Source organism: Tursiops truncatus, chromosome 1, assembly GCF_011762595.2.
Source record: "Tursiops truncatus isolate mTurTru1 chromosome 1, mTurTru1.mat.Y, whole genome shotgun sequence".
NCBI lineage: Eukaryota > Metazoa > Chordata > Mammalia > Artiodactyla > Delphinidae > Tursiops > Tursiops truncatus.
Genome location: NC_047034.1, coordinates 155,476,432 through 155,690,888, shown reverse-complemented (window position 1 = coordinate 155,690,888; position 214,457 = coordinate 155,476,432). Strand labels below are relative to the sequence as shown.

At 43.5% G+C, this 214,457-nt stretch overlaps 4 protein-coding genes and 1 long non-coding RNA gene across 19 annotated transcripts; 2 read left to right on the top strand and 3 right to left on the bottom strand.

Annotated features, from left to right (window-relative positions):
- Positions 1-4,153: 4,153 nt before the first annotated feature.
- Positions 4,154-126,198, bottom strand: KIAA0319L (KIAA0319 like). Of its 10 annotated transcripts, none has more exons than XM_033838113.2 (21): positions 126,099-126,198; positions 122,015-122,181; positions 86,786-87,300; positions 57,777-58,020; positions 54,808-54,909; positions 51,636-51,733; positions 48,643-48,730; positions 48,078-48,170; positions 45,881-46,013; positions 42,570-42,798; positions 40,600-40,723; positions 39,758-39,890; positions 37,858-38,006; positions 36,289-36,440; positions 35,783-35,921; positions 34,080-34,239; positions 28,495-28,637; positions 27,529-27,651; positions 26,707-26,797; positions 24,128-24,219; positions 4,154-13,766 (listed from the first exon to the last, which is right to left on the bottom strand). In XM_033838113.2, exons 2-21 carry the CDS (start codon positions 122,151-122,153, stop codon positions 13,480-13,482), a joined length of 3,234 nt encoding a protein of 1,077 aa, XP_033694004.1. In that variant the 5' UTR covers positions 122,154-122,181; positions 126,099-126,198; the 3' UTR covers positions 4,154-13,479. The 10 variants fall into 10 exon arrangements, 9 of the variants coding, with proteins under 9 accessions (XP_033694004.1, XP_073648234.1, XP_073648232.1 ...); XM_073792133.1 differs by lacking the exon at positions 126,099-126,198 and adding an exon at positions 125,905-126,004; XM_073792131.1 differs by lacking the exon at positions 126,099-126,198 and adding an exon at positions 125,862-125,954.
- Positions 126,199-126,319: 121 nt separating this feature from the next.
- On the top strand, positions 126,320-135,387 carry NCDN (neurochondrin). Of its 5 annotated transcripts, none has more exons than XM_033838149.2 (8): positions 126,337-126,433; positions 126,707-126,774; positions 127,649-127,789; positions 128,893-129,861; positions 131,060-131,301; positions 131,848-132,072; positions 132,476-132,618; positions 133,887-135,387. In XM_033838149.2, exons 2-8 carry the CDS (start codon positions 126,742-126,744, stop codon positions 134,321-134,323), a joined length of 2,190 nt encoding a protein of 729 aa, XP_033694040.1. In that variant the 5' UTR covers positions 126,337-126,433; positions 126,707-126,741; the 3' UTR covers positions 134,324-135,387. The 5 variants fall into 5 exon arrangements, with proteins under 5 accessions (XP_033694046.1, XP_033694040.1, XP_033694038.1 ...); XM_033838147.2 differs by having other exon boundaries at positions 127,619-127,789; XM_033838155.2 differs by lacking the exon at positions 126,707-126,774 and having other exon boundaries at positions 126,320-126,433.
- On the bottom strand, positions 135,026-143,842 carry LOC117307823 (uncharacterized). The gene is made up of 3 exons (XR_004521720.2): positions 143,442-143,842; positions 136,118-136,205; positions 135,026-135,781 (listed from the first exon to the last, which is right to left on the bottom strand). It is a non-coding gene; the product is annotated as an uncharacterized lncRNA (long non-coding RNA).
- Positions 141,757-159,668, top strand: TFAP2E (transcription factor AP-2 epsilon). 2 transcript variants are annotated; one of them, XM_004314664.4, is made up of 7 exons: positions 141,757-142,314; positions 142,639-143,118; positions 143,708-143,759; positions 154,308-154,530; positions 155,901-156,019; positions 156,566-156,707; positions 158,491-159,668. In XM_004314664.4, the coding sequence occupies exons 1-7, from the start codon at positions 142,288-142,290 to the stop codon at positions 158,771-158,773; spliced, it is 1,326 nt and encodes a 441-aa protein (XP_004314712.1). In that variant the 5' UTR covers positions 141,757-142,287; the 3' UTR covers positions 158,774-159,668. The 2 variants fall into 2 exon arrangements, with proteins under 2 accessions (XP_004314712.1, XP_019793697.1); XM_019938138.3 differs by lacking the exon at positions 154,308-154,530 and having other exon boundaries at positions 141,758-142,314; positions 155,870-156,019.
- A 5,558-nt stretch (positions 159,669-165,226) lies between these two features.
- Positions 165,227-201,951, bottom strand: PSMB2 (proteasome 20S subunit beta 2). Its single transcript, XM_004314662.4, has 6 exons — positions 201,745-201,951; positions 197,230-197,352; positions 194,245-194,315; positions 169,351-169,513; positions 167,777-167,826; positions 165,227-165,461 (listed from the first exon to the last, which is right to left on the bottom strand). Exons 1-6 carry the CDS (start codon positions 201,833-201,835, stop codon positions 165,354-165,356), a joined length of 606 nt encoding a protein of 201 aa, XP_004314710.3. The 5' UTR covers positions 201,836-201,951; the 3' UTR covers positions 165,227-165,353.
- Between the last annotated feature and the right edge of the window lie 12,506 nt (positions 201,952-214,457).

Genomic DNA, 214,457 nt, shown 5'->3' with positions numbered 1-214,457 from the left:
CAAGCTCAGAGAAGATGCTGTGTAAAACCACCAAAGGATTTATGCCTCGAATATACAAAAACTGCTGAATTGTAAAGAAAACAAAGAATGATAGTTCATAGGTGAGGAGCCCAAAAGGGTAACAAATGTATGAACATGGGATTTTATAAAAGAGCTGTCACTTTACATCCTTAAGACTGGCCAAAATTAGAAAAATTGATAATGCCAAGTGGTGGCGGTGATGTAGGGACATAAAAACCCTTACATATTGCAAGAATAAGTGTAGAACTGTGTATATCCATTCTGTAGAGCAATTTTAAACATCGAGTTAAAGAAGGTTGATAGTTTTTACTAAGAAATTTCCCCTTTCCTCTCATTAAATAAATGATTAATGTTATTAAGTGGTCTTTTCTGTGTGTGTGTCCATGTAATTTTTATCCTTATTCATTTGCCAGAATACCTTGATGGATTTTTCTAATATTGAACGATCCCTGCATTCCTTGATGAAATACTAATTAATCGTGACTTTTAAATATATATATATATATATATACACACTATTGGATTAGATATATAATTTTTATCAAGTTAAGGATATTACCTTCCTAGTTTGCCATCAGTTTTTCTTTATGTGTTAAACTTACAAATGCTTTTTTTTTTTGGATTTCTCTATATAGTCATCTTACTAATCTGTCTTTGTTAATGTTGTGAAGTGCATTGAATGGTTCTTGCATCCCTTGGATACACCTTTGTTAATATATATATATACTGTTAGATTTGGCTTGCTAATATCTTACTTAGTTTTTGTTTTGTTTTTACATCTATAATCAAAAGTGAAAAATTTTCTTCCCTTGAATTCTCATCTGATTTTGGAATCATTGTTAGAAAAAGAAGTAGGTAAATTCTATTCTTTTTCCATTTTGTGGAACAATTTATATAAAACTTATATTCTGAAAGTGTAGTCAAACTATAAAACTTTTAATTCAGTTTATTTTTCAAAATTCCTCTAAGGGCATGTCTTTGCCATTTTGGTTTATGTAATGCTCATTGGTCTATTCAAGTTTTTGTTGTCAATTTGGATTTTTTATATTTTCTATAATTTTCTCAGTTTCATCTGTATGTTCAGGTTTATTAGCATATGGTTCATAATTCCTTATTCCATTCTATATTTTTTGTTCTTCTGTTTTGTTTGCATTTTCTTTTTCCTGATCAGTCTTTTTTCTTTTTTTCTTCCTTCTTTTTAAATTTTTATTGGAGTGTAGTTGATTTACAATGTTCTGTTAGTTTCTGCTGTATAGCAAAGAGAATCAGTTAAACATATACATATATCCACTCTTTCAGATTCTTTCCCATATAGGTCATCACAGAGTATTGAGTAGAGTTCCCTGTACTATACGGTAGGTCCTTATTATCTATTTTATATATAGTAATGTGTATATGTCAATCCCAATCTCCCAATTTATCCATTCCCCCCTTCCCCCCCCCCCCCCCGCCGGTAACTATAAGATTGTTTTCTACATCTGTGGCTCTCTTTCTGTTTTGTAAATAAGTTCATTTGTACCATTTTTTAAGATTTCGTAGATAAGCGATATCATATGTTATTTGTCTTTGTCTGATTTATTTCACTCAGTATAACAATCTCCAGGTCCATCCATGTTGCTGCAGATGGCATTATTTCATTCTTTTTTATGGCTGAGTAACATTCCATCATATATATGTATCACATCTTCTTTATCCATTCATCTGTCGGTGGACATCTAGGTTGCTTTCATGTCCTGGCTATTGTAAATAGTGCTGTAATGAACATTGGGGTGCATGTATCTTTTAGAATTATAGTTTTCTCTAGGTATATGCCCAGGAGTGGGATTGCTGGATCATATGTTAGCTCTATTTTTAGTTTTTTAAGGAACCTCCATACTTTTCTCCATAGTGGCTGTACCAATTTACATTCCCACCAACAGTGTAAAAGGGTTCCCTTTTCTTCACACCCTCTCCAGCATTTATCGTTTGTAGATTATTTTATGATGCCCATTCTGACCAGTGTGAGGTGATACCTCACTGTAGTTTTGATTTGCATTTCTCTAATAATTAGTGATGTTGAGCATCTTTTCATTTGCTTTTTAACCATCTGTATGTCTTCTTTGGAGAAATGTCTATTTAGATCTTCTGCCCATTTTTTGATTGGGTTGTTTGTCTTTTTGTTATTGAGCTGCATGAGCTCTTTGTATACTTTGGAGATTAATCTCCTGTCAGTAGCTTTATGGCAAATGTTTTCTCCCATTCTGTGGGTTGTCTTTTTGTCTTGTTTATGGTTTCCTTTCCTGTGCAAAAGCTTTTACGTTTCATTAGGCCCCATTTGTTTATTTTTGTTTTTATTTTCATTAGGAGGTGGATCAAAAAAGATCTTGCTTTGATTTTTGTCAAAGAGTGTTCTGCCTATGTTTTCCTCTAAGAGTTTTTTTTTTTTTTTTTGGCAGTACGTGGGCCTCTCACTGTTGTGGCCTCTCCCGTTGCGGAGCACAGGCTCCGGACGCGCAGGCTCAGCGGCCATGGTTCATGGGCCCAACTGCTCCGCGGCATGTGGGATCCTCCCAGACTGGGGCACGAACCGACATCCCCTGCATCAGCAGGCGGACTCTCAACCACTGCGCCACCAGGGAAGCCCCCTCTAAAAGTTTTATAGTGTCCGGCCTTACATTTAGGTCTTTGACCTATTTTGTGTTTATTTCAGTGTATGGTGTTAGTGAGAATTCTAATTTCATTCTTTTACATGTAGTTGTCCAGTTTTCCCAGCACCACTTACTAAACAGGCTGTCTTTTCTCCATTATATATCCTTGCCTCCTATGTCATGGATTAGTTGACCATAGGTATATGGGTTTATCTCTGGACTTTCTATCCTGTTCCACTGATCTGTGTTTCTGATTTTGTGCCAGTATCATACTATTTTGATTACTGTAGCTTTGTAGTATAGTCTGAAGTCAGGGAGCCTGATTCCTCCAGCTCTGTTTCTCAGAATTGCTTTGGCTATTCGGGGTCTTCTATGTTTCCATACAAATTGTAAAAGTTTTTGTTCTAATTCTATGAAAAATGCTATTGGTAATTTGATAGTGATTGCATTGAATCTGTAGATTGCTTTGTGTATTATAGTCATTTTGATAATATTGATTCTTCCAATCCAAGAACATGGTATATCGCTCCATCTGTTTGTGTCATTTTGATTTCTTTCATTAGTGTTTTATAGTTTTCTGAGTATAGGTGTTTTGCCTCCTGAGGTAGGTTTATTCCTAAGTATTTTAATCTTTTTGTTGCGATGGTAAATAGGATTGTTTCCTTAATTTCTCTTTCTGATCTTTTGTCGTTAGTATATAGGAATGCAAGAGATTTCTGTGCATTAATTTTGTATCCTGCAACTTTACAGAGTCATTGATGAGCTCCAGTAGTTTTTGGGTGGCATCTTTAGGATTTTCTATGTACAGTATCATGTCATCTGCAAACATTGACAGTTTTACTTCTTCTTTTCCAATTTGGATTCCTTTTATTTCTTTATCTTCTCTGATTGCCATGGCTAGGACTTCCCAAACTATGTTGAATAAAAATGCTGAGAGGGGACATCCTTGTCTTGTTCCTGATCTTAGAGGAAATGCTTTCAGTTTTTCACCATTGATAATGGTTTGTCATATATGGCCTTTACTATGTTGAGGTAGGTTCCCTGTATGCCCACTTTCTGGAGAATTTTTTCATAAATCAGTGTTGAATTTTGTCAAAAGCTTTTTCTGCATCTATTGAGATGATCATATGGTTTTTATTTTTTAATTTGTTAACATGGTGTGTCAAATTGATTGATTTGCGTATATTGAAAAGTCCTTGCATTCCTGGGATAAATCCCACTTGATCAGGGTGTATGATCTTTTGATGTGTTGTTAGATTTGTCTTGCCTGTATTTTGTTTATTTTTGTGTTTATGTTCATCAGTTATATTGGCCTGTAACTTTCTTTTTTGTGGTATCTGTCTGATTTTGGTATCCGGGTGATGGTGGCCTCATAGAATGAGCATGGGAGTGTTTCTTCCTCTGCAATTTTTTGAAGAGTTTGAGAAGGATGGGTGTTAACTCTTCTCTAAATGATAGAATTCACCTGTGAAGCCATCTGCTCCTGGACTTTCATTTGTTGGAAGTTGTTTTTTTTTTTTTTTTTTTTTTTTTGCGGTACACGGGCCTCTTATTGTTATGGCCTCTCCCGTTGCGGAGCACAGGCTCCGGATGCGCAGGCTCAGCGGCCATGGCTCATGGGCCTAGCTGCTTCGCGGCATGTGGGACCTTCCCGGACCGGGGCATGAACCCGTGTCCCCTGCATTGGCAGGCAGACTCTCAACCACTGCACCACCAGGGAAGCCCTGTTGGAAGTTTTTAAAATTACAGTTTCAATTTCAGTACTCGTTATGGGTCTGTTCATATTTTCTATTTCTTCCTGGTTCAGTCTTGGAAGATTGTACCTTTCTAAGAATTTGTCCATTTCTTCTAGGTTGTCCATTATATTGGTATATAGTTGCTTATAGTAGTCTCTTATCATCCTTTATATTTCTGTGGTGTCAGTTATAACTTCTCCTTTTTCAGTTCTGATTTTATTGATTTGAGCCCTCTCCCTTTTTTCTTGATGAGTCTGGCTAAAAGTTTATCAATTTTGTTTATCTTTTTAAAGAACTAGCTTTCAGTTTCATTGATCTTTTCTATTGTTATTTTCATCTCTAGTTCATTTATTTCTGCTCTGATCTTTATGATTTCTTTCCTTCTACTAACTTTGAGGTTTTTTTTTTTTTTTTTTCTTCTTTCTCTAGTTGCTTTAGCTGTAAGGTTAGGTTGCTTATTTGAGACTTTTCTTGTTTCTTGAAGATTGTATTGCTATAAACTTCCCTCTTAGAACTGCTTTTGCTGCATCCCATAGGGTTTTTTTTTTTTGTTTTTTTGTTTTTTAATATTTATTTGGCTGCGCTGGATCTTAGTTGCAGCACCCAGGGTCTTCATCTCTGTTTGCAGGATGTTCGTTGCTGCATGCAGGATCTGTTTTTCTTTTCTTTTCTTTTTTTTAAGTTGTGGCATGTGGGATGTTTCAGTTGTGGCATGTGAGATCTTTAGTTGCAGAATTCAGGATCTAGTTCCCTGAGCAGGGATCAAACGCAGGCCCTCTGAGTTGGGAGCACAGAGTGTTAAGCCATTGGACCCCCCGGGGAAGTCCCCCCACAGGTTTTTTATCGTGTTTTCATTGTCATTTGTCTCTTGGTATTTTTTGATTTCTTCGATGATCCATTGGTTGTTTAATAACATATTGTTTAGTCTCCATGTGTTTGTGTTTTTTACAGTTTTTTTCCCCTGTAATTTATTTCTAATCTCATAGCATTGTGGTTGGAAAAGATGCTTGATATGATTTCAGTTTTCTTAAATTTACCAAGCCTTGATTTGTGGCCCAATATGTGATGTATCCTGGAGAATGTTCCAATGTGCATTTGAGAAGAAAGTGTATTCTGCTGCTTTCAGATGGAATGTTCTGTAAATATTAATTAAGTCCATCAAGTCTAACGTGTCATTTAAGGCCTGTGTTTCCTTATTGATTTTCTGTCCAGATGATCTGTCCATTGGTATAAGCAGGGTGTTAAAGTCCCCCACTATTATTGTGTCACTGTCAATCTCCCCTCTTATGGCTGTTAGCGTTTGGCTTATATATTGAGGTGCTCCTATGTTGGGTGCATAAATATTTACAATTGTTATATCTTCTTGGATTGATCCCTTGATCATTATGTAGTGTCCTACCTTGTCCCTTGTAACAGTCCTTTTTTTAAAAAATAAATTTATTTATTTATTTAATCTTTGGCTGCGTTGGGTGTTCATTGCTGCACATGGGCTTTCTCTGGTTGCGGCAAGTGGGGGCTACTCTTCGTTGTGGTGCGCAGGCTTCTCATTGTGGTGGCTTCTCTTGTGGAGCATGGGCTCTAGGTTCACGGGCTTCAGTAGTTGTGGCATGTGGGCTCAGTAGTTGTGGCTCATGGGCTCTAGAGTGCAGGCTCAGTAGTTGTGGCACATGGGCTTAGTTGCTCCACGGCATGTGGGATCTTCCTGGACCAGGGCTCAAACCCGTGTCCCCTGCATTGGCAGGCGGATTCTTAACCACTGCGCCACCAGGGAAGCCCTAACAGTGTTTAATCTATTTTGTCTGAGTATTGCTACTCCAGCTTTCTTTTGGTTTCCATTTGCATGGAATACCTTTTTCCATTACCTCATTTTCAGTCTGTATGTGGGTCTCTTGTAGACAGCATATATATGGGTCTTGTTTTTGTATCTGTTGTCTTTTGGTTGGAGCATTTCATCCATTTACATTTAAGGTAATTATCAATATGTATGTTCCCATTGACATTTCCTTAATTGTTTTCAATTTGTTTTTGTAGGTCTTTTTTCTTCCCTTCCTCTTTTGTTTCCTTTGTGATTTGAATGACTATCTTTGGTGTTGTGTTTGGGTTGCTTTTTCTTTTGTGTGTGTGTATCTCTTGTAGTTTTTTGGTTTGCTGTTCCCATGAGGTTTTGATATAGCCGTCTATATATAGAGAAGGTTGTTTTAAGTTGCTGGTCTCTTTCCTGCCTAGAGAAGTTCCTTTAGCATTTGTTGTAAAGCTGGTTTGGTTGTGCTGAATTCTCTTAGCTTTTGCCTGTCTGTAAAGCTTTTGATTTCTCCATCGAATAGGAATTGAGAGCCTTGCTGGGTAGAGTATTCTTGGTTGTAGGTTCTTCCATTTCATCACTTTAAATATTGTGCCACTCCCTTCTAGCCTGCAGAGTTTCTGCTGAAAAATCAGCTGATAACCTTAACGGGATTCCCTTGTGTGTTATTTGTTGCTTTTTGATCAGTCTTATCTATCTTAAAAATCTTTTTAAAGAACCATCATTTGGTTTTGTCAGTCTTCTCTTTTCCATCTCTGATTTTATGACTGTTTTTCCTCTCTTTTCTTGTTTTTTTCCTGTTGTTTATTCTTTTTTTCCATCATTATTGCCCTAAATTGCTGTTTTTTTTAAAAAGAATTCATATTGGGTCTTTTAAATTTTTTATACATTTATGTATAGCAGTATAGAGTCATAGATTCCTATTTCATTTATTAGGTTATAATTCAATACTCATTTATTTTGATACTCAAATTGTCCTAGATTTAATCAATGGAAGCCACTTCTGGCTGGCTTCTTCGTCCTTCTGACATGTCCCCATTATTTTTTCAGCATTTAGTTACTCAAAACCAAAAGTTCCAGCATTATTTTGTACTTTCCCTTCCCCAGTCTTAGACTCAGCCATGAAGCCCTAATGCCTGAGCAACTGGTACGCTTGTTGCTACTAAGATAAAATTGTTCCTATGCCCTGTCAGTGGATAGACTCAATCCATAAGCAAATATATACACATGTTTATATAACTATATACAACTCTACCATCTATCTGCCTATCTATCATCTATCATCTATCTATCATCTATGATCTGTCTATCATCTATCTATCATCTATCTATCTATCTATCTATCATCTGTCATCTATCTGAACCTGTGAGTTCATACCAGTTCTTCCAATTTGAGTTCAATACCTCGGGAGAAAGCCTTCTCCCTTTCCATGTTCATAAATCCTTTCTTAAACACTGAGAAATGTCTCCCATTATCCTCAATATATATAGTTATTTTCTCAATCAGTTAATGTATTTGCACAATGTAATCAGTCTCCTATTCCAGTCACCCACTGTCTCACTTGCCCTGTTGCTGGGCTGCTTCACTGTGGCCCCCTTCACCAGTGGGCTTCCGTGGGCTCCAGGCCCACCAGTTACTCCCTTTACATGCATTTACTTCCTCAAACACTAATGTCCATTCAGGGAGGGCAAGTGAAGATGGAAAAGAAGGGGTGAGTCTGCCTTCAGTTAAGTTTAAGATGTTTACATTCATTTTAACCACTGCTATTAAACCATATTTCTGCTGTTATTTCACAATTTCTACTTAGTGTACTTTTTCCCCCTTGCTTTCCACTGAGTAGCAATGGAAAATTTTCTTCTACCTGTTTAAAAGTAATACATTCTACTTTTTTATTGATGTTAATACTAAACATGCGTGTTTACCCCTATTGGTTTCTTTAACTGTCATCTAAATCTTCCTGGTAAGATTTTGGTCTTCCCAATCCTACCATGTGGATATTGTTTAGAATTTTGGCTCTAGGTTGTTAATATACTTCATTGTTTTCCTTTCCTTCCCCTTCCTCTCTTCTCCTCCCCCTTCCTCTTCTCTCCTCCCCACTTCCTCTTCTTTCCTTCTAGCTGTTTCAGACTACAGATCTTCCTCAACTTATGATGGTGTTATGTCCCAATAAACCCATCATAAGTTGAAAATATTGTAAGTTAAAAATGCGTTTAATGGGACTTCCCTGATGGTGCAGTGGTTAGGAATCCGCCTGCCAATGCAGGGGACATGGGTTCGAGCCCTGGTCTGGGAAGATCCCACATGCCACGGAGCAACTAAGCCTGTGCACCACAACTACTGAGCCTGCACTCTAGTGCCTGCAAGCCACAACTACTGAGGCTGTGTGCTACAACTACTGAAGCCTATGCACCTAGAGCCCGTGCTCCGGAACAAGAGAAGCCACCACAATGAGAAGCCCGTGCACCGCAACGAAGAGTAGCCCCCGCTCACCTCAACTAGAGAAAGCCCGCTTGCAGCAATGAAGACCCAATGCAGCCAATAAATAAATTTAAAAAAGTGCATTTAACACACCTAACCTGAACATCATAGCTTAGCCTAGCCTACCTTAAAGGTGCCCAGAACACTTAAATTAGCCTGCATTAACATTAATTGGGCAATACCATCTTACACAAAGCCTGTTTTATAATAAAGTGTTGACTATCTCATGTAATTTATTGAATATGGTACTGAAAGTGAAAAACAGATGGGTTATATGGATACAAAATAGTTGTGTCGGTGTTTTACCCTTGTGATCGTGTGGCTGACTGGGAGCTGTGGCAGCTGCCACTGCCCAGCATCACAAGAAGGTGTCCTTCCACATATTGCTAGCTTAGGAAACGATTAAAATTCAAAAGATGGTTTCTACTGAATCTGTATGACTTTCACACCATCATGAAGTTGAAAAATCTTAAACCATCGTAAGTTGGGGACCATCTGTACAAACTTTGCCAAAGTATTTATTTGCTCACCCTTACTTCCTATATGTCTTCCCATGTCTAAATTTATTTTTCATATTTAACCACTTCTAAGTATATTTTAGGTGGATGTATTGTGAAAAAATTCTGAAGCTTTGTATCCCTGAGAATACTTTTTATTCTACTTTCATGTTTAAATGGGTTTGTTTTGATATAAATTTTGAGTTCAAAATTCTTTTCCTTCGGCATTTTGAAAATGTGATTCCTTTGTCTTCTTTCATCTAAGGATACTGTTAGGAAACCTGATGTCAATCTGATTCTTGTTCCTTTGTAATTGATCTGCTATTTCTCTCTGGGAGCTTTCAGAATTTTTCATTTTCTTAGGTGGTCTTAAATCTCTTACTACAGTGTTTCTGGTTGTACGTTTTCCTTAATCATCCATGAGTTAGTTCATCTTTCTTTAATTCTGATCAACGTATTCTCATTATTTCTTCAAATATTTCCTCCTTTTTTCTCTTGTCTTTTTGGACTCCCATTTATTCAGATGTTGGCGCTTCTACTCTACTGCTGGACTGCTGTGTGTGTGTGTGTGTGTGTGTGTGTGTGTGTGTCTTCTGACCATTTCCTGCTTCCTTTTGGTAAAGGACCTTGAGATGATGCTCCAACTAATTGGTTTTGACCTGTATCTGTCCCTGTATCCCATTCGTTATATTTTTCATAACATTTTCACTTGGTTCTTGTTCCTGCTTCATATTGCTAATATTTTCCTGTATTTTTATTTTGCTTTATTTTCAGTTCTTGGTTAGAGAGTATATGTTTAGTTTGCTGTCTTCGGGGGCCAGGGGTTGTATTCTGGTTATTTTGGCCTGTGAGCTTATGTCCCTCCAGAGCATTAGCTCTTCTGTCTGGTAGTATTTATTGGTGAAAGGTCCAGGCCATGCTCTATGCTGTCCCTTTCAATTAAGAAGGGGAAGGTAATGACCTCTGGGTACCTCACAGTCACTGTCAACCACTCTACCAGTAACTGCTCAAAGATTTACTTTCAGAGCCTTAGGAAGAAGCAGCAATTCCTAATTGTCATCTACCAGCCCTGGGGCTTTGGAGGGGGGAAAGGTTTTAATCCCAAGAGCAGCTGCCTGGCCCACCCCCTCTTTTTACCCCAGCAGAGATTTTGGGCTGACTCGGTAGTGTCCCTCGGACGCCAGTGACTTGGCTGTGTGTCTCATGTTTAGCAAGAGTAAACTCACTGATGTCCTACCTGCCCTTACAGTTTCTGATGACCTTCAGTGTCCTAGGCGTTAACAGGATTGGGGGAGATTTCGTGTCGGTTTGGTTTTTGGTGGTGGTTCCTCAGATGTATGCTATTTCCTAAGGTGTATTGTTTTCCTAGGGTTAATTTTTGAGGAAGGGAGCCAGTAGTCTATGCTACTTCATTGTCTTAATAGGAACCAAAACCCCCAGTATATCTTTGCTGTCCTTTCATTTTCAATCTCTGTATGCTATATTTTAGGTGTCTCTTGTGAATATAGTTTTACAGGTACATCCCATCTGTTAACTTCTGTTTGGAGGTGGTAGTGGTAGTTGTTTTAATATCCAATCTGACAACTTCTGCCTATTAAGTGATCAAATTTTTTTTTTTTTTTTGCGGTACGCGGGCCTCTCACTGTTGCGGCCTCTCCCGTTGTGGAGCACAGGCTCCGGACGCGCAGGCTCAGCGGCCATGGCTCACAGGCCTAGCCGCTCCGCGGCATGTGGGATCTTCCCGGACCGGGGCACGAACCCGCGTCCCCTGCATCAGCAGGCGGACTCTCAACCACTGCGCTACCAGGGAAGCCCAGTGATCAAATTTTTAATGCTGCAGTTTTACCTCTATTCCTGCTTTCTGTTTGGTTGATTGAAGTATTTTAATTTTTTTTTCCTCTTCTGGTTTAGATATTCTAGTTCTGAATTTTTAGTGGCTTACTCAGTATTTATAACAAGAACACCTGACTTCAACTCTAAAGTTAATCAGCATTTTTACTGTCCTTCTATGAAAGGAGCTTAGATTACTTTCATTTCAATTACCACCCTACCTCTATCTTAAATGGCATTCACTGTTTAGTGTTTTAATTCCATCTTTTTATTCTCCCCCTCAAGTAGCACTACCTGGGAGCTTATTCGGCCAGGTTACCTTGGAGTGTCAGCTCAGCGGTGACCAGATCCTCTTCCCTCTTCAGCTGGCGTGTTTTGAGAAGCCAACTCTTCTGCATCCCTGGCTTGGTCAGTCTGTGCTAGGCTCTGTGTTCATCCTAGGCATGCTTTCAAGTGCATGCCAGCCACCGTAAGATGACATGGGCACTTTTGGAACGCTGAAGTTGACACTGCTATTCCAAACAAGAATATGGCATTTGGGGGCTTCCCTGGTGGCTCAGTGGTTAAGAATCCACCTGCCAATGCAGGGGACACGGGTTCGAGCCCTGGTCCGGGAAGATCCCACATGCCGCGGACCAACTAAGCCCGTGTGCCACAACTACTGAGCCCACATGTCACAACTACTGAAGCCCACGTGCCTAGAGCCCGTGCTCCACAACAAGAGAAGCCACCGCAATGAGAAGCCCATGCACCGCAACGAAGAGTAGTCCCTGCTCACCGCAACTAAAGAAAGCCCGCAGGCAGCAACAAAGACCCAACACAGCCAAAAATAAATAATTAATTAATTAAAAAAAAAAAAGAATATGGCACTTAATAGATCCAAAGAGAACCACGTTTAAAAGCGCTTCATGCTTTTGATAGAGATAGCTTGGGATTTTTGAGCGAAGGTAGGGATAGAGTGGTGTCTGTGCTTTCTCCAGAGCTGCCTGTTGTTGGCATTAATCACTGATGAGCACGTGCAGATTATAGGCAGCCTGACAGGAACCCTCTTTGTCTGACGCACGGGTGTTTGAGACTTGTGGTTTGTCTCCATGTAACCCACCAGAATCAGAAGAGTGTTATAAAACACGAGATGGCTCCACAGCCTCATGAACCTGTAAGCAAGTAGGAGGCAGGAGGTTGAGTGCTCTATAGAGTGTAGAGGCACATGAGTCACTGTAGCCCCAGATGCAGCCCCGGGTTTTAGAGGAGAGAGATTCTAGGCTGCTAGGAGGCAGCCTACTTGAATCTAGTCTACTTGAAGCCCGGAGGGCATTGCCTGGGGGCAAGCTTAAACTGCTCCAAGGGCGTGGCACTTTATCTGCTTCCATTTATTCAGCCAACTAATAAACGCCAAGAAAAAGCATGTGACTCAGATATTCCCATGATTCAATTCCCCATTTTGGGCTCTACTGTTCAAACTGGGAGCCCAGGTCTGACTCCAAGTGTATCTTGACATTGTGTTTCTTAAGGGCACTGGACTCCTTCAGAGATTCAGGGTGTGTGTGGTTACCTGCAGATTACAAAGATAATGACTTTCCTCCCTGTAGCCATATTTCCAGTTGAATACTAAAATGCTGTAGTCATTTACAGCACAAAGTTTGAATTAAACACTTTTTGCACTGGATTTGTCCTGGCTCTTCCTTTAAGCTTTTTAAATTTTATTATTATTATTTTTTAATCATAGAAATGGGTGTTTGAAAATCTTCAGTCTTCTGGGCTACAAGATATAGCAACAATTGAGATACCGCCTCTCAACAGATTGGAAGTTCCCACACACCCAGATCTAGTTTAAGTTTCAGATTGCTGCTGATTATTCCTCTCCAAGCCCTCAAATTCCCAAACCACACACCACAGGTAATCATACCCCCGAGGATCCCTAGGCATGTTGCCCTTATCCTAAGGGAGGATCTGAGTTATTACTGTCTGCTCTTCAGAAAACATACAAAGGGCACGTGACCTAGAACTGTATGGCCGCCCCTCCTGCAGCCCACGTGGCTGTCACAGAGCCCTGGGCTGAGGCATCTTTGTCAACCCTGCTAGCTTACTTGGGCCCAGGGAGGCCTGTCAAAGGAGAGCCTGGGCCCACAATCTTAACACCAGCCATTAGTTCACTTGTTTTTTGGCCGCGCCGCACGTCATGTGGGATCTTAGTTCCCTGACCAGGGATCGAACCCATGCCCCTTGCATTGGGAGTGCAGAGTCTTAACCACTGGACAGCCAGGGAAGCCCCCTACTTTTTTTAAAACAATGCATTGGTTAGTACAATAAAGTTCATTTCTCTCATCACAATCCAACGGTCATTCTGGTAGAGCAGCTCTCTTCTAAACGGTGGATTAGGAACTGGGCTCCCTCCACCATGCATGTCTCTCCCATGGCCTCAGAGTCCCCCGAGTGCTCCTCTGCATCTGGCCAGCAGATGGAGGAGGGGGGCGTCACACAGAAGTTTCTAATGGGTCAGGGCTGAAGATGGAACACCTCTCTTCTGCCCATATTGTGCAGAAGGCTGGAGATGAAGTGATTTGTGTCCCGATAAAGCACTCTGGTTTGGCAAGCAGCTGATCTCTGCCACACCCAACTTCAAGGGCTTCTCCCTGAGGTGGTTAAGAGGAACTGGGTGTCTGGGTACGTTCCCTCTTTGTCTCCAAATCCAGCTGGTTTGCAAGTCTTTTGGAGCTGAGCTGCTAAGGGCCGTTTTCTCCCTTGTCAAGGGTATGGTATGGGTGCACAAATATTCTGAGGAATTAATAAAAGATCAGTTAAATCACAATAACCTATGGGGTGTGGGTTCCAGGCATCAGTATGTTTTAAAAGTTGGGCAGGTGATTCTAACGTGCAGCCAGTGTGAGAACCACTGATGTCGATACACAAGAACGTGATTTGTTAGAAGTGGGGACCGGGACCTATAGCGTAGCTCAGAAGGTGAGACTAGGGCACGGCAATAACCTGCCAGCCAGCGTTTTGTATCTGCACTGAGAACTGGACAGGAGGCTGGCCTTCCCATGAAAGGTAACTTTAGTTTTCTTCCTTGTGACCAAAGAAGCCTGATCAGTACCCTCCAATGTCAAACCCCAGCAACTCAGAGAGGCCCCCAGGGTGGGGGGTTGACCTGTTCGGCAGCACTTGGACACAGAGGCACACACCCCACCTGGGCCTTCGTGGGGAGGCACAAGAGTGGACAGCCCCAGCCCTGGCACTGGAAATCCTGGATATTAAGTAGGCACCACCAGCACCAACCACAAACTGGAGGGTTACGTAGGTGAAAGGGGTCATAATGGTGGCCTGGGTTTTTTGGGTTTTTAAACATTTTTTAAAATTTATTTATTTTGGCTGCGTTGGGTCTTCGTTGCTGCGTGCGGGCTTTCTCTAGTTGTGGCGAGCGGGGGCTACTCTTCGTTGTGGTGCGCGGGCTTCTCATTGCGGTGGCTTCTCATTGTTGCGGACCACAGGCTCTAGGTGCGCAGGCTCAGTAGTTGTGGCTCACGGGCTTAGTTGCTCCGCGGCACGTGGGATCTTCCCGGACCAGGGCTCGAACCCGTGTCCCCTGCATTGGCAGGCGGATTCTCAACGACTGCGCCACCAGGGAAGCCCGGTGGCCTGGGTTTGACCAGAGACTAAATAGGGGCCTTTAAACCTCAACACAAATTCCACAAAGGAGTCAAGGGCCTGATCCATGCTCCTCAAACCCTCCTTCCCAGGGGCTCACGGCTCCTGACTGCACGCACCTTCTTTCCATACCTGTTTGTTCTCAGAGAACAACTCTCAGTGTGTGTGGCCACCTGTGCTGGCTCCCTTCACTGATCAGATAGGCCAAAGGGAAGCTGGAAGAACAAGATTCAGAGCCTCCCCCACCTTTGCTCCCACAGAAGGAAGGCCGTGCTGCAGCCTTCCAGCCCGAGGGGTTTTCTTTGAGCGTTGCTTCCTGGTGACTAAGTCTCCTCTCCACACATAGCACCTGTGGGCTTCAAGAAATGCGAGGATGCCCTCTACTGGCCTTCCCTCTGGCCATTCTAGAAAATGAAAGATGGAGGCCTTTGAGGGTGGAGGAGTGTTTAGCTAGGTTTGGTCAAGGCAGGGGCTCCCAGGCTCCTGAAATTCAGGATTATTTCAGAAGGGTTCCTTTGGGGTGACAGGGATATATGGAAGTAGCCTAGCTCTCCCTAAGCAAGCCCAAGGATTTCTGGCTCTTTCATGAGTCAGGCAAGAATAGGGACACGGCAGTCTTCTCGATGCAAGACCCCAAGCCAGGAAAGCAGCACTGGTTTCTGGGTTTTGTCCCTTTTTTGGTGGGAGGAGTAGGGGATGAAAAATTCTTTTATTCATCTGAGACTGAGATAAAAATATATCCTTCAATGAGCTGTGGCTGAGATAAGATATAGGAACGAGGCCCAAAGAACACAGAAGAAACCTACAAAGCCAGTAAGTTATCAAGTCCTGTAGCTCCTTCATAGATCCTTCAAAGTTCTTCCAATACACCAACCTCACTAAGTCCCGATCGCCTGCCCACCAGCTGCTCTGGGGCAGCCTGGCCTGCACACCCGAGAACACACGCGGCCCTGGCCCACAGCGCGCCCCGGGCAGATTCAAGCTCCCACTCCTCTGAGCTTCCTGCACCCTCGCTCGGGACGGGTCAGCTGCTGCCTCCTATTCATGACACACTGAATGTGCACTTCTAGACCAGCGGTTCTCAGAGTGTGGTCCCCAGACCAGCAGAAGAGCATCTCTGGGAACTTATCAGAAAGGCAAATTCTCGTGTTTCGTCACAGTCCTACTCAATCAGAAACACAGAGGTGGGGCCCAGCAACCCATTTTTAAAGGTGGTTTTGATCCAGACCACGCACAGGCTCTGCTGGGCCCGAGTTCTAATTCCGTCATTTACGGTGTGTGGACCGAGTTACTTCTCGTATGCCTCGTTTCTGTTCCTGTAAAAACAGAACCAATACCGCCCACCCTCAGCTGCTTTTTGTGCACAGGGCCTTGGGGAAAGAATGAGTTCCACAGTCCTTCTCTCCCCTCCCTTTCCTGGGAGTCCAAGACCGAACAGCAGCCCTCCTTGTATCCCACAAGCTCAGCAGGCTGTCCCTCCAACACTGCACAGTGTTCTGGGGGCCCGGGCCAAGCCCTACTGCTTTGGAGACCCCAAAGAGAAGGGCAGGGCCCATAAAGGCCAACCTGGGCACTGGGACACGCTGTATCCCCAGCTTGTCCACGGGGTAAGGGTAGGGGTGAGAGGGGGTGGTGGTGTTTGTGTGTGTATGCATCAATTTTGTGTTCACAGAAGGTCGAAGGAAGGACAGAAAACTCCCCTCCCTAAAAGCCACAAGGAGCAGCTGGCCAGCAGGGGCCAGGGCGGTGACTCCTCCATCAGCAGCCACTGAGGCAGGGTCCCAGCACCACATATGCTGATGCCAGGCCCATGACCTCCCTGCCGGAGGCCATCATGTCACAGGGACATACAGGTGCCTGGACCCGTGGTAGAGGCCAGCAATGGAGCACAAAGCGGCACACCCAGCAGGCACATGTACAATTAAATAGCATGTTTAATCATCTCACGACAGACTGTAGTGCAGTAGTATAAACTGTAAGTTTCTTTTTAAAAAGCCGCTCCCCCAAAGCTCCCATTCCTCAACACCCAGAAACCATGGCTGAGGAACCAGTGACAGGGCCGGAGGGATTCAGGAAGTCTCTGTTCCATGAAGCTGAAAGTCTTTCCAGGTCAAGGTTGCCTTATGAGTAGCCAAGAGCCCTAGGAGGAGCTGATGCACACACACTCACTCTAACACACACACACACACACACACACACACACACACACACGCAAGGGACACAGAGAGAAGACACTCGGACAGACGGACACAGAGGAGACCGCTGTGGGGCAGTCACACACGTGCACTCTCATGCCATAACATTCCAGTCTGTTTGTGGCTCTCTCCTCTGGGCACAGGGAGTGGTGGCCTGATCCCTGAAGCAGCCAGGGTGGTCAGGAGGAAGAGGGTGGCAGTCTGTTTCCGGCCTGGCTACTCTGACACAACAGTCCAGCAGCCAGAGGGGCCCCTCTGCGTTCCTGAAACAGCCAGCCCTCCCCTAGCCCAGCAGCAGCGGTGAGGAGGGGCACCACTTCCTCTGGGCCTAGCAAGAGGGCGCTCCGCCCCAAAGCCGAGAACAAAGAATGTGCCTGCAGGCAGGCTTTTGGAGCCAGGGGGCTGGCGGTGCTTGTTTCTGTACCCAGGGGTGGAGGACACAGCCAGGCCTCGCTGTGCAGATGCCCCGGAAGCAGCAACCCTGCCAGCAAAGAGCTGGAGAGGAGGCCAGGAGCTGCCAGTGTCCATCCTCGGAGCAGAGGAGGGGTTCCAGAAAAGGAGGCCCTGAGGTGAGGAGGACCTACCAGACAGGTTTAAAGAGGAAACCTCTTCATTCACAGCTTCATTCAGGGGTTCCCGGAGAAGGTCTCTGGATTCAAGTACCAGCAGCTCTAGTTGAGGGTATTAGGGTGGAGTGACCAGCAGACGCTGGGAGAACAGCTGCCCTCAGACATGGGAGGTATGAGAACCAGCCTGGCAATGCCCTGCACCCTAGCACTGCCAACCCCTAACCTGAGGAGACAGACCAGGCGGCTACAAGATCTCCTCCCGTGGGCTCCTGGCCTTAAGCGGGGTCTGCCCGTTGGGCACAGAGCCGTTCTGACCATGCAGGAGTTTGCCCTTCTCTCGGTCTGGCCATGTGAAGATGGCGTCGTCACTGTCCAGCTCCGACTCCGAGTGCATCAGGCTGCTGCTCAGCACCGGGCCTTTGTGTCTGACGCCTGCAAGGGAGTCAAGGGACCCAGCGTCAGAAGCACAAATCTTCTCTTCCTTGAGCCACACCCTGCACCCTCCTCCCAGCCTGAACAGAAGCAGAGGGACAGGGCCAGTCATGGTCCCTCTCCTGAAAAGGAGGCTTCCCAAGTCCTCCCAGCCCTGGCTAGACGGGACAGTCCATCAGGGAAGCCTCAGAGAGCGACCGATCAGGTTCCAATGCGGATTCTTTATTTTCACCAGTGCCACCCAACGACATTCTCTTTTCTCTCTCTCTTAAATGTAGAATGTTTTATCTCCCTTTATGCAGAGGGTGGAGTTCTGTGGGGGGCAGGAAATACAAGGAACAAGAACTTAGGCTCTAGAGAATGAGTTTTGTCACTGTACCCTGGCTCAGTATGGATGTAAAGTGCCTGCCAGAGGTGCTGACACTGAGTGAGGACACAATTTCATTCTACGCAGACGTTTACCCTGGCTTCGCTGAGAGGGTACAAGGGGTGGGAGAGCAGGCATGTGGCCTGGAGAGGCCTCTGCTGCAGAGCCTGACTGAAGCGGGGACTGTCCCAAGCCGTCAGCTGGTCAGAACACACAAACGAGGACCCATAAGAAGCACCTGAGGTCAGAAAAGATGCCTGAGATTTTTTTCTTTTTAATAAATTTATTTATTTTTTTATATTTATTTTTGGCTGTGCTGGGTCTTCGTTGCAGTGTACGGGCTTCCTCTAGTTGTGGTGAGAGGGGGCTACTCTTCGTTGCGGTGCGCGGGCCTCTTATTGCGGTGGCTTCTCTTGTTGTGGAGCACGGGCTCTAGGCGCGCAGGCTTCAGTAGCTGTGGCTCACAGGCTCAGTAGTTGTGGCACACTGGCTTAGTTGCTCCATGGAACTTGGATGTGGAATCTTCCCGGACCAGGGCTCGAACCCGTGTCCCCTGCATTGGCAGGCGGATTCTTACCCACTGTGCCACCAGGGAAGTCCCAAGATGCCTGAGATTCTATAAGTCACTGTAGTTTCCTTCACTATTCATCCTTATGGCTGCAGAGGCCAGACCATACCACGAGGTCTGGTAATAGTTTTAGGGCAGATCCCATCCAACAGCAAGATGGCTGCCCGCTGGCTGGTACAAATACTACTCCAGAGTAAGCAAAAGGTAGGCTGAGACAGCAGAACTAGAAGTGGGAATTGCCAACATCAAGAACCCAGCTTGGGGCTTCCCTCGTGGCGCAGTGGTTGGGAGTCCGCCTGCCGATGCAGGGGACAGGGGTTCGTGCCCCGGTCCGGGAAGATTCCACATGCCACGGAGCGGCTGGGCCCGTGAGCCATGGCCACTGAGCCTGCGCGTCCAGAGCCTGTGCTCCGCAACGAAGAGTAGCCCTCGCTCACTGCAACCAGAGAAAAGCCTGCATGCAGCAACGAAGACACAACACAGCCCGAAATAAATAAATAATAAATAAATTAGTTTAAAAAAAAAAAGGTGACCAGTCAGGTGAGCTGTGTTTGAACCCTCATCCTCCAACAATCACTCTCCCTCCCCCTGGTCCCATCCAGGTCCCCAATAAACACTGAAAGAAGGTCCTGGGATGACTCTCAGGCATTCTGCCCTTTCCTGGCCAGACATGACTTCAGGCTGTGAACGATGAGGGCATCTAGACTCTGACTGCACCTGTCACTCGGGAACCACAGCCCCACAGACCTTGCCCGTGTGCTGGTCATCTGCGCAGTGTGCTCTGGGGCCCAGCTTGTCCATCTCAGGGGCACGGTTCTGAGACATGACTGTGGACAGCCACAACTCCCACTGATTCTCAGGACTGCAGAGCAGCAGGGCCAGAGAAGAACACCAGCTTCCCAGGCTTTTCCAATGTGGTAGGGGACAGTGGCAACATAAGAAGCGTCAAGACCAGGGGAGCGTGAACGTTCTCAAAACCTCTGTTTTGCCCCTATAGATGAAATACCCTTTGAGGGCTTTCTCCTCCAGCATCCAAGCACTTGAAGTTTCCCTTGTTCCCTAAAGCCCTTCTGGGCCATAGGTGTGGAGGACAGGAGCTTAAGGGGGGACGTGTTGCTGGCTCCAAAGTACACAGCACTCACCCGGGCCCTCCTACCTCTAGCTCCCGCTCTGCTTGAAGAACTGAGTGGGATTCATCCACTAAGCAATACAAGCTAGGAAGCTGGTTATATCAGTGGGTGCTGAACACACACATCTCCTCTGACTCAGCAATCCCGTTCCTAGGTCTACACCTAACAGAGATCCATACACGTGTCCGCCAAAGGACATGGGCAAGAACGTTTACAGCAGCACTCCCCATCACAGCCCCAAACGGAAAGAGCTCAGCTGCCCATCCACAGGATACCTGGCAAACAAATATATTCCTACGAGGGAAATTACACGGCAATGGGAACGGACGAACGACTGCTCTACCTAACAACACGGATGGATGTCCTAAATGTAATGTTGAGGGACAGGCGCCAAGCCCAATGATTCCATTTATATAAACTACTCCAAGATATTAGAAGTAAATTGGGGGGAGGCAGGCAGTGACTGGGAAGAAGCACAAAGGGGGCGCTTCTGGGGGGGCCGATTACATGGGTACATTCACTTATGAAATGTGCTTATGATTTTCTGTACACATTAGACTGAATCACAGAAAACTGCTATTTTTATAGGTCAAAAGTCAATTATCAGTAATCTTATATGGTTCAATCTAATAGACTTCAATAGAAAGTCTTGAAAAAAAGTCAACAGAACAGCAAAACCAAACCAAAGCAAAACCCACAACTGCTGAATGTAAACCACATCTCCTGAGGGTGGGCACGTGTCCCACTCCGCCTGCTGGCCTTCGGTGCCAGCAGCTCCGAGCTTACTCGGGTGGGCGCACGCCACGTCCAGGTCCCCCTCCTCCCGGCGGCATCCACCTCGGCTCACTTCCGCACACGTCACGCTCCACTAAACTCACTCTTCTTCCGGCTGAACTTCAGTTCCACACCTTGTACAGTTTGGTCCTGAATCCCATTCTCCTCATCCTACTGGTGACTCCGCTCTGGGTTGCACCCACGAATCCACTGCAGAGCCCAGAACAAGAGCCGGGACTTCTGGCCTGGTCAGACCCACACCAGATGCAAGGCGACTCTCACCGCCTCCTCACGTGGACACTGTGCACAGAAGGGCCTGCCAACCCTCATCTAGTCTCATCTTGGTTACCTGGGAGCAGCTGGCCACCTGCAGCCCTCCCCGCTCCCTCCCTTTCCCCACAAGTCTGCCTTCCCATCCTGCCGTCACCCACCCGCCTGCCTCAGAAGAGGCATCTTAAGCCCTTTACCCACTCCTCCCTCCTCCCTGCCCAGGACCCTCCCCTCTGTCTTCTGCGTCTCTGCCTGCAAACGTGCTCCTGAACCCCGTCCACCCTGTCCTGAATCTCCACTTACTGTCGCTCAGCTTCTAAAAGGACTTTTAAGTATTTAGGGCCTCCATTTTCTCACCACCTACATACTTCCTAAATAAACTGCACTTTGACTTCTGCCATCTATCACTCACCATCTACTCCATTTTGTTAGGTGACCAGAAACTTCTCCAGTGTCGTGACTGCCGTCATCACCAATTCTTACCCTTTTCTTCCGCAGCAGCAAGCACGCTGACTGCTCCCTGGTGACACCCCTCCTCCCTCACCTCAGCTCCTTAGCCCTGGACTCTTCTTTTGTCCCTCGACACTCTCCCCAGAAGGGATGTGATCTACTTTTGCGGAGCCGACCGTCACCAGCATACAGAAGATTCCTATCCAGTCCTGTTCTGCTGAGTTCAATTTAATTCGTCTCCTCTTACCCGAACTGCACCGACTGTCCTAATTCTGTCGTCAGGGCTATCAGTCTCTTGTCTCTCATGTCAGAAGGCAGCCTGGACCTTTCCTGTCCCTCCATCCCACTGACACCAAGCTGTCTGAGCCATCATCATCCCTCCTCGGACCGTCACAGAATCTCCTTGCTGGCCTCCACCTGTAATCTCGTCAATGAATGAAATGTTGTCACTAGACTAATTTTACCATGCCAGCATTCTCAAGATGTCACTTCTCATCACCATCAGAACAAATGCTTAACTCCTTAGGCTGATGTTCAAAACTCCCCATAATTTCACCCTCCAGCCTCATTTCCTCAACCCCACTCATAACTGTTCTAAACCAAACGATCCTCTCCAGCGCTGCTCTGCAGTCGTTTGCATCTAGGGTAATAAAAGCACCCAATCCACAGACGCTCAGAGAAGATGCTCGGGCGCCACCCTTTACTTCTCCTTCTCTCTCACCCCCCTTGGAAAACGTAGCATGAACTCAGCAAGCCTTGCCCCCAGATGGATCTGGAACCCGTCTGCCTCTCTCCATCTCATCATCTCTCCACCATAAGGGCATTCTATCTAATCTCCTCTCACCCACTTTTGCCTCTCCAGTTCCTTCACATAGCAGCCACAGTTGTCTTTTTAAAATGTAAATCTAACTGCACCATGCACCTCCTGAAAAAACTACCCATGGCTCCCCATTGCTCTTAGAAGGAACCCACAGCAAGGTCCCTGCTCACCTGTCCAGCCTTGTGCCCCTCACCCAATGCTCACCATGTCTTCTTCAAATCCCCTCTGCTCATTCCAGCAGCTGGGCCGTCACCAGCTTTGCCTGCAGTCCTATTTCCCAGAGTCTTCACGTGCCTTACTCTCCTTCTCGTCATCCCTTGGGTCTCAGCTTAAGTGTTATTCTTTATAAAGACTTCCATTATCACATTTTGTATATTTGGGAACTTGTTTGTTTAATGTCGGCCCGACATAAACTACACGAGAGCAACGTCTTTCTGTTTAGTTCACTGTAATATAACCAGTATCTGGCACAGGGCCTGGTACACAGTGGTATTAATCCATATTTACAGATGAATAAGGTACAGTCCCTACCTAGTAAGCGGACAATCAATAACATAACGGATATAATACAGTGAGAGAAATGCCAAAACAGACATGTGGGAGAAAGATAAGCACGACTTTAATTGGCAGGTTAAGGGAAGGACGAGAAAGTGCTTTCTGGACAGAAATATGAACCAACAAAATTGGTTTAGAAAAGAGAGATACCAGCAAGGAGGAGGATCTCAGAAAAGCACAGTGACGTAAGCTCACCAGGGCCATGTCTACCAGACCAAAAGTAAGTCGCGAATGACTTCAAGGAGGGGAAAAGCCTTGCCAGAGCAACATAAACACAACCTTGGCTACCCTGTGGACGGTGCTGTACAACGTTCTCCCCTCGAGGCCTCATCCTCAGTATCCTGTGTGCGCTCTGGCTGCGCTTCTGTGGTTCGCTAGGCCCCAGCCTCCAGGCACTGCCCCACAGCGTTCCCTAACCAAGCTGCCTGGGTGCTGACAGAGCCCAGGCTGCCTATGAGCATTTATTCTCTTCTCATATGTCTTCTCCCTCACTACAGTGAAATTCTGACGGCAGAGCCTACGGTTTAGAACTCTCTATAGTCCCCTTACAGCCTCTCCTAATACGAAGCTTTAAGCATGAGAGATGTTTAATAAATACTTTGTATAAAAATAGTTCTACTAGCAGAGTGTTTAGGAATAGCTCTATATAGAGTCCAGCTCCCCTAAAGAGATGAGGCCTATCCTGTGGCGTCCATGATGAATGGGAACCTCACCAATGACCTAGTCCAGACAAGGACGGAGGGCCTGCTACCCACCCTGGCCCTCCGAGCCCCATCACTGAAAGCCGTCTTAATGCTTGTGCAGCTGGAAATTCTCTGACAGATGAGCGCAGTGCACCTGGAGCCAGCAGGGGAGCTGCCCTCCACCTGCTCTAAGACAATGAGGGAGCCTGTGGATCTACCTGACAAATACTGGAGAGAGGAAGATGGGAGAGGATGGCTGGCGGCAAGGAGGCCAGCTGGCAGACGCTGGCTTTGATCTCTTCGTGGCCTCACCTTGTCTGCCCAGAAAGGACAGACTGATGAGGAATAAGAGACCAAGGTCCCTGAGCCTGACTACAGGGACAGCTTGAAAAGCTGAACTCCAGGCAGGAACCCTGAGGGGAACGAGCAGGCAAAGGAAAGCAAGGGGCTGAGCCCCTCGGCACAGTCAAAGGACCACTAAGAAGTGAGCCCTGGGGTCCGAGCTTGTCCAGTAGGCAAAGCCGACCCTGAGCCCTCATCAGGGACGGGACAAGATGCTTTTCCAGCACAAAGAGCCGCCAACAAAAACACACTTAGGAGGGACTGTGATGGTGGTGGCTCTTCAGGGAGAGCGCACCAACCTAGACACCCCCGGTTCCCAGTTCCCGGGGCCACTACCTGCTCGGGACGTTGGCTTCAGTTCCAGGCTTTCCTGATCCGTGGCATCCAGGATCCTGTACTTGCTTTTCCTCTTAGGTTTTCCTTTTTGTCTGAAAAACACAATCCCCCGCTCAGGAAGAGGTTCTGTGTGAGGCACAGGTAGCCCACCACAGGGCGGCAGCCAGACTGCAGGCAGAGCCCTGCCTTGGGGGACGCTGCTTAAAGGAAGGGATGCTTTTCCTTCTTCCTCAGCTGGGAAAGGCAGCAACTGGGATTTGTTATTCAAATAGTCCTCACCGATTTGGGAAAAGGTAAAGGAAACATTATCATTTTAGCATGGACTCACCACTCCACAGTGGCAATGAAGGAAGGATAGATGGGTTAAAAATGTAAATAAAATGACGCTCCTATGCTGGAAGGGTATAGGGTGGAGGAAAGCATTAAACCAGCAAAACCTTGTTAATGGTGGTTGTCTTAGGCTGGTGGGAATTTTAAAAAATTCTTTTAATTTTCTAAGTTTTATTGTGAGATTATATTGCAGGTTGAATCTCAGTTCTGCCACTTATTAACTGTGTGTCCATGGAAAATGTCATTTTCCTGAGAAAAGGTTGTTATGCATATTAAAAAAGATATTACCTATAAAATGTATAAAATGTTATACACATTTTATACATTTTCGCTTGGTACACAGTAAACATAGAAATGATACTTATTATTAATAATTAAAAACACAATAAATGTTACCATTAAATATTATAAGACTAGATAGGAAGACTAAATGAAAAAACCTGAAAGACTTAATCATGACTAACCTAAGTCTACAATTACATAAAAACATATACACATGAGAATCCCAAACTGAAAGAAGGCAAACAAATTAAGAACCCATGTGCCACAGCTACATGTAAAAGAATGAAATCAGAACACTCCCTAACACCATACACAAAAATAAACTCAAAATGGATTAAACACCTAAATGTAAGACGAGACACTACAAAACTCTTAGAGAAAAACATAGGAAGAACACTCTTGGACATAAATCACAGCAAGATCTTTTTTGACCCACCTCCCAAAGTAATGAAAATGAAAACAAAAATAAACAGATGGGACCTAATGAAACTTAAAAGCTTTTGCACAGCAAAGGAAACCATAAACAAGACAAAAAGACAACCCTCAGAATGGGAGAAAATATTTGCAAATGGAGCAACGGACAAAGGATTAATCTCCAAAATACACAAACGGCTCATGCAGCTCAATATCAAAAAAAAAAAAAAAAAAAACCCAATCAAAAAAATGGGCAGAAGACCTAAATAGACATTTCTCCAAAGAAGACATACAGATGGCCAAGAAGCACATGAAAAGATGCTCAACATCACTAGTCATTAGAGAAATGCAAATCAAAACTACAATGAGGTATCACCTCACACCAGTCAGAATGGGCATCATCAGAAAATCTACAAACAACAAATTCTGGAGAGGGTGTGGAGAAAGGGATCCCTCTTGCACTGTTGGTGGGAATGTAAATTGATACAGCCACTATGGAAAACAGTATGGAGGTTCCTTAAAAAACTAAAAATAGAATTACCACACAACCCAGCAATCCCACTACTGGGCATATACCCTGAGAAAACCATAATTCAAAAAGACACAGGCATTCCAATGTTCATTGCAGCTCTATTTACAATAGCCAGGTCATGGAAGCAACCTAAATGTCCAACGACAGATGAATGGATAAAGAAGATGTGGTACATATATACAATGGAATATTACTCAGCCATAAAAAGGAACCAAACTGGGTCATTTGTAGAGATGTGGATGGACCTAGAGACTGTCATACAGAGTGAGGTAAGTCAGAAAGAGAAAAACAAATATCGTATATTAACGCACATATGTGGAATTTAGAAAAATGGTACAGATGAACCTGTTTGCAAGGCAGAAACAGAGACACAGACGTAGAGAACAAACATATGGACACCAAGGGGGGAAAGGAGTGGTGGGATGAATTGGGAGATTGGGATCGACATATATACACTAATATGTATAAAATAGATAACTAATGAGAACCTGCTGTACAGCACAGGGAACTTTACTTAATGCTCTGTGGTGACCTAAACAGGAAGGAAATCCAGAAAAGAGGGGGTATATGTATTCATAAAGTTGATTCACTTTGCTGTACAGCAGAAACTAACACAACAATGTAAAGCAACTATACCCCAATTTAAAAAAAAAAGAACCCATGTGCTAAGGTGGTGAGGCTGAGGTGTGGAGTATTAAAGGCCACACACCCTAGAGATAAGAGCCAGGTCCACACCCCAGGCCCTCCCACTCCCACTCCAGCCACAGCCACGTTTTCCAGGTGGCAAATCACTGCAGTGACAGCCACTCAGCCTACAGGAGTGTGCTTCTGCCCTCAGGAGTGTCAGAGGTAAGGAGAACTTTTCTGTGCATGCCGTGGGTGGGCCATGGCATGTAACAGCGACGGGAAGGGAAGAAACCCAGGACTCAGCGCCCTCAATACAGAAGGTGCCAGATACCTCTCTAATGAATAAATATGTAATTAGAAGCACGAACAAATTTCCAGGGAAAGTCCATCTTACCTCTTACAACAACAGATTACAGTCCAGGAGAGGATTCCCAAGGCAACAACAATGACAAAGGAAGCAATGATAACATATAACACGCTCCACTCTGCCAAGAGAAACAAAATATTAAGGGCAGTGAAAAAAGAGGCTAGAAGGGAGGTCTGGGCTGCCCACCTTGGGTAGGAGATGGCTTCGCTCTGTAAACAAGAAGGCCCCTCGGGCTGCCCAGGGAAGGTGAGACCTTGGAGTTAAAGGCAGCTGAAACTTTAAACCTTATGAATTGCCCCTGTTTTCTAGCTGGTGCTCTGAGATCCTGGGGAAGTGGGGCAGGCTGTAAGGAGCTTTAACAGAGGGAAAGGGGGGAATGGAAACCTACGGGCTTCCCTGGGGCCAGAGTACACAGGCACTCCAAAAAGACAGGAGGCCTTGCGGCTCGTCTGATTTAGGCTGCATTTTGTAGTTGGTCTGATTTAAGCTTGTTTCTTCTTAAACAACTGCTTCAGGGGAGTTCCCTGGCAGTCCAGTGGTTAGGACTCGGCGCTTTCACTGCCAGGGCCCAGGTTCAATCCATGGTCGGGGAACTAAGCGACTAAGATCCCGCAAGCTGTGCTGGGAGGCCAAACAAAAACAAAACCAAAAACAAAAAACTGCTTCAGAGCTTTCCTCTAACCTTGAGCAAGTGTGGAGGAAGGAAGTAAACGTCCTCTGCAAACAGAAAATACACAAAGTTCTTCTCCTCGTTGCTCATCTGCCTTGGAAACACCAACACCCACCCACTCAACTCAGAGCCACACTCAACGCCAAACCAGCTGGCACAGTTCCAAGCAGAAAACTCACCACAGTTGCTATCTCCATCCCTCAGCTGCACCTTGATGAAATTCTCCATCCAAAAAGGGTCACAGATACAGCGTTTGGTGAATGAATCACAGTGGCCATGGTCAGAACAGTTCAACTGGCATGCTGAAAGTAGCAGGAAAGGGAAAAAAGTCAAGGGGCGTCAGAGCCGGGGGTTGACCAAATTCCAGTGCCCATGAAGATACGAAGGGATCCCCTGCTCAATGGCCTGTGACGACATTTCCTGGAGACCTGCCCCAAGAACCTTTATAGCTGGACACAGTGCCCATTATTATCATCATGGATAAAACTGGAGCAGTTAGAAAGGCTCCAGACTGTTTTTACTTGCTGTTTCTCCATATCAGCAGTTCTTAATCTTTCATGTCCCACAGACCCCCTTCTCTGAATAACTGCCGAAATAAAACATAGTATGACAAAGGAAGGCAATTATACTATACATGTTTTTGAAGTATTTAAGAATACAGAACTTTAATATGTGCGTCTTTATTAAATTATTAAGTAACAAGATCTAGAAGTGTGTCTAACAACTGTCATAATTTTGAAGTGGTGATGAGTAAAAATGCTATTTCATTATGTAGTATGATACAAAATTATCTGAGATTTCTATTGCCTTAAAGTCACATGTTCTGTTAATACTAACTGTAGTTTCTTGCCTACCTTCATGATTGAGGAAAACAATAAATTTCAGTTAGAGGTTTGTGAAAATAAAGATGTAATTTTTTTCCCATTCAAACTCACAGCCCCTCTGAATGCTATCTCAGGGGCCCATGGAAGGTTAAGAAGCTCTGCAATGAGTGGAGACTCTTTCAAGAAAAAATGGTAGTTGAGGAAAGTGATTATCTCCTTGTTCCCAGAGAAGAGGAAATGAAGCCCAAGGACAGCAGGGACTGACAGGTGAGCTGTGGACACTGGGTGGACTCTCATTCCCAACTTCCCAGAATTACTCACTGACAGTATTGATTTCCAGGGCTCTGAATATCAGAAAGTCTGCCTTTTGCTTCCGCAGCTCACTCTTGAGCATCACTGCCACCTCATGGCCTTTGAAGATCTGGTGAGGAGGCTCATTTTGAACAAAAAATACCATCTTGGTGCTGCAGAGACATGGAACAGTATGAACGAGCTGAAGCTGTCAACACGATAGCAGCAGCTATCATTTGCTAAGTACCTTCTGTTTGTGCCAGACCCTGTGCTAAGTGTTATACACATTCACTCACAGGAAGCCCGTGAGAAAGGGGTTATCAGCATCATCTCCATTCTACAGAGGACAACACTGGGGCTCAGAGGGGTTAAGTAACTTGCCCAAGGTCACACAGTTAATTATGGCAGAGCCAGATCCCAACTGATATGTCTGACTCTAAAGCCTATGCTTTTAGAAAAGGCCTAAGCTGCCCCAACTAACAAGAAGACCTATTCCAAAAGCTAACTGGAGGCCAGAAAAATGGGGATTTGGTTATGGGTACATCCCTGCTGTCAGCCCCTCCCGCCGCGGAGCAACCGGCTCCGGACGCGCAGGCTCAGCAGCCATGGCTCACGGGCGCAGCCATTCCACGGCACGGGGGATCCTCCCGGACCGGGACACAAACCCGCGTCCCCCGCATCGGCAGGCGGACCCTCAACCACTGTGCCACCAGGGAAGCCCTGTCAGCCTTTTAACAGCTAAGAGTGTGGTGCTGTTGGGTTTGTGCCTGGGTTATCTATGAGACAAACCACAGTGCTTTGTAAAATATAAATTGTTGGACAGCATCAAAGCATTATCCGTAGGTCAAAACATAGCCAAAACGATCATTACTATGACAGCAACAATAAAGACCCCACACAATGGTGTGGCCAGTGCAAGATTACGTTATTCTAGGCCCAGAATCTGTTTGTTTTCTGACCGTCAACTCTGGCCAAGGTAGACCATGTCTGAACTCACTTCTGGGTGGCACAAAATCTGTTCTCTCTGCCTTGGCCTCCATTTTTGGCAGCCTGCTTCGTGACTCCGTGTTAGTCTCACAAACTGAACTTTCCCAATCAGTGGGTCACATTGGGTTTATAGGTGAGCCCCAGGTATTGATCCCCACAGCACACAGGGTGGCTGGGTGGGACCTGGGTATCCCAGAGGCCCTGGACCAGCTGCTTCCAGTATAACTGTCTATTTATCCCCAAGTGCCATATAAACAGCATCATTTTCTCTGGGTGACCTGACATGAAAGTTTGGGAAGCCCTGTCCTAAAAGCCTTTTCAACGCTTGCTGCATAGTGAGGCTAACGATGGGGTATTATAAACTCCAGAATCAAGAAACAAACCTCTTCCATAAAAGATTTGTGGTCATTTCTCATACATATACTACTATACATAAAATAGATAACTAATGAGAACCTACTATATAGCACAGGGAACTCTACTGTTCTGTGGTGACCTAAATGGGAAGGAAATCCAAAAAAGAGTGGATATATGTATTTGTATAACTGCTTCACTTTGCTGTACAGCAGAAACTAACACAACATTGTAAAGCAACTATACTTCAATAAAAATTAATTTAAAGAAATCTGTGGTCATTTCTCATATTTTCTCCTAGTTACCTAATTCATGCTTACAGTTTCAATTTCTGTCTATATACAAATAACCGTCAAATCTTTGTCTCCTCTCCCTATGTCCCTCCTGAGTGACCAAATCTGTATCTGCAAATGCTTGCTAGAGTATCTATACCAGATCATCCACAGGCATCTCAAATCCAACATGTTCCAAAATAAACCTATAATAATCACTAACTCATTACGTGTTAGAGACTACACAAACATTATCTTATGTAACCTTCAACACCCCTATAACATGGGTGCTAGCGTTTTTATAAGTGAAGAACGGGTTCGGAGAGGTGCAATAATCTGCCCACTGTCGCAAAGCTGCCACTAACAGAGCAGGGCTCAGAAGCCAGGACTGCCTGGTGTGAGGCCCATGCTCCTTCCCATTGTAATACACTATCTCCCTGCAATCATATCCTCCTCCTGAATTCCTCAGCTAAGCCAATCTAGGCCAAGCCAGAAACCCAGAGTCACTGTGATGCGTCTCTCTTCCTCGTGTCCCAGAGGCAGTGACGGCAAGTACGCAAGCAAACCCTTCCGCAATGCTCTTACCCGCACTCTCGCTAGTGTCTTCCAGGGCTTTGTCCCAGACAATTCCCACCAGCTTGATGGATCCCAGCAGCCACCTTCCCTTTTCCTATTCCCAGGCTGCTGAGCAGAGGTTAAAAAGAAAGTCCTAATCATCATGCTGTCTCTGACCCACTGAACCCTGACTGCATATTAGATTCACCTGGGGAGTTTTAAAATTTTAGGTGCCCAGACCTCACTCCAGACCAAATGAATCATAATCATAATCATAATCATGTGGGGGTGAGGCTTGGGTAATGATATGTTCATAAAAGCTCCAGGTGATACTATTATGCAGCTGGAGTTGGGAATCGCTACTCTCACCTCATGTCTCTAACCTTGGTTGAGACTCCAATATTGCTCAAAGCCAGCATCCTTTCCTGGAGCTGCTGTTCTCAACCTTTACCACTTTCCTCAGACTGCCCACCTCATTCTCACCTTCTCAAAGCAGATGGCCTTGCCTCCAGTTTCAGAGAAAAAACAGGACGTTGGTACCAATACTCTCAAATTTCATCCTTCTCTACTTCTAAATTCACCCATAATAGCACATCTTCCCTCCTTTCCTCCTGCCTCCAGGGAAAGTGGTCTCCTGCTCTGCCCACAGCCAGCGCCCCAGACCTACCTCCATTTATAACCCGCCTCCCCAATCTCCACCATCTACCTTTCCTCTGCACCTTCCCCTCAGTCTATAAAAATGTTCAAGTATTTCCTATCTTTAAAAGGTGTTCTTCTGAGCTTGTCTCCCATACTGTTTTCAACACCAGCCTCTTCAAAGAGGCATTATACTTACCACCTCTGCATCCTCAAACTATGAAAAAAATTTTCTCCCAGCATCTAAGTAAAATGATCTCACTATAGTTCTGATGATCTTACTAATTAGAAACCCAAAAGCCTGTTTTGCGTGCTCACCACACCTGTCTCTATAGCACCTGAATCCTTTGGCAGCGCCCCTTACTGCCAGCTTGTCCCTTAACTTCCAGCAGACAGCTCCCACCTGGTTTTCCTCGCATCTCTCTGACGGCTGTTTCTTAGTTTCCTTTGCTGGCCCTTCTTTCCTTGCCTCCCCCTTAAATATTGACGTTCTCCAGAGCTCTCTCCTCAACCCTCTTGACACTCTCCCAGTGCGACTCATCCATCCTCATGGCCTTAAAGCCTGCCTGTATGTAGTGACTCCCTATCTCAGGCCTTCCCTTCCACCTCAAGTTCCAGCCTATATGTGCTACTACCTGTCCCTATGTAACCCATAAGATACGCCAAATTCAACAGTCAGAACTGAACTCATTATCTTTTCTTTGAAACTGGATCCCTAATCTCAGTTAATGGCATTCACCATCTATCTAGGCATCCAAGCAAAAATCCTCATACTTGATGGCTCACTCACCTTCATTCCCCAAAGGTCACCGAGTCCTACTGATTTACCTCTGAATTTCTTTTAATTTCCTCTTCTCTTCTGCCATTTCCACCACCACTACCTCAATTCAGGTGTTATCACCTTTTTTACTAGACTAGTCCAAAAGCGTCCTGATTGGTCTCCCAGCCTTTGGTCTCTCCCTACTGTTTTTTTTTTGGCCGAGCCGTGCAGCCTGTGGGATCTTAGTTCCCCTCTGTGTGCCATGCGGGATCTTAGTTCCCAAGACCAGGGATTGAACCTGCACTCCCTGCAGTGGAAGCGCGGTGTCTTAACAAATGGACTGCAAGGGATGTCCTGATCTCTCCCTATTTTAGTCTAGCCTCCACACTACCTATCTCCCTAAGGAAAAAAAAAATCTAATATCCTTGCTTCAAAAACAAAACAAAACAAAAAATTCACACATATAAAACCAACTAACTTGAGTCCTCCTATCCGAAGTATTAACACTAAACTGCTTGGCTTGCTTATGACTGTTCTCAGTCTACAGAGCCAGCCTTATTGTCCCCCATATCCTAGGGCCCGGTAAATGCTCTGAACCCAAGGACTTCTTCCAGAGGAAACTCCATACTTTCATACCACAGGACCATTGCTCATGCTGTTCCCCTATTCTGAATTTCCTCCTAGTCCTTCTATGCTTCATCAGGGCAAGTTTTACTTCTGGAAAATCTTTGGACTACCTCAACCCTCCTGGAAGAATTAATCGCCCTTGCCTGTGTCTCCATGATTGTGTTACCTGAAAACTGGGTTCTCTACGTGGTGTTGAGCCAAAAGACACAGCCAAGTCAAGAACGAGGAGAAGGAAGACTTTTATCACTTGTGGCAAGTAAGGAGAACACTGGGATCTTTCTCAAAGCAGTGTCTCCGCGAGCAGCAAAACTGCGGAAGCTTTAAGCTCAGGGTACGTGCATATTCGTGAAGGGGCTTGAGCAGAGGAGAATTCAGCACAGAATTGGGACAAAAGTCAACAGAGTCCAAGCTTTAGCTGAGGGTCATGAGGGTCAGAAAAGGTCGATATCATCATTCCTTAGGTTCCAGTTGATCTGGTTGTCAAGTACTTCAGGCTACCTTTACCACTGAAACAGAACTGGGAGTCTTTACAACTGATTTACTATTTTTGCTATTGTTACTTCTCTTGCCTGAAAAGAGTCATTTGTTCCTGCATTCCTTTTTGTTTTGTTTTGGCCACACCATGCGGCTCGTGGGACCTCAGTTCCCCGACCAGGGATTGAACCCAGGCCAAGGCAGTGAAAGCCTGGAATCCTAACCACTAAGCCACCAGGGAACTCCCTGTTCCTGACTTCTTTTTTTCCCCTTAAGATCATTCATTACTGAGACCTGTTCAAGGGCAAGTACTGTGGCCAGGCTTAGATCACAAAATGGCTTAGGCCAAAAATGGCTTTGCTTAGGTCAAGAAAGCCATGCCTGGTTCTCTTTCTCTGAGGACCCCCTACACTATCTGCTCACAATAGCACTTATTCTGTCAAATCCACCCTGTACTGATGCTATATGTTAACTTGATTACCTCCCCTACTAGACTATGGTCTTCAAACATCATAGGCCTCTTCTGACCTTGCACCCTGCTGCAGTGTCTAGTACACAGCCCATTACCTGTACTAGAAGAGTACATTTCTTCTTCATTAAAAAAATGAACACTGGGCTTCCCTGGTGGCGCAGTGGTTGAGAGTCCACCTGCCGATGCAGGAGACACGGGTTCGTGCCCCGGTCCGGGAAGATCCCACATGCTGCGGAGCGGCTGGGCCCGTGAGCCATGGCCGCTGAGCCTGCGCGTCCGGAGCCTGTGCTCCGCAACAGGAGAGGCCACAACAGTGAGAGCCCGTGTACCGCCAAAAAAAAAAAAATGAACACCATGAGTGGTTCCTGGTCAGAGAGCCCACCCTTCTCTACCTACCCACACTATTTCTCAGCTCAGTCAAGAAGTCCAGGGGACCCCCTGGTCTTTCCTTTTCTCCCCCCATTCATTGCCCAGCTACCTCTGCTCCGTGTACGGCTGAATCTTTTGCACAATGATGTCGGAATCCAGCACCCCCAGGAGGACCCCAATCTGGCGGATGAACATCCCCTTCAGCCTCTCAGTTAGCTGACTGACGTTGACATCCAAGATGATCTCCACCAGGTTGTTTTTCCTGGGATCTGGAAAGCATGTGGATCAGTCATGGCTTTAGAAGTAGGAGAGTTAACATAGACCTGCCACTGTGCATGTGCTTTGGCCCAGGAGAGAATGTGGTGAGAGCATTCAGAAATGCAACTGCCCTCCTTAAAAATGGAAAGGCACAATAGTGAATTCCCCATTGCTTTGTCCTGGTCCCCAGCAATCTGGGGCTGGCTTGGAGAGCTTCAGAAGCACTCCTGGTCTCTACACCAACCTGGCAATTACCACACATGTGCTGGGGACCAGGCCGAAGTGATGGGGTTTAGTGAAGGAAGTGGGGAACAGAGAAACACTTGAAGGTTTGTTTTAGAAGTCTCTGCCCAGTTGGCTTTGCTGAACTCTCCAGGCCAAGCGGCAGGTAGCTAGCGATCTCTCCTGATCCAACCTGATTTTCAGTAACTTGCTGTACTTTGTTTACAACAATGGGAGGGATATTTTCCATCTCAACAATCTTATGGGAATGCATCTGCCCTACAGTGTTGAAAACCATAAACACAAAGGAAATACAGGCAGCCAAGAAACAAGGATTTCCTTAAAACAACATCACAGCCGGACGATGTTTTTACAACTCTAGAACTCTAAGACCACTGTGCTTTACACTTTTGATTATGTCCTAAAGACTATTCTACACTTGCCAAGTTAAGAGTGACTACTCAGAATACCTATTCACATACTTGGATGCACCACTTGCCTGTCCTGATGTCTAATTTATATAATTAGTAGACTATCTGTGATCTGATTTTAAACACAGAAGAGACTTTATAGTGTCTTGGCTGTTGTCCTTCAGAGGTAGGACAAGGACTGGAAGACCTGCCAAGATCCCTTCCTGTCTAAGACATCTGTACATTAGCTTGGCCTAGATAATAAAGAGTAGGTTTAAAGTTAATACCTTCTCATCAGTTGTTCAGGAATTTATAAAGCTCTACCCCACCCTGTACTCACTGCCTCCCTATTACCAAATTAGCCTTGATACAAAACAAAAACATGGTTCTATTTAAGAAAGAAATTTTATTTCTGCAAATCTTAAAAATGTAAAGGATGCCAGTTACTTTACCTTCCCTGGGGGTTGTCAGATAAAGCCTGAGGCTCAACTTACAAAAATAAATCATTTTCTGCAGATGGGTGCTGATAAGACACCACGACTCAAGTTATTCCTGTGCTCAGATTCCCAAAGCACCCTGGGCCCTCTTTTATCAGTCACACACAGAGGAGAAAGTGCTGGAGTAGGGGCCCAAAGGCCTGGCTCTGACACAACTGCTGTGTGAAGCTGAGCAAGCCCTGCCCTCTCTGAGTTTCTGTTTCTCCATCTGAGCTAAGTAGGGGGAGGTCCATATTTCTGCGTGGGTAGGAGAGGTCTTGTTGGAACAGAAAGTCTCTAAGGAGTTCTTAGCTTGGGGGTTCTAGATTTTTTTAAAGCTGGATATGCCATCTGGCTCTGTCCATGCTGGGGGAAGGGTCTCAAGATCGAGGCCCTGCTAGGCTGATCCAGGAATTCCACCCCGACTCCTCAGTAAGTGAACTCACCAGGTTTCACCTCCACAGTGGTCCGGTCTGTGTCACTCTCACCCTTCGCATCAGTCACTTTCAGGTGAAATGCGTAGGTTCCCTCAACCAGGTTGGAAAGAAAGAGGACAGGGCGGTGGTCAGAGTGATTTAACACCTCCTGTGGGGTTGAACGACATGGCTATACGGCAGAACAAAACCACACTCCTTCCGTGGAGTCAGCTGTTGTGTCTGTCATAACGAAGTCCCCTCTGGGCTAGACGGCTTTGACTCGGGGCAGTTCCTGCTCTGTGATGGCACTACAGCCCACAGCAACCAGGATCAGGGAAAAGAATCACATTCTGTTCCACACTAGCTTGAGGGGTGACCCTAAGCAAGTCATCTGACCTCCCTGGATTTCAGAGCACAATCCAGGTTTGACATAAGAGACCGCTTGGTTAAAACAGGTACTGGAGTGTTTAGCCCAGTCTCCTCTCCTCACCGCACCACCATGACCTGTGTAGCTCTCCAGCTGCTGGCACACTCACCCCTGCAGCTGGGCTCCCCTCGTCTCGAGTCCAGAGGTAGCTGACTATTCCCTTGTCATCTGAGGACTTGGAGCCGTCCAGCTCTGCCGTGTCTGTGGGCAAGGTAATTACCACATTCCCAGTTATTTTGGCTATAGGTGGTTTGTTCATTTCTAAACAAAGAGAAACCATGGAAAAAAATGTAACATTCAGAAAAAGAAGAAATGCTTCTCGTGATGCTTATAAGGAAATTAAACTTCAAAATTATCTTAAATGGAGAACTGTTTTAAGTGCTTATCCATGCCCATGCCAACAACTAACAGTGTAGAGCTAACGCCACCAGTGCCACAGGTCCTGAGGCTCCATTCCCACCCAGGGAAATGTTCCCCTGACACCAGTACAGTAGAGGGGACAAGTATAGTTTCCTCTTGCATTCTCATAGCAGCCTCCCGCAAAGGAATCCATTTCTCTGATTGGGGATATATGATGATTGGAAACGAAGGCCTAAAGTGGATTAAAGCCCTGAAGTTCAGGTTTCATCAGCTGATATCACAAATTATCTTCAAAATATGGCTGAAAATGTTATTCTCTGAACATCTTTCTTGACTTCTTCCTTAGCACTTTAATAGAGAAAAAGAAGAGAGACACTTTTCTTATTCTGGGCCCCACCTGCAGCTTTGTTTACTCAGTGTGTGCTCTCTACTCACTGAGTTCAGTATACTGTGTTTGGGGATCCCCTGCATATCTGATAGTTTTTCCTACCATCAGCTTATAGACCTCTCCTAAGACCATCACTGATCACTGTGCCTGCAAACCAGAGCAAGGCCAATCCACTTTTGCTCAAGTTGGCCTCAGCGTGCAGGCTCCTAGGATGAGCATGGGAAGCTCCAGTGCAGGGCAGTCATTCTAAGGTCTGACAGCAGGTGTCACTGTAGCTAGCAGGAGAGTCATAGAAACCCTAGCAGCAGAGGCAAAATAAAAATGCAGGGCTTCCCTGGTGGCGCAGTGGTTAAGAATCCGCCTACCAATGCAGGGGACGTGGGTTCGAGCCCTGGTCCGAGAAGATCTCACATGCCACAGAGCAACTAAACCCGTGCGCCACAACTACTGAGCCTGTGCTCTAGAGCCTGCGACCCAAAACTACTGAGCCCGAGTGCCACAACTACTGAAGCCCGCGTGCCAAGAGCCTGTGCTCCGCAGCAAGAGAAGCCACAGCAGTGAGAAGCCCACGCACTGCAACGAAGAGTAGCCCCCGCTGGCCACAACTAGAGAAAGCCCGCAGGCAGCAACGAAGACCCATGGCAGCCAAAAATAAATTAATTTATTTATTTTTAAAAAAATACAAAGGAAAAAAACCTTAATTCTCTCCCTATTCAACTGAGAAGGAAGGGAGGGAAAGCAAGAAGTTAAAATTCACCTTAAAAGTCGCTCACTCAAAGGCTGTTGTAGAAAAGCAACTAAGAGCTACCCTAACCTCTAACTTCCTTCCCTACTTTGTCTCTAATCAGTTTCTGCAACCAAACAAGAGATGATGCATTCTTCAGTTATCTGGCCCAGAGGCTGCTGCACCAACCCAAGGCAGTGAGGTACCTTCTTTGACAATGACATTCACAGAGCTCTGGCTTTGCAGGTTCCTCTCATCCTTGACGGTCAAGGTGAACACGTAGGTTCCCACTTGCAGCCCAGTCACAGTGGCGACACTGCTGTTAGCATTCTCAAGCTGTACCCCGTCAGGTCCCCTGGACAAAGAGAGAAACCAGAGGGTGGAATTGTACCTGTCTACTGCTCTCCTGTCCCCGCAGGAGCAGACAATTATTGCCTCAGCTAAGACATGAACTACTGTTTCTCACACCTTGAGAGGGCATGTTTAAAAATATTCCATTTGGACAGAGTGTCATTTGGCCCCAAAATACATGCTACCTGCTGATCAGAAAATTCCATTCACCAGCTTTCAAACACATCTAGCCTTATCCTTTGTAAGAGCTTCTAGAACATTCAAACTCTTTGCTGCTCCAATAAAAGGAAGAAAGTGCTCTGAGCAGGTCTCTGATCAAAAGAATGATTTAAGAGTGATGTTTCTGAAAAGCATTTCTGGCCCAGTGGTTGGTTCAGTTCTTGCCAGAAAAGAAGCAAAATGCATTTCTTAGTCACATGCCAAACTCCCTCTTGCTGAAAAGTCAGGGAAAGGAAATGGGCCAAGGCTATAGAGGAACTCTCAGGGAAAAACCATCCTCTTCTTAGCAGTTCTACAGGCAAAACTCCCTCCAGCTCCTGGACAGGGGCCAGAGGAACCAGGATGCCCTGTATCTTTCCTTCTCCCCTGTGGCCTCACACTGCAGGTGAACGAGCTCTGAGCCAGCATGTAGGCACAACACTGCACATATACCAGACAGCCCTTCTGTTCAAGGGTCAAAATGCCTCAGAGCTTTCCTTAACACTGCAGGACAACCAGAGAAACCTGTAGACTCCCAGGTTTTGCTCTGTTTTGCTTTGCTGTTTAAATGTATAACCCTGACCCTAGCAGCCCCCCTTGAAACAGATTCTCCTCCAAGAAGCTATGCTAAGGATTATTTCTGCTGTAAACACTAATAAAACTCAACTAAAAGGTTTATCTGCTGTATCTTCAATAAACAGTTATAATTAAAACATGCTGGGTTGAGGAAAATTAGGTTCTCCAAAAGATAGAAACGAAAGCTAAGGAAAATCATTTCTAGAATCCAATTCACTAATCGTAAGTCAAGTGCTTTTACAAGTCAAATTACAGCCCCTGCCCACCCATCTCTAACATCCTAGTCAAAAACAAAAGCAAAAACAAAAAACCCAGTCTGTCCTATGGTTGCTACCTTTGGAAATTGGGAATGCTTTTAACTCTTCCTTGGGATTGCTTCCTGTGGGATCCTGCATATAATCTGAGTTCCATTTATTATGGTTTAAAGGAGCTGAAAGAAACTGTGAGAACCAGGAATGGTTCGATTAGGTAATTCCAATTTAATTAGTATTATTTTGGTTATTGCCTTTGGCCTCTGGCTAACATAAATGGTATATGGTATCTACAAGGAAACAATAACAGAGTAATGCTTTCATTTTGGAGATGAATTTTCAATTCCCCTTAAGAGCTGCTCTGTCCCATCCCCCCTGACAGCCTTACCCAGTTAATTTTGAGCAACAGTATTTTTCTGCTCCATTACCCCTTCCATCCTGCCTCTCAAGTGTAATTAAACTATGCATTTCAGCAAATGGATTGTACCTGTAAAAGCACCAGAACCACAAAGTACTACCTGGGGACAGCTAATGGTAAGCATTCTTTTTTTCCTTCTTACAAAAATTATATTTATCTTAGAGTTGAAGTTTGGGATTGCAAACATTTCTTTCTCAGTAATCCCCCTTGGATAAGCTAATAAGAGAAAGTAAACTCTTAAAAGCAAATAAAACCTTGCTCTTCAAAGGTCTGGAGCCCTTGCATACATAAGGATTTTGTGTCAATACTCACTGTGTTTTTTCCCAGAGATATGAGGTAATTTTCTGATCATCTGAGCTTTTGCTGCCATCCAGGGTTGTGCTATCCATGGGAAGAGTCAGCTCTTTATCTGGACCTGCATCTGCCTGTGGAGGCTTGTTGTTTTCTAGAAGACAAGAGACTTGGGAGCTCAAAAGCAGGCAGTCCAGCTGGGAAAGGAGAGGAACCAATTGGGACATATGTTCTGGAAGCCTCAAGGACTCTGCCTCTCCACTCATAGAACTGTCAGATACTGTGTGAGGTAAGGGTATGGTCAGGGAGTTCGCATGAAGAATATGAGACTGAAACGTATAAAACAACTCTGAAAGAACATGGATTGAAGTATAATGCTATAGGAGTTCAAATGAGAGGGTCTGAAAGATAAGGTAGGGCTTTCTTGAGGAAGTGGGCTTTAAGGTGGCCCTTAAAGGACATGGTGGGAGGAGTTCCCTGGTGGTCTAGTGGTTAGGATTCGGCGCTTTCACTGCTGTGGCTCAGGTTCAATCCCTGGTCGGGGAAGTGAGATCCTGCAAGCCCCAGCCAAAAAAAAAATAGGACATGGTAAGATTTGGGCTGGCAGAGACTCTATCTGCTAGCTCCCCTTGAAGGCACAATAACTCGCCAAGAGCAAGGGCACAAGCGAGGTTGTGAAATACTCCTTCTCTCTAGCTATGAAGAAAGCACTAGGGGAATGGACAAGAGCAGCTGCCAGGGGCTTGGTGGATTGGTAACTCCCACTTCCACCCACATGGAGCTCAGAACCCAAGCCCTCTTCTCCCCGCAAGGGTCAAGGGACCAGCCAACAGAAGAGCCTGCACCACAAGGTTAGAACTTACCAGGCTGCACAATAACAGTCACTTGAGCGGTGGCCTGCTGTCCTATTGTGTCAGTCACTGTGAGTTGGTAAGTATAATCTCCTTCTTGCATGGCAGAGAGCTGCAGGGTCGGTGTTCTAACACCCTGGATATATAAATACAGACAAGTGGACTCCCGGAATCACATCATACAAGAAGTCCTACTCTGGTCTAAATGATTTACCCAGTTTTCTAAACCTAGGTTGGTAGTGGGCCATTACCTCCCAATTCAACATAATTACTGAATGCTCAATCAGACACTGTGGGACATCTTGTTAAAAGTTTCACCCTTCAAGGAAATAACCCTCTGACACAGCAACAGTTTCAAATAAAGTCAGAGCTCTCACAAGGTAGACGAGTACAGGAAAATGTGCAGAGATAATCAAGATCCATTTCTATGACCCAAGCAGAAAGAAAACCATTAACATATAGTAAAATAACACAATTTACAAAAGGATGTTCTTCCTACTGAAGCTACACAGCGTGACCCTAACAAAGCTGCCTCGATAAACATGGCAGCAACGACTCAAGATGCTTTGTAATGCTGTGTGTGCCCTTACAGGTCTGTACAGATTCTGCAGCAGTGGAGAAACCTAACCTAACACCTTGCAGACATTTTATTTGGCCTTAGGGTTCTTAAAAGTTGGAAAATTTCACATAGAAGTCTAGGTTTCTGTCTTGTCTTGAAAAGCTGGAGGACCTAGCAACACTGGGACGATACTCCAGCGTGGCAACAACCAGCCTGACTGGAGGGCTGCTGACCCCTTTGGTCAGGGCTTACGCCCTCTGGTTTGCCACAGTCCCCATCCAGTTTTCTTCATTTACTTACGTTACCTACCTGGTGACAGATCTAGTCTCTTCTTAAATATCTCCAGAGAGAAGATGCTCACCATCTAGTCAGGCAATCTCCTCCAATTTGTAATAGAGCTCACTAAGATCTGCACCCTTCAGCAGAAACTAACACATTTTAAAGCAACTACACTCCGATAAAAATTATGGAAATATCTTGCTGCAAGTAGAAAAAGGCCTATGGCCCATTAACCAACTGAAAACTCAGAGAAAACCTCTGTTTGCCTCTGCCAGCCGTAAATCCTAAACACAGAATTGAGAGTTGAGAGCCGTCTTGAGCTTTAACTACTGTTTCCAAATGTTGCTGCTGCATAAATTTGTCATTATGTCATCCAGCCAGCTCCGAGCATGTCACCCGCCGGTGGCCGGAGACCATGGGGGGCTCGATACAAGGTGTTTCTTACATAGCAAGGGTTTGTGGGTTTTGTTTGTTAGTTTTGTTTATTTGAGAAAAACGGAAAGGAAAATGCTGCAGCATCTAAAGCATCCAGATTGGACAACCTGCCTGAATTCTGATCAGTGCTTCATTGTTAGCGTGTTGCACGATTGTAATTTTTATGTCAAAAGAAGCCAAAACTTGCAATGCTATTTTTAGCAGACAAAAAAATAAAAGAACTAAATGTAAAAATATTTTTGACTTGAACATTTGGATGGCACTGGGTGCAAGAAGACCATTCATCCTTTGGACGGAATGTTTGGGAAAAAAGAGACTTTTGAAAAGGAGACGGTTGCTGTAAAGAGTCCATGGAGGGGTTATGTAGTACTGTAACTCACGACTGTTAAAAATAAATCAATAAATTGTCCTCTGCTGTATTAAAAAAAAAATGTGCACCCTTGTAGCTTCTAAAGAATTTTACTCCCTGAAATTATCCTAGAGCAGCTACCAGTCTTTTCCTCTAATACTAAACATTTAAGATAAAGTTTTTGCTAATGTGTTAACTAAAGGCCCCTTAATCTTTCTAGATTTTTAAAAAAATTCAAATGTTCTATTCACTAATCTGACTTTGGTTATTAAGATGGAGAAATATAAGCCTTGGATGGGTGACCCAGTCCAGCAGCTCTAATTCCCTGGGCGAGAAAAGACAGAAACTATTCCCTCCTACCTGCATCTCCATCACTTTCCCTTTGCTGTTTGGGCTGAGTGACCACTCATAGCTGGTGATGCCGTGATCATCAGTGCTCTGATTCCCAAAGAGGGTGATGGAGTTTTGGGGCAGGGTGATCACTTGGTTGGGGCCTGCATTGGCCACAGGGGGGTAATCCACAGCCTTGTTCACTGTCAGGCTTGCAGTGGTAGAGTTGGTAGCTCCATCAGAGTCTACTACAGTCAAGCTATCAGGAAAGAGAGAGGAATGCAATCAGGGATGGTCTTAAAGAAAGAGGAATAAACATGGAAGAACTGAAAATCAAGGCTAAAAAATACCAATGTGGCAGGATTACCAATCGGTAACCAATTCTAACGCATTCTTTTTGGAAAGTTAGACTAATACGAGAAGCTAACACCGACTGAGGGTTTACTGTGTGCCAGGCACTGTTCTAAGCACTTTGTATCTCATTCAATCCTCACAACAGCTCTATAAAGTACTATCCCCATTTTACTCCTTATACATATGAGGCGACCGAGGCAAAAAGAGGTAAAGTAACTTGCCCAAGCTTGAAAGCTTGAAAACAGTGGAGTCAGGATCTAAATCTAGATAGTGTATCTCCAGCACCATTTCACTCTGCTGCCTGCAAGTGTCTGTGGCTGGTACCTTTATAAGCATTGTCTGATCTGGCCCTCACAACAATCATATAGAATAGGTATCATCAACCTCACTATTATAGAAGCCTTAGAGAGGTAAGAAACCTGCCCAGAGCTAAATAGTGAGCCAACATGCAAGCCCAGTTCTCTGACTCCAAAGCCCAGAACCAAGTCTTAAGAAGCAATAATCCCTGGCCACTATTCCTATGGGGTTCAAAGACGCTACACTAAATAAAGCAAGCTCTGACTGCAGCAGGCTCTCCTCCCATCATCCTGTTTTGGCTGTGTACACAGCACAAGAATGGACTTCCTGGGCAGACAGCCTCTAGGATGGACCAGGGGGGCTAGCTCCAGTAAGATAGAAGCCTGAGATGGAAATGAATTCTCCTACGCAAGCGTCCCACAGTTTGTGCCAGTGTGAAAGAGAATTTGCAAGAGAAAAAAAAAATGTTCATTTGTAAGAGCAGGCTTCTACCTAAATGATGCCTTCCAGCTGAACAGCCTAAAGCTTCTCTTGCCACCTCAAAATGTGAGCATAAGCAAGCAAGGAGGTTTGGGCTGCTTCCATTTTGCTGACAGAAAGAGGAAAAGCATATAAAAGACATGTCGTTTGTTTAAATCTCACAACCAGCCGCAGAAAGAGCCAGACATCTGTGGGGTTTTTAACCCACAATCTCACTTTTTACCTATGATCTTAAGGGGACTTCTGATATTACAGCTTTTAGAAAAAGAACACAAAAACATCAGACACACAGACATGTGCGAATCAGCAAACATCTGAAAAAGAAAAATCCACAGAAGTTTTCCTCTCTTTCCAGTTTCTCTGTTTTCAGTTTTTTTTTTTTTTTTTTAAACATGTCTTATTTGTCTCCTATTTCAGAACAAAAGCAAGTTATAGACAGATGGGAAAATGGCAGCTGCCCATTACGCTGATTTTCACCTCAGACAGTCCCTGGCTTGCACACAAAAGTTCTGGAACCAAACAGCAGCTGACCACAGGGCTGGGGAAAGAGGCCACTGCTGTGTAAAAGCGGGGGAGAGGAAAAGGTAAGTGCAATCAAACAGACTGGACCTTAATGCTAATCAAACCCAATCCCATCATTTCATGGACTGAGGCTTAGAAAAAAAGAACTGCACCCAATATCCCATTCACCCAAAACACTCTGGGTTAACATTGTGGTTAAAAGCTCAGACTCTGGAATCAGACAACCTGTGTGACCTTGGGCAAGTTACTTAACCTCTCTGTGACAATATTTCCTAATCTGTAAAATAAGAGCCATTATAATACCAGGTACAAGGGTTAAATGAGCTACTGTGTGCAAAGAGCTCAGAACAGTACTTAACACAGAAAATGTTCAAGAAGCAGTAGCTATTATTGTTACTATTTCAAAAAGGATGAACATCGCCCAGGCTAAATTCCATAAATGTTAAAATTCCTATATTAGAAATCCAAGGCGAAAACCAACTCACATTTCCATTTTAACTCAGTGAGAAGGCTCCTACCTTGTTGTAATAGCAGCTACCCTTCATTCACTTGAAGTCTTGAGTCAGTGAGAGTCAGAACTTGTATATTTATTTGTATGGTAGGTGCTGTGCTAGGACATTCCTTGCTGCGTCTCTGGTAGTGTCTAAAACGTGGTTAATCTCAGATCCAGTGGGGAAAACAGATACCCATGAACAAGCCGTTGCACCATGGCAGGCACCACATAGAGGCACTGAGTGCAACAGGGAAAATGGAGGGACATACCCTCTCCTCTCTGGAGGGATCTCAGAGAGCCTCACAGAAAACTGAGGAGGTTCTTAAAGATAGGCGGAGTCCCAACAGATTGAGAAGGGCATTCAAGGAAGCATAAACAAAATACATATAGGCCAAGTCAAGGAGCAGAGTGGAATGAGTCCTGACTTGGGGATTAGAAAATCTGCATTTCAGCTCTAGCTGTGTGACCTCAGAGAAGTTAGTAAATACACCAAGCCTCATTTTTCTCAGATGTAAAATGAGGATGGTATAGTGTACATATGGTGTTTGCGTGACACTCACGTACGAGTGCTTCGTAGCCTACAGTGAATAATGCAAGTATAAGGAGGATTACTCTAGGGTCAGCCTCACACTCATTAATCACAGTCTAGTATATCAACACTAGTTCCCAAAAGAACTAGTGTTGAATCCCAAAAGAACTAGTGTTGAATTCAAATATCTTTGAATCAAATTCTCTGAAAAGCCCCAACAGAGAAAGATGCTACAAATCATATTCAAATAAACCACTAAGTCAAAAGTAAAGATTTTGATATATCCTAAGTTGAGGAAGCATTTCCCAAAGGGGAGAGATGAGAGTAGATTCCTTCTAGATTTTTCTTGAGAAAAGACAAAGGAAGATGGGCCCTTTCACTTAATGACAGAAATTCTAAAAAAAGGTTTGGATATATGCCAAATAAGGCTCTGAGAAGGATTAGCTGTGTGGATCCTGATCTATTATGCAAGAACCTTTGCCCTAAAAAGTTATCACTATTGTGACCACAGTTACAACATGGCTCAAAGAACCAGTGGAACCAAAGGCTATATTATCAGCCAACTCTACAGGGAATTTGATATCTGTCAGAGTGACTCCTATAAGAATGTAAAACCCATAAGGGGAAAAAAATGGCCTATGGTAAACTTGAAGGATCCAAATTTACCTGAAAGTGTAGTTCCCAGGGACGAGCTTACTTAGTTTTAATATGGCCGTATCTTCAGAAATCTTCTCTTCTCTCAGAGGTCCCTTAAGTTCTTCCCAATGGTACTGGACGATCTTATCATCATCCGTGCTTTCTTGACCATAAAGAAATATCAGTTACAGCATGAGAGCACTGGGTCTTAGCACTTATCCAGTTTATACAAACCAGGGCAACTACCCAGAGATTTGAGGCTAGGAAAACTTCATGAAATTACAGACTGTCTCCCCAGAGTGTTTCTTCCCTAGGATTATTGGGTCATTCTGCCTCTCTATGAATATTCCACTGCGTAGTTTTCCAAGGACTCCAACACAGGCAACCTCTGGTTAAAACGCTACTGTATTAAGTATATGTATAAAAAAAGGAGAATCAAAAGGTCTTAAACACATGAAAAGATATTCAACCTCACTTAAAAAAGAAATGCAAATTTAAATTACACTTGAGATAGCATTTTTTAACCTCTCAAATTGGTAAACACCAAAGTTTCACAACACATTATGTGGGTAAAAAGTGTGGGGAAAGAGGCCCCCTCATAAGTCATGGTGGAAGCATAAATTGATACAACCTCTATAAGGAGCAATTTGGGAAAATTTATCTTTGTCCCTGCAATTCCTCTTCTAAGAATTTAATCCTTCAGATCTACTTGCACTTGTGTTGTGTATCTGTAGCACATTTAATATTTGTGTTAAATGTCATGCTTACAAGATTATTCACAATAATGTTATTTGTAATAGCAAGTCAAAAATAATCTAAATGGTCATCAATAGAGATTGAAAACAAGTACATATTCATACAATGAAATCATATATTCATATCATGGAAGGTTATGTAATCATTAAAGGAAAAAAAGAATGAAGAAGTATTGCATGTATTAATTCAGAAAAATTCTCCAACATATAGAAACAAGCACCGTATGTAACAGTGCACATAATGTGTTGTCATAAGGACTGTATATGTATTTTCTTAAATATGCATCAAATATCTCTGGAAAGATACATAAGATAATACCATTGGTTGCCTGGAGGAAAACTGGATAGTTGGGAGACCGGGAGGGTAGTGATTCTTTTCACTGTGTACCTTTACATATTATTCAACTTTGATCTAATCAAAAATATAAAATAAAATGGTACTAAGTGAACCCTTTCTGCCATTCTCACAAGTGTTTCTTCCTATTCTGCCTCTTCCTCTTGGCCTGCTACTCTTCTGTCCTCCTCTTCTGGCCAGAATCACCTACATGAAAGGTTTAACCCGCTAGAGATCCCTCTGCTAAAGCAGCCTCTGCCACAAGCCCCTGTTGTGCCAAGACACTCAGGGGTGACAGGGCCTTAACGGGCCTCCAGAGAGACCAAGCCAATGCTGGAGAGCGACAGGCCCGAAACCTCTTGCACACACAGAGCCAAGGCCCAGAAATCGTCTCATGTCACCCATCAGGTGACACTCCTCTGAAGGGTGACATGTTAACAATGGGCCCAGGCAGGGGTGTGTGCTCCATTCTGTGAGTCTCTCCAGGAGAAGGCTAACGAGAATCTTGCTAGGCAGTGATAGCTGAGTGAGAGCTCTTTGTCAAGACCCTCAGTTACTTATCTTGTCATGATAGGAAGGAGCTTTGTTTCCATAGCTAAGGATGGCAACTCCAGGCAAGCGAATTTGAAAACCAGCAAGTTTCAACTAAAATAATGCTAAACACATGAACAATCCTACTTTCTTACCATCTCAGAGCAGAACTATTACTGCAGACAGGCCACACGGGGATTTTTTTTTTTTTTTTTTTTTTTTTTTTTTGCGGTACGCAGGCCTCTCACTGCTGTGGCCTCTCCCGTTGCGGAGCACAGGCTCCGGACGCGCAGGCTCAGTGGCCATAGTTCATGGGCTTAGCCGCTCCGCGGCATGTGGGATCTTCCCAGACCGGGGCACGAACCCGTGTCCCCTGCATCAGCAGGCGGACACTCAACCACTGCGCCACCAGGGAAGCCCCACATGGGGATTTTAAACAGGGCCTGTCTGGTTTTTACTTCCTAATGAATTGCTTCAGATGGTTGGTCTTCCCCTAACACGGCCAAGAGGACTGGCCTAAACAGTATGCAGACATAGTTGGCCCCAAACCTTCTACCAGTACACAGTGAAGGCTCTTCTGAAACATCATGCCTAGACAAGTACTCACGGCTGCCATCAATGACTGTAGAAGTGGTTGGCAGAGAGATCTCCTGGAACTGTGGTGACACAATGGCAACAGGAGGCCGATTCTTACGGGGCTCTGCAAGAACATGACCCACAAGAAATTGGAAGAGGGTCTTTATAAATTATAGGAGAAGCAGGCCATATCTGGGTGGAGCATAAGTCATTTTCCATTACATAAGTGAGAGCTGAGCATCACCAAATGGTAAAGTCACAGATCAGGCTGCCATTCTAACCTAAGACACCTGGGAGTGTTAAAGCCTCTTCTAAACCTGACGACTGCTAAGGCCATGCCCTGCGCATTCTTTCAATTTCTTTCAATGCTCATGTCCTATCTACTACATCAGAAGTACTACAGCAGCAACTTCTTGCTTTCAAGCAAGCTGAGTAGAGGTGGACAACAAACAAGCTTTGTGAACTAGGAATTGCCCAATACGTAAATATATTACAAAAAAAGAATGAGAATTTAAAACCCCTAACATCAAATCTCCATCTCCTTGGGAATCCTGCAGAAGGAGCAGTGGAGACATGGCCAGGGCTGGGTAACATACCTGGTTTCACTGTCACATTCACATAGCCTTCCCCGTGGGCATTTTGACCATCTACAATCACTTTGAATTCATACAGGCCTGGAGTGAGCTGTAGAAGTGAGAGAAGATCTTTTAGACAACCACAAACAGCAGCATAATATTTAAAATAACACATATATCTGAATTTTCCAATGTTGTTTCTTGAATTCTCCTCTTCTTGCACCATTTCCAAAATGGAGAAAGTAAACTAGCTGAAGATATGAAACAATGAATTATAAACTAAAAAACCATAGCCTTTCATGTGAATCTTATTACTAGCTGACTCGGAACAACAGAAGGGATTTCAACATCTCTGTACTCCCATTTTCTTTTCAGAAGAACATTAAGGGCCCAACCATCCTACTTCACAGTTATGAAATTAAAACAATCATCTCTGCAAAGAAAAACATTTTGTAAAAAACACCAAATAGCTCTCAAATATCTGAATATTTCCCCCTCCTGATTTCCACTAACTGTATGAACATTAAAAAAAATCACCCACAATCCCATTGTCCTAACACCCCAACTAATCACATTTTTCTTATTTCCCTCTCATCTTTTACCACATCCAAAAAAAGAGCTATAAACAGTACATCTGTCCAACAAACATGTATTGAGAATCAATTATATGTGGTCATTGTCCTAGGCCTGGGGTTTGGAGAGGAATTAGATAAGGTCCCTACCCTTGAGGAGCTCATATTTCAGTGGTATTCAGGGCCTAGCTAAAATCACGATATATCAAACTTTTTATTATTCTTTCTTCCATTCATTTAGCATGAACACTTTTCCCATTAGAACAGTCTCTTAAATAGTCATTTTAATGGCTGCAGAATAGTACATGAATAAATGTGCCATAATTCACATAAGCATTTCACATTGTTGGATATTTGGGTTGTTTCCAAAATTTTACTATTATAACTAATGCTGTGGTGAACACCTTTCAGGTAAAATGGTTTTTTTCTTTCTTTTGAATTATCTTCTTTGGGTAAACACTAATTGAATGCATGGAGCATTTTTGACCACTTCTTTCTTCTTGTAATGCTCTCCTTCCTTGGCTTTCACTTCTAGGCCTACTCCTCATTTTCTTCCATTTCCTCTTTCTTCCATACGTTTAATGACAGTGTTCCCCAGCATTCCAATTGCAATCCATTTATTACTTCACTCTACACCCTCTCTGGATGTTTTCATCTATTCATGGCTTCAGTTGTCAACTATTTGACGCCGGTGTACAAATTTATCTCTCCAGCCCGGACTTGCATCCTGATCTCTAGCCCCTTACCCCCAACTACTTATTGATCCCTCCACTCAAATGTTTCACAGGTACCTCAAACTCACTCTGTCCCAACATGAATTAATCATCTGAAAACCTCTTCCAAACCTGCTCCTCTATCTATGTTCCTCATTTCAGTGAAGATTACCACAAATATACCAACATCCAATGAAGTGTCTAAGCCAAAAGGCTAAAATTATCCTGGACTTCTCTTCCTCAACACCTCCACCCAATTAATTGATCACCAAGTTGACCTCCATAATATTTCTCAAATCCACCCACTTCTCTCCATTCACACTGTCATCACCTTAGTTTTTAACCATTCATCATAGCACAGTTGTTAAGAGCATGGGCTTAGAGATGGAAAGTTCCAGTTCAAATCTACCATTTAATAGCTTTGTGCACTTTGGCCAAACCACTTTGTTTTTCTAATTTTTATTTTCGTCATTTGTAAAACAAATACTAATATTTACATCTTGGGGTTGTTAGGAAGATTAAATGAAATAACTGCATAAAATAATTCGCACTGTTTCTGGCACATGGTAAGAGCTCAATAGGTGGTTTTTAAGTTTTATTTTATTTATTTAGTTTTTTTTTCACTCAGACTATTATCATCTCACACCTACATTTTTCAATAGATTCCTCCCTGGTCTCCCTAGTTTGAGTCGTATCTCCTCCAACCTGCAGTCAGGGTGATCCTTCTAAACTGAAAATCTGAACATGTCATTCTCCTGCTTAAAACCTTTCAAAGGCACCATATTCCCTCTAGATAAGAGCCCAAGGCCTCACTCTGGCACACAAGGCTCTGTGCCATCTGGCACCTGCATCTCTCCAACTTACTTGTGCCACTGTTCCTCTCATACCATGGGGTCCAGTCAGGATGAACCACGTAAAATTCCCTTTTTCCCACATTTCTCTCTATTATTTGGCCCAGTGGACATATTGCTTCCTCTGCTTGGGGTATTACCACTCCACCCTTTACCCAGTAAGCCAGTCACCTTTCATGACCCAACTAGGCCAACTCTAAAAAATCTACTCTAACTCCCCAGGGATTCAATACCCCATGCACTGACCTAGTGGACTCCTGTTATAATTACCTGCTTCTGGTCAGTAGCACCTACTAGACTCTATTTTCCTTAAATGTTAATATTATGATTAATTCACTAGTAAATCCCCAATACTTGCCACATAACTAGTGTACAATGAACAGTTGTTGAAAGAAAGAGAGGAAAGAAAGGAAGGAAGGATGGAAGGAAGGAAGGACGGCAGGGAGGGAGGAAGGAAGAAAGAAAGAAAGAAGGAAGGAAGGAAAAAGCAATTGCTTGGCCAAAGAATATGAACATTTTTATGGCTCTTAATAACTACACTGAATCCCAAAAAAAGACTGAGCCAATTTACACAGTCATGTGGCCACAAATAACCTAGCTTATCTCCCAAATTCTAAAATCCTTATGTTACCCTTAAAAGCTGTTTAGTGTGTATTTTCAGCTATCACCACTATGCTTATACAATATTCTCACCATAAATGAAAATTTGAGAATCATACACTAACAAATACTGGATGTCAGCCAGCCAGACTTTTGGAGGATTCGCTTCTGAAAGACTGTTCCTAAGTTAAGTGTGGACAGAAAATTCTATATTATACATGTTAGAAAATGGTCAGTACCTCTACCCCATCCCTGCAAATGACAGGAAGCAAATTCACCTTGGATAGTTTGAGGATCTGGGAATGTTTCCCTTCCATTTCTCCACTGTAGTCTTTAGGATGAGTAATCAGCTGCCAGTCGTAGGTGTAGGTTTCTCCTATAGAAGGGCAGTTACAAAAATCATGAAAACACACACCTACACACAAAGAGGGCAACCACATAGCCTGTGAATAACAAAATTTTTCTCAATCTTGACAAGACCTTAGTTTTCAAGATTTTACCCCAAAGCCAAAGGGAAACCAAACATTCTGTTGAAAGAAAAGGTGGATTCTGCTGACTCAACTATACTTAGGGCTTCTTCCAACTCTCTCCCAGCAATGCTCATTCCTGCCCCATACCCACGCTGCTTTGGGCCAATCCTCCCCTAAAATACCAGGTTGCTCATGGTATGGCATCCCAGTGAAAATACATGCCCTACAAACCACTATGGATGAACTCACTGGGAATAAAGGCCATTTTCTTGCAAAACTTCTTTTGCAACAAAGAACAGCAATGACTTCTAAATAACATGGTTCAAAAATACCTTTTTAAAGAGTGCTAACAATATTCGTCTCACTGAGGTCATCACACCCTGGTGAGTTAAAAGAGCTACTTCATTCCTGCTGAGCTAATAAATAACACACTGCAGAAGGTGGTAGGGGATGGCCCATTTAAAACAGGCCCCACTGAAATTAATTAAGATCAAATGAAGCATTAAATGGTCCTCATTTGTAGCTCAGACTGTATCACTGGGTAGCGTGAGGATAGAATCCTGTTATCTAAATGGAATCCCTCCCCAGTTAAAGTTGTCTTAAATATTTTTTGGAACAAGATGCATTTATGGCTAGGAATGGGTGGGATTCAGTAGGAAGGTTTCATTTAATTTACTACCCAAAAAGGGAAAAATAAAAGGGGAAAAAAAAGAAGTCTCAAATGCTTACAGAGAATGGTCACCTTTTTCTTACTTCATGAGTTCAAAAGTTAACACACAGAACTTAATTCCAAACAGTCTTAAGACTAGATTTTACTTTATAAGCCTGAGATACAAGATCTATTACTCTTCCTTCCTCCAGAGAATACTAGCTTTGTTTTGGCCAGTTGTCAGCCCCAGGCAGCTTTCATAAATGTATCTGTAGAAGTTAGGTTACGTGAGGAGCAGGAAAGAAGAAGTAGAAGTAGGACTGGTGCTAAGACATGACATTTCTTCAACTGTAGTTAGAAATTTTTTTTCCCCACACAGAAAACAGACTCACACTAGCTTGGGAATTGACAATTTTGTAACATCTAAGGCTAGCAACACAAATTTCAACAAATGACAATACTCTTGGAACAGAAAAGCTCAGGGGACGAATTATGCCTTACAGACAGGAATTTGCCTAACGGTAGGAACAACTGAGTACAGGTCTGTTAGACAGAATGCTGGTTTTAATGATTTAGGGCAGTGGTTTTCAAATCATGCCTCTGAACCCTAGAGGGATCCTGAGAGGTGCTGCAGGGGCTGCCATAGGAGATGAGAGGAATGAAGAACAGGCAGAGCTGGTCCTGCCTCATCATCCCCAACCTTTGAAAGTTTGAAACCATCCATCTCATGTATCTGATTAAGACTGAAGAAACTGGGGAGTGGAGAGTTGAAAGAATCTGTTTTTGAACTGATGTATTTTGGAATACTGATATACAAGGTGATATCAACTCACAGAAATGTATATGCAAATAGGGGTTAGAAAAGAAAATACAGTAGTGCCAGGATATCTTTCACAGAAGAGTGGAAGCAACTGCAGCTCAAAGCAGTTCTTTCTTTACCTGCATCTTCAAAGGCCACCAAATCCATTCACCTTAACTTATCACCAGAGGAGGAAAGGAATATGTTTCTCTATAGGAAGGTGGAATGAACTGATAAGGAAAACTCAATGTGAGGGCAGAAATAAAGAACAGAGAGGGGGGGCTTCCCTGGTGGCGCAGTGGTTAAGAATCTGCCTGCCAATGCAAGGGACACGGGTTCGAGCCCTGGTCTGGGAGGATCCCACATGCTGCGGAGCAGCTGGGACCGTGAGCCATAACTACTGAGCCTGCACGTCTAGAGCCTGTGCTCCGCAACAAGAGAGGCCGCAATAGTGAGAGGCCCGCGCACCGCGATGAAGAGTGGCCCCCGCTTGCCACAACTAGAGAAAGCCCTTGCACAGAAACGAAGACCCAACACAGCAAAAATAAATTAATTAATAAACTCCTACCCCCAACATCTCCTTTTAAAAAAAAAAAAAAAAAGAACAGAGAGGGCATTTAGGTTCTGGAAAAGTACTTTTTGCATAAATACACTATTTGGTACTAGGCCCGGAAAGTAGGGATATTGTATTGGAAACGTGTACCTAAAATGCAAGGACCCCCATCCTGAATACAGTAAGGCATTTTGCTTAACTAGCCTTACAATGAGCTACTTGACTAACCTTATAATGAGAGTTAACACAAAGCCAATGCAATCATTTTCCATCAACATATGCTTCACTTCATGTCACAGATAATCTTAAGAGAATACGTGTTTATAAGTCAAACTTCGGTATATTAACATGTACTTCAAAGGTTAAAAGGATGCGCATATTACAAAAGTCTTCTTAAGTAATAAATTAATCATTCCCTAATTTATATATTTCATAAATTTGAATATTGTATATTACATTGGGCTTATCTTTTTTTTTACATGACAAATCTATATTAGTAGTAGTCTTGAATAACTTCTCTACAAGTTCTATATCTGCTACTTACTAGTTGTTTGGCCAAAATAAACAGGTTAACCTGAGTCCCAGTTTTAAATGGGCATAATAAAATCTACATTTAATGAGCATCAGCTATGTGCTAGGCACTGAGGTATATAGGTACGTTATACCATTTCATTTTGCTCTTAAAGTAACCTTATGAAGTAGGAATTATTATCCTCATTTTACTGAGAAAGAAATGGAAACTTAGAGAAGTTAAATAATTTGCTTAAAATCATTCAGCTAATGACTGGCTGAGCTCAGATTTGAACCCAGCCTTGACATCAAAGCCCATGATCTCAAACATTATATTGCCTCTCACATCACATAAATATTTGTGCATGTTCAAGCTATATCTTATTCTCATAGGACTTTTACAGACAGTAAGTGTATGTAGATTCCATTATGAATTAAAACATTAACCAAATATAAGTGGATGTTTTACCTGCATCTGGCTCTTGGAGAACATATGCATTTAACTGAACTTCATTCTTAGGCAAGGTAATCTGGACACTGTTTCCAGCAGATACCACCAGTTCCTTTATAACTGGAAGTGAAGAAAATACACAAGAGATAAGAAATTAGATCCAGACTATCTCATTTCTCTCCTTCCTTTTATGGCCAAATTTCTTCTATAAACAATATTCAGCTACTGCCTTCATTTCCTCATTATTTACCCACTTTCTAATCCCCTGAAACGTGACTGTGCCCCCACTTTTCCACCGAAAAGGATCCTTAGAGGTCATCAACAAACTGCTTCTTAGCAAATCTAATAGCTGTTTCTCAACCCTCATCCTTCACCTCTGTGGTATCTAATACTGCTGACTGCCTCCATCTTAAAACTCATGGTTATCATGACACCATATTATTCCACTTTCTTCCTTTCTCTCTGAGTTTTTCTCCACTGTATTTTAACTATGATCTTTCCCTAAGCCCTCTTTATATAGTATTTTCCACAGAATTCAATAAACAGAGTTCAACTCTGTTTCAAGGATCATCTTTATGCTGATACATAACTTTCTAATAAAATATATACATAAAGTTCCTAGAGGAAAAGGCAAGTGTTGGCCGCAAGGCCAGCCTTAATTTTGTTTCCATTTCAATTGATACAGCCATAGACTTAGATAATTCCAAGAATCTTAACTGGTCTTCCCTCTGCTAGCTCTCCCCATTCTAATCCATTCCGTCTCCCTAAAACACCCATCACCATGAATTTTTCTAAAATACTCACCCACCATGATAGTCTCCTACTTAAGACCCCCACTCCCACACCATGTTTCAGTCCAAATTCCAAACCTGGCATCAGAGATCCATCATCATCTGATCACATCATCTCACCCTTCCACCTGATTCTGCCTCTAGTTTTACTCATTTTCCCTCTTGTGCTCCATAGAAGTCTACCCTTGGGGACTCTGCTAAAGCTTTTTTCTTCAATTGGGGTGTGTGCTTACTTTATTATAAATACAGTACTTTGTTTCTAGCTTAAAAGCCAGGCTTCTCTCCAAAAAATCTTCCCAGACCATTTCAATTCGAACTGATCTACTTCCTGAACTACTTTAGCATTTTTGAAACATCCATCAGCTAATAGCTAGATACTATATTTCTGCTTTTCACCAGCTATTCCCTACATGTCAAAGCTTCTCAACTATGGCACAACCAATTCTTTGGACCAATTCTTTGTGCGTGTTGGGGTTGGGATGGGGGGAGATTGTCCTGTGCACTGTAAGATGTTTAGTAGTATCCCTAGTCTCTACCCACTAGATGTCAGTAGCACCCCTCCTCCACGGTTGTAACAACGAAAAATGTTTACAGGCTGTTGAGAACCACTGATTATATAAATCTTATTTCTCTAACAATAATTGTTCACTTGGTATGAGACCTAGGAACTAGAGAGCTTAAAGCAAACAACTGACTGGTTCACCCATATTCCAAGACTGGAAGGTGAAAAGGGTTTCCTAGACAAATATGAAATTTGAGATTTATCTGTCTGCTTGGGAACACTGCACTTGGGGAGAAATGAAACCATCCATTATGGAAGCTTCAGCATTTAGACACTGCAGCAGGTGGAATAAGAATTGCTGCAGTAACTTTCAAAAAAAAGAAAAAAGAAAAGAAAGAAAGAAGGAAATCACTATACTTAGAGAAAGTATAATGGTCAGAAATACAGCACAGGGCTTCCCTGGTGGCGCAGTGGTTAAGAATCCGCCTGCCAATGCAGGGGACACGGGTTTGAGCCCTGGTCCGGGAATATCGCACATGCCACGGAGCAACTAAGCCCGTGCACCACAACTACTGAGCCTGAGCTCTAGAGCCCACGAGCCACAACAACTGAGCCTGCGTGCCACAGCTACTGAAGCCTGTGTGCCTAGAGCCTGTGCTCTTCAACGAGAAGCCACTGCAATGAGAAGCCCGCACACCACAATGAAGAGTAGCCCCCGCTCACCGCAACTAGAGAAAGCCCGCATGCAGCAACAAAGACCCAACACAGCCAAAAATAAATAAATAAATTTATTTAAAAAAATTATATATATACAGCGCAGCCCAAAACTTTCACAATTACACCAAAAATTACAACCATTCTGCCTGAATACAAAAATTACTTTAGTGCCTCAGGACTGAAACACTAAAATTTTATGTTATATTACCACTGAAGGAAACCTTAGGAAATTAAAAATTGGCAAAAATTCGTTTTCACTGGCTTTGTTTCACCCTGTCGACTTTTTCAGAGGATAAAGATCAACTTAGTTCCCTTGATTAAGCATTTCCTCCTAATACCTTAGAACAGAACTTATGAAGCAGACTTGTTGTTAAGGCAACACTCTGTATAAATCTCCTTCCTATGAGTTGCTTTAAAAATAAAGATGCAAAAAATAATAATAATAAAAAAAATAAAGATGCAGAATTCCCTGGCAGTCCAGTGGTTAGGACTCAGTGCTTTCATTGCTGTGGCCCCAGTTTGATCCCTGGCCAAGGAACTAAGATCCCATAAGCCACATGGCACGGCCTAAATAAATAAACATTTAAAAAATAAAAATAAAGATGCTATCGAAATCACAGACACAAATATCTGACCCACAATCACCCATTCAGAAGGCAAACAGTTATACAGACCCGACTCTTTCTTCCCAGTGGCCTCTGCTTGCTTGGCTCCTTGAACATTACTTAATTGAATCTAGGTACAGTGGAATTTGGCTCTGGAAAGAGCCTCAAAATACCCATAGGCTGGAGCTTATTGAAAAAAGGATTGAGAGACCAAGTCCTATGATTACAGGGACATTAACAGGATTATTATTTTTTTAACCTACAGTATTTAAAAGTCATGCCTCCCTCCTTTCTTTCCACGAACAGGGAACACTTTGATCAAAATCTCTATTTCCCCATCCTATCTCCAAGGACAGAAGAAAAGGGCCTCACCTGGGTATGGTGCTGAGGTGCTCTGGAAAGAGGCCTGAGGGGTAGGGGTGGCATAACTGTAGGAAGGAGCCACTGGCAGAGGGGTAGCAATCAGGATTTTCCCAGGGACTGTTACTTGCTGAATGCTAGGAGTAGCACCCGGGTCCTCTGATGCCTCAGGTTGAACTGATACATTTGACCAACCAGGAATCTTCGCAGTCAGATCTGTGGTTAAGGGATTAGAAATTGTATCTGTGTTGTGGACCTAGAGAAATGCAAAAATTCATTTGAATAGGCAAAAGTTATACAGCCAGTTTTTTAGGTCATGTCTCATGAAATAACTGCATGTTAAATTTTTTTTTTGAAAAATGCAAAACTGTCAAAAATATTAAAGAAACTAATCTTATCACCCAAAGTGGTGTTAAAATGTTGATATAAATCTTCCCAGTATTTTTTTCTATGGGAAGAGTTTTGCTCAAAACAAAGTAGTAATAATTACACTATGTATACTTTTACCTTCTTTTCTTACTTAATATTTATATTCAATCTTTTTACAAATATGTATTAATAAGCAACTATTATAAAACAGGCCTGTGGATCCAAAATATAATTAAAACATAATCACTGTGCTCAACAAGCACACAATCTAGTGGGGAAGAAAGGACTAGAAACATAATAAGCCAAAATGGTAAATATACCTATAAGAGCCATGACTGAACCAAAGAAACATAATCGGAGTACTTCTCTTTCTTGGAGAGAGGAAGCATGTGAAGGATAGTTTAAATAAGTAAATAAAGACCTTCTGGAGGTGGAGAGTCCTGAGATGCATTTTAAAGGGTAAACTAGGGAAGGGGCTGAGGGGAGAGATGAGTATAAGCACAAGAAATGAGATTAACATAGCTAGTGTTGGGAAATGAGTCATAAGCAAAGTGAGAGGCAGGGAGTAATAGAAGATGAGCTGGGAAGACAGTGAGGGGTCAGACTAAAGAAGACATTAGATGCTACTTTAAGAAGCCAGGTGATGATGACAATTAAAGGGTTATATACAGGGAAGTGACAAGGTAGGTCAGGTTTTTGTTTTAAATGAATCATTCAGGTTGTTGCACAGTGTATGGGTTTGAAGGAGTGAGACAACAGCAGGAATACCCTTTAGGAGGTTACTGCATTCATCCAAATGAGAAATGATGAGTGGTTAAACAGGGTGGTTGTATGGATGTTTTAAAATCAACTAATTGAAGTATAATACACAAAATAAACTGCACACATTTAAAGTGTATAGGTCAATGTGTTTTGACAAGTGTATACACCCATGTAACCACAATCAAGAGAGAATATTTCTATCAGCCACACAAATTGGTTCATGCCATAGACTAATTTCCAGTAATGAAATTATTAAATCAGTAATTTAAAAAACTCCCAGTGAACAAAAGTCCAGGACCAGACAGCTTCACAGGTGAATTCTACAAAACATTTAAAGAAGAAGTAACATGTATCCTTCTCAAAATATTCCCAAAAATTGAAGAGAAAGGAACACTTTTGAACTCATTCTAGAAGGCCAGTGTCACCCTGATACCAAAAACAGACAAAGCCACCACACAAAAAAAGAAAATTACAGACCAATATCACTGATGAACATAGATGCAAAAATTCTCAACAAAGTACTAGCGTACCAAATTCAACATTACGTGAAAAGGATCATACACCATGAGCAAGTGGGATTTATCCCGCAATGCAAAGATGATTCAATATCCACAAACCAATCAATGTGATATACCACGTTAACAAACTGAAGACTAAAAATCATATGATCATCTCAATAGATGCAGAAAAAGCTTCTGACAAAAATTCAACATCCATTTATGACAAAAACTCTCTAAAACTGGCTATAGACAGAACATACCTCAACATAATAAAGGCCATATATAACAAACCCACAGCCAACATCATACTCAACAAAAGACAAGGGTGCCCACTCACACTACTTTTATTCAACATAGCACTGGAAGTCCTAGCCACAGCAATCTGACAACAAAAGGAAATCAAAGGAATCCAAACTGGAAAAGAAGTAAAACTGTCACTGTTTGCAGATGATATGACACTATACATAGAAAATCCTAAAGATGCTACCAAAAAACTATTAGAACTAATAAATGAATTCAGTAAAGTTGCAGGATGCAAAATTAATATAGAGAAATCTGGTGCATTTCTATACACTCATAGTGATCTATCAGAAAGATAAATTAAGGAAACAATCTCATTTACAATTGCATCAAAAATAATGTAAAACCTAGGAATAAATATAACCAAAGAAGTAAAAGACTTATACTCTGAAAACTGTAAGACATTGATGAAAGAGAAAAGGGAGCCCTCGTACACTGTTGGTGGGAAGGTAAACTGGGGCTACCACTGTATAAAACAGTATGGAGGTTTCTCAAAGAACTAAAAATAGAATTTCCATACCCAGCAATTCCACTCCTGGGTATATATCCATAAAAACAAAAACAAATTTGAAATGTTCAATGCAGCATTATTTACAATGGCCAAGACATGGAAGCAACCTAAGCGTCCATCAACAGATGAACAGATAAAGAAGATGCGGTATATATATATATACAATGGAATACTACTCAGCCATAAAAAAGAATGAAATTTTGCCATCTGCAACAACATGGACAGACTTGGAGGGTATTATGCTAAGTGAAATAAGTCAGACAGAGAAAGGCAAATATTGTATGATATCACTTATAAGTTTATGTGGAATCTAAAAAATAAAACAAACTAGTGAATATAACAAAAAATAAAGTCTCATAGATATAGAGAACAAACTAGTGGTTACCAGTGGGGAGAGGGAATGGGGGAGGAGCAAGATAGGGGTAGGGGATAAAGAGGTTCAAAATTCTATGTATTCTATATATAAAATACATAAGCTACAAGGATATATTGTACAACACAGGGAATATAGTCAATATTTTATAATAACTATAAATGGAGTATAACCTTTAAAAATTGTGAATCACCTGAAATTTATACAATACTGTACATCAACTATACCTCAATAATAAATAAATACATAAATAAATATTATGAGGATAAAAAAAGACATTGATAGGAATTCCCTGGCGATTCAGTGTTTAAGATTCTGCACTTCCAGTGTAGGGGGCGTGGGTTCGATCCCTGATCAGGCAACTAAGATCCCACATGCAGCATGGTGTGGCCAAAAAAAAAAAAAAAAGACATTGATGAAAGAAACTGAAGATGACAAACAAATGTAAAGATATCCCATGCTCATGGACTGGAAGAATTAATATTGTTAAAATAACCATACTACCCAGAACAATCTACAGATTCAATGCAATCCTTATCAAAAACAGAACAAAACAAAAAACATTCATTTTTCATAGAACTAGAACAAATAATTCTAGTATTTGTACAGAAACACAAAGACCCTGGATAGCCAAAGCAATCTTGAGAAAGAAGAACAAAGCTGGAGGTATCATGCTCCCTGACTTAAAACTATACCACAAAGCTACAATAATCAAAACAATATGGTACTGGTGCAAAAACAGATACACAGATCAATGGAACAGAACAGAGAGCCCAGAAAAAAGCCCATGCTTATATAATCAATTAATCCACAACAAAGGAGGCAAGAATATACAATGGGGAAAAGACAGCCTTTTCAATAAATGGTGTTGGGAGAACTGGACAGCTAAACACAAAAGAATGAAACTGGACTACTTAATCATACCACATATAAAATTAAACTCAAAATGGATTAAAGACTTAAATGTAATACCTGAAACCATAAAACTCCCTGAAGAAAACACAGGCAGTCAGCTATCTGACCTCAGTCTTTTTTTTGTTTTTAATTGGGGTATAGTTGGTTTACAATGTTGTGTAAGTTTCTGCTGTACAACAAAGTGAATCAGATATATATATATATATATATATATATATCTCCTCCCTCTTGGACTTCCCTCCCACCCCCTCATCCCACTCATCTAGGTCACCACAGAGCACCGAGCTGAGCTCCCTGTGCTATACAGCAGGTTCCAATAGCTATATATTTTACACATGGTAGTGTATATATTGACATCGGTCTTAACATAATATTAATATTGATTTTTTTTTGGATATGTCTCCTCAGGCAAGGGAAACAAAAGGAACAATAAACAAATAGGATGACATCAAACTAAAAAGCTTTTGCACAGTAAAGGAAACTATCAACAAAATGAAAAGGCAGCCTACTGAATGGCAGAAAATATTTGCAAATGATATATCTGATAAGGGGTTTACTACCCAAAATATACAAAGAACTCATACAACTCAATATAGAAAAAAAATCCAATTAAAAAGTGTACAGGGGGCTTCCCTGGTGGCGCAGTGGTTGGGAGTCCGCCTGCCGATGCAGGGGACGCGGGTTCGTGCCCCGGTCCGGGAGGATACCACATGCCGTGGAGCTGCTGGGCCCGTGAGCCATGGTCGCTGAGCCTGCGCGTCCGGAGCCTGTGCTCTGCGGCGCGATAGGCCACGGCAGGGAGAGGCCCGCGTACCGCAAAAAAAAAAAAAAAAAATGTACAGGGCTTCTCTGGTGGTGCAGTGGTTGAGAGTCCACCTGCCGATGCAGGGGACACGGGTTCGTGCCCTGGTGCGGGAGGATCCCATGTGCCGCGGAGCGGCTGGGCCCGTGAGCCATGGCCGCTGAGCCTGTGCGTCTGGAGCCTGTGCTCCGCAACGGGAGAGGCTGCAACAGTGCGAGGCCCGCGTACAGCAAAAAAAAAAAAAAAAAATTTACAGAGGACATGAATAGACATTTTTTCCAAAAAAGACATACAGATGGCCAACAGACACATGAAAAGAGGCTCAACATCACTAATCATCAGAGAAATGCAAATCAAACTGCAATGAGATACCACCTCACAACTGTCAGAATGGCTATCATCAAAAAGATAACAAATAGCAGGTGTTGGTGAGGATGTGGAGAAAAGAGAATCTTTGTGCACTGTTGGTGGAATTGTAAATTGGTGCAGCCCCTATGAAAACCAGTATGGAGGTTCCTCAAAAAATTGAAAATAGAACTGCCATATAATCCAGGAATTTCATTTCTGTGTATTTACCCAAAGAAAATTAAAACACTAATTTGTGCCAACAAACACATGAAAGGATGCTCAACATCATTAATCATTAGAGAAATGCAGATCAAAACTACAATGAGGTATCACCTCACACCGGTCAGAATGGCCATCACCAAAAAGTCTACAAACAATAAATGCTGGAGAGGGTGTGGAGAAAAGGGAACCCTCTTGCACTCTTGGTGGGAATGTAAATGGATACAGCCACTACGGAGAACAGTACGGAGGTTCCTTAAAAAACTAAAAACAGAACAACCATACGACCCAGCAATCCCACTACTGGGCATATACCCTGAGAAAACCATAATTCAAAAAGAGTCATGTACCACAATGTTCATTGCAGCTCTATTTACAATAGCCAGGACATGGAAGCAACCTAAGTATCCAACGACAAGATGAATGGATAAAGAAGATGTGGCACATATATACAGTGGAATATTACTCAGCCATAAAAAGAAACGAAATTGAGTTATTTGTAGTGAGGTGGATGGACCTAGAGACTGTCATACAGAGTGAAGTAAGTCAGAAAGAGAAAAACAAATACCGAATGCTAACACATACATATAGAATCTGAAAAAAAAAAAGGTTCTGAAGAACCTAGGTGCAGGACAGGAATAAAGATGCAGACATAGAGAACGGACTTGAGGACACGGGGAGGGGAAAGGGTAAGCTGGGACGAAGTGAGAGAGTGGCATGGACATGTATACACTACCAAATGTAAAACAGATAGCTAGTAGGAAGCAGCCGCATAGCACAGGGAGATCAGCTCGATGCTTTGTGTCCACCTAGAGGATTGGGATAGGGAGGGTGGGAGGGAGATGCAAGAGGGAGGAGATATGGGGATATATGTATACATATAGCTGATTCACTTTGTTATACAGCAACAACTAATACAACATTGTAAAGCAATTATATTCCAATAAAGATGTTAAAAAAAACCCCACTAATTTGAAAAGACATATGCACACCAATGTTCACAGCAGCATTCCTTACAATAGCCAAGTTATGATAGCAACCTAAGTGTCCATTGATAGATGAATGAATGAATGAAGAAGTGGTATTATATATACAACGAAATATTACTCGGCCATAAAAAATGACATCTTGCCATTTGTGATAACATGGATACATCTAGAGGGTATTACACTAAGTGAAATACGTCAGACAGAGAAAGGTAAGTATCATGTGACCTCATTTATATGTGGAATCTAAAAAACAAACAGATAAACAAACAAAACAAAGACTCACAGATACAGAGAACAAACATATGGTTGCCAGAGGGAAGTGGGTTGAGGGGTGGGGGTGAAAAGGGTGAAAGGGATCAAGAGGTACAAACCTCCAGTTATAAAATAAATAAGCCATGGGGATGTAATATAAAGCATAAGGAATATGATCAATACTATTGTAATAACTTTGTATGGGGACAGTCTGTCACTAGACATATCGTTTCATAAAGCATGCAAATGTCAAATCACTATGTAATACACCCGAAACTAACATAATACTGTATGTCAACTATATCAAAAAAAACAGTTGGTTCATGCCCCTTTGCAGTAAATTCCTGCCTCCAGCCCCAGGCCCAGACAACCACTGATTTGTTTCCTGTCACCATTAGTTAGTTTGGGCATTTTCTGTACTTCATATAAAACGAATCATATACAAACTATTTTTGTTTCTGGCTGCTTTCACTCAACATAACATTTTTAATATTCATATCAGTATATCAATAGTTCACTCCTTGCTATTACCGAGTAGTATACCATTATAGAGATATACCAAAATTTCTTTATCCATTCATCTACTGATGGAGATTTTTTTCAGTTCTCAGCTCTTATAAATAAAGCTGCTATAAATGTTAGAATACAAAATGTTTCTGTAAACATATTTTAATTTATCTTGGGTAAATTCTTAGAAATATTTATTGCTAATTACATATATGTTTAACTTTATAAGAATCAGTTAACTACTGTCCAAAGAAGCTGCTGTACCATTTTGTATTTCCACAAGCAATGTATGAGAGCTCCAGTTGTGCCACAAGTTCACCAATACTTAGTATTCTTGGTCTTTTTTCTGTTTTCTTTTTTTTGTCATTCTCATGGTATCTCACTGAGATTTAACTTATACTTTCATGATGACTAATGAGGTCGAAATTTTTCTCATATGTTTATTGGCCAGATATATATTTTCTTTGAAGTTTATTCAAATCTTTGTCCATTTTTTACAACTTTATTAAGATATAATTGACATAGTAAACCGAACATATTTAAAGTATACAATTTGATAAAACTTGACATATGTGTACACTTATGAAACCATCACCACAACCAAAACAATAAACATATCCATCACTCCCAAAGATTCCTCACGCTCCGTTGTAGTCACTTCTCCCCACTCTCACCTCCAAACAACCGCTGCTCTGTTTCTTGTCACTATAGATTAGTTTCCATTTTCTAGAATTTTATATAAGTGGAATCACAAAGTACACACTTCTTTTGTTGGTCTGGCTTCTTTCACTCAGCAAAATTATTTTGCTATTAATCTGTTACGGTGTGTACCAACAGTTCTTTCCTTACAATTGCTGAGTAACATTCTACTGAATGCTACAAGTGAATATACAAATATATTTATACAAATAAAATACACAAATATACAATATATTTGAATATACAAATATATTTATTCGTTCAGCAATGATGGACATTTGAGGTGATTCCAGTTTTTGGCTATGACAAATTGAGCTGCTGTAGATATTCCTCTACAAGTCTCTGTATGAACATATCCTTTCATTTCTCTTGATTAAATATCTATAAGTAGAATGCTTGGTCATATGGAAGATGTACCTTTAACTTTTTAAAAAACTGCCAAACAATTTTCCAAAGTTGTGCCATTATATAGTCCCACCACCAGTGTGAGCATTCCAGTTGTTCTATAACCTTGCCAGAATTTGTTATAACTCTTTTAATTTTAGCCATTTTAATTTGCATTTTTCTAATGGTGAATGATGTTGAGCACCTTTTCATGTACTTACTGGACACCTGTATAACTTCTTTGGTAGACTATCTGTTGAAATCCTTTGTTTCATTATTAATTTTCTAACTGAGACAAGAGCTCTTTATATATTCTAGAAACAAGTCCTGTTAGGTATTTAATTTGGAAATACATTTTCCCAGTCTGTTGCTTGCCTTTTCATTTTTCTTAATGGTGTCTTTTACACAGCAAAAGCTTGTAATTTTGATGAGTTCCAATTTATCAGTTCTTACTTTTATGTTTCATAATGTTAGTGACTTATTTATTTATTTATGTATTTATTGACAAGATCACAAAAATGTGTTCCAGTTTTCTTCTACAAGTTTTATAGTTTTAGCTCTTAAATTTAGGCCTACAATTCATTTTGAGCTAGTTTTTCTGTATTGTATGAGGTAAGGGTCAAGGTTCACGTTTTTCCATATCACAATCCAATTGTTCCAGCACCATTTATTGAAAAGATTATCCTTTCCCACTGAATTGCCTGGATACATCAGCTGGCCATATTTGTGTGTCTTTCTCTGGAGTCTATTCTGTTTCACTGGTTTAGTCTACCTTTACACCAATGCCACTGTATTTTTCCTAGCAGGCAAGTAACTTATCTGGATTTAATCTGTAGAGTTTGCTTCCCCTGCAATGTGCAGCAACTGATATCTCTTTGTAATTCTTTTTTTTTGGCAGTACGCGGGCCTCTCACTGCTGTGGCCTCTCCCGTTGCGGGGCACAGGCTCCGGACGCGCAGGCTCAGCGGCCATGGCTCACGGGCCCGCGGCATGTGGAATCCTCCCGGACCGGGGCACGAACCTGCATCCCCTGCATTGGCAGGCGGACTCTCAACCACTGCGCCACCAGGGAAGTCCCTCTTTGTAATTCTTACAGCTACTTTTTTCAGCCTGGTCCCCTGTAGGTTTTCTTGTGAATCTGGTGATTGGCCAAGAATTTGGCCATAGATTATACTCACATTCAGGGCCTGTTCTGACTGAGATTACTCCCTAATTTTTCAGTCTTAGAGTCTGTCCTCTGATACCTCAAGTAAGTAAGACATCAGATTTCTGCCACCTGAGTTACACATGGCTGGGTAATGAATTCAGTTAAAAAAAAGCAGCCAACTCACAGAGCTCACCTGGTTTAGGTTCTGTCTTTCAAAGACAGGACTCTGCCTCTCTGATCTCTGTATGCTTTTTCACCAGGCCCTCTGGAATTTCTCCATGTGAGTGTAGTTTAGAGGTTCAGCCAGGGGATTTTAGTGGGGTTTATAGTCAGGTTATGGGTTTCACCTTCTTCTGTGTTGTATTTTTTTAACTTTCAAGAGCTCCTCCCCTTATGTTTCCAGGTAATTTTTCTACCCTGAACTCTGTTCTTTGCCACCATAAGAAAGTAAAACTGAGGTTTTCCACTGCCACTTTCCTCTGCTATGGGGGTTGATGAATGCCCTCAGGCAAAAATTTTAAAAAGCTGCAAACTCACAATTCTTATCATTTCCAGTTACTGTTTTTCAAGAGTAAACTCTCCTCTAGCTTCTTTCTGCTTTTGGATACTTTCCACTTTATTTAAATATATTTTTTACATATTTTATAATTATTATCTGGGGGAAGGTTCAAGAGACTGCTTTACTCTCCACCATTACTGGAAATTCCCCCTGTGGGATGGATTTTAAAATATTAAGAATCTAATATTTATGAAGCTGAAATGTATCTTGGGCTTCAGGAAAAAAATCTAAGGTGAATCCCACGTTTCTACAAGGATATTAAAATCATTATTATGATTGGATTCCATATGTTCAAAAAGCTTTAGGAAAGACTGCATATATTAAGTAGAGACATGGAAGATATATTTTTAAAAGACCCAAATAAAGCTTCTGGAGATGAATATTACAGTGTCTAAGGTGAAAAATACACTGTAAGAGATTTAATGGCAAAGTAGACAATGCAGAAGAAAACTCAAAGACATATCAACAGAAACTATTCAAAACAAAACATACAGAGAAAAAAAAAGACTGAAAAGAAATGAACAGAACATCAGCAAATTGTAGAACAAATTCAAGGGGCCAAAATGCTTCTCATTGAGTTCTCAAAGGAAGGAAGTACAGGGACTTCCCTGGTGGCGCAGTGGTTAAGAATCCGCCTGCCAGTGCAGGGGACACGGGTTCAATCCCTGGTCCAGGAAGATCCCACATGCTGTGGAGCAACTAAGCCCATGCACCACAACTACTGAGCCTGCGCTCTAGAGCCCATGAGCCACAACTACCGAGCCCGTGTGCCACAACTACTGAAGTCCATGCGCCTAGAGCCTGTGCTCCACAAGAAGAGAAGCCACCACGTTGAGAAGCCCGCGCATTGCAACAAAGAGTAGCCCCCACTCGCCGCAACTAGATGAAGCCCACACGCAGCAACAAAGACCCAACACAACCAAAAGTAAATTAATAAATTAAAAAAAATTTTTTTTAAAAAGGAAGTACAGAAAAATATTTGAAGAAATAATTTCCACATATGATAAAAACTATAAACCCACATTTGAACCCAGATTTAAGAAGTTCAACAAGTTCCAAGTACAAGAAACATAAAGAAAACTACAAGTAGTAATATAATCAAATTTCTTAAAACAGTGATAAAGAGAAAATCTTAACAGGAGCAAGAGAAAAAAGACACACTATACATAGAGGAACAAATGTAAAAATTATAGCAGATTTCTCAATAAACACAAGCAAGAAGAGATTGCTATAATATAATATCTTTAAAGTACTGAAAGCAAAAAAAAAAAAAAGGAACAGGAAACAACAAAAAATAACCCCACAAAAAACCAAAATCCCTGCCAACTTAGATTTGCTTAAATAGTGAAAATATTTTTCAAAGACTAAAGTGAAATACTGAATTTTCAGATATACAAAAGTTGAAAGAATTTATCGCCACAAACCTACACTATTTGAAATGATAAGGGAAGTCCTTCAAGACATAGAAAATTGATACCAGACGGAAACCTGAATCTATACAAAGTAATGAAGAGCAATGGTAATAGTAACTAACTAGGTGTATATTTTTCTTATTTTCAAATCTCTTTAAAAGATAATTAACTGTTTAAAGCAAAAAAAGTAACAATATACTGTGGAGGCTATAGCATATATAGAAGTAAAATGTATGACGACAATAGCACAAAGGCCAGGAAGAGAGAACGGAAGCGTACTGTTGTAGGGTCTTTACACTATACACGAGCTAGTAAAGTATCAGTTGAAGTTAGGCCTTGATAAGCTAAAGATGCATGCTACAAACTTCACAGCAACCAGTAACACGATGTAAAGAATTATAACTATGTATTAATTTCTCTGTTGTTGCTGTAAAAAGTTACCACACACGTTAGCAGCTTAGACCACACAACTTTATCATCTTAGAGTTCTATAAGCGAGAAACCCAACAAATACAGACCTCACCGGGCTATACCAAGTGGCTGGCAGGGATGTGCTCCTTTTCGGAGGCTTTAGGACAGAATCCACTTCCTAGCCTTTTCTGGTTTCCAGAGGCCAGGCACTCTCCTTGGCTCAAGGTCCCTTTCCTCCATCTTCAAAGCAAGTAATGCTACATTTCTCTGTGTCCTCCACACATCTTCCTCTTCTACTTTTAGAAGAAGGACCCTTGTGACTAAAATGGGCCTACTCAGAAAATATGATAATCTCCCTATTTCAGAGTCAGCTGTTTGAAAACCTTAATTCTATCTGCAACCCTAATACCTCTTTGCCATGTAATGTGACATATTCACAGGTTCCTGGGATTAGGAAAGTGACATCCTTGGGGTGAGGGGCGGGGGGTCATTTTTTTGTTTTGTTTTGTTAATTAATTAATTTGGCTGTGTTGGGTCTTCGTGTTGCTGCACACAGGCTTTCTCTAGTTGTGGCGAGCAGGGGCTACTCTTCGTTTTGGTGCATGGGCTTCTCATTGCGGTAGCTTCTCTTGTTGTGGAGCATGGGCTCTAGGTGCATGGGCTTCAGTAGTTGTGGCGCGTGGGCTCAGCAGCTGTGGCTCGCGGGCTCTAGAGCACAGGCTCAGTAGTTGTGGTGCACGAGCTTAGTTGCTCTGCGGCATGTGGGATCTTCCCGAACCAGGGCTTGAACCCGTGTACCCTGCATTGGCGGGCGGATTCTTAACCACTGAGGCACCAGGGAAGCCCGGGGGGTCATTTTTTAACTATCACAACTGATAAGTCAATAAAAAGAGGTAAAATGGAATGAAAAATAATTAATTCAAAGAAAAGCATAAAAATAGGGATAAATGAACAAAGAACACATGGGACAAACAGAAAACTAAGTAGGTAGATTTGAATCCCATCACATCAATAATCACATTAAATGGTCTAAACAATCCAAGTAATTGACAGAGATTGTCAGATTGGATAAAAAGCAACACCCAGCTCTACGAAACCTATAAGAAAGCCACCTTAAATATAAAGACACAAATAGGTTAAAGGTAAAAGGATGGGAAAAGATATACCTTGCTAATACTAACCAAAGAAAGCCTGACTGGCTATATTAATATCAGACAAAACAGATTTCAGAGCAAATAATACTACCAGAGATAAAGAGGATAAATTTTATCACGATAAAGGGGTTAGTTCATCAAGAAGACAAAACAATCCTAAACATTTATACATCAAATAATAGAACTTCAAAGTACATGAAGCAAAAGCTAATCTAACACTAAGGAGAAACATATATCTACAAATATAGTGTGGTATTTCATCACCTCTCTAAATAACTGATAGAAATTAATAGAAAATATGCATATAGAAGATCTGAACAACACTAACCAATTTGATCTAATTGACATTTATATAACACTTGCCCAACAATAATAGGATACATATTCTTTTCAAGTACACTTGGAACATTCACAAAGATAGACCATATTCTCAGCATTGAAACAGGTCTCAATAAATTTAAAAGGATTCAAGTCATACAATGTTCACTGGCTACAATGGCATTAAATTTCCAATCAATAATACATCTGGAAAATTCCCCAAAACATTTGGAAACTACATAATATACTTCTAAATAATCCAAAAGTCAAAGAAGTAGTCAAAAGGGAAATTTAAAAGTATTTTGATCTGAATAAACTGTAAACACAATATCAAAATCTGTAGGATGTGGCTAAAACTATACTTAGAGGGAAATTTATAGCACTAAAATACCCATGTTAGAAAAGAAGCAAGTCTCAAATCAACAACCTCAGATTACACCTTAAGAAACTAGAAAAGAGCAAATGAAATCCAAATTAAACAGCAGAAATGAAACAATAAAAATTAGACAGAAATCAAAAAAATAGAAAAGCAACAGAGAAAAAGAAATGAAACCAAAGATTGTCTTTGAGAAAACCTAGCCAGTCTGTTCAGAAGGAGGGAGAGAATCCATTTCTTAGCCTTTTCCAGTTTCTACAGGCCATGTACTCTTCTTGGCTAATGGTCCCCTTCCTCCATCTTCTAAGCAAGCAATGTTACATCTCTCTGTGTCCTTCCATAATAGTTACATCTTCCTAAGATACAATAAGTAATTGTATTGCTATACACTAGCAACAAACAGAAACTGAATTTTTTAAAGTATCAATTATAATAGTATCAAAAATGAAATACTTAGGGATAATTCTGACAAAAGATGCGTAAAATCTGTACCCTGAAACACACTGCTGAGAGAAGTTAAAGATGACTTAAACAAATGGAAAGATATACTGTGTTCATGGATCAGTAGACAGACTCACTATTATTATAAGGCTATGAATTCTCCCCAGATTGATCTACAGCCTTAACATAACCCCAATCAAAATCCCAGAAAGCTTTTTAAAAAGAAATTGACAAGATGATTCTAAAATGTATACGGAAATATAAAGGACTTAGAAGAGCCAAAACAATTTTGATAACAAAGAACAAAACTGTAAGATTTACATTATCTGATTTAAAGACTTATTACAAAGCTATAGCTAACAAGACAGTGTGGTATTGATGTCAATATAGACAAATAAATCAGTGGAACCAAAGAGTGTCCAGAAATAGATTCATAAACATATGGTTAACTGGTTTTCAATAAAAGTGACAAGCAATTCACTTGCTTGAAAATGGATGGTAAAAATACGGTGCTAGCACAATTTGATACTCATATGCCAAAAAACAAAACAAAACCCTCCCATCCACAGCTCTCTCTGTGCACAAAAAAAATTCTAGACCTTAATTTAAAACCTAAAACTATAAAAGCTTTAGAAAACTTAGGAGAACTCTTTCTTAGATACAATATCAAAAGCATGATCCATAAAAAGAAATTGATACACTGGACATCATCAAAATTAATATCTGCTCCTCAAAAGACACTGCTTACAAAATGTCCATTGACAGATGAATGCATAAAGAAGATGTATACAATGGAATACTACTCAGCCATAAAAAGAACAAAATCATGCCATTTGTAGCAACATGGATACAACTAGAGATTATCATACTTAAGTGAAGCAAGTCAGAAAGAGAAAGACAAACACCAAATGCTATCACTTACATGTGGAACCTAAAATATGGCAAAAATGAACCTATCTATAAAACAGAAACAGACTCACAGACATAGAGATCAGACTTGTGGTTGCCAAGAGGAAGGCACGGAGGGAGAGGGATGAACTGGGAGTTTGAGGTTGGCGATGCAAACTATTACATTTAGAATGGATAAACAAGGTTCTACTGTATAGCACAGGAAGCTATATCCAGTCTCCTGGGATAAACCATACTGGAAAAGAATATTAAAAAAAGAATGTATCTATCTATCTATCTATCTATATCTATACATAGATAGATAGATAGATATGTATAACTGAGTCACTTTGCTGTAAAGCAGAGATTGGCACAACATTGTAAATCAACTATATTTCAATTTAAAAATCAATTAAAAAAAAGACACAGCTTACAGAATGAAAAGCAAGTCACAGACTGAGAGAGAATATTTGTAAATCCCTTATCTGATAAATGACTTACATGCAAAATATATGTGTGTGTGTGTGTATATATATATATATATATATATATATATATATATGAAAACAGCCCAATTTTTTTTAATGGGGGAAAACATGAACACTTTACCAAAAACATATGGATGGCAAATAAGCACATGAAAAGATGTTCAACATCATTAGTATTTAGGGAAATGCAAATCAAAACCATAATGAGAATATGGGGATATATGTATACATATAGCTGATTCACTTTGTTATACAGCAGGGACTAACACAAAACCGTAAAGCAATTATACTCCAATAAAGATGTTAAAAAATAAATAAATAAAATAAAATAAAATGGCACTATAGAGATACCACAGGGAATAATGAAAGAAGCATTAAAGTACTAAAAAGCAAAGCTTAAAAAAAAAAAAAGAGATACTATTACACACCTATTACCATATCTAAAATGAGAAAGACTCACCATACCAAGTGATGGTGAGAATGCAGAGCAACTGGAACTTTCATACATTACTAATGGGAATGTAAAATGGTACAACTATTTGGGAAACAGTTTGGCAATTTCTTAAAATATTAAATATAGACCTATAAGACCCAGCTATTCCACTCCCAGGTATTTGACCAAGAGAAATTTAAACATATGTACAAAGACCACACAAATGTTCACAGCAGCTTAAAAAATCTGGAAACAACCCAAATGTCCATCAACAGGTGAACGGATAAACAAACTATGACATGTCCATACAATGGAACACTATTCAGTAATTAAAAGAACCAACTACTGACACATACTACAATAAGGATGAACATCAAGACATTATGCTAAGTGAAAGAAGCCAGACACAAAAGACTACATGTTGCATGGTTCCATTCACATGAAAAGTCCAGAAAAGACAAAATTTACAGAGACAGCAGATTAGGGGATACCTGGGGTTGGGGGAGGGAGTAGGAATGGCACAAGGGAAGTTTTGGGCAAATGAGCACCAGGGAAGTTTTGGGGGTTATGGAAATGTTAACTAACTGGTTGTGGTTATGATATACAACTCTATACATTTACTAAAGTCACTGAATTGTACACTTAAAAGGAATGGGTTTTATGGTATGTAAATTATACCTCAATAAAATTGTTAAAAAGAAGAGTACATAGGGCTTCCCTGGTGGCGCAGTGGTTAAGAATCCGCCTGCCAATGCAGGGGACATGGGTTCGAGCCCTGGTCTGGGAAGATCCCACATGCCGCAGAGCAACTAAGCCCGTGCGCCACAACTACTAAGCCTGCGCTCTGAAGCCTGTGAGCCACAACTACTGAGCCCGTGTGCCACAACTACTGAGCCCGCGTGCCACAACTACTGAGCCCACGTGCCACAACTACCGAAGCCTGCACACCTAGAGCCCATGCTCTGCAACAAGAGAAGCCACCACAATGAGAAGCCCGCGCACCACAACGAAGAGTAGCCCGCGCTCGCTGCAACTAGAGGAAGCCTGTGCGCAGCAACAAAGACCCAAAGCAGCCAAAAGTAAATAAATAAAATAAATTTCTAAAAAAAAAAGAGTACGTAATGTAAATATGATTCTGTTTATTTAAAAATCCTAGAAAAAAAAGGAAAAAAAAAAGGAAAAAATAAAAAAAAATAAAAACCCTAGAAAATCTATAATAACCTAAAGCAGATCAGTGGTTGCCTAGGCATAAGGGAGGGAATGGGAAAGACATTACAAAGGGACAGGAGAAAATTTGGGGGGTAATGATATGTTCATTATCTTTCTTGTGGTGATGGTTTTATGGGTATATACATATGTCAAAAATAATCAAATTGTACACTTTAACATATACAGTTTAGGGAATTCTCTAGTGGTTCAGTGGTTAGGACTCTGTGCTTCCACTGCAGGAGGCACAGGTTTGATCCCTGGTCAGGGAACTAAGATCCGACAAGCTGCACAGTGTGGCCGATAAATAAACAAATAAACCATTTGAAAAAAAAAAAAAGGGGCTTCCCTGGTGGTACAGTGGTTGAGAGTCCGCCTGTCGATGCAGGGGACACAGGTTCGTGCCCTGGTGCGGGAAGATCCCACATGCCACGGAGCGGCTGGGCCCGTGAGCCATGGTCGTTGAGCCTGCGCGTCCGGAGCCTGTGCTCCGCAACGGGAGAGGCCACAACAGTGAGAGACCCGCGTACCGATAAAAAAATAAAAAAAAAAAAGTATGGTATCCACAGAAGACCAAACATTCCATTCAGTGTAGCTGGAGTGGAAAGTAGAAAGGAGTAACAAAAGAGCCATTCATGCAGCCAAAAATGTATTGTTAATGGCTGCACTATGTCACCTTCCCCTTATTAGATAGACTGCTTCCACTTTTTTATTAAATAAATACCAGCTCACCATTGTAAGTGAAGCTCCTTCTTTATTAAGGAATTACTGCTTTAGAATAAATTCTCAGAAGTAGACACATAGGAATATTTTTAAGTAAGGCAGGCAGATTTTTATTTTTAAAGAAACAGTTTATTATTATTATTTAGTTATTTTTAAAGAAATAGGAAAAGGAGATATAGAGCAAATTATTTTACTTTAGAAACTATGAAGTAATACTGAAAATTTTCAGAAATGGTATAGGGTCAGGGAGACTTGGGTGGAACTTCCTTGGGACAATTTTTTCTGGCACTTGACAGAAATCATAAAAACTAATCCAATTGTGAACAAACCATAAGTCATAAATCATGCCCCAGATGGATACACCTGTTTTTTCTTCAAGGAAGCTTTATTCAGAATGATGAAAGGTTTCTATTCACATTCTTTTTCTCCATCTCTTCATTTCTCTCTCCCTCTTTCTCCCTCTTCCTCCTCTCTCCTTCTTCACCGCCTCCACTCTGGGGCTACCCTCTCCAAATATGGCAAGCCAGCCCCAGTGATTAATACCATAATTCAAAATGACAAAAAATATCCTCCATCATGAGCTATTCTGTTTTGAGTAGGAGCCTGCAGGGCACACACAGGATGTTCATGCTTATCCAGGCAGTATCACCACAGACCAGGTAGGAGCCCTCCTTGGTAAGACACATGCTACACTAGTGCCTACTTAATATTAAAAAATGACTCACAAAATTTCAGCTTTCAACATATTTTTATTTGAGACACAAAGGTATTAAAATAAAACAAGGGACTTTCCTGGTGGTGCAGTGGTTAAGAATCCACCTGCCAATGCAGGGAACACGGGTTTGATCCCTGGCCCAGGAAGATCCCACATGCCCATGCACCACAACTACTGAGCCTGCGCTCTAGAGCCCGCGAGCCACAACTACTGAAGCCCTCACACCCTAGAGCCTGCGCACCACAACTACTGAGCCCACGCGCTGCAACTACTGAAGCCCGCGCGCCTCTAGGGCCCGTGTGCCGCAACTACTGAGCCCGCGTGCTGCAACTACTGAAGCCCAAACACCTAGAGTCCGTGCTCTGCAACAGGAGAAGCCACCACAATGAGAAACCCGCGCACTGCAATGAAGAGTAGCCCCCACTCGCTGCAACTAGAGAAAGCCTGCATGTGGCAATGAAGACTCAATGCAGCCAAAAACAAAACAAAACTATTATGGTCACTAACAAAAATCCTACTAGAGGAAAGACAGTATCTTTCTGCGGTAGCAAAGCCAGTGGAGCTGAATGATACATCCCAACCCAATTCTCAGTAACATCCCAACCCATATTCTCAGAATATGGCAGGGTTTATCTTTGTAATAGTTAGTTACAAAGTTATGTCTTCTCAGAATCTCCTTGAGAAACTAAGACCGCCCATGAAAGGAGAAAGGGGGAGGGATGACAGGAGTGTTAAATAAGATATGGCTGGTTTTGAGACTGTTTTTCCTGTGGCTCAAGTCCTGCCAATTAGCAAGGAACTGTTAATGGATCCACAACAAAACCCTCTTCACTTCATAACTTAACTTACAAAGTAGTCAACAAACACATTTTCAAATTCATTTCACACAGTAAAAAAACCAGATAATCACATCAACAAAAGACAAAAACCACATGATCATCTCAATAGATGCAGAAAAAGCATTTGATAAAATTCAACATCCATTCATGATAAAAACTCCTACCAAAGTGAATATAAAGGGAACATATCTCAACATAGTAAAAGCCACTTAAGACAAACCCACAGCCAACATAATACTAAACAGTAAAAAGCTGAAAGCCTTCCCACTAAATTCTGGAACAAGACAAGTATGCCCACTCTCATCACTCTATTCAAATAGTATTGGAAGTCCTAGCCACAGCAATCAGACAAGAAAAAGAAATAACACATATCCAAATTGGTAGGGAAGAGGTAAAATTGTTATTATATGCAGGTGACATGATACTCTATATAGAAAACCTAAAGACTCCACACAAAAACTATTAGAGGGGCTTCCCTGGTGGCGCAGTGGTGGAGAGTCAGCCTGCTGAGGCAGGGGACATGGGTTCATGCCCCGGTCCGGGAAGATCCCTCATGCCGCGGAGTGGCTGGGCCCGTGAGCCATGGCCACTGAGCCTGTGCGTCCGGAGCCTGTGCTCCGCAACGGGAGAGGCCACAACAGTGAGAGGCCCGCGTACCACCAAAAAAAAAAAAAAAAAAAAAAAAATATTAGAACTGATAAATGAATTCAGCAAGGTAGCAGGACACCAGATTAATATACAGAAACCTGTTGCATTTCTTTACACTAACAATGATATTATCAGAAAGAGAAAGTTTTAAAAATCCCATTTAAAATCACATCATGTGAAGACCAGATACTATAAAACTCTTAGAGGAAAACATAGGCAGAACACTCTCTGACATAAATTGCAGCAAGATCTTTTTTGATCCACCTCCTAGAGTAATGGAAATAAAAATAAAAATAAACAAATGGGACCTAATGAAACTTAAAAGCTTTTGTATAGCAAAGGAAACCATAAACAAAGCGAAAAGACAACCCACAGAATGGGAGAAAATATTTGCAAATGAAGTGAACAACAAGGGATTAATCTCCAAAATATACAAACAGCTCATGCAGCTCAATATCAAAAAAACCAAACAACCCAATCAAAAAATGGGCAGAAGACCTAAATAGACACTTCTCCAAAGAAGACAAACAGATGGCCAACAGGCATATGAAAAGATGCTCCACATAGCTAATTATTAGAGAAATGCAAATCAAAACTACAATGAGGTATCACCTCACACCAGTCAGAATGGCCATCATCAAAAACTCTAAAATAATAAACGCTGGAGAGGGTGTGGAGAAAAGGGAACCCTCCTCCACTGTTGGTGGGGGGATGTAAATTGGTGCAGCCACTACAGACAGCAGTATGGAGGTTCCTTAAAAAACTAAAAATAGAACTACCATATGATCCAGCAATCCCACTCCTGGGCAGATATCTGGAGAAAACCATAATTCAAAAAGATATATGTACGCCAGTGTTCACTGCAGCACTATTTACAACAGCCAGGACAAGGAAGCAACCTAAATGTCCATCGATAGATGAATGGATAAAGAAGATGTGGTACATATATACAATGGAATATTACTCGGCCATTTGCAGCAACGTGGATGGACCCAGAGATTGTCATACTGAGTGAAATAAGTCAGACACAGACAAATATCGTATGATGTCGTTTATATGTGGAATCTAAAAAAAAGGGTACGAATGAACTTACTTAGAATACAGAAGTAAAGTCATGGATATAGAAAACAGACTTATGGTTACCAGGGGATGGGGAGGGGGATAAACTGGGAGACTGGGATTGACATATATACAACTTCTTATAATAAACTATAATGGAAAAGAATTTTTTTTTTTTTTTTTTTTTGCGATACGTGGGCCTCTCACTGTTGCGGCCTCTCCCGTTGCGGAGCACAGGCTCCGGACGCGCAGACTCAGCAGCCATGGCTCACGGGCCTAGCCACTCCGCAGCATGTGGGATCTTCCCAGACCGTGGCACGAACCCACGTCCCCTGCATCGGCAGGCGGACTCTCAACCACTGCGCCACCAGGGAAACCCCGGAAAAGAATTTTAAAAAGAATGTAGATACATTTATTTATACATATATATGTATAGATATATACATTTATACATAACCACCTCACTTTGCTGTACACCTGAAACTAACATGATAAATCAACTGTACTTCAATAAAAAAAAAAAAAACCCAGATAATCAGATAAAAGAGCCAGAAGATTTAGAAGATTAGAGGAGAAAGAGTGCAGGTATAGTGAGAAAAAAATAAGGAAAAAGTATTATGGTTCAGGCACTAATACTTCCGAAAAAGGAAACGTACAATAGCAGGGATTTTTGCATACCCACACACAACAAGGAAACCGGCTGCCCAGTTTTTCTCTTGATGCAACAAGCCACTCATGTAACATCAGAATGGCGGGGGTTGGGGGGCGTTGAGGGGGCACTTAGTGAATATATGCACACAGTACAGGAAGGGTCTAGGTCAGTGAGGGATGAGAAACCCACAAAACTTGTCCAGGCCAGAGGGCTGGAAGGGGGTCTGGGGCTGAAAAATTTTTGGTGTCTGCTGCTCAGATAACTGAGAATGAGAATCTGGAGAAAACTAGGTCCTGAGAGATTCCAAATTTGTCAGGAAGTAATAGCCAGAAGAATAAATGAACCTGGTAAAAATTTCACAAGTCTAAAGGATTAAAGGGAAGATTTTAAAACAAAAACCAAAAGAAAGCAACCAAGCAAAAAACCTTAAAAAACAAACCAAAACAAAACAAAAATATGGATGAAGGGAAACAGAACTGCTTGGGTTTCTGTCCTTGGTTATGCAAGGCTCTTCTCTGTTGCTGCCCACACCCCACGCCTCTACCTTGGGATAAGAGCTAAGTAAGTTCCAACCTTCTGTAAAGTCAGCATAAGAGTTTTCCTTGGGGATAAAAGGCAGCAGAGAGGTGTCCAAGAGCTTGGCTCACTTATCCTTCTCAGTCATCTGTTCTACAGAAAGCCACCGGCTTGCAGGGGTTGAAATGCTGTAATATTGACTAGAAACGGGGAAATGGTGCCGGTAGAGAAAGGAGCACCTCAGTCTTTCTAAAGTCAAACCTTACATGTGGGGATACCTAATTGGACCTTCTTTCCCTGGGCTCAAAGAGAACACTCCTCCTTTCACAAAGCAGGACTGGCAGCAATTAATAACCAGTGGCTCAACTCCTCGTACTGTAAATGTGCCAGTACCCAATTAACAAGCCTTCATGCCCCTCCCGCCAACAATTCAGAGGTTCATGATCCAGAAAGGATGAAGTACTTCAACCAAGCAGTACCAGCCTCTCCTTCTCTAAGTTGAGAAAGGGGAATAAATTGATGACATTCCTTTCCACTTCTGGAATTGCTGAAGGTCCACAATACCTACTCTTGAATGCAATATATATATGTTTTCAAAAGAATGAAAAATACTACTGACAACCCCATGCGTTTGCAACTCTGCAAGCATTTCAGGCAAGACAAGAGTAATATATGATACAATTTCTTCCTCCTTTGGATGCAGACTTGCTTGACCTACCTTAGTGAAAACAGTACAAACTAAAATTTTAGTACAAACTATTGCTGCTAGTCAGTCATCCCTAATTAGAAGATCTGCAGTACATACATTTCTCTTACTCTCCCTAATGTATTGAGCAGAAGTTTGAACTCCAAGTCCTCTCCTAAAAGAAATGCCTGGCAATTAACTATTCTGAATGTACAAGAAGTTCCTACCACCCTTCCAGAGCTATCCATGGCCTTCAGCATGAGAATCAAGCTCCTAAGCATGGCATATAAGGTCAAATGTAACTTGTCTGGATCTGAAGACTTCACTTTGCCCCATTTTTCAGCAATGCTTGCAGTTCCCAACATGTGATGCGAAATGCCTATGTGCGACACTGCACAAAGCACACTCCCACTCCTAGGGCTTCAAAGTTCAAGTTCAATATTCCTCCCCCCATGTCCACCCACTCTCCATGTTAGACCATAAAGCCTGAGACCCTGTTCACTAGCAGCAATTTATTGCCACTGCCTATGACTGGTGAACAACAAGAAAAAGAACTCCCCAGCCAACACAACTTCAGGATCCTCCCTCCAGCATATACCTGAATTTCGTAAGGCCTAAGTTTGAGTTTTTATCATTTTCCAGAAGACCGTCAGGCCTAAATCTACAAAAGTTCTAATTTTACTGGTCCAATTTTATTGATCATCATTATCCTGTGGTGTGCTAGAGCCAGGTCATATGCCGACTGTGTTCATCTCTGCCAACTCTGTGTTCAGTGACTTCATGTTGGTAGCTTGAAATTGGTCACGGTGGTAGTATTTACACCATGAAAACTGGCAAAGTCTACAACTCAGGGCTTGACTTTGTTTTCTGGGGGAAAACCCAGTTGTGAACCATTTACCACACCACACTGTTATCCCTACAATGATCTATATACTTCCTCTCCTTTAAAACCCAACCTCCTTTTCTTCCAAATATTCAGTTCAAATGATCAGAAAGTCACCTGTACACTCAATCATTTCATGTTTTGTTCCCTATACCTCCTGCAGGAGAGGGTATATAAATTTTCAGGATCTGGTGGAAAATGAAAATGTGGGCTTCCATATTCAAAAATTAAGAATTTCAAGATAACGAGAGCAGAGCATTAAATCAAGAACAAGGTCTTTCTAAGTGTGGGGACTGCACAGGTCACATGCCCATAAAGTGATCCCTGATCTCCTACTCTTTTTTTTTGTTTTTGTTTTTGTTTTGGCCGTACCACATGGCACATGGGATCTTAGTTCCCCGAGCAGGGATCGAACCCAAGCCCCATGCATTGGAAGCTCGGAGTCTTAACCACTGGACTACCGGGGAAGTCCCTGACCTCCAATTTTTTTTTTTTTTAAACATTCACATAATTTTTTAAAATTAATTAATTTATTTTTTATATTTATTTTTGGCTGTGTTGGGTCTTCGTTTCTGTGCGAGGGCTTTCTCCAGTTGCGGCGAGCAGGGGCCACTCTTCATCGCGGTGCACGGGCCTCTCACTGTCGTGGCCTCTCCCGTTGCGGAGCACAGGCTCCAGATGCGCAGGCTCAGTAGTTGTGGTTCATGGGCCTAGCTGCTCTGTGGCATGTGGGATCTTCCCAGACCGGGGCACGAACCCGCGTCCCCTACACTGGCAGGCGGATTCTTAACCACTGCGCCACCAGCGAAGCCCTGACCTCCTATTCTTAAGTGTAAGCCTGCCCTCCCCTGAGGATACTGTTTCCCATTTATCTCTGCAATAGGATGGCTACTTATTCTCCCACACTTTAGGATTAAAGGTAGGTTGCTATTTATTTGCTCCCCTTCTCAATGCCTTTGCAAATCATTACTCTTCTATCTTCTTTGTAAAAACCTCTTCTCCTTTGCTATCTTGCTGCACAATACTTCAACTCTCATCATAGCTGTCATCTCTCAACTTACTCATTACTCCTCCTACTTTACTGATGGCTTTGACATCTGGATCTCAAAATTCCTCTTCACTGCAAGTCTTGCCTCAAGAGTAAGCAGATTAAGAGGACAGACTCCGGATAGAATCAGACTGCTGGGTTCAAGTCTTGGTACTACCACATATAGCTATGTTGCCATGTTCCTTAACCTTTGTTTTCCTGAGTTTCCTCATTTATAAAATAAAGATGGTAATAGTAATTCACAGGATTTGTTGCATAGATTAAAAGGGTTGATTCGTGTACAGGGTTCGAAATAGTACCTGACATAGTACTAAGTACATAGTACTTACTAATAGTAGTAAGTACTCAGTAAACATTAGCTACTACTGCTGTCATCATTATCATCATCCTTATTAAAGTCTATCTCAATGTCTACATGGATAACTCATTCAACATGTTCTATGAGTTCCCTGTCACCAATAAATTTCTTCTCTGCTCTACCCCAGCAACTCTCTTCCATAGCTTCACCCGAGATCCCCTAATCACCATATCTTCTCCACCTCCAGAATATTAAATTCAAATATCTCACTCTCTGATGACTACCTTCTGTCCTTCCAGCACATTTACCTGTCCCCCTATATCTGCTTCCCATCATCGAACCTCTGAATGCCAGACTCCTCTACTGAATCTCCTTCAGCTCCTCCTATTTTTGTCTCTTTTCCTTTCTTCTTACATCTCTCTTTCATCCACTCTCTTGACAACAACCTCAGTCTCAACGCCCCAATTTCCTTCTATACAAAATTGGCAAAGTTCTAATCTTGGATGAATCAAACTATCAGGCTTTTCTTGACAGGGTTGCTGAGAGCTACTGAGGAGAATCATACAACTATAATTATAAATTCATGGTCTCCACCTTCAACGACACCCAGCAATCTTTCTATTTCCTTACCTAGTTTACAATCTCCTACCCCTCACAATGGCCATTTCAGGCCTTTACCACTCTCTCCAGACCTCTCATTTTCCTGCTTACTACCCACCTAACCCCACTCCACCTACCTCTGCTTCTACTTTCAATAAATGATCTATCCCACTTCAGAAAAAACAAGAATGAGATTAGAACTACCACAATTTCCTCCTATCAAACCTAAAAGTCCACCTTAGCCGCATCTATATCCACCCATCTCTTCCTTCCTATCACAATGAAGGAGATGTCTCTCCTCCTGCTTAAGGCTAATCTTGTGCTCTGGATTCTTTTTTGTTTTTTAATAAATTTATTTATTTATTTATTTTTGGCTGCATTGGGTCTTCATTGCTGTGCACAGGCTTTCTGTGTGTGTGCGTCAGGCACTGCCTTTTTAAAAACTTTTTATTTTGCAAAGTTGCAAACATAGTATAGAGTTCCTAAATACTCTTCACCTTGTTTCTCCTAAGGCTAACATCTTACATATATATTGAAGCCAGAAAATTAACATTCATATAGTACTGTTAACTAATCACCTTATTTGAATATTGCCTGTTTTCAGTGGAAAAAGTCTTTTTTCTTGTCCATGACTCATCCAGCATCCAACGCTGCATTTAGTTGTATCTCCTTTGTTCCCTCCAGTCTATGACAGTTCTGTCTTTCTTTTTCATGATCTTGACATATTTGAAGACTACTAGTTTTGTAGAAGGTCCTTCCATTTGGGTTTTTTTTTTTAACATCGTTATTGGAGTATAATTACTTTACAATGGTGTGTTAGTTTCTGTTTTATAACAAAGTAAATCAGCTATACATACACATATATCCCCATATCTCCTCCCTCTTGTGTCTCCCTCCCACCCTCCCCATCCCACCCCTCTAGTTGGTCACAAAGCACCGCGCTGATCTCCCCATGCTATGTGGCTGCTTCCCACTATCCATTTTACATTTGGTAGTGTATATAAGTCCCTGCCACTCTCTCACTTCGTCTCACCTTACCCTTCCCCCTCCCCGTGTCCTCAAGTTCATTCTCTACGTCTGAGTCTTTATTCCTGTTGCACGGACTTTTTCTCTAGTTGCGGTGAGAGGGGGCTACTCTTCATTGTGGTGCGGGGGCTTCTCCTTGTGGTGGCTTCTCTTGTTGCGGAGCACAGGCTCTAGGCACGCCAGCTTCAGTAGTTGTGGCTCGCGGGCTCTAGAGCACAGGCTCAGTAATTGTGGCACTCGGGATTAGCTACTCCACGGCACGTGGGATCTCTCGGATCAGGGATCGAACCCGTGTCCACTGCATTGGCAGGCGGATTCTCAACCACTGCGCCACCAGGGAAGCCCTGTGCTCTGGATTCTAACCCACCTGCCTTATAAGGAATGGTTCTCAAAGTGTGGTTCCCAGACTAGCAGCATCAGCACTCTAGGAACTTGTTACAAACGCAAATTCTCAGGCCCCACTCTAAACCTACTGAATCAGAAACTTTGGAGCTTGGGCCCAGCAATCTGTTTTGAACGAGGCCTCCAAGTGATTCTGACACTTGTTAAAGTTTGAGAACCTCAGCTCTGAGGGAGTATTTATCATTTATCCCCTTTCGCGTATCTTCAACTGCCTTCTTTAGTGAGACGGTTCCCTTGCCTGAAGAGCCTCCTACTTGATTGCTCCATGTACATTCTTGCATTTCTCCAGTCTACTCACCACACAAAACATATCTGATCATTTCACTCCCTGCTTAAGATAAACTAATACTTTAAGAAGGCCTCAAGGTTCTGCACATCTCTGAAGCCTGTTCTTTCTCCACTAGCTCTCCTGCTCTGTCTGCCAAGCAAGACCAGTCTCTCCCAACTTCCTGATCTTCCAATTTTCTAGGGCACCTAACCAACTTTGAAATTGTTATTCCTTCTGCCTGAATTACTCTTTGCCTGTTTCTTTTCCGAATTCCTACTTCTACTTTAAGTCTCAGCTTAAGCTTTCCTTACTTAGGGTGGCCTAACTTTACCCCTCAGTCTCAATTAGGTCTCTGTTAGATGCTCTTAGAGCACTCCACTTACCCTCTCATAATGTGCATCAAGCTTATAATTATTTATCATAAACGTCATGTCTATTTTCCTTGTCAGAGGGTAAGCTCCATTAGCGCAGGAATCATGATCTTATTTCCTATAATATTCCTAGTGCCTTGCTTTTAGTACAGGACCTGTACTGTCCTGTACAGATAGATAGTTGCAGATAGTAAATGTGTAACCAAGCCTTTGCATACACTGGATCTCCCTCCAGAATGTTTTTTATTACCTTTAAACCCCTAGTGAAATCCTCCACATGCTTCAAGAAATAAGTTAAGCATCTCAGTGAAGTCTTCCCTGTACATACACATCACCTGCCTGTTCAGGAGGATCACTTCTTTTGTGCTCCTACTGTTCGTCAATCAACTAATGCAATAATTATACACTATCATAAATACCCATCTTCATGCCTGAGTCTCCACTAGACTGTAAACTCCCTGAGGGCACAGATCATGTCTTGTTTACCTTTATCTCTCTAGCGCTTCGAAAAGTACCTGACATTTATAATAAATGTCCATAAATGTTTATGGGCATGTTGAACCTAACACTGTATCTCTAATATTGCACTGAAAGGTTTTTCCTTAATATTAAATCTGGGTTCCAATTCTAACTTTGTTATCATTAGCTGTATGATCAAATTGTTTAACCTCTTTGGGCCTCAGTTTCCTCACTAGTAAAACGGGGCTAACAATACATACTTGGAAATATTGCTATGAGAATTAAACAAAATGACATAATATAACGATTAGCACACACAGTGCCTAGCATGCAGTAGCCTCCCTAGTATGGCTTCAACTTGATAGAGACAACTAGGACAAAACAAATACAAAAATAAGTCACAGCAATCAAGGGAGAACGAGCACAGAGTGAGTCATTCCTTTTAATCATTCGCCCAGGAAGATCAACAATGAAGAAACATAATAAGCAGAATAAACTCTACCGGTGGTATCTCCCTTGGCATACAAAGCTTGGTAAGAATTCACCCGAGACCTCTTGGCTAATGGCCACATCCAGCTCCCCAGCCCGGCAGGTCAGGTCTTCATCTGCAATACCAGGCATGGTTACTTCAGAGTGGAATAGAAACTACCTCCTAAGGAATGTGTTTACAGGAGGGAGATGGGGGAGGAGGAGGAGAACTTGACTGCAACTACATCAATCAAGTGTTCTGCAATCTGGCAGAAAACACTGCAGAACTGTTGGTGGAGACTAACACCCACACAACTGCACTCACCTGTAGCCAAGAGCCAGCTGAGACGAGATAATGAGCAGCTTTCTGCTTTTACCAAAACAGTGGTCAGACTTGCACGGAAAGAACGTCTCTGAGGTCAAATTACCTTGAACATCTGGGCAGCAGCACCTACTAAGATGACGCCAAGCAGCTTTTATACATACACTCCTCAGCCTAGGAGCACCGCCCACAAGCACCAGCTTCATAGCTCATGTATGTGCCAAATGTGAAAGCAGATTAAACAGCTTCTTTGCTCCTTATTCATAATATGCTTACCTCTGCAGAGCTAGTGGTATTCAGATCACCTCGCTCATTCATTTTAGAAGGCTGTGTCACTGTAGCTACTTCTTCACTGGGACTCTCTCTCTTCCGAAGCTTCCTGATGAAGCTCTGCTGGTCACTGGAAGATAAAGTAGGTCTGAGTGGAGTTCTGGGTGGGCTCTGCCTCCTCCAAGATACCCTGCTCCAAGCTAGCCCCAGAATATGTGGTACATCATCTTCAGGTAGAAAGTCCAGGTCATCTGCAGTTTGGAATTTTTTTAAAAACACCAGCACAGAATTGGAAGAGTCTGTCCTAAAAGCCTGGCAGCTCTGGGGCCTGCTGCAGTCTGCCTGAATGCACATCCCTTCTAACCACCAAAAGGCATGACAGGCGGAGTCCTGGCAGCAGGCAGCCCAACATGTCTGCAGAGAGGGGGTTCCTTCAAGAAGCCAGAGGTGATTTTCTCCCCCAGATCTCAGGCCAACTCCAAACTGTGTCTTCGCCTGCTGGCACCTGCTCTCCTTGGCATCTAAAAACAAAGAATGAAAACATTTAAAAATGAAATAAAAACAGAGACTACAGCTCTGTAAAGAGTCCTGAATTCTAACATTTGAGGCTGTTTTGAAGATTGGTTTTTAAGAGGGTGGGAAAGCTGTCTAGTAAGTGGAATAAAAGACACAAAAGAGAGAGTTTTTTGGCTCAGGATATTTTAGCTTGTAGAAGTACTGCTCCACATTCATCACTGGCTCCCCTCCTCAATGAGTCCCTTGCATGTAGACCTTTTAAACAGAACTCCAGTTCTTGAAACAGAAAAAACAAAACAAAAGAGCTCTTCTGATGGAAGTGTACTGAAGGATGGGGGCAGAGTCCCACCACTTGACCTCACATTCACCTCCAAGGCATTTCTCAGGGACAGTATGAAGATTATGGGACCAGAAGAGCAGCCAGCTGAAGAAGATGGAGTACTCTGCCCACTGAACTGGCAGCAACACAAACTGAGTACTCTTGATCTACTGCAGGATTCAGGTTCATCCATTCTCTAATCAATGGTTTACCAAAGTCAGGTGGTTTTGCATATCACAGCATCAACCAGAGCAGTAGTCAGTCAAGCTTACCAAAAATTTTAATCATGAGAGGTACTCTGCTAGAATGAACTTCTAAGTTCTAAGCCGTGTCATAATAAGAAATATTGGAGGCTAACACAACATTGTAAAGCAACCATAGTCCAATAAAAATTAATTAAAAAAAAGAAAAAGAATAAAGGAATAGAAGTACAACAGTGACGTACTGTGGTTAACCTAGATAACATGGTCCAAAATTCCGGCTAACGTCGCTTACAGATAAACTTTTGAGCCATTGAATGTTTTCAGGCATGGTATTGATTTTCCTGAAATATCACCTCATTTCTGTTTTCTTAGATGAAATAAAGTCAAAGCGTGTTATGAATTAAAGTTTTTATACAGAGTTCATTTTAAGGTCTTAGTTATATAGGTGTCTGTAACCAACTATGGTCAGGGTTATACAAAGCCAGAACCAGGATGAGGCAAGAGAGATGCCTCAGGCACACTCTTAGAGTGCTCACTCTTAGAGTCATGAAGTACTCACTCTTAGAGTCATGTAAGTGCAGGGCTGGTCTACCCTCATCTTTTTTTTTTTTTTTTTAATATTTATTTATTTGGTTACGTTGGGTCTTAGTTGCAGCATGCGAACTCTTAGCTGCTGCATGTGGGATCTAGTTCCCTGACCAGGGATCGAACCCCGGCCCCCTGCATTGGGAGTGCAGAGTCTTAGCCAGTGGACCACCAGGGAAGTCCCAGCTTACCCCCATCTCGAGAGTGAGTGTTTCCTGAAATTTCATACCCTAGGTACCTCTTTCTTCACCCTAGCCCTAGCCCTGGGGTTATAACATAAAAATTTATTGTAGAATTACATATAGAAAATATGTAGTAGAATCAAACCACTGAATAGATGGATAGTCATGTCTGCATGTACACATAACTGAAAAAGGGCTATGACTGACTAAAGCAACAACTGGATAATCTGCCAAAGCCATCGTGACTCCCAGGAAACAACTACTAAATGTGGACACCAGTCAACTGAGAGATAAGAGAAAAACAGGCAGCCTTCTGGATTATGGAGTCAAGCACTATGGAAGCCAATCTGCCACTGTTCTTTCTTTCTTTCTTTTTTAAAATTTATTTATTTTTGGCTGCGTTGGGTCTTCATTGCTGCATGCAGGCTTTCTCTAGTCGCGGCGAGCGGGGGCTACTCCTTGTTGCAGTGTGCGTGCTTCTCATTGCGGTGGCTCCTCTTGTTGTAGAGCAAGGGCTCTAGGTGCGTGGGCTTCAGTAGTTGTGGCATGTGGGCTCAGTAGCTGTGCTCGCAGGCTCTAGAGCACAGGCTCAGTAGTTGTGGTGCACAGGCTCAGCTGCTCTGTGGCATGTGGGATCTTCCCAGACCAGGGATCGAACCCGTGTCCCCTGCATTGGCAGGCGGATTCTTAACCACTGTGCCACCAGGGAAGTCCCTGCCATTGCTCTTTAAACAAAAAGAGAGAAACATGGGCACCAACCTAACATCAGACAAGACAATTTAGAGGCCAGAAAAAAACAGAACTTACTTAAGAAAAGATGAATAAATAGAAACTATGAAAAAAATGAAGTTACCAAGAGCTATGGAAATGCTCCTCATTTCCTCATCCACTTTCCTAAGCAATAACCAATGGTATGAATCTTGGTAACAGCTGAGTGTACAGAGTTTGTTGAAATCAGTAAATTGTTACATCAGTAACTACTTTCAGTTACCTTTATATCAACTTTCCATCACTCTTCTCAGAAAGTCTCTCATATTTAATATAGTGAAAAGGTCCACAAAGATGAAAATAGCTTGCAGTTTTCTATAAGCCACTATTTTATTTAAATTTTTTTAATGTACTGTAACCTCCACTTCTGCCCTTGAAGGAGAAATTGCCATAGGACTTGCTTTTCTACCATGAGAAACTAGAAAACTAGACAAAATATATGAAACAATTGTTTTTGGACACTGAACAACATGTGGTCTGGGGCTGTGATCCCAGAGAGAAAGGAAATAAACAAGGGTGAGCCCTAGGACCACCTTGGCTTTCCGTTTACAGGATAGGCATGCTGCAGACTGTGTAACAGGAAGAACCCAAGCAGAGTAGCGTGGTCTTGCTGAGTTGAGGAAACAGAGTTCAGGGTGACTATGATAGCTAGAGACTACCGGAAAGGAGGAAGCTACACAGAGAAAGACCTCCAGACAGCTGGACAGTGGTTCCCTGGTATAATACTAATTTACACCAAGCGTAGGTTAAAACTGCATGAAAGTTTAGAAAGTATTTTGAACTAAATGAAACTGAAAACAGAACATGTTAAAATTAGTGGGATGCAGTTAAAGCAACGTTTAGAGGGACATTTATAGCTTTAAATGCTTATTTTGGAAAAGAAGAAAAGTCTAAAATCAATGATCTAGAAAGACACATAGGGAGAATGCCATGTGATGACAGAAGCGGAGATTGAAATGATACAGCTGCATGGCAAGGAAAGTCAAGGACTGACAGTGATCACCAGAAGCTAGGAAGAGTCAAAGAAGGATTCTACTCAGAGTCTCAGAAGGAACCAACCCTGCCAACACCTTGATTTTGGACTTCTAGCATCCAGAACTATTGGTCTAAGCAGTGTTCTCTGCCCTTGCATGGAAGAATACTTCAGAAGACAGATGGCTCCAAGACTACCAAGAGCCTGGATCTAGGGATCCTTGACATTTGGGGATGAGGCTATGGCCTCTACCCAGATTGAATGAAGATACCTGGATGCCATTCAATGGACATGTACAGAGATATGATGTTGGAAATCTATAGGAATCTGTTGTTATGGGGCTTTTCTCTCTTTCAAACCAAAAGTAATAGCCCAACTGGAGCAAGGGGCAGAGCCCTGGATGGAAGTGTGAGAAGTTCCACCAGGTACCTGTGCAGTCCAGGTGTACTGATTCGAAACAAAGATGTCAGCCCTAAAGCAAAATACTTCTGAACTGTCTGCTCTGAAAGGGCAAACAAAAAGTGTCATAGTTGATATAGGCCTGAAGTGGGAGGACAGAAGCTCCATAGAGAAGTAGTACTATAATGTAGGAAAGTCTTCAAATTCCTCCTTTATTAGACACCAGAGATATCATACTGGTAAGAAATCCCATAAACATAAACAATGTTTGATAGCCATTATGAGCAGCTCATTTCTTTTAATCATCATAAAATTCACATAAGAAAACAACTTTATAGATGTACTGAATGTGGGAAATTCTTCAAGAAGCACTCAACAATTATTAATCATTAGAGAATTCATTCTAGAGAAAAACCCTATAAATGCAATGCATGTGGAAAAGCTTTCAGAAAGAACTCTATCCTTTTAGGTCATCAGAGAATTCAGACCAGTCAGAAATCCTTACAAATGTAAAGACTGTGAGAAAGTCTTTGCTCAGAAGGTAGCCCTTACTCATCATGAGAGAATATATAGTGGACAAAGGCCTTTTGTATGTAATGAATGTGGGAAAGCTTTCAGGGATAACGCAACTGTGTTGGAACATAAGAAAATCCATACTGATGAGAAACCCTACTGGTATGATGAATGCAGAAAAGGCTTTAGGAAGAGCTCAACTCTTATTACTCATCAAAGATGCATACAGGAGAGAAACCCTATAGCTGTAGTAAATGTGGAAAATCTTTCAGGTATACATCCTTTGCTGGACATCAGAAGACTCATAGTGGAAATAAACCCTACTGATGTAATGACTGTGGGAAAGCCCATATGAAGAGCTAGCTCAGTTTTTATTGGACATCAGAGAAGCCATACCAGAGAGAAGTCTTGTAAACAAAATTAATATAGGAAGACTTTTCCCCAAAGTTCAGCCCTTAAACAACATAAGATAATTCATAGCAAAGAAAGAGCCATGAAATGTAGTTATTGTGGTAAATCACATAGAAGTAGTTTATTCCTTCTGAGCATCAAAGAGAAGACATTCAATAAATTATACATCTAACAAAAATATTCTGTATACCTCTATCCTGGAGAACTTCCCACTTGTGAGGACTTCATTATAGTAATAGTTTGTACTGTAAAATATTTGAAGAACCTAAATGTCTATCAATATAGAAATAGTTACTACAGAATACTATACAGCAAGTGAAAAGAATTAGGTAGAGTTCTGTATACAGCCAAAGAAATATCCCCATGATACCTTGTTAAGTTAAAAAAGCAAGTTGCAGAAAATTTATATATTATGGTCTTATTTATATTCTTTAAAATGAAGCTTTTTTGTTTGTAGATATATGCATTCAAAAAGATCTGGAAGAATAAAGGCCAAACTTTAACAGGAAAAAAAACAATAATCTTATGCTTTCATCATAAAAGACAGAAAAAAAAAAGAGTAAAATATATCCAAGATAAGCAGAGAAAGGTAAAGATAAGCGTAACCACTGAAACAGAAAACAAACAAAAAACAACAGAGAAAAATCAATGAAACCAAAATCTAGTTGTTTTTGAAAGGTCAATAAAACTGATAAAGCTCCAGTCAGACTGATGACAGAAAAAAAGAGAAAAGTTACAAATTGACAATATCAGGAATGAAAGAAGGGTTATCATTACTGATTTATTAAACCAGGGGAGCCAACTATGGCCCAAGGGCCAACTCCAGCTGCTGCCTATTATAGTAAATAAAGTTTCACTGGAACATAGTCACATTCATTTATTTATGTATTACCTATGGCTGCTTCTGTTCTAATGGCAGAGTTAAGTACCTGCAATAGAGTTATCTTAAGACCAGTAAAGCCTAAAATATTTACTATCTGGCCCTTTAAGAAAGTTTGCCAACCCCTGGTGTAAGAGAATATACTTTTGTTTGACTTACTATTTACTACTGAGTAGAGCCTAAATTTAGATGTTAACTTATAGAAGAGATAAGTTCCAAATGACTTTGATTTTTATAGAGATGCAAATTATTTCTGTCTGGTGTGAAAGATAACCTCAAAGCTTTAACTAATAAGGAGCCCTTACTTCCCATCTAGCTATTATCCTTAAATCCTTACTCATTCATCCATTCAAAAAAAATTTTTTTTTAGCTTTTTTTTGGCCGCACTGAGCAGCATGTGGGATCTTAGTTCCCTGACCAGGGATTGAACCCGAGCCCCCTGCAGTGGAAGTGCGGACCCTTAACCACTGGACCGCCAGGGAAATCCCCAACAAATATTATTGAGCATCTGTTCCATGCTAGGTATCTCTTTGATGGAGCTTATAATTTAGATGGGGGAGACAGTGATTAAACAGACATAATAAACATAGAACTACAAACTAATGGAGTGCTATGAAGGAAAGAAATTCAGTCTTTACAGAATAAAGGTAGCTAACTTTGGAACTTATTTATCAGATACATTATCATATATGTGACATGATATCAAACATAGTTACTGTACATTGTTTGATGAAAAATATTGGAAATAACTTACACATCCCTCAACAGAGAACTGGTTAAACAAACTAAGGAAGATTTATGCAGTTGCTGGGATGAATAAGGCCACTCTCTATAGTCCTGATATGAAATGATGTCCAGGAAACATTAAAACATTATGTGGAAAAAGAAAGGTGCATAGCAGTGTGTACAGTATGCTACAATTTGTGTGTGGGGAAAAAAGAATACAATTTGTGTGTGTGTGTGTGTGTGTGTGTGTGTGTGTGTGTGTGTATGCATAGACTATTTTTGGAAGAATATTCAAGAAACTGGCATGGTTGCCTTTAGGAGGGGAAACTAGGTAGATGAGAGACTTGTTTGTTCACTAAATACCCTTTTATACCTTTTGAATTTGTACAATGTATATGTATTATATCTGGAAAAATAAATTTTAAAAATATTAAAATTTTCAATGGTTTCACTCCCTTGAATGAATCAAAATCCTTAACATAACCTAAAAAGATCTTGTATGATCTGGACCCTGCCTACCTTTCTAGCCCCACCTTATATCATGCTGTCCCTCCTTCATCATGTTCCACCACCAGACTTCATTCATTCTTCAAATGGACCACGCTCCCTCTCCTAACTGGGCTTTGTACATGCTGCCCCCGCTATTTGGAATTTTCTTGCCTCCTTTCCTTAACCAGTTAACTCCTCATAGGAGGTTGCAGTTCAACCATCATTTCCTCAGAGAAGAAATGTTAAGACAGGTCTTAACTCCATGCTAAGACAGGTCTCTCTAGTACACCCTTTGGGTCCTGTTGCCTCTCTCCTTCAAAGTAATCATAGCACTTATAAAGTTACATGTATTTGTGTGATCATCTGTTCAATGTCCTTCCCCCACAGCTTCACTGTAAGCTCCAGGATGACAGGACCACATCTGGCTTCCCCCCCCCACCACTGTATCTCCAATTCTAGCATAGGACTCGGCACATTACATTGTAGGTGATCAAAAACGCTTTTTGAATGAATGCACAAATAAATGCATGTATGCATGAAGGAAGTATTGAAAGAATGAACAAAGGAACTGTCAGATGGCCAGGTACTGAGAGGGTCATACTGAAGACATCCAGGCTGATGGCAGGATTTATTTTTTATTATTATTATTTTTTTGGCTGATTGGGTCTTTGTTGCTACGTGCAGGCTTTCTCTAGTTGCAGCAAGCAGGGGCTGCTCTTCATTGTGGTGGCTTCTCTTGTTGTGGAGCATGGGCTCTAGGCGTGCAGGCTTCAGTAGTTGTGGCTTGCAGGCTCAGTATTTGTGGCACACGGGCTTAGTTGCTCTGCGGCATGTGAGATCTTCCTGGACCAGGGCTCGAACCCATGTCCCCTGGATTAGCAGGCAGATTCTTAACCACTGCGCCACCAGGGAAGCCCTGATGGCAGAACTTTGAAAAGAGACGAGGCCCATATGCCACAATAAATGAGAGAGGGTGAATGACAGTTGGTAGGTGAGTAATGATTAGGGGTAAGAAGTGTTATAAACCTCAAAAAGAAGAAGTTTTTACATGGAAGTGGAGGAGTAATGTTCAAGAAATGACAGTGAGGAGTCAGATCCACCTCCAAACTCAGAGGTAAATGGGATATGGGAGAATGAGCAACCACTGCCTGCAGGCTAGAGAGAAATATGTATTTCCCCAAGAGAAAGCCAGGTCTCAGAACATTCTCTCTATCCAATGTCCTGACTGACGAATTAGAGTATAGAGAGGGTTTAGTAACTCAGTGGATTCTTGTCACAGTTAAAAAGTTAGGAAGGGAGGGGTGGTAAGTGCCAGTGAGTTGAAAAGCACAAATTTATATGGGAACGTCAAATCAGACTCACACAAATCGTAATGGTTAAGGCACTCCACAGCAAGAAAGAAAGAAGATGGAAAAATATGATGAGGAACTGATGACAGGAATGGCTGCCTATCCATCCTTGGTGTGAAAGCTTTCAGGCAAGTTACGGAGGATGTCTTACCAATGGAATGCGGGGGAGAGGGGAACATATTTAGACTCCAGGGAAATGGTCAAGGGGATTTATGGAGATTACAAGGTCGAAGAGAAGGTAGCAAAAAATTCTAATTCCCTAGTTGTTACTAGCAGCTCTGGTTAAATTAAGATCTTGAAAGAGGAGGAGATAAAAGCAGGTGGGGAGGACTTCTTTCGCCTCCATGGCTCCGCAAAGAATGTCGCATAAGCTATACAACTATCTGGTAGTATAAAAGAGAAATGTTTCATAACCCAAACATTCTCCCTGCTTTGTGAGGTGACCTGGAAGCCTCAGTTACAGATCTCATCCACTACTCTGGGCTGGAGAGAACATATTCAATGAGGGAAGGAACAACCTGCGGGTTCATACAGGATGTTCCAGACTCTCCCTACTTCACTTATACCTCTTGATTTCCATATTCTTAAAAGTATTACTGGGCTTCCCTGGTGGCGCAGTGGTTAAGAATCTGCCTGCGAATGCAGGGGACACAGGTTCGAGCCCTGGTCTGGGAAGATCCCACATGCCGCGGAGCAGCTGGGCCCTTGCACCACAACTACTGAAGCCCGCGCGCCTAGAGCCCGTGCTCCGCAACAGGAGAGGACACCGTAATGAGAAGCCTGCACACTGCAACGGAGAGTAGCCCCCGCTCGCCACAACTAGAGAAAGCCCGCACGTAGTAACGATGACCCAACACAGCCAAAAATAAAAATTAAAAAAAAGTATTAGTGGGCTTCCCTGGTGGCGCAGTGGTTGGGAGTCCACCTGCCGATGCAGGGGACATGGGTTCGTTCCTGCCCCGGTCCGGGAAGATCCCACATGCCACGGAGTGGCTAGGCCCATGAGCCATGGCCGCTGAGCCTGTGTGTCCGGAGCCTGTGCTCCGCAACGGGAGAGGCCACAACAGTGAGAGGCCCATGTACAGAAAAAAAAAAAAAAAAAAAAATTATTAGTAAAGCTTAGTAATGGGTAAGATCTCTGATTCTTATGAGTCTTATCTGACAATCTGATCCTTTGTATTAGCTCAAAGGAATAGAGCCTGGGAGAGAACAGATGATCAGAAGCACTTATATCTTCAACAGTGACCAGGAATAACTGATGAGGAACTGATGACAGGTAATGTCTGGGGGAGGTTAGCTGGCTTCAGTGTTGCTAAAAAAATTAATCCCAATAGTTCCCAATAAGGGGAGGAGGTACTCTGATCTGTTAGTTCATATGTTCAGTTAATGGGAATTTGAGGGTTTTTTTAAATTAAATGTTATTTAATGTTGCTCCATTATGTGTTCAATAACAAAAATGCGGGAGAGGGAGCAGTTCTTTTTCATCTATTCAGTGGATCATAATTCTTCCTCTTAGATTAAAAGACAAGGGTTCTAGTTTCAGCTCTAGATCTATCATTTACTAGTAATTTAACCTCTGAAAAGTAATTTAACTTCTCTGAGATTCAGTTTTCATTATTGTTACTCTTGAGAAAAAGGATGCATTAGAGGAGGAAGCAGGGAAGCAGTGGAAGAGTCAATATTGGATTCTACAAGTAACTTGGATAAAAGGTAAGATGAAAATAAGCTCCAGTTTTAGATCAGTTCCTCTCCTGCCCACACGGCCATAGCCTGGCTCTGCTCCCAGGGCCTAAACAAAAGTAATACTAAATCCTTATACCAAAAAGGGCTTACGGTTGGTAGAATCTTAGACTTTTCCTTTGGGAAAGTCTAGAACTCACTGTTAGTAGGAGCACACAGAAAGCTTACCCAGGGTGAAAACGAAGGCAGAGCCAATCCCTTTCTTTCTAAAGTCTTGACAAAGCAGAGAATACAGGTCTCTCATATGAATTACCTGAAGGATTCCCAAAACAGGAGGCTCTGGAACTAACAATGCTTACTTAACATTACCACCTCTCAAAAGATAGAATTCTAATAATCTGGCACAAAATCTAGACCAGGTTTCATAATTCCAAGCAGCAGAGTAGAAAAGCCTATAGAATATAAGAATTACTGCCAGAAGGAAATTCATCAAATACTTTTAGAAAGCTGTGAACAACTCTGGAAATATTTAGACAGTGCTGTTGCCTCCAGCATTCTTAAATCTCAGGTAACAAGCTTGACTTCTCCAGCTAACTTGGAAACTGTGCTGGCTGGCAACCAAGAAGGAAGTAGAGACAGAATGCCTGCTATCTTAGGAACTATACAGTTAAGGTCATTTGGGAATTCATACTTTAACCAAATTCATCAAATGGTATCCCAGTGGGAGGTCTGAGATGGTGGGAATGGGAGTAGAGAGAATGCCCCACTGGTATTATCTGAAAAAAAAAAGCAGCTGATAAATCTCCTGGGAACTGGGGGTGGGGGGTGCAGGGGGAACCAAGTTTCTGTGGAAAACTATACACGGTTAGGATATTTTATAGGCAAAATTTGCACGTACTTTTTTCTTGGGGGGGTGAATTGCATTTTTATTTTCAATTAAGGTATCAAAGCACTTCCACTGATTATGAATATAGGCAATAAATCACAGTAGTATCAGATGTGTGACTTTGTCACCAAGGGAAACCATAGATGTTCTCGTGTTCCAATTGTCACATCTCAAAATAACATTAAAATTACAGTAGTTATCAGACCTAAAGCTACATCTTTTTTGTTATTACTAGAGCACACATACTGCTGTATCACAAATTAGGCCTTTGAATATTATGCTAACTGTATATGACAAATTGGTTAATTTTCTGTTTTCATTAACTCTTTTTCTTTTATTGGAGTATAATTGCTTTACAATGGTGTGTTAGTTTCTGCTGTACAATGAAGTGAATCAGCTATATGTATACATATATCTCCTCCCTCTTGGACCTCCCTTCCACCCATCTCCCATCCCACCTATCCAGGTCATCAGAGCACCGAGCTGAGCTCCCTGTGCTATACAGCAGGTTCCCACTAGCCACCTATTTTACACATGGTAGTGTATATATGTCAGTCTTAATCTCCCAATTCGTCTACCCCCTCACCTCCCTGGTGTCCACATGTCTGTTCTCTATGTCTGCATCTCTATTCCTGCCCTAGAAATAGGTTCATCTGTACTATTTTTCTTTTTAAAAATTTCTCTGTCTACCTATCTATTTATTTATGGCTGCGTTAGGTCTTTGTTGCTGCATGTGGGCTTTCTCTAGTTGCAGTGAGCAGGGGCTACTCTTCGTTGTGGTGCACGGTCTTCTCACTACGGTGGCTTCTTCCACTGCGGAGCACAGACTCTAGGAGTGCAGGCTTCCATAGTTGTGGCACGCAGGCTCAGTAGTTGTGGCTCGTGGGCTCTAGAGCGCAGGCTCAGTAGTTGTGGAACATGGGCTTTGTTGCTCTGCAGCATGTGGGATCTTCCCGGATCAGGGATCGAACCCATGTCCCTTGCATTGGCAGGCAGATTCTTAACCACTGCACCAGCAGGGAAGTCCTGTACTATCTTCCTAGATTTCACATATATGCATTAATATACAATATTTGTTTTTCTCTTTCTAACTTACTTCACTCTGTATGACAGACTCTAGGTCCATCCACATCTCTACGAATAACCCAATTTCACTCCTTTTTATGGTTAATATTCCATTGCATATATGTACCACATCTTCTTTATCCATTCATCTGTCATTGGACATTTAGGTTGTTTCCATGTCTTGGCTATTGTAAATAGTGCTGCAGTGAACACAGGGGGTACATGTGTCATTCTGAATTATGGTTTTTCTCAGGGTATATGCCTAGTAGTGGGGTTGCTGGGTCATGTGGTAGATCTATTTTTAGTTTTTTAAGGAACCTCCATACTGTTCTCCATAGTGGCTGTATCAATTTACATTCCTACCAACTGTGCAAGAGGGTTCCCTTTTCTCCACACCCTCTCCAGCATCTACTGTTTGTAGATTTTTTGATGGTGGCCATTCTGACTGGTGTGAGGTGATACCTCATTGTAGTCTTGATTTGCATTTCTCTAATAATTAGTGATGCTGAGCAGCTTTTCATGTGCCTCTTGGCCATCTGTATGTCTTATTTGGAGAAATGTCTATTTAGGTCTTCCGCCCATTTTTTGATTGAGTTGTTTATTTTTTTGATATTGAGTTCCATGAGCTGTTTGTATATTTTGGAGATTAATCCTTTGTCCGTTGCTTCATTTGCAAATATTTTCTCCCATTCTGAGGGTTGTCTTTTTGTCTTGTTTATGGTTTCCTTTGCTGTGCAAAAGCTTTTTTTTTTTGGTAGGTTCCCTCTATGCCCACTTTCTGGAGAGTTTTTACCATAATTGGGTATTGAATTTTGTCAAAAGCTTTTTCTGCATCTATTGAGATGATCACATGGTTTTTATTCTTCAATTTGTTAATATGGTGTATCACACTGATTGATTTGCGTATATTGAAGAATCCTTGCATCCCTGGGATAAATCCCACTGATTATGGTATATGATCCTTTTAATGTGTTGTTGGATTCTGTTTGCTAGTATTTTGTTGAGGATTTTTGAATCTATATTCATCAGTGATATTGGTCTGTAATTTTCTTTTTTTGTAGTATCTTTGTCTGGTTTTGGTATCAGGGTGATGGCGGCCTCACAGAATGAGTTTGGGAGTGTTCCTTCCTCTGCAATTTTTTGGAAGAGTTTGAGAAGGATGGGTGTTAGCTCTTCTCTAAATGTTCGACAGAATTCACCTGTGAAGCCATCTGGTCCTGGACTTCTGTTTGTTGGAAGATTTTTAATCACAGTTTCAATTTCATTACTTGTGATTAGTCTGTTCATATTTTCTATTTCTTCCTGGTTCAGTCTTGGAAGGTTATACCTTTCTAAGAATTTGTCCATTTCTTCCAGGTTGTCCATTTTATTGGCATAGAGTTGCTTGTAGTAGTAGTCTTTTAGGATGCTTTGTATTTTTGCGGTGTCTGTTGTAACTTCTCCTTCTTCATTTCTAATTTTATTGATTTGAGTCCTCTCCCTCTTTTTCTTGATGAGTCTGGCTAATGGTTTATCAATTTTGTTTATCTTCTCAAAGAACCAGCTTTTAGTTTTATTGATCTTTGCTATTATTTTCTTTGTTTCTATTTCATTTATTTCTGCTCTGATCTTTATGATTTCTTTCCTTCTGCTAACTTTGGGTTTTGTTTGTTCTTCTTTCTCTAGTTCTTTTAGGTGTAAGGTTAGATTGTTTATTTGAGATTTTTCTTGTTTCTTGAGGTAGGCTTGTATAGCTATAAACTTCCCTCTTAGAACTGCTTTTGCTGCAACCCATAGGTTTTGGATTGTTGTGTTTTCATTGTCATTTGTCTCTAGGTATTTTTTGATTTCCTCTTTGATTTCTTCAGTGATCTCTTGGTTATTTAGTAATGTACTGTTTAGCCTCCATGTGTTTGTATTTTTTATGTTTTTTTCCCTGTAATTCATTTCTGATCTCACAGCGTTGTGGTCAGAAAAGATGCTTGATATGATTTCAATTTTGTTAAATTTACTGAGGCTTGATTTGTGACCCAAGATGTGATCTATCCTGGAGAATGTTCCATGTGCACTTGAGAAGAAAGTGTAATCTGTTGTTTTGGGATGGAATGTCCTATAAATATCAATTAAATCTATCTGGTCTATTTTGTCATTTAAAGCTTCTGTTTCCTTATTTACTTTCATTTTGGATGATGTCCATTGGTGTAAGTGAGGTGTTAAAGTCCCCCACTATTATTGTGTTACTGTCGATTTCCTCTTTTATAGCTGTTAGTGGTTGCCTTATGTATTGAGGTGCTCCTATGTTGGGTGCATGTATATTTATAATTGTTATATCTTCTTCTTGGACTGATCCCTTGATCATTATGTAGTGTCCTTCCTTGTCTCTTGTAACATTCTTTATTTTAAAGTCTATTTTATCTGATATGAGTATTGCTGCTCCAGGTTTCTTTTGATTTCCATTTGCATGGAATACCTTTTTCCATCCCCTCACTTTCAGTCTGTGTGTGTCCCTAGGTCTGAAGTGGGTCTCTTGTAGACAGCATATAGGTGGGTCTTGTTTTTGTATCAATTCAGCAAGCCTGTGTCTTTTGGTTGGAGCATTTAATCCATTCACGTTTAAGGTAATTAGCGATATGTATGTTCCTATGACCATTTTCTTAATTGTTTTGGGTTTGTTTTTGTAGGTCCTTTTCTTCTCTTGTGTTTCCCACTTAGAGAAGTTCCTTTAGCATTTGTTGTAGAGCTGGTTTGGTGGTGCTGAATTCTCTTAGCTTTTGCTTGTCTGTAAAGCTTTTGATTTCTCCATCGAATCTGAATGAGATCCCTTCTGGGTAATCTTGGTTGTAGGTTCTTCCCTTTCATCACTTTAAGTATATCATGCCACTCCCTTCTGGCTTGTAGAGTTTCTGCTGAGAAATCAGCGTTAACCTTATGGGAGTTCCCTTGTATGTTGTCATTTTTCCCTTGCTGCTTTCAATAATTTTTCTTTGTCTTTAATTTTTGCCAATTTGATTACCATGTGTCTCGGCGTGTTTCTCCTTGGGTTTATCCTATATGGGACTCGCTGAGCTTCCTGGACTTGGGTGACTATTTCCTTTCCCATGTTAGGGAAGTTTTCAACTGTAACCTCTTCAAATATTTTCTCTGGTCCTTTCTCCCTCTCTTCTCCTTCTGGGACCCCTATAATGTGAATGCTGTTGCGTTTAATGTTGTCCCTGAGGTCTCTTAAGCTGTCTTCATTTCTTTTCATTCTTTTGTCTTTATTCTGTTCTGCAGCAGTGAATTCCCCCATTCTGTCTTCCAGGTCACTTATCCGTTCTTCTGCCTGAGTTATTCTGCTATTGATTCCTTCTAGTGTAGTTTTCATTTCAGTTATTGTGTTGTTCATCTGTTTGTTTGTTCTTTAATTCTTCTAAGTCTTTGTTAAACATTTCTTGCATCTTCTCGATCTTTGCCTCCATTTTTTTCCCGAGGTCCTGGATCATCTTCACTATCATTATTCTGAATTCTTTTTCTGGAAGGTTGCGTATCTCCACTTCATTTAGTTGTTTTTCTGGGGTTTTATCTTGTTCCTTCATTTGGTACATAGCCCTCTGCCTTTTCATCTTGTCTATCTTTCTGTGAATGTGGTTTTTGTTCCACAGGCTGCAGGACTGTAGTTCTTGCTTCTGCTGTCTGCCCTTCTGTGGATGTGGCTTATTGTGTGCAAAAGGTTTTAAGTTTCATTAGGTCTCATTTGTTTATTTTTCTTTTTATTTTCATTACTCTAGGAGATGGGTCAAAAAAGATCTTGCTGTGATTTCTGTCAAAGCATGTTTTTCCTATGTTTTCCTCTAAGAGTTTTATAGCATCCTGTCTTACATTTAGGCCTTTAATCCATTTTGAGTTTATTTCTGTGTATGGTGTTTGGGAGTGTTCTAATTTCATTCTTTTACATGTAGCTGTCCAGTTTTCCCAGCACCACTTATTGAAGAGGTTGTCTTTTCTCCACTGTATATCTTTGCCTCCTTTGTCATAGATTAGGTGACCACAGGTGCATTGGTTTATCTCTGGGCTTTCTATCCTGTACCATTGATCTATATTTCTGTTTTTGTGCCAGTACCACACTGTCTTGATTACTGTAGCTTTGTAGTATAGTCTGAATTCGGGGAGCCTGATTCCTCCAGCTCCCTTTTACTTTCTCAAGATTGATTTGGCTATTCAGGGTCTTTTGTGTTTCCATACAAATTGTAAAAATTTTTGTTCTAATTCTGTGAAGAATGCCACTGGTAATTTGATAATGACTGCACTGAACCTGTAGATTGCTTTGGGTATTATAGTCATTTTGATAATATTGATTCTTCCAATCCAAGAACATGGTATATATCTCCACCTGTTTGTGTCATCTTTGATTTCTTTCATCAGTGTTTTATAGTTTTCTGAGTATAGGTCTTTTGCCTCCTTAGGTAGGTTTATTCCTAGGTATTTTAATCTTTTTGTTGTGATGGTAAATGGGATTGTTTCCTTAATTTCTCTTTCTGATCTTCTGCTGTTAGTGTATAGGAATGCAAGAGATTTCTGCGCATTAATTTCGTATCCTGCAACTTTACCAAATTCATTGATGACTAGTTTTCTGGTGGCATCTTTAGGATTTTCTATGTACTGTATCATGTCATCCACAAACAGTGACAGTTTTACTTCTTCTTTTCCAATTGGGATTCCTTTTATTTCTTTTTCTTTTCTGATTGCCATGGCTAGGACTTCCAAAAGTATGTTGAATAAGAGTGGTGAAAGGGGACATCCTTGTCTTGTTCCTGATCTTAGAGGAAATACTTTCAGTTTTTCACCGTTGAGAATGATATTTGCTGTGGGTTTGTCGTATATGGCCTTTATTATGTTCAGATAGGTTCCCTCTATTCCCACTTTCTGGAGAATTTTTTCATAAATCGGTGTTGAATTTTGTCGAAAGCTTTTTTCTGCATCTATTGAGATGATCATATGGTTTTTATTTTTTAATTTGTTAACATGGTGTATCAAACTGATTGATTTGTGTATAATGAAGAATCCTTGCATTCCTGGGATAAATCCCACTTGATCATGGTGTATGATCCTTTTAATGTGTTGTTAGATTCTGTTTGCTAGCATTTTGTTGAGGATTTTTGCATCTATGTGCATCAGTGATATTGGTCTGTAATTTTCTTTTTTTGTGGTATCTTTGTCTGGTTTTGGTATCAGGGTGATGGCGGCCTCATAGAATGAGTTTGGGAGTGTTCCCCCCTCCACAATATTTTGGAAGAGTTTGAGGATAGGTATTAGCTCTTCTCTAAATTTTTGATAAAATTCGCCTGTGAAGCCATCTTGCACTTACTTTTAACATTCACTGAAACTAAAACTCTTTTCTTGAAATTTCACAATTTTACAATATGGTCAAGAATCCATTCAAAGCATTCCTTTGGTAATTATACCTGCAATGAATTATTACCAAGCAGCAAGGCAAAAGCTTTAAATTTGGTGCTTCAGGCAGTGACTGAACTATGGCTCCACACCACCTGTCTTCCTGAAGCTATCATCAGAAGTATGCATTCTCTCAGAAGCAGTAGGTCTCAGCCAATATGGATGCCATATGAAAATGAGACCAGCAGGCATATTATCCATCCCAAAAACAACTCACAGGAACTGTTCAAAAACAAACCACCTCAGGGGGCGGCCTCCACCTTCCTTTTGACTATCAGCATGTCTGTCACCTGCACACCCACTAATAAACAAATACAAAAATGGTTCCATGTTACTCTCCACACCAGTTCTCTCCTGCAGGGGGTAAGCATATTCAGAAAGCAAGGCAGAGGGAGTAACTAAATCCTTTGAAGGGCACAATCAGGTATGAAGTTTGGAAAAAGCCAGGGTAATGACCATTCCCCTCTCTCTTCCTTTTCAAAAGGGCCAATACTTTTTTCCTCGACTGCATACAAGCTAGATTGAAAGGTGGCAGTAGCCTCACAAAGCAGTCCTTAGAAAAGAAAATAATTACTATCGCCTTTGCTGTGTGCCTAGCTTTGTTAAGAGCACAGTTCGTTAAATGTTATGGTTTAGGTGATTTGTTGGAACTAAACTACTGCTAAAGAAGAATCAGTAATCTTTAAGTCCATATTCTGACTCCTTTCCCTTGACTGGAAAGTTTCCATTTTTCCCAAAGACCATTCTGATCAAAGGCAAAGGCTCCGTGGAACTAGCTGCCCACCAGGTACCTTTCAGCCGCTATTCACATTAACTCTTGATTGTCTGCTAGGTGGAAAAACCAGCTTCCAAGGACTTGATCACAAAACCTGAGCCTTTTAGCACTTCTCTAGTTAAGAATACTTAGAAGAGTAAGCTCTCATCTATAAGACTGTCAATAAAGAAGCCTCAAAGGTACTGGATTGCAGCAAACTGCTGAGGTGAAAAACAGTACCTTAACGTCTCCTTAGAGGAGGGCAATATTTACAGGCAAAAGAGGGGGGAAATGTTCTTTTAATCTACCTATAACTGTACTTTACAGATTAAAGGAACTATGAAAACCACCCTCATTTAATCTTGGTTTAATAAGAAAATACATCCAGCCTCCAAAGTGAGGTTGGAGGTTCATACAGAACCCTCAGAAAATTACATTAAAAATTTTATATCCAGAAGATAATCCCATACCAAGATTAACACCCTTATTCCATCTCACCCCATATTCTGACCCCCACCCCACAAGTCTGGTTAAGACTTTGGCCTCTGAAATAAGACTGCCTGGGTTTTAATATCAATCCAATCAACTTACCAGCTGTGTCATCTTGGGTCAAATATCTTGGTTTCTTCATGTGTAAAAATAGGAATGATAACAGGTTCATAATAGATATAAAAGGAGATAAGCTATGCAAAGTACTTAACACAATGCCTGGCATGTAGTTAAAGCTCAGTAATTCTCAGCTGCCATTACTTTTTGTTGTCGTTACTGCACTTCATTTCAGCTCAGGCACCACTTCTTCCAGAAAGTCTTCCTTGAAACCTTCACCCAAGATTCCTCTCATCTGCATATCCTACATATACCTCTACTATGGCATTTCTCTCACTGGATCATATTTGTTTGTCTACCTCACACACTCTGCCCTCTTTAAGTGCTAGGGTTGTATCCTGTACCTCTGTATTTGTAGGCCCAGCAAAATGCTTGGCACATAGTAGGCATTCAAAGAATTATGTGTTAATTTTTAAAGTTTACCCAACATTTAAATTAATTTACATTTGTTTTTTTTTTAACTAACAAAATCTGGCAAAAGATGTCAGTTCTAATATGGAATTACTTAAGTTTTAGTCAGATTCTTAATGTTATTTCATTTCCTTGGCTAAAAGAAGGGAGGGACAGGAGAGAAAAGCAAAGTTCCCAGTTCACTAAGAAATGGGAAAGAGCTTTTTGAATCAAATTGGGGAGAGCAATGAATGGGAGGTATGATGGGAGATGTGCAAAATGAGAAACTAACAAAAAGCCAAATGGATTAAAAAGAGATAAAGGAATCTAACATAACCAGCTAGGAAACAGCCTTTCCTGCCTAAACACTGAACTGAAAAATCTTTTCAAATCACAAAGCAATCTTTCCTCATGAAAGGACCAACCAAATTTTAGTTCCCTGAGCTATCTATTTCAGACCACTCCACTTCATCCAAAGGCAAGACAGGCTTTCACCATGGAACTTTCAGAACAAAGCAACAGTGGAGAATAGCTTCCCAGTTCACCCAGGCAAATATTCATCCATCACTGATGACATCTAGATCCATTCAATTTCCCTTCTCCTGAGTAATGAGGAAAAGTAAAAGAAAAAAACACATCTAAGTTCTGGTCACCTGGATGAAAAATGTAAACCAGTCTATCACAATTCTAATGCCTTTAATTTCTACCTGATACTTATTAGTAAATCAGAAGTTTGCCTTAATTGGATATGGTTGCTATAAAGTTTCAAAAGACCTATCTGTTAAGGTTTAGTCCAAAGCCATTTTCACAACCAAGTCATAAGTGAGAGTACTAATCGAAACACTGGTATAGCTGAAAATAGCTCTCCTACCATAAAGTCACCTGCTCAGAACTGAGCCAGTCATCAAGGGCTTTATAATATTTAAAAGCAGATTGAAGGCAAATGAGTAAACCATGTACTTAAAAAACAAAACAAAACAAAAAAAAACTGTGACTGGGGGTTACAATGCTGCATATAATATTCTCAGAATCTGCTGCTTTGCTTTTTCTCCCACCACTTTATGACTAAAAGACTGGAGAATCCTGTCAGCAAGGAGAGCACGCCTCCAAGCCACAGCATGAAGGAGCCCACACCTCTCTATGAAACACTGTCTTTGTACTTCAAAAAGCACAGGTATCAAATGATAACAGATAAACTTTGGCCTGTAAATAAAAGTGGTCCTAACAAGAAAGACTTTTTTTTTCTAAAGAGAAAAGCCCCAGGATATGATGTCATTAATCTAGCAATTCCCTATATAGCCCACTTGTAGATGTTATTGTTAAGAACCTGCAGTTGGGGGGCTTCCCTGGTGGTGCAGTGGTTGAGAGTCCGCCTGCCGAGGCAGGGGACACGGGTTCGTGCCCCGGTCCGGGAAGATTCCACATGCCGTGGAGCGGCTGGACCCGTGAGCCATGGCCGCTGAGCCTGTGCGTCCGGAGCCTGTGCTCCGCAACGGGAGAGGCCACAGCAGTGAGCGGCTCGCGTACCGCAAAAAAAAAAAAAAAGAACCTGCAGTTGATTCCTGTCTCTGACTGCAGGGCTGATAAATTATTTGCATTCACAATCACACCAACCTTGTTTGTAAATCCACACAATAAACCTTGAAACAGAGCACTGTTTTGTTTCAGGAGAAGGTTTTTTGGGTTTTTGGTGGGGTATTCTTTTTTTTGGTTTTCTTTTCTTTCCTTTCCTTTTCTTTTTTTTTGCTGGCTGGTTTTGTTGTTTCTAAAGAGAAGGTCATTTAGAGGGCTGAAGCAGAGATATGTAAATTAAATAAAACAGCAGTAAGCTTGAGAAGAAATAAGGAAATAATATAGCAAACCATGAAGTGTTACTTCAGCAGATATGGCCAATAGAGGAAAATTTTATGTCAATTTATCCATTAAAAATCTCTCTTTTTGGAGTATTATGTAAGTCTCATAAAAAAAAAAAAACCTGCAGTGGGCTGAACTGGGACATGCGAGGACTCAATACAACCAAGCTTCAGATACTTAAATATCTCATACCACTTTTTGCTTATAACAAATAAAATGCAGAGCTACAGATGCTTTCTCATCTGTGTGTAAATGAAAGCGAAACTGTACGAGTAGTTAGTATTCTTAGAATTTTTAAGAGCCAGTTTATTTAAATTAAATCAAAGCCAATCTGTATCTGTACAGAAATAAAAATAAAGTTTTCTTAGGGCTCTTATTCTCTAGACTTTACAGAGCTGTATATACTCTTCCCTCCACCCCTCCCTCTGTGATAAAGAAATGAAAGAGCTCTGCAGGTTAAAAAACACTTCAAATGAATCCGAGAGAAGGAAGTTCAAAGGGATTAGAATATCCTTGTCTCACCAGTCTGCTATAGAGTAGGGTTCAGCTCTTCCCTGCCCCACTCTTTGTGCTCCCATAACACATCGTGGAGTTTATCATGCTTTTTTATGCTTCTACATCTATCTCTGCCTCCATAGCGTGAACACTCTGATAGCAGGAACCGGGTTTTATTTAGCCAGGGACAGTCCTTGTTGACAGGAATTGTATGTACATAACACCTAGATACTAATTATCATTAAGTGATTTGAATTAAGCATCCTAGAGAAGGTATTAAAAATGCGGTAAGCATATTTTAAGGCACTGAATATGACCACACATATAAAGCACCAGAGATCACAAATATTAGAAAATTGTAATCTAGTTAGTCATCAACATAGCCTAGCACTGACATTCAGATAATCTGGCATTGTTTGGTTTATTTACTGCAGATGTGTGGCTTTCAATAACTTCATTTTTATGACATGTACACACATGCGCGCGCACACACACACACACACACACAATCATTCTTTCTCCTATACTTCCATCTTCAAGTTGATTGTAATTCACACATTCCACACAATGTGTGACAGAAATAAAAATCTTGGCAAAACGGTCAACAAACATTCCTTACTATCCAATTATCTAGTACAGACTCTGTCTAGCCACAGAGAAACTGGCCTTTCCTTATCCTCACCTGTAAAATGGCAATATTTCTCTGCTGCTTAAAAGTGACATTAATTCTAGGCAGGGCAACAAGGATGCCCAAATGCGCCTGGTCTCTCTGTCTCTCTCTCTCACACACACATAAACACACCCCGCAAAGGCACACAGAGAAACCCCTAAAGACACACCACACACAGAGGGCCTTCATTCTTTGCCTCTCCCTCCCTCCTGACAGAGGCAGCCGCCGCCACGTGAGACACAAAGGAGTGGGGGCGGAAGAGCTCAATCAAAACAGCTTGGGGAAGGAAAGAAGGTATGCTCATCAGCGAAAGTCTCCGTGGAAAAGCCAGAAAACCTTCCCTTCCGGCCTGACTATCCTGGGCAAATAACCTTGCTCAAGATCTACTTACTTGAGCTCAGAGGTCAAGCCCTCCCTTAAACCTTTCTGAGAAGGGGTAATATGAAAATTCACCCCATTATTTCAAAAGTGCATTATGAGAAATGTCAGGGTGCAGCTTATACACATACTCTGGGGAGCATAGCTGAGAGCAATTTTGAAAACCAAGCAGTTAGACAGGAAGAGCCAGGAGCTTCTGTCAGGCTGGGTCAGGGCCTTTGCAAGAACAGAATATCTCCCTTCTACTAGGTCCAGAGATGGCTGGTGCCATGGCGGCCTCCAGTAACTGAGCAGAGCAAGCAAGCTCTCACAAACAGAACTTCCCCAGCGATACGCCTGAAACTACAGCCTCAGATTCACAGTGGTCATCTCTGGCAATGGGATTCGCAGGATGTAGTTATCTCTATCTGGAATAATCGTTTCCTAAACTTTCTACATTAAGCATGTGTGACTTTTAAAATCAAAAAGGAAAGGGTTAAAGAGGAAGGGAGGGAGGGAGGGAGGGAGGGAGGAAGGAAGCAAGCTAGAGCAGCCAGAGAGACGGAAGAAGTAGAATGCACAGGCAGAAGAGAAGCTTGGCACTGCTTCAGCACAGGGGGCTGTTTTCCTTCAGGCCAAAAGCCACAGACTGACCCAGCAGGATGCAACTTTCTCAGGTGGAACCTAGCTCTTCAGCTTCTCTCTACAAGGTTGCTTCATTTATTCTGATTAAGACTCATTCATTCTACCAGGCCTATTTCCATAAGCTTCCAGCTGACTCAGGTTGCCCACAGTTAAGGACAATAAGCACTGAGTTGTATAAAAAAAACAAAAAACAAAAAAACCAGAGGAACCCTTTCTTAATAGGCAGAATGGCAGTCCCTTTAAAATTTTAAACCTAAATCTGAAATTAGAGTACAGAAGTAAAATCAAATCAATACAAACTTCCCATCTCCCACGTCTGGTAATACGAGTGATTCCCTTTATTACCTAAAAGTGAGAGAATCCATAAGCTTTTACTTTAAATTGCTGCTCGATTAGAATCAAAGCGTAACGTTTAAGCCAGTTGGAAGAAAGAAAGCATTCCTAAAAATCCTGTCATTTGCTGGGAGAGTTTTAAAAGGAGAAATGGGATGAGCCACACTAGGCGTCCATCTTCAGGGGCAGAGTCTGCAGTTGGTGGAGCTGGATAGGCCTTGGCCAGCATTCCTCTCTGCTTTCGTTTCTCCTAGAACAGCGCCTGTGACAGTTAACTCATCATTCAGGGACATTCATAATTCCATCTCATCTCAGGGTATTTTACAGTTTCCTTTTGTGACTGACCAGAGAAGTTAAAAATTTATATAATTTGGTGCTTGCCTTGCACTGGAACTGTTCACCTGAGGGCCTAAAGTAACAAACCTGATGTAAAAAAGAGTTTCAAGAGCTGACTGACTGGGTATATCTAATACCCATGAAATCACCAGAGGACACACATATACTTCCAAATTGGGGCAAGGGCTGCAGCTGTCGCACTTTTTCCAAATCTCCAGATAACCACCCTCGCTGCTTATTCAGGGATGTGGGTTATTAATGGTGGCAAGAGTGGGCTGGATTGAAAGGAAAGCTGGATATACTGCATTAATAGACAGGGGACTCACCTACATAATTCTTAGCAGATGGTTACTCTATTGAGACCAGCTTGAGACATCAAATTCCCTAGTCTCTTAGGATTCTGCAAGTAAAACTGGGTCTCTCCTGTCATTGAATTACCTTGAGACTCTCAGTCTCTTTGAAGGGAACCTTGATACCAGTAACATCATCCCTCTTGAAGAGAACTTCTGTTCCCTAGTAATGGCTAAGGAATCACTAGACTGCAAGCCCCAAGAGGGCAGAGACCATGTCTGTCTTACCACTGCATTTCTAATGCCTAAGATAGTAGGCACCCAATAAATACATTTTGATGGAAGGAACTAACTCTGCAAGCTACTTCTGACATAAAATCCAAAAAATGCTATTGAAGTAGCCCCAGGCAAAACACTGCCCTGACTAAAAGACAAAGCCAATCTGGCCTAGCACAAGAGTTTGCCAAACATGGGCATATCATCAGTGTTGGGGGAAGTGAACCAGGGCTGAGGGCCAGATGGTGTCATGGCAGCAGAACAAAGTCCTCTTCCAGAGGAAAAGTATCCCTGGCTGAAGGAGGAAACAAGTAGCCAACAAGCAGTCGTGCTCCTTAGTGGCATGTTACAATTACAGGAGATGCACAACACAGCCCACCCTGTCATGGGCTTCAACCAACCTCAGGCCTGAATGGAGGCCTACTTCTCCTGACAATGCAGAAAGGCCAGCTGCCTACAGTATACTTTAAAAAAATGTGGGGATTGACATCCCACTGGACAGAGGTTTAAGAAGCCAGCAGAGACCTCAAACCTACTGCCTACGGGGTCATCTTGGGATAAGACAAGAGTCTAACCAGACAGGATTTTATGTCATCACATCATAATGACTACTACTAACATTTGCTGAATTGTTATTTATGCACCTGGGAGTAGGCTAAACACTTTGTGTGAACATTTCATTTAATCTTAGTAACAATCCTATTAGAGGTACTGTCATTCTTGTTTTGTAGATGAGGAACCTGATGAAAGGTGGGTTTCAGTAATACCACCCAGTATATAATAGAACCAGGACTCAGATACAGGCTTGTCTGACTCCTGAGTCCATGCTCCATGCTCTTGGCCACTCTGCCTCCTGTTTCTTGCTCAGGTGATGAACTAGGTAGGTGGTCAAGACCAATTCTTACAACTTCTCTCTAAAACATATCCAGTAGTGTCTGGAATCAAAAGTGGTTAAAGGATCTTAACCACACAGGCTGACTTTTCTTACGGAAGCTCTTGGATGGAGGATCAGAAAGAAAGTTCAAAGGGCAGGCCCTCAAACCGAGAGCTGTGCATTTTAACCCAAACTGTTCAATACTACTCACCTGAGAATAGATGTCCAAAGAGTAACCACACACATAGTCTTGATCATGTTCCTGCTGATTCCACACAATGTCTGGACCAAGGCCTTGCTTTGGTCCTGCAATTATTTTGTTTTTATAAATTCCTCCACTACTGTATTATTTCCTCTCTGAGGAATTCCTAAGGAGAGTCAATTTAAGACAGCTTTTAAATTGAACTGGATTTACTGCCCAATTGTGCCATTTTCTTAACCCTCTTCACTTTATCACACAAGTTAGGAAATAAGTCTGTGTTTGCATAATGTTTCTAAAGGGCAAAAAGAACCCACCAAAATTACAGTTTTCCTAGCTAGAGAAAAGGACTTAAGATGATTATCTTTTACTGAAGAGTATTTAAGCAAGAGACAATTACTTCATTTCATTGGGAGAGAAGCTAACTTTAGATAATTCTGATTGGTCTTACCGAAGTCAATTAAATTGTGATATAAAAAGATCCCATAGACTTGCTCAACGCTAGCTGAATTTTAGAATCAAAAAGCTTGCATGGTTTATGTTAACGACCAGAAAACTCTACCTCCCCCAGCTGCGATGTACTCAAGTCATTATCACAATCTGAGGAGACAGATTTAGGATTAATAATTTATTACCTTCCTGTAGTGCAATGTAGTTAAGAATATAGGACAGTTTGGCAGGAGAAAGTTCCTGCGGAAGGCTCATCGCTATGAGGTGTATTCCATTAGTCATCCACCTTAAATGAGGTGCCCATTAGATACAAGAAGAGCAGGGATATAATGCCACCCAAAAACTCTCTGGAAAATGCTTTTCTCCTAAAGATAAGGCCGATGCATGTTCAAAATATATTATTCTCTTCAACGACAAAAGATACCACTTGGTCTGGCTGGTACAACAGGGGCTACAGCCCTCGAAGTACAACTAAAAGGTGGGGGCAAAGGAAGAAAGTGAGTTCAGGTGCCTTCTGTCTGCCAGGGGCAAATGCGAGCAGTTATAAGAACAAAATGAGAATGGCAACTAGTGGAGGAAGACCTCTTGCTAAGCCAGAAGCTGTCTCTGTCCCATCTGCAGTCTCTGTGGGGGCTGAGGGTGATAATTAATCTCTCCCATCCAGAGTTTAGGACTAATTAAAAAAATAAAACCTGGCAGTTAGAGGTAGATGGAGACCAAAATATCATCTTTATAAGTGTAAAGTGACTGAAGAACATAACTTAGATGTACAATCACAAATGGGCTTCCCAATACTTTCCTACACTGAATTACCAATTGGACAAATGCAGGCTGTCTTGGCATGGGCAGACCAGTTAGAGCATGGCAGGGTGAGAATACATGAAAATCCTGAAGACTAGCCATTCCACACAACAGAATTCTTTTCCAATATCACCAAACAGAAAAATCGCTCTTCCATTCACAGAGAGAGCCAGAGAAGAAAGGTGGGGAAAAAAGAACAAAAATTACCTTCCTGGGAAATGAAGTGGCCACTTAATTGGCCAATACTGAAAAACAGAGTATGAAAGATTGATTCTCCTTAACATGTATATTCCAAGGTGGTCCTATTTCTAGCATTATCTTTAGGTTAACCCAACAAACCTTTATTGCTACCTACTACACGCTATATGTTAGGTATGTAACTATGAGTAAAACAGTTTCATGAAGTAGACACATAAGCAAGTAATCATAGCAGACTTCTGCTCCCAGCCATGATGGAGTAACTGGTACCAGACTCACAATCTACCATAAATGACTATGAAACTGGACAGAATACTTAAGACAATTGTTTTGCATAAGAATATAATAGTCTGTGCAAGATTACAATCTCTGGGAGACGGGAAACTTGAAGTGAGCCCCATAATTGCCCAGTTCTCTTTTAAGGGACAGCTTCTCAACCACAGCACAGAAAGCTGGAACCCAAACAGAACAGAGGGTTCTCACCAAGCCCAAGGAGCAGAGATCTGAATCTGGCTAGAATTTGAGTGGCAGGACACTGGAGAAGGAGCTGTGAAAAGAGGGGATCCCAAAAGGCTGAGGGCTGGGACATAAAGGCACAGGTTTGTCATATACTAGATGTTACATCGATGAGAAGGAAACAGGATCACTAGAGGTCAAGCAGTGCTGGGGTAGGAGGTAGGAGCATTTTAGAATTCCTGCTCTGCCAAAGTGAAGAAATCACATTAACAACACAGACCAGCAGACACTAGAAAGGCCTTCAGGAGTAAAGACCACATTCTAGGGCAAAACCTACTCTGAACCTCTCCTCACAAAGCCTAAAACGAACACAGTATGATACGGCATAATAATAGAGAAATATATAGACGCTTTGAGAACACTAAAGAACAAGTTCAAATCAAGGCTTCAGGGAAAGCACCAGAAAGGAGCTTATGTTGACCTGAATCAGAAAACATCAGGCAGGGACTCCCCTGTTTGCACAGTGGTTAAGAATCCACCTGCCAAAGAAGGGAACATGGGTTCGAGCCCTGGTCCAGGAAGATCCCACATGCCGCAGAGCAACTAAACCCGTGCGCCACAACTACTGAACCTGCGCTCTAGAGCCCGCGAGCCACAACTACTGAGCCCACGTGCCACAACTACTGAAGCCCACACGCCTAGAGCCCGTGCTCTGCAACAAGAAGCCACCACAGTGAGAAGCCCACGCACCACAATGAAGGGTAGCCCCAGCTTGCCGCAACTAGAGAAAGCCCGTGCCCAGCAAAGAAGACCCAACGCAGCCAAAAAAAAAAAAAAAATATATATATATATATATATATATATATAAAATAAAAAATTTTAAAAAGACCCAACGCAGCCAAAAATAAAAATAAATAAATAAATTTATTTTTTAAGAAAAAATACATCAGAGAGAATGGTAATGTCATAGGCAGAGGAATGGAGTACTCTGTGGAAACATGAAACGGCACTCTATGAAAAGTGATTTGAATGTGGAAGAGAAAAAGGAGTATAGGATGCTTCAGGGATTTCTACCTAAGAATATAAGTAGAGGTGATCTTCGCACCACTACAGGGAATAAAGGAGGAAGAAGGGTAAAAGATTGTGAGTTCAGTCTTGATATATTAAGTTGGAGGTAGCTGGGAGACATCCAGTTGGAGATGTGTGACATACAGGTGGCTATGTGGTCTGGGGCCCAGGAGAGAAGTGAATGAACACGTATAGACTTGGGAGTAGTGAGCACACAGGTTACAATTATGGGAAAGAACGAGATTGCCCAGGGAGAGCGCACAGTGTGAGACAAGAAAGGGTAGAAACAGAACCCTGAAGAACAAAACATTTAAGGGACCAGCTGAGAAGGAAGTGTGGGAAGAATTAGAAAGTGCGATGCATCAGCTGTAAGGGAGAGCAAAGAAAAGCATGCTGTAACTTAAGGCAACTGAGGAAACGGTATCAAGAAAGTAGTCAAAGGTGTCAAATGCAGCAGAGATGTTAAGTAAGGTAAAAAGTAGAGGTGTCAAGCTAGGAAGTCATTGGTTACCTTGGTAAAAGCCAAGGTTTAGGCAGAAGCCAGACGTCACTGGATTCAGAAGAGGACAGAGGTGGGAGAACAGAGACAGCAAATGTGGTCTGCTCATTCAGAAAGCTTCCCTGACTGGGAAGGCTAAGCCAGGAACCTGGCTAGAGGTCCCTCACAAAGAGCAGTGCCTGGCTCAATAAATATTTGTTGAATGAATAAGCAATAATAATAAAAATACAACAAATAAATAATCTGTACCCATCTGGTTATTTGACCAGTCCTTGTTTCTAATTGTATCAGTTTGTCTGTCTGCAAAGTGGATATGTATTAGGCCCAAGCCAAGTTCCATTTCCTTCACGAAGCCTTCCCTGATTCTTCTAACCTTCAACAACCTCCTCTATGACAATCAAAAAACAGACAGTAAGAAGTGTTGGTGAGGACATGGAGAAATTGGAACCCTAATACATTGCTGGTGGAAATGTAAAACAGTGCAGCAGCTGTAGCAAACAGAAAGTTAAACAAAGAGTTACAATATGATCCAGCAATTCCACTCCTAGGTATAGATACAATGAAGTATTATTCAGCTATGAAAAGGAATGAAGTACTGATACATGTTACAACATGAATGAATCTTGAAACCATTACCCTAAGTGAAAGCAGCTAGACATAAAAGGCCACATATTGTATGAATCCATTTATATTAAATGTCCAGAATAGGCAAATCCATAGAGTCCAAAAGTAGCTTAGTGGGGCTTCCCTGGTGGCACAGCGGTTGAGAATCTGCCTGCTAATGCAGGGGACACGGGTTTGAGCCCTGGTCTGGGAAGATCCCACATGCCGCGGAGCAACTAGGCCCGTGAGCCACAACTACTGAGCCTGCACAGACGTCTGGAGCCTGTGCTCCGCAACAACAGAGGCTGCAATAGTGAGAGGCCCGCGCACCGCGATGAAGAGTGGCCCCCACTTGCCACAACTAGAGAAAGCCCTCGCACAGAAACGAAGACCCAACACAGCAAAAATAAATAAATAAATTAATAAACAACATTGAGGAACTAATTCATATTAAAAAAAAAAAAGAAAGTAGCTTAGTGGTTTCCAGAAGCTAGCAGAGGGAGAAAGAGGGAATGACTGCTGATGGGTATGAGGTTTCTTTTAGGAGGTGAGTAAACTGTTCTGGAATTAAATAGTGGTATTACATCTCAATTAAAAAAATAAATAACCTCATCTAATCTCTTACTACAGAACTCCTAAATTCTACCCATCTACTTACCCCTAAATCTACTGATTTGCATTGAGTAAAATTACTCTCTCCAGTGAGAGACAGGTTCCTTGAAGACACAGAGCCTCATCAGTTTTCTCCTGGACTACTACTTCATTAGCTTTCTAACAGATATCCTTACATCTAGCCCTGACCTCCCTCCCCTTCCCATCTTTCTCCCATCCCCACCATTACCATTCTTTCATATTCCAGCAAAAATGTTCTAGAAATTTACCAGTATTACTCTTCTGCTTAAAGTTTTCAATAGCTCCCAATTTCCTAAGGCAATTCTCTCCAAAGTAGAGTTTTTGCTTACCAGAAGTGCACAAAACAAATCATTGGGATATGAAAAGAAAATATTAAAACTATTTATATTTGTTTGGGGCATCTCTCATAAACATAAGACATTAGTACAATGGTGCTTATTATAATGTATAAACAAACAAAAACTGGGGCACATCTTCAACATTTTTTATGGATATAAGTACATAATCAAGAAAATTTGTAGACCATCTGCCTTAAAAGATTAAAATCTAAGCTTCTTTCCATGGCATACAAGATCCTTCATCACCTGGCCACCATCTACCTCTTCAGGAATTGCCATTCCAGCTTTGCTCTTTGTATTTCAGCAGCACTAAACTGCGTATAGAGTTTCCTTTATTTACCAAGCTGTTTCATAATTTTGTGCTTTTGCTCTTGCAATCCCATTGCCTGGGAATACCCTTCGAATCCTTCAAATTCAACCTTCAAAATTCTGTTCAGGCATCAGCTTCTCTGGAGAGAATTCTTCAGTTCTCTCCCTTCATCTCTAAGCTAAATGCTTCTCTGGTTGCAGTAGCACTCAGCGCATGGTATCCCTCTGTCTTTTCACTTACCACATCGTAGTATTTATACATCTATCTCCTTCATTAAACTGGGAGTTCTTCCAGGGCAGGAATTGTGTTGTACTCATCTTTATTTTATTTTATTTTTAATTTTTATTTTTTTTTTGCGGTACACGGGCCTCTCACCGCTGTGGCCTCTCCCGCCGCGGAGCACAGGCTCCGGACGCGCAGGCCCAGCGGCCATGGCTCACGGGCCTAGCATGTGGGATCTTCCTGGACCGGGGCACGAACCCGCGGCCCCTGCATCGGCAGGTGGACTCCCAACCACTGCGCCACCAGGGAAGCCCTGTACTCATCTTTATTACCCTCATGCTTAGCCCAGGACCAAACCCCTAATAAGTTCTCAAAAATTGGTTCTGAATTGGATTCTTTTTCTCTGTACTCAAAATACTTATTAACTAACTCTGTAATCTATTTCCCAGAAGCAAGGGAATAACAATAAAAGTTTTCATAGCCAATTGTTAGCTTCTGGAGTACATCAGCCTCAATGACCCTCCTTGGTTTAGGCTTCCAATGCTGGTTCCGGCCCTCTCCTGTGCATGCGCCATATATAACTCTTCAGATGCACACATTCTTTCTTTAGATGTTAAAATATTTGTGAATATTTTAATCAGATCTTGTTGTTCTCAAAGGCATTATGTCTCTTTAAAGTGCCTTCACATACCTTTGCCTCGATTGTGTTCATTTTAAGCTTTAACTCTCAAATGATAGATTGTGTTGATTTTAATTGTTGATTAAATTATTGTTTTATTAAATTATTATTTATTTAAATATTTATTTAAATTATTAAATTATTGTTGATTAAATTGTTGACAGATTGTTGTTGTTTCTCAAAGGATAATTCCCTTATTGCTAAATTATTATTCAGTCAACAAATATTTTTATGGTGCATCTACTATAGGTCAAGCCCTTGGTACTTGCTAGGAATAGCTGGCGTGAGCAAGAGGCAAAATCTCTGCTCTCAAGAAGCTGACAATCTATAATAGGAATTTCCAAATTCTTGGGGTCACTTCATGTTTTTCTCCAGATACTGATAATCCCCAGGTCCAAAATGCTATTTTAAGCCATGTAACAATAACGTTAGACAAAAAAATAGTAATTCAATGGCTCACAAGGAAAACACAGAGCATCTTTTATCAAATTGTAATCACTGCTTCCTAGCAGTGGGCTCCAGCACTGAACCCAAAGCTGAAATAAAAAATAAGCCCACTATACATAAGTCAGTGGGTACCTGGGGCTCTCCCAAAGATGGAGAAACTGCTAAGTGATAAACAGGAATGGGGATAATTGGAGAGCTGCTTTGTTTTGTTTAGTTTTTCAGGAATAATTTCTATAATCCATGAGCTAAAGACAACAGCAAACAATCAAGAATGTATTTTATCAGGGAAAACGTAAGAGCTCAGATAAAAACTAAACAAATTCATGAGTAGATAAATACTGACTCAGGCTACCAACAATAGGTTTTTGCTGCTGTTGTTTTGTTGTTGCTTCTTCAGATAGGTTTTACCCCCCCACTTATAAAAAGAGTTAACATGTACCCTGGAAAACACAGAAAAGTATAAAGAGATAATAATTCCACTACTCAAAAAATGTATAAACATTTAGTTATATATCTTTTTTCAGACCTTCTATTACATAAAAATATTTTTTTCTTTTCACAAAATTGACACCAATTTTGAATATGAATATGCAACTGTATATCATGCTTTTTCATGCTTAACATTAGGAGCATTTCCCATGTACTTGTTCTTCTAAAATGTGAATTTTTTTTTAACATCTTTATTGGGGTATAATTGCTTTATAAAATGTGAATTTTTAAGTCAGGTAATATTCCACCATGTGGACATGCCATAATCTCACCACTCCTATTGTGGGGCAGGTTGTAGCAATGTTTTGCAACACAGAATAAATAAGCGTTGATGACTGCTCTCATTCACAACCATCTAAATATGTCCTTGAGGTAAATTCCTAAAGGGGGAATTACTAAGTCAAAGAATATGAACTTTTTAAGGATCTTGATTTATGCCAGAAAGTTCTCTGTTCAAACTCTCCAGCACAACAGGAGGGCAACCACATCACCCCTTGGCAGCACTAGATATTTTTACTTTGATTTTCATCAATATGATAGGTTATAAAGGATTTCTCATCTTAATCTGCAGCTCTTCGGTTAGTAATGAGAATGAACATTTTTTTTAATGTTTTATAAATCATTTAAATTTCTTATGATACTCTGCTTATGTCTCATTCATTTTTGCTATTAGGACACTGTGTTTTTTAAAAAATTGATGTAAAAGAGCTCTGATAAATTAAAATACATTAAAAAATCTGTCTGTCATGTATTGCTTGCATGTTCCCTCAGTTTGAACACATATGGCTCTTGGTTCTTCCATGATAAAAGCTCCAAACTTTTCCAAAATGGAACTGGTACAATCTAATTCCCATCAGAACCACTCCTACCAATACTACCTTTGCACCTTTATACTCAATCTGTTCCTTAGGGTGCTGTTTTGAAGCACCAGGCTCAAGGGATACTAAAGAATAGCCCAGTGAGACCACAGTGCCATGTTTAACCAACTAGCTTGGCAAACACAGAAACACTCAGCAATGCTTCTTCCTCCCCTATACTCAGAATCCCTCAAATAACAAGCTCATCCTCGTTCAGGGCAAAAAAACTGTCTTTGGTCCTCCAAAAGATCACCTGTGGTTGGAAGGCAGCATAGCAGAAGAAAAAAAGCGTGAGCTCTAGAGTAGAAAAAGCTGCATTTAGATTCCTGGCTCTGTCATGTTCTTGCTGTATGACCTTGGTCAAGTCATTTTGCCTCCCTGGGCCTCAATTTCCTAACTACAAAATAAAACTATCTGTTTTCAGGTTATCATAAGGATTAAATGGAACATGTAATGTTTACAACCAGGGGTCTGGTATGTGGTAGGTGAACTCCAAAAAGTGTGGTTTTCCTACTCTGATGGTGCTAAATCAGTTACTTATTTAATTCAAATGATCTTACATAAAATGTTGGCTTGAAATAGTTAGCTGTCCCAGCAAAGCATCATCTGGGTAAAAAACATTTAGGTCAGCTTTCTGTCAACTGCAATTTCCACTGCTATAATTATGCAATCATCAACCACCACCGCAAAACAACAAAAACCCCAAAGCTGATGTTACTGAAATTGTTAAATACAGTAATTACTTGATTCTCAAGATCATGGCCACCAACTCCTTTTGGAAAGCAACAGAAACTTTTCTAATTATGGGGGCAAAAGACGGATTAGTTGTCCCAGACAGTGGTCTCTACAACAGAAGTCTTTTGGTCATTGCCCAGAACAGCAACATACTGAGAAATCATTCTCAAATTGCTGTTTCCTCACATTTCATACTCTGAAAGGTACAATGTCAACAAAAGAACGAAAAGGAAAAAAAAGACAGAAAAAAAGGATATTCTTTAGATTTAGCCTTTTTGGCACTTTTTCCTGGCAAGAGGTAACAGACTGGTGAAATAATCTCTAGGAGGAAAGCATACTTTATAAAATCTATCAGCATAACCCCATTCTACGGAAGAAGCAAGGAACACATTCTCCCTCTAAGTATAGAGTGTAGATTCCTTCAGGAAAGGAAAGAAAGCCAAGTATCACTTATGTTCAGAGAATTGTACTACACGCTTTAATTATATTATGTTTTAAGTCAAGTTATGAGGTAGAACTTATGTTTCCTTACAGACAATAGGAAACTTGCTCAATGTTTTATAGTTATTAAGTGGAAAGAAACATCCAGCTCCAGGACCCAGGTCCTTCTAACTTTGAAACCTTTTTCTTTTCATTACATCTTCATCAAATCTCAAAATGATCATGCCAATCCTCCTTTATGAGAAATAACCCAGGGACTTCCCTGGCGGTCCAGTGGTTAAGACTCCATGCTTCCACTGCACGGGGCACGGGTTCAATCCCTGGTGGGGAAACTAAGGATCCCACATGCTGAGTGGCAGCGGCCAAAAAAAAAAGAGAGAGAAAGAACCCAATTTAAATTTTGGCTTAAAACAAAACAGACAAATAAACCCAACAAACTAAGTTTCCACCTAAAGGATGACCACTTCTGTCAATTAGCAGGTTGCTTTTCTGGCTCCTACTAGTCTTTAAAATGAACTGAAAGACTCACACCGAGTACGCTTTTTTAAAAATCTTAAATATATAAAGAAAATGGTACCTGCTGACAGCCACAGAGCACTGAAGCAGAAGCAAATATAAAACAGGTACAAGCTTTTCAACCACTTCACAGATGTCTGCCAACAAAATCCTGATAAAATCCAAGAAGCACGGCTTGGCTTGATTCCCAGCTTCTCCATGGCCTTCCAGACAGGCAGAACCAGTCCACTAGAAAGACAGAAAAAGAAGAAATTATATGCCAAGTAATTAATAATTGATTCCTCGAAATGCAGAGTGCTAGAGAGTGTGACAGATTAGGGAGAAGGGAATTTTCAAGTTTCTCTTTCACTGCTCATACCTGCCTATAAATTTCAAAGCTGAGCTTTGGCATAGCCTATAATTATCAGGATAAAAACATAGCCAGGGATATGAAATGAATCCACTGTAAAACTGAAACACTTTATATTCCATATTTTCTAATCTAACATCATCTATGTGGAACAATGGAAAGCGTACCAGACTGAAAAAAAAGATCTGAACTTCAGTTCCAGTTCCGCTACTAACAGCTTTGTGACTTTATACAAATATGCTTTCTTTTTTTTTTTTGCGGTACGCGGGCCTCTCACTGTTGTGGCCTCTCCCATTGCGGAGCACAGGCTCCAGACGCGCAGGCTCAGCAGCCATGGCTCATGGGCCCAGCTGCTCCGCGGCATGTGGGATCCTCCCAGACCAGGCGGCATGTGGGATCCTCCCAGACCAGGGCACGAACCCGTGTCTCCTGCATCGGCAGGTGGACCCCCAACCACTGCGCCACCAGGAAAGCCCAATACAAATACGTTTTCTTACCCATGAAAAGAAGAGTTTGGAGCATCAGAGGTAAACTAATCTGAAGGCTTTTCTAGCCATGTTTTTTAAAAATTTTAATGTGATTGTCTTTAGGCAGGGCATGCACTCTCCAGTTTGCTACTGTCCCCACCACGCTTATCTTTAAATTCTATCCAGTTTACACTTTGATGTCACCTCCCTGATCCTTAGAATCATTAGCAATTCCTGACTTAAATTCATATAGCCATTCAACAAGGATTTACACAGCCCCTATTTTGTACTAGGCATTGTGCTGGCTACTCCATAATCTAGAGACCGAATGATTTCGGTCCCTTCCAGAAGAAAAAATGACTTTCCATCAGTTTCTTCTCTCTTACACAACTTCCCTATATTGTATAGATTATTATATAAACCTTGGCAGTATTACAAGGATCGACTGAGTTCTGAAGAAGCAATTTAAAAATCTTCTGTCCCGGGCTTCCCTGGTGGCGCAGTGGTTGAGATCCGCCTGCCAATGCAGGGGACACAGGTTCGAGCCCTTGTCTGGGAGGATCCCACATGCCGCGGAGCAACTGGGCCCGTGAGCCACAACTACTGAGCCTGTGCGTCTGGAGCCTGTGCTCCGCAACAAGAGAGGCCACGATAGTGAGAGGCCCACGCACCGTGATGAAGAGTGGCCCCCGCTCGCTGCACCTAGAGAAAGCCCTCGCACAGAAACACAGCAAACATAGATAAATAAGTAAATAAATTTATTAAAAAAAAAAAACTTAAGCCGCAGTTTCCTCACAAATGTTTAAAAAAAAAAAATCTTCTGTCCCGGACTTCCCTGGCCACACAGTGGTTAAGAATCCGCCTGCCAATGCAGGGGACTCGGGTTCGAGCCCTGGTCCAGGAAGATCCCACATGCCGTGGAGCAACTAAGCCTGTGCGCCACAACTACTGAGCCTGCATGCCACAACTACTGAAGCCCGTGCCTAGAGCACGTGCTCCGCAGCAAGAGAAGCCACCGCAATGAGAAGCCCACACACTGCAATGAAGACTAGCCCCCCTGCTCGCCGCAACTAGAAAAAGCCCGCGCGCAGCAATGAAGACCTAAGGCAGCCAAAATAAATAAATAAAATAAAAATCTTCTGTCCTAAATATGCACCTGTCATCCACATCTGGAAAATGGCACAGACTGACAACCCCAGCCCCAGCCAGCACTGTATGGGTTGGATATCAATACTGATTAACACCAGGAAATAGACAAACACACACAGAACTGCAAAACTAAGGTAAAGCCCACCCAAGGAAAAGCTTTCACTGAGCCTTAAGCATCTGAAGGACTTCATCTTTCTCATTCACTTCCATCCATTCCTATTTCTAGCGGTTTGTCATTGTATGTTAGGGAGCAGGGGGCAGAAAGGAAGTGTGCAGGTCAGACACATGCTCAAAAGATTATGAAATGGAGCCTAAGTTAGAAAGTATATCCTGCAACTTTTCCAGCCTCCCAAGATGGAATGAATGAGTGTGCATGTGTGCGTGTGTGTGCACGTGTGTGCATAAGAATCTTACCCAACACATTTCTGCCTACCACAAAAGGATTTTAAATTCAAGGTGACTCAACACCTGTCATCAATAGTGTGGCAGGTGGGCGATAGAAGCATAAAAGAAATGAATAGGTTTTGAAATGGGAGTAATAAACACCACTGGATTAGCAAGCTGATTAGAAGGGCAATGTCTCACAAACCATGCATGAGAGAGGCACTTATTTTCATGTGAACTCCCAACCAGTCATTCCTCTGAAACCTACAATTGCCTAAGGGCACAAATCACTGCTAGGGTCCAGTCAAAGACTTGCTGACCAGAGGCAGGAACAACACCACATCACCAAGATCCAAATGGCTTGTTATAGAATCAAAGGGAAACAGCCCAGGGAGAGAACACACACCTCCACAATACTTGACAAATGAAAATCTAGAAAAGCTTGCAAGAGTTCTGGCATTTAGGGCGTTACAAGTACACCCGAGATAAAAGCACTCTCTGTTACAGCAGCTGTTCAGACAGCGCAGGGGGTAATGTTTACTTAATGCTTCAGGTTGATGGGGGAATGTATCATAGTTCAGTCTGTCAGCTGCATATGTGGAACTCCATTTATGTACCCAGAGATAAGATATGTTTGAACAACGACAGAGCAAGTCTGAAACAGCCTATTCAGCTGGCATGAGTAATTAAGAATAAAGCTCTTAAAAAAAAAAGTCTCAGATATTTGGGAAAGTTACAGAACAGACTGCCATGAATAGCTTTGCTTATATTTGTAGACACTGTTTTCCAAATAGCTGGAAAAATGAACAGATTGTTCTGGGAGGTCGTGTTTCCAATTTGTTCCTAGCTTCCAGTCTGTTCATCAGATAAGAAAGCACAAGGAGAGTCAGCTAATACTCTTCACCAACTGCATCTATCTTCGATTGCGCACAACCACGGTGAGAGGAAAGAAAGCAAAGCTTTCCTGGAATCTCGCCTGAGGTCTTTTCTCTTGACTTCCTTTATTTCACCTTTGTGCTCACTGCAGCCACCACAGGACCCCTCGGTAGGGCATAATTTGCAAGTCCTGAATAAGGCAGGTTTCGCATCGTAATTTACACGTAGTGCTCAGCCCCGCCCCCCTTCAGCATCAATTTGCTGTCCTGGTGGGGAGAACAAACACCAGAGACTGAAGCTAGGGGGTAGGGAGGAAGAAGGCCAGCAGCGTCTCGCGGCCGGTCTGTCTGTATGGGGATGGAGGGAGCCGCAAGACCAGGCCCGGGCCCGAAAGAAGCGGGGGTCAGCCTGAGACTCGAGCTCCGCACCTACAAAGCCAGAAGCAGCTGGCTGCCCTAGCCGGGCCAGGAGCGCCACCTCCGGGTCCCAACACCCGGCCAGCGCACCCCCAGAAACAGCCCGTCCCGCTTGCCCCTCCCCTGAGCTCGTGGTACTCGGCCCGGCAGCCAGCCGCCCCCGGCCACCTACCGGGGCTCAAGGCCACAAAGCGGGGCCCCGGCTCTCGGCGGCCTCCGCCTCCTCCAGGTCCATGGGGTCGGGGCCCCAACCTTCGCTCCCCTCACCCGGGGGAGGAGGAAAAGGAAGAAGGCAATGCGGGCTCCCCACCCGGACAGCTCACTCTGGCCTCAGCCTCCCTGGACAGCGACGGCGGCCGGAAACGCCGCCCCCTCCCACCTCCCGGACTCAACCCGGAAACACACTCTTGATGCTAAACAAGCCCTCCTGTCCCCCCGGAAGCTCAATTCCAGCCGCGAGCCCGAGGGGGAGGAGGGGTAGTGCTGGGGGGTAGAACTACGCACGAGCGAAGGAACCTGCGTCCCCAGGCTGTCGCCTCCCGCTCTCCAGAAGCGGTCTGCACCTTCGCCCGCCCTGCGCGAGCCCCAGGCCCCAGACTCTGGCAATACCCACAAGCAAGATGGCGGCAACGGCAGCACCCCCTACGGCTTAGCGCCCAGCTGTGCCATTGGCTAGAGCCTGGAGTGAGGCCGCCGCGGATTGGCCGAGAGCGCTGCGGGGGTGGGGGTGGAGCTGCAGCAGCCTGGAGCCGGGAGTGGGCAACGCGGCGTGAGCAGCGGCCCCAGGCTCCCGGAGCACCGCGCTCGGAGAAGACTTCGCTGCTCGGGGCCGCAGCCTGGTGAGCTCAGCCCCCTTCAAGCCCTCCCTTACATCCCAGCCGGGGCCACTCCGAGCCGGCGCCTATCGATGCCGACACACCCCGGGGACCCTATCGCGACTCCATCGCGCCATATCGCGACATCATCGTGCCTTGTCGAGACTCCATTTTGCCACAGCCCTTCTCAATATATAGCTATATCTTTTTTAAAAATTTGCTCTGTCATCTTTGGGGGCTGTCCCATGTCGTGATTTTGCCGTGATCTCTCCGTGACATAACCGCGCCATCGTGAAGTGTGATCTCATCGCCGCCCTGTCGTGACTTCATCAATGTCGTGTTGTGACCTGGCTGCGGCGGGACAGGTGGTGACCGTCAGGAACCCTCCTTCCCTTCTCATCTCCCCATCTCAGCTGCCCCTCTTCGATTATCCGGCTTTTGGAGTCTCCGTTGTCCTGGGAGCTACCCGGGACCCCTTCTTGCTTCTCCAGCCCCTGCCGGCGTCCACAGGCTGGTAGCCGGGCGGGGAGGGTGAGGAGAGGGAGCGCAAGGGGTTAATTCTGCTGCTGCTTCTGCTGCTCCGCTGCTGCAGCTTCTGCCCGAGGGAGGGAAAGGAGAGGAGGCAAGGAGCCTGCGGGGGCGACTGAGAGCCCTGGCTGGAGGGATGGGGTCTCCAGAGGGCCCTCTGAGCTTTCCCGGGTTAGCACCTTGCTTCCTCCCTTCTGCTGAAGCTTGTCTCCTGTCTCTCCTGAAGAAGGGAGGGGAAAGGAAACCTAGGATGCCCTTTTCCCTCATGCCAGCCTGAGTCCGGATAATCGAACTTCACCCGTGTATGTCTCCATTCCTCCCTGTCTGTCCTCACCACTCCCTCCCTGTACGCCTGGTGGAGGGAAACAAAACCTGGCCTCTGGTGCCAGGGAGCAGCTGAGCAGTGGGGCCAGCCCCCTCCCACCCCCAGGAGACTGGTGAGGAGAGCTGTCCAGCTGAGCAGCAGGATGCATGGTCCTTCTTTCCCACTTTCGGAGGTGACCTTGGACCAGGGTCCCTTCTTCATCCCTAAGGACTTGAGGGTCCAGCCCCTTAAAGGGGCTCCCCCAAGGGAGGTCAGTCCTGAGGAGTCCATCCCTTCTGATCCTCCCCTCCCTCTGTGCTAATCCCTCCCTCCCTCCCTCCTCCACTCCCTCCTCCACTCCCACCCCTCCTCTGCAGAGGGATGCTCAGTCCCTCTTGTGTTCACAGTTGGGCAAGGCGGGCATCATGGCCTCGGATTGCGAGCCAGCTCTGAACCAGGCAGAGGGCCGAAACCCCACCCTGGAGCGCTACCTGGGAGCCCTCCGTGAGGCCAAGAATGACAGCGAGCAGTTTGCAGCCCTGCTGCTAGTAAGGAACTGACTGACAGTTGGGAGGTGGGAAGGGCTGGGTGGTTGGGCTCCCTAGGAATGAGGTCAACAAGTCCCCAAGGATATATAGGTGGTGTTGGTAACCCTGGAGGCACCAAAGAAGGCCCAAGGCACCTACCTGTGAACTCATTTTTGCTCCGCTGCGTATGGGAGCAAAGGGGAGAATGGGGGTGAATAAAGCTTGTGGCCCTAGGAGCCTTGGAGGAAGCTGAGTGGGTCTGCTCTCTGGGGCGTCCCAGAGCAGATGGGAGCTGACTCATAGGGTTGCAGCAGCAGGTAGTAACTAGTGCAGAATACCTGAGGGCTGGGGATGTTTGTTCTGGAGGTGGAGAGAGTAGCAGACTGGAAGTGACTGGGAAGGGGTCCTAGGGGATGGCCAGGATGCGTATGTAGGTTGCGGGTGAAGGATCTGGTTCGGGGCTTAGCCCTGGAGGAACCCAAGCTGGGGACAGCAGAACAGGAGCTGCAGTGCTGGGAAGGGGTGGGGGGGGTGAAGGGAGGAGGGAGTACAGCCTGCTTGTTTGCCATGGCAACAGGGAGAAGGCTCCGGAGTCAAGGGCTCACACTGCAGCAGAGGAGGTGTTTAGGTGAAATGTAAGGGGAAATGTTTTGACAGGCAGAGCAGCGAGACACAGGAGCCATTTCCCCTGAGAAGGTGGCAGGAGTGGATCAGAGACTTCTTTGGAGAGAGCAATTAGGGAGAGACCCCAAATCCTTGGAGAATTTTAAACACTGAGTTCTAAGCCTCTTCCAACTCAGGATGTGTTGGACATCAGGAAGAATTTAGCTTAGACATCAGGAAGAACTTCCCAACTAACCAGGTAATGAAACAGTAGAGTGAGTAGTTGAGGAGGACCTGACCTCCCTTCCACAGGGATCACAGATGAGGGATCCCAGAGGTCACACCTGTCTGCCTCTGGGGAGAAGGAAGGAGCTGGATGAAGTGGTCTCTGGGAGACCTCCTGACCCCAGAGTGAATCTTGTTATATAACCTAGTCCTGCTAATGGTCAACCCCCAGAGTGCAGGGGACAGTCTTTGCCACCCCTTCCTTTCATCCTGCTGATAGCATATACCTCCCTTAGGTGACCAAGGCAGTCAAAGCAGGTGACATCGATGCCAAAACTAGGCGGCGGATCTTTGATGCTGTCGGCTTCACCTTCCCCAATCGTCTCCTGACTACCAAGGAGGCACCGGATGGCTGCCCCGACCATGTTCTCCGGGCCTTGGGTGTGGCCCTGCTGGCCTGCTTCTGCAGTGACCCTGAACTAGCTGCCCATCCCCAGGTCCTGAACAAGATCCCCATCCTTAGCACCTTCCTCACAGCCAGGGGGGACCCTGACGATGCTGCCCGCCGTTCCATGATTGATGACACCTACCAGTGCCTGACAGCTGTGGCAGGCACACCTCGTGGGCCCCGACACCTCATTGCCGGTGGCACCGTGTCTGCCCTGTGTCAGGCATACCTGGGGCATGGTTATGGCTTTGACCAGGCCCTGGCACTCCTGGTGGGGCTGTTGGCCGCTGCTGAGACACAGTGCTGGAAAGAGGGGGAGCCTGACCTGCTGGCTGTTTTGCGGGGCCTCAGCGAAGATTTCCAGAAAGCCGAGGATGCCAGCAAGTTTGAGCTTTGCCAGCTGCTGCCCCTCTTTCTGCCCCCAACAACTGTGCCCTCTGAATGCCTCCGGGATCTGCAGGCCGGGCTGGCACGGATCCTGGGCAGCAAGCTGAGCTCCTGGCAGCGCAACCCAGCACTGAAGCTGGCAGCCCGCCTGGCGCACGCCTGCGGCTCCGACTGGATCCCAGCGGGCAACTCCGGGAGCAAATTCCTGGCCCTGCTGGTGAATCTGGCATGCGTGGAGGTGCGGCTGGCACTGGAGGAGACAGGCACAGAGGTGAAAGAGGATGTGGTGACCGCTTGCTATGCCCTCATGGAGTTGGGGATCCAGGAGTGCACCCGCTGTGAGCAGTCACTGCTTAAGGAGCCACAGAAGGTGCAACTTGTGAGCGTCATGAAGGAGGCCATCGGGTCTGTCATCCACTACCTGCAGCAGGTGAGGGTGCAGTGCCCCACCCGAGGGGGCCCAGTGTGGGAGGGGGAGCCAGAAGGCAAGGGAAAGGGGGAAGTGAAACCCCAAACCTGGGTGTATGGGGAGACAGAGAAGACGTACCTACCTACCTACGGAGGGCTGATCCTGCAGCACTCCAGGGAGTAGTGTGTGGCCAAGCCTCCCTCTCCCTCCCTGAGCCTCCACACAAGCACTATACCACACGCCATATGTGCACTCCCATCACAGTACACACACGCACACACACAACACAGAAACCTCCTACTCACAACCCTCCCCCCGGTCCACACACACGAAAGTGAAGCAGTCTGTTCTGTTCAGTCTGCAGCATGGCCTTACACACATACACATACAAACTTGTAGCTGTACAGGGAAAAGGAGCAGGGCTGCCTGCTTCCTGTCCTCTGTGGAGGGTCTGCTAACTCCATTTGATCACCTGCCCCAACATCCCTCCTGCCTGAGAGTCCAGCTCTCCTGTCCTGCAGGGGTTCCTTCAGCACTCCGGTCTCTCTTTTTTTTTTTTTTTTTGCGGTACGCGGGCCTCTCACTGTTGTGGTCTCTACCGTTGCGGAGCCTGTGCTCTGGACGCGCAGGCTCAGCGGCCATGGCTCACGGGCCCAGCCGCTCTGCGGCATGTGGGATCTTCCCGGACTGGGGCACGAACAGTGTCCCCTGCATCGGCAGGCGGACTCTCAACCACTGCGCCACCAGGGAAGCCCAACACTCCGGTCTCTTTAGTAGCCTGCTCCAGCTGCATACCCCACACACCGTGCCAAGCTCCCATTGTCTCATTCTTTCTGATTTAGCTCAAAGTGGGGCTTCTCTCCTGGCCTCCCACCCCAGGTCAGAGCCACTGTAGAGGGAGTGTTTTCTTAGCTTTGGACCTGTGGGTCTCCTTCTAGCCTTGAGATGCTTTAGAGGCTGAGTTCCAGCGAGTGCAGGGGCATGTTGTCTAAAGTCCAGTTCCCTCAGCAGGCATGCCCTGAGGGCCTGCTCTGTGCCAGCCCCCGGTTGAGTGTGTCCCAACCATGCGCTGGCTTCTGGGTACACAGGGCCTGCCTTTGCAGGGCTCACAGGCCAGCATTCCCTTCCACTTGTGTTATTCCTAGCCTGGCCGGCATGCTGGCCAGGCAGGGGAGGTCCTCTGGTCCTGCTCCTTCTCAGGGGAGCCCTTTGGCAACAGGTGGGGCCAGAGAAGCAGAAGGAGCCCTTTGTGTTTGCTTCCGTGCGGATCCTGGGTGCCTGGCTGGCCGAAGAGACCTCATCCCTGCGCAAGGAGGTCTGCCAGCTGCTGCCCTTCCTCGTCCGCTATGCCAAGACCCTCTACGAGGAGGCCGAGGAGGCCAATGACCTCTCCCAGCAGGTGGCCACCTTGGCCATCTCCCCCACCACCCCGGGGCCCACCTGGCCAGGGGATGCTCTCCGGTGAGTTTGTAGTTATGGTCTGTTCAGCCAGAATGTGCTAAAGGAAGGAGTAGCACGGATACCTCCCCTCTCCCCAAACTGGGCTGTGCCGGGCTTCCTGACGGGGGCCTGAGGTGTGGTAGTATTTCTGTTTGTTGGGGGCGGGGTGAGGGGTTGTTCCCTCAGGACACCTGGGCTTCCTAGTCTCACCTGCCAACCCCAGGTTACTCTGTAAAGAGAGTACTGCCATTGAGCATCTGCTGCCTGCCAGGCATTTTACTGTACCCTTTACCATTTTGATCTCATTTGGTCCACGCAGCAAATCTAGGACAGAAGTCTCATCCACATCTTCAGGATGAGGAAACTGAGACTAAAGGAGGTTAAAGTAACTTACCCACACTCACAGCCCAAGTTTGAGCCCAGGCCTGTGCTCTTTCTGCAGTGCCTACAAAGATGTGTTTTCCTTCTCCTCTACTTCCCTTTCTCTTAGATGGGGTGCCCCCCCAAAAAGGGAATCCTGGTGCCTTCATTTCTCCCCACACACATCTGTCCCTTCTACACCCCCAGGCTCCTCCTGCCCGGCTGGTGCCACCTGACAGTCGAAGATGGGCCCCGGGAGATCCTGATCAAGGAGGGGGCCCCCTCACTTCTGTGCAAGTACTTCCTGCAGCAGTGGGAACTCACATCCCCTGGCCATGACACCTCAGTGCTGCCCGACAGCGTGGAGATCAGCCTGCAGACCTGCTGTCACATCTTCCTCAACCTTGTGGTCACTGCACCGGGGCTGATCAAGTGAGGCCGGGGAGGAATTGGAGGAAGCAGGGGTCCTGCTCAAACTTGCCCCAAATCTCGGTCTCCTGCTTTGCTTCCCTGTGCCCATGGGTTCCTATTAGTGTTAGAATGAAAGGGTCTCAGAATGGAAGAGAGAGCCACCCCACACAGGGATTTGGTATATGTGGATTTGGTATATGTGGAAGCCCTCTGGGCATGTATGTCTACCTGCTCCAGCCATAACCCAGTCTCTGCTCCCCAGATGCCACGGATGGGGCCCAAAGTTAACTGTTCACCCTGCTGCCTAATTTCTTGCCAAACCCTGGCCTGGTAAAGCTGGGAGCCCAGCATCCCAGCTTTCCTCAGGACTTGGTCTGGCTCCACTAATCTCCCGCCTCCCATCTTTCGCTCCCTTTCTCCCCAGGCGAGATGCCTGCTTCACTTCTCTAATGAACACCCTGATGGCGTCGCTGCCCGCGCTAGTACAGCAGCAGGGGAGGCTGCTTCTGGCTGCCAATGTGGCCACCCTGGGCCTCCTCATGGCCCGGCTCCTTAGCACCTCTCCAGGTAAGCCCTGGGGACCCAGTCCTAACAGATGGAAGCAGAAGACCTGGGTGGACCTGCTGTGTTCTGGGCATAAGTCATCCTTTTCTGAAATCCTGAACAGAATTTTCCAGTCAAGGAAATCTCTGAAGTGCGCCTCCCTCCCCCGCCCCACCCCACCCTTCTTCCCCAAATGATAACGTTTTCTTCCTTCTGAAGCCTTTTAAGGCAAGGTCTGGTGGGTGTAAGTACAGGCCCGCTCCGAGGCACAGGCTTAAGCACCTGGAATCCCCAGCAGCCCAAGGAATCTGAATTCTGTGTTTTCAAGGTGGAGCCGCCCCCTCCCAGGCCTTGAGTCAGAAACATGACTTTTCTCCATTGAGGTTTTTCTGTGCTTGGCACCGCACCTCGTGACAGGCTTCGGTGCTCCTGTGCGCTTACCTTCCCCACCTCCCACCTCACTCTGGCTGCATGCGGTAGGGAGGGGCATCCGCTTCAGCCCCCTGCCAGCCCTCTGTGTCTCCCACTTTGGCCGTGGGTGTCTGCTTGGGTCCCTCTGTCCCTGCCTGTTCCCTGTACCCCATCTGTCTGGTTGGAGGAGCGGCACAGATGCCTGGGAACAGGGTGTAATGAGCCTGTACCCTCAGCTGCCTCTGCTCCCTGTGTGTGGGGGCCCCAGTAGGGTACCTGGCAGCTGGAAGGGGAGCACGTCCCAGTAGACCAGGAGCTCCCCCTTCCCTCTAGCCCCCGAGCTCCCTCAGATCCAGGCTGCATGTCCACAGCCGCTGAGTAGAGCCACAGTGCTGGTTCACCCACAAATGCCACCAGGTTAGCCTAACAGCCTCGGGAAAGCATCTGCAGTGCAGGGGGCGAACCCCTGCAGCCGGGCGAGCCAAGCCTGGACCCCAGCCCATGGTCCCCTCTGGCACCCTCTTCTGGCCTGAGAATCAAATTGCTGCACCCTCCTCAGCCTATAAAGTGCTAGGCCCAGCGGAAGCTCCCATCACTACTCAGTCTACAGGAGGGTCCGACCACGAGGTAGTGTCCCAAGATTATTACATTTCATTCTCACCACAGAGTTCTAAGATTAGCACTATTGGCCCCATTTTACTAGTGAAGAAACAAGACCCAGAAAAGTGAATTAACCAAGGTCACACACTGAAGTCAGAGGGAGGGTTTGAACGCAGGCAGGCTGATTCCAGGCTATGCTTCGGCTCCTGAGTATGCCCACCAGGAAGGGAAGGGGCTGGTGAGGCAGCTCGTTCACGCCCCCCTCCCTCCTTGCCTTCCAGCTCTTCAGGGAACACCAGCGTCCCGAGGTTTCTTCGCAGCTGCCATCCTCTTCCTGTCGCAATCCCACGTAGCACGGGCCACGCCTGGCTCAGACCAGGCAGTGCTGGCCCTGTCCCCCGACTACGAGGGCATCTGGGCGGATCTCCAGGAGCTCTGGTTCCTGGGCATGCAGGCCTTCACAGGCTGCGTGCCCCTGCTGCCCTGGCTGGCCCCCGCCGCCCTGCGCTCCCGCTGGCCACAGGAGCTGCTCCAGCTGCTGGGCAGCGTCAGCCCCAACTCTGTCAAGCCTGAAATGGTAGCCGCCTATCAGGGTGTCCTGGTTGAGTTGGCACGGGCCAACCGGCTGTGCCGGGAGGCCATGAGGCTGCAGGCAGGCGAGGAGACGGCCAGCCACTACCACATGGCCGCCCTGGAGCAATGCCTGGCAGAGCCCTGAGGGGGCATCCACTGCGGACAGACCCGGGGGCGGGCGGCAAGGGAAGGAGGGAGGAGGCATCTCCCCTGAAGCCCCCAAGTTGGACCCTCTCCCCCAACTTCCCCCCGCTAAACATCCCAGCTTTCTGGCTTTTCCGAGGGTGAGGGCATGGTGCCCATCCTTCAAGTGTAAGGAACTGCGTCACGCCCCCTGGGCCCGCTCAGGGGCAGGGATTGGCTTGGAAATCAGCATGGCTGTTCCCGCCAGGCCGGGGGAGGTTGGAGCAGCCCGCAGGGAGGGCGGCACTAGGTGTCATTGTGCCCGATGTCTGGCTCCCTCGCAGGAGGGAGGCCCCCAGATGGGACAGGGCTGGCAGGAGCTGGCTGCTTCAGCCCATGTGCCCTGCCGGCCAGGGCGTGGGCTCCCCTAGACTGTGGTGCCCCTCTGGACTTCCAGGTCCACGTCCTTTAAATTGGCCGTTTGGTTCTTGCCCTTGGCCCCCTTGGGCAGAGAGCAGTCTCAGGCCGTTGACATCACAATTCTTCCTATCACTTCAGTGACCCAGGGTCTGAACTGCCCCAGCCTTCCAGGGCAACCTGGGGCAGACAGCCCTGGTGGGGGGGTCGGGAAGCCTTCCACCTGAGCTTCCTTGAGGGGACCCAGGAGCCCTTGGATCCTGGTCTCTAAGCTTTTGTGTTGTGTTGCAGCAGAGTGACCATGAGGGTTGGGGAGTTATTTATTTTGCCTGCCCTTTTCCCTGCTTGGACACCTGAGCATCTGATCCCTGTCCCCTTGGTGCCATATGGCCTGGCTGGAGACAGGAACCGAAGGGATGCTTACCCAGAATCCGCATGTTTCCCTAGTGACTGCACCCCATCACCATCCTAGTGCCTGGCTTTAACTCCCATCCCTGCTTGTGATTCCTCTCTGCAGAGAGACGCGACTGGCGGCTCCAGCAGGGACTACCTTTCTTATGAACCTGATCCCTTGCTTCCCTCTCCCCTTCCCTCCCCCAGTGCGTTCTGTGATCGCCCAGTTCAAAGCTGTGCACATGTGGACACTCAATAAATGTTCATTGGTGACAAGATGGCTTCTGTGTGGTCTGTCCTGCACCTTCTTCCTTCCAGGCCCCAGCAGCTCACATCACACATGCCCTGCGAAACACACTTCACAAGTGTCCTCTCATTCAGCCCTCCCAAGTATCCAATGAAGCGAGCGTCATCCTGATTCTCCAGGTGAAGACACTCAAGCAGGGGTAGGTGGTTTGTTCGAGGTGTTACAGCCAGTACGTGCCAGAGTCGAGGCTCCATGCGGGCCATCCAACTTCTCAGCCCACACGCTTCACTGCCAGGTCAGGTGACACACTCACATGTTGATGTGGCGAGGCCTCTGGGGGGGCGCTCGTGCTCCTGTGTACAAGTGAAGTTCCGCCCCTCCACGTCAGCAGACTCTGGCCAAGTGGCACTGCCACATCCTCCACTGTTTAAAGGGAAGTCAGAAATCTTAGTGTTTCTGTGAAATCTGATTTTGAGTGTGGATATTTTTAATTAAATCAGTACTACCCCAACAGAACAGCTGCAGGCCAAACGTGACTGTCAGACCACCAGCTGTTTACTTCTGTTCTATGCCAAGTGAGAAGGGGAAGGGTCTGAGAGCTTCGGTGGAGACTGGACCCAAGTACCCACGGCCTCACCAGGCCTGAACCAAAGCTGTAAGTCTGGAGCCAGACCAGCCTCTGGCCCAGGTTCTGCAGACTCTTTTCTACCTAGGCCCTCAAGCCTGCGAGCATTGGTTGAGCACATCCTAAGTGCCTACCTGTGGTTGGCTGTGCATAGACAGGAACATTCATTTATCTATTGGATGTACTGAAAGTCATGTCCTCGGCATGAAGTCCCTGAAATCCCTGAAAAATATGAAAAGACAAACCCTGCCTGTCGAGCAGCTTAAAATCTAGAGAGGAAACAGACAAGGCGAAGGACAGCTCCTAAAGATGTAAGCAGTTGCTTCCAGGGGGGTCTGAATAAAGTGTGGCTGGAGCATAAGAGCCCCTCAGCCTGGCTGAGTAAGTCCAGGAAAACTCGGAGGAAGTATTTGCGGCGAGACCTGAAGGGAGAAGGAGCTTGCCAGGTAGACAAGCCTAGAGACCGCAGCTTGGGAACTGCAAGTAGGTCATTACTGCTACAGTGGAGAGTGTGAAGTGGGGAGTGGTGGAAGATGAGGTTGGACCAGTGAGCAAGGACCAGATCTTACAGTTCCTGGTGTGCCAGGCTAAGCAGTTTGGATGTGGGGTCATGTTGAGACTGTGGATTTTTGAGCAGGTGGAATGTGATCCATTTGCATTTCAGAAAGATGACTTCGGCTGCAACAGGGATGACTGAGTCGGGGAGCTCGGAGAGGAGGTAGTAAGTCTGAATTGAGCCAGTGGCGGTGAGGGTGGAGAAAATATAGGTCAGAGTTAGCTAATTGGGCTTGGTGATTAATTGGAAGTGAAGAGGGATAAAGAGCGAAGGATGACTCCCAGGTTCCTGATCTGGGCCAGTGACTGGATAGTGGGGCCACTCACTGTCACGGGGAACACTGAGAGAAAAACAGATTTGTGTAAAACACAAGCTCATTTTGGTAAATGGTGAATGCGTATAGCTTATGTCCAGGAGGAAGTGGCTCTCTGCAGTCTGGAACTCAGAGAGAGACCTGGGCAAGTGACAGATTTAGGAGTTGTCAGTATAGGGGGTCCTTAAAGTCAGGGAAGCGACTGAGATCATCTGGGGAAGTGAAAAGAGAATAGAAGGGCCCCAAAGCCAAAGGCAACTACCCTTGGTCCTTGCTCTCAAAGTACTCTCCCTTGTGCGGTCGGGAAGAAAAACCCTGCATAAACCCTCAAAGTGCAAGGCAGACTGAGCTCTGTACTTTGGTGAGGGATGGTCAGAGAGTTCCCGGCTCTGGAATGGGGAGGGGACTAGGCTAGCAGGGTAAGACCAAGTTTGCTCCTGGTAATTCAGCAGCAAGGGAGAAAGGGGGACCTGAGCTGCAGTTGTGAGATCTAACCACGAGGTGGCGCCTCAGCATCTCCTTGTGCCTGATTTCCCCCATCCTGCAAACAGCCCGGCCCAGAGCAGAAGGTTGTCAAAGGCTGGGAGGAGTGGCTGTGTCAACAATAAAGGAGGCCGGCCTGAGCCTTTTCTTAACATAAAGTCCAAACGCAAACTCAGGGCTTTCCTGGTGGCACAGTGGTTAAGATCCCGCCTGCCAATGCAGGGGACACGGGTTTGAGCCCTGGTTCGGGAAGATCCCACATGCTGCGGGGCAACTAAGCCCGTGTGCCACAACTACTGAGCCTGCGCTCTAGAGCCCGCGAGCCACAACTACTGAGACCCGCGTGCCTAGAGCCCATGCTCTGCAACAAGAGAAGCCACTGCAATGAGAAGCCACTGCAATGAGAAGCCCGCTCGCCGCAACTAGAGAAAGCCCGCGCGTAGCAACAAAGACCCAATGCAGCCAAAAATATAATTAATTAATTAATTTTTTTAAAAACCCCCAAAAACAATGCAAACTCACTTTTTGAAAAGAGAGGGGAAGATTTGAGCCTGGGAGAAGAGCAATAGGGCAAGTATGCCAAATGGGAGCCCATGTATGTTTGAATATGCGTACCTATGTGTCAATATATGTCCTGTGTTCCCATGTGTCCCATAAGTGTCTCTGTGCCCTCTGTGTCCAGGGGTGTCTGCACATGTACCTCTGTGCACATTCCAGGGCTCCACATGTGTGCATGTGTTCCAGAGAGTGGGCAACCAACAATGCCCACCTCCATGCCTCAGAAACTGAGGAGCCCCTTGGTGAACAAGAAGGGCAATAGAGTCTGCAAGCACAGGACCCGGAAGCTTTGAGGAGCCCCCAAAGCAGCAGCAGACCATGCAGAACATCCATCTCCCTGGTAGCCATAAGTGAAATCATTCATTTATCAGGTGACCTCCCCAGATTATACCTGAGTTCTATGTCTAGCTACCCAGGGTCACGTTCACATGGAGGCTTCCTAAAGGATGCCTCAGTAGGCTGAGGGATTCATAAACTCATCCATTCATTCATTTGTCATTTATTTAATGAGCGTTTGCTGAGCACCTGCCATGTACCAAGCCCAGCACTAGACTAGACATATTTTCTCTTTCTCCTTTCATCTTCTTCTTGTGAACTGGTTCCTGAGGCAGGAAAGGAAGATTAGGTTCAGCTGCAAGGAGCCTAAAATGCTGGTTACAGTGTTTAAAATTTTTCTCCCCAAAGATGAGCCATGAGGAGCCACAGGAGAGTTTTTAGTCAGGAGGTAACATGGTCCAGTCATTTTTGTGGAAGAAGAGATATGAATGAAGGCAGGAGGCCATCTGGGGGTGGGGGGTTGTTGCAATGGTCTAGGCAGTGGTATTCAGACTTGACTTTGCTTCTGAGCCACCTTACAGGCAATGGCTGGGCCCCACTCCCAGAGTTACTGATTCAGTGGGTCTGGGTGGGGTCCAAGAACTGGCAAGTTCTTCTAACAAGTTCCCAGATGTCGTAGGTGATGCTGGTCCAGGGACCACACTTTGAGAACTACTGGTCTATGAGGAAGAGTATGGTAGCTTAAGATGCTGACAGAGGATGGAGAGAGATGTTTAAGGATTAGAAATGACAACACTCTATGAGGATTAGCTTATGGAGGTGAGGGAAAGGACAGAGGCTGGGATGGCTCTTCTTAATTTGAAGGATGGTGGTGCCACTTAAAGAACTATAGAACACAGGAGGAGAGGCAGGCTGGGGTTGGTGGTGGGGGTGGAGGAAATGTTGAGTTCAGTTTGGGCCTTGGAAAGTCTCAGATGGCTGCAACAAGGTGTCTGGAGGAAAGATCCAGCTGGCAAGTGCATCAATGGGTCTGGATTTTTGGTGAGAGATACAGACTGGAGATAACAAGGTTGGGAGATAACAGCAGACAGGTAGTCATTAAAGTCTTGAGAGGGGATGAACTCACTAGTGAAGAGTGTAGATAGGAAGAAAAGGCAAGAGCTGCAACTCTGGGAATGAATAACTGACCTTAAGGATGTGAGTGAAAAGAGGGGAGATAGAAAAGGAGACTGAGGGACTTGCCTGATGGTCCAGTGGTTGAGAATCCACCTTCCAATGCAGGGGACGTGGGTTCGATCCCTGGTTGGGGAACTAAGATCCCACATGCTGCGGGGCAACTAAGCCCACGCTCCACAACTATTGAGCCTGCGTGCTGTGGAGCCCACGCCACAACTAGAGAGAAGCCCGCATGCCTCAACGAAGATCCCACATGCCACAACTAAGACCCAAAGCAGCCAAATAAATAAATAAATATTTTTTTAAAAAAAAAGACTGAGAAATGGTCAGATTAGAAAGGAGGAGAAAAAAGCAAGAAGAGGTTGTCTTAAGCTGCAGGGAAGTAGGGTGAGGAAACCCAAGGAAGCCACTGGGCAGGCAGTTCTTCTGGCCTTCCCAAGCCTACTGGAGAGAGCAGGAGAGCCCCAGAGCTAGGCACAGGCATCATCAGCCTCGCTGCTCCTGGACGTCTCCCAAAGGGGTCCACCGAGCTGCATGCATTCAGTCACACATACACCTGTCCTGGAGCCTGATATCTAATGTCCTGTGGCTGAAGTTGAGGGTCGGGGGAAGAGGGGTCTCACCATTGACTCACATATCCACACACATAGACACGCACACACACACACACACACACACACACACACACACTCCTGACCTCTGATCTGTCCTAGGCATGAGGTTGCAGAGCTGCCCAATTTTGCTTCGTCTACCACCCTAGCTGGTGGTTCCACCTTCTGGAAAGTTCTTAGTGATGAAACGTTGCCTGCTTCTAGCCTCCTCATTCCCCCAAAGCCTCCCAGGCTGAGATGACCCAGACCTGAGTTCTGCACCTGCCGTGTGCCTTCTGGGATGCCCTCCTCAAGTCTCCTCCACATACCTCCCATGCGTTAATGGTGTCACCTCTATCTCCCTTTCTCCTCTAATTTAGCTCAATATTTTTACCTTTACTTTCTCATCTTCCACTTCATTAGAAAGGGGCCTAAGAAAACATCTAGTCCTCTCTTCCTTCCCGTACCTTTTTTAAAAAAATAATTTTAAAAAAAATTTTGGCCATGCCGCACGGCGTGTGGGATCTTAGTTCCCTGGCCGGCGATTGAACCCACGCCCCTTGCATTGGAAGCACACAGTCTTAACCACTGGACCGCCAGGGAAGTCCCCCTCCCATACTTTTTTATTGTTGTTTGTTGTTGAAGTTGCAGAAACTGAGGTCAGAGAGGAAAAAGGTCTTGCCCAGAATCACACAGTCCATCGGAGTCAGGACTAAATTCTAGGCACCTGAGTCTAAGGCAATAAAGCATACTAATTCTGAACCCAGAAAGAGGCTAGAAGCAGACTACACCAGCTCTGCCACTTAACTAGCACCTTGATCTTGGGAAAGTCATGTCACCTCTCTGTGCCTCACTTTTCTCAACTGAGAATGGGGGTGATAAGGGTTTCTATCTCATAGAGCTGTTGTGAGAGTTAAATAACTCAACACTCATCGAATACTTAGCATAGAGTCTGGCACACTCTGTAATGTTTGCTGTGATTATTTCTACTCTGCCCTGGTCTGAGCATCTTCCCTTTTTTAATTTTTATTTTTATTACTTTCTTTTAGCACCTTCCATCTGCTTTCTTAATTCCCATTCATTCCCCTTAGCATTCCTCTCATTTCCCTTTCTTTAATCCTTGTCCCTGTTCCTTAGGAAGGGAGGGTTGGGTTTTGAAGGAAAGAAAGATAGAGTGACTGCAGGAAGTGGAACATGCTTGAGAGCCAGCCAGTGCCTGCCATGGTAACACACAAACACACAGCCTGTGCATGTTAGTGTGATGAGAGCACACGGTCCACATGATGTCAGTTACACACAGCTTCACTCAACATCCTCTGGGAGCCCACACTCAGTCAGCCCAGGCCCTCATGGCTTCAGAAATATCTTGAGCCCTTCTCAGGTGGAACTCATGATGCCCAACCCCAGTGTCAGGCAACTGTCTCTGTCGGGCCAGTTTGTGTCTCCAACTTCCTCAGACCCTGGCTTGGCACTGGGAGTTACCAGCTGGGAGAAGCCTGAGTGAAGTATGCACCCTCAGAGGGGCTTTGATCCAGAAACGTGCAGAGAGGCTGTGATGGCCCCCAACTCACACACACACACACACACACACACACACACACACACACACAGGTACTGACATATGTGTGCCCATGAGCCAGCAGGCTTGAGTCTGCAGCTCACAAACTTCTTCCACCTTCAAGACTGCCCACTTCATCCATAATCCGGTGAGGCGGTTAGAGAAAGGACTGATACCCATTTTACAGACAGGGGAGCTGAGGCCGAGGAGGAGTAGTGCTTTGCTCAAAGGCAAAGGTGCAATAGAACCGATAGCAAACTAGGGCCCTTATGTCCCAGCCTCGAATCCTTCTCTGTTTCAAGGTGACTGGGAGCTTCGAGCCTAGAAAGCGATCAGACAAGCGCGGGTTGGAATCACAACCCTCTATCCTTCCCAGGGGGTTGCGCCAAAGCTACGCCTCCTCTTGGGCTGTCGCTGGGGAGCTGGGAGAAAGCGGCCCTAGCATATCTCTTTAATGCGCGCCCCCGGAGGCCCGGCGCGCCCCCGCCACTATAACTGGAGTGCATGGAGCAAGCTGCGTTCAGAGGAAGAAGGGCGGGCGCTGGGCGCCCGTTGACCGACTTTTCCAAGTGCGATCAGCGCCCGTCCGGCCTACATCCCGCCCCCATGGACCCGCCCGGGGGCGCCCACTGCTGAGGACCCGATGCCTATTGGGCTCCGGGCTAGGTTGCACCCCGCCACCGCAAAGTGACCCCCCGCGGGCCGTGCAGGCTCCCAGCACCTCTTCCCGCAGAGCTCGCCGTCGGGCGAGGGCTCCACCGCCGCCACGCCTCACGCCCCGCGCTGCCCGCCCCATGCTGGTGCACACTTACTCCGCCATGGTGAGTAGTCTCGGGCCCGGGGACACCGGGGCGTACCGGGCCGGGGATCCGGCAGCCTGAATGCTGGACCTTCCGAACCTCCTCCTCCAACGAAATTTCGGAGGGAGGGGGCCACAGCGACTCCGCCCGCTGAGAACTGTGCGCGCCGGAGACCGCTGTCCCCAGCCCAAGGCTCCCGCGCCCACGGGTCATTCAGAGATAGACCTCGGGCCTCGGGAAGCGGGCAGGACGGCAGCTGGCCCCTCGGGAGCTGAGGAGGGTCCTTTCGGGCTGGGTCCTTTCAGCTGCCGATGGGTCGCCTAACGCGCCCCTTTTCTTCCCCAGGAGCGCCCCGACGGGCTGGGCGCAGCGGCTAGCGGGGCCCGCCTGTCGTCGCTGCCCCAAGCGGCCTACGGGCCGGCGCCGCAGCTCTGCCACACGCCGACCGCCGCCGCCGCTGACTTCCAGCCGCCCTACTTCCCGCCGCCCTACCCGCAGCCGCCACTGCCCTACGGCCAGGCGTCCGACGCCGCCGCCGCCTTTCCCCACCTGGCCGGAGACCCGTACGGTGGCCTGGCGCCCCTGGCACAGCCTCAGCCTCCGCAGGCTGCCTGGGCCGCGCCCCGCGCCGCCGCCCGCGCCCACGACGAGCCGCCCGGCCTGCTGGCACCTCCCGCCCGCGCCCTGGGCCTCGACCCGCGCCGCGACTACACCGCCGCTGTGCCGCGGCTCCTGCACGGCCTGGCAGACGGCGCGCACAGCCTGGCCGACGCGCCCCTCGGCCTTCCCGGGCTGGCGGTGCCGCCGGGCCTGGAGGACCTGCAGGTGAGGCCCGAAGGGTCCGGGATGGGCCAGCATCCGCTGCGGTGACTTAGGACCTGGCTGGAGGCAAAGAGTGACCAATGCAGGAACCCGACTTTTCTCCCAGCCTGCCACTTCTTGCTCGTGACTCCCAGGATGAGTCCCACGTCCTGAGTTAGACGCTGCCTGGCCTTTCGGGCGGCCTGACGCTGAGTCCGTGAGCAGGTGCCTGGATGGCGGCGACCCTTCGCCGAGTAAATGGGCAGAGGCCGAACCACTTTTGTCCCTCTCCGCTGGGCAACGTAGGGAACCTATGCCCAGTCGCGGTCTACTGGAGCAGCCTGTACCTGGAGCGAAGCGAAGTGGAGGAGTTGCCTGTCTAAGGTTCCAAAATGCCCTTTTTGCACGGCATGGCGAGGCACCCAGGGCTCCAACTCAGCTGCAAATGGTGGAGCGCCGGTGAATCCTGGTCCCGCCCGTCGCCGGCTGCAGGCGACGGGTGGTGCGCTTTGGGTGAAGCAGACAGGACAGGGACCGGGGACAGCAGGGGCTTGGGAAGCGAAAGGAGACTAGATCTACAAGCGCCCTTACCACCACCCTGTCCTATTTGCAGGCCATGGACGATCCGGGAATGAGCCTCCTGGACCAGTCCGTGATCAAGAAAGGTAAGGAATGGCGTGCATCTGCCAGGGCAGAACCGGGCGAAATGGTGCAGGCCCCGGCACACAGACCCAGTTTCTTCCCCTGTGGCGCGTCCCTCCTGTGCGTCGCCAAGCTCACTCTTTACCAAGGCAAGGGCACTCTTTTGGATCTGGAGTTAATTTGCAAAACGAGTTAAACCACTTCTCTGTTCCCTAAGAGGTGTTAATGGGAGTGCTATTCCCATGGATGTCGTTAAATGATTTCCACTTTACCAAGCCTTACCATTTCCTAGCCTGTCTGGTGCTTTCTGCCCCTCCCTTCCTAGCAGGGCCTTGGGGACCTTGAGGTTTCCCTAGGGAATTTTTTCTCCATTTGGGAGCCTCTTTCAGCAGTTTAGGAATAGGGGAGCTGGTGTGTGACTATTGTGTCGGGCTGTGTGCAGGAGGGTCAGGGCTTGGGCGTTGGTGTCTATGTGAGTTTGGGATCCTGTACATGTCTCTCTGTTGCTTTCCCAGTATTTCTTGGTGTCTCTTGCTGTGAGTGTGTGACGTGTGTCTGTTATGTTGGTGTAATTTCCACGTGTTTGGGGGTCAGGGTCCCTGTTGTATCCCAGAATTTGTTCTTTGGCACTGAAGATCTTTAAGCATGTAGGGTTGCTCCCTGTGTATTTTCAGGATGTTTGTGTCTCTCTGCCCTTGGAAAAGCCAGGGGTTTGAGATCTGCCCTCCAGTGGATTTTCAGGCCTGTGAGTTCTGACTGTGACAGGGAAAGGTGAGAAAGACAGAGATTCAGAGAGGCCCAGGGATAAATTTGGGGCAGGTGCAGAGAGGAATATGGAGGCACAGACAAGCCCGCTGTACCTGGGGCAAGCGCTTGAGCCGGGATTGGCTCAAGTTGTTTTTCAAACGAGTGAATTCAAGCCTGGGCTCTGTTTGCCCTCCTTGAGTCCCGGGGAGGTGGGGTGGGGGGAGCTGCATTTCAAAAGTTGAGGCTGAGTTACCGGGGGCTGGGAGTTAGCTGGACCACCTGGTGTACCTGTGGGGAAGATGAGGAGACAGGCCTCCCAGAACGTGGGAGAAGGGAGCTCCGGGTATTGGGGCTGTTACCTGGAGCTGGGGTCCGGGCAGGTGTACACTCAGAGCCAGCTCTTTGCTGGCGGCCGCTGCCTTGCTTTAGTGGATTATTTGGAACCCGACAGAAGGGAGAGCTCGGTCTGCAGCGGCAAGAGCCTGCCACTGTGCTGTCCATCCAGAAATTCAACCATGGTCTTGGTCCCCAGTTCTGACTCCTGCCCGGGCTCCACAGGCTACGGGGGCTCGGGCTCACTGACTCCCTCAGGGAGGCCAGGACCTTGCATTTTGGGAAGGAGCTTGGGGATGTCTGCCCTGGGGAAGGGTAGAAGGACCAGGTGGGGCTCTGAGTACTTTAAACCCCAATCCCCTGGCCAGAGCCAGGACAAAAGACTGGCTACCAAGAAGGAACCAAAATTGCCTCGAGTTAGTTTCTCTCAAAGGACATCAGCTTTCATAAATCCCGGGTCCTAGGGGTGCGCCGGGATCCCCAAAGAACACAGTGAGTGCAGCCGGGACTGTCCCGAGTGCTGCACACGGGCTCCGGCGGGTGGGGGATGGATGTGGGCACTGGTGCTGTTCGGGATGTCGCCGACACGGGCGTGCACACCGGCCAGACACCAGTGTCAGCCCGTCGGTGGCCCAGTGGAGCCCGGCGACCTGAGCTGGGGACTGCGTCCTGGGGGCCCCAACCCGGACATCGAGTCACAGCCCGGAGCAATGCAGCAAAGGGGGAGGGATGAGAGCCGGGGCTCCCAACGGAAGGAATAGGCTGGTTCCTGAGTCGCGAGCTTGTCCTTCGGCTGGCCTGGCGAGCCTTTGAGGAGGAGAGAGGGTCATTGCGGCAGAGCCGATCTGCGAGGTCCGGACCTCGGGGCGGGGTGCGTGGGCGGGCGACCCAACTGTGGCTAAGCAGGTGGCCCGGTTGGAGCCCTGCGCCCTGGAGCCTCCATGCCCCACGCGGCGGGTAATTTTCGTTCGGGCCCTCCGCAGTCACTGCGGAACTCCAGCCACACCGCCAGCCACTTGGGCGCAATTGATTAGCGTCCTTCTTCGCCCTCAGGCCTTCTGAAGGCATCGGGAGCCCCGGTCGAGTCCTGAAGTCCTCCGGCACCTGCCAGGGGCGGTGGAGGACCATCCCACTCAGACCCGGACCCTGGAATTATAGAAGGTCGTTCTTGGCTAGCTGAAGCAAAGGATTCATTCCTCCAGCTCCTCCCGGCCCTGGCGGGAGGGGCAGCTGTGTCACGGGCGGTTGGAGTCCTAGGCTGTGAAAGGGAGGCGGCCCCAGCCCTACACCAGAAGCAGTCTTGCTACCGCAGGGAGGCCTCGGGTCTCGACTTCGACAGTGCGTCCAGGGAGGTTGTAAAATCTTCACTACTCCAGGCAGGGGAGGGGAGGCGAAGTCCCCGCCCCACCACACACTTCCAGGTCGGCAGCCCGTTGTAGCCAGGGCTGCCGGGGCAAGGATGGCAGATGGGGCTGAGGCTGACCCGAAGGGAAGTGGGGAGCCCTCAATTTTCTGCCCACATTTGTCACTTTCAGTTTCGTGACTTGTCCTAGGGGCACAGAAAGCAGGCGGGACTGGCCTGAGAGACAGACATGGACAGGAATATTTCCCAGCCAAGAAAGGCAGTGAACAGGGTCTGTATGCCTTGTAGTGGGAGCTCAGAAGAGGAGCAGTGATGCCTGAACTTGGGAGGCTTCCTGAGGGAGAGGCAGCAGGGGGCTCAGTAGGTGTTCAGATTTGTTGAATGAAGGGTTTGGAAGTCTGAGTGCATTTGGAGAGGCGGTGTACAAAGGGCCGAGCTACTTCCGCTCCACTAGGAACAGCATGTGCCTCTGCCCTCTCTTTGGAAAGCCAGACAGGTTTAAAAAGGTTAAAAATCTCCGTGGGTTTCAGGCTATACAGTCACAGCTGGAGGGGAGTGGTTTGGGGATGAGAATTGAGATAATCCTCCTTTCCTCCGAGGAGAGTGGGTAGTTGCCTAATTGGGGGTGGGGAATCCCTCTCTGCTGGGTTCTGTTGTCCAGTCTCAGGGCAGGGGATGATGTAAGTTCTCTGCTCTCCCTGGATCTGGGGAAAGAAAAGGGAGATGGGGAGCTTCTGGGCTTCCAAGTGAATCTACAAGCAGGGCCAGGACTGGGGTGAGGTAAGTGAGGAACTCACTTGAGGCAAGATTTAGGAGGGCGCCTAAAAGCTCAGTAATCAAGGTAAATGATACATCTTAGTGCAATATGTTTAAAATTTTTTAATGCAAAAAATATCCACAATAAACGAAATATCAAAATTTACGTAAAGATGGAATCTGACCCTGCACTTCTACATCCCTGCCTCACTTGCCTCCCAGGCTACCATTGGCCCCAGAATGAGACAAAAAAACTGGTGCCCATGCAGATAGACTGGGGACTGTACCTGAGGGCAGCATAGAGCAGGGCAGTGAACGGTAGCAGTTATATTTAAAAGAAACCCTCTAGGGGAGAGGGAAGAGGGGAGGGGGAAGGTAGGAGTAGGGGATTAAGAGGTACAAACTTACTATGTATAAAGTAAATAAGGTACAAGGATATGTTGTACAACACAGGGAACATAGCCGTTATTTTATAATAACTATAAGTGGAATATATCTTTAAAAATTGTCAATCATTATGTTGTACACTTGCAACTTATATAATATTGTACATCAACTATACCTCAATTAAAAAAATAAAAGAAATCCTCTAGCAGTTAGTGAGAAGGAAACTTAACCAGCAGGTCCCACTGGGGAGATGAGGGGACTCAAGTGGGCTGGGAGGAGGGTCACGACCCCTCCTGTCTGCCTTCCTCCTGCTGCCCCTTCCCCCCAGGCTTTGGACCTTAAGTGGTACCTTAAGTGTGGTCTAAGGAACCACATGCATCAAATCCCCAGGGGTGCTTGTTAAAAAATGCAGATTTCCTGGGCACCATTTCGCATCTACTGAATGAGAATCCCTGGAATTGTGGCCCTGGAACTTCATTTCTTTAACTGATTGATTGAAGTAAAATGTACATACCTGAAATTCACCCATTGGAAAAGTACAGTTCGATGATTTTTAGTAAATGTATGGAGTTGTGTAACCATTACCACAGTCTGTTTTAAGACATTTCCAACACCCCCCAAAGTTCCTCCATTCCCAGTTGTAATTAATTCCCACTCCAGGCCTTAGGCAACCCCTGATCTGCTTTCTGTCTATACGTTTGCACATACTGGACATGTTATATAAATGGAACATATAAGTATGCTGACTTTTGCATCTAGCTTCTTATACTTATAATGTGTTTGAGGTTCATCTGTGTTGTAGGCTGTATCAGTAGGTCATTCCTTTTTTATTGGTTAGTAGTACTCCATCGTGTGGATGTAGCACATTTTGTTTATTCATTCAGCAGTTGATGGACACTGGGGTTGTTTCCACTTTTTGGCTAGGATAAATAATGCTGCTATGATCATTTACACGCATGTCTTTGTGTGGACATACGTTTTCACCGCTCTTGAACTCCTAGGAGTGGAATGTCTGGATTTTATGGTAAGTTTGTCTTTAATTTTTTAAAGAATCTCCCAAGCTGTTTTCTAAAGTGGCTGTACTGTTTTACATTCCCACCAAGAAAGTGTGAGAGTTCCAGTTTCTCCACATCGTCATCTGCACTTGCACATGTGTCTCTTTTTGATTATAGCCTTCCTGATGGTACCTCAGTATCCTTTTAATTTGCATTTTCCTAATGACCAATGATGCTGAGCACTTTTCCATGTGCTTACTAGCCATTCATATATCATTTTAAGTGAAAAGTCTACTCATATATTTTGAACACTTTCTAATTGGGTTGTATATCTACTCACATAGTCTGAACATTTTCTAATTGGGTTGTATATCTTACTATTGGATTATAAGAATTCTTTATGTATTCTGGATACACATCCCTGATAAGATATAGGATTTGCAAATATTTTCTTCAAGTCTATGGCTTGTCTTTTCATTTTCTTAATAGTGTCTTTTCAGGTGCAAAAGTTTTTGATTTTGATGAAATCCAGTTTATCATTATTTTCTTTTATGGATCATGCTTTTGGTGTTATATTAGGAACTCTTTGCCTAACCCAAGGTCATGAAGATTTTTCTCCTGTATTTTCTTTTAGAAAGACTTGCAATTTTAACCAACTTTCCAACAGAGTCTATTGCACACGCCCCAGAATCAGTGGTCAGACCATATCTACCACCTGTGGACAGAGTGTGTAGACTTGCGTGTGTGTGAGAGTCTTGTCTGATAGATTGGCTAACTAGGAGCTCTGTCTGTAGGACATTCCTATGTCTGTAGGAGTGTGTACATGTGAATGGCTTCTGCGTTCATGACCAGGGGGACACCATGGGTAGACCACTTCAGCTTTAGGACACTGTGGTGTGGGAGACAAACACTGGTCCCTGCTTTGCAATCCGTACTAGTTAATTCCCACCTTCGTGACTGCTCCTGTCCCAGGCTACCTGCTTCCCTAACCCTGGCCTCCAGACCTCTGTCATTTTTGAAGGAAGAAGCTGAGGAAAAGGGTACAGACAAGTGGGGAAAGCAACAAAGTCTGTAATTCGTATACACAAACACGTGTCCACCTGTCATGCGCTACATTAGCCGCACCTATGTTTGCATAAATCTGGCATATACTCTATGTTTAAATATATCAGCAGGAGCAAAAGCACTTGCAGATATCCTTATGCACGTTGCCACATTCTTGCAACAGTCGGGCAGAGCCCATGTGTATATAGCTGGGGCTCGGTATTTGTTGTTGAGTAAGTGTGCATATGCACAGTCTCACCCTCAGTGCCCTATGGCAGGGCATGTAGTTTTTATGTATAGATGTTTGTGTGACACGTGTGCTCACATATGTCCCTGTTTGTACATGCGCAAACAGCTTCACCCAGCTTTGGTCTCTCTCCTCTCTCACAGTGCCTGGCCTCAGGGGTCCCCAGATTTTAATAAAAGCTGGATAGAGGTGGCTGCTGGGGGAGAGAAGAATCTTCTGTTCCTCTGACCATTCCCTCTGGCTAGGAGTCATGGGAGAGAGGACAGTCACTTTGCCCTTCTTGTTAATTTGTTAATTCCTAGTTTTAGTTTTTTAAGTCGAGCATGAGGTATAATTTATGTATAGTACAGTTCACCCTTTTTAGATGTGCATTTCTATGAATTTTGACAAATGTAAACATATAGTCAAGATATGAAATATGTTAGAGAATGGTTCCATCACCCCAGAAAGTCCCCTCAAGGCAGAGGGACACAGGTGATGAGGGAGCCCGTGCAGAGGCCTGGGAGACACTGGGGTGGGGGGTGGCATGGCTGCTATTGCGTGTCCAATGTCAGTGTGTCTGTTGGGTCAGGACATTCTTGCTCCTCACTCTGAGGCAGAGGCTGGGATTAGGATGAGGGGAGTGAGGCAGGGTCGTGTAAGAGCAGGATCAGAGCCTGCTTCTATTTAAATTATTGATATTTTGTCACCGTGCATTTTTACATTAATTTTTACTTTTAAAAATATTGCATTAAAATACTGTTTGCCTTGATTGCTGAGTTTTTTGCTGCCTCCTTAAATCTTGCACCCACGACAAGCGCCTCCCCTGCCTCACCCTTGTTTTGGCCCGGCTCTGGGGACAGGGAACTTGCCTGGGGTAGGGCGTGTGCTGCTACTCTCTCCACCTCCCCCCACCTCTTCACTTCTCCCACTCAGCCCCATCCATGGCCTGTTGGCCCTTCCCTGGTGCCTGAATAGGGACGACCCAGGGCGGAAGGGCAGTTTTACCATCAATTGCTAAAAAAGGAATGAGGTTCCCTTTCCGACCCTCCCCTACCCCCACCCCGTGCATATATTGGCTGTGAGTCTTCACACTTTCTCCCATTCCACGTTTCAAGGGCCCTTGCTTCCCTCATTTATTCTACATTCACTGACACCCCCTTGTGCCAAGACTCTGCTCTCAGGCACTCCCAGTTGGTGGGGAAGACAGAGGAGGAAACAGACATGAGGTTCAGTGTGGTAAGGACAGCGACAGAGGGTGAAAAGGAGCAGGGGGTGAGGGCTTAGGAAGCTTTGCATTGGGGGTGGTGCCCGGACTGAGGCTTGAGAAGGAGGAGGCCCCGCTTAGTAAAATGGAGAAGGGCGCCTGAGACAGACAGCAAGCAGTTCTGCGGGGCTTAAAGAGCCCACACGCCGGTGAGCTAGTCGTCTCGCATCCCAGGTGGTGCTTCACACGTTCCATGTGACCTGTCCTGGGTTTTTAAATTTTTGAATCAGTTGCCAATGTTTAAAAATCCAGGGACTTCCCTGGCGGTCCAGTGGTTAGGATGCTTCCATTGCAGGGCGCATGGGTTCAATCCCTGGTCGGGGAACTAAGATCCCACAAGCTGCACAGCGCGGTCAAAAAATAATAAAAATAAAGTAAAAATCCAGAGATTTCACCTAGAAATCTCAAATCCTTGTCTCACCAGCAAAAACAAAAACAAAAACAAAACAAACCAAGAGTTCCGGCAATGTTGGTGTATCCTGCATGGTAACACTCAGCCAAGTAGCAGGTCTCCCACATCTCACTTACTTATGTTAACTCCTGTGCTCCCCACTTTGAAGTCTAGAACTGTGCTGTCCACTGTGGGAGCCAGGGGCCACGTGTGGCTATTGAGCACTTGAAATGTGGCTAGTCTGAATTAGGATGGGCTATAACTGTAAAATACGTGTTGAATTTTGAAGACCAAGTACAAGAAAAGAATGTAAAATAGCTCATTAAGGTATTCCCTGGTGGCGCAGTGGTTGAGAATCCGCCTGCCAATGCATGGGGCATGGGTTCAAGCCCTGGTCCAGGAAGATCCCACATGCTGCAGAGAAACTAAGCCCGTGCACCACAACTACTGAGCCTGTGCTCTAGAGCCCACGAGCCACAACTTCTGAAGCCTGCGCACCTAGAGCCCGTGCTCCACAACAAGAGAAGCCACCGCAATGAGAAGCTCGCACACAGCAACGAAGAGTAGCCCCCGCTCGCCACAACCAGAGAAAAGCCCACGAGCAGCAATGAAGACCCAACGCAGCCAAAAATAAAATAAATTACAAAAAAATAGCTCATTAATAATTTTTAAAATATCGATTGTATGTTTCAGTGATAATATTTTTATTTTTTATTTAAAAGAATTTTAATTTTTATTATTATTTTTTTTGGCTGTGTTGGATCTTTGTTGCTGCATGCGGGCTTTCCCTAGTTGCAGTGAGCAGGGGCTACTCTTCGTTGCAGTGCACGGGCTTCTCACTGCGGTGGCTTCTCTTGTTGTGGAGCATGGGCTCTGGGTGCACGGGCTTCAGTAGTTGTGCCTCGCAGGCTCTAGAGCACAGGCTTAGTAGTTATGGCTTAGCTGCTCCACGGCATGTGGGATCTTCCTGGACCAGGGCTCGAACCCGTGTCCCCTGCATGGGCAGGTGTATTCTTAACCACTGTGCCACCAGGGAAGTCCCGATAATATTTTTATATACGGGGTAAGTAAAATATATTAAAATTGGTATTAACATGTTTCTTACTTTTTAAAAATAGAGCTACCAGAAAATATAAATTTATATATGTGGCTTACAGTATATTTGTATTGGTCAGTGTGGGTCGAGAGCCTAAAGGGCAGATGGAGGACCAGGCAAAAGGGGTAGGCAGGGCCGGACCACAAAGGAGGGTGAAGGAGGACATTATGACAGTTAAGAATGTGAACTTTAAAGTCCATTGTCAGAGGTCAAGACCCATGTCTGCTCCTTATGGCTGTACTATCTTAACTTCTTTGAACTTTTAGTTTCTTCATCTTGAAATGGGGACAGAAAACAGCATCTCCACAGAGCTGTTAATGTGAAGCACTTGGTGTATAGTTGGCACTCACTGAAGGATAGGCAGCATCATTCTGCTCAGCTATGGAGCTGGAATTTAATTCTCAGGCACTGACGGGTTCTAGGCTGGGGAGTGATGGGTGTTTCAGAAAGATCCCTCTGGAGCAGGGGCTGGGCAGAAATTCAGGTGGGAAATGAGTGAGCGTCCCTGTACACCTGGAGAAGCGGCTGCATCCAGGGCACGTGGAGAAAAGAAAGCCCTAGTACGTGGTGATGGATGGGACGTGGTGGGAGAGGGCAGCGTGGAGGGCCTCACTGAGGTTTCTAGCTGGGCGATGGGATGGAGGGTTTGAATGTGCATCCAGAGAGGGAAAAGCTGGAGGGGCTCTGCCAGGCCAGGGACTGGGCCAGCCTTGCTTACCTCTGCCTTCCCAAGGCCTAGCACGGTTCCTGGCACACAGGTGCTCAGCAAATATTTGCCAAATGACTGGAGGGCCAAGTGCTGCCTTTGATACCATAGTCCAGGGCTTGCTACTGGTACTAAGTCTACCAGCTGTGTGATCTCAGGCACATTACTTCACCCCTCTGGGCTTCAGTCTCCTCATCTGTAAAAGGGGAATAATAACATAGCCCCCTGGTGGGTTGTTCTGAGGATTCAGTGAGGTTATCTGTATGGTGAGTGCTCAGTGACTGTTGGCCTCAGGCTCCCCACTTGATCCCCCTCCCCAAACACACAAGGCCTACCTTTTCTACCAAGGCTCTCACTTCCTTGGAAGAAGAGAAGCCCAAGGGGAAGCAAGTGCCTCAGTCATTCTCCCTTCCCCCTGAGGCTTAGCAGGAGAATGGAGGTTAGACTGCAGGAAGAACTTTCTTTTAGAGCCAAGAGTGTCCAAATGGGTGTTAAAAAATAAACTTCTCCGATTTCCTTCCCTGTCCTTCATAGATATTAGTAGATAATTAGAAAGCATTTGGGGGAGGGGGTGATAGAGTGTGTCTCTTCATTCTTGGTCTCCTTGAGCATCCCAGAGAGACTTGGCAGGAAAGGGGCCAGGGCTGGAGGCCTAATGGGGCCATAACCTCCCTGTCCCTGGGATGTGGGAGCCCAAGGCCCCCAGGCCTTTCACTGATCTGGGGTTGTGGGTGGGACGGGGGGATCACAAATGAGCAGGGGTAATCAGGGATTGCTTGTGATTGTGCAGATCTGGCTGGGCTCTGCCGCAGTGACCCAGGAATCCTGCCTCCAGCTCATATTCCATTTCCTTATTTCCAACTCCCTCTCTGATTACACATGGCAAAACTCCAAGACTGCTGAAGCTGTTTGAGTTTTAACAGGGAACCAGCCTGACTCAGTGAAAGAACAGGGGTTCAAGAGCCAGAGAACTTAGGGTTTAATGTCTACCACCCATGAGCTGAGTGAGCTAGAGTGAGTCACGTTAACCTCATTGTACTTCAGTCTCTTCCCTTGTAGAGCAGGCATAGTAGAACCTCCTTCCAAAAGGTGCTGGGACATACAGATGCAGCTGTGTGTACACAGCATGCTAGAACGGGGCCCAGCACATAGGCTGGTGCTTCAGCAATGCGCTCATGCCACAGTTGGCTAGTGCCCGTGTCCGGTGGTCCCTGGCTCAGTGTTGTCTCTCTCTCCTTTGCTCTTACTTCTGCTTCACAGTCCCCATCCCCTCCAAAGCCAGCAGCCTTTCGGCCCTCTCATTGGCCAAAGACAGCTTGGTTGGCGGCATCACGAATCCCAGTGAGGTCTTCTGCTCTGTGCCAGGCCGGCTCTCTCTGCTCAGCTCGACATCCAAGTACAAGGTGACAGTGGGGGAGGTCCAGCGGCGACTCTCACCTCCCGAGTGCCTCAATGCCTCTCTCCTGGGTGGTGTCCTTCGCAGGTAGGAAGGCCAGCCCACAACTTCCTGCACAGTGTCAAAGCTAAAATGTGTGGTCGTTTCAGACTTTCTCAGGGGATCGGAGAGGGGCCGGCCCCACCCCAGGCCACAGGGTCATCTCCACCTCAGTCTCCCTGGGGGATTGTGCATGCTCTCTGGGCAGGCCTAGGTCCTCAGCAGCTCCCATGGGTCTGTGGGCTTGGGGGTCGCGGGTAGAGAGGAGCCTGGGTACAGAGAGTGGATGGAGGACTCACCCACATTGGGCACGACGGACAAGGCTGGGTCTGGGGGAGGGAGAGGGCCATCTCCACCCCATCCCTCAGGAAAAGGGTCCCGAGGACCTAAGGCCCATTCCCTGTGTCAGTATAGGCCTCTCTGGTGCGTGTGTTTTGGGGTGGGGAGCATGGGGTGCATGGTTTGTCTTCATAGTTGTGTCTGTCTCTCTGTGCGTGTCCTTGTGCCTGGGTATTTCTGCTTCAGGGCTATGAGCTTTGATATGTTTGAGGATAGTGTTTGTGTGTGTGCACGTGTGCATGTGTGTGTATATCGGGTGTAGGAGTGGCCAGGAGTATATGTTTCCGTGAGTGTGAGTTTCCTGTGTTACCTTTAGTGAGATGTGTTGGTTACAGTGTTCTACTCTGTGTGAGTGTGTATGTTGTGTGTGTGACTGCATGCGCACGTGGAGCTAGACATATGTGTGTTTCCCTGTCTGTACCTTTGTGTGGGGCTTCATCTGTGCAGGTGTGGGAGTATCTCCTTATTCCTGGTCTCTTTGAGCATCCCAGAGCGGCTTGTATGAGTCTGTGAATGTCTGTACAAATGTCCCTGGGATCCTGACTTGGTGTGAACATGTGTCTCTGACTGTGTCCCTGGGTATTTGAGTCTGTGTGTCTGTCTCTATTGGTGTATGTGTCTCTATTCTTGGCCCTCAGTGTGCGTTCATCTGTGTATGTGTCTATGTGCCCCTGGGCAGCTGTGTATGTAACAGTGTCTCCCCATGTGTCTGTGTTTCCCTGTGTGTTTCAGGGTCTGTGTGTCCCTGGGTAGCTGTGTTGGTGTGCTCAGGTGGGAAAAAGGACCCTAAGATGCTGGTCCATCCTGCCCCACCTTGGGCTGTCCCTGTTATTGAGAGGATTAGGGAGAAGTGAGGGGTTCCTGGAGCTGCGTGCTAGGCCCCCCATTCCCATCTTGGCTGCAAAACCAGTGAGATTAGGAGATTGGGATCAGGTAAATAGAGACTCCAGAGTGTCCCCAGGACCAGACCCAAGCCTCAGCAGGGTTGGTGGAGGCAGCAAGGCCCTGTTGGGTCACTTAGCATACATGCTTCATCTTGTCTTCATAGTGTGTGTCTGTCTTTCTGTGTGCATGGCAAGGGCCAAGTCCAAGAATGGGGGCCGGTGCCTGCGGGAACGGCTGGAGAAGATTGGGCTCAATTTGCCAGCTGGTCGTCGCAAGGCCGCCAATGTGACGCTGCTGACTTCACTAGTAGAGGGTGAGGCCTGAGGGGACCTGTGTCATCCAGCGTGAGTGTGTGTGGCTGTCTCGAATGCAGGAGGGTGTGTTAGTCATGTGTGTGTTCTCTGTGCACCATGTATAAGTAAGGGGTGTGTGTGATACATGTGTACAGTCTTTAAGTGTATATGCAAGCACACATGTGCACGTGCTGGTGCAGTAGAGAGCGTGTGTGTGTGTGTGTGTATGGGGGGAAGAGTGGCCAGTGTTTGGATGTGGTAAAGAGATGAGGGGGTCAGAGTCCCTTCCTTGGAGGTTGGTGACTCTCAGCTCGATCATCTTGAGTTCAGGCTCTGGGACAACTGGTGGGCTCAGCTCCCACCCCTTAGCTCAGAGCCCATCTGAGGTAGCCCCAAGGGAGGGGCAGCGGGGTTGCGTCTAGAGCTGAGAGGGGAATCGAGAAAAGATATATATAGAGAAGCAGGATGGCCCCGGTCAGGGGTTGGAGTGTCAAGGCCATGCTCCAGGCTCAAAGGTACACCTGGCTGTAGTGACGGCTCATCTCTCTGCCTCCCCTCCCTCCTAGGAGAGGCTGTACACCTGGCCCGAGACTTTGGCTACGTCTGTGAGACCGAGTTCCCAGCCAAGGCGGCTGCCGAGTACCTGTGCCGCCAGCATGCTGACCCGGGGGAGCTGCACAGCCGCAAGAGCATGCTGCTGGCCGCCAAGTGAGCGAGAGCGCCACGCACCGGCTGTCATGGGTGCCGTGTACAGGCACATGTTGGTGCAGTGCACAGACACAGACACCAAGCATGGGCACAATGGATACCACTCGTGTACATGTGATGTACACATGGTACATGCAGCACTGCACACAGGCACACCTAGGTTCCATGCTGTGCACGTGACAGGGCACACATGGATACATGTGAACACAGCTGGGTTCTACACATCAGCAAACACAGTGTCACAGACAGGCTGACGTAAGTCCATGTGTGGGCACCACCAGCCCCAGTCCCGTCATGGGTCTGAGGTTCTCTGGCCTTGCTCCCCCTGCCTGAGCCTTGCCAATCAGCCCCTCTGCTCCAGTGACCTCCATCAGGGCACCAACACCCACCCAGACCCCTGGGTTGACCCCCCTTTGTTCTTACTTCACACCTGACCCCTCTGCAAGTCTCACTGATGCCTCCCTCACCACCACTCGCATGCCACCTCAACTCTGGTCTCCCAATCTCACTCCTGGATGTTCACTCCAGCGCCCCTCTGTTCCCCCAGCCTCCCTGCACATGCACTGATCCCTACCCAAGAGCCTTCAATGGCTCCCACTGCTACTGCAGTTGATTTTCAAACTAGGTTCTGTAGGGATGCCGCAGGGCCTGTTTAATGAACTGGTGTTCCATTAAGATTTAGTTTTTAGAAAGGGTCCCATTGCAAGAAGAGACAGACACGGGGGCGGGTTTGAAAACCACCATTCTGTCAAGTCCAGACTCCTTTGAGGGCCCCCATAATCTGGTCTGCACAAACTCCACCCGCTCCAACTAACCCACTTGCTCTCTCCTGCCCTCCTGTCCTTGGGCTTGCTCTTCTGCTTAGAACACCATCCAGTCCCCCCACCTAACAGTCCTTCAAATCACAACTCCATCCTCCCGCCTTCAAGGTTTCCTCAAGTCCCCTAGGCAGAATTGGAATCACAGACTCATGGGACTGCCATGACTCATGGGGCCTTTGAGGCTGCTCATATTGGAGCTGGAGAAACATATCTAGGGCAGGGATCACCTCACTCATTAATCAGCTAACTCATCAAGCACTTTCTGGGTCCCAGTCATGTCTAAGATGCTGACCAGGTTCCTTGGTGACGCAAAGGTGAGACACAAAGTGATTCTCCTGCCTGAGCCATATATCCAGCCACATACTGGAGATGGATTCAAATCCCAGCCTAGTCACTTGGGCAGGTCATCTAACCTGTCTGAAACCACCCAGTTTCCTCTTCCATGTGATGGGAATGATAATAACATTATAGATTTGTTGTGAGGATTAAGTGAGATGATACATACAGTGTGCTCGGCACAGCATCCAGGCCTCGATTCATGTTCACTGCTAGCTATTATTTCGGTTATTTAAGGCAGATTCTGGATTGTTCCCCAATAATTTCATAGACAAACCTCTTGAAGCATTGGCTGTTTTGGGTGGAGGTGGCAGTAGGAGAGGGAGTCAAGGAAAGTTTCCCGGATAAGGTAGGAGTTGAGCTGGACTTGGAACGTGGGCAGGACATCCACAGAAAAGGAAATCGTAGGGTATTGGCATGTGCTATTTATTAGGTGTGTGATATTGGGCAAATCAGTTAACTTCTCTGAACCTTAGTTTACTTTTCTGTAACACGGGTATGATCATTTGTAGACTGCTGGGTCAGCAATCATATATATAATGTATATAAAGTACCCAGTATGTGGTGGGTCCTTCCCTGGACTCAGACCTTTGTCCTCTAACCTCTGACCCTCCTTTCCCCACCAGGCAGATCTGCAAGGAGTTTGCAGACTTGATGGCGCAGGACCGTTCACCGCTGGGGAACACCCGCCCAGCACTCATCCTGGAGCCCGGAGTGCAGAGCTGCCTGACACACTTTAGCCTCATCACCCACGGCTTTGGCGGGCCTGCCATCTGTGCTGCCCTCACTGCCTTCCAGAACTACTTGCTGGAGTCACTCAAGGGGCTGGACAAGATGTTTCTAAGCAGTGCAGGCAGTGGGCATGGTGACACCAAGGCTTCGGAGAAGGATGCCAAACTTCGGAAGTAACTGCTTCCCCCACCCCATCCCTAAGGGGCTCCCAAGGTCTGAAATGAGGTCTTTGCTCCTGGGGGTGGGCCTGACAGGATTAAAAGGTGGGGTTGGAGTCAGGCCAGAAAGAGAACATTCCTCCAGAAACCCATGAGTTAGGGGTCTGGGCTGGAGTAAGGGGAGGTGGCCTCTGTGGTGGTTTGTAGATAAGGGCCCAGGCGTCTGCCTCGCGTGTGCAATTTTCTGACCCTTGACTGCTGAGAAAGGCTTGGACAGGAAATTGCATGGAAAAGCCTGGTTCTTGGGGCCAGCGCTGCCCATTAGGGTGCCCATTAGGGTGATGGGTGCTCCTAGAGGCCAAGGCCTTGCTGTTTTTACTAACAGCAGGAGAGGAATTAACAAACCAGGTGCTACTGAGGAGTTGGTGCCCTTCATCCCAGAATCTCCTACCCCCAGAAAAGGGGTGCTGGCAGGAGGCCCCAGTGGGCTCTTTGGACCCCTGCCACTCTTGGAAAGAAGTGGGCAGGAGGGGCCCTCAAGGAACAGAGAAGATAAACACAAATTGGATAACTTGAATCCAGGCTGCACTTCAGTCCTGTTGCTGTGTCCTATTTATTTATGTTGTAATTTAAAGTTTTAAAATGTTCAGTGCGACTTATTTATCCCAATGAGTTGAGGACTCGTTTCAATGTCTTCTGCTTATGCACCAAGATGTCCAGCTGGACCAGGATGGAGAGGGTGTTTTTGCTCGCAAAGGGCTGTTGGTGGGCCGGGAGGGAACAAAGATGTCAGGGACCCCAAGGTTGTTGCTGGGATTTTGTATTTGCTGTTGTTTCTCTTGACCCTGCAGTCAATGTACCTCCCCAACTCTCAGATTGCTTTCTCATTCTCTTAATAAAACCTTTTCATTGGATATGAAGCTCTCCCTGTCCTTCTTCAGCCCAAGGTCACGGGGGAGAGGCAGGGCCTGGGAATTGGGGGTGGGGGTGGAGTGGGAGGGGGACTGTAAGGGGGAAACCTCGGAAGGGGCTGTGGGCATCTCTGGGTGAGGGGGTACAGATGGTGGGTCTATCTGGCTTGTCAGTGTGGCTGCTGTTTGTGTGTGTGTGTGTGTGTGTGTGTGTGTAGTGAATCCTGGGGGGGCTGTATGTGTATTATTGTGACTTACTGGGCCGTGTGTGTGAATGTGTCAGTCCAGCTATTAGGTCTATGTGATGTGTTAACATGACCGTTGGTGGTGGGTCTGTATGTGTGTCAATATGAATGCTGATGATGATTACGTGTGTCTATCTGGCTCATTCAAATCCAGCTCTTCTGTCTCCTTGAGGAGTTCATTCTTGAGGCCACTCTTCTTTCCTGCACCTTTATTCTCTCCCTCTCTACTGAATCATCTATACTAAATCGTTCCCCAAAGGACACGTATTCTATGATCTCTTACCTTACAAAACATAAATCCTTTCTCCATTTACTTCTTTTGCAGTTGGAGAGTTTTTAAAAGATTGCTACACCCCTACCTCCATTTCCTCACCCACCCCCAATTCACTCCTCAACCACTTTAATCTGTCTTCTATCCCTACCAGCCTATGGAAATCCACTCAGCAAGGTCTTCAATGGCCACATGTCAAACCCAAAGGCCCTTTTTCTGGACTTAGCAGCATTTGACATGGCTGACCACTTGCTCTTCTCTGAAATTCTCTCTTCTATTTATGTCCAAAATGGAGTACTTGGGCGTCCCTGGTGGCGCAGTGGTTGAGAGTCCGCCTGCCGATGCAGGGGACACGGGTTCGTGCCCTGGTCCGGGAAGATCCCACATGCCGCGGAGCGGCTGGGCCCGTGAGCCATGGCCGCTGAGCCTGCGCGTCTGGAGCCTGTGTTCTGCAACAGGAGAGGCCACAACAGTGAGAGGCCCGCGTACAGCAAAAAAAAAAAAAAAAAAAGAAAAGGAGTACTTGACTCAAGTACTCAAATCTTGACCTCGCCACGTTCCTGACCCAGTTGCTCAAGCCAGAAATTAGGGAGTCATATTTGATTCTTTTCCTACACCCAATCCATTAGAAAGTCCACATCCTTTTCTTTCTATCTCCTGTGCTACCACCCTAGTCCTCGAGACTATTACAATGGTCTTCCGACTGGTCCCTCCTGTTTTCACTGGTACACCTTCATACTAAAGCCCTGCAACAATCCAAACTTTGCCTACTTCCTCAACCATATCTTAAACTATTCTCTTCATCACTCACTTTGCTCTAGCCACACTGGTTTCCTTTCTGTTCCTCAAATTACCACTTTTATGCCTCAGGGCCACTGCACTTACCGTTCTCTTTGCCTGGAATTCTCTTCCCCCAGTTCTTTGTAGGTGTGCTGCCAGAGACAGATGGGCAGGTGTTTTGCAGAAATGAAAGGTCTGGGCGTCATCTCCCAGGGGAAAGGTCCAAAGATGTGATTTCTTCTCCCAAGAAGTTTCCCTGCCTCAGCCCACACATATGAAAGGAGGATTGGAGTAAAGGCTGAAAGTATGTTCTGCTTTAACGAAAGCCCTGGGCCTGCAAGAGACATTCTACTACTAAAATTATTTTACACTATGGGAAGTTGAAGGGATTAAATGAGGTAAGACATATGGCACTTAGACTATTTCAGCACCCTCTTCCATCTCTTAAGGGTTCCTTGTCAGCCTCCATAACCTCTTCACTAGTCAGAGCTAAGCTTCCCTACCCTGAGGCAAAACAGGTGCTCTCTTCTCCAACCTATCCCCTCTCACCTCAAGCCTGGGAAGGAATAAATTGTTTTCAGTGTATTAATCACCTGAAAGCAGATGGGAACCAATCGGGAGACCATTCTGAGCAGTGTTTGGCCAGAAGTGTTAAAGCATCAGTGCATTCCCAGTGTTTTTCAAACTTGAAATTGATTTAGGACATAGCTGGCATTAAAAAAAACCAAAATCTGGTAGAAGAAAACAGATTAGAAAATATCAGAGTGCACTACATCACGACTCAGTCATACATATATACATACCTGTAAGAAAAGTTCCAGGAAGCAATGCTTACCCTTCTTACAGTAGGTATATATATATATATATAGGCGTGAAGTAAAAAATGTATGCTGAGGCCATATCAATTCAGTTGGGTCATGGCTTTATGAGGTACAGAAGAGGGAAAGGAAATTGGGGACCTGGGTTGGTAAAGGATTATGAAATGTTTAGCATGTCAAACCAAAAAGGTAGGCTTTATTCTATAAGCAATGGAAAACCATCAGAAAAGTTTTAAGTGAGGAGAGGAATGGATGATCCAATTTTTCGAGTACAGAGAAAAAACTGGAGAGGGAGGAGATTAAAGGTAGAGAGCTTCCCTGGTGGCGCAGTGGTTGAGAGTCCGCCTGCCAATGCAGGGGACACGGGTTTGTGCCCCAGTCCAGGAAGATCCCACATGCCGCAGAGCGGCTAGGCCCACGAGCCATGGCCGCTGAGACTGTGCATCCGGAGCCTGTGCTCTGCAGCGGGAGAGGCCACAACAGTGAGAGGTCCGCGTACCGCCAGGAAAAAAAAAAAAAGTAGAGAGAAGTTAGGAAGCTGTTAAAATAGTCCAAGAGGGACTTCCCTTGTGGCGCAGTGGTTAAGAACCCGCCTGCCAATGCAGGGGACACAGGTTCGAGCCCTTATCTGGGAAGATCCCACATGCCACGGAGCAACTAAGCCCGTGCGCCACAACTACTGAGTCTGCACTCTAGAGCCCGCAAGCCACAACTACTGAGCCTGTGTGCCTAGAGCCCGTGCTCCACAACAAGAAAAGCCACCACAATGACAGGCCCGCACACCGCAATGAAGAGTAGCCCCTGCTTGACACAACTAGAGAAAGCCTGCACGCAGCAACAATTACCCAATGCAGCCATAAATAAATAAATAAATGGGGAAAAAAGAAATCCAAGGGAGTTCCCTGGTGGCTTAGTGGTTAGGATTCCAGGCTTTCACTGCCATGGCCTGGGTTCAATCCCTGATCGGGGAATTGAGATAATGGAGATGGAGATTTTCATTAAAAGATTTAGGACGGTAAAGCAAGCATACTCCAACAAAAATTAATAATAATAAAAAAAGATTTAGGAAGTAAAACTGCCAGAACTTGGTGACTATGTGAAGGTTGGCGATAAAGAAGGCATCAAAAATGATGCCCAGCTAAATGCAATATGGTATCCCGGATCATATCCTAGAACAGAAAAAGGACGTTAGTGGAAAAATCAGTGAAATCTGAATAAAGGCTGGGGTTTAGTTAATATCAATACTAATGTGCCAACCAATGTTGTCTTCTTAGTTTTTACAAATGTTAACATGTTAACATCAGGGGAAACTAGGTGAGGGGTATAAGGAAACTCTGTGTTATCTTTGCAACTTTTCTGCAAAACCAAATTTATTCCAAAATAAGCTTATCAAAGATAAATGATGCCTAGGTTTCTGGCTTGGGCACTTGGGACCTGGGGGCTGATGGTAAGGCTTAGATTTAGACATGCTGAGTTTGATGTCCCTATGACTAGAGGGTGAGATACCTAGAATTAAGTGTATCTTGAGCTCAGAAAAGAGATCTGGATTGGAGAAAACAGACTGGAAGTCAGGGTGGGCTGGTGGGCTTGCCTATGAGACTGCCCTGGGGACACTTATATTCAAAGGCAGAGAACAATTTCATTCCTCGTTAGGCTTGGATGCAGAATAACAAGTTGATCAATAATTATGTACTTATTGAGCACTTACCCCATACCAGGCCCTGTTCCAAATGCTTTATATTTGCACATGGAATCCTCATACAATTTTAACCATTCTACAGATGGGAAAACCATGAAGCAGGACTGCTCATGCCTTAGTAGTGGCACTCAACTGGGGCAAGCCTAAGAATCACCTGTGGAGTTTTAAAATAGATGCCTTGGAAAGAGATTCAGGAATCTAGCCCAAAGCCCACACCTATGCATACTGATGGTGGTGTTTGATGATGAACCAGCTGTGGTCATGTGAATCATCTCTTTTGCCCATTTAGTCAATGATTAGCTTGCCATTGGTAAATGATTAGCATTTACCATTGGTGTATTAAAAAGTGTACGACATTCAATTTGATATTAATCCAATACTGTTAATACAAATGTGCTGATCTATACGGAGTATCTTAGAGAGATGGTGTATTTCGCCTCAGATAAACCCAAAACCTATTGTATGTGGTATTACGAGTAGCACAGAATGGAATAAAGTAGGGCTTACCTTAGTTTAAGACCAAATGGTGCTCACAGTATGGTTCCCAGACCAGCAGCATCAGCATCAATTGGAAATATCAGAAATGTAAGATCTCAGGCCACACCCTAAACTACAGGAGTAGGACCCAGCAAGCTGTGTTTGTAAGGAAGCTGGGATGCATGCTAAAGTTTGAGGACCACTGCTCCAAAAAAGCTTCAATCTGGTGGTTCTCTATCATCACCTAAGATTAGAAGCTTTAAAAAAATATTCCTAGTTTAGGCCCCAAACCTGTTTGTTAGAATCCGGGAGTGAATGCAGCCTAATCATGTAGACTAAAAAAGAAAACTCCCCAGGTGACTCATACATACATCTGGTTAAGAACCACTGTTTTAGTGGCACCAATCGAAAAACATCTACATTACTCATTTCCAAAAAGCTAGGTTAGGAAGTAAAACAGATACCTGGTTAACCACCTAGAGTACACCAATTTCATGGAATATTATCCAACTGTCAACAACAATAAGGTAGTTATTTAGGTACTGATAGAAAAACAATCTCCAACACAGTGTTAAATGAAAAAAAGCAATATGCAGAACATTTAAAAATATTTTTTAAAAGGGACGTGGGCATGCACATATTTCATACAAGAACAGCGTATCTCTTAAAGGTTAGATAAGAAATTAGTAGCTGAAGTTTCCTCTGGGAAGGGAAGAAGGTGATTAAATTATAGGGATGGGAGAAACATTTTTACTGTGTGTTTTTGTACTGTTTACATTTTTTTTTTAATGGCCCAATAACAATTTTTTTTGGGGGGGGAGGGTTCTTCTAGACGTTTTACAGTTTTACTTTTTATTTATGTTTCTTTCTTTTTTTTTTTTAATTGGGGTATAGTTGTTTTACAATGTTGTGTTAGTTTCTACTGTACAGCAAAGTGAAGTAGAGTTCTCTGTGCTATCCACACCTGGTTTTTATTAGTTACTTATTTTATACATATTAGTGTATATATGTCAATCTATAGGTACATGTATTACTTATTCAAATTAATTAAGTTAAAAATGTTTAAGCTTAGGGGCAATAAAGAACCACTGCTTTAGAGGGAATGAAACATTAGCAAGCAAGCTGTCAGCTGCTAAAGGGCAATCAGAGCATTAATGAAGGGAAAGGGGCAGGAGGAAAGACAGTCCTGGCAAAAAGTCCAATGCAGGTAATCCTCCCTCCACTTCCTTCCTGAGGTGATGTTAGGTAAACTGAGACTCAACCCAGAGCACTCAATTTATCCATAGTCAGCTTTATTCTGAAATAACCATCTATGGAGAGCACACGTCAAAAGAGTAGAAAAAAATAAAGGAGCCCATCAAAAAAAGTTCCCTGGCAAGTGGGAGGGAGGGCATGACGTTAGGAGCCCTGTTTAGGGAAGGAAATGTTGTCCAGGTCGTGGATGCCATTCTTGTCAATGATTCGAACGCTGAAGGCTGGCAGATTCAGAATGAAGCGTTTCTGGAGCTGCAGAGAAACATGAAGGAAATCAGTCAACAAGTTTTTATTGAGAACTAACTGTGGTCCAGGCTCTGTTCTAGGCACTGGGCATATAAGCAGATAATAATCTCTGCTTTTGTGCCGCTGGTATCCTATTGGAGGCAGTTGGTACTAGGACACTGAGGAAAGCCCAAACTGCAGGTGGAGGCTGACTGGAAGGTAGTGAGCAAGAGCTGAGGGCTTGACTCTGGTCAGTCAGCTGATGAAGAATGAGACAATCTAATGCTCTATTCCTCACAATTTGCCACTAATTAGCCTGGTAAACACAGACTTCTCTTTTAAAGTGTCTCAAGGTAACAAGCCAACCAAGGAGCGACTGCCCTAGGAATAAACTTTGGACCAAAGCCATGTACTCCTAGGTCCCAACAGTTTGCTCCAGTCACCCGCCCACATTATAAGGACCAGATGTGTATGTGTTTGTGTGTATAGCTGGGGGGGTTGTGGGAAGGATGGCCTCAGAACTACTCTTGGAACAACTCCTGCTTCTGTCTCCTCCAATACAAGCTAACCTGTCATTAAAGAAACACCTCTGGGCTTTCATGAGACTCTCTGCTTGAGAGGCTATTCCAAAGGAGCTGTGGTCTATGTGCATAAAACCAGACGGCCGCCGTTAACCTGGCTGGAGATTATTGAGAAACACAGCTGGAGGAAATCTTTGCTTCTGTGGGCGACTCTTCCTGGACACCTCACTTAATCTCTAGATAGAAGGCACAAAGCTCCATGTGCTCCCTTAGGGGCATATCCTGGACATGTACACCTCTCCAGGCCTAAGCCCTCTCTCTCTTGATGTTTCCCATCTCCTTTACAGATGAGGACTGGACAGCAACAACCATTTCCATTTCTACAGTCCTCTCTGGCTGATGACTCCTGTGTCCAGAAACCAGCTCCAAGATCAAGAAAAGGTGACAATAAGGAAATGTGGGTTTATAAAATAATCATATTTAGGATCCTTGAGGAATAAAGTCTCAAAGCATTCGATATTCCAGTGGCTTCTTCCTGGCAGCCCCTTGCAACACTTGGGGCTGCTGGACTAATACGGCCTCGTGGCTGAATGGTTAATAAGAAAAGCACATGAGTTTATTCTCAGCTTCTGCTTTGGAAAGGGGATTTACAAACAAGAGGAAAAAGGGGCACTATGGACTGAAAATGACAGGCTTGTGTAAGAGGCAAACTGACATTACTGTCCAATGCTACCACCTGCTCTCAACCTCCTACTCTCTTCTCACTAGACCACGAATTCAAGTTCATCCTTAGGCTACAAGAACAGTAAAAGAATTAAAAAGCCTACAGGAGCTGCTTTCTTTTCCTCCTCATCTTCCATTCATACCCCAGAGCCTTAGACTCCTAGGAGTAGTATTGGAATGGGCAGGGCCTGTGTTCCTGGACTCATAAACTAAGGGCTGCTCTCCCCTACTGCCCAAAGCCTCTTAGTTACCTTCTATGGCCTCCTGAATTCCCAGCAGAGGCTTTCCCTCCCAAACTTATGTACTATTAAGGGAACAGACCTTTTTTTTTTTTTTGGGCTGCATTTGGTCTTCGTTGCTGTATGCAGGCTCTCTCTAGTTGCAGCGAGTGGGGGCTACTCTTCGTTGAAGAGCAGGGGCTCTAGGCACAAGGACTTCAGTAGTTGTGGCTCACGGGCTCTACAGTGCAGGCTCAGTAGTTGTGGCACACGGACTTAGTTGCTCCACAGCATGTGGGATCTTCCCAGACCAGGGATCAAACCAGTGTCCCCTGAGTTGGCAGGCGGATTCTTAACCACTGCACCACCAGGGAAGTCCCCAAGGGAGCAGACTTTATGACAACTCCAGGTAGCACAAAAATAGAGCAGGTATAAAATCTAGCACAATAGTTCTTAAAGTATGGCTCCAGTTACCACCTGCAGCAAAATCATTTGGGACTGCTGGTTAAAATATTCTCAAGATCTACACCAGGACCACTGAATCAGAACTGGGTGGAGAGTGTGAATCTGCCTTTTTTAAGAAACAAGCTCCCCAGATGATTCTTATACATGCTAAATTTTGAGAAGCACTAGTCTGGATGAACCAAAAAGAAAATTAATTAAATTATAAAATTGACATTGATGAGAAGGTGACCCATGAGTGAAAAAATAAGCTTGTTATGTACCAAACTCTACCCCTGGTAGCAACTTCACATCTGGTTAGTGGATATTTATTATACCTTCTGGCAAGGAACAGAAAAAATGCAACTGAGGAACGGGAACAATATTGGCAAACAGAGAGACAAAACATTCCTTTCAGGATCCCATGGGAGCTACTCACCTCCTCCAGACATTTCCTAAGAAGCTCCACTGCCTTCTCACGTGAGATAGCTGAAAGAGAACACAGAGGCCAGGCACTCAAGTTGCTGACATTAAGTCCAACTTTCTGCTGCAACTTTTGACTAAGTTTCAAACTTTTCCAGGTCAGCATGCCACACAAATGCCACACAACAGAAAAGGCAAAAAAAACAAAAAAAAAAGCCTAGCCTTCTGGCTTTCAACAAACTTATTCCATATGCAGTTGAGGGTGCCCCACACCCAATGTTCAGGCAGCCACAAGCCATTGCAAATTGATTTGCTACAGAGAAGGGAGAGCATGACGGAATTCTGCCTCCCATGGCCAGGGCTTGCCTCTAGAGAAGTCCAGCGGCCTGCCTCTTCGTTATAGCCCATCCCCCAACTCCCAACGCCCCCAGCCCCCCTTTAGACCAGGGCTTAAATCAGCTCCATCTGCCCTAGCCAGCTGCAAATCAGGGAAAGGGAGGCCAGGGCCAGTGTTTTAGCCTCACTTTGCCAGCTGGGCCTCAGTTTAACAATGGAATGAGAATTCATAGGATGGGGCTGAGTCTCTCATAAAATAGGAGCCAAAGGAACCGTCCACAGGCATGGCAAACTGGGATGACATATTACGCAGTTAGGCTTCAGGGGTGGTTGGTGGTTATTTTGGTGGGCAAATCAGCTGTATTAGTGACAGACGCCAAATCAAGAAGCAGTCACTAGGAGGCCAGGCTAATTCTTTTTAGGATGTGGCCTGGAGCTCTGGCATGGCTGAGGTTGAATGAGAGGGCAGCACCAAAAAAGGAATGAACAAGCCAGATTCGTACTATACTGACAGGGATGAATGGAATGTAAGGAGAAAACTGGTTATCTGTGCTACATCTATAGCTTGTAAAAGCTGAGAATCCCAACTGCCTACTGCTCACAGTGGCTGAAGTTGAGGTTAGGATTGGGGTCAGAAAATAGAACTTAACACAAAAGCATCCCAGTGTCTGGAGGTTTGCCAAGCTGATGGTTCATGGACAAGTAGAGAGCCAGCTTTTTCTTGTAGGAGGGGGTAGCCATTAGGTGATAAGAACCAAAGGAACAGCTCAGGCTATGGCCTTAGAAAGCTTTGATATTTAAGAAAAGAAACCCTCAGTTGTCAAGCTGGAGACCTGTTCATCACCACAAGCTCAAAACAAACATACAAACCACTTGGTTTACTTGCTCACTCTTTACACCTGAGAAGCTAATGAGCACCTAACTAGGGCAAAATGAGTGAAAAAACGGAACTTTTGTAACTGAAGAATTATAGTTTTACTCCAACTCCCCTTTAAAACAAAACAAAACAAAACCCAGCTCTGGGCATATGCAATACCTCATTTTATCTGGCAGAAGAGGGAGTTCGATCAGCTTTTCCATAACCCTAATGACCTACAGGAGAAAGCTTCCAGAGGGCACCTGCATGTACTTCTTAGGATCCATCCTCTTTTCAAGCCCTGGCCACCCAACTCCAGGGGGTTGTGCACAAAACCAGGAAACAGCTGAGGACAGGGCTCTGCTACTGCTCCCTACACTTAGAGAGCTGAAACTTACTTGGTGTGTAATACCGGTCCAGGATACTGAGAGTCAGGAAGGCACCATAGCCGTGGGCTGCAAAAGGGGCTTTTGCCAAGGCTGCCAGGTAGTCCATGTAGTAGAGCGCTGGACCCTCATGCTCATCATAGCCAGCCAGGAGGAGGTTGACATGATATGGGGTCTGCAAAGGAAAGACACTGCAAAGTGATGGTCAAAGCGATAACACCAACACCTCTCCTCATGGAAATAGGAACGTTCCAACTCTTGATAAATAAGAAAACAGCAGCAGCTGAGTAAATCATGATGAAAGTAAAGATTTAGACAAATCTAAAGGACCCAGAGTGTGGTCAGAGGTAAAGGGAGGTCAGCTTGTTTTCTCTGAACAGAAGAGTATTTGGAGCACTTTAAGGTATGTGAAAAAGCTGCTTCTTAAAGCCCATGGACCAAAACCTGTTACAAAAGCATTTCAAAGACAAAGCACGGGTGTTCTTGTATTGTTCCTAATAGCTGAAACCAACACACACAACTCTGAGAGTGTCAGGCCACAGGCTAAAGAAAGCTGCAGCTCCAACCACATCATCCAAAAGACGAAGGCTCAGTCTGGACAACTGGACCAAAATCTCAAATGGTAAACTGGAAGGAAAGGGAACCCTCCAACACTGTTGGTGGGAATGTAAACTGGTGCAGCCACTATGGAAAACAATATGGAAGTTCCTTTAAAAACTAAAAACAGAGCTACCATATGATCCAGCTATTCCACACCCGGGTATATGTCCAGAAAAGACAAAACTCTAATTCAATACATGCACCCCAATGTTCATAGCAGCACTATTTACAATAGCCAAGTCATGGAAACAACCCAAGTACCCATCAAGAGACGACTGGCTTAAGAAGATGTGGTACATATATAAAATGGACTATTACTCAGCCATAAAAAAGACTGAATTATTGCCATTTGCAGCAACATGGATGGACCCAGATAATACTTAGTGAAGTAAGTCAGAGAAAGATAAATATTATATGATATCACCTATATGTGGAATTTAAAAAATAATACAAGTGAATCTATATACAAAACAGAAACTAACTCACAGACATAGAAATAGAAAATAAACTTACGGTTACCAAAGGGGAAAGGAAGCGGGGGTATACATTAGGAGTATGGAATGAACAAACTACTACACATAAAATAGATAAGCAACAAGGATTTACTGTATAGCATAGGGAACTATATTCAAAATCTTGTAATAACCTATATTGGAAAATAATCTGAAAAAAATAGTATATATAAAACTGAATCTGTTTTTTTTTTTTTTTTTTTTTTTTTTTTGCGGTACGCGGGCCTCTCACTGTTGTGGCCTCTCCCGTTGCGGAGCACAGGTTCCGGACGCGCAGGCTCAGCGGCCATGGCTCATGGGTCCAGCCGCTCCGTGGCATGTGGGATCCTCCCAGACCAGGGCACAAACCTGTGTCCCCTGCCTCGGCAGGCAGACTCTCAACCACTGCGCCACCAGGGAAGCCCAAAACTGAATCATTCTGCTGTATACCTGGAACTAACATAATATTGTGTATCAACTATAAAAAAAGAAAAAAAGAAAAAAAGAAACAAGTCTTGCAGTAGGGAAGGGTAGAAAGTCTCAAATATTTAAGTCAAATCACTAAACTTTTCTTTTGGCTGTGTCACACATCTTGCAGGATCTTAGTTCCCTGACCAGGGATCGAACCCACGCCCCAGGTGGTGAAAGCTCAAAGTCCTAACCACTGGACCGCCAGGGAATTTCCAAATCATTAAACTTTTAATGCAGACAGTAATAATGGAAGTTCATAAATACAAAGAAATGTGGTAACTCTAGAAGAACTGTAGATTTAGGTGAAATGCTAATATTTTTCTAATATAATAAGGCTCTGCTAAGGTAACTAAGAAGTAATTTTTATCAGTGAGATAAATAAACAGTACTTATAATAACCTATTTATAGGTATCCTTTCTTTGTATTACCTGCAAGTCTAAAAATGCAAGTTTCTACAGAGAACCTTAACTATGTCTGCCTTGCTCTTGATCTCCAAATGGATGATTCTTTTTCTATACCAGGTGGGCCATTTACCATGGCCTGTCTATGCTGCCAGGCATCAGCGGTGAGACTCCCATGTAAAATGTCTTCCTTTTTCTGTGCAAAGTGTGTTTTCCCTCTTGCATTTGGCACAGTGGCTAGTGAGCAGGCCTTGCCCATGGTTATATGCCCCTCCCTAAACTTATACATTCGATTAAATGCACATTAAATGAAATCAAATACATTTATGCATCCTATTATGGGGCATAAAGTAATAACAGCTAATGGTCTTAAAAGTGATGCTTTGTATTCTTTGAACACTGATTAACATGGGCACTTGGCAGCCTGAAGAAACATTCTAACTCATGTTAGAAGAACACATGAAAATATCATGTACTTACTTGAAATTCCAAGCCAGCTGTGCTAAGTAATATTTCCCTTAGACTACAGAGTAGCCCTAACCTGCAAACAAGTTTCTGCCTTGGGGATAAGATGGTGAATAGTCTCAGGGGTTAAGAATTGACCAGCAATAGTCAAGTCTTTAGAGAAAATAATCTGCCTATCACATTTCCCAGTAAGTAGCGTGCTATACTTTGCCAGGCTCTGGAATTCTCTGCCACATTCTGTGACTACATTCTTAGTAAGTCTGACCTTAGGCAAGACACTTAACCCCTATAAGCATATGTTTCCTTATGTGTAAAACTGAGTTAATTAATCCTTCCCCTTTCTGTCTTCTATGAAATATGGTGAGAAAAAAATAATAGAGGTGAGGCATCCCAAAACTCTGGAAGAAAAAAATGCTACCTGAATTCTTAGTATATTAGCTATACCCCAGTCTCCTTTTGACAGCTTACCACTTTAAACAACAACAACAAAAATGTCTAAATTACCTAAAAATAAAAAATATATAATATATATATTTTTAAACTGTGAGAATAGTAATGCAAAGTCAGGCAGACAAAGAATACTGTAGTGTTCTTATAGTTAAAATTCGAATAGCAAAACAGAGAGAAATATACAGCAAGGAGATTCTAACTGGTTTCCTTCCTCAAGAGGTTTAATAATATAGTTTCTTACGTATCACAAAGTAAGTTCATCTTTTTGCTATGAGGATAACTCTACTCTTCTCCATTCACTGGAGAATATTCCTTTTACGGCTAACCAAAACAATTTTATCAAGTTGCAATGGTATATTAAGGATCCACCCAGATAACCAGAGACCTAACCAGCAGAACCCTCATACGCTGTCTCCAGTGAGGCTCTTGCCCACACTTAAACTGTATTTAAAACAATTAATGTGATCTTTAAAAGCCACCACCAAAAAATTTTTACATGAAGATGTCAACGGAATTTCAGAAGCAAACTGTATTGCTTAACTGGTCTATATAATATCATTTATTTATGCTTAAGCCTCTGACACACACACACATCAAAGCTGGTATTCAGAAGCTGTAACACGTGGTATAGAAGATAACTCATAAATTATTCTGTGACTTCGAATCACCAACTTTTGCATGTGTGAGATGCTTAAGCATAGATAAATGGTGTTGTTTAGACTAATTAAATTAATACATCTGTGCAACAACTTGCAGTTTCTGAAATTCTTTTGACAATGCTCCATCAAAGATCTCTGGCTCACACTTTTTTCTTTTAATTTCAAATAAAGTCTTGTATACTGCCACTCTCTTACTCCTCTAAGAATCATGACATTCAAAGTGACAAAGCCATAGTGATGGGTCTCTTGACTGTTACATTTCCTCATATTCTTGATGCAACAGTGTTTTCCTGGAATAAGACAAATTCCAAGCCGTTCGATTTTGTGAAACTCTTACAGCATATACATGTGTGACTGTGGTGTGTTTAGGAAAACATATAGTATGTGTAAGACACAATCCACCTATTCAAATATTTATACCAATTATAAACTCCATGAAGGCAGGATTGTGTCTGGCTTGTTCAATGATGTATAAGCATACAGTACATGTTCAGTAAATATTTGCTGAGTGAATAATAATCATACCAGAAGGCATTATATATGTTTTTGTTTTTGTTTTTTTTTTGTGGTACACAGGCCTCTCACTGTTGTGGCCTCTCCTGTTGCGGAGCACAGGCTCCGGACGCGCAGGCTCAGCAGCCATGGCTCACAGGCCCAGCCGCTCCGTGGCATGTGGGATCTTCCCAGACTGGGGCACGAACCCGCGTCCCCTGCATCGGCAGGCAAACTCTCAACCACTGCGCCACCAGGGAAGCCCTATATATGTTTTAATACATATATGGCTAATGCCTAGTATCACAAGAAGAAAGATTAAGAAAATCACTAAACAAATGTCAGAAAGTGATAGGTCCTACTTCTGAGAACTGGTTGAAGTTTAAGTTGACTGCCAGCATCCTATGATTGCACCTAATATTGCTGCTTTTTTCTAGGCTCCTAGGTCCTTCTCTTTCTACTTTTCGTTGCTAAGTAAGTAAAAAAATTATGCTACAGGCATTTAGAATTAAATGAAGAGAACGGTAGCTTAAATATCTCAGGAAGAAACAGCTGGGCTACATTACAGTTAGACCCGAGTTTGAAATCCAGCTCTATTACCAGACATGTAGCTTTAGAAAAGTTAGTAACCTAACCTCTCTGAAAATGTTTTCATTGAAAACATGGGATAATACCTACTACAAAAAGGCTGCACTGAAGACTCAAGGAGATAATGCATATAAACAAGCATAGTACCCAAAACATAATAAAGCCTCAGTAAATGCTAAAGTAATTACTAGGAAACACAATCACCTATGAAGTTCACAGTGTCCATGAAATAAACAGGGTAAGCACTCAAGAGAAGCCCATCCACTCCTAGTACTGAGATATAAGATAAATTCCTCATACAGTCAAATAGACCCCAAATAGCCAAAACAATCTTGAAAAAGGAGAACAGAGCTGGAGGAATCATGTGCCCTGACTTCAGACTATACTACAAAGCTACAGTAATCAAAACAGTATGGTACTGGCACAAGAACAGACACACAGATTAACAGAACAGAACAGAAAGCCCAGAAATAAACCCATGCACTAAAAGTCAATTAATCTATGACAAAGGAGGCACAATGGAGAAAAGACAGCCTCTTCAAAAAGTGGTGCTGGGGAAATTGGACAGCTACATGTAAAAGAATGAAATTAGAATATTCTCTAATGCCATATACAAAAATAAACTCAAAATGGATTACAGACCTAAATGTAAGACTGGATACTACAAAACTCCTAGAAGAAAATACAGGCAGGACACTCTGACATAAATTGCAGCAATATCTTTTTGGATCCGTCTCCTAGAATAATGGAAACAAAAATTAAAATAAACAAATGGGACCTAAACTTAAAAGCTTTTGCACAGCAAAGGAAACCATATACAAAATGAAAAGATAGCCTATGGAATGGGAGAAAATATTTGCAGAAGATGCTACCAATAAGGGATTAATTTCCAAAACATACAAACAGCTCATACAACTCAACAAAAAATGGGCAGAAGACCTAAAGAGACATTTCTTCAAAGACATACTGATGGGGACTTCCCTGGTGGCACGGTGGTTAAGAATCCACCAGCCAATGCAAGGGACATGAGTTCGAGCCCTGGTCCGGGAAGATCCCACATGCCATGGAGCAACTAAGCCTGTGTGCCACAACTATTGAGCCCGCATGCCACAACTACTGAAGCCTGTGTGCCTACAGCCCGTGTTCCGCAACAAGGGAAGCCACCGCAATGAGAAGTCCGCGCACCACAATGAAAAGTAGCCCCCACTCACTGCAACTAAAGAAAGCCGGCATGCAGCAACAAAGACCCAACGCAGCCAAAAATAAATAAATTAATTAATTTTTAAAAAATTGGCCATTTTTAATTTTTTTTTGCGGTACGCAGGCCTCTCACTGTTGTGGCCTCTCCCGTTGCGGAGCACAGGCTCCGGACGCACAGGCTCACGGGCCCAGCCACTCCGTGGCATGTGGGATCTTCCCAAACCGGGGCACGAACCCGTGTTCCCTGCATCGGCAGGCGGACTTTCAACCACTGTGCCACCAGGGAAGCCCAAAAATTGGCCATTATTATTATTATATATATATATAAAAAAAGACATACTGATGGCCAAAAAGCACATGAAAAGATGCTCAACACTGCTAATTATTAGAGAAATGCAAATCAAAACTACAATGAGGTACCACCTCACACCCATCAGAATGGCCATTATTTTAAAATCTACAAATAATAAATGCTGGAGAGGGTGTGAAGAAAAGGAAACCCTCCTACACTGTTGGTGGGAACGTAAATTGGTGCAGTTACGGAGAACAGTATGGAGGTTCCTTAAAAAACTAAAAATAGAGTTGCCATATGATCCGGCAATCCCACTCTTGGGCATATATTCAAAGAAAACTCTAACTTGAAAATATACATGACCCCAATGTTTACAGCAGGACTATTTACAATAGCCAAGATATGGAAGCAACCTAAATGTCTATCAACAGATGAATGGATAAAGAAGATGTGGTGTGTGTGTGTGTGTGTGTGTGTGTGTGTGTGTGTGTGTATACACACACACGCACATATACATACACACACACAATTATTAATCAGTCATAAAAAAGAATGAAATAATACCATCTGCAGCAACATGGATGGACCCAGAGATTATCACACTAAGTGAAGTCAGTCAGACAGAAAAAGACAAGTATCATATGCTATCACATATATGTGGAATCTAAAAAGATGATACAAATGAACTTATTTACAAAACAGAAACAGACTCAGACATAGAAAACAAGCTTACGGTTACCACAAGGGAAGGGGGGCATATATTTGGAATTTGGGATTAATAGATACAGACATATAAGGATCTACTGTATAGCACAGGAAACTACATTCAGTATCTTTTAATAACCTATAATGGAAAAGAATCTGAAAAAGAATACATATATATATATATATATATATATATCTGAATCACTTTGCTGTATACCTGAAACATTATAAATCAACTATACGTCAATAATACTTTTTTTTTAATTTTTAAAGGAAAATAAATAAAATTTTAAAGGAAAATAAACAAACACCTCATATACATCTTCCTAAAGGGATATGGTGGGAATTTTATAAAAAGTGCCCAGCACACTGCCTAACACATAGTAGAAATATATGACAGTTTCCTTCTCTCTCCTTCCTGGACTCTTGGAAGGAGCCCTAAGGTGAAGGTATTCATTGTCACAAACATTCATAAGCACTGACACTTCGAGCATATCTACTTCACAGTACACCACCCTAACCTATCTTGAAATTGACACAGGCACAGAGACATTTTCCTGGAAGCCTGAAAAAACAAAAACAACAAATCCTACATCCAGATTTGGAGAGCAAATTGCCACTTATTAACTACCTTCATACTATTTCCACCCTTACAGATATGTCCATCCTGAGTGCTAAGCCTCACTTCCTAGCTACTTTTTCATCAGTTCCCTTCTTTCCCATGATCAGTACAACATGAGAATTTGCCAATTAACCTGAAGGAATGCGAACACTAATCAATCATGATAACATTGCCAGGAATCCTGTATCTTTTACGAAGTAATCCTTATCCTGTGCGTGATATAATCTGTCTTTGGTTGTCTCCACTATTCTAACCATTTAGATAGTAAGTCTAAGTAATAGAGCAAAGTTATGAGGTCCCCAAGGGGAGGAACAGTATCTATACATAACTCTGAACTAACCTAAACATCCGAGTGACCAATAAATGAATTTAAACATTTAGCGGAGACACTCTCTGTCCAATGGCCATGAGGATCACCATCAATGGTTTGCAGTACAAATGCCAACGTTCTTAGTTTTAAAGTTGTATCTAACTGACAAACAAAGAAAAAAATTTAAATAACCATCCTGGGAACTCAAAATGAACTTTAGTTTCTACAATAAAATACCACCAAAATTTTGCCTCTTTTTACAAGTAGAGAAAGAAGAAAAGAAAAAAACCTAGATAAATTGGTATATCTTCCTCCCTTAAAAAAGTACATGAGGTAAGCTTATTTTTAAAATGAAGAGCTTTAAGTCATTTTGAGTTTTCCTCATCTATACAACAGGGATAATAAGAGTATCCATCATTACGGGGTTATGGCAAGGTTTAAATAAATAAATGTAAACTGCTCAATGAAATGCCTGTTCCATAGTAATAACACCATCATCACCACCACCACCACCATCATTTTTAGGATCTGACAGCATTATTAACAGATCTGATTAGATAATAATAAGATCAAGAAGATGCACCAGGGAATTCCCTGGCGGTCCAGTGGTTAGGACTCCAAGCTTTCACTGTCAAGGGACTGGGTTCGGGTTCAATCCCTGGTCGGGGAACTAAGATCCCACAAGCAGCAAGGCGAGGCTCAAAAAAAACGAAGAAGAAGGAGATGTACTAACTACCACAGAGTGCCAATAAATTATCCACCTTTTTTTGGTTGCTAAAAGGAATACAATTTAAGCCAGGGGAATTAGCCAATAAGCACATCTCTTATGTCCCTCTCCCTGGGATTGAAATGGACTTCCTAAGTACCCCTGAGCCCTGCAGAACTGAGTTCAGTTTCACTTTGTACATCTGAGCTCAGTTTCCTTGTACATTTGGGAGTGGGGGGTGTACATGGCACACACATGCAAACTCTCCTTCAGTTTGATGGAGCATTTCCTTCCCTCTAACTCTTGTGCATACAACTCCTTGTATATTCTCTCTCTCATGGAAAAGAAACACTGTAGTGATTAAGAAGAGTGTGAAAAAAAAAATAAAAAGAAGAGTGTGAAATTCCATAAATTTTACAGCTCAAGAGAACAGTTGTGATAAATACACTGAAACAACAAAATCAGTGAAGAGAGTCTGGGTGGTGACAAGCAGCGGTGTGACATCTGGCGGAAGCCAAAGTCACAGCAAGGGGGAGAGAGGTGGGCCTGAGGAAGCATCCTGCCGAGCGTGGACACAGAAAAGGAGAGGAATTGACAGTGTTCCTTTGGAGCCAGGCCAGCCTTTGCCACCTCTAATTGAACAGGACGACGTCGCTATGAGTCAGGTGCCTCAGAGAACGATGCGGTTTCTTTTGCAATGTGCTGCACACCTTGGAACATTAAGCGTGTGAAGCATGATCCCATTCCTTGTGGGTCGGGAATTTGGTAGGAGAGGCAGAACCACCAACGGGACAAAGGATTTAGCTAATGATGACAGTGTTTCAATAAACAGACTTCTAAACAGAGACTGGGCTTTGAAGGAAACAGTGCCTGCTCTTTCATTTAGTCCAGCCGATTGCCAAAGCTGCCTAAAATTCCATCTTTGGCACCGAGAATATTTCACAAAAATGCAGTTTACAGAGTTAGAAGGGATCTAAGGGCTCATCTAGTTTATCCAATGTCCCTCTCACAAATGTGGGGACTCGGGTTCAAAGAGGGGACAGTGACTTACCCTAAACCACAGGGCTAATTAGAGTCAGGACCAGAATTCAGGCTTTCTGATCCCAAGACTTGTGTGCTTTTCTAGGAAACGATGCTGCCTCCACAAAATGGAAATTAGTGTGAAAATATGATTCAATATGTAAATGTCAGTTTCACACTCAAATAGTTCAGAATGTACTATTTTGCATACCAGCATCTATTGTCCTCTATTTCACGTATTACATCTTATATGACCAATAATATTTTAAGTTTTAAAAGGGCAGGCTTAACGTCAGACCATTATGACTCCTCTAAAGGGTCTACAACTATGCAAGATATGTAGTAGGTACTAAATAAATAGATGCCAACACCTTAACTGCTTTGCCAATGCCCAGTTTTTCAACTTTGTTAATAAATAAAATGGATCCACTGTTATTTTCTTACACTGGTGCTCTGAACTCTGAATCAGGAGCTTGTTTCCAATAACCAACAGAATTTATTAGCTATCTCCTTTGGCTGGGTTTGGTGGTATAACTTTAAAATTTCAATGTCAATTTTGCCATTTTAATTAAAGAAAGACTTTGTACCTATACTGGAATTTCAATGTTCACTATTTAACACTTTTAAAAAATCTAAAAGATTTCAGCAGCTTCCAACTGTCCTTGTGACCAAGTACTTTTCCCAGCTCTAAGAGATTATGGTTCTATGGATGGGGATAGGGCTGGGCAGGGGAAGAACTACTTATCCCTAATGCCTAAGCAATACAGAATCATTTGCACCTTGATTTTAATCCTCTCTGACAAAGTCCTTTTTAAGGAAACCCATCAATCTCTTTTTCTAATAACAGTGGTGACTATGCCTTAAGCAAAAACATAGAGTTTACAAAAGGCCTCAACCAAATCCTGCAAGAGTTCTCCGAGACTGCACAGGATAATTATGAAATGAGTAAATGCCCCAACCAACTTCACTTTTGCATGTGGAATGTGAATACATTATAAATTCAATAAATGTTATTGAGCGTTTACTATGTGAGAAGCATTGTGCCAGGTGACAAAGATGGAAACCTGGATCTGGAAGGAGCTGAGAAGGTAGACTGGAGTAGGAAAGATTTCAGATGGAGGAAACAGCATATGTGAAGGTAAAGAAACATGGAGGAACATGGAATATTTGGGTATTGGTGAATATGGGACATGTATACTTAGTGAATTAGGTGATTTCAGTAAGAAGCAGAGAGGAAGTGGGGTAACAGGAATTGAAACGATACTGTCACTGGCTTCCTAGACTAAAGAACGTGAACTTCAGGGGAGTTCCCTGCTGGCCTAGTGATTAGGATTCTGGGCTTTCACTACTGTGGCCCAGGTCCAATCCCTGGTTGGGGAACTGAGATCCTGCTAGCCATGCGGCTCAGCCAAAAAAAAAAAAAAAAAAGAATATGAACATCAGTATGTAAACCATGGAGAAACCAGTGAAAACTGCTCCCATTCCCATGACAATACAAGCCTTTTTCATGTGTTAGAAAATTGCAGAAGCAGTAGGGATGGAGGGGGAGATATGGAATATAAGATATATCAATATTTAGAAAGTAGAATAGATAGGAGTTAATGAATAGTAGAACAGAAGATGAGGGAAAAAGAGGAGTTAAGAGAATGTGCAATAAACGGAAAGGTGGAGGAGCAATGTAAAAAACTCAACTGAGACCGAAAGAGGCTTAAGTTGAGCTGTTCAGAAGTAGCTGGAAAGAAAAAATAATGTATAGCTGAAATCATGAGACTGAATGAAGAGTCAGCCAGTTGGTAGGTTTTATTTATACAAACACACCTTCCTAAGTTCCTTTATTGTGGAAGACAATAAAGGAAACAATTACAACAGGACACTATGGCAGAGGTATTCGTAGGTTGCCTTGAGAGCACAAAGCAGCCCTCATGAGTGACGAACATATGTGGAGAAATACAGTTTCCCTGGAAAATGATAAATTGAGTTTTAACCAGCAATTAAGAGTTAGCCTTTTGGGCTTCCCTGGTGGTGCAGTGCTTGAGAGTCCGCCTGCCGATGCAGGGGACACGGGTTCATGCCCCGGTCCGGGGCATGAACGGCTCAGCCCCCTGAGCGGCTGGGCCCGAGAGCCATGGCCGCTGAGCCTGCGCGTCCGGAGCCTGTGCTCCGCAACGGGAGAGGCCACAACAGCGAGAGGCCCGCGTACCGCAAAAAAAAAAAAAACAGTTAGCCTTTGGAGATGTGGAAGTACATTCAGGGGAGAATGACCAGCAAAGTGCTGGAGTAGGCAAAGGCAGAGATACAAGAGAGAACACACAGCAGGTTAGGGGAGGTACAAGTAATTCAGTATGAAACAGAGAATGCCAGTGAGAAAGGGGTGACAGGTAGGTCTGGAGACAAAGCAGAGGAATAAGTGAAAGAAGAGAGATGAAGCAGAGAGGCTAATTTCGAAGACTGTGTACACCTAAGTTGAAGAGAGCAGTTCTGGGAGCTGAGAAAAAACTGGCCTATTGCTCCTTCATGATCACAAGCTGGGACCAGTCCTGTTACCTACTGTTACCACTCAGAGGAAAAAAAGGAGGTACAATGTTGGAAGTTGAAAATAGTTTCCTCTTAATCTTGTGATGGAAAAAATAGTATGAGTTTAAACTGATCAGAATCAGAATACTAGACTGAGCTTCACCACAGAAAAGTTAAATTAAACTGACTGACTTTCCTCGTTCTTTCCTGCTTCAGATACACTCATCTTCTGTTGCACTAAAACACAAACCAGCCCATGTTTATAAATTCTCACACTAAATTAAAAAATAAGGAAGCAAGTGTGCCTCAAATGAAGCAAACCTTTTATTTCCAGAAGCCCAAGACAAAATAAAAGAAACTTACTCTGAAAATGAGACTGTCTAACCAAGGTTTCCCATTTCTTTTGCCTGCCTTAGTTCATTCTCTGAAAGTGTATTTGGCATACTCGTTTGATGCTGGCAGATGCAAAAGCATAATATAAAAATTGTGTTCATTCTCCTTTAACAATGATTAGCTCATGTTCAAATATTTTTGCTTAACATACTGGCAAAAATTCTTATAATGGATGATTTCTTGAACTTAAGCTCAGGAACGTCACTGCATTTACAACCAACATTTTATTTTATTTTTATTTTTGGCCGCCCCGCGCAATTCCCTGACCAGGGACTGAACCTGTGCCCCTGGCAGTGAAAGCGCAGAGTCCTAACCACTGGACCACCAGGGAATTCCCACAACCAACATTTTCAACTTTAAAAGCAAAACACCTTGTAAATTATTATTTGAAAAACCTATGTTTTTAAAATGCCGTTAAGTCAAAAGTTAGGCATGTGTTTTTGTGAAAAAAAATAATAAAGGCTCAAGGTCAAAAGTGGCTTTATCGCTTTACGGTTGTGCTACAAAAGACAGTCCACTTGGTCTTGAAGTCTCAAGTGCCCCATCTGAACGTGGAGGACAGTATTGCTTGCCTGATAGCTGTGAGGAATGAAAAGTACTCATCTGTGTTAAAGTTCCTAGAAGAAGGCCTAGGAAGTAGTAGGTGCCCAATAAATGTCAAATGAATCTGAATTTTAGAAGCAAAAAATTAAACATTGTGTATATTTCAATTTTTAGCAAAATTATATTTTAAAGTTACTCCACAATAATTATGAAATTTCTGTAAATTTTACTTTCTAAAACCATCACTAACCCCAAGTTTGAATGGTTCTTCTATGAAAGTTGTAATCTTCTCGTAATTAAAAGTTTAGAAATTTAATGAGTTGAAATGCAACAAGGCACAGATGCCTTATTATACCAACTAGTTAACACAGTATTTGTTTTCTACATTAACTTTACTTGCTAATCAAAAATACTGCTTTCTCCCAAACATCAAAATAAAATCGCTGATTGTGCAATGGTAAAACCAACAATACCATGTCCGCAACAAGGCCACCTGAATTTTTTTTCATGAGCTGGCAGTGTCCAGGGAAAATATAAGACTCCATATACCTTTAAGTCAGTTCTCAAAAAATTCAAGTGCAGAAGCCATGCTCTGTACACCCCAAGGCATATGTATATTAAGTTGTACATGCTAAGCATGCCCATGAATATCTTTGTTTTGGGGGGGGGTTGTGTTTTTTGGGGGGGGGAGTTTGGCTATGACACTCGGCTTACGGGATCTCAGTTCCCCAACCAGGGACTGAACCTGGGCCACAGCAGTGAAAGCCCGGAATCCTAACCACTAGGCCACCAGGGAACTCACACCCATGAATATCTTTGCATGTTGAACATCTGAGCTGATTCATCTCCCTGAGTTAAGAAGTAAGTCTGCTGCTAAAGACTATTTAGGACTATATATAATTGTATATGTTTTCAGATGTCCATAGCAACTAGGAAATCCTGGGGAAAAGACTATTTAGAAGCCCTTCTAGGGACTTCCCTGGCGGTCCAGTGGTTAAGACTCTGTGCTCCCAATGCAGGGGGCACAGGTTCAATCCCTGGTCGGGGAACTAAGATCCCGCATGCCGCACAGTGCAGCCTAAAAAAAAAAAGCCCTTCTATTAGAACACAGTGCTCCCCATTAGCAGCCTAGGTCCAACACAAGTTACTCCTACCTCTTCAATGGACATGAAAGCTCCACATTGGTCTCCCTGCTTTCTTCTACTTTCCCTAAATGCTCTACCAAAGAGTAGCCAATGATCTAACCAAATCTCATCTGATCATGTTAACCCCCTCTTAGCCAACAAGCTTCCAGAGAGGCCCATTGCTTTTAGCACGATGCTTTTTCATCGAAGTCCTCGTAACATGGACTACCTCTCTAGTTTCAATCTCTTACCATTCCCCTAAAACCCTGAGCCATATTTAACAAACTACTTTAGATTATGGATTTTGTATATGTGTTTATAGTAAAAACTATATAAGGCTATTTATTTCTATTTGTTTTCCCATCAATAGAGCCCTACTTTGTATTATGTACTCCACTAGTTAAAACAGATAAAAAATTAGGAATAGGAGGTTCAGAGAACTATTTGTGCCTGCCCCAAACATCATTAGAAAAATCACTGTGCCTAACCTAACCTGCTCTCTCACACTCCTTCAGGTCTGTGCCTCCAGTTTTCCTTTCTGTTTCATCTTTGCTTTAATGACAGCTGGTCCTTCAAAGCTCAAGTTAGGCTCTATTCGCAGAGCAACTACCTGTAAGGCTACTGCAGTACTTGTCACTCTGCAGTACAGTTGACTATTTACTTCTCTATTGCCCCATCTGAAGGCACACACTGCGCTTTGCACCTCTGTTTCCTCAGCCCCAAGGACAATGCAGGCTGTAGATTTGTTGAATGGATGGCTATCAGCACCTATGGAACTTCTCAGCTGTACAAAACTGTACAAATTAGGAGGCATCAGAAAGGGAAATGTGGAATTCTGGCAGGGCATTTCAGTTTATAAGGATTCAGAGATTATTTCCTCTCCCTTCCCTTTTTCTTTCCAATCTAGTTCATGCTATCTGCTCTATTGTCTACACTCAAAAGTAATGGTAAATCTGAACTCTTTTTCATTTTTAGCTCTTAAAAAATGTGTTACGCTTTCCTACCCCTTTACTCTTCCGTTTTATTCTCTTAAACTTTTTTGGTGGAACAACACGCTCACATAAAAGTATATAAAATATACATGTACAGCTTAATGAATAAAGTGAACATACATTTAACTACAACCAAGGTCAAGAAATAGAACAGTCAACTATTTCTCCCTCCAAAGGCTTTCCATTCCCCTTCATTTTAGATAACTGTGGGAGAGAATAAAGAACACCTCACAGTTTTTTGGATCAGCCCCTGAATTCATATCTCTGCATGATCCTGGGCTACGGCAGGTAAAGAGAAGCACTAAGATGCCAGGGTACATGTGTATTTCTATCTGTGATTATGTGTGAGGGCATGCCCCCACAGGCCAAGGCACTGGTTTAAAGCAATCTTAAAAGGTAGGGTAAATCTATATTTCTAATGGTAAACACTCTGCTGCTTAGTAAAACAGTACTCTGCTGCTTACAGCTTAAACCAAACCTTAACAGGAAACCACATAATTTTCAAGACACAAGTTGCAAAACAACACAAATTTAAGACCAATTACCTATATTTGCTTCATCCCCATTGTGGATAGGAAAGATGCTTTAAGTGAAAAGTTGGCATTATGGGGTCACACAGTCCCAGCCACCCAATAGGCTCATTCCATTCAACCAGAAGAGGGGTTCTCTATGCTCACAGCAGGCATACAACAGGGTAGCACATATATGCTCTCTGAGTGAGAAAGCAACACCTTCTCACATACAACCCCCTGGAGAGAGATGGGGAAGGGGAGGGGGGAGGGCTTTACACCTGCAAACTCCTAACTCTATCAGCGCCAGGACTGGGAAAAACAGCACATATTTTAAAAAAAGAAAAAAGGTTTCCTGATAAAGCCAGTAACTTTTTTTTTTTTTTTTTGGCTCACGGGCCCAGCTGCTCCGCAGCATGCGGGATCCTCTCGGACTGGGGCACGAACCCGCGTCCCCTGCATCGGCAGGCGGACTCCCAACCACTGTGCCACCAGGGAAGCCCCAAAGCCAGTAACTTTTAAAGAAGGATGTTCTTAAGCCATTTTTTTCTAGGAGACTAGTAAGTGTAATGACTCAACATCCAAGTCTTTGTCTCCTTAATGGACTGAGTCAAGCCCTAATGACTGTATAAGCAAACTGCTTAAAAGGGCAGGTGTCAGAATTCTTATTCTTCTTGGCAGAAAAACACTATAAGCACAAAGTGTTGTCATACTAATTAAGGCATCTCAACTTCAAGGCACATCTGTCCCTGGGCCTTTGGATAATCAAAATGACCACTAAAAATAGAACAGTGGTATCTCCAATGGGGCAGATATGAGCCACTCCCAATCCTAAGAGATTCCAGCGAGATGTGACCTGGGATGCACATGTCTCACAATACCATTGAATGTCCATCTATATGTAGCCATATGTTTTAAGTTTTTACTCTATGTTCTATTAAGGTTAGTAGACAAAAGTAATTAACAGACATTTAACTCTTGGCCCATAGTGAAAATCCAGCTAGCTGACTAGCTAACTGAGGTCTGGCAGGGAAGAAAACTGCTCTCCAGGTCTAAAAAAAACACTGCTTGCGTTGAAACTCCCTGAGTTTCATGATGAACATCTTGGTATTTTTTTTCAATTTCCTCATCACCAAAAGTAAGCCAGCTCTGTCTGTCAAGATGCCCAGGCTGCATGGCAGCAGTGTCAAAGGCTGCCATTTGCTTCAAGGCACTGCCATATGCAGGAGCACAACATTTTGTCTCTGGAAAATAAACACATCTGCCTTTGCCAGTGTCCTCCCACTGTGCCACCCATCTGGAGCAGGTGAGCTGGAAGGCAAGCCTGGGCATGGGTGAGACGGGGGTGAGCAGGGGAGATGAGGCCTCAAGGGAGATGGCACATGGAGGAAGAAGGCAGTGCTGTGTCATGTCACATCCTGCTAACCACGTTTGCCAAAGCTTGTGAAATTACCCTTGTTAGTGATATTTTAATCACATGTAACAAATGGTTGGTTGTTTTTAGGGGACAAGACCTGCAAAGTCAAAGTTCCACCTGGGCCATCTGTTCACAAGGGCACATGACCTCACTGATACCAATAAACAGATATCTTTGGGCCAGCCACCAAAGGCACGAGGACAATATTGTCCCTTGAATAGAAGGCTCAAAGCAACAGGGTTCTTCTAGGACAGGACCACACAATACCTGCCTACTATTAACCAGACCAAACACACTCAAATTCAGGCCAGAGTGCTGAGACGAGTCACGTCTGGAAATGACTGATACCTGAAATTCTCTCCTTTATATTCTTTCCCTTTCACTGAAAAAAATAAATTCAAGTCAGGTTATGGTCCTGACATCAGATCTTTTTTTTTTTTAAATTGAAGTATAGTTTTGATTTACAAGATTGTATTCATTTCAGGTATACAGCAAAGTGATTCAGCTATATATATTTTTTTTTCAGAGTTTTTCATCATAGGTTATTACAAGATCTTGAATATAGTTCCCTGTGTTATATAGTAAATCCTTGTTCCTTACCTGTTCTATGTAGAGTAGTTTATGTCTGTTAATCCCATACTTCTAATTTAACCCCCACTTGTCCCCTTCTCCTTTGGTAACCATAGTTTGTTTTCTAAGTCTGTGAGTCTGTTTCTATTTTGTATATAGGTTCATTTGTATTATTTTTTTAGATTCCACATATAAATGATATCATAAAATATTTGTCTTTCTCCACCTGACTTACTTCACTTAATATGATATTCTCTAGGTCCATCATTGTTGCTGTGAATGGCATTATTTCATTGTTTTTTTACGGTTGAGTAATATTCCACTGTGTATATATACCACATCTTCTTAAACCAGTTGTCTATTGATGGGCACTTGGACTGTTTCCATGTTTTGGCTGTTGTAAATAGTGCTGCTATGAACATCGGGGTACATGTATCTTTTCGAATTAGAGCTTTTGTCTTTTCTGGAAATATGCCCAGGAGTGGGATTGCTGGATCATATGGCAACTCTATTTTTAATTTTTTAAGGAACCTCCATAGTGTTTTCCATAGTGTCTGCACCAATTTACATTCCCACCAACAGTGTACAAGGGTTCCCTTTTCTCCACACGCTCTCCAGCATTTATTATTTGTAGACTTTTTGATGATAGCCATTCTGACTGGTGTGAGGTAATACCTCATTATAGTTTTGATTTGCATTTCTCTAATAATTAACAATGTTGAGGGCTGCCCTGGTGGCACAGTAGTTGAGAATCTGCCTGCCAATGCAGGGGACACAGGTTCAAGCCCTGGTCTGGGAAGATCCCACATGCCGAGGAGCAAGTAAGCCCGTGCACCACAACTACTGAGCCTGTGCTCTAGAGCCCGCGAACCACAACTACTGAGCCCGTGTGCTGCAACTACTGAAGCACGTGTGCCCAGAGCCTGTGCTCCACAACAAGAGAAGCCACCACAATGAGAAGCCCATGCACCACAAAAAAGAATAGCCCCCGCTCGCCTCAATTAGAGAAGCCCGTCCGCAGCAACAAAGACCCAACACAGCCAAAATTAAATAAATACAATAAAGAAATTTATAACAAACAAACAAACGAAAAAACAATGTTGAGCATCTTTTCATGTGCCTGTTGGTCATCTGTATGTCTTCTCTGGAGAAATGTCTATTTAAGCCTTCTGGCCACTTTTTAATTGGGTTGTTTGTTTTTGTGATATTGAGTTTTATGAGCTGTTAGTATATTTTCGCTATTAACCCCTTGTCAGTAGCATCATTTGTAAATATTTTCTCCCATTCCGTACTTTGTCTTTTTGTTTTGTTGATGGTTTCCTTCACTGTGCAAACGCTTTTAAGTTTGATTAGGTCCCATTTCTTTATTTTTGCTTTTATTTCTTTTGCCTTGGGAGACTGACCTAAGAAAATATTGCCACAATTTATGTCCAAGAATGTTTTGCTTATGTTCTCTTACAGGAGTTTTATGGTGGCATGTCCTGTATTTAGGTCTTTAAACCATTTTGAGTTTATTTTTGTACGTGGTGAGAGGGAGTGTTCTAATTTCACTGATGTACATGTAACTGTCCAGCTTTCCCAATACCACTTGCTAAAGATTGTCTTTTCTCCATTGTATATTCTTGCCTCCTTTGTCATTGATTAATTGACCATAGGTATGTGGGTTTATTTCTGGCTCTCTATTCTGTTCCATTGATCTATATGTCTGTTTTTGTGCCAATACCACGTTGTTTTGATTACTGTAGCTTTGTAGTATTTGACATCAGATCTTTAAATCATGCTATTTGGGAGCTGGAAGAAACCATAAAAATTACCCATATGCTTTTTCTCCCAAGGTTTTTCATCTAGCTCATGGGAGAGCTAGTGCTATACCTCCTGCAGCAGGGATCTTTCAATTATACTAGTTTTCAAACTTCAGTAGGAAAGGGACAGAGAAGTCACTTTTTCAAATAAAATCTTACATGGAATTCCTATATATAAAATAGATAAAAGTTGGGAATGCTCTGGTGGTCCAGTGGTTAGGACTCGGTGTTTTCACTGCCAGAGGCTGGGTTCAATACATGGCCAGGGAACTAAGATCCCACAAGTCATGCGGCATGGCCAAACAAGAAAAAAACAAAGCAAAAAAATTAAAATAGATAAAAATTGAGCTGATTTATATGAAACAGAGCTAAAGTTTCATTACACTGGTCTGCCTTGGTGAGTTTCCTGAGGCAGCTTCATGTCATAAAGTTTGAAAACCACCATACCAGGCTGGATGATATTTTTCCAACATTATTTCTATTGTTTGCTTGCTAAACATTTACAGGTATAGCCCCATAAGAAGATAAATTACCAAAGGCTCATCAAGCACTTCAGAAAAGGTTCTCTGAAAACACTTTGGCCAGTGAATAGCAGTATAGTAAAGCCCTGAAGATTACACACCATGGAGGCCAGGATTCTACCCTAAGTCTTGTCACAAACTCTGCGTTCCCCAAGTATATCAAATCCGGCTGGTTCATCTCTCAGTTCCCACATACGTAAAACGGAGATCTCCATGGATAATAACAGATAATTTTAGGGCATTCATATGGACTACACCAAATGTGCCACATAATTCATTTCAAGCAAGAAATAGCTCCATAATTCATCACTCTCCCTTCTGTAGTCCATTAATCAAACCATAAGAAGTTAAACAAGCATCATGCAAACTATGCCTGTAAGTCATTACAAATTTTTCAAAATAATCCTGTTAAAAATCTAGCAGTTCCTTAATGATGGAGTCATTTATTAAATACTTATTATTTTTCAGGGAGTTACCATTCACTCATTCAAAATATATTTTATTAAATTTATTAAACCAATGGCATATATAATTTGCCACAACTGATCACTCCTTCCTTCTTAACAGATGAAGAAAGTGAGGCTCAGGAAACATAAGTAACTTATTCAAGATTACACAAGCTAGTACATACCAGAGAAGAGACCAGAACTTTGGTATATCTGACTCCAAAATCCATGCTCAAAGAAGCCTCATAAGCATTTAAGATTGCGGGAAAGGGCTTCCCTGGTGGCGCAGTGGTTGAGAGTCCACCTGCCGGTGCAGGGGACACGGGTTCGTGCCCCGGTCCGGGAAGATCCCACATGCTGTGGAGCAGCTAGGCCCGTGAGCCATGGCCGCTGAGCCTGCGCGTCCGGAGCCTGTGCTCCGCGACGGGAAAGGCCACAACAGTGAGAGGCCCACATACCGCAAAAAAAAAAAAAAAAGATTGGGGGGAAAAAAATATTTGAGATTGGGGAGTCAAACCTATAGCAAAATCCTAATAAGCCCTTTCTCGTTCGTTGGGGTCTAACCAGGAGCAGACCAACTTAATTGTACACATGCGTCTAAATAAAAACTAAAACGAAGGCTCTTGATTTTTTCCTCCAATCTGTGTGTCTTTTTCATCTTCTCCTGCTGATTTCATATCTTTAATTCTTACACGAAGAAGTAACACCTATTCATTAAGAATACTTTAATAAAATTCCCTTCCAGTGTATAAATGCACAATAACATTTTCAATGGTATATGTGGACCTAACTGGATGACACTTATTCAGCAAACATTTATTGAACACCTACCATGGGCACATATTTATACCTTAACTGTATAATCCTATGTGGAAATCTTTACTTTTTAGTAGAACTGAACATTTCATGCCTCCCCAAATGAACAAGCACACTTGTACGTTAGTCCAGTAACTAATAAAGGAGACAGTATGAAAGAGTATGGTATTTGAAGTTAAGAGTCTTACTTCAGCCTTTTATAGATGATATATGTGCCTCTGGTATACTTGGACACATAAGAGAAATATTCCTCTCGTATACTTGGACACATAAGAGAAATATTTAACCCTTCTATTAACCAGTCTTAGCATCTCTGTAAGCAAAATGGGACTAACTCATCTTATGGTATCATAAGAAGCATTAAATAAGGTCCCATATATGGTTATCTAGGATAGCACTGTCCAAGAAAACTTTCTATGATGATGAAAATGCTCTATACCTGTAATGTCCATTATGGTAGCCATTAGCCACATGTGGCTATTGAGCACTTGAAATGTGGCTAATGTGACTGAGGAACCAAAGTTTTTTAAAGAAACAAAAATTTATTTCTCTTTCAAAGTCCAGGAGACTCTCACCTAGGAACTGAATTTTAAATTAAATTGAAATAAAATTTTTTATGGAAACATAGTTGATTTACAATATTATATTAGTTTCAAGTATCTAACACAGGGATTCAATATTTTTATATATTATACTCCATTTAAAGTTATTACAAAATAATGGCTATACTTCCCTGTGCTGTACAATATATCCTTGTCGCTCATTTATTTTATACATAGTAGTCTGTCTCTTAATCCCATACTTCTATCTTGCCTCTCCTCTCTTCCCTCTCCCCACTGGTAAGCACTAGTTTGTTCTCTGTATCTGTGAATCTGTTTCTGTTTTGTTATATACATTTGTTTTATTTTTTAGATTCCACATATAAATGATAAGAGTACTTGTCTTTCTCTGACTTATTTCACTAAGTTTAGTACCCTCTGGGTCCATCCACATTGTTGCAAATGGCAGAATTTCATTCTTTTTTATGGCTGAGTAATATTCCATTATATATATATATATATATACACACACACACACACACACACACACACACATATGCCATCTTTTTTATCCATTCATCTATTGATAATTTTAATTATTTTAAATTTAATTAGCCACATATGACTAGTGGCTACCATACTGGACTGCGTCAATCTAGAAAAAAGCCTAGCACATAATAGATGGTCAATGTTGGTTTATTTCTATTTTCCTTATCAATATCAGTATCCCACTCTTTACCAGCAAATCAGTTCAACTAAAATAGCACAACAATCTCCGATAGGAAAATAACTTATAGCTATTAAATTGCTTCTTTGACCAAACAGTAAGAGCAGCATAAAAACAAAAGTGAATTTATTAATTAGGTCTATGTGCCATACACTGTGCTAACAACTTCGCATGATTACCTCATTTAATCTTTATAAACTCTATGAAGTAGGTGCCATTATCTTATAAGTAGGGAAATTAAGCTTAGAATTTGTCCAAAGACACATAGCTAGCAAGTCAGTGGGCAGATTTAAACCCAGGCAATGTAATTCCAGACACTGTGTTTAACCAACAAGCTAAACCACCTACATCTTAAAGAACCAATTTACAAACAATTGGCAAACAGCACAGTACACAGCAAACCGGAAATCAAACAATTTGAGCTACAGACACAAAGTTACACATGCTAACTGGCTGACTTAAAGTAAGTCTCATGTGCCAACTGGTGTGACTATACAAATGTACCAAATCTAGTGACTTTTTAGTTATTAGGAAGACTGAAAAACTACCATCACCTCTCTCCCCATAATAAAATGACTGAAATATGAATTAGTATTTTAGAACTAACAATCTATTTTGACTGGAGGGTGGGGGAGCAGGGATTGGACCTAGAAGCACAAGGCAGAGGTAATCAATATTTACAAGAGCCCCATGTCACTGTCTACAAGGGATATTTATTTGTTAAGACATCAAACATTTCTGCTAGGAGATTAACCGGATTCACTACATTTGCATGAAGCACATTGCCACTCTTATCTCAATTCTAAAAGAAGCTTAACTCACTTATGTCTGTAGCATTTAAGACAAGTGTTTATTGTGCCCAAAGCTGGAATTCTTATTCCAATTCTGCCTGACAAGTCAGAGGAATATTTTACACAACAAGCCACAGCACACTCTTTACTGAATACCACAGGAAATTCTAAGTGGCAGGAAAGGTCATATGTGTTTCATTTTCCTCTCTGGTGGAGAAATGAACAAAAAAGGCCACTGACCTTTCACCCAGATCAAAACAATGCATGTAAATTTGTCTCCTCTCCCCTACCCATCATGTTTCTAGCTTCTCTTCAAACTTCATAATCCTTCATATTGCACAAACCCCTTGGTCAAAGACAGAAAAAGAGATCCTATTTATTGAAGATAACTAATGAGAACCTACTGTATAGTTCAGGGAACTTGACTCAATGCTCTGTGGTGACCTAAATGGGAAGGAAATCCAAAAAAGAGGGGATATATGTATATGTATAGCTGATTCACTTTGCTGTACATTAGAAACTACAACAACATTGTAAAGCAACTATACTCCAATAAAAATTAATTAATTTAAAAAAGAGATTCTATTTATTGAGTTCTCAGTTCAGCATTATTAGGCACTAGAAAATAAACTGCTTTAAAGATCTGTAAAAAATAACTAAAATAAACCAAAAGCCTGTACTTGTTTTGATTTCTGTCATAACTCAGCTTAATCAAGTCCAGATGGAAAAAAAAAAACAACAAACTATGTTCTATAAACATTACTGAAAAACCAAGGAGCTGTCAAGGCAGAGCAGGCAAGTAATTATGGCACCATTAGTGTAGCTTTTGCCTGACCTGCTGTGTGACCTGCAGCTAATCCCTTTGCCACTTTATGCTTTTCATTCCGTATCACTGATAGAGAATTAACTGCTATATATCTCAGCGGACTAGTGAGTAGATTAAATTATTAAGCAAAATGCTTTGGGCAAAAGTCACATGAATGTTAAATATTATGATTTACAAGCATTCATTTTCCTAGCACTCCTGCAGGGTTAGGAAGTTATCTCGATTTCATAGATGAGTAAACAGGCACAGGGGGTAAGGTCACATGGTAAAGCTCCGTTTACAAAGTCCCTGTGGGAAGGGAATACACACCTTTAGCAATCATACGAACATTCTTAGCACATCCTATACAATCTTTAATACAGTCAAGGCTTTTTTTCCCCTTTCTTTCTTTCTTTTTTCATTCAATCCTTAACTTAATGTTGCATCTTTTAACATGCTGTCAATGGAACAGTGACAGCTCTAAGGTAACAACAAGGCCAGAATAAGTGAGAAAGAATAATTCTGTGTGCATAGGCAAGAAGAGTCATTGAAAGACACAGTTAATCTCAAAATGAAATTTGCATTATTATTTTTAAGGTTTTATCTCTACTACCGAGTAATTCAACCATGGAAATAAGAAACATGGTTTGCTATGAAAACACTGAAAAAAAATTAAAAGGCCATCACAGGGCCTTCCTGTTGGTGTACCCCATCCAAATTCTCTGCAATGTATATTCACCCTCTGGGCTTTAATTAGCAACTATGCAGAAAGAAAAAACAAATCCAACAAGACTGAAAAATAACAAGTAGCAATGGTAAGGGCTCACGAAGGCCAAACAGGGCAAAAATACTACTCGTGTGTAACAGGAACAGAAAAGAAGCACAGATTTCTCTGCTCCTAAGGCTGCTTGCTATATTGCTTACCCGACTCCGAAGATAGTCAGCCAGGTTTCGGCGAGTGAAATTAGCTGCTGCTGTGGGAGACAATTCATAACCTGGTATGAAAGATAAATAATCATATTTAAAGTGAAGCAGAAGGAATATCAGTACCCAAATCCTTCCACTACTCCTGTTCTTACAGCCTACCACCCTCTGGACATTCAGAGTATACACCGAATAAAGAGTGCAATCATACTTCTTGTCAACGGCTGTGAAATAGCTAGTTAGTACTGGCAGTAATTACTGTTCATAAAACAGAACCAAGGTAATTATTCTACAGTGAGATCAAATTCATAGCCTTGCTCAAGCTATTCCTTCATCAACAGACTGTGGTTTCCTCTGTAGAAGGAAAGAGGTACAAATACACAGGTGTTGGAAAAAAAGAAAGAGGTCTTGAGATGACAATTTTTAAAATTTATATAAAAAGGGATATCGGGAAAAGAGAGGCTGGAAATTAGGATAGCCTCAGAGACATACTTTATAAGGTTTTCTTTTCTTTAAAAAAAAAGACATTTTATTAAGAAGTGTAATATTTTCAAAAGTACAAGCCACAGGGAAAAAATGTTTCTATCACTATCTACAATATTTTAAAAATAGAGGATCTCGGGCTTCCCTGGTGGCACAGTGGTTGAGGGTCCGCCTGCCGATGCAGGGGACACGGGTTCATGCCCCAGTCCGGGAAGATCCCACATGCCGCAGAGCGGCTAGGCCCGTGAGCCATGGCCAGTGAGCCTGCGCATCCGGAGCCTGTGCTCCGCCATGGGAGAGGCCACAACAGTGAGAGGCCCGCGTACCGCAAAAAAAAAAAAAAAAATAGAGGATCTCCAGCATAAAACCTCTAAATAAAGTTGTAATGCCAGCAAAAGTACAGCCCAGAGGAATGGCGTCAGGTGTGCATTAACAATGCACTCACTTTGGGAATTAATTCCCCAGTAAAATGGGGCTAGTGCCAAAAGACACAAGAATGACCCACAATTCAGTAGACCCACACAGAATATGCCAGTTTGGAAAGAGAGCATGTGGTTATTTCCTACAACATTCCAAACACCAGTGTCACAGCAGGTAAGATGTAGATTAAAATTCTAACAAATATTTATACAACAGCTACTATGTTTCAGGGTCTATGCTAGGTGCTTTCACATACATTACTGAATTTCATCCTTATAAAAAGTCTACTAGTACATGTTAAACTATGATGGAAGCAATTCTGAATAAGCAGGAATGCTTTTCAATTCTCTACCTAACCCTCTATAAACAGTACTAAGGATTTGACAATTATCTTAAAGACAGAAAAGTCTGATGCCTGATCATCTGCATATAGATTTTTCTTTATTTCCCTTATTTTGGCTTAGTTCTTAAATTTTAATATGCATAAGAGTTACTGTGTAAGGATACATGCACAAAACTATACTTGACAGGTAACTTAAGGGTTTTTTTTTTTGGCTGCACCACACAGCATATGGGATCTTAGTTCCCCGACCAGGGATCGAACCCACGCTCCCTGCATTGGAAGCGTGGAGTCTTAACCACTGGACCACCAGGGAAGTCCCCCGCTTAAGGGGTTTAGTCATATACAATTTTTAGTATATGACTTACCTTAATTTTAGTCACATACAATTTTTGTTTTATGCCCTGACTTTAGACCCTGACAGCTACGTAACAGAACCTCTCTTGTTTATTCCTCCTCCCTCTCCTGGGACAGGACAGTGAAGTATTGCTCTACTGACTGTACTTCAGAAACACTGGCATCCTTCGCAGGCCATGCAAGCAATAAGTAGAGTCGTTAAAAAATAATTATTAAACTATTCTAAACTTGCTTAAACCTAAACACCATGTACTTTAGGTTCCTGAATGGCAGGAACTGAACCATATTCATCTTTGAATTCTCTGTGGTACTAGGCAGAGTGCTTAACATAGATGAGGCCCTCAAAAATATTTACAGAATTTAATGCATGATGCTAAGTCTGCTGCCTAAAAAACTATACAAATAGATCATATCTAGTCATTTTACACATACAATTATATTCAAATTAAGCTCCTTCACAGTGCCACATTATAGCAGTGCTGTGTATAACAGTATTATTGCACTGTGAAGTAAGTAACTGGAAGGAAGGTTCTTTCTGCTGGAGCATCACTATACACTTCCCTGGATCAGAGGGCTAGTGGCTAGTATTATTTCACAGGGAGGCTTTCCCAGTGGATAAGAGTTCATTAGCCGCAGAGAGAGCTCACAAAATATCTCACAAAAATCCTAATTACCTCCCCAGACAAGAACCTACCAGAGAGGCAAGGCAGAACCTTTTTATGACACAGTAAATCTCCTACAATTACACAGAGTTTAAATTTTGTTTAAAAACAAATATGCATTTTCATACATATTATTCATCAATATTATTATAATACCATTTTATTTGTTTGTTTGTTTGGTTTTTGGCCATACCACACGGCTTGCACGATCTTAATTCCTCGACCAGGGATTGAACCCGTGCCCCCTGCAATGGAAGCATGGAGCCCTAACCACTGGACCGTCAGGGAATTCCCAATAATACCATTTTAGAGATAAGGAAAATAAAGGTTCAGAGAGGATAAGTGATTTGTCACATTAAAAAAAATAGTAAAACCAAGTTTAACTTAGGTCTTTTAGGTCTGAGATTTCAGATATACTTTAGCTCAAATCACATTCTCTAACACTTAAAAAGTCTGATATTAACATGCTCATTTTTCAAGATGGTATTAGTTTTATCCCCCAAGTATTAGTGTTGTAATGGTTCTCTTTTCTGCTCTGGGATTTTTGTAGAAAATCTTTAGGATCAGAAGGAGGATCTAGCTAAGGCTTCAAAAATAAGAAGACTCAAATAAAAATAAGACCACATTGGTTTGCTCATGTATAGAACTGCCAGTAGAGAATATTCTCTTTCAATACAAATTTAAAGACAAACCCACCAAAGCCATTTTCTAAGTATTACCCACCATTTCGCATCTTATAGAGCTGCACGTTTTTCTGAATATATTCTGCAAACTGTACAGTGTCTCCAGCCTCTCCAACACATAGGAGTAAGATTTTTTCACTCATCTTAAACATCTTGTCATGATCTGCTCAAAGAAAAAACACACACTGTTAGAAACTGCCTGATCAGAAATTTATTCTTATTACATAGGCAACCATAAACAGGTTTAACAATTACTATACTGAACAATTTTATGAATCACTGTTTTTAGAAGACTTTAATGGGCAACTGTATCAATTACTCTCACTCTGCATGTTAAATTCATCTGCATATTTTATTAATATCAATTTCAGCTGGAGAATATATGTAAAAGCTGATAACTGAAAATATACATAAAAACATCAAGGCACTTGAAATACAATGAACAACAATTAAAGAAACTGAAGGAATCAAGCCAATAATGGCCATTATCTTTAGGCTCATGATTACAAAGCCCTGAAATGTCTCCACAAATACAAATGTTAACTATAACATATACACATACAAAAACATATATGAAAACTACCGGTGCTACAATTAAGGAACCATGTCAAGAAAGAACAAAAAATCAACTGAGAATATAAATCACCATAGAAAGTAAACCAACTCCATTTCCAAAGCAAAGAGAAAGTTAAAATGAATGCCAAAGCAAAAATTCTAACAAATATTGTAATACTAAGCTATTAAAAAATACCTCAAAAATCCCAATGCTCTAATCTTATCTAACTGAACCAGACTCATTCAGATTAAACAGATAAATAAATATTCAGATAGCAATTAATGCCCAAGGAAGAAAACTCCATATTCAGTCTGTAGCTTCAGAAAAAGGCTAAATCTCCCTATCTTACTCTCACTTTCACTTTTCGTTTTTCAAATAGTGCTGAATAATCTTCCCCGGGAGACATGCTTCCTGTTTGAAAGCTTCTGAAATGTCAAAATCTCTTAATAGGATTTTAAAAACAGAATGCTACAGTTAAGTACTTTACAAGTGTTTTGAGAGTTGTAGATACCAGTAATTTGGTTTCCTAGACTTTGCGGGGGGGGGGGGGGGGGGGGGGGGACCACATAAAATGTGCCTGTAGATAGTATCAAATTGCCTTGAAACTCCTAAATAAACACACTTTTATTTGTTATAGGCTACAGGAGACTTAAAGACTATTAATTTGCAAAACTGTTTATGAAAGAGAAAAATTCACTTATAAATATATTATCTATGCAAAGAAAAAAAACCAAAAGAGAATTAGATGCCACTGGCATCTGAGTTCTTGCCAGTGGCAAAAGTACAGGCAATTTTTATTTCCTTCATTATGCTTATGAGTATTTCCTAAAATGTCTATACTTAATATGCATCATCTTTGTAAGAAAATATTACTTAATAAGTTTATTATCATAATGAGAAAAAAAGCTGTTCTTATTTCAGGGGGGTGGGGGGAGCTTGTTTACAAAGAATTTATGTTACAATTAGAAGAAATGCTAAATTTTGAGACAGTAAACTGTTCAATTTTGAAATGAACTTAATTCAAGGCCAAAAGTGTTTTTTAAACATCTATTGTGTGGCCAGTGATTGGTGAAGGGGGATATAAAAAAAAAAAAGTGATAGATGCTAATTACTCCTTGAGTTATGCAGGAAATAGCCTATGTAGCTCTAGGAAATTTCTGATCCTTGACAAAGAACTTAAAAGATCCACATACATGATACAAACGGACAACAAAATAAGCAACATGAGTGTACAATACTCTAGACTGGAACCCAATAGACCTTGGTTATAATCTGGGTTCAGCACTCTGAACTCGGGCAAATTATTTGCCCTTTCTAAGCCAGTTTCCAAGTGTGTAATATGGTAATACTATCACTTACACCTGCCTAACTCATAGGTGGGGAAAACTGTACATGTACAATATTATCATACTCAGTGTGAGACAATGTAGTTCAGATTATACATGTTACAGGAATTCAGAAAAAAGAGCAATCTGTGTGGGCTGAGGTACTGTAATTTAAAAGCAATTCTATACAAGCCAGAAGAGAAATGAAATGTGGCATATAACCAAACTGAAGAATTGTGCCATTTTAATAAGCAAGCAATCTCTGGGAAATATCTCCTCTATAGTATCAAAATATCTTACAAAGTGACAAACCAAAAAACTGATTGGAAGTATCACTCTCATTTTATACCTGGAGAAAAATGAATCTCAAAAGGTTATTCATTTTCAGCATTCTTGCCTACTCTACACAGTTCCTTCATGAAAAGAAAGGTAGGAAAAAGTCCTCATGCTACTCCAAAGCTTCTACCATAAACTTTTTTTTTTTTTTTTTTTCCCGGTAACCGGGCCTCTCACTGTTGTGGCCTCTCCCGTTGAGGAGCACAGGCTCCGGACACGCAGGCTCAGCGGCCATGGCTCACGGGTCTAGCTAGCCACTCCGCGGCATGTGGGATCTTCCCGGACCGGGGCACGAACCCATGTCCCCTGCATCGGCAGGCGGACTCTCTACCACTGCGCCATCAGGGAAGCCCCATAAACATTTTTATATCGTAAAACACTATAGGGAAAATCAGAGCTGAGTACAGTTATTTCCAACCATTTTCAAGAACTAGCTCAAATTCATCTTTCTTCTATAGACCACAGTGATTTCTTTTCTCTGAATACCATAAGGATTTACTTTTGAAACCACTGATTTAAAAATTAACCTAATACTTACTAGTGATACTTCTTTCATCATATAAAATCATCTTGTAGTATTTATTTCCTGTTTTTTTAATGTCTTAGATACCTTTATGGATTATACCCAATACACTGCATACCCTATAACACCTAGAAGTACTGTGTATGTAGGTAGGCTTAAAACACATTTTATTTTTCAAAATGATTTCATACTCATTAATGTGATGAAACAACACCTATAAACGTACTGACTTTGTTATAGCTCTATCTAGACACTACTTCACGCTAAACTCACTTGCATGTCAAAGGTCTTAATATTCAAAATAATGGACAGATTTACCCTCAAAAAAACAAATTGACTCTTTTTTGGAAAACATGGTTTACAAATAAAACTTCTACAAACTAATCATGGAATTTCATAATTTGACTTGAGGAACAATCCATACCATAAATGTTTTAAAATTTAATAATTTTTCTTTCTTTAAGCCCAAAATGAACTGTTATCTGCTCTCAAAGCTTTCCCTAGTCTCTACAACTAGAATCTCTTCTTCCTCTGGAGTACCTAAAAACAACTCTGCTTCCTCTGCACTACCTGAGAAGCTTGATTGTACTTTTCATATGCAGCATCATTTTCTAGCTTGTGTCATAATTATCTGTACTAATATCTGAATCCCTTATTAAACTGTAACTTCTAAGATAAGGACATCTTATTCTTCTTTGCATCCCTTTAGCACCTAGCACTGTAATGGACACATAGGTGCCCAAAACCTATTTATCAAATGAACATTAAATCATCTGAGCCAAAGTATAATACTCTTTTAACAGCAGTATGCCTATGATCAATCACGAAAACCCACTCTTCAATTCCACAGATCAGCAACCAAAATCTTTTTTAAATTATTTATTGAGTACTGACTGTAGGGAGACAGTATAGTATAGCAGTTATGGCAAAAGATATGGAGTCAAACTGCATAGGTTTGAACCTGGGTTCTGCCACTTGTGGCCTTAGGCAAGTTTCTTAACCTCTATGCCTCAGAACTGTCATCTGTAAAGTGGCAATGTAATAGCACCCATTTCAAAAGGGTAAATGAATTAATGTAAATTGCTTAAAATAATACATACATAAGTGCTTAGTATGTTTACTACTAAGTATTTGTCATGGTGTTAAACATTTGCACAAAACTTTTTCACTCAATCCTCCCAACAAGCTTTTGAGGTTGGTATTACTAATCCGATTTAGCAGATGAGGAAATCTGAGCACTGAGAAAAAACTTGTACAAAGTCATAAAGCAAGTAAGTGACAGGGCTCCAGTTTCCTAACTCCCCTAGCTACATAAATGTAAGGAAAACTAGGCAGCCAGTGCCCTGGAAAAGAAGGATCAGAGCTAAGACTCGGGAAGATACAGGCCGCGGAAGGCAAATGCCAGGTTTCTAGCCCCACAGTCTCTCACTCTCCCCAAGATCCCACCTTATGCTGCCAGCAAACTGACGTCATCAGCCCGACAACAGGAAATTTATCAGAGATTAGGGGATCTAGGAATCCTGGAGCCAGGCTGGCGCTTAGACACTTAAAAACTTAATTCCCTTAAGCAACTCTCGCCCAGCAAGCATTCAGCAAAAGCCAGAGAAGAGTACTGACCCAGGAGCCCTGGGAGGAGCGAAAGTCAAGGCCCTAAATTTGTCTTCCTATTTCCTAATTCTAAAACTAAGCAAGTGCAGACCAGGGCAGTCGGGGTTCCACCTCCCAGACCTCCCTGGTACTCACCCAACCGCCCCCCCACGAACTCCTCCCGGCTGCCCCTATACCCAGGCCCGGGCCTCCCATGTTTCCTCTCACCGTCCTTCATCTGGACAATATTGCTAGCGGCCACCCGGTCGGAGGCGACAAGTACATAGTCAGGGCCCTGGATGCCGATGAGGTACTCCATGGTGGCAGGAGGCCGGGGACTGCAGGTTCGATGGAGCCCGGGACTGGCGGGCTTCTCGACCTCACCGGTGAGACAGCACAACCGAGCAAAGATCCGCGCGACACAGACCTCGCTAGCGTCCCGGCCAACGGCGCTCTTGGATGACGTACAACTGTCGCGAGAGTTTGGAAAGTGGGCGTGTGTGAAAAATCTTTCCTCGCCTCTTGGCCCTGGCCAGGTCTCTTGCAATCCCGGCAGTACAGACCACTTCACTTATGTAATGCCTAGTTTCTTTATTTATAACTGAGAGTTTAACACTCGCTTGAGGAGGGAGTCATGCACTATATATAAAGTGCCGAGCACACGTGTGTGCCAAAAGGCATGCGTCTCTGGATGGCCGTTTTCCTTCGGTACTCGGTAAAATATCGCCAGAAACCCCTTACCTGCAAGCTAGTAGGAAAAATACAAACGTGAAAGGACCCCTTTTTACATGTTTCATAAAAGTAAAATATGAATGCGTTAAAGATCTAAGCATGAAGACTAAAATCGTAAAAGATCTTTTTATGATGTTCCAACCTCAAATTGTATGTAGTTGCTACCTCTGGTAACGGTAATTTGAAGGGAGCACTTTCACTTTTTATTTTGTACACATCCGTATTATTTGAATGTTTCACAGTGCTCACGTATTACTCATATTTTAATAGGAAAAAGCACAGCCATCCCTTTATATGTTGCAGCCATTCCGGGGAAAGCTGATATATTCCATGATTAGTTTCTGCCATTTGAATGGTTTCACAATTGAGCCTTCATACTAGCCATACTAGCTGCCTCAGAAATGGAAAACCGGTTGCAATTGTATCTCCAGACACAACCGTGCAATTCACTTGCTTCTGCAGAAATGTGTAGTCCTTACTCCCTTCTGAATGTTTCTTCCAGCTCTCTGCCCATGAAGGAACACAGAGCCTGAGGAGTTTGGGGCAGCCCATCTATCACGGGATGATGCCAGAGGCAAGTGAGGTCATTAAGTCAAGCATTCCACTATGAACACAGATGCATCCATCATCCTAGAAAGATCCTTTTTTAAACACCACTGGGAAAGAAGTCTCTCAAGCCTCTCTCCCTTTCTCTTTCCCTTTCTCTGTCATTTTGCTTGCGTTTTACAATTGCAAAAATTACATAGTTATACTATACACACACACACAAAAATAATACAAAAGCAAAGAGTGAAATATTTCTCCTCCCACTCGAGGTAACTACTCAGCAAATGTCTGTATCCTTCCAGACTTTTTTCCTTTGTATATACCAATATTCATTCATTCATTCATAAAGGCTGCAGAATTCTGAATTGGAAAATCTAATTTTTAAAAAGGACCCAAGTTGGGCTTCCCTGGTGGCGCAGTGGTTGGGAGTCCGCCTGCCGATGCAGGGGACACGGGTTCGTGCCCCGGTCCGGGAAGATCCCACATGCCGTGGAGTGCCTAGGCCTGTGAGCCATGGCCGCTGAGCCTGCGTGTCCGGAGCCTGTGCTCCGCAACGGGAGAGGCCACAACAGTGAGAGGCCCACATACCGCAAAAAAAAAAAAAAAAAAAAAGGACCCAAGTATCTTTTAAACCGGCTCTTTCCTCCTCCTCCCCAGGATTCTTGAAATCCCCTCTAGCTAAGTCAAACTAAAGATTCTCTAACTTCTCATTAATATAAAAGAAAGTAGATTTTCAAGACATAACTTGTTCTATTTTACTAAGAATTAGGGAGAATCCCTCCTTCAATTAAAGTCTTAGAATAACCAAATCTTAGATTAGAAAAAGTGTCTGTGGAGGTTCCAGAAACAGCATGATGTAGTCAGTTTTTCTGTAAAGGGCCAGATAGTAAATATTTTGGGCTTTGTAGGCCATAAGGTATCTGCCACAACTACTCAATGATGCCATTGTAGTGCAAAAGCAGCCATAGCCAATATATAAATCAGTGAACATGCAATGTTCCAATAAAACTTTATTTACAAAAACAGGTGAGGGGGAGAGGTGGGTTTGGCTCATGCAACATAGTTTTCAGACCCCTGAAGTAGTGGGAGACCTGTAAATCAACAAATAACTCTGGTCCCAGCTCCACCTCTTCCAACCTTGGTGCAAAATTCATTGAGCCTCGGTTTCCTTATTTGTAAAAGGGACATTTAGGAGAGAGATTTGCTTTGTATTTCTCTTGAGATGGGAAGGAGTTGCAGGTTTGGTTGGCTCCATGAGTATAAGAAATCATATCCTGCTCCTACATGAACCCTGGGAAGTTTAGCAGGACCATAAGGAAGAATGACCACATTGTACCTAGGGAATGTGGCCATACTACGGGAGGCTACCAGCCTTGCCAAGACTCCCAAGCTTGACATGGAAGCATCAGCACACCCCATACTCAAAAGACTCTGTGAGCTTAGATAGTAAGGTTGGGACAAAGATAGACTGGAGATCAGTGGCCCACCCCTAAATATTCAGAGATGTTAATGTATCAGATACTGTTGATGCCCTGCCCATAACCTTTTTACCTATTTATGGTAGCTGCCATCCCCTAGCTGCTGTAAATCTTCATTAATAAAAACTCACAGCTTTGCCTTTCTTCAGAGAATTTCCCTTAACCACATGAGAAGCATCTTCGCCTGCGAGGCTATGCACCTATTCCCACTCCCCAGCCATTGACTGACTGACACAGGGATAAAAGGTCAATTCCCTTAACTTAAAGTGGGATATAATTTGTCCTCCAGAGTTTCCCTGTGGATCAGTCTAAAGCTAAGCTCCAGCCAAGATCACATTCTTGCTTAGCTTTATTCCCTGCCCTATCTTGCTTCTGTTACTCCCCTTCTCCTACTACAGAAGCTAAAAGGAATTCTTTAGCAGATATTAATGTTAACAAGCTGCTGTGTCTAAAGTCCTTAGGCAAGAATCTCTTATAGAACAGAAAAACAAAATTATGGAGAAGTTCACATATCACATCATAGGTACACAAAATCTGGCCCCCAACTTCATATTTTACATCAATTAACATCACAGAGAAATGGAACAATTTACATCTAAGCTAAAAGAAAACACAGCCTGGCTATCTAAGGTAGACTCAAGGAGTTGTTTGAACATGTTTTCTTGGTAAAGCCTGAGAAATCTTGGATCACATTTCTCCAGTGACTTCAAAATTCCTTTTATGAGTTTTGGCTGAGTGAAAATCAAAAGGGAAAACAGAATTTAAAAGTTCCCACATTATTATGAAAAGACTGATTGTTTTCTGAGGTGATGGTATCAAGCAAGAATCTGTTTCAAACCTGTCTAATCAATAAATGAGAGTTCTATACCCTTGGTAACAAATCACCAGAATGGTTTTTTTAATCAATCAATATTGATATATCAATTACCTAATGCACATGTTTTTGCAAGCCACTCAGTGACAACTCCTTATCTCTAAAAGTCAGCCAATCAAGATTTGACTGATTCCAATGAACATACTTCTGAATGCCAACTAATGAACAGACTCACCCAAGTAACCACACTTATTAGGATTATGTCAACCCCCTCATGCCTCTGAAAATCCACCCATCTCTGAATTCCATGCTTTCCCAAAACTCTAAGATCAGCAGTCTGCTCTTCTTGGAGAAACTAAGCCTGATCAGCATGTACTTAAGTAAGCAATACATTAAGCTTTGTATTTTTTGTTTTAGATATTGATTGGTGGTCTCATCTATCGACATGTGGAGGGTCTCTAGCTTTGAGTGGGTCCAGAACAAGAAAGTGCTCTTCAGCAGTGTCAAGCTACAATATAAGCAGCCTGGCTACTTGGGCCATTTGCTCTCAGTTGACTGCATGTTACTAGAGTTGTCTTTGGTAAAGAAATATGCCATCTGGAACTTCTGTTAATCCACAGTGGGAGAGTTGTAGCTCAGACCTCTATGATTCTAGAGCAAGGGCATACCATCTTGGTAGAAGTGTCTGATCATAGGACATCAAATGACCATATAGTTAGAACTTCTCGTTATGACCTGAGTTCTATCTAACCCCCCAGATTATAAGGTGAAGTGGGCCCAGCAGTAATACATCATGAAATGAAAGTGATACTTCTAGGATCACGTCTGAGCAGGTCCAGAGATCGCAAGTAAACTGCAAAAATAGTTGGCAGGGATAATTGATCCTAATCATCATGAGGAGATAGGGCTGCTGCTACATAATGAGGGCACAGAGGAATATGTTTAGCACTCAGGTGATCTACTGGGGCATCTCTTGGTACTCCTATGCCCAGTTGAACTATAAGTGGGCAATTATAGCAACCATGGCCTGGTAAGAGTCTGGTGACCAGGAGACCAGACACCTTAGAAATGAGAGTATGGACGTGTATCAAATTATCACATTATACACCTTAGACTTAAACAGTATTATATGTCAATTATATCTCAATGAAGCTGGAGGGAAAAAGAAATTAGGATGTGGGTCAACTTACCAGGTAAGCCAAAGGGGAGGGAGATCTAAAATGAGTGGTGGTGGGACTTCCCTGGTAGCACAGTGGTTAAGAACCTGCCTGCCAATGCAGGGGTCATGGGCTCACGCCCTGGTCCGGGAAGATCCCACATGCTGCCTAGCAACTAAGCCTGTGCGCCACAACTACTGAGCCTGCACTCTAGGGCCCGTGAGCCACAACTACTGAAGCCAGCGTGCCTGGAGCCATGCTCCGCAACAAGAGAAGCTACTGCAATGAGAAGCCTGTGCACGGCAACGAAGAGTAGCCCCCGCTCGCCGCAACTAGAGAAAGCCCGCGCACAGCAATGAAGACCCAACACAGCCCCAAAAAATAATAATAATAAATTATTTTAAATTTTTAATAATAATAAAAAATAAAATGAGTGATGGTAGAGGGAGATGATGAGTGTCAGTTACAGCTCATGGACCAAATGCAGCAACAGGGGTTATCGTTCATTCCACTAACCCTCCTCTTGTAAGTTTCCTCAGATTTGTGACCAACCAGGGTCCTGGAGAAGCTATGCCTGGACAGAGTGAAATTAATATGAGAAAAAAGTGGAGCTGACTGGGGCACGGGATGGACTATAGAGGCTTTATTAGGGTAAACATCCCCCAGGTATGTTGGTTAATAACAACTCACAGCTGCTGTATTAATTTGCTTGGGCTACCATACAAAATATTACGGCCTGGGTGGCTTAAACAACATAAATTTATTTTCTCACTTCTGGAAGCTAATAAGTCCAAGATCAAGGTGCCAACACGGTTCAGTTCCTGGTGAGAGCTCTTTTCCAGGGTTACAGATGACTGACTTCTCACTGTCTCCTTACATGGCCTTTCCTTTGTGTGGAGAGAGAGAGAATCTTCCTTTTCTCTTCTTATAAGACCTCTCAGCCCATCATGAAGGCAAACATTCATGACCTAATCTAACCCTAATTACCTCCGTGCAAAGGTTCTGTCTCCAAGTATAATCACATTGGGGGTTAGGGCTTTAACATATGAATTTTGTGGGGGACACAAACATTCAGCCCAGAACAGCTGCCCTCTCTTCTAGAGAACTGTCTTCCCCTCACTCGGGAGGCTGCATCGCACCTTGAGCAATAACTCATTGACACAGGGATACAAAAGACTGGCTCTTTTGCCTCAATGGGTAACTAATTCTGAGTTCTATTTTGTGCTCCAGCGCTTTCTTGTAGAATCAGCTGAGACCACATTCTTTCCAGCTCTTTACTCTCTGTCCCATCCTGCTTCTCTCACACCCTCTCTCCAGAAATCACTCCCCGAATAAGTCACTTGAACAAGAATCCCTGTCTCAGACTCTGCTTCTAGGAAACCTAATCCAAGCCACGGTACATTGCTCAGAATTTTTGTGTGGTCTTAGGGAGAGGGAGAGTCCCCAAAAACATTTCTGAAATTGAATTTCTTATTAACCAGGGTGAGTGAGGGCTCACGTGATATTTATCTAATGTAGAAAAATGCACCGCTTCTTACGTGTGACAGTTGTAGGGTAAAATTCACACCCATTACAGGTGTATATCTCTTGTCCTGTGGTTTGCACCACACCCCTTCCAGCAGATGAATTTATTCTGAACAAGGTACATCCTTCCATTACCAGATGCAAGTCAGCACTTTTAAAACAATCCACAATGTGGTAGGAAACCGTCTCTTAATAGCAAGGCACCATCTACCAGAACCATGCTTAACTGAATGACTGTCCCCCTCTTCAGTCTTCCATGTTTCCTGTTTCATTTGCTTCTGCCAGTCAGAGCCCATTCCCTTGGTACATTCTGACTGACCTTCAGTGACTATAGCTTCCCTTTTGGCCCTACCTTTGCCTCATAGGTTGGTCGCGATATTCAGCCACTGATATTCATTAGTTATCCTTGGCTTCACCTCTCAGTGATGCCCTTGCCTCCTTGATTACATCTGGTATATGCTCCCTGCCCCTCTGGAACGGGCCCTGATACTCCCAACGTTCTGGGCTTATCGGGCCCACTCTGTATAAACCACTCTCTTACACATTCAAGTCCCATTCTTCTCAGCCTTGGTGGTACCTCTGAGGTTGTCCACCCCAGATGGATAAATAGGTCATTTAAACAGTTCATTTTTTGTCATCCATATTTTATTGATGATTAGACACTTGAAATCATAAGCAGCATTTCTAAATCCTCGTCCTTTTCTACAAGGCACCTTTCTATATCACATCTTTGGCCTTCATGGTATCTACTTTTACTTCAGCCTGGATGTTCATCTCTCCTCATCACATTTCTGTTTAGCACCTTCTGCATCAGGTCAGGAAGATTTCTTCCAAACACACGTTTCCATAAAATGGTCTCTATGCTTTTACCACTGAAGTTTGTCACGTTCCAGAAAACTCAATTCCTCCAACTTGGATAGACAGTGCAAATAGTGGTTAAAAGCTTATATTTAGAAATAAAACAAACCCAAGTTTCAGTCCTGGCTCTACCACTTACTAGCTGGATCATCTTGACCAAGATGTTCAACTTTTTTGAGTCTTAATTTCATTACCTATAAAATGGGGAATGAACGTGATAGTACTTACCTCAGAGAGCTGTTGTGAGGATGAAATGAGATAAAACAAAGTGTTTAGCCTAGTGTCTGGCATACAGTATGCATTTAATAAATGATATCATTATTACGTATTCACCATCTTCAAAGTTAGCTGTTCAAGTCCCAGAGCTGTCTGGTAGTTATGCAAATGGCCAATCAATGCATAGTAAGAACTATCCATCAGGGCTTCCCTGGTGGCGCAGTGGTTGAGAGTCCGCCTGCCGATGCAGGGGACACGGGTTCGTGCCCCGGTCCGGGAAGATCCCACATGCCGCGGAGCAGCTGGGCCTGTGAGCCATGGCCGCTGAGCCTGTGCATCCGGAGCCTGTGCTCCGCAACGGGAGAGGCCACAACAGTGAGAGGGCCGCGTACCGTAAAAAAAAAAAAAAAAAAAAACTATCCATCAGAGCCATTCACCACTGTGGGAGGTGGATGTACCAAGGATATACCAGAAGGAAGTTCGTTACAGGAGAGGTTAGGCCAGAGGGGAGTCAGTCCAGACAGAATGCAGGGTACCAACCAAAGCATAGAAGGCAGAAGGCAGCCCAACCAAGCCTCAACTGGAGAGGAAGGGCAGGGGAGAAGGCCAGGGATGAATGAGGGTATGTTTGGGGTAAACAGAGAAAGATTAAAGTACAAATGGGTGAACTGCACGGATTTGGAATGAAAACCCCAAAAAGCAATGTCCTTCCTGGGCAAGGTACCCTGAGGTGATAGAAGCAATCTTAGAGAAAAAGATGCAGGACAGATAAGAACCTTCTCAAATTTCAAATTCTCTTTCCTGCTTCCCCACTACTGACCTGGGAAAAAGAAGTTTCGCTTTCAGTGAGAAGGCTTTGGGATGGAGCCAGTCCTAGGGAAGAGGTTAAATTAAAAATAAGGAACCTGGGGACTGGACAAACTCTATGAATACATCTTGTGCTCCAGGCCTTAGCTTCTCCATCAGGAAAGAAAGAATTTTTCCTGGAAAATCTCCCATACCTCCCCATCCCTGGGTTGTGTGATTGGCCTAAAACACAAACACCAGGGCTGGCTGGTGTTTTCAGAAGCAGGCTGCAGCATCCTGGAAGCTGTCAGACAAATGACACCTTTCTCTTCCTTGCATTACCCCCAGGGACCAAAGTGGTCACATCTGCTGATGGCCAAAAACACAACTCTTCTTTTAGGTCCCACAGGAGCTGACGCAGCCCCAGTAGAATTGAAGTGGTCCATAATCAGAGACCTGTTGCTGTCTTGTACTGTCTGAAACTGACAGCACCAGGCATGTCCCTGGCACATAATTTCCATTTACCACCTATAACTGTTTTAACCTCTTGCCCAGAGGCAGGGGAAAGGACCTGATGACTTTTAGAGAATTCCAGTGACCCAAGAAGCCTGTAATCATTAAATACAGTGATTCTGGGATCCTTTAGGAAAAGTCATAGAGGACTTATGAGAATTCTGCATAAACATCAGAAGTATCATTTGTGTCATCTGATTTTTCGTCCCCAAGGAGATTAAACAGAACCAGGAAGCCTGGTGTATCTCCTCCCAGGGCTTGGAAAAATAAAGGAATTCAGGACCATGTTAAGCTCTGCCTTACCTGTCCCCCTCCCATTCTCATCCCAAATCCATCTTCCACCTGGAGCCCACCCCTAACTATCCCATCACCCACTCAGGCTCTGAGTCAATGAAAGTTGATGAGCTCTCTTGATTAGGGCCCTTTAACCTAATGGTTCCTGCTCCAAAGCACCCGCTTCTGTATTCCTGCTCTCTGATATATCTAGGGCTTTGGACTGTGGAGACAAGAGTAAGACACAAATATGCCCTGACTCCAGCCACCCAGAACTGATGTTTGAATTGTTGAGACTCTGGGCTAAAAGCCCTTCCTGAGCCTGGTCCTCCTTCCTGCTCATCTTCTGAAAGCATTTGCTTCCCTGATGCTTCTCCTGCCCTGAGGAAGTATGGCAGGCCAACTTGCTGCTGGTACCTGCCACACTGTAGCATAACACAAACACTAATGGCAGAAATAATCACAGTGACAACGGCTTGGTCTACACGCAGAAGGTACTTGTCATCTCCCCAGGAGCCTCTTGGCCTAGGGCTCAACTGTGATGATGTAGCTGGCCCCTGGCCCACACTGTCATAGTCACACACTGAATGGTTGACATTATCATTACTGTCAGCACCATTCTTGATTAACTATTCATTTATTCCTGTGAAACACATTTGCTGAGGACAAACTGCCTGCCAGGTACTGTGCAAGATTCTAAAGGAGTTACAAACACGAACAGTTTCAAGAAGGAGGCACCAGAGAAGAGAGAGATCAACAAATAATTCCAATATAGGATTGTACAGATTGCTGTTGTAGGTGGATGGATTCTCGGTGCCTAGAAAAACGATTGGCCATAGTGAGTGCTCAATAAATATGTTTCAATGAAGAATAAATAAATGAGTGAATGGATTGATTGATTAATTAATTAACTGGGTAAGAACATGGAGTCTAGATTCAGAGTGCCTGGGTCTGAATACCAACTCTGTGTGGTTTGGGACAGGTTACTTGACTTCTCTATGCCTTAGTTCCCTTATCTTTAAAATGGGTTAATAACAGTACCTTCCTTATGGGGGTGTTGTAAAGATTATTTGTAAGGTGTTTAGAACATAGCACTATTACTGCATAAGTAGTAACACACAATACTACGTAAGTGTTTGGTAAGTAAAACCAACTGGCTAAGATCTCATCAGGTTGACAGGGTAGAAAGTCAAGGGTGTAAAGAAAAACATTCCAAACAATGTAATGGTATTGAGGTTTCCAACAGATGGCATCTTCAAGAAATGTTTCCACTAAAGGGAACATCCTAAAGGGAGGCATTGCTTTTAAAGCAAGAGCATGACTCAGTCAAGGATCCGTTTGAGAAAAGTTGTTGTGGCTGTTGTGAAGAGGAAGAATTGGAGGGAAAGAGACTTGACCCCAGAAGACCAATGAGGGGGCTGTTAGCATCACCCGGTGGGAAACAATGCAGTCAGGACAGAGGCTGATAAGGAAGGCATGGATGTCAGAAAACTTCTGAATCAGAGCAGCTGGCGATAAATGCTCTGGAAGAAAAAGAAGCAAGAGCACAGTCAGAAGATGCAGGCCCTGGGCTAGGCAGCCTGCTCTTTGAGGCATTTGCCAAGCAGCTATCCATGTGAGTGATTTAGCATCTCTCACCAGGAAGCTCCCTGGAGAGATCAGCATGCAGGCAGGTCTGGGGAGTTCAGATGGCTGTGCAGAGCCCAAGGTAGGATGAGCAGTGGCCAGAGCTCCTTTCCAGTACCCTGGACCCAAGTTTTGTTCACTGCTTTGGCTCCAGAGGCAGCTGATGAAGCGCTCCGCTCTTCACGACCTGTTAGATCTGCTCAGCTTCCTGACTCTCATCTGGGGAAATGGGCCCAGGTGAGACCAGGGGAACTGATGCAGAGTCATCTCTGACTTAGGATGTTATTCATTTGTACTGATGGTATGATGTAATGGTTAAGTGCATGGGTGATTAGCACCAAGCAGACTGGGTTCAAATCCCAGATTCAACACTTAACTGTGTGACCTTGGGTAGGTTACTTAAGTTCTCTGTGCCTCCATTTTCTAATCTGTAAAACAGAGATGATAATAGTATCTACCTATAAGGATGATGTAAGAATTAAATGAGGTAATTTGTTTATGAAGAGAACCTATTACAGCTTTTAAGATATATTAAGTCGTATGTATGTATTTAAATTGTTTGATTATCGTGTTTAAATCAAATGTGTTTTGGTTATTTAATACTGCTACTATTTCCATTTTCTATATGAGAAAAAGTGGGCCCAACAGAATGCAAGCTTCATATGAACAGAGAGTTTGTATCGCTCTCATTGTATCCACAGTCCATAGTAGGGTACCTGGAACTGTATTACTTGGTATTTACTGAATACTTTTTGAATGAGTGAATGATTGGTACTCCACCTCCAGGATACATGGGGTGTACAGATGCTAATTCAGAAGCACTTTTGTAGAGTTGTTCCACGGCCAAACAACTTCCATTTCGGTTTTTAGTAATTGTCCCACTTAACGTGTCAATATTAGCAGTAGGTGTCTAAAAAAGAAAAAGTTAGGGCACTGGTTGCACAGTTGAGGTCTGCTCTAGAGGGCTATTTGGCAGCAAGGAAGAGAAATCTGCCCAATCCAGCTTAATAAAGTGTGTTTTTACATTGGAAGAACACAGGAGAAACTCATTGAACCCACCTCCAACAAGTCCAGTCAATATGATTGGTAACTAAGAAATCAACAGTAACCCCCCCATTTCTGTCTCTTAGAGCCTCCTAATTTTCTGCCTCTATGTTTTTCTGCATGTCTGCTCCATTCTTCTCCCAGAGACTGGCTTCCTGTTTCCACATATACTATTATGGCTGCCCCAATACATGGGAAGCGAGAAAGAATCTGACTGGCCCAGCTTTAAGCAACTGTTCCCTACTCCCATCTAATCATCTATGACTAGGAGGTAGGATTGAGGGATTCAGAGGACTCCTGCTTTTGGAAGAGGATATCCATGAGAAGAATATGAAGGGCACCTCTAGAACATGGTCCTTTCCCCAGAAATTAAATAAAACTGATGAGTACTGACAAAGTGTCTGTCCTTATGGGTGAGATTTCTTTTTTGTGAGTAGGATGTAAACCCAGAAATTTACCCAGAGTCTTAGACACATCCTTTCCACAGGCACTCCACCAGGCTTAGCTGAGTTCAGCTCCTGCCTGGTTTCTGCTACTTCCAATCTCAGTTTCCAGAACCCAGTGGCCCTCACCAGAAGATCTGATCATGCCAGGAAAACAAGGACCCAAGAGCTGTTTTTGACTACTTAACATAACCCAAGAGAGGAGATAAGCCTCTCCTAGAGCTGTGTCAACAGACCTTCCCTCCCAGAATTGTCAGATCTCAAGCATAGGGCTTGGGGTGAAGGGGGAAGACCAGGTTTGGGAAAATAACCTATTCTTCTAGCCTGTGCCTTATATTAGCTACATTTTGCAGTGTTTCCCAACTTTACATTCAGTAGATATAGCTGGGATCCTCACAATGACCCTGCAGATCGGAAATTTTTATCCTCATTACACAGCTGAGAAATATTGAAGTTGGAAGAGGTGAGGTGACTTGTCCAAAGTCACACAGTTAGGTGCTGATCTGAAACTGGAACCCAGGTCTGTTGGATGCCCAGCCCAGAGTTCCACTGTACTGCTACCTGGCAATTGTAGCAGTGAGTGAGATTGTATCTGGGGAAAATATAGAGAAGGCCAAAGCTTGCAGGTGGCTGGAGACGCAGAGAGTTAATTCAGCATCTCAGCTCCTCAGGGATGGATGGCCTGATGAAGCTGGTCAGGGACTGCAGAGAATGAGGAATTGATCTGCCATTTCATGTGAAAATGGATTGTAGCCCCAACCTGTGTGTGTCAATGGAGCTGATTAGCACTTGTGTGAGTCTCCGGCCATCGATTGGCAGGTGAGAATCATTCTGGGAGCAGCAGGGAACCAGTCCTCTCCCACCTCCATCCCCACCAGCTTCCTCCCTCCACAGAGGTTTCCTCCCCCTCCCTGCTACCTGAAGTCTCCAA

Bases quoted from the DNA above. Each gene is read 5' to 3' on its own strand.
- KIAA0319L (XM_033838113.2), bottom strand. From the start codon at position 122,153: ATGGAGAAGCTGGGAATCAAGCCAAGCCGTGCTTCTTGGATTTTATCA. The intron at 54,910-57,776 runs GTGAGGCCCTTT...CTTCACTTCCAG, and splicing joins CACCTCAGCACCATACCCAG to TTATAAAGGAACTGGTGGTA. The intron at 24,220-26,706 runs GTAAGATGGACT...TGTGTTTTTCAG, and splicing joins GTAATCTGTTGTTGTAAGAG to ACAAAAAGGAAAACCTAAGA.
- PSMB2 (XM_004314662.4), bottom strand. From the start codon at position 201,835: ATGGAGTACCTCATCGGCATCCAGGGCCCTGACTATGTACTTGTCGCC. The intron at 197,353-201,744 runs GTGAGAGGAAAC...TTCTTTGAGCAG, and splicing joins TATTGTCCAGATGAAGGACG to ATCATGACAAGATGTTTAAG. The intron at 165,462-167,776 runs GTGAGTAGCTCC...GTTTCTCTGCAG, and splicing joins TTAGGAAATGTCTGGAGGAG to CTCCAGAAACGCTTCATTCT.
- NCDN (XM_033838147.2), top strand. From the start codon at position 126,742: ATGTCGTGTTGTGACCTGGCTGCGGCGGGACAG. The intron at 126,775-127,618 runs GTGGTGACCGTC...CCTCCTCTGCAG, and splicing joins ACCTGGCTGCGGCGGGACAG to AGGGATGCTCAGTCCCTCTT. The intron at 132,073-132,475 runs GTGAGGCCGGGG...CTTTCTCCCCAG, and splicing joins ACTGCACCGGGGCTGATCAA to GCGAGATGCCTGCTTCACTT.
- TFAP2E (XM_004314664.4), top strand. From the start codon at position 142,288: ATGCTGGTGCACACTTACTCCGCCATG. The intron at 142,315-142,638 runs GTGAGTAGTCTC...TTTCTTCCCCAG, and splicing joins TGCACACTTACTCCGCCATG to GAGCGCCCCGACGGGCTGGG. The intron at 143,760-154,307 runs GTAAGGAATGGC...TCTGCTTCACAG, and splicing joins CCAGTCCGTGATCAAGAAAG to TCCCCATCCCCTCCAAAGCC.